The 259944-nt window shown below is 39.3% G+C and overlaps 4 protein-coding genes across 5 annotated transcripts; 3 read left to right on the top strand and 1 right to left on the bottom strand.

The window, feature by feature from the left end:
• Positions 1–117079: 117079 nt before the first annotated feature.
• RANBP3L (RAN binding protein 3 like) lies at positions 117080–152524 on the top strand. Its single transcript, XM_072860435.1, has 15 exons — positions 117080–117639; positions 127346–127404; positions 127680–127716; positions 128324–128401; positions 129487–129561; positions 130713–130787; positions 131443–131567; positions 132025–132128; positions 136610–136694; positions 137768–137867; positions 139005–139129; positions 140074–140194; positions 140795–140937; positions 144245–144437; positions 149943–152524. Exons 1-15 carry the CDS (start codon positions 117384–117386, stop codon positions 149984–149986), a joined length of 1620 nt encoding a protein of 539 aa, XP_072716536.1. The 5' UTR covers positions 117080–117383; the 3' UTR covers positions 149987–152524.
• Positions 152525–157289: 4765 nt separating this feature from the next.
• Positions 157290–192047, top strand: NADK2 (NAD kinase 2, mitochondrial). Its single transcript, XM_072858957.1, is given in 13 exon segments — positions 157290–157341; positions 157344–157804; positions 173643–173731; positions 174092–174180; positions 175709–175790; positions 177139–177222; positions 179739–179875; positions 180929–181007; positions 183358–183501; positions 185676–185731; positions 185815–185868; positions 186336–186459; positions 189217–192047. Coding segments are annotated over 13 exon segments (1590 nt in total). The 3' UTR covers positions 189356–192047.
• A 1683-nt stretch (positions 192048–193730) lies between these two features.
• Positions 193731–205224, bottom strand: SKP2 (S-phase kinase associated protein 2). 2 transcript variants are annotated; one of them, XM_072858959.1, is made up of 10 exons: positions 205099–205224; positions 203892–204191; positions 202177–202288; positions 201775–201918; positions 201062–201196; positions 199606–199704; positions 197919–198046; positions 196226–196277; positions 195415–195522; positions 193731–194231 (listed from the first exon to the last, which is right to left on the bottom strand). In XM_072858959.1, the coding sequence occupies exons 1-10, from the start codon at positions 205124–205126 to the stop codon at positions 194018–194020; spliced, it is 1320 nt and encodes a 439-aa protein (XP_072715060.1). In that variant the 5' UTR covers positions 205127–205224; the 3' UTR covers positions 193731–194017. The 2 variants fall into 2 exon arrangements, with proteins under 2 accessions (XP_072715060.1, XP_072715061.1); XM_072858960.1 differs by having other exon boundaries at positions 203892–204160.
• A 100-nt stretch (positions 205225–205324) lies between these two features.
• On the top strand, positions 205325–234476 carry LMBRD2 (LMBR1 domain containing 2). Its single transcript, XM_072859419.1, is given in 19 exon segments — positions 205325–205541; positions 212666–212895; positions 213338–213417; positions 215298–215393; positions 216160–216327; positions 217099–217309; positions 221639–221713; positions 222061–222174; positions 222769–222952; positions 223822–224003; positions 224794–224837; positions 224839–224922; positions 225137–225242; positions 225987–226078; positions 227836–227945; positions 229142–229188; positions 231007–231109; positions 232347–232476; positions 234380–234476. Coding segments are annotated over 18 exon segments (2061 nt in total). The 5' UTR covers positions 205325–205541; positions 212666–212721; the 3' UTR covers positions 234441–234476.
• The last annotated feature ends 25468 nt before the right edge of the window (positions 234477–259944 follow it).

Below are 259944 nucleotides of genomic sequence, written 5' to 3'. Positions count from 1 at the left end.
GTTGCTAGAGGTATACTAATGTAAAATTAATACAATTTGTAGAAGCGTAAGGTGCTATAATGTTTAAAACTATCTGCCAGGCTTGCTTTTCATCTGTTTAGCAGGCCCATATTACCTGAAAAAAACCTCTAGCTCACCATCACACTAACCATTGGAGAAAAATATTTCGCTTGAACTGATATGTTTAAAATGTTCTGCATTTCAGATGTTTTTAAATGGTTGAATGCATTCACTGAATTCCTCCTTTTCACATGGCAAAATGCAGTGGTAATAGTTTATTTATCCCTGAGCTACTACTTAGAAGATATGCCTTTGACAGTTTTATGTTGATAACATTCATCTTTGAAGTGTATAAACTATTCAGGGCACATCTGTAAAGCATCAGAAGTTATATCCCACTTAGCTTGTTGCTTCAGACTGTAATACAAGTTCACATTGCAAAGTAATGCTTAGCTTGGCCTGAGAGCAATTACGGGGATATAATCTGATTTCAAGAAATCACACACTGAATCAACCTTAAAATGTTTTAATATTTAAAATCCTTCATTATGACATTAATTATCATTTTTAAATGATTTTTTTTGTGGGTGCTTGATATGAATTTATTTGGTAATGGAGCCAGCACAAAAGTATTTTCCAGACCGAGAATCCCATTTTCTGAAGTCCTAGTTAATAGACTGGCATGCTTTTATGAAGAAATTAGAAATTAATAAATGGATAGAGTTAGTTGCTTCCACTGAAATCTCTCTCAATTTATACACAGTCCAAATCTAACATCTTACTTTTAATAAATCTACTTCCTAAATACCTTTTTTTAGGAAGCACTTAGAATATAACTACACAGGGTTTTCAAACACAATGTTTTAAGGAAATACCATGTTGTAACAAATTTATTTTGACGGGATTTGATCGCTGCTTCTACCATATGTTTCAAGATTGGCACTTTAGTGCAATACCCTCTCTGAATTTTAACAGAATGCTACATGCTCTGCTTCTTTAGAGAGTGGAAACATTCTGAGGCTGAGCTAGACGTTTAAATTAGTAAGTATTCTAGCTCGGACACGACTTCTGTGTGCAAGCAGGATTTTTTTCAGAACAATCAATGTTAGTGTTTTGTAAAAAAAAAAGATTCGTTTACAGTGTCTTTTCTTTCCAAGATGATTAATGCAGCTAATCTGCCCTTTATAACTTACATTAAGATCAAGAAACAACATGGGTAGAGCCAAAAGGATCATTACATTAAGTAACATACAAAGGCAGAGAGTGAAAAATTAAGACTTCGTGCTCAAAACCCACCAAATGAAACGATCGGCTCACCTTTTCAGATCTTCAGTACCCTAAGAACACGGTCGTGGTGGCAGATAAGGCAGGAGCTTCCCAGCAAATACAACAGAGCTGCAGGGTTGAGCGAGCGGGAGACAGAAAACTGACAATCTGCATGTGCTCTGGAATACAGCAACTTACTATCACTGTAACTTAAGGAAAGGGGAGGAGACTGTTAGCCCAACTCTGAAAAAAATAAAAACACATCAGAGGAGAGGGGAAAGCTGAGCTTCTGGAATATTGATTAGTCTTGGCACAGTGAAAGCAGGGTCACTTTCTTTGTTTTTTCTTTTAGACCACTTTCACGCTTTGTCAGTTCAGCTTCGTTAGAAATGCAAAATCAGAACCCAGGAAGAACTGAAGGATCACACACACACACACAGAGCAAGGGAGGCTGGAGCGCTTCTTCATTAGATATTCCAGACTGGAAATCTGAAAAGCCTAAACATAATTATATAACACCATTCCTGTGCTGTTTTAAATAAATTGTAAAATGTGTAAGCATGCTATTTTGTTCTAAAAAGAGACATGGTGTGAGGCCATCACGTATTTTCTAATTCTTAAAGAGAGTTATTCATGTTCTACTCTTCCCAGGGTGGGGAACCAGACATATCTTTCAGAAGCAACTGGAGCATTATCCAGAATAGAGAAAAACATAATCAGCTATAATTCTTTGTAAGTTTCTTGTAGATATTCAAAACACATGATGAGACTTGCCTCTTGTTTAGCAATTCAAACTGACTGGTACTAAGCCCCATTCAGCCTGTTTCAATAGCATGGAATGAATGATGAAGGGAAAAGCATAAAACATCCACTTTTGAGAAATAAGTGGCCTTCAGTTTGTTTTAGCATGTAAAAGTTTGTACTATTGAAAAGATACTTGCAGAGAGTCAGGGGAATTCCCAAAGACCTCCTTTCACTTTTTAGAGGAACAATTTCATTTTACATGTTGGTAAAGTCAGTTTAAAATATTCAATAATTACATTTCAGTGCATCTTTCGTAAGATTTTTAAGTGTGTTTTCTTATAAGATGAACAAATACTGTAAATGGAAACATATACAAATGTATGCTACACACATAACTTAAGAAGTTTGTTTACAGATGATGTGGTTTTTAATGTTTTTTTCCTGGAAAGTCATTTTAAGTGAATAGAAATAATCTTATGTACTAGACACACAAAAAATAGTTAGGTACAAAATAAAATTAAGAGCAGTGTTACTTCCCCACAGTCACAGTAATGGTTTTGCTAAAGTGTTTTCTAACTTAAATGTGCTTCAAATAATGATGTATAATGTAGAGAAAAATAATCTTACAGTATAATGCAAACTTGCTCATTATTAATGTAGTTTTGAGATTGAACTGTGTACCATGGAATCTTGATCTTAGGTATCTAACTTAAGAAACAAAGTAAGCATCTAAATTAAGTTATTAATTGACTTTAAAAAGCAAGAAAAAATGTTGACAGCTTGTGTTGCAAAGATAGAAACGCATGCTGTATTTTCTTATATCTGGCAGCTTAAATGTCTATCTCATTCTTATTTTTCGTGGTGCTGTTTTTAAATACTTTCACAATTTTGCCTGGAGATGGGAGCTGACCTCTTAACTGACCTTTGGGCTTTAGTGCTCTTCTTGTTTGATCTTTCTTTTTGGAGTATGGCATGCTTTCTGTGAAACCTCCCAGATAAGGACTTCATTTTGCCCTCTGTTCATATGAATAGTAATGTTCCAGTTGCCTTAATGGGACAGGGGTCAGGCCCCAAATGAGGTGATCCAAAAGTATGTCATCATTTAATGCTTTCATTAATAATGGAGTCTATGAGAAATGAGGATAACCGTGTGAGAGAATTAGCTATTCAGTGAGACAAAATGAAAATGGACAATAAGCAGTCGTACAGCTTAGCTTAACTTCAGGACTGATACTTTTATTAGCTCTCAGTGAGCAACAGACATTATTACACAGTGCTTACAAAAACGGAATATTAAGAGCTTTTTGGCAACATGTTCTTGTTCAAAATTTTCTTTCTGTCTTTTTTCCTCTCTCCATCCTTTCCTGATATTCATTTATTTTATTGATTTTAACTTTGATGGTGAAATAAGGAAACTATACTATACAAAGAGTATTTTCCTTTATATGACAATAAACATGTATTTTAGATATCCCTGGATAGCAATAAATGAGTCACAGTTCATAGTACAGTGTCACCCTGTGATACATGAAATTACAATGGACTGGAATTTCCTTTTACATATACAATAGATTTAACAGATTTAGTATACAGTATTTAATGCTAGGACTAGGACAAATTTAAAATGTTACTGGTTAAGTGCTTCTATCTGTAATTTTCAGTAGTATTATTAGTTTCTAGGAAGAGCAACTTAAAAGTTACTAGAAACATTGTAGACTTCAGAGTGGATCAGCCAACACTAAGAATGTACGAAAGCACTGGTATGTTTTGTAGAGTAACACAGAGCAGCAGTCATTGGTGTTACCACCAATTTTACATTGACAAAATAATTTCTACATGCTTCAGGGCTTTTTTTCATAAAAACCTACAAGGAATGACCTAAAGCCTTGATGAACCTGTCTGTGTTGTCATATTAGCTCAGCACTCTAATTTGTGCTTTGGGTTTCAGTTTCAGCCCTTCTTTGACAATGTACCAGCTGGCTTGCAAAGCAGGGAAGTGCAAGTATAGGGTAAGGACTGGCTTTAACTTGAATCTCGTCCTTCTAGGCAGCGTGGATTCAGCCAGCTGAAATCACGTGTCATGGTAAACTCAAGCCCTGTTTGGTTGTGGCTAACAAAATCAGTCAGTAAATGCACTTTGCATGTCGGCAAAGTATCTGAGTGCCTTTGTAAAATAAGTAAAGGTATTAGAGTGGAAGCTGCTGTTCAAACATAAAGTATTGTTATTTTCAGCTGACTAGAGCTATCAAACAAAAACCCAGGGAACTCAGTTGTAGCAAATGCAAGAAGTGGAAATGAAGCAACAAATTGTACAACCATTTCATTTCCCAGATAGTAATAAATCTAGTATGAGAGTGCATGGATCCCAGCTGAAATGAGCTTTTTAACATTCAAAGTAACCCAGTCTTCACATTAATAAATCAGCAGTCTAAATTAATACTGGCTGAATCTTTCAAGTTTTGGAGTTTTAGGTAGAAGCTCAGTGAAGTATTGTTGAAACCACAATGGCAAAACTGGAAAATAAAATTCTTGTTAAAGAATATGTTTATTCATGGTAAATGGTATGTTGGTATGTCCCCAGTCTTCAATTAAGTTGGACAAAATAAGAGTATATATGACTCCCTTGCAAGTTCCAATCCAGCTTAGAACTGCTAATTACCATTATACCCTGTTGTACCAATGAAAAAACAGAGTCTCTAAAAGGTCAGATATAATCCATACAAATTAACAAATAGTTGGCAGAGCTAACACACAGCCTTAGGCTCCTGAATATTTCCACAGGACCATGGTACGTTTTTTTTCCTGAGATACTTGGTTGGCTCTTGCTTTTTTGAGCATGCAAAAATGAGTATGAGAAATTGAGGTTTGGTGTTTGTTTCTTTTCAAATCTGTTTATCAGAGTGGGATTTGACAAATACCTCAGTTTTGGCCAGCCAAATGTGAAAACATACTTTATTTTTTATTAAGATCTGATGCAATGGAAGTTAATAGATTGCTTTATTGAAGACAGTGGGAAGAAATAGTGTGCTGTAATTTATATACTTGCATGTGCTCTACACACATCAAAAAAGACATAGGCTGTGTTCCGTTAGCAAATAGGAAAAGCTGCAGGAAAAGATCTGTAGATCTGTAGTTGGTATTGAGGACGTGACATTTGCACTGTATGCACTGTGGGAGTATTACTTTGGATTAGTTCTAACCTTGTTTTGTGGCCCAAACACCCATTAGTGCTTGGACTGTATGATCTGCTTTTGTTTGTCCTAAAGGAATCCAGTCCACACCTACTAAGACCACTCCATGATATGAATCAAAGCATGTTGCTGTTGGTCCCTATTAGAAGGAAACTTCCTCTACTGGTTACGCTGAACTTGAATTTATCTTTGATACATTGCAAATCATTGGTCAAGCTCAGTTATCAATAAAAATTATGTTGTAAAATGTTCTGTTGATGGTAAAGATTAAATTATTATTATAAAATGCTATTATTCCATCAAAAGAACATTTCAAAAGTGAAGTGTTTTGCCTGAGATTGGGCAGAATGATTAGTCTAATCAGCAGGACTCAAGATTTTCAGTGAGTGTTTCTACATTTCTATTTAGTGTCCCATTACAGTTTCAACATTGCTCACTCAAACCAGCCAACAAATCCTCTTGGTCATTTTTTTTCCCTACATTTTGGGGTCTTGTGCCATGAGAATAATTGTGATTTTATGCTTTCAAGCTCTGTCAGTTGTCAGTCGGAAGTTGTACAACAAAACCACAGCATTCCTTTTCTGCTCTGTGAAAATTCCCAGCAGAGAAACACAAACCTCTAGTATCTCCATTCAGCATCATGGGCTGTCTGGGCCTTAACACATACTGTATGTCTGACTGCAGCTGAATAGACAACCTTGTTTCCTTTCAACACAGGGAGTCAGATCACCCAGATCACTCTTGGGAGAAGGGGGAAGGGAAATGAAGTTATACCAGCAGAGGATGTGGCTCATGAACTTTTCCCCTGAATGCCTTATCAAGGATGTGAATGTCTGTATGTACAATGGAGCAATTCTCACCAAAGAATAGGCAAGGTTGTCTAGGAAGGATGGAAGACAGGATGGGATTGTGTCATTGTAAGAAATCTAATGGGATCACATCGATAGCTGATAGCGTTTCAGATCCAAACGGCTGTATAGTATGGCTTCACTGGCTTTCCCACAGCTAGTGGCAACCACTTAAATGGGTGCCGAGGGACAGACAGGTTCATTTGAAAAGTTAATACAGCATTGTGGCTAGTCACAAAAGAGCGTCGCGTTGGAGCCAGAAACTTGCTACCCCCTTTCTCTCAGGTCCCTCTCTGTTTCCTCTTCCTGATTTCTTTTTTTTTAAACCTTTTCTCTGATCAGCTGTAAACTTCAGTAGCTTGTGAATCGACTGAGCTACTGAGAGTCCCCTGGGGAAGCTCTGGCTGGAAGTACACACTGTCACGGGCACTCTAAATCGTGACCTCCAATCCCTGTTGGTCATGGTAGCAACAGAGCAATGATCCCACATAGGTCCTATTTTGGGATAATAGCACCGTTGGTGGGTGTCCCACTGGCTGAACTGTTTTCTGTCTTTATTCCCTACCAGACCGGTTGTTGAAGAAGCCCATTTCTTGTGATGCTCTTTATACAGGATATTCTTTACACAGGGTACAGGCATATCACTAGTACATGTGCTAGCCTGTACAACAGACATGGTCTCAGATTCCTTTTTCCTTTTTCATAATTTTATTTTCTTGACATGATGTCCTTAAACAAAGCAAGGGCAGATAGGTGAGAAACAAGACTAAAGAGAAATGCACATTTCTGAATTAGAGTCTGCTATTATCTGCGTGAAACACATTTCATAGAAAACACTGCTTTTCATTTGACATCCTTGTCCATAGTTATTTTTATAATGAAACAATGGTTTATCAGGTGTTTAATACATCTGTGCTGGTTTTTGCTGGGGTAGAGTTAATTTTCTTCACAGTAGCTAGTATGGGGCTAGGTTTTCGATTTGTGCTGGAAACAGTGTTGATAACACAGGGATGTTGTTTCAGTTACTGCTGAGCAGTGCTTACACACAGTCAAGGCCTTTTCTGCTCCTCACCCCACCCCACCAGCGAGCAGGCTGGGGGTACACAAGGAGTTGGGAGGGGGCACAGCTGGGACAGCTGACCCCAACTGACCAAAGGGATATTCCATACCATATGGCGTCATGCTCAGCATAGAAAGCTGGGGCAAGAAGGAAGGGGGGGACATTCGGAGTGATGGCGTTTGTCTTCCCAGGTAACCATTACGTGTGATGGAGCCCTGCTTTCCTGGAGATGGCTGAACACCTGCCTGCCCATGGGAAGGAGCGAATGAATTCCTGGTTTTGCTTTGCTTGCGTGCGTGGCTTTTGCCTTCCCTATTAAACTGTCTTTGTCTCAACCCATGAGTTTTCTCACTTTTACCCTTCTGATTCTCTGCCCCATCCCACCGGGGGGGGAGTGAGCGAGCGGCTGTGTGGGGCTGAGTTGCCAGCTGGGGTTAAACCACGACAACATCCTAGTGTGTTGTTAGCATAGCAAGTAAGATAAATACAAAGAAAACCACTCATTTGAATGAAGTTCATTTAAGGAAACTCATTTATTTGGAGCAGTCAGCTAATGTGACTTTTTAAATACACATTTACTACTATGGAATCATAATTACTGCAATCAAGACACATAAAAAACTTTTGTAAAAATAATTATAATTTAAAAGCACACAGCTCAAAGTTGCTGTTCTAATAATGACTATAATAGCAACTGTTTAGCATTTGGACATTTTTTTGGCAGGAGGGCTTTGTATTGTTTATTGTGAGAAAGAAACAGGCTCTGAGAAAACATGCAAATTTTTAGCAAGGGAAAAAGAAGCATCAGGTTTGGAAAACAGAATGGCAGAAAGTCTTCTTTGCTTCTGTCTTTCCAGTCTACATAGGCTGAGATGATTCAAAGTCATTAGGTTCTTCAGGATGATCTCTGTTTAGTATACCATGGAAGATCTCAAAATATCTCTGTTTCATAGTATCCCTGGCATCCAGACACTCAGGCTGTGTGGTGGTCAGCATTTATTTTCTTGCTGTGTTTTTCATTCTGAAATTCCATTCTCTGTTGGGATCTAGGGCCCACAGAACTCATTGGTAATCTGCAATTTACTTAAAAGAAAATAGGAAGAGTCCTTTAGTATTTATTACTCATTATTCTTCTTGAAATGTGATCAAATGCCTGTCATCAGATCTATAGAAAAATTAAGCGTTAGATAGCAGGGTAAACAAGTATGTTTCAAAGGAAAGATGACGTATCACTGGTGTGATATATTAGCTCAATTTGTTCTGTTCAGAAGGACTAGGTTCTTCACTCAGTTTCTGAGAGGATATGAATATTACTGTGTACAAAAGAAATGAAGAAAATTAAAAATTAAGAAAAATCAAGAAACAAAAATGTGTTGAGTCCATATTTTAAAACTGTCTTTTCTGTAACAATAAAAAGGATTGACACACTGTACATTGTTTTTATTTAGATTTATTTGGTATACAATGAAAGCTCTTCTGACATACATTATAAATGCATCTGTAGAAAGAACACAAACAGTAGTCTTCTCATTCAGAACACAAATTGTTAAAAGAAAGATGTAAATTAAATATTTCAGCCATAGTATAGTAGCCTATCCTTCATTCACAGATTCATTATGTAATACATATCAAGTTTGCTTTTTCATGCAGTCACTTACTCCATCCCTTCTGCTCCCTTCTGAACTTCTACCCCAAGAGAGCGCTACCTCCCCACCTTGTCCTCTTTTCCTTGAGCAACTACTCCCCATGTTTTTGCAGGTTCATTGCTCTCCTTCTCCCTTTACTTCTGATTAAGTCTATCTCCCTTTTTACTCCTTAGCCCACCACTACTTTCCTTTGAGGCAGAGAAAAATTATTAAGGACAGGTATTGTTTTCATTTGAATCAGTGAATCCAAGTTTTGAGGGAAGCTTAGATCTTGGCCCTGTTTGGTTCATAGACACCTATTCCAAACCATCCCTTATTTTATGCTCCTTCTGTGTGTAGTCTGTAATACTCCTTTTCACTTTGTTCTCTCATGTTCTCTTTTCCTTGTAGGCGTTCTTGTCCTGCTACTTTGTTCTTTTTATTTACTTCACTCTCTCTCCTTTTTCACCTTTAGCTTTTCTCTGTGTTCTGCTTTTACCAACTCTCAGCTGGTTTGGGAAATGGGATTGAAGGTCTCAGTCATACCAACATGTTTTTCATGGACAAGTTTGTATCACAAATGTATAGCTGGGAGTGTCTATAGATCAGTGGATATGCACTTACATAGCAGCATGCTGAGAACTCATTAGTCAGAAATCTCTTCCTCCTCCAACTAAACAATGATAGAGGGTATGGACAGTGGAACAGATTTCCATTTTCAGCTGCAAGGATGTCAACTCTTCCCCTCCAAACAGGGATGTCTCTTCTGCCTACAGACTGCATGCAAAAAGGAAATTATTTTAATTAATTTGTTAAATCAAAGGGAATGTCAGAGCGAACAGCCAGATACCTTTCAAAACAAAAACGTTTAGGCCAAAATAGGGGGAAATAAGAGACAATACATTTGAAGTGCTGCTTTATACAAGTCTTTCACATGGCTCCAAAAATGTCTGTATTTCTTCCAGTTATGTCTACCACCTAGTGTTAACTTCAAAATGGTGATATATTGGGTGCTTTACTTAGCTACTCTGTGAATGGCTCCCATTCAGCAGAAGCCCCAGCTCACTCCATATGCAGGCAAAACTCCCAGTGAAGACAATGGGAGTCCAGGTCTCCTGACTCACATTTTGCTCAGGCAAAACCCCCATTGTCCAGTGACTGCTTTGCTCAATGAGCAGCGATTCAGAAGTGCTGAATAGGAACCCAGTCAGCTGTGCTTTGATATTAATTTCCTGATGATTCATTAATTCTGTAAAATCACCATCAAATTCCTTGTAGCGTTAGCCAGGAATTTTGGTTTAGCCTAAACATTAAAAACACATCACCTATGAGAATGTGTCATCTTGGGAAAAGTATCCCTAAAGCAGTATTTTCTCTGAGATCTGGATACTTCTTGAAAAGTATTTGCTATTCTTGACTTCCTCTAAGCCCAGGAATATGATCAGGTTCCTGGTAAGTTATTAAAGAGAGAATTCCAGTGATTCAGTGACTCAAAATAGGAGAATAAAATTAGAGATGAATGAAATGAGACGATCACATTCAGCTGCTTTTGTCATGCTGTATTCAAACAGCATAAAACAAGATATGTGAACTTTGTATAATCACAAGCTATTAAAGTCTACAATGGTTCAGTAACAAATGAAACTCAAAATTCCTGTTTGCACACAAAATGTAGTTAGAACAGTTGAAATCTTGTTTGAACAGTAGGAATAATATTTTACTTTGATGGACCTATGTGAATACCATGAAAATCAAATATACTTTTCCTCAGATTAAATTTTTTTTTTTTGTATTTCCCCCATTTTATTAGTGATGTGTGAACAGCTTCATTCCTTTTTTTCCTCTGATACCTAAAGGTTCTCTAAATGTAGTGTGAAAGAAGTGTAAAATGCTATTAATTTCACTTCCCACTAATTCCACTGATGTCAATGCTACTGTAGCTTGTGTGCATTTAATGTTTATTCTGCAAACATTTTGGTAAGAGGCTGCTTTTTACACATTCGCAATGTACTACAAAATTACACTTTAAAGAGATATGAAGCATAACCCTTAATATATTTCATTTGTGTTACCAGAAACTCCAGGAACCATCTGTAACAATGAGTCCCATCTTCCACAGATAACTCACTGCTCTGTAAGATGTGGGAGCAGTGATCCAGAAAGTGCATCTCTCTGTATACCACAGGACTTCCCTTGGATTACATTAAAAATGTAATTGTTTAGTATAAGCCCCTCAAAGCCTCAAAAATGACAGCATAGTGTAGGAGTCATGAAGCACGTTGTCTATCAGATGAATGTATTAGTGGGGAATTTATTAAATAGTAATCTTTAGATAATCCTGGAAAGGCATTTCACCCAGTATTCTGGAATGGAGATCAGCTAGGTATCAGATTTCCATCACCAATAATCAATCGGGATTTTGCTTTCATTGGGATTCTGATTCTTTCCTTTTCTCCATTAGGCATCCTATCATCCTCTTGTATAAGATAATTTTTAGACATAGCATTCATATAGAATATTCCAACACTTCTCATCCTTCAAGAGAAAGCTCTCTGCTGATGGTTCTTTTCCTTGTAGGGTTTTTACTTACTTTTAATAGCTTTGTGGTGGTTTCTTTTCTACAGAGGTAACATTTTCCTACCAGATTACAATATCGGCTATTGTGGTTGACACAGGATAATCATGGGTCTTCTTCCCATCTCACATATTGGGTTCTTCAAGATTCTTCCAGTAAACATCACAAAGTAATCTCCATAAAACCCCAAATTTCCATACAATCTTGAAAGGTAAATATAAAGTCAATTTTTTTTTTCTTCTCTGTCAGACTGTTTCCTGAACTGTTTTCCTCTGAAATCACATTGGTAAATGTAAAATTACCTACAACATCTCTTTTCATAAGTTATCGATATGTTCTAACCTTTAGAACATACTAGTCTTCTTTTTTCATTGTGATTATGCACATTATAATAAGAAAGCTGTTTGAAGAGGCTTACAAAAGATCTTTAAGCTTCCTCTTCATTTTTTAATTTTTTAAAAATTAATTACTAAACTGCTTTCCAGAGGGAGGTTTCAGCTCTGGACTTTTAAGCACTGTTAGAACAATTCACAGTTCTATTATTTTCTGAGTGCTTTAGGTAAGATCCCTGGAGAAGGGACATATTCAGTTCCCACAGTAGGGCATCAGTACATGATAACAGCCTCTACCAGTCTGAAGATCTCAGAACTATTCTCTTCATTCCAGTACTTTTAATGCAGTACAATATAAGAGGATTTTCAGAGTCCTCATACATCACTTCCAGCTGAGGTCTCAGCACCCAGGATGGATAGCAATCTTCAAGTAGCAAGATAATTTGTATTACAATCCGTCTCTCTCTCTTTTTTTCTTTTTTATCCTTCTTTTTTTTTTTAAATTGCATACTTCAGTTCTTATTCAGCAGAACAGGTCTACAAAGAAAACTGGTTTTAGAGCATGTTGTATTTGTTTGGTTTCCTTGACAAGCTCATGGTCATGAAAATAAACATATACACATATATAAAACTTGTTTGTAAGTAAGATTATGAATGTGTACAGTATATGTGTAAATTAGAACCCCAGCAGTCATTTTGAAAATACTATTTGTAACAGACTATAAATGCTATTGTATATTATGGTACATCAGAGTATGGCAAACGGAACATAAATTTTCAGTTATTTTTTCATTATTTTTTAATTTTTATTTGACACAGACATTATAAGCAATAGTAATAAGATCTTACTAAGTTATTTTTAAATTTAAAAAAATGAAATTGCCGTTTATGGCACTTTGGAATCTTCTACTCTTAGCAAAACAGCATCTACCTTTCACAGCTGTCCATAGTAAAGTTGCCTATAAAACAGTCAGGTCCATTTTGACATAGTAGAGCATTCTTGAAGACAGAGTAACATTCAGTAGGTTTTAGGTCTCATAATATATGTAAGTAAATATTGTTGCCACAAAAGGAGCCCAACATGGGAAAATGGGTTTTGTTTTGGTTGATATTTTGTGAAACAGAACTGTGAAAGTGCTATTAAAATCATAGTGAACTGTGTGTTTATTGGTGTTTTGTTTTTTCCAATTTGAACCTTAAAACGTGTAGCAGGTTGCAGCAGTTTAGGTTTAATAAAATAATGCCTTTTAGAGTAACTACTAAAAAAGAAAACCAGTATAAAATTCCTGCATAAGCTGATTAAAATCAAATAGTAAGATGAAATCTCAATTTATTGCGGAATACTGGCAATGATATTCTATGTATGATGCAACTTTTGTTCTTTACATGGAAAATGTTGTATGAACCAACCACGCAGGTGTAATTCTGTCTGAATAATCACGCTCAGTCTGAAAATTCAAAGTAACTTATCCAGGTATGCCACTATTTTGACAAATTTCTGAAAAAGAAGACACAAGACATATTCAAGCAGGGGGCTAACTATTGAAACTATTTAAACTATTGGAATGTATATTATTCAACCCTTACATGGTATGAACTTTTCCTTTTTAAATGTAAAATGAAAGAAATTATTCTAGTGAATTCCACCAGATGCTAAATTAACTATGACAGATAGAAGGTTTTGAAGTAATTTTTAAGCATCATAAAAAATAGCAGAAACTTTCCATTCTTCCTAGTATAGATGAATCAACATCTTCCTACACTGTAATATTAAGATCCCTTGTAGATAAAGCTTATGATTTTACTTGGCATTAGCGTAAGTCAGTATCTTTGACTGTATTGAAAGCTAGATGTTTTGAAAAGGTGTCACTGTGGAGGATCCTATGAAACTTCTGTTTAGTAGCTGATTTTTATCTTGTTCAGAAGATATTCTTCTATCTGAGATAACATGTTAAGGTATCTACCAATTGCTTTGGATATTTCTTAAGAAAAGATATTCAAAAAAGACCATTAACCTCATGAATATTCTGTAGGTGGCCATTTGACCACATTATTTGCTAGGAACAGTTCACAGAAAAGAAGACTTTTCTGACATCTGTATTTGCCTTTTACGAGCCTGCAAAATTTGCAATTTTGTATTAAAAGCTATTATGTGGCTTTTGAATGAATCCTTGACCAACAAGTGAGATTACTGGAATATAACCTGGGCTACAAAGTCATCTACAAATTATTTAGGAACTTTCCTACTTTACAACTCCTTGTTGCTTTGTAACTTGAACCAAATCACAAAAGGATCCAACAAACATTGGGGCCAGGTAAGAATAAAAGACAGGAGAGTGCAGCTGGGAGTAGAAAGGTGAGCAGAGTTGAGGGAAGATGACCCTTTGGAAGAGCTGTGGTCTTTGATGGTCTCACCCGTCTTATGAAATTAACTGGCATAGGATATGCAAATATTGCCAGGGAAGCAAAGGAGCCTGTTTAAGCATATGTTGTGTTTACTGACACTCACAGCATTGTTTTTCCATTGTTTATTCATTGTTTGTTTGTGTATCAGTACTTGACTACAATACTAAATGCTTTCATGTCAAAGACAATCTTAACAGTTCTCAAACGTCATTCATGTAATTTTTGAAATGCCTTTTGGATGAACGTAATTTCAAAAACAGCTTTGGTGTCGTGCATAAAGCAAATTCAATATATCTTTTAGAAAGCTGTAAAGAGTTGATTATATATATAAGTCTATTCATTCATTATTTAATATCGTGAGCTAGTATAGGTTTTTATCATTTGGGCTGAAACTACCATGTTTGTAAATGCCAAGTACTGATTTTTTTTTGTCATAGACAAGATAATGTCTGCTATGATAATAACAGAAAACTTTAATGTCATAGATTTGGGGTTTAAAAAAGATGCTAAATGAAGGAATAGTCAGGTTCTCCTTCATGAACCAAGAGGAACTGTGGCCCAAAGTGATAGCTGAGGTGGAAGAGCCAATGAGAAGCTATGCCAAACAGGCTGGCACGTTACAAACACGAGGCTGCAGGACTGACAGGCTGTAGTTGTTGATGCATGTGGTTGCCAGAAGCAGGGAGCAAGAGAAAGTACAAAAAGCAGTGGTGAGCACAATCTTACTAGGCAGCTGAGAGCCAGAGCTTCTTTGGAAAATGGTTGTCACTAGAAATGTATACTTTTCTGAACTTGGAAATGACCTATCAGCTCATACACTTAATACTTAGTGAAACAGCATCTTGTGCACGTTTTTGAAAATAAAGAGGTACCTGGCTATCATCTTTCTAGTCAACAATCTGCCTCTGCTCCCGAAACTGGCTAAATGCTGAGGGCTCTACATCTTTACTTGCCCCTCATTACCATTACCAACAGATCAAATGGCTCTTGAGTGACAGAAAATACTCACTGAAATCTGGATGCTGCCATAGAGTGAGTACAAATGTTGTGATTCTAAACCTAGGCTTTAATATTTAAATAAGCTGTATGTGTTAATCTAAAAACTATTCTTCTCACGCTAAGATCTTTGAAGTCTTTCACTCTCTGGACAGGAATGTTAGTTCTACCACAGGGCAGAGAAAGTAGACACAGTTTTACTTGGAATTAATGAGAGCAGCCAGACCTGAGTAGTTTACATCCTGCCTACCTAGCTATACTAATAATATCCTTCTCTTCCTGAATTTGATCACAAACAGCCTAGCCTTTCCTAAACAAACAAGAAAAAAGAGCCTCCCCCTTACCAATAATGCTTTCTCCTTTTCTAACAATATATGCAAGATAATTCCCTGGCTTTTTTTTCTGTACTCGTACAAGTGAAAGTCAGTACATGCACTGACTTTGGAATCACAGGACTTCAGTGCAAACCACACAACTGATCAGTAAATATGCAAATAGAAAAGTTCTGGACTGATAGATTTGGGACAGAAAGGTCTTAAAAGGGATCCTCAAAGAATAAATGTATTAGGACCACCTTTATATACTATTTGTCTGATTTTACTGCCACTATAACTTATTCTGTTAAACTGACTTGATCATGTCATTTGGAAAATGTTTTTTACAGTATTTTGGGGCCATCAGTATAGCATTCTGTAGTACATTTGAACAAGAGTCTTGCAGAAAGGAAAACATTAAATTCTTTCTCCCTGTAGGTACTCCTGCATTTTCTCATTGTAAATTCTACCAAGATTAAAACAAGAATGTTATTTAAGAAGTTTAATACTGCAATATTTTTGCCATAGATACTCTCAGAAAATTTTGGGGGAGACTGTTCCAAATAGATACAGCACTGCTTTTAAACCAGACATTCTTCTGGGTTCATAAAAGCTTCCAAACCTCTCAACTCCAGCATGTTAATGCATCGCTGATTATATTACACACATATGAAACCTGAGGGACAAATCGCTCAGCTACATTTTTGCAACCTCATTAATGTCATTCTGCTTTTGCTCTTTATGCCCGCCTCTCCCTTTTGTTCACAAATGTGGTAATGAGTGAAATCTTCTTGGTATGAATGTACAATGACTTTGTATAGTTATAGTGGTTTTGTTTTCCTATTCTTCATTGTTTTCTTGATAAATCTGCACTTTGATCCTGAAGCTGCCTTACCCCTGGCACAGCTCTTGTTCCGGTGGCGCCTGTGGATTCTTTGTGAATGAAGAGTAAAAGTAGAGTCTCCAAGCACATTAGAATGTGAGAGTTGTGATTCAGATGAAGTATAGAAATTTGCTGGTTTTTTTTCAGAAAAACGTGCAGTCTCTGGGCAAACTCAGAGAAAAAAATTACATTTCACATAGCTTACAGTAAGAGCTATGAATTCCTTCCCAGGGCTACTGTGAAAAAATTTCACATAAAACTTAGATGTAAATTAACTGAAAGAGAGAAACTGGACTGAAACAGTTATCCCATTATTTCCCATCACTATCATATCTTCTATCAAAACTTAAAAATGGAACAATCAAAACAACTTTAGAAAACTATTTCTTTTCTTCAGATCTGTTTCAAATTAAAGTTCTAATTAAATTATAACTGTGAAAAGAGACAATTCAAATTATTAAAATTTCTTTTGTCACAGATGTTTTATGTGAAATTCTATTCCTACAGTATGCACCTTCTCCGTAACTCGCTCAACAGCAGGAAGCTGGTGACTGAAGAGGCTGGGAGAGCCATTGTCCTTAAACACTGCATTGCAAGGGTACCCTTTGGATGCAATTCATTGACTGACGGTGATTTGAGATACACCATAGTGAGAAAATAAAAACTGAAAAGGCTGTAAGAAAAATATAGACATTCTTAAACTAGATTTCTCTGCGTATGATCTTTTTCAATTTGAAAAGTATTCTCATCAGCTGTTGTGCATTTAGAAATGCCTAATTTTGAAAGAGAAAGGCAGTGGAACCCCACAAAGATATTTTTATTCAGAGCATATGCACTAGAATAATAAATACGGCATGTACCGCTGGCATGATATAGTCTTGCCGCTTCTTATTTTTCATTCCATATTTGTGTTTACAAAGGTTGATATGTTGGCACAGTGGGAATCTTATGTTTGCCCTCTAGCCATATACAGTTCTGTGTGATACAGGCAGCCACACTGGGAGCTCCCTGGTACCCTGCCAAAAACCTCAACCCTGCAATCAAAAGCAATATCTTCTTCATGGACAAGAGGTAATTCAGTCTCTGCACTTTTTTGGTTTGGGTCTAGCATGATGAGCAGTTTAGAAAACACCTTTTCTATTTGCATGGTGATTTCATAACTGCATATGGACAGTGGAGTCAAAACACCCGCAGGGATTTGTGTCCCATGTACTTACCACTATGACTATTGTATCTGCAATTTTTGCATGTTCAAAAATCCATATTTGAATGTGTGTATTGGGCGGTTTGGTTTCTGACTATCGGGCCAGCTCATCTTAGGCTGCATACAACGACAGGGTCCCATGTGCGGTAAATTGTGACCACTGATTCAGAGATTGTAGGGGATGGGTTCATTGTGCTTAGGCTGACATACAGGGAGAATAAGGACAAGGAAACTTTTTAAAATAAGAAGAAATTTATGTTCGTTTGTACATGGATTTAATGTCTATGAAAAATGTAGAAGAGCCTCAGCAGTCTGAGCTCGATGTCTTGTAGGGATGGCCTGATAATGGAGGGAGATCAAAGCATCTGTTAGAATCCAGATAGCGTCCATGTTCCCAGGGGTGGGCCTTTTGTGTCCTTTGAGCACGGAAAAGAGACAGACTGTGCCCTGAAGGGCTTTCTGTCTGAAGACACAGAATAAGGGTAGGTTGTACCAAACAAATCAATTTGTTGGGGAATTGGCCCTGCTGTCAGAGTTGTATGGAATGCACTCTGTTTCTTTTGTTTTTCTTCTGAGTCTGGAGATTGGGAAGGAATGAGCATTAAAAGGAATACAGGGATGGGAAAGAGACACAAAATCTTTGCAGCTGGAAATTTGCCAGGATCTTGAGGCCTTATGGAGGGATTTGGTGGAAATAAAGTGATTTCCAATTATTTATTGGAGTTTTAAGAGGAAGGTTTTCCAAAGCACAGTATCATCGTAGAAGGAATTTTAATTGTGCTTAGGATTTTGGTGATGAAAGGGAAAAAGAAGAGAATGTAAGGTTCTTATAACAACATGTAATATTGATGGTGTCATGACTTTGTGTATTTTATTTACTATAAATTAGCCTGGACCCATGCTGCTTTGAACTGTTAGGATTTATTTAAGAACTAGACATAAATGTAAGATTCCCACTGAATCCTGTGAATTTGACTCAGTTTGACTGAAGTGTTTTAGGAGGTGCTTGCAGAGAAGCTCTGCTGGCAGGACAGAAAGCGTGGTAAAAACAGCAAGGGGTGCACCGGTGAGTAGCCAGGGATGAATAGGAGTTGCATCTATTTGAGCTGGCACAGCTGCAGCCAGAAAGGATGCATACCCTATGTGTGCCCTAAAGTACTCATATTCTGCTGCTGTACGAGTAGGTATCTCCAGTGGAACGTGCCAGGTCAGCAGGGAACGTGAGGAAAAAGCAACAGCAGAAGAGCAGAACAGTCTCATCGCCTGCCCAGTGGTTCAAATGACATAATTCAGCTCAGATGTAAACTGATCCTGTCTGTACGTCTTCCAGGCAGGGTTCAACATCTTCATATAGTCATACTGACTAAAAAGCTGGGAGGATCTGGCTGGCGTTTGTACTGTCCGAGAATTTAAGATCATGTGGCTACACTGCTGGCGTTCAAAATTAATCTGTTTTCTGCATTCCACTATGTTAAATAGAATAACGAACACCCTCCCACTGTTTTGTGGAGTGACATATTTCAAAAACAGTTTACTAATGGCTGTATAAGCGACCCCACAGGGTTGGAGATAAATGGAGTGCTAATAATTTTTTTTTAATTCTCCGGAATTTAAATGTCTCTTTTGTGCTATGGAAAAATTACTTTTCTACAGTACTTTGATATTGACTTTTATTTTTAGTAGTACAGAGAATTTAATTTCCTTTTGTTTGGTTCCTGCTATGCAATCACAGTAACTTTTATATCACTGTTTATGGCAGTGACTCTAACAAATGAAGGTGAACCGTCCTCATCTTTGTTAAGCAGTTACAGTTGAGTGTCACGATTCTTTCTTTTTTCACACTGCCATGTCTTTTGAACAGCTACAGAGCATTTTTTGGTTCCATTGACAGGTTTGCACAGCATCTCCACGTGCATTAGTCTCCAAGGCTGACTGTAAAATGCTTATATACGGCAATCAAGCAGAGGGCATGCAAAAGCCTCAATAATAAACTCTGCTGACCTTTCTGGACAGTGCATCTTTGATCATTTTATCTTGATTTTCTCAACAGCTCTTTCTCTCTGAGTTGTTTTTTCTTGGCTCTTCTCTTGGCAGAACAGCTGCTTCTCTCTGGCCACTGGGTATAGCCTTATTTTATTTATTCTTGTCTTTAACTTTTGTAGGTCAGCCAGATACATGGGGATGGGTGTTACATAACAAATACAATAAATAAATAAAGCCCTATTTGCGACGTCCTTGCTGTCCACAGTGAAAGCTGTGGTCATGGAGAAAGGAGTTCATTACATAAAAATGCCCTGTTTGATCCTGTTGGGGCAAATGGCTAGAAAATAGGAGGGGTAGTTTGAACACAAAATTTGAAAGCTGAAAAGTGCAATTAATAGAAAATCAGCTGGTTTAGGGACAATTGCTAGACTTGTTGAGTGTGTTAGTTTAAAAATAAAATCGAAGCATAAAATGTCCCTTTAGGCCAAACAAATCACTGGATTTAGATTTAAATTCTTAATCCTTCCAAATTTAAAATGGTTGAAACTCAGGTTGCTGCTGGCACTGGCCACTGAGAAGCAATGCCAGAGTCTCAGTGTACTGCGGAAATTTGATTATGCAGAGCCAAAAGACTGATCAAGGATTCACGCGCTGCAAGCAGTCACTGAGTTTATTTGAAACACTAGGATAGATTTTATAGCATTTAGAGCTTTAAAAGGGTTTGAAAGAGGAGGTCAGCAGGGTCTGTTTTTGCAGTAGGCTCTAGAGCTTGAGAATAGGCCTTTGCTAGTGTTGCCAGACTTTCCAGATGCTTATAAAGGCTAAAGACTATTTCTTCCCTACCTTTCACTTGTACAATAATTCTCTTGCCCTTTCCTCTACCTTTTCCCATTTTGCCCTTTCATTAGTCCCTCTTCCTTTCTTCCCATGCCATTACTCCTCCTTGCTGCTTCTCATTACATCTCTCCCCTTGAACCATTTCTTCCTATTGCACTCTTTAGTCATTGGGATCAAATACCGCTTGTATTATTTTTCCCTTAGAGGCGAAGGAGTAAGTTGCCATCTTGAATGCAGAATGTCTTCTAAGCTGGACAGTAAAGTATAAGAGGTGCATAATTGTTTTGTCTGAAATTTGAATACGAAAGGCCTGATGATACATTTAAGCATACAATCAAAACAGAACCTTTGTTCTTCCTGGCCTTGTAACTCAGTGTCAGCGCATATGTATCTTCACCCCTGTTGGTAGTAACATATTTTCTCAGCTATGTTAGTGTGCCCTTGCAGAATGCCAACCACATTAAAAAGACGACTTTTAGAGTGTAGCCGGTAGGTCAAGGAAACTTATTTTTCCCCTCTACTTGGCAGTAGCGATATCGCATTCAGACTACTGCATCAAGTCTTGGGCTCGTCAGTACAAGAAAGACATTGACGTGCTGGAGCGAGTCCAGCAGAGAGCTACGAAGCTGGTCACAGGATTGAAGCATGCGACATATGAGGAGAGAACTGGGAGTTCTGCCTTTAAAAGAGAGGACAAAAGGGGGCAGATCTTACTGCTGTCTTCAAATATTTCAAATATGGGAGGGTGTAGAGAAGATGTATGCAGACTCTTCTCAGAGGTGCACAGTGGAAGGACAAGACGGCAATGGACACAAGTTGGAACAAGGGAAATTCTGACTTCATATGAGAATATTTTGTTTTTAACCACAAAGGTAATAGACTTTGGAAGAGGGGACCAGAGAGCTTGTGGACTCTCCACCAGTGGAGATATTCAAAACCCAGCTGGACAAGGCCCTGAGCAGCAAGGCCTTAAATCACACAAATCGGTCATTCTGTTAGCATACTGTTGACCTCGCACATTGTTATTGAGTCTTGAGGGCATTACCCTGAAAGACGTAGTAGGATGTAATTTGGGCAGCAGCATACTACAGATAAAGACTATAAGCCAGCTCAAAAGAGTAACAGGGATCAAAACTGTCTTGAGCTACTGAATTTATTTATATTTTGCAGAAGTGAATATAATGTTATTTAAACTTGGCCTGAGATGTGCATCGCCATAAAACAGACTCAGTCTCCTTCCATTCTCTTGCTCCTGAATTCCAGCAGGGCAGACTGCGTGTAGCCGACAGGGGATGTATTTGTGCTGGAAGAGAATTTCTCACACTGCCGCACAGTCCTTTTGGAAAATGTAAAGAGCGACATACAAGGAATACACAAAGTAAAGCCTTCATTGTTAACACAGGGAGAAAAAATACTCAGATCTTGCAGAGCACTGGTGTTTTGCTTCTCTCATTCCAGATGTTCATTTCTCCATCAATGTAACTGTATCTCATTCACTATAACATTATTCACAGTGCTAGTAAACTTAAACAAATGCAAGTATGTGATGAAGAATAAAAGTGAGTCAGTTTGGTTCTGAAATAACAAAAAAGATTAATAGCAGAGATACAATATATCCAGTGAAATCTGCCTTTAGTGATCATCCCAGTTGCATAGATTTAAATTGACCTGGAAAGGTTTTCTTCAATGAAAGCTTGTACAAAATTGAAATGAAGTACAAGGTAAGAATTGAAGTGGGTAGTTACAGACGTTTCTCTCTATTTACTTGTAGAGAATATTAGGGAAGCATCACATGTGCAAGAAAATTTATCCACTACTGGTCGTGATGCCATCATGAATGACACTGAAATTATTCTATAAATTTCTGTTTTTTTCTCAAAGGAAAAAATTAGTATGCTCTTCTGCATCTTTATGTGTTTATTGTCAGAGTGCAACAGAAGCTGCTTAAATTTGCCTCCATAAATGATGTGGTAACAAGTTTTCATCATTGTTACACTAAGTCAATACAACATGAATACAGTCTTTAAGTGCTAGTAACATCTCCCCCTGATTTGTATTTCCATTATTGCCTAGAACTTAATAATATGAATTACTGCATTGGCATCACAACATCTGTATTGGTAAATGGAGCCTGGCCATGGTATGAGTTGCGGCACTGATCTGTAGCTGTTCATTCTGCTTAACTGAAACACGCTACCTGGTGTTCTTTTGGCTATGGACCAGCTAATGCTTTTCCATATATTGTGGTTGGGCACAGGTCAGGATGCAAAATTTGCCAGGGACTGTCATACTGCCCTGTTTTAGGAGGGATGGACATTTAATCATGTAGATGAGAGTTGTGCTGGGGCAGTATATAGCTTTTATGCCATAGTTTCTCCTTCTTCCACTTCCTCAGGTTTCAGGCAGTCTTATAGAATCATAGAATCATGGAATCATTAAGGTTGGAAAAGACCTCTAAGATCATCTAGTCCAACTGTCAACCCAACACCTCCATGCCTACTAAACCATGTCCCGAAGTGCCACATCTACACATTTTTTTAACTCCTCCAGGGATGGTGACTCCACCACTTCCCTGGGAAGCCTGTTCCAATGCTTGACCACCCTTTCTGACCACCCTTTCAGTAAAGAAATTTTTCCTAATATCCAATCTAAACCTCTTCTGATTCAATTTGATGCCATTTCCTTTTGTCCTATCACTTGTTACTTGGGAGAAGAGACCGACCCCCACCTCTCTACAACCTCCTTTCAGGTAGTTGTAGAGAGCCATAAGGTCTCCCCTCAGCCTCCTTTTCCCCAGGCTAAACAACCCCAGCTCCCTCAGCCGCTCCTCATCAGACTTGTGCTCCAGACCCTTCACCAGCTTCGTTGCCCTTCTCTGGACACGCTCCAGCCCCTCAATGTCTCTCTTGTAGTGAGGGGCCCAAAACTGAACACAGTATTCGAGGTGCGGTCTCACCAGTGCCGAGTACAGGGGCACAATCACTTTGCTAGTCCTGCTGGCCACATTATTCCTGATACAAGCCAGGATGCTCTTGGCTTTCTTGGCCACCTGGGCACACTGCTGGCTCATATTCAGGCAGCTGTCAACCAGCACCTCCAGGTCCTTTTCTGCTGGGCAGCTTTCCAGCCACTCTTCCCCAAGACTGTAGCGTTGCATGAGGTTGTTGTGACCCAAGTGCAGGACCCGGCACTTGGCCTTGTTGAACCTCATACAGTTGGCCTCGGCCCATCGATCCAGCCTGTCCAGGTCCCTCTGCAGAGCCTTCCTACCCTCGAGCAGATCAACACTCCTGCCCGTCTTGGTGTCATCTGCAAACTTACTGACAGCACACTCAATCCCCTCATCCAGATCATTGATAGATATTAAACAAGACTGGACCAAAACTGAGCCCTGGGGAACACCACTTGTGATCGGCCGCTAACTGGATTTAACTCCATTCACCGCCACTCTCTGGGCTCAGCCATCCATCCAGTTTTTTACCCAGTGAAGAGTACACCCGCCTAAGCCATAAGCTGCCAGCTTCTCTAGGAGAATGCTGTGGGAAACCATGTCAAAGGCTTTACTAGAGCCCAGGTAGATAACATCTACAGCCTTTCCCTCATCCACTAGGCGGGTCACCTGGTCATAGAAGGAGATCAGGTTGGTCAAGCAGGACCTGCTTTTCATGAACCCATGCTGGCGGGGCCTGATCCCCTGGTTGGCCTGCACATGCCTGTTGAGGGCACTCAAGATGAACTGCTCCATAATTTTCCCTGGTACTGAGATCAGGCTGACAGGCCTGTAGTTCCCCGGATCCTCCTTCCAGCCCTTCTTGTAGATGGGCGTCAAATTGGCAAGCCTCCAGTCGTCTGGGATCTCCCCAGTTGGCCAGGACTGCTGATAAATGATGGAGGGTGGCTTGGCAAGCTCCTCCGCCAGCTCTGTCAGTACTCCTGGGTGGATCCCATCCGGCCCCATAGACTTGTGAGTGTCCAGGTGGCGTAGCAGGTCACTAACTGCTTCCTCCTCGATTATGAGGGCTTCATTCTGCTCTCCGTCCCTGTCGTCCAGCTCAGGGGGCTGAATACCCTGGGGATAACTGGTCTGACTATTAAAGACTGAGGCAAAGAAGGCATTAAGTACCTCAGCCTTTTCCTCATCCTTGGTGGCAATGTTCCCCCCCACATCCAATAAAGGAGGGAGATTCTCCTTGGCTCTCTTGTTGTTATTGTATTTGTAAAAACATTTTTTATTATCTCTTACAGCAGTGGCCAGACTGAGTTCCAGCTGCGCTTTTGCCTTTCTAATTTTCTCTCTGCATGACTTGACGAGATCCCTGTACTCTTCTGGAAGTGCCTGCCCCTTCTTCCAGAAGTGGTAAACTCTCCTTTTTTCCCTGAGTCCCAGCAAAAGCTCCCTGTTCAGCCAGGCAGGTTGTCCTCCCCACTGGTTCGTCTTTCAGCACATGGGGACAACCTGCTCCTGCGCCTTTAAGATTTCCTTCTTGAAGAATGCCCAGCCTTCCTGGACCCCTTTGCCCTTCAGGACTGCCTCTCTAGGGACTCTCTCAACCAGCGTCCTGAACAGGTCAAAGCCTGCCTTCTGGAAGTCCATGGTAGTGGTTTTGCTCACTCCCCTCCTTACTTTCCGTCGAATCGAGAACTCTGTCATATCATGGTTGCTAAGTCCAAGACGGCCTCCAACCACCACATCTCCCACCAGTCCTTCTCTGTTTGTAAACAGCAGGTCAAGCAAGGCACCTCCTCTGGTAGGCTTACTGACCAGCTGTGTCAGGAAGTTATCTTCCACACATTCCAGGAACCTCCTAGACTGTTTCTTCTCTGCTGTATTTCCAGCAGACATCCGGTAAGTTAAGTCCCCCATGAGAACAAGGGCTAGTGATTGTGAGACTTCTGACAGCTGCTTATAGCATGCTTCATCTGCCTCTTCATCCTGGTTGGGTGGTCTATAACAGACACCCAGCAGGATATCTGTCTTTCAGAGCTTTTTCCATTATCATATGCTCTGGAAAAACAAAACAAAATCAGGGTAGAATTTTAGGATGGTAATGAAAAACTGCACTGGTCAAAGTAATGAGTCAATGGAGACAGCAGTTAGGTAGCATTGGCCTTTACTGGGTCTGCCACTATACAGCAAATTATTTTCTGTCTCTTTATCTCTCTTCCGTTGACAGTTTATGCAAGATTTTTGCAGAGCCTGGAATGAGGTGGTGTGCTGGCTACTTTCCTCCTACAGAATTTGCTATGGACTTCTGCTAGCTGTCTGTACACTAAGAAGTTTTGTACAGGTATAAAATCTATACTCTCCCATCTTTTCATGAATTATATGAAACTGTGCAGCTAGGTGTTGTTTAATAAAATTCATATTCAACAGGTTACCTGTTCAGTTTCAAGCTGTAAATAACAACTTTGGCCAAGCACCTGTGTAAGATTTCCTCCCTCTAAGGTAGGTCTGTGACTAAGCATAGGGCTTGGAAAGCTCAAGGGAAATTACCAGTTTCATCTGGCTCCTACTAGAACAAGATCTGAGTGTTCCTTTTGGGGGCAAATGCACATAATTTCTTGGTCTGAATGACCAAAGGACTGCAAGGACCTTTTTGGTTACTAGTCTCATAATTTAAGCACAGATTCTCTGTATGACACCTCCATGAGAGTCCTACATTTCACTACTGTTATTTGCCTTGTAGGGTTGAACACCCTGAAAATTCTATGGCTTCCTTAAAAAACAAACTCTGCTCATGGTGCTGCCTTAGGGTATTCTGGTTTTAGTATATTCCTCTAAGACATACTTGGAGCAAGTATAAGGTAGTAACACTGGGTGAGTATATGGGGAAGTCACTGTGTGCTTGCTCTGTTCTTTGATGTTTGTTCTGTTCTTATAGTCTTCCCTAAGAATCCTCTTTTTGGCCACTACTGGAAACAAAATATTGCGCTAGAGAGATCTTCAGTCTGACCCAGTACAGCCATTGTTATAGTCTAACAATGAATTAGAATTAGAAATGGGGGTGGGGGCGTGTTCAGCTGTCTTGTGAAAGACAGAGGAAACTGTAATATATGAAATATCTATATACAGTTTTGTGTCTTTGTTTCCTTGCCACTTTGGGGATTTCTGAAAACATCCATTCAGTATTTAATATTCACAAAGACTTCACCCCTTCTTTCAGGCTTCTTCCTTAGGTTATAGTGTTTTCTTTGGTATTTGTGCATATTTCCTTTCACTGTCAACTGGTAAGGCAGTCTAAAAATTTCCTTTTTTTTCAGGTGGCATGTCCCTTTTGTTCTCAAACTCTTAGATCTCAGTTTTTAAAGCTACTATGAACATCTTGATTCTTTGCTCTGTTCTTTTGTGTTAGACACATCTGTCAGATCATACTTATTAAATGCTAACAACTTCCTTGGTTGGTTGGTAACTACTTTCAGCGTGTTAGGTGGCTGGGTCCTTTTCAGCCATTTGTGCATGAAGGTTTGGAGTAGTACATGTAATTCAAATATCAGACTCGGCTTTGCATAATTTATAAAAATCAAAGTTAAAAATTTGTACAGAGAGAGATCTAAATATATAAAAAAATGATGCTCTGAACAAGTCAAGTTTCAAAAGGATTTAATTAGAAAACTTTTGCCATTGCATTTCCTTTAAGGTTCCTGGAGAATATTAGTCTTTAGGAGACAGAATTAGAGAGAGTGTTCTATTCCGTCTTTTTATTTTTGTAAACTTACATTTTATCATGGGACAACTTAGGAAAAGTCTGATCTTGTGAATAAAACAGGCTAGGAAACTAGTCATGCCAGCTACAGGAATAATTTACTGCTAAGATATTCTAATTCAGTAGTCTAGAAGGAATTCAAATTACTGGGAAAACTTCGGAGAAGATAAGAATGAGATAATTTACACCTACTTCTGTGCTGCATAAACCCTCAGGACAAATTCTTTCCTTCACTCAGAATTTCAGTCTCAGGGCAAATATTAGTTTCATTCTCTCTACTGCAGAGCACACTTTTTTTTTTTTCTGAGGGCATAGACACAGGGATGTCTTACTGCGGGTTCCAGGCGGCCCCAGGTGAGAGCTGGATAGCTGACAGTGCATCTGGAATGCAAGTATGTCAAGTTTAGACAGGTAAAAAGTTTTGGCTTAAAACATTTGATACTGCAGATGTTGCTTGTCACAAATATAAGCTTTTAAATTCTGCACAAATTACACTTCGAGTGCCTAAATTCTACTTTTGATTTTGCCAAAGACAGGAACTAAGAAGGGAAGAGGTTTAAGTATGTTCTACTAGCCCTCCCCAAGATTGTTAAGGCTACAATTCTTTTCCTGCAACAACACTTAGAGTCATGAGAGATGCAAAAAAGAAAACTGGACTTATTTGATTAATGTTTGAAATGTATTCCTACTCTGCTTCTTCTTCTGAAGGGGTAAAATGAGAAATCGCAGAAGCTGTGACTTTGGTATCTGCATAACATGAGTAAAGCCGGTAGCTATGGGACAAGGAGTAATGGTTTTAAAATAAAGAGGGTAGATTCAGACTAGATATAAGGAAGAAATTTTTTACCATGAGGGTGGTGAAACACTGAAACAGGTTGCCCAGAGAGGTGGTAGATGCCCCATCCGTGGAAACATTCAAGGTCAGCCTGGACAGGGCTCTGAGCAACCTGATCGAGTTGAAGATGTCCCTGCTCATTGCAGGGGCGTTGGACTAGATGACCTTTAAAGGTCCCTTCCAACCCAAACTATTCTATGATTCTATGATTCCACGAAAGCATTAGTAATGACTATACACTATAATTTTACTTACACATAAATTGTTTCAGTTGAGGGACACGTGAAAATACAGAAAATGCCATTTCTAGAACTCAATTACTAGAACTCACGTCCTCAATGAAGTTTAGAGAATCTTGAACAAATATTTCTTTTCCTGCTTTTCCTTTGGTCTGAAGTTTTCCTCTGGCAACATGAAAAACAGGTTCTTTTATTTTGCATTTGTTAGCACTTGGATGTCTATAAAGACTCCTAACAGTAGGCAATGGGCTGAATGCCTTAAAACCTGGAGAAACGTTTTTAGGTCTAACTAATGTTGCATATTAAGTTGCAAAACTGAGGGAAAGTGAAAAAAGAGATGCTATTTTGTACTCACTATTCAGGGATTTGTGTATCCAAACTAAAGCAAGAGCCCAAAGAATAGGAAGATAAGGTCATGTCTGTACTGCATGGAGTAGACAGAATTTTAAAAAATCTGTTCAAAAGTATTTGCTCTTGTATTGGGACAGACTGTACTTCTAGAGAGAGCAAACATTAAAACATTATAGAAAGCACAATGCAAAGTGAGTTGATTTTATAGAAGGAGTTTTGATCTTTGCAGAATTAACTGCATATACATTTTTAAAATCTCATTTCTGATTCCCATGTGATTCTGTAGTTACCTCATTTACCTTCTGATGAACAGTAGAATGCTTTACTCAGATGTCTTTACTGACTCTACAAAGACCAAAATACTCCAAAATAAACACTTCATGTGCTCTTGTTTCACATTTGTCTTCCATGTGTGATGTAAGACCAAAATAAAAAAACCCTGCAATCACTGAAAATCTCATGGGGGGAGATTGAACACGACCAACATTTTCTAATGACACAGAAAATGCCCAAATCACTAGACTGCCATGCTAAAGGTAAAGCTGCCAGTCCCTACTTACATTCTTTCACATTGCTAGGAGAAAACAATGATCTGTGTGTCAGTACTCAAACGCATGACTTTGATTTTTGCTGTGAACAGCTGAAGTGATCTAACATCTACATCAAACAGTTCTGTCTGCTCTGGCAGTTAGTCCAGGCTGTGCCCGCTTTGTTCCCTGTGTGTCCTGCCCTCACCTCCCTGACGCCCATCGCACTCCTCAGTGTTTTGCACAGTATCTAAGTGGATGCGGAAACAGTGGTGAGATCTCATGGGAATGCATTTTTTTTCCCCCCATAATGTTAGTTTAAGTCAGTTTAGCTTCCTGACCCAGATCACTGAAGTGTCAAAGAAGCACCATTGCTAATGCAAGGGAAGGAGTAGAAACATACCAACAGGGACCAAGGGGAGAGCTGTTCTGCCCGTTAGCAGTATTCAGCTATTAGATGCACTTAAGTGTACCAATATACCATATCCTTAAGCTGCGATTTCTTGATTTCTTAAGCCTTTGCTCAAGCTGCTGCCCAAAGTCTTATTTGCCAGGATGAATTCTAGCCAAGCTAAACAGTTGACCGTTTCTGGGGGCTGATCTGGCTGAGAATTAACTTTATGGCATCAATAACAAAATTGCAAGTTTTCAACTCAATCATCTCCTTGATTTGGAAGTGGCTCCCCAGGCAAATGTGTTAAGTGCCAGCAGTAACACGTGTCCAAGGGCTCTGAGCTCTGAACTGAAGTTTCGCAACTGCAGCTTACAGACAGGAAAGTGACAGCATTCCAGACCACTTTTTTCCTTAGCATTTCCTGCCACCTGGATTAGGTATTGTCTCCTCCTTACACCGGCTGCTGTCTAGATATCTGACTCCCTCCCAGTCACTAGATACAGACTTTATCAGCACCTTGGATTTTAACTTCTAGGCACTGAAGCATTAAGCATGTCAATACCAAACTCATTTTTTGGATCTCACGCAATAAGTGAGATTAGAGGACAGCTCAGGAAAGCTTATAGGAAGTATTCCAAAGCTTTAGTCACTCATTTTATGGGGGGAGGGGAAGTGGAGAAAAGGAATGGAATATTTCTGTGTTATTACTTTTGTCTGTAAAGAAGTTCAGGTACTTTCTATCATGCTCAGACCTGACATCACTTAAAGATGTTTTTCAGAGAATAGTTCTTGAAATAAGCCTATGGTTTGGAACAATGCTAACAATACCAGTATGTGGCATCATCCGATATAATACAGTAACTATATATAATATATAAAAACTATAACATCATCTGATTTTCCTTACTGAATATATTACTTTCTCAACTAGGTTTTGGTTTGTTTGTTTGCTAACAGGATATTGTAAATGTATGTGGAATAAATGGCTTCCCTGAGTCTTATACATAAATCCTGAGTTTAGACTCCTGTTTACAAAGATACTAATGTAAAAATTACTCTCTTGGTCACAATGCTTTGAAAAAAATATTAATTTTACGTAATTAATTAACTTGCACCTGCATTGTACATAAATGAAGCATTCTGAAAACCTGGTATAAAGAGCTGGATTTTCCCTCTCATACCAGTACCCCTTGGAAAGATCTCTTTTTGATGTGAAGATGAAAGATTTGCTACTGTATTTGCCACTGATAGTTATTGATATGAAATGACATAGGCATAACAGCTGTTCAGAGGCAGAAGGTGCAAAGTAACAACTATCTTCTCTGCCTGCCTCTTACACTGTCTTGGAATCAAGTCTGCCACAGGTACTTTCCCAATTTCAGTTACTGTTTTGCCCTCTGATGTGCTGTCTTCCTGGGGTAAATGTCGAGTATTACCTAACAACATGTCTTTTTATTTTATGAGAGCTTCTAAAAGGCAGAAAGTACCTGGCATTATGCTGGAAAGACACAAGCTTTCCTTTGAGAATGTTGGAGTGTGTTTAGCGGTGGTGGTTATCCTACTAATGCAGCTAGGGTACATACAAGCAGTATGTTTTTCTTTAAGAAAGTGATGAACATAAAGCATTTAAAGAATTTGACAGGAGCCAGCTATGAATGAGGCATAATGTGCAAGCTGGGGAGAACTGCTAGAAATAACTAAAAGATGAGATGCAGGAGAGAGACTTTATGCCTAAATGATCCCCTTACAAAAGGCTGCAGAATAGGAGAGTCCGAGCAAGGATGCGCTTAGGTGAACCGTCCTTCTTTTGGGACTGTAAGGGAGGGATGCTCCCTAGTAGAAAAAACTGAGAACAGTGCCTATTCCCCAAACATGGCAGATATCCAAGGACAGACAGCAGAATCAATGGAGACTTCACAACTCTGTGCCCCCCACACCTCCGGTTGAGTTCCAGAGAGCACAACAGGCGCAGGAGTCATTCTGGCTGATAAGTCTGCTCCATAAAGCCCCCCCATTTTTACAGCTTTAGAAATTCTCTACGAGATGGAAAGAGATGATGTGGATTTCACTTATTGCTCTTTCTTTATTCTGCCCTTTTACTGCTTTCTCAAATATACTGAGCAGGCAGAGGGAAGGATCTAGCTCAGTCTCTTACAGTGTATTACTTAGTATTTTGTTTCAGCTACTTTCAAACATTTTCTGCAAGAGACAGTGACCATAGCAAAGTTACTTTCATGAAGCTTTTTCACTATAATGTCCTTCCACAACCATAAAATAATGTCTCTCCTTCATAATTCTGTGCCTTAAATCTCTCCTATATCACCATCCAGCCGTTACTTAGCCATCATACATTAGGCTGTAGATTTCATCCCAGCTCTCACATGAACATCTTTATTCTTCTGTTGGTCTTGTCTAAACTAGATTCCACTATCTTTTAAGCACTGAGTAGGTATTAGTGATAGTAAAATTGTTTCATGTTCATACAGGTTTTAATTTACATGATTTATGTCTAATGACAATCTATACTCAGGGATTTAAAACACTGCAGAAAGAAAGCTTCTCTTTAGACTTCTGTATGGCATCTTATTCTTGCAACATTAGCTCCTCTACATAAAATAAATCATGAGGAAAACATCTGTTTGGGCAATGCGATTTGACGACCTGGAGAAATACTGGGGAACTCAGAGTACTGCATTTGCAAGCAACTCTGTGACTCCTTATATTTCATAATACCATTGCTAACTGTTGTTAATTGTGGCTGTGAGTTGTAAAATTGCATTCTTTCTTTAGTTTATAATTCTTTCCAAGACTGATGACTGAGACCTACTAAATAATACACTAACAAAACAGGTATTCTTAATAGTTGCATATGCTACTTCTAGAAATAGCTTTGCATGATACTCCTGTGCTACTAATTCTGCAAGCCAGATAAAGATTTCTTGGAAATTATTATGAGAAGAAAAAAAGTTGCCATTTCTTGCTTTTCTGTTTAGCAGATTAAAAATCCCACTGTTTCTGTATCCAAGAGAGATGATACATTGCAAACTCTCTAGGAGAGACTTTTGGAATCATAGAATCATAGAATTGTTTAGGTTGGAAAAGACCTTTAAGACCATCGAGTCCAACTGTAAACCTAACACTGCAAAGTCCACCACTAAACCATGTCCCTAAGAACCACATCTACACGTCTTTTAAATACCTCCAGGGATGAGTCACATCAACCAGTTCCCTGGGCAGCCTGTTCCCGTGTTTGACAACCCTTTCAGTGAAGACATTTTTCCTAATATCCAACCTAAACCTCCCCTGGTGCAACTTGAGGCTGTTTCCTCTCGTCCTATTGCTTGTTACATGGGAGAAGAGACCGTTTAGGTACTTTCCCTGCTGTCACACTGATGTCAAAGAACCTCTAGTCTACTCACCTGAAGACCTCCCTTTCACATATTACAGCCTCCAGAGTTGCCCATGCAGGTAGTTGAAGTATCCTGTTACCACTTGGACACCCTTAAGGTTTTCACTGAGATACTAGGTGCTCTCAGAAGGGTCCTGACTTCAGTTTTCAAAGCTCATAAGAATGTGGTGCCCTGTCCTCAAACTGCCTTCTTACTTGGACTTAATCTGCACCCTTCCCTTCTTCAGTTAGCATTTCTGTGAGCATTCCTGTCATAATAAGGATGTTGACCCTTTTGGGGAGGGTTTACCACTTCTACATAATGTATAATAAACCTAGAGACAGCAGGACCTATTTAGGTTGAAAAGTCTTCTATCCAAGCAACAGACACAACCTGGTAAGAACTATCCATTTTTTTAATGTGGAAAATAGTCTTTTCCATCCTGTGAGCTGGAGTTTAATTTGAAACTTAAAGTCTAAATTGAAACTTAGAACTTCTATAAATATGGCCATGCTGGTAACTGTTTATCATAGGAACAAAAATAAAATATGCAGTTTGTTTTAAACCTTCTGAGACTGAACACAGTAGTGATGAAGTATTCCTGTAACAGATTTGGGTTCCATGAATTTTAACTTAGGCTTTAAGATACCATGATGTCTCACATACAGCATTTTTGAACTATAAGGTAATGAATTTAATTCATGTTCGCCATGGCTAGGAGCATGCCTGAAGTGGTATCGTGCCTTTGCTGTTCACTGCAATTCATTACACTGTATGCACTCAGCCAAGTGTCTCATACTTTTTCTTTCTGTATCTCAATCTTCCCTCTGCAAATGCTTGCCCAGCTCACTGAAGTGTTTGCACAGGAGTTCTGTGAAACTAAATACACTGGGAATTGTCTGGTACTTATGAACTTGTATGTTCCATGTAACTTGTAAAAACAGTGATAATGGCTGATTTTAAACTCAGGTCTATTAAAATAAGGTTTTTTTCAGTCACCAGTATAGTGACAGTTGAAAAGAGCTCTGCGGAAGTCGGAAACTTAAGCTTATGGGGTAAATTTGGATAGTCTGATTCTTTCTTCTAGCTTTTTTCTCCATAATCAGTCCTGTGCCTTAACTCACTGAGTGAGAAAGGGGAACGGAATCTGGTCCTGCAGCAAGTGAGCTGAAGATAAAAATGTTTTATCTTCCTGCAGTTTAGTGCAAGATGTGTTTTCTTCGATTTCTTTCCCTTTTCTCTTCTTCTCTTCTCTTCTCTTCTCTTCTCTTCTCTTCTCTTCTCTTCTCTTCTCTTCTCTTCTCTTCTCTTCTGGTAGTTTATGAAGAGTTGCCATAGCAGTCATCGTTGCTATAGTAACTGTAAACAAATTAATTATGTGACCAAAAGTTGGAAGTGGTAGAGCACACAAACAGCAGCCTGTGGGCAGTTCTTGTCACTACTGGAGCATGAAGGAAGCGGTTTTTTAAAAAAATGAGTACTTACTATCCTTAAGTAGCACATAAAAATGAACAGAGGTTCCTTGGGGCATTGTGAGTAACAGGATTCAGTTACAGGTGATGGGTCTCACTTTATTGCAGTATACACAAAATTGCAGTCATTGTACAAAAAAATCACACTTTGTGCTATTGCTTTTTTGGGGAATTACTGTTCAGGCCTGTTTGTTTGGACCAGTGCACAGAGAAAAATAATAGTTATTAGAACTTGCTTCATGATTTTGCTCTTCCTTTCTGCTGTGTGACAGGGTAGCATAGGCCCATATGCTTCCATGAATGATTCTTCCATTTTTCCCTCTTCTTACGGATTCTGAAGTTCACATTCAGAAGCTGCAATTTTTATCAATACAAAAAAACAACTAAAAAGGTCTAGCATTTTCTTGATAATTTAGCTGCATTTCACGCCCAGGGTTTTATTATATCAAAGATGTAATGTGGTATGATAGTGTGGTATGATAGTAATGTGGCCTTCAGTATGCAACAATCATTGTTCAGTTAAACTAAAAAAACAAAAATCAAATACAAGGGTTCACAATGGCACCTGAAAACATTCAGACACAATGCATGCTCCTGCAGCTTCCTCACTTGCTGGGGCTTGAAGCGAGCTCTGTAGCTGCTCAGTTTGGGCAACCTCTGTGGAATGGAAGAGATGTGTGAACCAGGCACCTTAATTCCTCTTTGTGGATTCCTGTGCTCACTTTCCCAGCAAAATGCAGACAAGTATGTCTGCATGGAATTGTATTTGAAAAAGAACAACAAATCATTATAGTGTGCCAGGAACAAGAGCTAGCACTCTCAGAATTAAGCTCCATCAAAAAAATGGAAGCTAACCCTATCTTTTCCACTAATCTGAATATTAATATCCAGTGCTAGTGCTACATTTGGAGATTGGTTCTGTCCCAGTTTTTTTCATGCTGCTGAAATGAAAATCTTACATACTAAATTATTAAAGAAATCAATCATAAGGCTGACATTGCAGGGAAATTTGCAGAATACTGCAATGAAATTACAGTTGAAAAAGTCAGGATGTAAATGGAAGACATGCCCTGACTTGCTAGTACTAATGGTTTTATAAAGAGAAATCTCGAAGATTCAAACACAGGCAAAACTTTCCAGATGTCTTATTCTATCTGAGAGACTTTTGGAACCTTAATGAATTTAATTTTGAAACCAAGATCTCAGAATAAGCTGAGTTTCCCTTAAGAAGGGAAGTTTCCCTTTCTGTTAAAAGAGAAACTGCAAGGGGAAAATAATCAAATTTAATAGGGTGAAACAGATATCGTTCTATAAAAATAATTTCAAAATAAGTAAACACAAATTAACAAAGGATAACACTTGCCTGTTTTTTCCAACTTTATCAGTTGGTCTAATAAAGACCAATTTCCTCTTCCTATATACCTTGCTTGCCCATTTTTGCATCCATTTATATCCATTGTTTCAAGGCCTCCTACAAGAATATAAAATTCTGTAAAACTTTTCCATCAGAGAGGTTCCCAAGACCCACATGTGTGACTTACACTTAATATAATGCATAAAAATGTAATCTCTGACTACTTGGATAACTAATAGGCAGTAGGTGTAAATTATTGATTTTGTATTGCTGGAGGACACAAATTCTGCTAACACTTGTCACTGTTGTTCATTTACTAAAATGTTAGTGCAGCAAAGTTTACTGGAGGACATCCCCACTCTTCTGTTGGTATTTGTTGTACTTCAGAGCACATAAGGAAGTTACATACCTGTCTCATTTTCCTCTTTAATTCTTCCTACTTTTATGGTTTTTCAGTCATGTTTAGAAGCTGCAGGCAACCCAGCTTCATTGGCTGAATTCCTGCAGTAATTTTATATAATATGCACTGGTCTGCCATAGGGGAGCTTCAGACAGAATGTCGCTGTGCTCTGTTTATGTTTCCATCCTTTACTAGCACAGTACACTAGTAAACTAGATGGTAGGGAAGTGCTATGTTTCTATGAAGCTTAGCATGAAGCAAATATCACAAAATATGCAGCAGATAATATATTGAAGGTAGTTTTTGATACCTGTCACGAAGTACTGTTTACTTGGACATGCACATGAAATATATTTTTGTTTTGTTCCTCAGAAAATTTCTGAAAAAAAGACAGTAATGAGAAGATTCATATCGGTTTAACTTTTTCCCAGTATATGTCCCAGAATATTAATGAAGCTTGCTAAAAGCATTTCTGTAGAATAGATATCCATCCAGAAATGATTCAATGTGAGCTTGTGTACCAGACAAAAATAAAAATCGTTCTAGTGAAGAAATATTAGAAGCATGTGGAAAATCAGTCTGAAATCTGTAATTTTATGAATAACCAAGCAGTTAATATCAGAAACAACAAACAAATCTGTTAATATCTTATCATTCACAGATAATTCTTAGCAGGAAGTGTTTGAATTGCATTGTGTTTTTTGCTGTAGGTTCTTCACCTAGCTAGTCAGAAATATTTCCTTCTCAAATGGAAAAAAAATCTTCCTAATCTTCAGAAAGAACAAAGCATGAACTGTTGTATTAATCAAAAGCATTTGATGAAATAAATCTAAATTTATTTGCAATCTGAATCTGCAATTAAATCTCAATCGGAGATGAGGTGTATATTATTTACAGTTCCTTATTTAATTTAGAACAGTTTATATGCATTCAGATAAAAGTATGTTCAGCAAATTTATAGAATGGTACAAAAAATGCTTAAGGCAAGGGTAGAGGTTTTGACATGTTTAAAGAGATGAAATGGAGGAAACCTAGTGATCGAATTACAGTATTTTAATTTATATTTTGGTTTCAGATATGATCCTAAGGCAACATACCTGCACAGTAGCCAAGTACTTGAAACTTGCAACACAGCTGAGTCTTCACAGAATTTATAGCTTCCAGTTCCAGTAAAGGGTATGGATTGGTTTCTGTTTTATTCACTGATTTGATAGGCTACATTTTCATGTACACTCTCTGTGGATTAGTGTCATCCTTGTGTAAAGAATTAGGCAAGAAAAACCACAAATTGCTTCTAGGGAAAGGTAGGTTGGACTAAATAAAGAGTTTTGGTATCTGAACAAAGGAAAAAGACATAAAAAGAGTTTTCCTGGAATGTTCAAAGTACAGTTAAACCCATGTCTACTGGAAGGCAGCATTATCTGTGGAAACCTCAAAACTTTTGTTATGCCTTCATTTTCAATTCTTAAGGCAAAGAGTGATGTCAGGGGACATGTGTACAGTGAAAATGTATATGTGTATTGCATGTATTATCCAGATTATTGTAAACATTTTCCTAAGGTTTCAATTTTTCAGGCATGTCAGGCATGTCAAAGAACGCTGCTGTAACCTCAGTTTGTCAAATACTCACGTACTGTAAAGCTACTTGGACAGGTTATGAAGTGAAAGGAGATAATAAAGTAAATATATCTTTACATTTACCTGCATCTCTGTAGGGTGACTAAATTGGTAAAACTTCTGTGTATAAGCTAGTATCCCAAAACGTAGATTTTACTCAATATTACTAACATTAGTTATAATAAAAAATAATACCTAGTTCTCATGTAGTGCTTCCCATCTGCAGATTTGAAAGTATTTCACAAAGTTACTCCGTATCTTTTACTCATTTTACAGGTGGAGAAACCATAGTGAAGGGACGAGAAAGGACTTGGGGTTGATTATTTCTTAGCATTTCTTTACGTTCTCTAGCATAGGTGGCTTCATTTATTTTATGTCACAAAGACTTTTTTTGATGTGTAAATGGAAGAACAAGTTTCAAGTCAGCGAATAACCTATCACAAATAGTGTTTACACGGAGGGAAGAAGTATGGAAATGAGGCATTCCCCTTTTAAAATTATGACTTCAGTAAACAGAGAGCAACAGGGGGTGTACACTTACAGTGCTGGTAAGGCAAATTCAGTGCTAAACTGAGTAAAAAGTTAGATGTATGGATAGGATAGTGAATGGGCGGGACTGAAATAGAGATCTCTAGAGAGCTTATCTTCCTTCTTGTTTCCTTGTAAACTGTATTTATCTGAGTTACACTACAAACATTTTGGGGATCTCTGGACTGGTAATGAACAGAAGTTAAATCCCATGACAGCAAAGATTTTGAATATGTGGTCTAACTAAAATTAAAAATTTAGATTTTTTGTTAAATAAAGATGGTTTGCTTGAGTTGTAGCCATTTAAAAGAATAATCAAAGAATCCACCCAAATACAGAAGGGACTAGATATCTGTGGCATTTTTAGCACCTACAGCTGTTGTAACCCAGAACTTAATGGACTTTTTTGAATGAATCTTCTTCAGTTGTTCTCCCTGAGTAAAGACACCCCTACGGAATTTCCAAGTTCTACTTCTGAGGTACAGGCTTTTAAATAGGAGAAACTGAGTATTTCACAGCTTTTAAACTGTAATGTTCTTGTATGTCTATAAGCAGCTTAGTTTGTTCTGAAATAGAAGCTAGAGCTCTAAAACAAATAAGTATATAGCTTAGTATCCAACAGGACCCTAATAAACTTAGATTTCCTCTCTGCAGCCTTAATTTTATTTATTTCTCATTTGTTTAGCAATTATATAAAGTTACTCCTCACTCTAGTGTTCTATTTGGATGAACAGTATCTAATATAATTCTTTATACTTACATAGACAGAGACAGATAGAGTCAGTGTTTATGGTTTGGGGCTTTCTTCTCTATTTCTTGGTCTTCCATGTGTGAATGAATGTATGATTCCCAAATCTACCAGTGTTGGTTGGGTAAACTAGAGAGTAAATTTTCCTTTGTAAAATGCTCTTACTCAATGACTATCTCTTTATTTCTTTCAATGAGATATGGACCAACCCCAACCACATAAATCCCTTGGGGCATATTTTGACCTAAGCTACATGCATATGGGTCTCACTAACATAAATAGGAGCCAGATGCTTTCCTGTTAAAGTTATTTCAGTCTACTTTCAAATGTGCTATTAAACTTACTGTATTCATAGACTTGGCTTTATCACTGGGCTTGAAAAAGGAGATGTGAAAGATTATCCTTTAGTAAATGACTGGTAAGAACTAGAACTTCAAAAGTGCATTTATAGATTCAGAAGAACATACTTCCTGTTCTTTTGTTTGACTCCTTAAACTAAACAGCTTTTCATGAAAAGGCCCTTCACTCAATCTGTTCAGCAGTAAAATCCCAAGGTCATAATGGAAAGGAGTGACTCTTTCTGCTAAACAGCTGGGCTGCATATATCAATTGCATCTTACCTCTTGCTGACCACCACAGAGCAAATTTAAAAGCTCTTTGAGAGCACTACACAGGCAGTATAGGAGAATTCTGGGCCTGGAATCATAGTTAGAAGAGCTAGGTTCTGATCCTGAATATTTCACAGAACTCCTGTGTATTTTTTGAGATACCACGTAGCTCAAAATTTTCATTGAGAGAGCTGTGTCTTTGATTTTCAAAAGGACTGGGCGTCTACAGTTACCACTCAAACAAAGCAACAAGATAGAGGCTCAGCATCAGGTTCTCACTATAAATATTTCAAGTGAGTTTTCTGAAAAATGAACCATTCACAGCTATTTGGGAAAGTTTTGAAAATACAGTCTTTCTGTGCCTTATTCTTCAACAAAATAAAAGTGAAAAGTCTTCCTCACTTCAGCTCACAAATCATGGAAACACACTTAGTTCTCCTCCAATGGGAAGTGCCCCATAAATGTGTATTACTCTAGATTATAAAGACAGAAATCTCTTCCACATAACTTAGACACGTGAATTATTAGCAAGAAATCCAAACACTAGCTGAGTTACCTCTAATGTTTTCAGAGTGAAAGTCAGGAACACAGAACAGGAAAAGTGACAACACTGTCAAAATACAAATATGTATATATCTGCCAGAGTGACAATCTAACCTTTTTTCCCAAATCTGTAGAACAGGCTGACAAAGGGTACGATTCTTGACATATGATGTACAGATATGTTATGCGGATATGACCTTTAAAATTAAGTACTCATAAAATAAATGTATCTTTCAATCTTAGCAGGTTGAATCACTGTATCCCTGTTCCAGGCTTTTTTCCTCATTTCTATTTACACACAATACACTATAAACATATGGGAAAGAATCACAGGTTAGTGGTCACAACTTAATTCATCTCTAGATACCAACAACAGAATGACTGTGCACAAAGAGCCCTGGCAAGCCTCTGTCACAAGACATTTGTCTAAAGACAAATAACCAAGAATCTTGAAAACTTAAAGTTCAGTAAAGTTTCAGTACTCTGTTTACATTTGTCAGGGTTTATAAATAATGCTGGTTTAATTCTTCTTGCTTTGAAAGTGGAGTAGCAGCAAGAATGATGAATAACTTTTTTCAAGCGTAACACTCATTTTCCAATACCATGGTTTAAAGTGTCACCTTGCAGCTGCTCAACCCTTTTTCATTGGAGAAAATGCTGTAGGTGTTACATAGACTAACCAAATCCTATGTCAGTCTGTAATCTAAACAGCTCTCAAATTATTCTGATAGGTTCAATAGTTGTACGTCACAGCTTGGAAAAAATGTTGCTACTGTTGCTACCACATTAGCATTTCAGCTCCTAGTAGTTTCTCTGTGCTAGATATGATCTCACATATTGTCTCAGCAATGTTGTAGCACACTAGTATCACTTGAATGAAGCATGAAATCAAGCTCTTGCCCTCATCTGAATAGTGAAAATATTTATTTACAGCACTATTCTTAAAAGCAGGGTTATTACTTTTGTGTCTTTGCCAAGGTTAAAAGGAAAAAAAAAAAGAAAAGAAAATCCAGCCTGGTTACTATCTGTTGAACTAACCCTACAATTTTATCCCACTCTTCCCTGAGTTGGCATGGCATGGCATGAAACAACTACTGCATGCCTCTTCACAGGGCGGGGGGCTGAGGAGGAGGTCTGCATTTCAGCAGTGGGTGCGTTCATTCAAGTAAATTACAGAGATTCCAATGCATTTGGGGAGGATTTCAGTTCTGGGAGTTAAAAGGCAGAGTAAACTTGAGCTTACATATTCCCCAGAGAATTTTAAATCTACTGCTTATCACATATTAAAACACATCAAATCTTTACAGCATTTCAACCCAGGTTTAATGTTTTTAAGGATTTCATTAAAATATCCTTCTAAAGTATTTTGTAATGAACTTATAATTTTACAAGTGGCACTTGCAACCGGGATTTTACTTTTATGATGTGAGTTTGAGATACAATTTGGTTTTAGTATTTTTTTTCTCAGCGTTACATTTTATGTTTATATTTTCATTTTGTTCATTCTTTTATTCCAAGCACTTTAAACAGCTTCCCTGCTGTTAGAAGCATCACAGGCTATTCCGTGGCTGGCAACATGAGGACCATATTTCAGAAGATGGAAACACAACTGTTTGACATTCTGACAGCAGAAGGACTCAAGCTTGCTTGGCAAGGTTAAGTACAGAGCAACCCAAATAACTACTCACACATAAACAAGAGTTGACTATATGGCTGCCATAGTTCTCACTACATTTTTCTGACCTTGCAGTCCCATAACATTAGAAATTATACCTTCATCATGGGCAACCGCACATCTGGTAAACATAGAGAAGTACAAAAACTCCATCAACGCTGCTTGGACAGTATTTTGAAGTGGAAAAATGAAGCTGGGCCCTGGAAGAGTAGGCATGCAGTCTTGCACTCTGTAGAGTGGATCTTGTTTCTGAGTTATGTGCCAACCCCTGCAATTTGTGGAGGTCAAGATGACCCTCAGTTTTTACTGAAAAATTATGGTATTGTTATCAGAGTACAGGATAGGGATGAGAGAGTGAGTGTCTGCCTCCAGCTTTGCAAGGGGTGCTTAGTGTGACCCAAGATACGTTACTTACAATCTTTAAACCTGAGGGTTTTTTCACCTACAAAAATGGGCTACGAAGAGACGTCTCCTTCTACATCTGTAGAATGCTCTGAGCTCCAGGGAGAGAAGCTAGCTATTATTATTTCATGGTGTCTTTCAGGAAGACAGATCCCAAAATATTTGGCCAGCCATGTAGTTTAAATTCACTTTCTCCAAGTGGAAATTACTTCTAAGAAGATATGGACTAGACTGTACCAGAATAACATCCAGATCTGCGGTCAGGCATGGTGGACCCCATGTTCCCTGCCAGCCCTCAGCTCTGCCCCACAGCCACCAGGACAAGATATACTTTCAACTACAAACTGAAGCCATGTGGTGACTTTTGGTAAATAAGACAGATTTTCCAAAATGGAATTTGTCGGAATACTTGGGCCTGTTTTTGCAAGAAGTGTGTCCTGGTTTTGGCTGGGATACAGTTAATTTTCTTTCTAGTAGCTGATATAGTGCTGTATTTTGGATTTTAGTATGAGAATAATGTTGAAGGCACACTGATGTTTTAGTTGTTGCTAAGTAGTGCTTACACTAGTCAAGGACTTCTCAGCTTCCCATGTTCTGCCAGGAGCACAAGAAGCTGGGAGGGGACACAGCCAGGACAGCTGACCCCAACTGGCCAAAGGGCTATTCCACACCACACGTCATGCTCAGTATAGAAACTGGGGGGAGTTGGCCAAGGACTAGCAATTGCTGCTCAGGGACAGGCTGGGCATCAGTCACCAGGTGGTGAGCAGTTGCATCACTTGGTTTTTCTTGGGTTTTGTTCCTCTCTCTCTTGTTGTTTTCATTATAATTTTTATTATTAGTATTTTTATTTTATTTTATTTTATTTTATTTTATTTTATTTTATTTTATTTTATTTCAATTATTAAACTGTTCTTATCTCAACCCATAAGTTTTCTTACTTTTGCTCTTCAGATTCTCTCCCCCATCCCACTGGGGAGGAGTGAGTGGCTGTGTGGTGCTTGGTTGCTGACTGGGGCTAAACCACGACAAGTGCTAAGAGGGGAAATTCTCAAATGCCCGAGGCTTCATTTTGCAATGACACAGATAGACCTGTGATTCAATTATTGCAACTTTTGAAAATGCTTTCGTACACCATCATCCCATTTCTAGTACATATTATACAGTTTTGCTAAGAAAATAATGACAAGCTTAAGCCATTAATATAACTGAAACACCACAAGGTAATTTTCTGTGAGAAAGCCTGAAGGTTCTGAGCATAAGTCCAACATAAACTTAAAATAAACAGTTTTTAAAAATAACCGTACTTCATGGAAGTGCGTGTTTAGAGTCCCAATGGCTGTTTGATTTTGTACTAGCAATTTAAAGTACAATTAGCAGTAAAATAGCCAGTTGTTAAGGCCACCAATAAATTAAAGCCAGAAAACAATGGTGACTTGTGCTTAGTATGCAGATCATATAAACCCCAACTGCAAAGCCGAGCATTAGGATTCTGGACACCTGGTCTGCTCTGGCGGTGAATAAAGGGGAGGGTTGAATGTTGGGCTTCAGTTGTACACTTCTAGTAGTTAATCCTCTTTGTAATGGTCGATTTACATGTTAGAAGATCTAAAAGACAGGAAGTACAGTGTCTGGCTTTGAGTCTTGGTCCGAGAGCTTTCTGTTCACCTTCCTACAGCAGGAAGCGCAATTTATTACCCGTTATTTGTAGCTTGCTTTGAAAGATTTTAATATGTTATACAGTAATACAGAAATTGAAAAGCATGGATACAGTTCAGACTCTGTTTGTATGTTTTATTTTCTACAGCTGAAAATAAGACTGTTCATAATATATATTAAATACTGAATGTTACCTAAAAACTGTAATGGCATTATTGAATATGAAACAAATATGGGAAAAAATGTTCATATGGATGTGTGTTCAGGTGGATCTCAGGCCACCTCATCCATAATATAATGCAAACCTTAATGCAGTTATTCTGCTTTTTAAATTGTGATAAATATTCCTAAACCAGTTATAAACCAGTTTGAAATGTAGCAGTCAGTCACCACGGGTCGACAACAGGCAGTAACTTGCTAAGGTAACCCAAAACCATGAATGTCCCCTCCATGTCACAGAGAGTCCATGCTCCTTAAATGAAGCCTGTGAGCAAAATGGTACAAATCCCGGACTCCCCGCAATCACTCAAATCACCTCTAACCAGTCTGTCCTCAGATGAATCCTTGCCGACATGTGGAGAACCTTCCAGAAGGGCAGCCTGTGAGCATGGCAACTGCCAATCAGCAGGCAACACGGGAATTTGAGCCAATCAGAACCAGGCATTCCCCACCCTGCCTGCAGTTGGTGGGTGGGCTCAGCAGAGACCTCTGAAAGGCTCCCAAAGCACTTGAGGGCTAATGGCAGTGAGGGGACACTGCAGCCCCGTCCCCTTTGTGTGCACTGCCAGCAGGGACCACTGCGCTGGCCTGCCTGGACTTCTCTTATGGATCACACTGTGCCCTGCTGAAGGACAGGGAGAGCATGTGAGAAACCGTTATGCTGACCAGCCCAGCTTCTCCTCCGGGCTGCTCTATGGATGCTGCACAACAGGCCAGTTGTGGCACTTGTTAACATTAGCCAACGTGCTGTGGGTGAATGTGCTGTGGTTTCTGAGCCCATGTCATCTCCATGATGTCAGTTCAGTCTCAAGCGTCAGTTTCGTCTCAGACTTGAACAGATTGGTGCTTCTGTTTCAGTGGTCACTCGTTTTCTCCGCAGGTGTTCTGTGCCCCTCTGTGTCTCCCTGTCTCGCAGCAAGTTCTTTTAGCCAGGCAAGCAATTTAATTACTTAGATCAGTTTGAGTCTGCATTTCTGTCAGGTATTTCCTGTGACTTTTATCTTTTCCAACACAGGCATACATGCAGATGGGATTTTGCTTGTATCTCATTAATGAAAAAATATAATAAGCTAGATGTTGAATGGTTGCTAGTAAATGTATCTTTGATCTAGGGAAGTTTCAGACGTTCCTCAAGCCAATAGGTATGTTGGCTGCCGCCCACTCAGTCAAAATGTGGAAACAAGTACATTTATTGTTCTGTGATTGATGGCTAAAACAGTGAGACATCATCCAAATACAAAACCTGTGGAATGATTTGGATTAATCTGTGAAAAGGCCACTCTGGTTTACCCAATTAGTAAAGAAAAGTTTGCCAGAAATTTTTGAAGCATAAATGCTGCTAACATATGATATGGACTCCAGCTTCCCTTGCTGTTTCTCAGTGATGCTAAGCTTTGCCATGTGAGCTATTTATTGGGCAGGTGAAGGATGATGACTGAATATCTAAAGCCCTTTTAGTATCTAAAGGCTAAGTTGTTTGTAGATCACTATCTGAGACTTTGGGTATGTGCTGTGTCTTGTACAATATCTATGAAAGGGAAGGTGAGGACGAAGGTGTGTGTATGTATTAAAAATACCTAAAGAGCAGAGGGATGTTGAAAACATACGCATACAAGCAAGTAGAGAGCATGAGAGATTTTTTTCTGCATGCTGGCTGGAAAGACAATCTTGGACTTGTGAGCAAGGAATTGCTTCATGTAGTTTGATCTTACCACATTCAACAAAATGAGACTTCTTATAAATTCTGTTTAAAAAAATAAAAAAACCCAGCAACATTAGAAGTGTCTCATTCCATCATGGTTTTTTTTCAATAGGAATTCAAAAGAATCTGGACAGTGTTTATACCATGGGCACAATGGATAATAGTATTTTCTCTGTTAATGGAGTGTAGTGCACATCAATACTTGAGTCACTTTCACAGGAAAAAGATTGGGTTAGCTTAGATCACATTTTATGTTTTGATCAAGTTCATGACCAACAGCATTACAAGCATACAGCTTTTGTTCTTGTCACAAAAAAAATCTAGTTCAGCCATATATTGCTGGCTACTTTTCAGAACCAATGCCTACTGCTATTGATTTTTGTAAGCTTCATTCATTATATATTTCTCTAGAGATACACAGAACCAAGGTAATCAATGTAACAGAAGTTTTAACAGTAATTTGATATATTTGGGGATTTTCTTGTTTTCTTTTGCTGTTTTGGACTGCATCTACTACATTTATCACTGCTTGCAGGTGAACAAAATTCTTAAAGCTGCAAACGAAATTACTGCTTAACATTTTTCCAAGTAGAATTCATTTAAATCTGTAAATTTTCAAATCACAATCAATCGGCTTAACCAAGGCTTAAAAACATAAGTGAGGTTTTTCCCACAGAGGTGGGAAAAATTAGAAAATAAAGTGCCATCTGAAAAAGTAATCTCAGGTGAAACTTATCCAACTCAGCAAGTAATTTCAGCGATTTTGAAAACAAAATACAGATTTTTATAAGTGTATTTTGTATTTTTGTTATTGTTTTGAAATGTCTCACTTTTCTACATTTAATTGAAAAAAGGGAAAACACCTGAAAGTAAGGGGTAGTGTTTTATTTTAGTCAACAAATGATTTTGATCCATCCAAAATGGTCTCTTTTCTGTTTTTCCAGTGAACTGAAGGATCAGTTATTCACTCAGTTCCACAGACTGACTTTATGCCACGCTGGTGTAAAGCTGTGCCAGATTGGTAAAGGAAAAAAAATCCAGGAGTGAAAACAATTTGTCAAAGATTTTCAAAATCACTCAGTATTGGGCTTACCTTACTTTGCTTTCACTCGTGTCATCCAAAGCTTTAGAGATCTGTCAGTGGAATCCTCCCTTCATTTATGCCTATACAAAAGATACTGTCATTGGTGTCTACTTTCCATAAACTTGACCTGTAAGGATGAACAAACTTTATTAGCAACAAGGCCAAAAGAGAGGTAACCTTTCACATAGCTAGGCTGGTTTTCCAGATCATATTGAAGGTCGGCCATTAAAAATTGGAGGAAGAATTGGAAGGTTTTAAGGAGGTCTAAATGTAAAATTCTTGCTCTCTTAGTATGCTATATAAATTACTTTAAGCTAGATCTCTTTAGTAGTAAAACAAGCCTTTTGAGTACATACACTATAACCCTTTAGAGGATTACATTACATTCAAAGTAATTAATGAAATCTTTCTAGTTCACTGTCAGACCGCATTACTTACCTTTTGGAGTAACATCATTAGCTAACTTCTGCCCATCATCCACAGTTCTTGTCCTTGCATTTCAGGCCCTTCATAATTTCATAATTATGAAAACTCCCTGTTTGTCTGCACAGACTTACATCATATTGTCCCATTACAAATGCTGATAATCTTGACTTCTACTGTGAATTTGACTGTTTCTTAAAACAGCATGGTTATTGGTTTTTTTTTTTCCCTTTGTGTGAATGCACTGCCTAAACTAATTCTTGTGGAATTATTTTCTCCTATCAGATAATTTTGCGAGACCCATTTCCTTGAACCTGGAACCCATTTCCATTTCCAAGAAATAGGCTGTAACTTGTATAAACTTGTAGGAAAACACACAACCCTGTAGCTGTAATGTATACAACAATAATTATAGGTAGGGCTGGTAGCACTTGCTTTTATGAAAGCTGACTGACATTTTTCTTAAGAATCTACCTTTGGTTGCTTATAACTTTTTCAAGCTTTTACTCACATTTCAGACTGAATGTCTGTTATAAACTTAATATTTGGAATAATGTTTTTCTATGTAATGCTTCCATTCAGATGGAAGAAACCTTTTCTCTTTCAAACTAAAAAGGTATCTATCAACCTTTTCTTCGAAAATCCCTGCCATCTCTTTACTATGGTATTTTCAGTTTGGCTGAGTGTGCTTATAGCTATTCCCATGGAGCTCCACCCACACATAGCCAAGTTACTCTTTGAATTATCTCACTTGGAACATGCTCCAAGACTTCTTAAGAGTTCAGCACCTTAATGTGAAGATTGATGGAGACAGCCTCTCTCAGTTCTTGATCCTGGCCAGCCTGTACACGTCACTCCGAAAACACAGCTGTGCATGCTGTGTAGTAGCCAAGGCACAAAACCTCTCTCAGCATAGTTACTCCCAGCTGCTGGTGGGCCAGCTCAGTTCCAGGCAAGCAAATACTAGGAGCAGCGGGATGTCTCCTACACTTAGTTGTGCAGACAGTGCAGGGGCAGGAGACACCTGGCTGGAGTGCAGTGGAGACAAGGATTGAATCAGGGGCAGTACAGGGAGCTCAGTGTTGACTTGCAAGGTCCAGATGGGCAACGGGAATGGAGTACTGAATTGGGGGTATGGGACACACATGATACAGCATTATGGGCAGAAAACTGATAAGAAATGAGGATGGAAAATGCTGAGGTAGACAGATACAAACAATACTTAGGCTGCAGTTCCTTACAAGAGTGAGCAAACCAAGACAGAGATCATTTGTGCCACATCCCTTAATCGGCACTCCCTTCCTGCTCCTCCCCTTCCCCTTCTTGCATTTGGTATGTTATCCTATTCCTTGCCTTGACATTGATAATGCTAGTCTTAGCTGCCTTAGTGGACTACATTCAGCAGAAACCTACCCAGCTTTTTCTACTTGGTTTGTCTTAAGCAACATTAGGAGACTAAAGTGACTATTCAAGGGGTCCAACAAGTGCCAGTTCCAACATGGAGTAAGTGGAAGGAGGATGTCACCCATAGCACAGAGGGGAGGAGAATAAAGTGCAGTCATTGAGAAAGTCTCCCTTTTCATGGCAGTTTTTTCAGTGTATTTTGTGGAACTGAGTTCAGAGAGGGAATTGATGGATGTCTAAAAATGGCTGATCAAAGGTACGGGTAATGGTGGGGACATGGGCTGCAGGTCAAGGGAGAGAAATATGACAAGATTTAGTATGGAAGCAAGATGGGTTTGACTGGAACAAAAAGGCAAGTGATAAGGTCTGAAAAGGCAATGGGATTTGACTGATACTTAGGAATTTTGCTGGTAATGGTAAAGTGAATGGTAAATCAAGAGGATGAATTTACTTTTTTGTTTTTATCACTGTATACTTAGGGACTATAAGTCAAAACATGGAGAAAATGAAAAGGGAAGAACAAAAGATAACTCCATTCAATTTGTGGTAGACTGGGTAGGCAAGGGAAATGGGACTGAAATTAAGAAGATACCAGTATATCTTTAGAGCTGTTTCCCTCCAAAGGGTGGATGCAATATAGATTGATTAACAATTTTTGGAAGACCTGTGGGTGTGAATACATGGCACTTTCTTCATAGCATTCAGTTAGCACCGTTTAGCATAATGAAGTATGGAGAGAAGATGTGAAAGAGAGTACATTAAAGAACATTCATGTCCAGGTTTTCTGTGTTTCACTGTTCCTCTCTCAACAAGTATCTATTCATCTGGCCAAGCAGCAGTTTGTCTTGGTACCTCTCAGGGCCTTATTAAGGACAGCAACTGCTAATGATGTGAGCTACTCTTTAGCACAGTTGCTGTGCCATAAGTCTAAAATTCTTGTTCTCTTGGCTTAAAAAAGATAAAAGAATGAACAAGGACAAACTAACAAAAAAAAAGAGGAAAGAAAAAAAAATTAAGGGAAACCCCATGATGAAACTTGGGGGCTTTTTGTTGTTTGTTTGTTGTTTCTCATTTGCTTTCAGGGGAAGCCTAGGAAACAATGCACGCCTCAGAGTAATTGCCTGGAATTAGTAAGTGTCTACTCAACCAGTTTATTGTATCTGTAAAGTGATACATGCCCCGTTCATTTCACATGAGTGTCATAAAACTTAAATTAACAAGAATGAACAACTTAGATATTCTATTAATAAATGACAGAGAAAAACACACAAGGAAAGTAATAATTCTTGTTGTCAGACAGGATTTTAACAGTATGTGCTAAATAATTTCTAGAACTACTACAGTAGCTACTAAGTGAGCAACATTCCCATTATTAATTGAACAAACAGAAAAATATTTGTGATATGTAAACAATGCAAGATAATGCTTATGTGACAAACATTTATTGCAAATAAAATTGTTACCATTGATATCATTAAGAGGTAGAAAAAAATACTAAGTTTGTCGTGTCAGGGATGGTGTTAGGGACTGGTTGGCTTAGCATTATTCCCACCCATAAAGCACTGTTTTGCAGTTTAGGCATTGGCCTGAGACCCTGGTGATCTGGGATCATGTCTTGGCTTAGTTACAGATATGCTGTATGATGCTATAGTTAACTCATATAGCCTCAGTGGCCTTGGTTTTCACCTAGTTTCTCATATAATTTCTTTTCTCTTTCACATAATAATTTCAGACCATAGACTCAAGGCAAGAACCTCTATAATGCCTGTATGTGCTGCCATAAGACTGGGAGGCACCTGAAGTTAATTAAGTTCATACAGAAAGATTTGAATGGCCTTGAGACTGGAGTAATAGAAATGTGACAGTATGCAGTGTAAGGTGATGTATTTCTAGATAATTGGAAACATTTCTAGGAGCTTGACAGTTGGAAAAAGCTGTTTCCAGCAGTTGAAAAGGATTTAATGTGCTACTCTGACAAATGTGGTGAATCCAGTATTACAGGCATGGTTGCAATAGAACTGTACAGAGTGTAGATAGTCCTTTTTTGCTTAATGTCAGCTTTGGGTATAAACACTTCAAAAAGTATTGGGTTTTTAGCCATATCTCTTCGCACATTCATAGCTCATTTCCTATCTGTTATCTGATTCGGCTGTGTTGCCACTTTTTCTCATTCCTGTTTAGGTATATGCTGCATTATACTTTCTGTGTATAGGACTATGTTTACATGTGTTTCTGTGTGTTTGTATAGAAGGTATATAACAATGTATGTGTGTGAGATGCTGAATCACTTCCACAGTGGACTAGCTTTTATTTTCCCCAAATAGATCTTGTTTTGTTATTTTGTGTTTATACTTTGGTTTTGTCAGTGTCCCTGTCCTTTGTTTCCTTTCTGCCTTTGATATTTGGATTTCTTGCAAAATACAGTGTCCCAGTTGGTTCTCTTCCTCGGTAGGTTAGTAACCTTTGGTGAGGGGCACTGTGCTCCCCTCTTTACATGAGATTGGGTGTGGCATTTAAGCTTCAAAATACTAGTTTTATAGTGCAGGGATTGCTTTCTATTGTAGCTTTGGACACAAATAGCCGCATTGCCATTGTTCAGTAAAACCACTAATAAAGCTATGCATTAGAAAGTAATGGAATGAGTATATTGTACAGGAAAATGCAGAAATAATGAGATACTTGTTTTCTGATGTTATTGACACATTTTTAACAAATGTACACATTCAAGTGTGCATTTGTGCAAATAAAGCACAAATCAAATAGACAGAACTTCTATTGTCTATGTGAAGGGGTTATTTTCATTATATTACTTCAGTTTCATGTTAAATAGAAAGAAACTACTGTCCACAGATATATCAGTTACCAAATTAGCTAAAACCCCCTCAGAAATTAACTTAAAATTCTGTTGTTTAGTCTCTGTGTTTTATATCCCTGTTTTTCACTCTGCAGTTTTGTAAAAGACAAGTACTTTCATTACCATAGCAACTACAGAAACCTGATAATGTATGTATGAAACGTCTTTTAAGAAAGTATGCAGCACCATGGGAACTGAGCTGTCAACTCTTGGGGGCAGCAAATGCTTGCAATAAAAGCAATTCAAGTACATCATTCAAACAAATGGTAGAAGTCACACTAGTGATGCAAGACAAAGATGGAGGATCTGTGCTACTGTAGGGCCCTTCAGATATTTCCTCTTACTGCGCGTGGACTGGAAGTTTTAGGCATGCTAGTCAGGAGATGGAACACTATGCTCCTTTTGCACTGGAAAATATTTTCCTAAACTCACCAGTAATCCAGGCATTGTGACTATATTCCTTTCACAATACTTACCTTTCTGAAACTTCCAATAGTCTTCTGTTTCCAATGTTATGCTCTTTAATTTACTTTTATTAAACATCTCTGATTTGAACCGCCTTTAATATGTTATTGCAGATAACTTTGTATGTCTACAGATGCATCTTAACTTTATTCCAGTGGCTTTGTAGATGAATGGAGCAAATACCTCAGAAGTTTCTTTAGAAAAAGGCGGTATGTAAGCCATGTGTTTGGCAACTTTTCAGATCTTTTTACTTAGGATTAGTTTGTAATTCTCCCTTCTTTAATGATAGCTATTTTTCTACCTTATGCTCAGCTGTGCAGCAAAAGTACATTGCTAAAATGACACTGCAAGGAGCAGATACAATAAATCAACACTCCTCTGTGTAGTACAGATGCTTTTACTTCTAAGTTGTGCAGGCAGACATAAACTCATGTTCCTATAGCAAGTTAGGTTTGACACGTGGAATTACAGTAGAAGCAACCACGAGCTGGACTTCTGTTTTTATGATAATGTCATGAATTAATTTAAGCCTCCCAGATAACATAATCTGGATTTTTACAGACCAGGATTTGAGAGTAGTGTAAGTTAACACAGCTAAGGCAACATCAAATGTCTGAGCTGAATCAAAGATTAGCATATTGCAGTGCAGTTTCCATCTGCTAAACTGCACCTAATCACATCAGTCATTCTTTGTTCCTGAACAGGAAGGATCGCCACATCAGAATATGCGAATGGCCATTCTGTGCCACACCAAAAGTGTCCATCAAACTCTTGTCTCCAGCAGTGGTCATAGATGAAAGCCAGGAGGATGGAAAGAGCAGGCAAATGTGCTCTCTACCACCACTCAGTTCTTTTCAGCTCAGAGACTTTCTGTGCATGTTGTGGTGTTATGAGTACAGTTGAAGAGAAATATTAGTATATATGAATTCTATTGATAAAAGTAAGTGTTTCTTTTCCTCAGAAATGTGCTTAGTGGGTAAAGTAAGACTTGTGGTCTAAAGCAATAGTGTGTGTATTCATTCATCAATCAAGAAGGGGAAATTCTAAATAATAGAATATGAACTTCAGTTGTACTTATTCAATTTGTAAATGCACACTAGAGCTACCTGTACAAACAACTGAAGTTACCTTACCAGAGTGAATAGTGGGTCTCACTAAATCAATTGGTTTCGCAGGAACTGTGATTCGACCTCAAAAAACCTATTTCCTTCCTTTTTAGATAAATTACTTAGATTGCCTCCTTTCATTGCCAGCCTTATCATCTGGTGTTTTGTAAGACCTTTTGAACCATGTGGCACAAAAATGTACCACTGCAGCATCCCAGTTACCTGTAAATAAATCTTACATCTATTGTTTAATCCTTCTAGCCTCCTGAAGGTGGATTAGGGAGTGTCCCTCCTCAGGGGACTGCCTGCATTGATGCTGAGACAGGGAGTAGGAGCCCTGCCGGGTCACAGTGAGGACAAGAAACATGACCAGCACACTGGAACTAGTGCTGTTACTGTGATCCTCCTGGCTTAAACTTCAAATGAGCCCTGCAATTCTCTTCAATTACTGTTGACTAGAAATGGCTACACCTTGTTCGCATGTCTGAAGGAGAACAAGATCTTATTCTATCAGGACCTGCTTAGTAGCAGGTATATGTTTTTACCCTTTTCTTAGGCAATCAGTAAGCGTGTCCTTAAAAAAATCAGTTGAGCATACAGCAACTGTCATCACTTTTGCACCAAATGCAAATTAGAGACCCCCAAAACAAGGGAGAGACCGTAGCTTTCAGATTAGTTGCAAGATGTAGTATTGCTAGGGTACTTGCAAGTGATTCACCATGAGAGAGAGAACAGCACTCTGCGAAAGGAAACACATTGAAATGAAGAAGAAAATATAGTACAGTCACTCCCCAAAAAATGTGAACACTGCATTACGCAGACCACTGCCTGATAAAAGTACCACTAATCTAAATTGAAGAAACTGGATTATATCATATCCAATCAGAATTTAAGTGCCACCACAAAAATCAAGTTGCCAGGATGTTACCTACAGAACAAGTTTATGTTAGGGATACTTCATGGATATTTTTTAAATTACAAATTATACCTTTGCCTATTTTAGTAGTATTGTAACTGCCAGAATGCCAAAAAGTTTCTCTGCTACTGCCAATCTGGAAAAGTTGTGTATGATGTCATCTGTGCCTGCAGCTGTGTGTGTGTTACATAATTGTTATTAACAAAGGTACCTCACATATCTGTTAAAATTTTATAAAATCTTCTTTTTCAATGCTCAGAATTTTTCCCAACTTTTAAGTGTATTGGGCTGGTATTTCTTGTAGGAGTGTCAGCTTAGCTGTTCCCAAATTGATGCTAGAAGATGTCTTTTCCTCATATCGTATTACAAAAGCTCAGAAATTTTTGGGGTCAGGAACGTGCCATTTGTTGGAGCAGGATATCTGTGAGGATATTAAGTGTGAAAATACTGTGAACTTGTAAAAGCTAAGGTTGCAGGTGGGATTTCCTAATTCTTCAGTGCTTGATTTTTGCAATGTTAGCCAAGTTTTCATAGCTGTTTCTTAAATATGGAACTACTGCATCTAATCCATTAGCTTGTTGTTTAGGCATTGTCTGTAAGTATTTAAAGCCCCTTGCCCTCAAGAACACAAGAATATGCACTCATGCAATAAACGGGGCTCTGTCGTGCTCTTGCACCTGTATGATTGCACTCATGTACCTGCCCTTATATGTGCTCTTACACTCATATATTTGTGAGAGGCTGAATTTTTACTATCTGCTGGTGACAGTAGAAGAAGTAATAGTTTATATAATATTTTAAATCTCAAATTCTTCTGTAGCACCTGGTTGGATATCTGTTAACTGACCCTTCAAAATGCAGTAGCAGAGGAGAGCTGAGAATCTTGGTTTCTTATCAGGACAATAAATGAGTAAAAATTAAAAAAAAAAAAAAATAAATTCTTCTAAGCAGTTTCCAAATCCATTTCAGATTCTAGGATTGGCTTTTTAAGGAGGAAAGATTTTAGCCTGAGTAGGCAAAACATAGTATGAGTTATTCTGTATTAATTTTCTTGCTGACTTTATGAAATATGAACCATTTCTGACCATAGTATTTTGAAGCAGTAATTAATCTCAGTTTCTTTCCGAGAATTCTTTCTGTGCCTCCACTGTGTGATGTATCGATGACTGCGTCTTTGTCAGCCTACCTGTTTTGGAAACTAAAGTAATTCAGCTCTCATGGTTGCAAGAGTGATGTCTCTCAGATCTGGATTTGTCTCTCATTCCCTCGTGGGAAAAAAAAACCCAACCAGCACTAAGAATTATTCCTAACAAGAGATTCAATGGGATTTGCACACTGAGATGCCCCCTGAAAAGGGGGCTTGGCCTTCAATCTTAAGATGTGTTTTGTTTTGCACAGGTGAGCTACTTGACTAGGTGTTTTGTTGGAGTTGTTTTAATGCCTTGTGAAACAGCTTGAGAAGAACTAAAGAAAAGTATGTTGTAAAAGCAGCTCATCTTGTACTGTGAAGTGCTTTATATTTGCATGAAAACTGAGTATTCAGTGTCTTTAGCCAGTGGATAAAAACTATAAATTGAGATAGCCACAAATTTTCCATTATCACAATCAGTCACATTCCAAGGTGAAATTTAAGCATGAGAATTTTCATAGTTGGTCTGCTGTGAATTTTCCCCATTTTTCAGTTCTGTTTTAGTTGCACAAGCTTAATTGTGAAAGCGGATCTTGCAGACTGATCAGGAAACCAGCACTCTTATTTTTTTCTGAGACGTTTCAAGAGAGCTTTCCAAGTATGTGTAAGAGAGGTTATTACAGGTACCTAGCTGGTATTTTTGGTGGCTACTGTGTGGGGGAGAGGAACATGAAAGGAAGCTAGGAAGAAGAGCATTACTAAGTTTTGGTTGATGTGTTGCCTTAAAAGGAAAGTGAAGAAACATTAAATATATATGAAGAATTTGGGAGCAATATTTGTATATTATAGTATATTACAGTTCGCTTGGGCTGAGGAACATGACAGTCCTGAGTTGGAGCTGAGTATAAAGGTATGAGTGGTATATAGTATGAAATTTTCATTACAGTAATGAAAGCATAAACACAACTTCAATTTGTCTTCTACAACACTTTTTTAATGCCTGATAGGAACTGCAGGAATGTGTCTAAGATTTGGGAATTACAGTGCATAGGTGCATAGAAAAATGGGTCCATCAGCTGATGACAGTTGCATGCACGTATAGAGAAAAACATTCTCTTTCTCTTTACACTAACATTTATATTCTTGACTATTATATATCTTGACTATTCCTCTTCAGTCTTCTTTTGGTTAGGTTTTATTTAGGTTATGTTTTCTAGATGTCTGAAAATCCTGTTGCTCTCTGTTAGAGTCTGCTCAGTGGATCTAAGTCTTTCTTGAAGAGCAGTGCCCCAAACTGGATACTCTGTCCTGCATACCCTGTGGTTTTATCAGTGCTGCTCAGACTAGACAGATTACTTCACTTGTTTTGTGGTCTATATTCTGTTTATATAACCTAGTCTGAGCTTTGCTTCTTCTGTAACAGCAAGCCAATCCTGGGTCATGTTCAGCTTGTGATTTACCTCTAGTTCCTCCTTAGCCAGCTGTTCCATGTACAGTATTTATACAGTTGGTTGACTACTCCTGCTTTCATATACTACTTTTATGTGTGCCTGCTGAGCCTCATTAAAATCATGGCACCACTCAACACTTCCTTCCATTTTGACAGCTAAACATAAGTACACTCTGGGTATGATTTTCCAACAAATTATGCACCCACTCTATGTTAGGAGAGTCAAGAAAAAGCTTCCCTAAGCTGTTCATGAGGATGTCATATGGGACAGTTGTCAAAAGCCTTACTAGTGTCTGGAAACATGGCATTATCTGCTGCATCCTCAGTTGCAAGTCCTATTACTTTATAGTAAAAGACTCGACATGTTTTCATAGAATCATAGAATCACAGAATATCTCGAGTTGGAAGGGACCCATATGGATTATCAAGTCCAACTCCCTGCTCCTCGCAAGACTACCTAAAACATTATTCTTGACGATGTTTGCAAGTTGTTTATTTGTGAGTGGGATTTTTCCAGTAATTGAAAATCTAATTCTTCTTTCCTTTTGCCTCCTCTCCCATTAAAGTTCTGTATTGCATTTTCCCTCTGTAGAGTCTTCTCGTCTCTCAGTTTTCTTTCACAAGTACTCAGAGGACTGCTTATGCCCTGAGGTTATATCAGGCATTTTGCTAAGTAAATTTTGATAGTGGATCAGACTGATATGAAAATTATTTTAAGCTGCTTTCATTTATAACAGTTAAAAATTGCCTAGCTTGCTCTTTCCTTATTTTACACTGAAGTCATATGTTTTATCACTCAATTAAGTGTGAGCGTCCTGCTCAGAAATGATCTCTTTAATGAATTCTGAAGCCCTGTAATTTTTCATCTCTCCTATGGAGCAAAGCTCTATTATCCTTGCTCTTCTTATTGTTACTAATGTAATTATTACTTATATATTTCTTTCTTGTTACTCTTGGTCTTCCTTGCTAATTGCAGCTGTTTGTATCTTTGCCTGAGTTTGTGTCTTCCGAAAAATACTTGTCCCTAGCTGTCTAACCTAATTTCCACTTTCTCTGTGCTCTCTTCCTGTGTTTGGGGCTAATAACAAGCTCATGACTTAGCCAGATTGGTCTCTTTCTACATTTTCCATCCTTCCTCTGCATTGGGCCAGTTTGTACTTGTGCCTCAGTACCATTTCTTTGAGGGATTGCCAGGTCTCTAACTCCTCTTCCCCATGAACTTGCCTGCCATAAATTCTTAACTAACATTTCCCTGAGTTTACTGGAATCTACCTTCCTGAAGTTTATTGTTTTTATTTTGCCTTCCTCTCTTTGGTTTCATTTCTCTTTACTGTTATTCTCATAACAGATTTCTCTGTGGTAAGTAGTTCTGATACTCCAGGGAAGCAGTGGAAGGCTTCTGAATGTTTAGAAGTACACAAAATCACATCCAGTACACAAGATTTGTCAAAGAACACTCCCAGTTCTCTTAGAGCACTGCATGGTCACTTCAGTTTTATTTGCTGAGACTGTGTCATGGGAAAGTATTTAATACATCTTTTTAGTGTCTTTTATTTCTGTTTACAAGGTTACAGCCAGCACCATGTGACAAGCCAGCTCTCTGTGGATGACTGCAAACAATAGTTTGAGAACTACTGATTTAGAGTACAGCAGTTGCTCTATTGGAGCAGGTCCTTGGTCCATTCAAAACAAGGTGGAAAAAAACACTTAATGACTTAGAATGCAATGCATGCCTGTGAAGATTACTCAGGATAAAGTTCAAGAAAGAATTATAGGGAGAGCATAATTGCAGAAAATATTCTAAAGATTGACTCAGTCCTTAAAATTCAAGCACTTCATTTTCCAGTCTGATCCAAATTTTATAACCAAAAGAAAATTAACATTCCCACTGACAGCACTTAACATTATTAGAATAGGCAGGTTTTCTTTTCTCAGCTTTCAAACTTTCCTGAGAATTATCTTTGTTTCATTTCCTCCCCAAGCACGTGACTTCTCTGAAAATCCTTTTCTCCTCAAAGAAGTCTCCCGCATCAAACCTCCTGTTTGTTTTTAAAAGATTAATCCATTTTGTCTGAGCTCAAGGTATAATTTCAGAAAAACTGGTAACTTTGCCTGTCCTGATTAACCAGTCCTTTCTCTCTTTTTAACTCCATGTTCATCTTTGTTACCTCTGAAGAAAATGTCTTATGTATTATGTTAGAGAATGAACCTATTTCTTCAATATGCAGTGCTTTTCAATACTGACGTATTGTGATGTGATCTTACACTTACGACGTGTAAGATGATGCACATACAACAGTGATCTTTTAAAAGAAGTCCTTGAATGTATGTGCGCATATGTCCCCAGTGTTTCATAGGTATTAGGCTTTTTCTTAGAGATTTTTTTTTTTAATTCCTCTAACTCCTTTGCAATGACAACCTTTTCTCAAAAACTCTTTCATTATTTTGTATGCAGTAAGAAAGTCTTATCAAATTTCTTTTCAGTGTATTGTAAATTTCCACTGCTTTCATGCAAAACCTCAAATGTTTCTGCAGTAGAATCAAGTGTTTTACATGCATGTTGGTGAGGTTTGTGCTGATTTCTTCAAGCCATGGAGTTAATGCTGTAGCAGCAACTCTTCAGCTTGATCCTTAACATTTCTAGGGGGAAAAAAATAACAAGAAGTACTGAAGTGATTAATTAAGAGGATTAAGACGATTATGTTAGTTAACGTATGCAGAATGCTTGAAGATGAAAAAGAACCGTAAGAGTACTAGGCAAATGCAGTGTTACTAGAAGTTGAAAGTCAGTCAAAAATATATAAAGCACCATGTAAACATATGAAGTAGGTGTTTGGCAAACTGGGATCCAGAACTGTCTGACACAGGGTAGTCTTGTAACTTCCATGCTGCTGCTGCATGGATGTATAGTGCTAGCAAGCCTTTCGGAACTACTGATGAAAGAATCCTACAACAGATTTACAGTTAAAGAAAGAACAGGATGTGTATTAATGTTTTAATCTAGTTTGTCTACTTGGGACATTTTATTTAAGGGGAAGGTTGTGATTTTGGTATAGTCATCAGTCTGTGTGTACACTTGCAAAAACCAAAATCTGTGCTTCAGATCTTTCCTTAGAAAGGACCCCAGTACGCCTCCACATATGAGGCAGCAAGTCCACAGCTCTGTGTGGGCTGAGTAACTCCACACCCAGTATAGACATGCCTTTGCTCTTGTTACGTTTAACAGTTCTGCAATAACAGTCCCACAGTGCCTTATGCCAGCCTCTTGGCCAGAGGTTTCAGCTCTGCTGGCTGAGGTGTGGCTGAGCACAAGCTCCCCTTAGAAGTCTTGAATAAAAAGTGCATTTCTGTCAGTCCAAGTTTTTAAAGAGGAACAAATGCTACAATCCCATTATGTTGGTAGATCAAGTACCTGTGAGGAAAGGGCAGGCCACACTTCCTGGGAAACTCAGGGAAAGAAATACCTACAGTCTGTTATTGAAGGACTTTCAGGCACCAGGTGGAAGGGTGGGCTGAGAAGCAGTGCCACATCCCTGCCAGAGATACTGGAGTGACTCGGTGGAACAAGAAGTATTTCAGTGAGCGCTGGACCTAGTGAAGCCTGGTTTCCTGGTATACTTTATGAGTAACTGTTTAACTGAATCGTGCTGAGGTTATGCTTTCAGCTCAGCCCTTATCAGACATCAGAAAATAAGAGAAAAATACTAGGAACATCTGTGCTGTGGGAAAAGGTTCAGCTGAAATTTGTGTTGTGTGAGATACAGGAGAGCCTAAACAGAGGAGAATCCTTGGCTCACAAAGACTTGTATAAAGAGAGTGTCATCTCTTGTGGGCCTTGTTTCCTCAAGAATTCAGGCCAAAAATTCTGGAGCAGCTGCTGAGACTGACTCCTTCTGTAGGGAGCCTCGTATCATTCTTTCGAGGGGGGCAAACACTGCACAGTTGCAACTGTGCAAGATACTATGTTTCTGAGCTCCATAGAGAAGAGGTGAAAGAGAAGGAAAAGAACCTCCTAACAAGGAACGGGCAAAGTCTAGGTAAATGTCATTCAGACTTTGTCATTTAAGTTCTACCGAAAGAGGTAGAGTTAGTTCCAGGAAACAAACTAAAGTGAGGACAACTCTGGTAGATCTGATTTTTCTTCCTCATGCAGCATATTCCTTTTGTCCTTTGGCCTTCTACCAAACCAGGTTTGAAAATAACTCCCTTCATTGCTCATGTGTGTACAACAAATAACACAGGGCTGGAAATGTTGTTTATTTTGCAGATACCCACTCCTTTTGCAGCTCAGACTTTTGAGTCCACTGACACATAATGTCCAATTCCTCTCAATGGTATCAATGCCTACTCAGTTGGTAACCAAGCAGTGAGGATAAGAAGGAAAACAGTACTGTCAATCTCTGTAGTTTTCTGCTGCCCTACCACAGACTGAGATAGCACATTTGAGTTGTTTGAGGATATTTTTCTTTTCTTATTTTTTCCTGTAAAGGACCAAATGTGTTCCAGCTGCCAGCACTCTGGGTAAAAGTACTGTATCCACACTCATTGCATGTGCATGTTGAGGCAGGTGAAGGAAATGGAGGTGATGTCCTGCTTTTCCCTGGGCCTAGGGCAGGATTTACTACCTCTGGCTATCAATCACCTTCAGCAGCAAGTCAAAGTAGCTTCTAATGGCAAAACGTTCAGAATAGGCACAGAATGTACTTAAACTGGAGGCAAAATAATTGCAAATGTGAACCTGAGAAGAGGGACAGAGGTTCCTGAACATAAAACTTGCCAGGGTAATGGATTGAGCAGTTTCTAACTGAAGAATTTACCTATTGCTGGTTATCTTCAAGAAAACAGAACCTTGACTCATTTTTCTGTAAATAGGTCTGGAGACTACCTGTCTCAGTTTCCCCATTCCTGATCCTAATGGAAACACCCCATCAGGGTCCTGAATTTTGGCTAACTTTTCAGCCCAGTAGTGTGGCAGTATGTAGTGGTGTGAAGATGATAGGCTCTGTCAAGAAAGCAGGGAGTGTAATGAACATCCAAATTTGAGTACTGAAATTATTCAGCCATACTGGATTGCCTGTTTCCCTTTAGTCGTAATTCTGATTTTTTTTTTTTTTTTAAAGCTTTAGATTAATTCAGGTTCACAGAATAATGGTCATGTCCTGGAGCAAAAGATCCAGACAGACACTACCCTACCAAGACTGGGGAGGTTCTGCCTGATTCATCACAGAGTTACCATCCAATCTATAAACTCAACTAAATGTCCTTACCCAGCAGAGAACCTGAGCAAGACAAAGAGGTCTGCAGTGAAGGTTACACGCTTACGGAGCAAGAACCAGGGCATATAGCCAGGAAAAACTGTGGTGAGCATAGCACTGCTACACATCATGCCATTTTACATACCAGAATAGTTTGGGTATCTCTGGGCTAGCAGTGAATCTGTGGAGGCACAGACATAACAGAAAGAGTGAAACAATCTAAAAATCAGTGAAAGAGACCAGTTGTTTAAGGCAGACTAGGCAAAGTTTCAGACCAAGACAGATAGTTTCAAGAGCTTACAAGCAACTGGTAACAGAAGGAGAGGGTACAATCCTCATCTGCCAAATCAGTTTTTTAAATAGAACTTCTGAAATTCTAAATATTAGATACCAAAGCCTCTAAAATAATTTCTGTGTTCTATGGGATGAAAGATACTGCATAAATGAAAATGTTCTTTAAAAGAAATGAGCTTCTTTATAGATTCTTGTTACACCCAGATACCTCACAGTTTAATTTCAAAGAACCCCTTTTGAGCTAATTTTTTGAGAATATATTTTTATCTTCACTTTTTGGCTATAAAAAACATTTTCTTAATCCAAAATAGTAAATTATCAAAACTGCAGCTTCTCATCAGGTATTTAATAATACAAACTTAAATAATCCATACTTACACCACCTTACATGTTTTCTTCTTGTAAAAAAAATTATAAATTATTTCTCATTGTTTTGTGCATGGACTAATACTTGACAGCACTAAAAATCTATTTCACTATTAGTCTGCATGTGAAATGAGATGAAAGCCCGGTTTAAAAAACTTGGAAAAGTCATCTCCTGTGGAAGAAAGATATTGGTTCCTTTACTTGACAGTTCAGTCAGTCTTTTCAAAACGAAGCATAGAAATCATAAATGATTGTTTTATTTTCCATTCTACTATGTGGGAAGTTGCCTGAAATTGGAGGACTGTATCGTCGTTTTTATTCAGTGGCACATAAGCACCACCTTCTGGCAAAAGCTAGTATTTCTCAGTGATGATAGGGATAGAGGAGATACCATTTGTTTATTACTAAAAGTCCGTATTTTAATTTATTACTCTATGATATTGTCAGGTTTTACACTGTAGCAAGATAAATAGCTTAAAGAAATGTCTTTATATTAATAATAGTTGTGATAACTATTATTACCTAATTACATGATCTCATAGAGTAATAACAGCATTACTTTAATGCCAGTAAGCCTCATTCATGGACCAGTAGTCCGCTGTGTGATTTTTTTTACCAAAAATCTCACAATATAAAACAAGTGACATTAGCTACCATCAGACAAGTACAATGGGACATTGAAATACTGTTGGTCAGTATGATAAGCAAACCACAAACTGAATTATTGTGCTTTTGTAGGCACTCTAGTGAAGACTGTTTTAGAGTGTTGCTTATAAGCATCAGGGATATTTCAGGAGAAGGTAGTTCATGGAATACTGAAGTCAATATCTCAGTAAAAATGGGAAATAGTAGATAGGGCTGTGGGCCCAAAAGAGTCTTAGAGATGGGGAAAGAGGACAATGGCTTGTATTTCCTAGGGAAGAAAAAAAAGTGTGAGTGAAAAACTGCCCAGAAGATTGTATCAGGGCCAAAATAACAAGTTGAAAAAAGTTTTCTTCTTCATACATATGAGCAGGACAACATATCATCTGTCAAAGGCAGAAAAGCCCTAATAAAAATGTGATTATAACACTCGAAGAGTTTTACTATGCAAGTGAATAGGGATCTCTGCTTTTCAGAAGAAAATCAGTGGCAATCAAACATAGCCTCAGTGTAAGACTGTGGAACCTTCTTGAACAAAGTCTGAGTCCAAGGCGATGCCCAGGTTACATAGTAATTCAGGTGTGCTGAGCTTGCCACCAGCCAGGGGCTAGAGAGGGAGGAATGAAAGGGCTTTTCAACCTCTTCTCTTGTTTCATCCCAGGGAAGGGGCAAAACAACTGTTCATTACATTGGTCCAGTCTGTAGCTCAGCATGCAGATGGCAATTGCTTATGGGAGAAGGCTGCACTCGTCCTGAGTTTTCTGGATGTTAAGGGAAGTGATTTCATGAACAGAAGCTGCTGTTTCTATACCACCAAATAACCAAAATGGCAAAAAGGAAACGTGCCATGTTAGGCATGCAGACTGTCAAGGAGATAAATGCAGGCCCATGTTTTTCTGTGATACATTTTCTGAGAAATATCTGGCACACTCAGGGCAAGATAAAATAATAAACAATGATAATTGTTAATGTCATAAAAATGCTGTGCTTTGCATGGCATGTCTTTGAACTGTGAGCAAGGAGAGTAACATTGGCAAGACAAAACAGACTTCAGGAACTTCAGCAAACAGCTGCACAACAGGGGGTAGTTTTAAAAGGCACCGGCCATGAAAGAATTGGGCAACTTGTCAGACTGCTTCAAGATTATACTGATAGACAGCATTTTTATTAGAAAGCTTTCAGTTTGTTTTTTCAGATTTGCTCACAAAACGCAGATGTTTTAAATTATTTGGTGTTTATTCAGTTAATGTTTTGCAGGTGGTAATAATTCTTCAGCCTTTGAAAAAAAGCATATCAGAGAAAGTAGAAGACCTTCCTTTTCCAAGTGTCCCACTAGGGAAACATGACAGAAAGCCTCTAGATCAGTTCAGAGTGTAACTGAATCAGTCATTGGAATTTTCTGTAGATTATCACGTTATGCTTTATTAATATACAAGACACCTGTTTAGAGGAATTTGTGACGTGAATTAAATGATAGAATCATTGAATAGTTGAGGTTGGAAGGGACCTCTAGTGATTGGCTAGTCCAGCCTCCCTGCTCAGAGCAGGGTCAGCTAGGGCAGGCTGCCCAGGACTGGGTCCATTTGGGTTTTGAATATTGCCAAGGATGGAGACTCCACAACCTCCCTGGGCAACCTCTCTTGGTGTTCAATCATCCTTACAGTAAAAAAGTTTTTTCTTCTGTTTAAACAGAATTTCCTGTATTTCAGTTTCTCCCCATTGCCTCTTGTCCTGTCACTGGACACCACTGAGAAGAGTCTGACTCCATCTTCTTTAGTCTGTCATCCCTGCTGTCGTCGTTTAACCCCAGCCAGCAACTAAGCAGCACACAGCCGCTCGCTTACTCCCCCCTGGTGGGATGGGGGAGAGAATTGGAAGGGTAAAAGTGAGAAAACTCGTGAGTTGAGATAAAGACAGTTTAATAGGGAAAGCAAAAGCCATGCACAAGCAAAGCAAGGAATTCATTCACTACTTCCCATGGGCAGGCAGGTGTTCAGCCATCTCCAGGAAAGCAGGGCTCCATCACACGTAACAGTTACTTGGGAAGACAAGCGCCATCACTCTGAACGTCCCCCCCGTCCTTCTTCTTCCCTCAGATTTATATGCTGAGCATGACACCATATGGTATGGAATATCCCTTTGGTCAGTTGGGGTCAGCTGTCCCAGCTGTGTCCCCTCCCAGCTTCTTGTGCACCCCCAGCCTCCTCGCTGGTGTGGTGGGGGGAGGAGCAGAAAAGGCCTTGACTGTGTGTAAGCACTGCTCAGCAGTAACTTACAGAAACTTACAGAAAACATCCCTGTGTTATCAACACTGTTTCCAGCTCAAATCCAAAACCTAGCCCCATACTAGCCACTGTGAAGAAAATTAACTCTACCCCAGCCGAAACTAGCACACCCGCCCCCCTCCCCACCCCCAGGTATTTATACACATTGATAACATCCTCCTGAGCTTTCTCTTTTCCAGGCTGAACAGTCCCAGCTCTCTCAGCCTCTCCTTGCATTCAGATGCTCCAATCCCTTAATTGTGTTAGTGGCCCCTCAGTGGACTCGCTCCAGTATTGGTGCCAGTACTGACCCCTAGGGTCAAGTGACTGGCTGCCAGCTGAATTTGTGCCACATGACATCCGTTTGAGCCTGGCAGTTCAGCCAGTTTTCCGCCCATCTCTCTGTTTACTTATCTAGTCTTCATCAGTTTGTCTATAAGGATGTTTTGGGAGACAGTGTCAAAAGCCTTACTGAAATTGAAATAAACACCACCCACTGCTCTCCCCTCATCCACCAAGCCCTCCAGTTTCATAGTAAACAATAAAGCATGCAAAGTGAGTAATATGTGAGGGATGGTTATAGTCACAGCATGTATTGAATTAACAAAAAGATGATACTATCTGGCTGCCTTTCTTTTCTAGAAAGGGTTAGAACATGTTTGATTTGAAGATGTGTGATCAGATCAGAAATGAAGAATATCGATGCTACTGATACAAACCTTGAACAATCACTACAATGAGGACAGGGTCAGATTCTAAGGTATTTAAGCACCTTTTGTAATTGTCTCAGGTAAATCAGATGGTGGTATCCTTTTAAAACCAGGTGTAATGTTTTAAGGCATTTTTGTAATAATTCATTTTAAGTCTCTAAAATATTAAAAAAATCTAATCCAAAGTAGCCATATTGGTCATCTCCAAGTGTATCTACTGGGTATTACTTTTTCACATTACCACTAGTAGCATAGTGCTTCTAATGTGCTCCAGTTCCAGATATCCTCTCTGCCTCTGGCCTTTTGATAAAAAGGTCAGCATGAACTAGAATCTGTCACTGCATATCTGTTAAGATCTGAACTTTTACAATTAATTTAAAACTTTGTTTCTGAGAGGGACTTTTTTTTTGATTGCTAATTGCATCTTTCCTTAAAAGTATTTGCCATGATCTTAGTTGTATTTATTACAGTAGGAGCTGTTTTTAAAAAATCTTATCAGTTCAGAAGAAGATACTGTAAAGGACTGAAGGCCTCACATTGACATTCAATGCAATAAAGCTTCCAAACACCAGCAACTCATAACAAATTCTTTGTTCTTGTCTCAATTTCCAAAACATTGAAGTGTCAATTTTAGGTGAATGTAACTGATTAGATCAACAATGTTACTTTTCAAAATAATTCCAATCTTTTCTTCTAACATCAGAAATATGATGTGAAATCCAATGTTGTCTTCTGACCTCTGTTTTCAGCAGTTTCGAAAAGTTTTTATGATTTAGTAGTAGCAGTCATCATTAAAACATATTTCTTACTTCTTGCTACATTTCTGCCTTATTTTTCTTGACATAACTGAATTGTAAGTGACCTGAAGAAGGGTTGAAATGTCATTAGTAGAAGTAGAAGGCTTGTTATTTTAGGAAATGTTTACTAAACTCTTGATGAGCCCCAGGTACACAGTTTTCTTAAAAAATCTGATGGTGGCATTGATGTGTCTCAGCAGAAACCTTGCTGTGCCTGGATAGTTCTGTTTGCAAAAGCATGTAGTGTGGCACCATATGATGCAGCACGTCCAAGGGGAAGAACTTGCATGAGCTGTGGAGTACCAGCACTTACAACCTCCCCTTTACCTGCTGCTTTACTTCTTCATTATGGCAATTTATTCCTTACCATGTGGCTAACCAAGTTTACTACCAATTCTGTTAGAGAATGGAAATACACTCCCCTATCTCCTATTAACAGAACTAAAGCCAAGCAGATTTACACCTTTTTCAAGTTAGATAGTTATCTGGCCAATTTCTCTCAACATTTCATTGCAGCAGAAAGCTCACTTAGTCTGTTTATGTCCTGACTGTGTGCCTTGGGTGCGATTGTTGCATAATTTCAATTTCTTCCAGGCCAAATTATAGGCATCCTGTGTCTTACTTTGCTCTTCTTCACATATGGATGTATGCCATCTGGGATGACAAGTCATGTCAGGGACACGTGAGACCACATAAGGAACACCACTCTTTGTGATCATTTTAATTACTGCCCCAGAAGCATGATCTTTTGTTCATTCAGCAATGGCAGCTTCATGATCCCATGTTGTGTTGGGATTTTGTATACTTTTCCTTTTGAACCCTGCTTTGATTATAGTAAGCTTTCTATTTCTTAGCCTTCATTTCAACTGAAAGGTGACAAACCAGATTTCATTAGTGTTGTTCTTGATTTAACAATACTAAGGATGGATAAGGGTCTGACTCTTCATCATTAATGAGTAGTTTATTTACAATTTTAATGTTGTTTTCAGTAGCCATCAGTAGCTTCAATACATGTGCTTAAATGGAACTGAAAGTCATTTGGATTGAAATTAGTACAAGTTGTTTAAATGAATATCCAGGAGCTTTTTGTTAGGTACAGGATATAGGGTACCTAGCAAAAATAGCTGTGCTGTTTTGCTACTGTAATTAGTTCTTCAGAATGTTTGTTTAAAATCTGTGCATGATCCTTTGAAGAGCCTTTAAATCAAGTCTATGCCTGCCCTGCTCCAAGGAGCCAGTTCTTCCTTTAACTAGTCTGGGCATTTGTGCTTTGCTTGGCTTATAATTTTGGGATGTTGATCAAGACTTCATAATTTGTTGCTACTGACACAAAGGTAGTATAAAACATTTCTCACCATTCCATTAGACATTTTAAATCTCAAAATAAATGAGATTTATAGCTCCTTTTAATGTATTAGGCATCTTTATGTAACATAGCCTGTTAATATAATTCCACAGGGGAATGATACCTCCCCCTCAAACACATTGAAAATATCCACTTGATATTACTTCATATTCTATGTTATTGCTTTAGCTATCACAGTCTGTCCTGCTTCTATGACCAAACCGCATTTTTATTAAGAGGATACCGTCTAGCTGTAGACTTTGCTTCTCTACATTTTTGCACAATAATATATTCTCTCTAGTTTTACAACAGTAGTAATGGTTGGGCCTGTGTTCCACACCTCCCTGTAGCCCAGGTGGAAAGATTGTGCTGGAGGATGAAAGCTCTGTGGCAAAGTTTATTTGAAACCTGTGAATCCTGTCTCAAGTCATTATTCTAAGGATACCAGCTGTTGTGAAGCATGATTATAGCTGTAGTTCCCTTTTCCATTAGAAAGGTGTTTGGAAGGTCTGGTATTCTTGGCCTGATTTCTGGCAATTTGCAGAATTAATTTGACAAGTTTGATAGTTTATTTCAGCTGTGTTTAAAGTTACAGGGTGAATTTTGTTTTTGAAAATCTCTGTTCAGAACATTTTTTCCAAATTAACTTTTTTAAAGGTGGATGTAAAAGTAGTTAAAATACATTTGGACCAAATTCAAAATTTCCTGTGAAACAGAGTTTCTGAGCTCTGTGTGGCTTCAGCTAAATGCCCTATATTCTGTATTCTATAAAGATGAAGAGTTCACAAAACAGCAAAACAAATCAAGGTAGGAACTGGCTGAAACAGATAGTAACCAAACCTTACTTTTTCTTTATATCTTCACCTAAAAATACTTGATCATCATAAAAAGCAATGAGTAATTCACACACTGCATAGTAACGTATACAGTAATAACAAGTTCATACCACAGTTCCTTAGAGTTGCAAATTACTGTAAATACTCTCAGTTTCAGAAGAGATGTCCAAACTGAAGCTGTGCATATCAACCACTATTTCTTTTTCTGAAGTATAGCTGTGATAGCTTTGTAAATCAATAATAGAAAATGGACTTACAAATTACAATAGGCAGCAACAGGGATTGCTGATCATTTCTAAGGAAAAATGCAACTCTCTTTGGGACAGATGGTGATTAATTCACAGAAGGCTTACCAGAGAATGCCAGCAAATGCGTCTACGTACCTTCTTTAATTTTAGAATATTTTTTATTAAAAATATATCCCAAGACATGAGAAAACAGAAAAATCATAATTGTCAAGTTGGAGCCACTTGTTATTTATCCTAAGTTATCAAACATGCAAGAACTTCTGACATTGGAGAAGAAATCACAAGGAGATATTGCATGGATTACTGCATTCTGCTTGACTTAGCTCCTTAAAGAAGCAAAAAAAAAAGTTTTCATTGGCACACATTACATCTCACATTTAAAGAATATCAAAAAGCTTCATAAGAAAAAAATCAAACTGTGTTTTTTTATTAAAGCAAGCCATATTGCCTGCTTATATTTTGTAATTTCTTTTGCCTAAAATTATTCAAATGTGTTAATATATATCCAGAGAGTTAATTACAGATGCATGTATGGTTAACTATTTTTGGTTTTCCTGTTTCATCTTGAGAAATGAGCTTACTCATATTGAGTTGATGTTCATTCTGTAAGCTCCATGACCAAATGTTGTATGCAAATCTGAAATAATTATCTTTATATTGTACTAGGTCAGGCCAAAAGTCCATCTAGCCTGGAATACTGTCCTTGCCAATGGCCAAAAGCAGCTCCTTAGGGGAAGAGTTTGCAAGCAAGACAGGAATATAGTGGTGTGTCCTTTGATGTGCCCTTCTCACTTCAGGCATTATGTGACTTGTGAATGGAATTTATAAATGTGTCTTTGTGTTTAGAGGCTTTTACTTGATTTTTTTTCTTCCATTTTTTAGTCTAATTGCTTTTTAAATTCCTTTTATAGTGTTTATGTTCAGAGAATCCTGTGGCAGTCAGTTCCATCATTTAATTATTCACTGTATGGAAAATTTTGTCTGTGTAAATACTCCTGTCTGATACTTTAATTTGATCCCTTGCAATTTTTTTTTGGTAATAGAAAAAATTTTAAGCAGTCATTCCATGTTCACCTTCCACATAGCATTCATAATTTCATAGCCCTTAATCATACCCCTCTTATCTTAGCTGTCACTTTTCCAAGTTTCATCACCTATTTAATCTCTAATTCTGTGGTAGATGTCTCATCATCTGTGTTGAATGTGCCAAAATTGTCTAGTTCTATTATGCTATTTTCAAGGTAGAGGAACAAGAATGTCAATTTGCATAATGATTACCATATTAATAAATTGCACAGTTTTGCTGTACAAGCTGTCCCTTTGCTACTTGGCCATTCAGCCTGGACTCAAAATCAGTATAATAGTGATTTTTTTTTTTTTCTGTAGGTGCAAAAGGTTGGCTTTCAAAGAGCTTTTGAAAGCTTACTAGCAGTAACTAGAAACAATCTACAGCAGTAGTGGAACTGTTGAATTTTAAGCCATGTGCTCTGTCTGTGACCCCACAATCCTGTAGATTGATTTTATTAAAGTCCCTAAAAATTATGTGAAATGAAATATTACAAAGAGACAAAGCAGAACTTAAAAAAATACAAACATATTACATTTAACTTGTATATAGACTGAGCCTAAGTACTTTATCATTTACATGCCTTGATCTGTAATGATACTTTCATTCATGTTTCCTTTCAGAATACACAAAGGTGGTTCTTTATACACTCCTGTAGACCTGGTTAGACATAGAAATCACCAAAGAGATAATTATTAACCATTACTAACCATAAAGTGATACAGACAGCTCAGATGGGAGTTTTAAAATCAGTCACTCAGCATTCATTTAATTGTGCTCTTATTGATACCATTGGTAAAATCCTTTTGTTGCAAGATGAATAGAGCTAGATTAATATTAAGTGTTTTAAAAATCTGTCACCTTTTCCATGTTTTACACTATTGGCATTTCTTTGGGAATTCTCAGTATGTGCCAAATAGAATAGAATATTTCAGTTGGAAGGGACCTACAATGATCATCTAGTCCACCTGCCTGACCACTTCAGGGCTGACCAAAAGTTAAAGCATGTTGTTAAGGGCATTGTCCAAATGCCTCTTAAACACTGACAGGCTTGGGGCATCGACCACCTCTCTAGGAAGCCTGTTCCAGTGTTTGACCACCCTCTCAGTAAAGAAATGCTTCCTAATGCCCAGTCTAAACCTCTGCTGGCGCAGCTTTGAGCCATTCCCACACATCCTACCACTGGATACCAGGGAGAAGAGCTCAGCACCTCCCTCTCCACCCTCCTCAGAAAGCTGTAGAGAGCAATGAGGTTGCCCCGCAGCCTCCTTTTCTCCCAACTAGACAAGCCCAAAGTGCTCAGCCACTCCTCACAGGACATGCCTTCCAGCCCTTTCACCAGCTTTGTTGCCCTCCTCTGGATGCATTCAAGGACCTTCGCATCCTTCTTAAGTTGTGGGGCCCAGAACTGCCCACAGCACTCAAGGTGAGGCCGCACCAACGCTAAGTACAGCGGGATAATCCCCTCTTTTGGCCGGCTGGTTATGCTGTGCTTGAAGCAGCCCAGGATGCGGTTTGCCCTCTTGGCTGCCAGGGCGCACTGCTGGCTCACATTGAGCCTGCTGTTGACCAGCACCCTCAGATCCCTTTCTGCAGGGCTGCTCTCCAGCCACTCCTCTCCCAGTCTATACGTGTGCCCAGCATTACTCCCTCCCAGGTGCAGAATCCAGTGTTTGAACTTGTTAAATTTTGTCCCATTAATTATTGTCTTATGCTTCAACCTATCTAGATCCCTCTGCAAGGCCTCTTATCCCTCAGGAGAGTCAACAGCACCAGATCCAGTTTGGATCATCAGCAGACTTGCTAATGGTGCATTCAACTCCTGCATCCAGATCATCGATAAATATATTGAACAGACCTGGCCCTAGAATTGAGCCCTGAGGAACACCGCTGGTGACTGGTCACCAGCCAGATGTAGACCTATTCACTACAACCCTTTGAGCCCTGCTGTTCGGTCACTTACGTGACAAATGTCTTGATTTCACAGTTTTTAGGTGTTGGTATCAGGTTGTCGTTAAACTTGGTGTTGTATGCCTAGTGTCAGGAACGTTTATTTGTCATGCTAGGACATCCCAAAGATTTGTCTCATCTCAGAGTCTGCCTCCTACAGTGGCTCCACAGCAGCTGCTTGGGGAAGACTCAATGAGAGAAGGCATACCTTCTGCTTGGACAACCTCCATCTAAGTATTTCCTGAGCCAGAAGCTGCAGAGCTTCACCACTGCTCACTGGATTCACTGCATTTTGTCACTTTTCTTTTGAATCCCTTAAAATATCGACTACCACAACACTTTACAGCAAGAAATACCTCAGTGAACTGTGTTATGCTGAAAAAATATTTTCTCTTGATATTATCAAATCTGCTGATGGGTGGTTTCCGTGGTGCCCTCTAGTGTTTAACTTGAGATAAATATTTAATAACTATTTTATTTTTACTTTCACTCAAGTCATGATTTTTCTGTAATCTCTGAGATATTTATTTTTTAACATGAAAAGTCCTGCTCTGCTCAGGCTCTCTTCATGTGGAAACCGTATTTCCCACCATCCTTGTCACTTATTTCTTTATGCCTTTTCTGTTTCCAGCATATTCTCTTTGACAGTGAGAAAAGAACTGTGAGCAGTATTCAGGATTCATTAACCCATAAAATGGATTTATAACAAGGCATAACCACCCATGTTTTCTTTATTCCTTTCCTAATAGTTCAGAGCATTGTGTAACGTTCTGATTCCCACTGAATTAATGATTTCAGAAAACTATCCACATTGACTAAGATTTTATTCCCTGAGTGCCAAAGGCTCAATTAAGCCCATATTTTTACATATACTTAGGAGGGACTTTTTTTTCTGTTAACCCTTTACTATCTTGTGGTTGTCATTACATTACCCAAACGTGCATTTTTGCAGTTCCTTTGCAGCCAGCTTTACTCTTTACTGTGAATGACAATGCAGCCTATTTTGTTGCTTCACTATGCAAGGCCTTTTCCAAATCATTGATAAATAAATTGAATACCTCAGATTCCAGTACTGAGCTTCCTGGGACTTTCTAGGTAACTTCTCTCCAAATATTCCTAACTTTCCTCTTGTATCTGGTAACCAATTACTAGCTTGGAAGCATAGGAACTGCTGTTTTACAGACAGAAGAACAGTTCTTGTCCCCAAAACCTTACAGTTTTTTCCATATCCATAATTAGGTGTTGGCTGTACAGAATTAGAGAAAGGCAAACAGTTACATTCAATAATAAAAAAGGATGACTGACTGAATGGGTGACAAAGACTGAAGAATACTACGCAGAGTAGAGTGTCAGATGAGAAAACAGTAGAGCAGGCTAAAATATGATCCTGCAGTTTGTTCTTAGGCAAATGTCCCAGAAGTTTTAGTGGATCTGTGTGCATTGTGAGCCTAGAAAACTCAGGAAGACCAGAACCAAAAAACTGGTCAGAGTGCTAGAAGGAAAAATAATGTGACACAGCATTCCAATGTGTTTATGAAGAGACCACACACACCCACCCCCCCTTACCATGGGTATGGCTCATTCCTCTGCCAATAAAGCACGCAGTGGAAATTTCCACTGCAAGTTACAGCACATTTCCACCCTTTAACCCTACACATACTGAAGTTTTGCAATTCTTTATGGTAGTTGAAATGTATAACCTTTCCTTTACTAAAGATAACTAATCTGCTTTTTAAAATCTAATCTAATCTTTCTTGTTTAATCCAAAAATTACTTTTTTACAGTTCTAGTGAGAAATATGTAGATATAATAATTTGAATCATGAGCAGCTATCTTACCAAAATCATAAATATTTGTTTTAAATTGAAATAATTTTATTTAGGTCAGCATTTTAATAGATAAAATTGGTAGTTATATGTATGGCAAATACGAGTATTTTTAGTTTTTAATATTTAATAGTTGTTAATATGTAATAAGTTTTTTGTTTTATTCAGAGCAAATAATTTCCATTCTGAGCATGCTGATTAGCAGGACACTTTGTGAACAGAAGCCAACTCCGTTGCTGCATTTGATGGGCAGAGCTTTTTAAGCCTGTGCAGCTCAGTACTGCCACCTAAATGCATGCCCATAAGCCTAAATGTGCATTTGTGAACCACTGAATATGATCATTTTCTTATCTCAAAAGGGTTATTATTTAAAGCAGATAGGATTAAAATAACATAGCAGATAAGCACAGAAGAAGTAAGGAGAAATAATCAGGAAGAGAAAAAAAGCAGAAAGCATTTCTAGGAAAATGTTTTTTAAGGCAAGATTTTGAGAAAGAAGAGAATAGAAGAACTAGAAATGAGAATGGTAAGGAAAACAGGGGTTTCCTGGAGTTGCTAAGAAGGAAGGAAAAGCGATATATGGCTTGGACGTATGAGACGAGAAAAGGAAGGAGGACTTGTTTTTGAGATACAACGGACAGATGATAAAACTTCCCATGATTACTTCACCTTTGTTTGTTTTTTTTCCCACTGTTTTGCTAAGAAAAATCCTAGGCCAGCTAAGCTTACCTCCCACCCCTTTTTGAAAAGCTTTCATGTGGTGGTTTTGACTGTGTCTGCACTGCGACTTCTCTTGCTGCCTTCTTTTACTGTGCTGCATGAACACAAAGCATAGTAAGGGAGACAGGAGAAGGTGGCAAGGCTGATAATGCAAGGCCTTACTATTCCCAGACAAGAGTCTTTTTCCCTGGGAGTCTTTGTTAGCAGGATTAATGTAGTTCAGATCTGAAGTATGAAGGCTTAACAAAGATTTGTAAGCTGCGTGCTCCTCAGACGTAACCAATTTTGTCTTCCTTTTATCTGAACACTAGTGACAGTATTACATCTCTGCCCAGTGTTAGGCATTCAATGCTTAGTATTTGAAAACATCTGCAGTTTTGCTGGAAATATGATCTCAATTTTGATTGACCTTTTTAAGCCTTCTACACTTTAGCTTTTCTATTTCTGTACAAACTGGAGATTTATAGTTCTTCCTTGTCTCACATATTTAAGCCATTCATTGCTGCTTCTACTCCTTTAGCATCTCTTTTTCTTACCATTCTTGGTTGTATATCTTTAGAGCAAGCCTCAGTTACACTGTGCATTACCTACTGCAACATCTTGTTCTTGAGCTGATCCTTTCAAAACACTGTCACTGAAAGCCACGGTCTTGTCCCTGTATTTGACCATGGTCTTTCCATCTTTGCAAACTTCCCATCTGCCATCTATCTCATTAGATTCAAACTTCTTGTCCTTCATAATTTCTTACAATTCATAATTTTTTTCTAGAATGGAGAGATTTCCCTATTTCCCCATGTCAGGAACAACTTTCAGGCACAAGGAGTTGTATGACCCATGTATTTGCATCTCAGATCTTGCAAAGACTCTGAACGTAGGCAGATTGTTCCTGTCCTTTTTGGGGATACTGAGGATAAAGAGTATATCTGTGTATTGTTTTTACTATCAGGTTGCAATAGAGTTGCAAGTCTGTGTTACTATTTGCAGCTTTTTTTATTAGCTGTCAGATGGCATAATACCAAAATTGGAATCCAAGGCTGTGGCTGGAATCTGACGTGTGCTGATCCGCTTTCCCATGCCCAGCAGTTGAAAGGATGATTTTCACTAGATGGTTGAATTTATAGGTTGTAAGATGAGGAAGTGCCCATTGTGGTAATGTAGCTTGATATAGAGCTTCATGACTGTCTGTCTTAAATTGCATACTATCTGAGTATATCCATTTTATTAAGTGACTCCATTCAGTACCAGTGACCCATCTTTATCATTGCTTATCAGTCCTCCAAACTGGGTCATCTACAGGTTTTAGCAATGATAATTTTGCCTTTTCTTCGAGATAACTCATAATAGCAGTAAACAGTCACTAGGGAAAAAAATTATCTTATTCATTTTAAACATCACATTGTTCAAATTAACCAGTTCTTAACTTTTGCAATAGTCCTAGTTTTGTGTTAGCCAAAACGCTGTGCAGTACGGAGTCAGTTGTCATACAGAAGTGTCAGAAAGAGTACTCCAATCTTGGAGTGTTAGCAAAAAAATGGTCAGCTGGGTTGTCAGGCTCTGTTTTCATTATGTTTCTACTGACAGGCCATATTTTTAGTACCTTTTAAAAATTCTATGTTAATTAAGCTGCATCAGTGATTGATTTTGTTAGCATCAATCTCAAGTTGATAAATGTGTAATTATCTGGACTGCTCACCTTTTAAATACATGTTCAACATTAGCTTTGTTTCCAGTTTTCTGGAACTTTTCCAGTGTTCCAACAGTTACTGGAAATCAACAGTTATGATTCAGATAACTCTGAACTCTCTAGCTCTTTAAAATTTTTAAATGCAAATTACATTGACCTGCTGACTTAAAAAATTTTTTTTCCTAGCTTTTGTATGATATCCTTGCTTAGTTTTCACATGGAAATTGTATCATTATCTTCCTGGAATATATAAATCATCTGCTTTTTTCCTCTGCAGATACAGACCAGAAATAATACTGTATGCTGCCTTTTACTAACATTCTACTGTATCTATGTGGCCACGGTCTATATCCAGTATTAGGAGCCTATTCATTGTTCCTAATGTATGGAAAATCTTGTTATTGTCCTTATCCTTATGGACCATAGATTTCTCCTTAGAGCTGTTGATTTCTTTGCCAGTTTTCTAAAGTTTCTAGATTTTAGTTTATTTTTTCTTGCTGACAGTTTCCTGCTTCTTCCGTTTGTGTATATATTTTTGTATATAGATACAGACATACATAGAGATCCTTGCTGCTGTCACATTTATCCAAAAATGTCTTTGTTTTTCAAATTTTTCTTGAAATCCTTAAAATGTTTTCTACTACCGTTCACATTTTTCTCCCAGGCAGCTGATTCACTGATTTTTAGCAATATAAAATGACCCTTTTAAAATGCTGATACATATATAAATGCATGCATGTATATTAGTAGTTTCAGTTTTCTTCTGTTTGCCTATGGAAATCTGCCCAACTTAGAGTTCCTTGCCACGTAACTACTGATACTTTTTCTTTCAATGTCCAGGTCTTCTTTATCTGTGCAGCGTCTTTAGAGTTACAAAATTGTTACTGATAATTATTGTTATTCATAATTATTGTTATCACTGTATCATTAGTGATACTTAGAAATTTAAAAGTTGGAAACATAAACATGGATACATTCTGTTCACACTAGGCGTGGGTATACTCCATTACCTGCATTTAGACTTCATGACATTATTCATATGTTTCTTAGATTGAAGTCACCTGTGATAATACAGCTTTCTAGCCCACACATTACAGACTGCTTCTTACAGTGATGATCGCCATGTTTGCTGGTGTGATAGGTATCAAGCCCCACACAGTGCATTGCTTTGTTTATCCTTTAGGACATTGATTTGTAAGCATTCAAGAACTTTTTTTCTAACTTCTCAGTGACTTGGAAACAAGTAATGCCATTTTTGACATAGACTGAGACTCTCTGTCCATTTTTTGCCCACTCGATTCTTCCTAAATAGTTGAGACTGAGTGTGAAGTGGAAAGTTACAGGTATGCCTGAGAGTAAACCTTCCAAATTACAGGCTGAGGTCAGGCAAACTGTGAGCAGTATCCTAACAGTTCTTTCAAATGAGAGCAAACAAAGCTTCAGACCTTGTAAAATATTTAAAGCTGTGTGAAACTCAGCAGTTTTTGTTGGCAAGAGTTCTGACTTTGTTCTGGCTGCAGTTTGCATAAGGTTTGCATACACTGAGTATTCAAACAAAAATGTAAGAGAAAACTCAGCTAAAAGCATCATGGTTTTGACAGAAATATCAAAGCAAATATTCTTGATGGTTTTCACTAAAAATTCGATTCTGGCATAAAAATTATTCACACCTTGGTCCAGGTTTGTCAGAAAGTTGAGAGTTGTGTTTTCCCTGTCACAGATGTAAGACCAAAGTTCAAGTTGTAAGGAAAACAGATGAATCCTATTGAACTGTATTAATTTAGAAAATGTGACAGCTCTGAAAATATTGTTGCTTTTTCCTTTGAAAACTGGGACTCCCCGATCACCCTCATGGTGCAATTGTGGAGATTCCTCAGTCCCATATCAGCTCTTAGTTTGATCTGTAGGAAACAGAATCATAGTATTAAATTCTTCTAAGATTGAATTCATCTGGCTGTGCAAAGGAATAGAGAAGGGAATACCAACTCAGTGCGGCTACAGAGTAAAGCTCAGTAGAACAGCTTTAAATTGGTGAAGAGGTTAAGTTGAAGTATGTGTCTTTAGATTTCAGTCCAAAGAGTTTTATTTATTACAGTAAATGTGGCGCATATAAGATCACTCAATTCAGCAATCTCTGAGACAGTAGAATCAATCATCTCAAGCTGATCCATGTACAACAGAGGGAATGCAAAGATATAATTTGTAAATGAGGTAAAAAATATAGCAGTATCCAAAGAGAAACAAAATTAATTGAAGCTTTTTGTCAGTTCTTGGAGCCGTATAAGGCTCTTTGTTGTGTGCTTTCTTGCATTCTCAAACACAAATTGACAGCTGCTGGGGATGAAACTGGAAATCTGGAGGCATATATTCCATACAGCTTCTTTCTACATATACTAAAACACGTAATTATGAGTCAGGCTTCTTTGGGTTCAGTAAACCAGAGCCTTAAAAAAGCTATGTGTTTCAGAATGTCAGAATAATCATTATCACCTTCATAATGACAGGTGTAGGAGCAATAGGGAATACCTACCTTGCCTGCTCCAGTTGATGTTGCAGTCAAAATTGCCCCTGACTTCAGTGGGAGCATAATATGTATCTTTAAACTAAAAAATAAGTATATTATTTTGGCACCTTTCAGCACAACTTTCCACTGCTCAGACTTTTTATAACATGTCCCTTTCCATGCAGTTGGAGCAATTAATCATCAGATACAAAATCTACTGCTTACATGTCTGAATGTTCTTTTCTTTCCCTTATACCAGTAGAAGGAAACTTTTTAAAGAATTTAAGTAGCAGTTACAGAGTGGTTGTGATGCCTTTTTTTCAGGTTGGAGGTCTCTGGATGCTGGAGGGGGGAACAGCAATCTCTTTTGGGTTTTGCAATTAAATTATTGTTAAGGCTGATTAGAAAAGGTCCAATGTGGTGATATAGTAGCAAAATGTCCCTTGCAGTATAGCAGATAAATTGTTCCTTATTTAAAAAGTTTTCATGTAAATTAGTAAAATGTCCATAAATCAGAAATTAAAAGTGTTCTGTTTATAAACCACTACATCCTCAACGTCCTGAAAGAAAACTGAATGGGAAAGCTGGGTTGTTTTTCATACAAGAGCATGCTACTTCTTAATGTCAAGTAAAAGATGTATGACACCATGTTTCAGTGAAATCCAAAAATACTTTGTCCTTTTCTGGAAACTGTTAACATTAAAACAAACCAGTTTTTGTCATTCAACAGTTAAAAATCCAGTCTGTTCCCTTCTTCACTCATGATTTTCCTGCCCAGTTTACATTCTCTAACTGATCTGGACTTTGTCTGGAAATTTTAAAAGATATATGTGGAAGTTAGAATAACACCTGATTAAAAGAATACTGTGAAAACTCATCTTTCTGTAAAAAGAGAAGTTTGCAGTTGTCTAGCAGCTTGTTATTTGATTTTTAAAAACATTGTCAGATTTTAAAGAGACAAGATTATGGTCAGATGAACAAGGAAAATCTGATGAAGTAAATTATTATAATTAGAAAGGCTGTTAAGAATCCTGTAATAATTACAAGATAATCTATTTTTTTTTAAGGCTTTAAGTAATTTATAAAGGAAATGTTCTATATATGGTCTCAAACTTTATCATTTTTAAGTATATTTAAAACAAAATTTCTAATTAGGGATGGATGTCTATGTATTTAAATGTATATATTAAAATTGTACATAACTCATTACATCATATTGGTATGTTTATATCAATAGATTTATTCTCTTAGAGAGACAAAAGACTGCAAAAGTGACAGAAGCATAAGAGTAATTTATAAATAGATATTATGATGTTCAATAAATAAAACTTCAATCTTGCAAGGGAATTCTAAAAGGCCCATCTTCTGAACATATCTATTAAAACAAAATACAAGTAGAACTTCTAATTACATGCCATTTTAGAAAGGTAGTGAACCAAAAGCTGTTGAAAAAGTTTTAAGTCATCAGGAAAAAACTTAAAAAACACAAGCATCCTAAAACTCTTGTAATATTTACAGCATTTTCAGATGAAAAGTGTGTAAAACGGCACAATATTCAGTGTCCCAAATTTCAGGAGGTATGGCTTCATCTGGAGGTGCTCAGTTAGGAGGTATGTACTTAAAAACTGTGATTCTGATGCAGAGTTGGCTTCATTCCTTATTCTTGTTGCTTCTTACTTTACATTTATTAGAAATTGTCCTTACAGGTATCAAGTGATGGTTGTTTTGTGAATATTGGCTGTATATTATCTGCTTTTCTCCTTTCTGAGCTCTAAATGACAAAGGCAGTGAAGAAGAAATTTTTACAAAGCCTTGTTGAGATTTCTGTCTCAGTTACTGTAGAAAGGCTCTCCCTTCCCTTCTCCATAAATGTGCAGCTGATTTTCATGGCATTCTTCTTGCTCCTAGCATAATCTCCCAGTTAGATCTGTTGTCCGCTTCAGTTGTGTGCTCAGTTGTACCCTATCACTGTATCTGTCCGTGGTTCAGGAGTTGTTCTAGTAACCACAACTGCATCTTTTGTTTCCCCTATTGTAATTCTCTTGTCTGCTGCTCAGTGACCTTGGACTTCCTGTAGTCAGGGGCTCTGGGTTACACTGCTGTTGTCCTCTCTTTGTTTAATTATCTATGTTGTGATGGCTGCCCACATGCTCTTAACTGTCTGTTCTCCTTCCCACTACTTCGGTCTATCTGAAACCACCCTTTCCTCCATCTAGAGTATGCAAGTCCCTTTTCTTCTTTTCCTGACATCAGTGGATGTCTCATTTTCCATACCACGTTAGCTGATTTAAGCTGTTTTTTAAACTCGAAGTCATCTTTCTGCTCATTTTTGTATGTGGATAAGTACAGGCGGTATCGGTCCAAGCAGTTAAGCTGAGTATTCTTAGTGCAGGGTTGGGAAAGAAGCAGCTGACTTTCATCTAAGCAGAGCTCAAACTGTTCAAATGTTATTTCAGTCTGAGTGGAACTTTTAGTCAAATACTTAAAAACAACTAAATATAGAGCTGTTATTTTAAATTGTGTAGACAAAGAAAATTACTTCACTATTGTTGAAGCCAATAGTGTGTTTTGAAATTTGTGCAAAGGACAAACTGTACAAAATGAAAATGGAACATACTTATTTCTGACAGCTGGCAGGGTTAGTCATAAGCTGAAGTTGAAACTTCTGACATAAGTGTGTTGGAAGGGGAGAAACCTATTTAAGGGTTGAAAGACTGAAGATTATCTGCTTATCTAGATGTCTTTTATGAATATTTTACAAGGAAACAATTCACCAACAATTAAAACCCAGGCAGTTAAGTTTTTTTCATATGTGCTAAAGCTTAATATATAGTAGTATTTTTGATAACTGATTTTCCTTTGTTGTATAACTTGCACCTTTTGACCTTGAAAAATTAGACATAAAATGTACTTCAGAGTCAAGACAACTAAAGCGAATTGTTTAAAATGACCATGAAACACAGCAAAGAGTTAAACTGAATCTCTCAAAACTGTTGTAGACTCTAAAGCTAATATATATGAAGCCCTGTAGAATCATTACACGTATATGGTTACCTACATTATATATAAAGGGAGGCAGGAACCAGGAGCCATATTGTCCCAGAAATATCATCTAGTCTGGAAGAAGGCCCTTATGATGGGAATCCAGTAGGGCCTGACACTCCCAGGCAGGTTTTAACCCATTACTTGTGATTTTAAGAGATGCTACTGCCAAGCTGGTCTGAAACACATCCAGCATGCTCCTCGTGCAAATACTTACTTCAAGAGTGAATACTTCACACTGGCAGTGTGAATATTCATCTGATTTTTTAAAAATTCCATTTAAAATGGATCTAATTGAAGAGTGGACAGGAAGTATCCAAGCTAACAAATACAACTTCACTTTCGAATTTTAAATATCAAATACAACAAGCTGTAGAAGATCAAAATAAACAACTTGACCACATTGTGGCATTAGATGTTTAGCAAGTAAATTTTTGGAAAATATTTTCTTAAATTTTCTATGTGAATGTGATGATGTAAATTTTCCTCTGTTTCGGATTCTTCCCTGTTTAAGGGGATGTAATGGTTCTTGCTTCTTTGTATCCTTTAGTTTCAGATCCCCTCATGAAAGAACTTAAGTGAATTAAAGCAATGGAATAAAAATCCTTTAAAAAGTGTTGAAGTAAAATCACAATCCTGAAAAATCAAAATAGAAAAAATGCACTTAGCAGTTACACATAAAGAAGACATTTAGAAAAATAACTATGTGTGTGTATTATTACCTTTGAACTTTCTACATATGTGAATTTAGCTGGGTATTATAATAAACAAGAAGCTCAGTTTTTAGCTGGATAAATGGATACGACTTCACTAATTTCCAGGGGAATTCTCCTAGCAATATACAGCATATGTGAGGTATGAAAACTTGACAATTTAGCTGGATCCAAAAAACATGTAAACCATTACTGTCTGTCTTGCACATTGTAGCAGAAAATAAGAAGTACTCCAAAGAAACTTTGGTTTAAAAATCTAAATTAATATTGGGGATTTGACAGAAGGAAATTAGATTTCTATCCAGTCACTCAGGATCTCATGGTTTGTCATTTTATGAAGCTTTTTAATCAGTTAGGTATGTTAACTTCTTTTTCCTAATGTTATTATTCTTCATATTGCTGTTAGCAATAAACCCTGTTACAACTTAGTCACAAATGTCAGCAGAAAATTAAAGATTCCCGAGCCACCTTTAAATATTAAATTTGGAAGCTCAAATTGATGAGGAAAGTTGAAGTTATAATGTCAATTACTTTATACCATCCTAGACTTTGGCTTTACAGATCAGCTGTGTTAAGGCTGTAATTCAGCAAAGAACGTAAGCAGATGCTTAGGTCTTATTCAAATAAATGAGATTTTAGCATGAGCTTATGCTCTGTATATAGATACATATGCATTTAAAAGCTTTGTTGCATAGGGACAATTTGTTGAACTAGAACTATATCAGCATTCTTTTCTAATGTTTTCCAAGTTTTCATTTAAATTATATTTTTTCTGACTTACATTTTACAAATTATTTTTAGGATGGTTTAATTTTTCTAGCAGTCTGCTAGCAATAAGAGTTAGAATCTGATGCCTTTATTTGCACTGAATAGTATCTTTCCTGTGTTATTTATTTTACATATTTGAGATGAAAAATAAAAAGTCTGGCTAGGCTAGAGATATTTTTGTATTGTTTAAGACTGCTGTATATTTATCCCAGTGCATTCTATCACTATCTTTCACAAAAACCTTGTACAACTTATGCAAAATGATATGTAATATAAACCTGTTGCACACAGAGTAAGAATTTTTTTTTTTGCTTTATTAGAAAAAAAAGAGAATGCCCATAGGAGCATAAATATTTGGCAACTGAACTGCCGTAATTTAGTAATGTAGACTACTTCCATCTTTCGTTTTTGTGATCTGTGTTCAGAAGGTATTTCATGAGGGCATTGACAAATCTTGTTTAGAGCTATGACTTTTTATAATGTTAATAGATCATGTAAAGTTACAAATTTGAGGGTGAGAGGGGAGTAAGCCTCAAATATTTACTCCTATAAGATGTCCTGTGTTTAGTATTATTTGTGTAAGAAAGGTTTCTGATCCTGTAAACCCTAAACCTGGATTTAAAAAAAAGAATACAGTGCCAGTAAATGAGAAAAATCTTTTCATTCCACAGTGAGATTATTGCTTTAATTAGTAGTGTTAGAATTGACATTTATAACATATCAAACTACATTTTTGCATTAGACTGTAAAAATAAAATATTTTCATCAACTTTACATTTGGCTGCATGGCAGATGTGGTGATTATTCTGCACTTGTCTGGAAAAAAACTTCAGAAAGTTGATATGGAGCCAAAATATGCATAGAGACAGGTAAATTGCCAATTGTAACATTTTTTGCCAGCAGCTTCCTTAGTCAAGCAAATCAAGTACCATTCTATCAGCACTAAAATCAGACAACTTGAGACTCTGCTGCCATTTTAAAACTTTCCCTAAGCAAAGACACTGTAGTGGAAAATCCCCAGCTCAGAGGTGGGGATAGAGAAAAAGTAATCATTTACCTGTCACCATGTGTACCTGTAACCAGCACCAGCTTTCCAGGTACTCCAACCCCCCGTCACAGAATTCAAGTGTGGAAAAGGATCAGAAATACATGAAATAGATTAGAAATGAGACTGTTTTTCATAAAAGCTCATAGCTACAGCACAACTACATGGTAGCCCTCAACAAACAAGGTTTTGCTAATTTTTGTGCAAGGAGAGGAATTATGATGTTATTGTGCGTTCACCTTTCATTCCCCTCTGTGATGTAGTCTTTGGGCTCTCTAAAACAGTTGAGACATAGGGAAAAAACTTTTGGACAAACATCACAGGGTATAGTCAGGACATGGCTGACCTCTGTGGTACATGACTGTGACTATGTAGTCTAAATACAAGACCCATCCTGTTAATGCATTGATTCATTCAGATGAGGGTACATGCTCCTCTCCCTTTCTAAGATCACTTGTTAGGCTCAGGTAGTTGCCTTAATCTGTGATTCATGGGCTCACAGAACCAGAGAGCAGGAAGCATTGCAATGCTACACTGAAGACAAGGAGTGTGCCTGCAAGCAGTGCTCCATTTCACCATCCTACCCCCGTATTACAGTCCCTTCCCTGTTATGTTGCTCCATATGTCATATAGGTACCTGCCCCATGTTCCCAAATGTGTAGTTTCCACCTGGTGAGATACCTCAGGTCTGTTAGTCTCTATGCTCTACTAAAATAAAGATAATATTGAACAAAAGGGGATCCTCAAGGGAAAATTTTTTATATCATCATGGTCTCCATTATTTCCAGAATTAAATGCCAATATGTATTTTCTTGAGTGACATTTTGCCTCACTGGGTTTATCTTCACTGCAGAGTTCATTGGAATCATAATGTGAATGTTGTCCCTGCCTTAAATCCATTCACCCAGAAGTCCTATCTCTTCTTTCAACTCAGATGATTGGCTGTTGACTGTGGGGTGAACTGGCTAAGAGCTCAAACCAGCACAACTCACCAGCAGCTAACACAACCGTTCTGTGGAAGAGTTACTGGCTCATTCCATTTACCGTTGCTAGGCCTTCATCAGTAAGGGCACATGAGACCTTCCACAGATCACTAGGAAGGATTGTGTTGAGTGGCTTGGTTAGCTGTAGTGCTGAGAAGTCAGGGATTTGTTTCCGGAAGGGTAATTTCTGTACAAGGGGAGGTAGTACCAGCACAGACAGAGCAGCTCAAGGCTTCCAACAACAGTCACAGCCAAACTCAGATCTGGCAGCTGAAGTGACTGGAGTTGCCAGTCTTCTGCTCTGCTGGGCCACCAGAAATCACTGTCTCAGTAGCAGGACTGTTGTTTGTTGCTGAACGGAACTGTTTTATTTAGCTGCATCAGTCCATAGGCCACTGTATTAACACAATCACTGACTCAATTTTGCACTAGTACATGAGCTCTAGACTGTGGTTGATATGTTCAAAAACCAATTGGTGGCTTCCTGCACAAGACCTGGGCAGCTAGAAGGGGGTGTTAACCATAGACGGTAAATCACTCTGCAGTTATCTACAGCACATTTAAGGTAAAGCCATAATTGATTCTAGTTTGTTGTAGAGCACTGTAATGAGATTTAAGTCAGCTGTTTTATGAAATAGCTGTTTCATTAACAGTTCAGCCACCGTTGTATCAGGAATGGGCCAAACCGAAGATGGAGGTAACTTTGTCAGCTGTCTTTGTTCATTGACTTGGGCCCCAAGGTAGATGAGTTAACATGAGAAGATAATCTCATTCTTTTAATCACCCTTAATAAGATGGACACAGAGACTGACCTTTTCAAACTATGGCCCCTATTAGCTGCATGAATTTGCAGACTTGATTGCTATCCTGAAGATGTTGTAAGAGCTGCCAGGATTTACACTTGTGGCATTTCAAGTTTTGCATACACATGGGTACAGTTAGGATAAAGCTGTTGGAAAATCAGTCGTTAAGTTGGTACTGAGCAGGTGCTTTCCAGATAAACCTAGCCCATCATAGGTTATGCAGGTGCATTATGGAAAAAAAGGAACTGTCAGTAAGCCTGATTCGTTATCAGAGGTTGCTGTTAGCCATTTGTAAGTGATGTATCATGTGACATTTCCTTCACAGCTTCCCAGCATCTCAGTCAATTTAGCCTTACTGATGGGTATGACTATTTAATCAGTTGAATGGCAGAGTGTAAATAAATGAGCACAAGAGAGGCTTTACACCTTTTGCTTTCTCTTTTTCTAATGTATGTTATGCAGTAGATCCTATAATCGATCAGAGAAGCCAGTTTTTTTGTGGCAAGCAGAAAGTTTCCCAAGTTTCTGAGGCACAACCCACAGAGAGGTCCTATATAAGAAGCCGTGCAGAAGTCATATAGAAAAAGAGAGGCTTTAGAAATGCTCTGTCAGTTTCATAGTACACAAACGAATGGCATACATTTGAATTATCTATGTCTCCTGGAACCCCTAGTGCTTTCTGTATTATACACAAATAATGACTGTGTTGGTATGGGAAACATGTCTAAGGCAGGATGAAGAATAATAGAACCATTGCATATGAGAAGCTTGAATGCATAAATAATAAAATTGTTACAGAATTAATCATAGACTTTTTAAAACTGCTTTTAACTTTTAGTCAGAACTGGGCACATTTCTATTGCTCTTGTATAGTTTAAGCAAAGGTTAAAGCTTTGGTGCAGAAATTAGCAGGTACCATAATAATTTTTATGGCCATTATACAGCATGGCTTGCTATATTATTATAATCATACTGTAAGCATTATGATTCTGTGAAGCTAACAAAGACTTTCCACCCTTTCTTAATATGGCAGCTTGACTATGAAATTATGTAAAGAAGGTACATCAGCAAAGATTGCATTTTAAGCTATATATTGCTATTTTAAATATGTGCGTTGTGAATTATATTGTATCTGCATCATACACATCTTCTCAATTTATTTCTCCTTTGCAGCAACCTCCATGGAAACATTGTTTGTAACTGTAAATAGCATTATAAGACTCTATTTCCACTTAGTCCTGGCTCTTGTTCTTTTAGCTCTGGAGGCAGATGAAGACTTCAGTGAACAGAATGAAGTGCTGAAGCAGATACCATTCTTCTAAAGAAACCAAAAAAAGAAAAAAGTCCTCAAAAAAGAAAAAGTCCTCAAAGATCTTGACATTTAGCAGTTTGCAAGATGCTAAGATTTCACATTGGAGTACCAAACACACACGACCTACCATGATGTCTTCAGCATGTGGCATGCAGGTAACACAATCATAAGCACACTAGAAATGCGCAAAATAGGTCAGGTCAGATAAAACTAGTGTAGTTACTTAAACTTTAATAATTGATTTAGGAATAATATTAAGTAGATCAGATTCCTGATTTGCAACGGTAAATTCCTTAAGTTGAATATTTATTTAGATGCTGTAATAATATGTACTAGCCATTTGATATATATGTTGACTTCACCAATAAGCTTGAATAAGCTAATACATGGCACATTCTGACCTCCATAGTCAGGAAGACAAGCAATCAGCTAATCAATTTAAATTGTATATTGCTCCTTTGATCTGCTTAGGAATTCACAGTCAGGTATTCCTGCACACTTCTAAATATAGACTGATTGTGTTACATAGATAACATAGTCAGAAACAACTGTGTGAACGAAATATAATATTCCTTTTGCTAAACAAAATTATTGGCTTCACATAAATAGTCACATGTTCCATGTTACAGGGTTTTATGCAATTCTGATCACGCTTTAGAGCCTCTGTAAAATGAATTTTAAAAAAAGGAAATATATTTATATAAGATTTCTTCTCTGAAAAACTCTGTATTTCATGTTGCAGAATTCTCTCCGGGATTTGGAGATAGGGATCTTACATTTTGAAGCGTCAGATCCTTCAGCAAAGTGTCATTGCAATGAAATATCATTTTTCCTTTGTATGAGAGCTATCCTTCAAGCTTCCCAGCTTAATATACATTTATCTCGCAGGAAGCAAAATATACTTTCTCATCAGCTTCTGGAAAGCAATGCCTTGCACCATTTTACAACCACTTGATTTAGAAGTGTCAATATGCTCCAAAAGATTTGTAACCTAACTTTTCTGACTGGAAAAAAAAAACCTACCTGTCTTCACAGGTTTGACCACTAAAACAGGTGGGTTAAATGGGGGATGCCTTCAGTTCTATAAAGACAATCCCATGGTCCATTACAAAGCAACATTTGTTCGTGAACTCTTTGTTAACAGATTAGATTTGTGTATGAGTTTGAACAAGAACAACTGTCACAGGACTTTTACTTTGAATGTGTCCACTGCATGTAATTTATGTTGTGCCTTGTTGTTTTTAATCACATGAATCTACATTTTTCAGTATTTGAGGCAGCACAAATAATCCATTGTTCCTAGTAACGTATATTCTGCCACAATATAGCTGTTTCTACAGTTTTGTATTTCTTTGTCCCTGTCTTCCATTTGAGAACACAATTTAGTAAAGGAAAACATGGTGTTATAGATACCTGGGACTCTGGGCAGTGGAAGGCCACAAATCAATACATTAAGCCAGTAGCAGCTAGAACGAGAACTGAGGCTGCAAATTCCCAGTTCTTAGCAATAGGAAAGTAGTAAAAGAATGTTATCAAAAAAGATGCTTGTTGAGTTAAATGTATAGGGAGATCATGTACCCAAAGTTATACAATAATCTTATTGTGAAACAGTGGATCATCCTGAATTCAAGCAAGACTTACAAGAAGCAGAAGGAAGTAAATCTGTCATCAGTTTCTATCTGTCATTCAAGCATCTATATCTGAAAAATGAGCAGTAGCCCAGAAGGAAACAGGAAAACATTGAAGACCTTGCCTTGGCTCTCTTTATGAGTGACATTCCCTGGAATATACAAAGACACTGGAACTACTGATATGATTAAGGAGTAGATATTATTCACATTTATTAAGCACTCCAGAACTGAAATCTGTTTCATCAAAAAAGTGTGAGATATTCTGGATAAATTTATGATTGACAATGAGAATGTAGATTCAGCCTTCTAGTTAAACTTGGGCAATACTCACAGGTAACATTGACTCCCTTCAGAAAGGAAGCGTAAGAGAGAAGGAGAAGTATGTATCTTAAAGTGATTGGGTATGTCTCTGATAGTTGCTACTGAAGAACCTATATGGACAGGTAACATTTAGAAACCAATAAATCTGATTAAATGTATATAACACAGGAATGATTAAATGGATTGGAAAAAATTAGTACAGTAAAGGCACCACAAATGTAAAACTAGTGAAATAGTAATAGTAGGAGAGGTGTACATGAAATCTATTCTCATCTTTCACATTAAAAAATAGTAAAAGGAAAAAATGGAGGGAATTCTTTAATGACTGAGATTTTCTAAACATATGTATAAACCTAAGTTCTAGAGTTTTATCAGAAAGCCTAAACAGTGGTATTTTACAATTAACTGATAAATTGTGGTACCTGTTGATGTCAGAGGGGATTTTTTCATTGACATCAGGGAGAATTGGATTGCTCCCTAACACCTAAAACTGCCAAATAAAATGGATGGTGCATATTAATGAATGGCAGAGCATAAAAGATTGAGTCTGTTAACAATCTTTTTAATGAATGAAACATAGTTTAGCAGTCGTCATAACACATACTTAGAGCAGGTGTTCTATAATAATTTTTTTTCTAATGATTAATGGTTTGATTAATATGAAACTGCTTTACAAGTACTAATTAATTATTCAGGTAGTTGTGGAGACAACTGAACATTCTTTCCATTTTATAGATGAGATACTAAGACGGGAAGCTGATTCACGAGTGAAGGCCGAGAACAAATGTCAGAGACGAGCAGAACATAAAATTGCTTAATTCTGTGCAGATATCTCACTCCATGGGAGTGAGCAAACAAACAAAAACATCCCTCCTGGTCATGGTTTAACCCCAGCCAGCAGCTAAGCACCAGACTCCCCACTCAGCAGGAAGAGGGGAAGAGAATTGAAAGGGTAAAAGTGAGAAAACTTGTGGGTTGAAATAAGAACAGTTTAATAATTGAAAAAAAAAAATTGTAATGAAAAGGACAATAACAAAAAAACAACAAAGAGAGAGAAATAAAACCCAAGAAAGACAAGTGATGCAAATGAAAACAATTGCTCACCACCAACCGACTGATGCCCAGCCAGACTCCAAGCAGCGGCCCCCTGGCCAACCTTCCTCCTAGTTTATTACTGAGCATGACATCGTATGGTATGGAATATCCCTTTGGTCAGTTGGGGTCAGCTGTCCCAGCTGTGTCCCCTCCCAGCTTCTTGTGCACCCCCAGCCTCCTCGCTGGTGGGGTGGGGTGAGGAGCAGAAAAGGCCTTGACTGTGTGTCAGCACTGCTCAGCAGTAATGAAAACATCCCTGTGTTATCAACACTGTTTTCAGCACAAATCCAAAACCTAGCCTCATGCTAGCTACTGTGAAGAAAATTAACTCTAGCCCAGCCAAAACCAGCACACTCCTTTATGCCTCTTCGGTACTCTATCTTTCCTTTCACCTCCATACTCATTTTTCCTATAAGGCCGCTCACCTTGGCACCTTTTACCCAGGAAAAACAACCGTTGGGTTAAATGAGAACACTGGCTACAAAAAAGTTCAGTAAGGACGGGAAGATGTGGCTGTATGCCATACTGCAGCTGCCAAGAAGAGCATACCTCAATTGATGTCCTGCACAAACTGCTTCCATTCAGCTTTATTGCTCATTCTTCAGAAGAAAATTTGAGAAGCAATTTCTACGTTACCCAGGAATGCCCTTTTTCAGTATTGAAAAGCTATGTGAAGAGAAACGTTGCCTAAAACTGCTAGTTTTCTACCATTGTGTAGAAAGATCATTATTTCATTCCTCGTCATTTAAGGCAACAATGCACCATTCTGGGTACATTAGGTTTGAAATAGCACTTGGAAGAGCTGTAAAGGAGCAAAAGAGGTTAACTAACTTCTGGCAAGCAAAATAGTATGAATGACTTAAAGTATGATTCTGCAGTTTCTGATTGTCATTTAAAAGTCAAATACTGGCAAGCAATCAACCCACAATGGTCAAAGCTGTTCTACTCTATTGTAAAATAATGGGGATATCTTTGGCTACATGTAAACTAATGTATTAGATAACTTCCAAAGACTGTCCCAGAGGTTTATGGCTCTTCCAGTTGCCCTAGTCACATCCACACAACACACTGTGCTGAATGCCCTTGGGTGACATATTTCATCCAAAAGCTATTGCATCATCTCAGCAAGGCCCTTAAATACTGATCTTTATCCCACTTCATGTGTACATTTGAAAGGTGATCCACCTTGTCATCATATATAAAGGATGCTACCTCACTCTGTTCATCTACCAGATTGATGTAGCAGAAAGCAGAAGGGCTGGCTCATCTGAGAAATCAGCCTTCTACATTCTGCCCCCATCCCAGTCTTGTCTGTCATGGCAGCCCACATAGGGTTGGACACAACATCAGGAGATAAAACCTCTGTTATCTAAGAACACCCACTTTATTGGTGAGACCCAAAAAGTGTTATTGGTATAAATTACAAAGGATCTTTGTTTTCCTCCATCAGTGGCTACTATGAGAGCAGAACAGACTCCAAAAATATGTAAGACAGGTACCAAAGATGAACATTTCCAATTCTCTCCCTTGAAGCTGGCCTCCAGAGCAAGATAACAGGCTGTCTGAAAGCAGCCCAATTTGGGGAAAACAGTGCAACCAGCCTCTATAAGAAAAATTACAAAGAAAAAAAATGCCTACTAGACCAGGGACTTTCGCTTGGCTTCCTCCCTTACCCAGAACTCATGGTCCATCTCCATAATAGGTCAACAGATTAAAAGACTTTAGAGACTGTCAAATCGGGTCTACAGAGATGTTTTCCATGGTTCATTTCAGTCCCCAAGCCTTCACATTACAACTGACTTTGTTTAGGAGAGGCGCAGCTTCCAGTTCCTCACAGGACCACCAAAATCTCTCAGCATTGTGACATTCTCAATTCTTTTGTGCCATGCTTTGGGAAGATACAGGCTACTGAGGCACAGGCTAGGGTCTCTGCAAGAAGACAGCCTGAGTAATGGAGTCCATGTATGGTGTGAAGGGAAGACTCAGACATGGTCTGGCTGACTGTTTATGAATAAAAGACAATAGGTAGAGAAGGGAGCTTGGGTGTGAGGAGGGGTAGAGGTTTGTTCATCTTACAAGCACCCATGGGGGCATCTGTAACAAATGTAGATCCTGAAACCACTGATAGCAAGGCTGAAGTGATACTTCTGAGACTACCAAAGAGGAGCAGTGACCTGGCATGCAATATAAACAGGAGAATGAAAGGGTATTCACAGAGCATCTTCTGCCCGTTTTTATTATCCCTCCTCTAGCTTCACTGTCATACAGGACGTGGCTGTTTCCAGGGCATCCTGGAAAATGGGATACTTTCACCTAAACATGTTTGAATAAACATGTAAGAGGATTTACACTCCTGCTGACTGTCAGCTTCTCATTACTTCATCCCTTTATTACTTTTATTCCTTTTACATTGTCTTCTTTTATTTATCCTGTTATTTATCTTTTTAGCTGTTTTCCTTATTACTATTCCTTCATTCAATATAACTTTGGTATAAATATTGTTGGTCTGCCAAATACAAATAATTACTATATATTGAGAATTCGTATAATGCATAATTATAAATGGTATGGCTATAGGTACTGCTTTATTATGAGTGTCTATAGCTTTTTATATTTCATATTTCTTTATGTATATAAATAAATATATATTTCTTATTTATTTACTTATTTATTTATATAGATAATGAGAAAAGAATCTGAACAGCTTGTTCAGTTTTTAGAGGATATATAACACATTCAGCTCTGGATCATCTCTGAGATATCTGGATCAGCTCTGAGATATTTTTAAAACTGTATTTCTACATACATAGCCTCTTAGTTGGCTTGTTTGGTTTTTTTAGCTGGGTCTACTAGTCTGTTGTCTGGGTAAACAAATCCTTTGCAAATTTCTGAAGCCTCTGCCCAGTTTTTACTCATCTTTTGTCTTTTCTGAGGTAAACTCCCAGTACAAATCTGTTGGACATTCAGCAGATGTTTCTGTCATTTTATTAGGTAATAGATCTTTATTTAGGACCAAGACTTCAAGAAATGTATTTTTTAGATTTTATTTTATGAAGTTTACATGAAAATGAACAGCTTTGTGTAGAGATTAAGACGTACAAACTATTGATTGCTTTAAAAACTCTAGAGGAAAGATGTCTCATACATGCATATCCTGTACTGGGGTAAGCATAGTCTAATTTCCAATTCCTAAAAGTGAAATACAAGCCAAATATAAACCAAGTTATTGTAAAATCAAATAAGTGTGTCTGAATTCAATACTATGGAACTCCTGAGAAGAATAAAACTCATAAAGCTTACAGTTTTAATTGCCAATAAATATATTTTTGTCTTAGGTCTACCTTAGGCTTTTGTGTATCAGTTCACTGTAAACACCAAGACTGAGTACTAGATATAGTAGTTAATTATTTCTGCAAAGAGCAGTTCTAGTCAGCATTTCAGAATGTAAGGCTAGGATTTCAAAGGAGCCTAAGTGCTTATCACCCAATGGATTTCAAAGTGTCTTAAATCCCTTAAGGATTCATAAAGGGAACATGAGTACATCTTGAAAAGTAGAAACAGTAGGCCTCTTTGTTACAGTAGAAATAAGAAGAGTCTTGTTCCAGGCAGATTTACAAACACAAAATATTTATTGTTCACCAGCAGTAAGTTTCCTGTTAAAACTGCAAGAGTAATTAATCTAATTCTTTTAATATTTTACTGGGGAGCTAGGAAGTTACTTGAAGACAATAAGGAGCTCTCCTGGCTACCCTTAAAAACATCCATGTGAAAACAGTTTGAAATCTTTTAACACAACAAATAAAACAAAATGCACAATGCTACACAAAATTCAAATAAATCTTCCCTGGCCTTTCAGCAACAAGGCCAAAAGAGATTATAAAATAGAGAACAAAACTGAATAAATATTTTTTCCTCTGCTTATCAAATCTCCTTAACTTAAACTAAAATAAATTAACTCAGAAAAGAGCAAAGCCAGACAAAACTTTCAACCAAAGATCCAATAGAGTTTAAACCTTTTGTTTCTTCTGCTGAAGTTCTGCTCCAGCTAGGTTGTACGGCAGACTATCTGGCCTCATGTGAACAGCACTCCACTGTTGTGCTGTGCTGAATATTCTTCTGAAAAGGCTCTATGCACTTCTGAGAGGCTGCAATACACTTCCGTCACACCATAAGTCACGACCACATTTCCAGATTTACTCTTCTCCTTCCCCTTTTGATCTACAGAGGCATGCAAATGTCTTTAAAGCTAAAAACCAAATGTTAAAGAGAAAGGATCCTGAATATACTTTTAAAAATCTCATAATATTTGAAGAGTCACTTTTTTTTAGGCAGTAGGAGCTGGTAATACTAGTTGGACTTCCCTGGCTCACACCAATTGGAAGAAAGATACAGGCTATGCTGGTTCATTGCCTGTCTGGGAAATTGCCAATTCTTTTTGCTTTTTTTTGTGCTCTTGACTGTCCAGGTATTTGTGTTAGGACAAAAACTGTATCATTTGTATTCATAGGCAATTCCTTTTCAATGGAAAGAAGATAGTGGTTGATGAGATTACAGCATGGATGAAGTAGTCAATTTTGAATGAGAATGCATTCGAAAGGAAATGCTTCACTTGCTATGGAAATGTTTTGGATCATTAACATTGATAGGAAAGGAAATAACAGATATAGGTTTTATCTGTATGAACAACCACACTCTAGAGATACCCAAGCAAATTCTAAGCAAGCACATTTGTGTAATAAAAGCAGTTTAGCCATAGCATAGATCTTTGCTGTTGTTGCCATCTCACTGGAATATACTGGCAATACACTGCGACATTCCATGTAGACACTCTCAAAAGAGGCTCACAAAGCCAGTGTTTGGCTATTACCCTTGAGGAAGATGAATCTTGCACTGACTGTCAGAGGGTAATGAAGATTCATAAAGCAGTAACAACAGTTAATTTTTTCTATTTAAGAAATCCTAAACACAATTATGATGTTGAAAAGGTAGTCAGCAGAGAAAAAAAAAAGGAGATTCTTCTATAGCTGTGAAAGCATTCATATAGATGTGGCATGAAAAATAGTACAAAGGATACTTGTACTATTAGTGTTTATAAAGTGTTTAAGTATAAAGTGTTTAACAGCTAACTGGAAAGTGAATATAATTATGGCTTTTAATATCCTAAAGAAGATGGCTTGGATGATTCCATGTCTCTTAAGTATTTTAAGCCATCATATAGCTAGTTCTGCTTCAATACCTGTGACTTTGCTTATGTTACCTTTGGTTAGCATTTCCTTTGACTGCCTTCAGGTGTTTGCCAGATTTTGACTAATACTACGACAGATTGTGAGATACCAAATCCCTGTTTTTCTTATCTTTCATCACACTGCTTACTTTAGTCTTCTGCTGATAAATATTTTCACAGGCTCACCCTTGTACAACTTACTGCTGCATAGCATGTGTGGTATTTGTTCTGTACAGTCTTCCAGACTAACAGTTGTGCCCTTTCCGTAATGTAGTTGTGAACAGACAGCACATATTTATAGCAGGTGCACACTCCTAGATCAAGCTCTTTATTTAATTTGGGTTTGTAATGTTGTGTCCAGAAATGAAATTGATTCGTCAAGCTTACGTCCTTTGAAGACGTAAGCCTTTAAGTTCTGAGTACAGGTCCACTTCTGCCTCAGAGAAGGAGAGGTGAAAAAGGACAGAGAAGGACCCAGGCAAGAACAAGTTCATGTTCTACTCTCAGTGAGGAACCAGAGCTGTAAGCCACAAAAGAGGAGTAGGATGCACACCTAAAGAGACATAGTAAAAGAGTACAATTTATTTGAAGCAGGGAGATGCAGAAAGTACCTGCCTACGTTCTTACTAGGGTTCTGCATGTACTCTTTTCAAAGGGTTATGCCAGACAAATGTTTGGGAATCCTAAAGTCCCATTTACTTCTGTGGAAGTCTTGCCAGTTGATGGAGTACAAATTCAGGGTTTTTACATTATGTGACATTGTTCTCCATTGGATTGGAAGTAGACTGAAGCAGCTGTCCCTGGTAATTGGATTTCCATCCCTGCCCTTGACCTGGCTCCTTTGCTTGTAAACCTCTAGTTTTCATTCATTTCTTGTCTTGAATTGCTTGTCTTTCTTCCTCCAAATATGTCCTTTATTTCAGCACCCTCTTGCTTTTCCCCTGCCCTTATGGGTGAAACCCTTTTGAGGAGGAATGTTTGTGCAGATGGTTTCATCAGTTGTTTTGTCTCCCCCACCTCTTCCCAATTCACCTTGTTATTTTATCTTTTTACCTAATCATTATCAGAATGTGCTCAGGTCTTTAGTAAAAGTCACCTGATAAATGAAGTCAGGACATAAACAGTAACAAAATCATAGTATCAGAAAATCCATGTTTTGTTAGGAAGCAGAAATAGTTTCTTTATGAGGAAAGACACCGTGTGACTAACATGTTCTTAACATCCCATAGGGAAGTTACACAGCTTTCCAAATCAAAAGAAGTCCAGTGTTTCATAAAATGCTTCACACAATGCAGGACTTTAAAGAAACCAGACCCTGTTTTAAGGCTGTTATTTTTAGATACATATGAGAGTAATGGTTTGTTATTCTGTCCATGAAAGTAGCTTGAGTGAACTTCAGAGGAAGGTGCAATCCCATAATACCTCAATGGAGAATTTCTTCCCACCTCTTGTAAATGCATGTGTGGTTTATGCCTTGGGTCATGAGAATTTATCCCTCACTCATTTATCAGTCTATATAATGTGCTATTCCTGTGTACAGTACCTTTTACACTCTTATTACTATATTGCTAAAAATATGTCTTGTGGCAGAGAGTTCTGTTTGTCCATTCTGTAAAGAATGTTTTTTCTCAGTTTTCAGTTTTTCATTGTGCAGTTTCAGGATGAGCAGCTGTTACCTGAGCTGGGCTTGGTGCAGGAACACTCAGCTCTGTATTATACATAGAGGTAGCTATTCTTTTGACTCAGGACATTTTCTCATTTGGTTGAATAGTCAACTGATTGGTTAAACTGCTTTAATGTAGTTGCACAATAGGGCATAACACTGGCCAGTTCTCATTTCTCACTAGTTTTACACAAGTAAATTATCTCCATCATTGTTTTCAGTGAAGTTAAGTCCAGTTACAGGGAAGCAACGGCATGTAATTACTTGTGCTTTGACAGCATGAAAACACTTTCTATTTTAAAGGGAGATGTCTGCCTTTACATTTCCTGGGGAAAAAAACACAATTATATATTTTACAACGCTGTCTTTTTATTTATCCTCAGTAACTGTTTTTTATCATTTCCATTTCTCTGGCAACCTATCTCCAATCATACTGAGGAGCTCTGCGATCACTATTAATTAATTAAACTTTTCTGGACTATAGTGAAATCTGTCATTATCCGCTACTCTTGTTATCATTATCTCCATTTAACCAAGGGGGAAATGGGCAGAGCATCTCTGATGAGGAGAGACAAAACTACTTGGCTTTCCATACTGAACTTGTTCTGCCCAATTTCTTTTCAAAAGAACATAAATGCTTCTCTCATTCTCCCTGATTTTCTTTTCACTTGCTGATCTCTTATACAAAATCCCAAACAATATCTCAATCCCCACATTTGCCATCAGTCCCAGTGACTCACTTCAGGCTTTCAGAATTTGTATTTACGCTAACCTTGAGCAGCAGCTTTTGTTTCCAGCCCTTACTTTGTGTGTTAGCCTGCTTGGCTCTCTGATTTTCCTCAAGTAAAGGATAATAAAAAGCCAGCATTTGTAACTTAGTTCCTGTTTGTGTTTGCCTAATGATGAAAAACTCACCTGATAATAGGTTAATAGTTTCCACTATAGCAATGTTAATTAAAGTAATTTTAATATACTGCATGACAAGCAATCACATAAAAACATATTCATGCAGAGCTACTTCCTTTGGGGTCTTGTTTACTCTAAAGTACTATGAACTGGCAACTGTGAGTAGTTAGCTACTTGGTCAAGTACTGTCAGGTTTGTACTAGTACAAACAAAGGTAAAGTAATATAAAGATGTTGACACTAAAACCAAAACCAAAACAAATTATTCATTGATGGGGAGATTATATCAGCACAGGAGCTTTTGTGGGGCTTGATGAAATTTCTCTGCCCAGTAAAAGTTAGTTTATTAGGAGGAAGTTCAGAGCAGCAAAATGCAGCCTTGCCATGTCTCTGTGTTGGGAAGGTCCATCAGGCACTGTAGGATGTGGGAAGTGACCTTCTTTCTCTCCTTTGTGCTGAACATTAAGAAACCCTTCACAGACAGGCAGAGGAGCTGGGCTTAAAACTTGCCAGTCCTGCGGCACACCTGGCACTTGCATGATGGGGACTGCAAAGAAAGGAAGCCTTCTCATGTTTAGTGCCTGCCAATGTGGTACAGCAGTGACTAAAATTCAGTTTCCTTTTTCTGGGACCTGCCCATTTGTTCACTGTATACATGACCATAGCATACAACACACTCTTGAAAGTACCCCCAAATAGGAAGCAAATGGGGGATATCAGTATTTATCAGAGATGTGTGAAATATGACACTTCCATTCCACAGGGCTTGTTTGGGCTCTTTTTAGAATTTCACTTGATTTAGTCTTAAACAGCCCAAGTTTTACTTTGAGTATCAGCTTCAAATGAACTCCAAAGGGTTCAGACTCCAAAAACATGGAAATATGAATTCCATATAAGGAAACCTAGTCCACAGGATAAGCCTGGAGAATTTAATGCTGCAGGAAGTAATCAAAAAACAGTGTCTGGATTGTGTATATATATATTTTTTAAAGGACTAGGTAATTAAACTCTTTTTAAGCAAGGTAAAAAAAAGATATAAATAAAACCTCATGTTTCACATCACAAAGCATGCTGGTTATCTGCTGCAAGGAAGTAGAGTTTAATAAGTTAAATAGAATTTAATAAGGGTTTGAACTGGCTCTTGTTGAAACCAAAAGTGTTTCCCTGACTTTAATAGAATTTATATGGTTCTGGCTCTTGGGTGCCTCAGGTCCGACTTTAAATTTCTGTGAGCATCAGCCGTTGACTATGGCTGGCTAGGTGATTTCATATACTGTGTTACTGACAGATGATTCTTATGCTTTTAAAAAATAACTAAGGAATCACCTTTGAAGTGGGGAGGTGTTTTGCCAACACCCTTACAGAAATAGTTTCATTTACTTGGCCATTTTGTAGCATTGTAGAATTAAGGCTTTGTTTATACCCAGGTTTTGAAACATAGCATCAGATTTGGTCAAGGACACTATATACTGTTGGTTTGATCATATCCAAGTTTGACTTAATTGCACCAGTAGAAAGGGACCTTATGGCTTATTCCTCTTCCTATACATGAGTAAATGAGAATTGAGTTGAAGAGTACATCTGCCTTCCCACCAGGGGAGCAGTACTACTTTTAGCATATTTGAATAGTTAAAGTAATATGACTTTTGTACTCAGAAAAGGACTATGGAATTTCCTCTGAATGTTTCCAGAAGCAAAAGAAGTGAGAAGGGATTGTTCTGTATGTGCTAAAAAACTAAGGAGTCCTGAGAGCTGGAGCAGCTTTTGCTATTCATTGATTTACAGATTAATAGGTTATATTGCTAAAAGGGATCATTCTGAACATTTCATGACCCCCTGCATAGTGCAGGCAAAGAATTTCAGTTATTCTTGCCCTGTGATCCAGGAAGTCACTTTGTACTTGCAAAGAACCTAAAGAAAGCACATAAAAATGCAGTACTATGGCACCACAGCAATTGAATGATTCTTACAATTCAGTCACTTAATTTGAAATGTTTGAAAGAGAAACCAACTGATAATAAAACCTAGTTTTGCCTGAAGTCTGAATTAATCATCAAAAGTCTCTGTTCTACTACATGATAATCTGCTGACGTCTCTTGGTAGCCAAGTTGCGATATGGAAACCCTTCCAGGACCACAGAGGGCTCTAGCCTTTCTTTTTTTCTGAAAATATGAAAGGTGTAATTCTCTTTCAGTTGATGGGTGGGGTTCTCTTGGGAAATTGCTCCTCTGACATAACAAAATGGTGAAACAGAAAATAATTTGTTCTATCGAATTCATCCATTTGGTCTTGTCCTGACAGATAACTGAGGTAATAGGGCTCCTACTCTGCATATTCTTGTCCTTAAAACATCTTCATTTTCAAGGCATAATTATATTAGTAGCATAACTACATCCATTATTAATCAGCATTATTTTGTTTGAAGCTAAACTAAGTCTTATTGCCCCTTAGCATTTACTCAAATGGGCATGTATAGTTCTAAGACACTCATGGAAGTCAGGCATCCAGCTGCCTTTCACTTTCCTCCTGAATTCTTTCAATCATCAGCTCTGGAAACAATTTTTTTCTAGAGTTAGGATATATAAGTAGCAATACAACCACTCACTGAGCTTTAAGGAAGCATCTCCCAGTTGTGTGAAGTGTACAAAAATACTCAAGGAAGCTTTAACCTGTAGAGGAGGAGAATATATTTGCTTATGCAGAAATATGTATTCCTGGAACTGTAATACTTCCCTAAACCTGAGCTATTAAGAGCTAATTCTGTTGTTTTGCACTATGCTACAGAATACAATGCATGCAATACTCACTGTCAGTATTAAAATCTCAGCAGTACACATGATCTGACTGTGTTCTTCAGATCAGTAAACTTTAGGACAGGCATTGCATTTCATTAAAAAATGAAATAGTACATTTGTAACTGATTTTCAGAAGCAGTAACTGTTAGATATGGATTATCTGTGAAACTTTCCATTTGCAGAGAAATATGTGACTCATACACAACTTACACAATCCCCCACAACATCCCTCTCTCTAAATTTGAGACATATGGATTTGATGGATGGACTATTCAGCTATTCAGTGAATAAAGAATTGGTTGGATGGTCACATCCGGAGAGTAGTGGTCAATGGCTCAATGTCTGGATGGAGACCAGTGACAAGTGGTGTCCCTCAGGGGTCCGTATTGGGACCAGTACTGTTTAATATCTTCATCAATGACATAGACAGTGGGATTGAGTGCTCCCTCAGCAAGTTTGGAGATGACACCAAGCTGAGTGGTGTGGTTGATGCACCTGAGGGACAGGATGCCATCCAGAGGGACCTTGACAGGCTAGAGAAGTGGGCCCGTGTGAACCTCATGAGGTTCAACAAGGCCAAGTGCAAGGTCCTGCACATGGGTCGGGGCAACCCCTGGTATCAATACAGGCTGGGGGATGAAGGGCGTGAAGCCCTGCTGAGAAGGACTTGAGGGTACTGGTGGACAAAAAGCTGGACATGAGCCAGCAATGTGCACTTGCAGCCCAGAAAGCCAATGAGAAGAAGCATGGCCAGCTTCTTCTGCATGAGAAGAAGTGTGGCCAGCAGGTTGAGGGAGGTGATTCTGCCCCTCTACTCCTCCTTGGTAAGACCCCACCTGGAGTACTGCGTCCAGCTGTACGCTGTTGGAGCGGGTCCAGAGGAGGGCCACGAAGATGATAAGAGGGATGGAACACCTCTCCTATGAAGAAAGGCTGAGAGAGTTGGGGTTGTTCAGCCTGGAGAAGAGAAGGCTCCAGGGAGACCTTCTATCAGCCTTCCAGTACTTAAAGGGGGCTTATAAGAAAGATGGGACAGTGTTTTTAGCAGGGCCTGCAGCAATAGGACAAGGGGTAATGGTTTTAAACTGAAAGAGGGTAGATTCAGACTAGATATAAGGAAGAAATTTTTTACAATGAGGGTGGTGAAACACTGGAACAGGTTGCCCAGAGAGGTTGTGGAGGCCCCATCCCTGGAAACATTCAAGGTCAGGTTGGACGGGGCTCTGAGCAACCTGATGTAGTTGAAGATGTCCCAGGGGAGTTGGACTAGGTGACCTTTAAAGTCCCTTCCAACCCAAACTGTTCTATGATTCTATGATTCTATGAAGATGGAAAGTTCCACAGTTAATAAAACTAAAGGTTTGTTTGCTGAGCCTCTCATTTCTCTTTTCCAGGATGCCTAATGAAGGTGGATACCCTGGAGTGAATGCTTTGTTTCAGAACACAGTTTCTTTGGCTGTTTTTGACTTTAAAAGGTAGGTAGCTGAACAAGATAGATATCTGAAAATAGAAGTTGTATAATAACAAAAGACATGCTTTGTTTTGTCTTCTCATTTTCAAAGTATCAATATCTATCACATTTACCACTGTCATCCATCAACTAGTAGGACTGCTATTATATTCACATCAGTCAGCTTTGGAAGTGTCTCTTGATAGGATGTGGGAACTGGGAAGTGGTGATGAATAGCTTAAGTGTTCCAGGGATGTTCTGGGAGACAAACACTTGTAGAGTGGAAGCATTTCTGGAGTTCAGTTGATAAACAGAAAAACCCTACATTCACCCAAGATAAAGGTTGCAGAGTTCAAATCACAAAAGCCAGGAAGTGAAAACATGATGTTTCAAACAACACCACTACTGCAACTGACCTGTACTTTCTGTTCCTGTTTCCCTGGCTAAATACATAGATAACTATCTTGATATGCCTTATTTAATAAATGCCACAAAACACTTAATATAGCTACTTTTACTTACTGATCAAGCATAGATGTTGTTGTTTTTCTAACATAGTCTACAATGTTAAGGCTATGGTAAAATAGCTTCTACATTTAATATCTACACCATTTTGAAAGTAAATGCTGCTTAGATATTGAATGGGATTGAAATTATGTGGTTAATAATCGTTGTATTTAAACAGTTCAAATCAGGTGTGAAAGCACCTGTAGTATACTAAGAACGCTGAGGAAGGAGCTATAGGAATTTCCACTCTGAAGCAGTTTAGATTTTCTGGACTAGAGTAAGGGGACATAAGTGATTTGTTTTTCATTGGGAAAAATTTCTTTTAATTCAAAATAAACAGCATAGCTTGTCCAAAGACTTAAGGGTTTCACCCCTGGTCTTTAGTATTGTTCCATTTGCAAATCACCTGGAAAAGCCTCCAAAATTATTGTCTGGGCAAGAAGAGAAGACACAAAACCTACTGCAAACAGTGTTGTGGTTTGACTTTAAGACACATTCTTCATAATATTCATTATTAAATATAAGTGGCCTGTTAAATTAGTGAAGTTTCTGCTACTCAGATGCAACATTACATAAAATTCAAAACATTACAGAGATCTCAAATATTAAATAAATTACAGCATAAAAGAGAGACTTACATGTGAGTCTTGTAGCTCATTGTGCATCTGTTTTTGATTAGAGGTCTGATGGTAATGACCCCATTTCCTATCCGAGGAGGAAAGAGAGTACAATACAAACAGAGAAGAGGATTAAATTCAATGAGAGAGGGGTGTCTTAAGCAGGCTTAGATACCAACAGAGAACACAGTACTTATCAACAGCAAGGCAAAAAATGGATACTCCTAACTAAAAGCACAGTCTTTTATAATCAGTTTCAAGGACTTAAGCTTCTGTTCACTACTAGACTTATGACATATTCATTTAACTTCTGTTTTAATCAGTTTTCTCTTGGTTTCCTAAATGTTTCTCCTCCATTGCTTTTCATTCTTTTAGTTCCATCTCTGGACTATCTGCTACAGAAATCTTTGAGATGGCTGTTAACATGGCTTGAGGTCCACTGGTAGAGCAGACAGAGGACCTTTTCAAGTCCTTTCCTTCCCTGTAACAGCAAGCAAGAGAGCACATGCTCTGATCCTGTCCCACTGAGCACAGCAGGAGTTTTTTCTCCCATTTCTCCTTCAATTTTCTTTCAATAATTACTGAAGGCAGGTTAATTAAAGCCAAGCCTGTTGTACATAGCATTAAGTAATGTTAACAATGTCTTAGAATATCTATTATGGAAACACTGGAAAGTTGCCAGGGGATTGAATGTAGCTAATTTTGTCATGTGACCTACAGCAGAACATACAGTATTGTAACAGCAACAATGCAGCACAGTATCAGTCAGTCTGATTTTACAATTTGTAATGCCATGATGCTGTTAACATAGTGTAAAATAAATTAGTTGGATGAGGTAGGTAGATGAAGAATAACAAGAAATGAATCTTTATACCTTATCTTTGCACACAAATATATTCCAGTGGTAAATGACTAACAAATAAAATAAAACCCTAAGAAGAAGGCCTGTCTGTTGTAATCTACCTCATTTTATAATAAGAAGTGATGGTAAGCATTTTAATGCATATAAAAAGTAGGTATGATTCCACAAATACTTAAAACTCTTGGCTTTTCATGTATTTATGTGTATGCATAAGCTATAGCAAAATATTCCAGAGACTTCAGAGGGACAGTTCCCTTAGTGTGCACTATTCAAGATTGTAATGATTTTCAGGATTTGCATAGTTTACTAAATACCAGCTGAAGAGGACACAAAGAGGACAATCTTTACAGAGAAAATCACCCGCTAGCTTCAGAATTCTTTTTAAAGAAACCTGATGCACACATTCTCCTTGTACCTTAATTAAAATACTTTTCCAAGTGAGCTAGTTGTTCTTTGTGACATTATAATGAAGCTTTCTAAAGTTCGGAAACAAAAGATGTTGGCCTGATTTTCATTAACAAGCCCTGGTGATATTGCTTGGTAGTCAGTTTCCTAAACTGATTTTGAAATGCGTTCTACGTAGTGAAATTTTCATGTTGAGGATGGGATCCATTCAACCTAACTGCAGTTGGAGAACATCTACATCTGAGGCAATGACCTTTGGTTTCTTTTACAGTCACTGCAGGCAAATTTACATCTCTAGGACATGAATCATCTGACCTTTTTCAAACCTCTCTCTTTAAATGACTATACATACAGTGCCACCTTTCCTTATTTTTGGAGTGAGAGCTACCACAGCGAGGCTTTCGTGAGTCTTTATATTATGGCTTAAGAATGCACTGCTCCAAGTAGGGTTACTAACTCCACAGGTACACTTTTATGTTTTCACTCATTGCAATTCAGAATCTGGCATTAAACTCACTGTCACTGGCCACTTAAACCAACACACACTAGCCTATTGACTTCCATGCAAGTACAAATTTCCTTCTATTGCAGGACAGTAAACTCTGATGGGTGAACAGCTGGGAGATGGTAAAACATGAAATTGCCACACAAACTCATTTCAAAATACGAGAGTCAAAACCCTAGCTAGCAATGCAGTTAGCAGCACAGTAATGTCTGCTCTTAGAAGCAATGGAATTTTCTTTATCTCTGTTATTGTTATGTACAAGAATAAAGCCCCGCACATGCTCTGCTTTCAACACCTAACATTTGGCTCACAGGAGAGGTGTTCACAGGAGAGATTCTCACAGGTGGTTTGCTGGAGAAGAGGAGAGTAAAGAGAGAGAGAGAAAGATAACAAAGCTTCTCTTCCCCAACTTTGCAAGGTGTATCTACCAAATTGCTTTTAACTAAGCTTCATCTATTTCTATCTTTTCCTAGATGTGAATTCATCTATCTCACTTTGGAGGTGTCTGAAGGAAAACCTTGAGATTCTAGGCTCCTTCCGCAGTCAGTGGAGGGAGAGTGTCCATCCAGAGGCAGTTCAAATCACTGCAATAAATCACCCTCTCTGAGGTACAATGTAGAAGTAAAGCAATGAGACACTTAATTTAGATGCCTTACTTAAGTGCCTAAAATTAGATGGGTGTAATTTCAGGCAATAGTGCTTTGGATACACAGAACTGGAATGTGTTTTCCTTGAGTAACTACAAGGCATTAACAGCTCTCACAATATTTGTTAACAATTCTTTTCTTGATTCCTGTTTGAAACCCAGAAATGTCAGAAGTATTTTGCTAGGTTTTCTACTGTACTGAATGCTTTGTTGGATACTTACTCATGATGTACTTTAAAATGCTAGATCAAAGTAAGTATTGTTGTCTTGTAAATTATCATGAGTGATTTAAAATAAAGGTCCAAATATTTAGACTTTAATCATAAAATTAGGCTCTGGAGTAAAATTTGTTTAGTACATCTGTGTTTAGATTAATGATATGGCCCTTATATATTTTGAAATAAAGTTTTGCAAGACTTTTAATTTAGTACTGCATCATGTCCTGATTAAAAAGTTGTACTCCACAATATAAATAGAGCACACGTAGAATGAATTAAAAATTGGCTGGTGTTGCTCAAAAAGTAGCTGTCTTTGGGGAATGACCAGTGAACATGTGTGGGTTTTTCTAGAGATTGGAAGCCCGCAGCTGTTCTACATTTACATCAATGGTGTATGGATGGCATAACAATTTTGGAAGGGGTTGTCTAGATGGCTTTGTAATGGCCTATTTAAAGAAAGAATGCTTTAATATGGCAAAATATAAAGTTAAAGTCTAGCAGTGGGAATGTGTGCATCTGCACAGAGTGGGGAAATGTATCGTGAACAGCCCTAACTCTGGAAGGACTAGAGGTCATCCACGGTGCACTTGTTATGTGGTAATTTAAGCAGTCCTGCTCTCCTGCCCTGTGTGTTCAGAGGATGTGCTGGAGGGAGCTACAGGTCTGTGTCTGCTTAGATTTTCTTGGTATGAAAACAGAGCATATTAGGGATAGAGAGTGGGAAGAAAGGCATTTAAAGAACAATGCAATCATCAGGCACAGTCAACCTGGTCTCACAAAGGGAAAGTCCTGTTCAACTAATTTGATATCCTTCTATGATAAGTTCACCTGTCTAGTGGACAAAGGGAAGGAGGTGGATGTAGTTTTTCTGGATTTTAGTAAGGCTTTTGATACTGTCCCTTACAGCATCCTTCTGGACAAGTTGTCCGGCTGTGGGATGAGCAGGTTCACAGTGCGCTGGGTGAAGAACTGGCTGGACAGCAGGGCTCAAAGGGTTGTAGTGTGAACAGGGCTACATCTGGCTGGTGACCAGTCACCAGCAGTGTTCCTCAGGGCTCAGTTCTAGGGCCAGTTCTGTTCAATATATTTATCGATGATCTGGATGCAGGAGTTGAATGCACCATTAGCAAGTTTGCTGATGATCCAAACTGGATCTGGTGCTGTTGACTCTCCTGTGGGACAAGAGGCCTTGCAGAAGGATCTAGATAGGTTGGAGCATTGGGCAATGATTAATGGGATGAAATTTAACAAGTTCAAATGCTGGATTCTGCACCTGGGAGGGAGTAATGCTGGGCACAAATATAGACTGGGAGAGGAGTGGCTGGAGAGCAGCCCTGCAGAAAGGGATCTGAGGGTGCTGGTCGACAGCAGGCTCAATGTGAGCCAGCAGTGTGCCCTGGCAGCCAAGAGGGCAAACCGCATCCTGGGCTGCTTCAAGCACAGCATAACCAGCCGGCCAAAAGAGGGGATTATCCCGCTGTACTTAGCGTTGGTGCGGCCTCACCTTGAGTGCTGTGGGCAGTTCTGGGCCCCACAACTTAAGAAGGATGCGAAGGTCCTTGAATGCATCCAGAGGAGGGCAACAAAGCTGGTGAAAGGGCTGGAAGGCATGTCCTGTGAGGAGTGGCTGAGCACTTCGGACTTGTCTAGTTGGGAGAAAAGGAGGCTGTGGGGCAACCTCATTGCTCTCTACAGTTTTCTGAGGAGGGTGGAGAGGGAGGTGCTGAGCTCTTCTCCCTGGTATCCAGTGATAGGATGTGTGGGAATGGCTCAAAGCTGCGCCAGCAGAGGTTTAGACTGGGCATTAGGAAGCATTTCTTTACTGAGAGGGTGGTCAAACACTGGAACAGGCTTCCTAGAGAGATGGTCGATGCCCCAAGCCTGTCAGTGTTTAAGAGGCATTTGGACAATGCCCTTAACAACATGCTTTAACTTTTGGTCAGCCCTGAAGTGGTCAGGCAGGTGGACTAGATGATCATTGTAGGTCCCTTCCAATGGAACATATTCTATTATATTATATTCTATTCTAAGAATAAGGGAAAAAAAGTAAGGACAACAGTGATTTTCCAGGTTTTATCAAGACAGGAAGTCAGCATGCAGCTAGAACGCGCACACAGCAACTTAAGAGCTGGGAAATGCTCTTGGTACCACAACATAAATGTAACAGAACTGCTCAGGAAACAGTTTGTAAGCTTGCAGGTTGTTTTACAAGACATTGTAAAACAAGCTAACAGGTGTTGCAGGCTAAAGAGGTAATTTTATTCCTTTACAAAATATGGATGACCAGATACTGTATAGTACATATTATTTCACACTACATTATTTTATATATTCATAGCATATGAAGGAGAAGAAGATGATTGGCATAGGCAATAGAGGTGATTATTCCCCTGTACTCAGCACTTGTTAGACTGCATGTAGAATATTGCATTCAGTTTGGGGCCCCACAGTACAAGAAAGACATTGATAAAGTGGAGCAAGTTCAGCACAGGGCCACGAAGGTAATCAAGGGCCTGGAGCACTTGCCCTGTGATGAGGGGCTGAGGCATCTGGGCTTGCTCAGCCTGGAGAAACAGCTTCAGTTGGATCTTGTAGCAACTTTCCAAAACCTTAGAGGATGGAGCCAGACTCTTTACTGAGGTGTACAGCAACAGAACAAGACAGAGTGGTCATAAATTGAAATGGGGGAGGATCTTACTGAATATAAAGAAAAAAGACCAGGTTGTCCAGAGAAGTTGTGGAATCTCTGTTCACAGAGGTTTTCAAGGCTCAACTGAATAAAGCCCTGAGCAATCTGGTCTGATTTCAGTGTCCACCCTGCTTTGAGCAGGAGGTTGGACTAGATGATTCCATGAGGTCCCTTCTAATCTGAATCATTCTGTTATTCCATGATTTTGATACATAATTTTTGACATGGAAAAACAAAAGAAATTTAAAAATCCAAGCCAATGATTTAAAAACTGAAAAAAATTACTTATATTGACATATAAGTAATATATATTCTTATATATTCAGTATTATATATTCAGTATTATATATTCAGTATAAGTTCCAGTCCTTTAGTGCAAAATATGTACTATAAATAGATTCAGTAGTGCATATATTGCTTTCACAAATAAGTACATGGGAAGCACTGCACATGCACAGTCACACAGACATTCATCTGTGGAAAATGTGCTCTTTTAATAAAGCACATTCCCCCAAATCTTACACAGTACTACGGGTAATAATAGATTTTATTTTTATAATGTCTTTCATTTTTGGACTTCAAAGTACTTGGAGGATGATATAACAAACATAGAATTAATTCTGAATTGGCTGGTGCCTCTTAGTTTTTAATGAGTTTGATTTGGCAGCTCTGGGGAGAAAAAATGAATGCGTATGTCCTGAATGAGCAACATGCCTGGAACTCAGTTCATTTTCCTGAGCTGTTGGTTAGCAGAACACCACATGGCCCCAAACTGTTAAAAATACTGTTGTTTTGCACTGCATGTTTGCTCTGGAATACTATAGTGGAAATTTAAGTAGCAACTTAACTGCCAAACTTATCCCTCTCTAGTTTCAACAGTCTTCACCAAGCTTTGTACCTCTTCCTAATCCCTTGTCAGGCAGCTGTGCTAAGTGACCCAGCAGGGCTCAGAGCCTCTTCCTTTTCCTTCTGTGTGACTCTGCCCAAGTTAGGAGCTAGAGCTCACTTACCAGCACTGAGGCTGCCGTAAACATCCAGTCAGTAGCTCTCCCCATCTGCGTAAGCAGTAACTAGAGCTGGCAGCAACATGCGCTCTCTCACCACCTTCATGCCTCCTTCCCATTCAAAGGCCGAGTGTGTTGCAACCCTAGCTCTAGTTGTCCTTGCCTTTGGGGCAGGTGAAAGGAAATCATGCTGTGAGTACTCACAGTGTAACAGGCACATACATACTCAGTTACCTCACTGAGCTCCCCTCTGTTCAGCTGTTTTACCACGCAGCTGAACAGACAGGCAGGGCAGAAATTCTGGCATACAGACCTCTCTCAAATACAGCATTAGAACTGGTCTGAGAAAAGAAATGTGAGAAGAGGTTAAAAATCAATAAATTGCGCCACTGCACTAGGCCAAACTGAGCAGAATATAACACAACACAGAGTGTAAAGTCTGTGTTATGGGAAATCAGTAAAGCACAATGAGTAAAGTACTAAGACAACTGCTTTTTAAGTATCCATTCCTTGAAACTAGATGTCAGCTGTTATCAAAATCTCATGTCCATTCTTTTGTTGTTTAGATGTGGAGAACAGAAATGTCGCAGCTGCAGGGTGCCATTATAGACTGTATTAGTTCATGAGGGTGGGGAACAAGGTGACAGATACCGTGATATGAATGATATTCCCTCCTAAAATTCTAATAAGTGGAGAGTGCTGAGAGCATGGGATAGGTGCCTTTTGGTTGAGTGATTAATATATCTGAAAATTAAAATGAATGTATTGTGCTTGCTTTATTCATGTTAAATAAGGAATTCTCAGAGGTTATCTTTGGATAAATAGGAGTCATATGAGTGCATCATGCTGACATTCACAAAATCTGTGCTGTCCTTGGAGATTCTGTTTAACGAGGGGAACAGATCTGCAGGGGAGAGTGCCAGCCCTGTCAGTGACAGCAGGACACATGCAGGCATTTCCAGGGCTTTGACTGCACACCAATTGCAAATTCTTGGTTTTGTTTGTTATAATTGAGTGTTCACAAAACTGTTAGACTCATAATTAGATTATAATGTCTTTGGTCTAGAGTTCATAGTTACTTTGCCTATGAAAGAACCTTGCACCATTAGGAGGCTTGAATAAATAAGGGATTTATCTTGTGACCTAGCTAAGACTATAGCACAGCTAACTTCTCTGCTTTTTACTTTTATCTCTCTTAATCCAAAATGAATTTCATCATGATGTGATGATAAACTACTTATGGAGAAGCTAACTGTTGGTTAATTTACATTTTCATAGATGAAATGTCAAAACTACAGGATACGTGTGCTTTATGATTTCCAAACAAATTATTTTGCCTTTTTTTTACTTTTAGTTTACAGTTTCAGATGATGTTCTGCACTCACTTGGCTGTCACAGTGTATTAAAGATTTTATTATTTGAAGGACTTCTGCAAGAAAAATGAGTACGGTATTAACACAAGGATGTGAGAATGGCAATGCTGGGTTGGACCATAGTATCCTGTCTTCAGCAGTGGCCAGCAATGGATGCTGAAGCTGAGAACAGGATGAGCCGATGTGATGCTTCCTCAGAATACTCTCTCCTCTCCAGCAGTTGTAGCTAGGGACATCTAATGATCCCAAAGGATTCTATAAAATCTGTCATAGGGAGTCATAGGGATTAATTTCAAACATCTATATCTGTTGATTGTCAGCCAGTGCAGCTGCTTTCACTGCAGACTTTCTGTTGCTGTCAGGGCTGGTGCTTTCTGCAGGCTGATCTCAGTGTGCTCAACAACCACATGGCTGAAGCAGCCGTTCCTTATGTTTTATTTCAAAGGTGTCCCTAGATAGTAATAATTGCATGCATAAAACAGATTAAGAATCATGTGTTCTTTGTGACCATTCAAACCCACTGATTTTGGAGGGACTCCTGTCACTGACACAAAATAGGCCACAGGTTCCACGTTAGTCCAACAGGCAATTCCAGGGAAGGTGTAGCAGCAACAGCAGTATGCAGAGTGGAACAGCAGCCCAGGTTGTGCGTGCTTTGCTCTGCTTCCTTTCTTTACACCTACTATATCACTTGGCAGGAAGAAGGACTCTGGCCCTTAGCATTTTTTTTCCGAATGTTCAATTTAGCTGACAAAAATAAGACCTCTAGAAATAAAGCATTCTTCTGCTACAGTGGAATGAGATATTCAGAATCAGAGCGTGAAACATGGAGATAGGTAATTGTTGCATTTTCAAATAAAATGTGTTTGAAAGGCATGGCCAAATTGAGCATTAATGAGTAAAAAAGAAAAGGTACAGTGTGAGGAAAAATTAATTATGACTCTTCACATTGTGGAAAGTGTCAAAGCATAATTCACATCAAACCAGTGGAAACATGAAAAACAAATGAAGTGGAAATACTCAGAGCTTGTTTTTGGATGAACTGGAGTATTTCTCATCACATTTGCTCTTATAATTTTATGGTTGCATGTTTTTCGTTTCTGTGATTCTAAGAAAGAAACTTAAACATTAGATTTGTTGGGCTTTTTTTTTTTTACTACAATGTAAGTTGTTTTATTTTACATTTTGAAATATCCTGAGCTTTTTGGGATCACTACCTGGAGATATATAAACCAACATACTGACAATTAAATGTAATACCATGTAAATCTTGCCTCTTCTGCAGTTTTACAACATCTTAAACTCATCTAAGTTCAACTAATGCATTCTAATATTTGTAATTGTTTTGAACAAGTGTGGGACAAAAGTTAAGCTAAGCTAGAGCAACGCATGCATAATTTCTAAATTATGTTGGTAAAATGGAAGTCAGGAAAATGTCTGTAAATTCAGCCATTAAATCATTTAGATTTTTCAGATCTAAATATAAAAATTTAATGTGTTCCAACATAGATTATATATGAAGAAAACATTCTCTCAACTAGGAATGGGCCCCATCTGCAAAGCTGAGACCACGATCTGCCTCTGGGTCCAAGTTTTCCAAATGTTCTGGGGTACTAGGGCTTTAGATTACAAATCAAGCTCATGTTTGATATAAACAATCACATTTAATTTCTTACACCTCTAAATTCAGACTTTCATTTTACTTGACCACACTTGGTGTTTAAAGACACTTATTCACCATATTTTAAATGGGTTTTACAATAAGAAGTTGCTGTGGGGAATGTCCATTACACACTGATCACAACAGAAACCAACACAATGCCCAACAAGAACAGAATGTTCAGAACCATTAGGTCAGTCTCAGTACGTTTTCAGACTCCTAAAAGTTGTTGCTAACCTCTATGACCTTTATGGATTTTTGAACATAAAGAGGTATCAGTCCCCTCATTTTAAGAGTAAAAACAGTTTTTCACACTAGTTTTTAAAAAGACAATAATTTTGATGTCAAATTACAATGTCCTCATTTTCAGATGTACTAAGCAACTGCAACTCAAGCTGAATTCAGAAGAAGCTTGCTCAAAAAGCGCAAGAAAGATGCCCTTAAAATCACTGCACTCAAAATAAATTAGTCTACTGTTGTTTAGAATTGGCCTTCTAAAATTGGCCCATAGGATTAAGATTTTCAACTCAGCCAAGTTAGCAATACAACATATAAAACCTTTTCTTTTTAAGCTACATTAGACACATTGATCAGGAACAGAAAGCGCTCAGCATCTTCCAACATGCAAATGGTCTGTTGATTTATGTCTTTATTCACCATATTATTCAGATTGTTCACCGAAAGCATAAGGGTCTTGATCCTGTAGAAGAGTACACAGTAAGATTATACGGTACTGTATGCATGTATGTAAGCACAATTGAAAACTCTGAGTACTTACAAAATCCGTAGATTACTATGTATGAATACACAGAAGAAAATGTATCACCGAATTATTACTATTAAATTTCTAAGAATTCATTTATTTGGCAGAAATCAATATGTAGTAGATTAAAAAAAGCAGTTATGTCAACTTATTTAGACATTTTTAAGTCTAAAGTTAGCCCACAACTAAATATTCTTGGGATCAGACCAAGTATTAACATGACTCAAAAGCTACCTAAGAGATAGGGAGAGAAAGTAGAAAAAAATTATTCATTTTACTGAGCAGAGATTAAAAACAGATTTCATATTAAGGCCTCTAGTCTAGAGGAATTGGAAAGGGGCCAACAACCCAGCAGCAGCAATTGCAAATGAGTTATTTAAGTCAGTTAAGACGTTGAAGAAGTTGAGAAGTCTTCCACCCTACTAAGTGAATAGTCACTAAAATGGCAAATACTATGACTAATGACATAATACTAATGACAAATTACTGCCTTGAAGAAAAAATCCTTTATAAATACATGTTATGGGATTTTAAATTAACTCTTCGATAATCTCAAAAAATGGAATTGGGCATTACCCCAAACAGTGTGATAACAGCTCTGTTCAGTCTGCAATATGACAGAAAAATGACTGAGATGTTAGGAAACATGTGGAAGAGAATGAAAAATAATTCTGGAGAAATCAAGCATGGCTCTGTGCCATGGGCTTTTGCACAATGTTGACTGTGGGCCACCTCAGTCCAAAGAAGGGTGCTCAGGAATTTGAGGCTCAAGAGCTGCAACGGAAGCAGGAGCAATTCTCAGAGGAATAATGATTGAGAAGTTTTGAACAGTTTATCTCAGGAGATGAATAGAATATGTGATAAAAGTACAAAACAGTGAAACATTGTTCAGAAGCTAGAACAGGACTGTTGCACATACCAGTAACAAGGCAGTATTCAACTTAAACTGGAAGTTTGTAAAATCAAACATGGCAAACAGGTCTCCATGCAGTACAGAGACTGTGGAACTTGCTGACATAAGGCACCCATGAAGTCAAGGGTTTAGTAAGGTTTAGACAAAGGCTGCACATTTAATTGGAGTTCACAAAAATACCTGATACTAACAGTTAAGGCTGAGGGTACTGCACCTTGAATACTGCGTTCCGTTTTGGGCCCCTCACTACAAGAGAGACATTGAGGGGCTGGAGCGTGTCCAGAGAAGGGCAACGAAGCTGGTGAAGGGTCTGGAGCACAAGTCTGATGAGGAGCGGCTGAGGGAGCTGGGGTTGTTTAGCCTGGGGAAAAGGAGGCTGAGGGGAGACCTTATCGCTCTCTACAACGACCTGAAAGGAGGTTGTAGAGAGGTGGGGGTTGGTCTCTTCTCCCAGGTAACAAGTGATAGGACAAGAGGAAATGGCCTCAAGTTGCGCCAGGGGACGTTTAGACTGGATATTAGGAAAAATGTCTTCACAAATGTCAGGAAAGGGTTGTCAAGCACTGGAACAGGCTGCCCAGGGAAGTGGTGGAGTCACCATCCCTGGAGGTATTTAAAAGATGTGTAGATGTGGTGCTTAGGGACATGGTTTAGTGGTGGACCTGGCAGTGCTCGGTTAACGGTTGGACTTGATCTTAAAGGTCTTTTCCAACCTAAACAATTCTATGATTCTACTGCAGCAGGGGTGAAATGGCACACTTCAGGATTTATGCCAACACACCCTGGGGTTGTAATGAGGGAAAATTACTCAACATCTGCCTGCCTTTGGACTTCTTGCATCTATTTCTGTGAAACATCTGATACTGGCTGTGCAGAGAAGCTAGATTAGACTGGGCATATGGTTCTGATGAACTTTTAGCAAATTCCTACCTTTTTGTCTTGAACTATTAGGATTAGAGGCAGTTTAACACCAGACCTGCAATATAATGGCCTGAAATTGCTCCCACTTGAAGAATTTGGGACTGTTACTATTTAAGTGAACAACAGGAGACACAGGCTAGGCTTTATAAACTTGCTGTACAGTGCATCTGGAAGGAGGGGACCGTAACACCTTTTTTTGCTGACACTGCACTTGGTTCATGTCAGCGTGGGAATAATCATAGTGCTTGGCTGCTTTGCTTGATGTTTCATCTTCTTTTTGAAAACAAAAAGCCCAAAAAATCAATACCGAGCGCAGTATCAAAGGAGACAGCTGCTAAGCAAAATCTACAATCTCATTAGCGGGGAAAATACAGGTCCTGCATGATGAAGCCACCAATTAGGGCAGCAGCACCGCTGTTTTTAAGGGGCTCGGCTTTACTAGGTGCATCTTTTGCGACGCGCTGTGTTCCGGCCGGCCGCCCGAAGGCTCCGGTCGCGGCGCCGGGGCAGCGGCGGGCCGAGGCCGGGGACGCGTTCGCGGGCAGCGCGGCGGCCCCTCCCGCCGCCTCCTGCTCCAGCGCCGCCAGGGGGCGCCGGGCGCCGCCGCGCGAAGGTGCCCGCAGGCCGCTGCGCGCGGGCCGGGTCCCCGCCCGCCCGCGGCCGGGCCCGGCTTCCTCGGCCCGCGCCGCGAGCAGCCGCCACAGGCAGCTGCCGGCCTGCCGCCGCCCTTTGCCGGGCTGCAGGCGGCGGCGGACGACAGCGTCCAGCCCTCACAAGCTGGTGAAGGGTCCGTCCCCTCAGAGCCGCGGGGCAACGCCTGCTCGTGATCCCGGCGGCCTGCGGAGCGGCGGGACAGCAGCTGCGGCAGCGCTCGGGGGCTAGTTCGCCGCGACAGGAGCCGAGCCCGCCCCGGCAGCGCTTCCCCTCCCGCCGCCACGGCTGCGCCCGCGGGCAGCCCAGCTCTGCCCGCTGCCCCCGCCGCCAACGGGCACTAACAACCCCACATGCCGCGGCAGCCGCCAGCCCGTCCCCCCGCGGCCCCCGCTCCGCAGAGGGGGTGGCGGGTGGCCCCGGCCCTCCCCACCCGGCACACGCCGCTGCGCCCACCCGTGACTGACCGCCCCCGCCGTCTCTCAGCCGCTGCCGGTAGCCACCACGCACAGCCACTCCGGCCGCTTCCCCGCCCGCCCGCTTATGTTAATCTGCCGGGCTTTACATATCCCCTCCCAACGGCCAGCCCCCGCTAGGAGCTTGCCCCGAGCTGTCACTGTAGCGCCGGCGCGCCCTCACTCCCCCGCGGGCCGCCGCAGCGCTCGCCGCTCGCTCCGTGAAGCGCTGCCCGGCGGGCGGCGTCCCGCGGCGACCCCGGCCGTGGGCGGCGGCGCGGCCGTCACCCTCCGCTGGCGGCTGCCAGGGCTGCTCGTCGCGGGGCCTCGCCGGACTGGTTCTGGGGTGGGGGTGGCCTAGGGAACAGCTAATAAGGCTAAATCCAAAGTTCTAGAGCCAGCTACGGCTTATATGTATGTAATATATACCTATATGATTACATATCCATATATAAAGGTACTTCTGAGGACCTCATAATGAGAAACCAGCCAAGTCCTGCTCGCAAAGGGAATGTTTTATATACAGGTATACAGCACTCCTGTGCAGGCTATGACGTTTCAGTCAGTTCCGGGCACGGTGCGAAGGCTAAGCCTGACCTCCCCAGAAGAAGAGACTGGCCCAGTGACCCCTGGGCTCTGCACCAAGCTGCTCGCCTGCAAGAACAGACCACCCGCAGGCCCTGCCCCGGCTCCTGTAGCGGCAAGTTAAATCCCAAGGAGGAATGCTGTACAGGTAGGTTCTGCTGGCTGATATATTTTGTATGTCTCCTGCGTTCCCCCTGCAAGGAGGTTTCTGGGGAATGGGATAAACACAAAGAATGTGCCCGGCTGGTAACAGTGTTGTGGGTCATGTAAAACAAGAGCTTGGCTGGCTGTAGTTTCTTTATTGCAAATTTTTACTGGTAATCTGTCAGGAATCTCCAATTTGTATTTTAGTTGAAGAAAAGACACTACCAGATACTGTATGTTTGGGGTTTTACTTGTAGAGCACCCCAAAGTGGTCTCTCTGTGTTTTTAAGAGCATTGACTCCCCTGTCATTTGGACTTTCTTCAGCTTTCCAAAATGCTGGGCCTGACAGCGGGTGGGAACAGCGCGCGCTTTCCTGGCCATACCTGGGAACAGCGCTCGTTTTCCTGGCCGTTCCTGCCCTGCCCTGCGCACCTGGGCACTGAGAGCAAAACTGGCCCAGTCTAGCTTCTCAGAGAGACGCCTGACTACAGAGGTGGACAGCAAAATCCTTTATCATCTAGGTAGTCAGGAGGGCCAAGAATTGAGAATGATTTGTATGAAATTGTAATAGTAACATTTTTTTAAGAGGATGCATAAAGGAACAAGTGCTAATATTAAGGACATTTTGTTGATGATGCCACCAACCATTTTTTACCACGCAGGCTGATGAATGAGCTCAAAACAGCAAGAGGAAGCATGCAGTTTCAAGGTCTGAATGTGATGCTCTGACTGATACAGTTCAGAGTGCTTGGGCTAATTTATCGGTTAACCAGCCTTTCAGTTTGTGCCTAGTGTTGAGCACACATAGTCCAATTTACTTCCATGCCTAAAATTTAAGGATATGCGAGTGTTGTTGGATCATGGCCTTATTACCTGTATAGTTCAATTTCTGCACAAAAACCCCAAGTGTTACTTCTATGCTACTTTGTAGGGATTTATGAAATTTAATATTGGTACAGTGCTCTGAAAATGGTAAAGCTTTATATGCCTATGAATTTTATTGGCCTTGCATTTAGTATTTTACAGGGTTTTATGATAGATTAAAAATGCTGAGCAGTGGTATGTTGGAAGTTTCAGTGTTTATAAAACAGTTTTTGGTTACATACTTTGGCACAGCCCCACTGGTCTAGTGACACGGTTACTTCTGGCATTGCATCACTGCTAGAATTACATTGTAGTGATGAGACTCCCAAAAATATTTTCTTCACTCTAATGTTTGAAATAAAGCCAAATGGGTTTCATTTCTCTCAGAAATTATGTTCAAGTATTGCTGGGATAGGGATTTTTTTGTTGTTTTAATGCCTATTTATGACTTGCCCATATAAAGATGAGGACTGTACTCTACAGACATGAATGGGTGTGACACACTGTATTTATAAACACTTGCGGGCTGTCAGCTGAGTTTCCATGGCTGAAGAGAAGTATGTTAATTTTCAAATCCCATATGGCATGCTATAAACCCACAGTGGAAGCTAAGAGTAGTAAATGGAATTGCTTGGGTAAAAGAATCCTTTCCACACTGATCAAGAAAATTGTATTTAGAATCTGTAGCATTGAGAAGAGTGACTGAAGAGAGGGTGAACATGCCTTAAAAAGTTAGGGCCTGATTCTGCACAACTGTGCCTGGATGAAGAATCCTTGCTCTCACTGATGACACTGAAATTATTTCACTGATGACAGTGAAATTATTTATGTGGGTTATTAACTATTTTTACAGCAAAGAATGTGCAAGATTGGAGCCTTAACAGTACAATAAAGCTGTCCTAGGACAAATTCTTCTAGAAGTTTTATTTTGCAATAGTCAGTTGGATGAACTTTTCCTTTCCTTTTCTGAATACGATGAAACGGAAACTCACTTCTTCGATGATGTACTCTCTCTTGATCCAAACAGGGATGTGTGAAGTTATTTATCAGTTCCCCAAACTGTATTTACAGGATGCAATCTGAACCCAAGATAAGCAACATACACTTCGTATTTAATACAGAGTGTTGGAACAGCATGCAGTGCTGTGTTCAGCAATGTCTTCATGGGCCACTGAAGTACAGTCACTTCTGTAGCAAGCACAGCCATGTGGTCAAATGTCTGTTCTGTATGTTTCAGTTCTCTGGAAATAAAATTCTCAACAACATTGTTTTTCAAAAAATTAAAGGCTTTGGCCAAAATTTCATCTCAATATGTTTGAAGTACTTTATTTTAATAATGCTGAAACTATTTATTCTCATAAACCACTTCAGCATGGTTTTGCACCAATTATTTAGAACAATTTCTATTGAACATTTTTGGGAAATCAGGATTTATGAGGACTTGTTGCAAATTTATTGATCACTGACACTCTTCAATAGAAGAGTACTCTAAAAGAAAAAATTCAATTACCTTGCAAGTCTGGAAGTATGACTAAGATACTGACCTTGAAAATTTGTTGCCTGTGTAGCAACATACATCTCTGGTACCTCTGCGTATGGAAAACTCTTCTGATTAGCATTGGAGATTTGGCCAAATTAGAATCTCATTTGATTGATGACCCTGTTTTATTTTCCCATTTTGTTTTTAGTGGTTACTGGTTAAAAAAACCCACCATGTACGTATAATGGATTTAGATGCAAATGAATTAATCAATCTTGTCTCACAATGTCTTAGCAAAAAAAAATAATGTAAATTTGCTTGGAAAATCCTGCCATCTTGGCATTAAAACTCATCTTAATTTTTAAGGGAGTTGTCCTAGAAAGTACTGAATATGCTTCATAAGCAGAAATCAAAAGTGTGAAGGGTAATAAATGAGAACCTGAAAGCAGGTTTCCAGGTCCGTATTTAGCGTCTTAAATAAGTGACCTGGTTTTTCAAAGGTGCTGAGCAGGCAGCCATGCATGTGAATTCCACCGGAGTTCGCAACTGCTCAGCGCTTCCAGAAACAGACCTGTTACTCAGGATCAGCAATGCAAAATTTTTAAAAGCTTTTTCTGTACATCTTAAAGTCGGTCAATTTTATTAAGTTGGATGCCTAAAATACTGTTCTAGGACATCCCCATTTTGCCTTGTGTCACCTTCCTTATTTCAGTTTTGGCAGAGGAAAGCCTGGCTTAGGTAGTGAGGTCACTGAGGGACCTGAGATGTTGGCTGGAAGCCTTGTTGCACTCTCGCTTGGCTGTGAACTGACTCTATTTTATGTTGCAAAGTTCAGTGAGTATTTATAAAACAGAAACCGTGGTTCTACTGCAGGTTTGGCAAATCCTGTTCTTAGCCAGGTTTCTACTATTTTTTCACCTCTTTTTAGATTAAAATGGTCCATCTCTGGAAGTACTGACAGATGTCTTTTTGTATCAAAACCCAGAAACAATATTTAAACATGAGTCCAAGCTTGGATAGCAAAGTATTTCATTAATTTATCCTACTGCATATTTTCACTATATGTCTTTCTCTTCTGCCTGTTATTGCAGTTTTATTATCTGAAGTATAGGTAGTTTTCTGTGGTTTTGCAGCATATTGAACAAAAATTGGTCGCATTAGTACATAGTTTAACTCTGGTGCTCCTTGAGGCAACATGTTACTAGCCAGATAATCAGCTAGCATAGTCAAAATAACTCCTTTTTTTTTAATGGAACTATACTAATTTCTGGATCCATGTCTTCCACTTACATGCTTTCTTTTGCTTTATTTTTTTTTCCTTTTCCATTGTTGCTTTCTTTTTCTTTGTTTATATTGCCACAAAATACCATGCACAATATTTTGTCTTAGTGTTTTTTTCAAGTAGTAGCTGTAAACAGCACATATTCATAAATGGCAGAGGCAAAGCTCTCCCTTGTTTTTTTTTTCTTAGTATTTTAGTAATGTAAAACTACCTCTGGGGATGTCGCAACTAAAGTCACAGTAAATCTACTTTTCTCCTTAACATCTTCCCCAATTTACATGTTCCCATTGAGCTAATTTGTATGTGAAACAAACAAAACGGCGATGTTATGTGCAAGAATTTGTTGTTATTGCTTAACTTTATTTGTTTTGAGTTCTATGGCTTGGGAACCAGCAATCTAAGCTGTAACATCAAAATGCAGAAGTGTTTCTGCTTTTATTTTCGCAAATTATAGCAGTAATATACAAAGCTAGTGAAGTTCATGCTATAGTGTATCAGAGCGCAGAAACTTGCTAATACTATGTCATAGCCTTATCTTTTGATAGGATAAAATTATAATCTGATTATAGATTTTCATGCAGTAGCTTTTGTGTGTTGTGTAACGCTTACTAGGATGTTGCGAGGGAAAGCTGGATGCAGTTAAAGGTTTTGTAAGTCAGTGACATTACTTGGAGATTATACAATTTTCCAGAATCTTATTCTATTTGTGAAAATGATCTTTGATTAAGGAGTTATTTTCTTTTTTTTTTGTGTAAAGTAAAAAGTGTAGTTTCTGTTTCAGAATTAAAAGTTTTCCTATGAGGTGCAAATGGGATTGCTACAAAAACCAAAGAGGTACAAGTTGTTATTTTAGTTTAAGGACTTATGAGAAAAATGCTATTTTTTACAAGTCAGCTTTTGTTATCAGTGTTACAACTTTGTTGGCAGTTATGAACTACTGGGTGGTTTTTTTTCAGGTTTGGTGTGAAGGATTAAGTTTTGTAGCTAAGCCAATGTGAAATATCTGATTTCAGGATTGGTAGTTATTTGTAAAGATCTATATAAATAATACATAAAGTTGTGGGAATAGTAGAAGCTCAGGCAAAATCCAGTGGATTGGCATTAGGCCTTTAAAGAAATTCTCTGTATGAAACTGTTGAAAGAAACAACAGAGACATGAGAATCCTGCCACCTAACTGGTCAATGTCACTCAGTTGACAAATGGAATAAAAAACGCCTATTGCCACCTCTGTGGTGAAATATTTGAAGTACAGTTTTTCATATGGCTTTCAGTCAAGCCTCATTTTAAAATCTAATACAAAGCAGAAAAGCAGAACACCATGTAAAGTGTCTGACCTTACATTTTATAAGGTATTAGGTTAATTTACTGGAAAAGTAGTTACAGCTTTCTTCAACACTGATGGGCTAGTCCCTGAAGAAGGTATTGTCTAGTCACTGAGCAGGAATTAAAAAATCTGGGTGATGTTGCAGATCTCTGACACCACAGAAAGCCCAATTCCTTAAATAGGTACTCAGTTTTGCAATTAGCTAAAGGGGATCACTAACCAATGAAATAGATTTGAACAGAACACAAATTCGACAAATCAATTTCTCTACTTCCTTTCTATAATAGTATACATTGCTAAGACTGGAGGAGAAAAATATGATTCATGTGTAAGAACTGTAGTTGCTGTCAAACTCTGATGCCTGCTTTTTAGCACTTTAATGCATATATAAAATCAGTTTGATTTTTAGATTTGATGGACACTCACAGCTTTCACTGGAGTCAGCCATTCTGAGTGATATAAAACCTTCTCCCGTTATTTTTTATAGATGTAGGTTCTGAACTTTGGATAACAAAATGTGAAAGTATTTGGTATGAATATGAACGAAAATGTTTTCAGACTTCTGACAAGTTTGGTAATGGTGAAGATGCAACAGAATTTATTTTCTTTTGAATCTGAAAATGTAAAAATTAACTGTTTAAAAGTCAGAAGTAAAAAACTTCTATTGAGATCACAAATTCCTATCCTCTTAAAGATCTGAGGGTTTTTTGCTTCGCTTTGGGAGGAAGAGAGCCACAGCACTGTCAGCCACTTTTGACATATGACTTCAGACAAATGACTGCCTGAAAATTGGAAAGAGATTTGGGCTCATATTATCTCCACTGTGTCCTTAGCCCTCAAAGATTAAGGACCATTTATCTGTCCTCGGGCAAAGATGGAGCAACAATAATAACAACTCTAAAATTTTCAAAACCATCAGCGTCCCGCTTATTTTTTAATGTATATATTTTGTGAAGTTTCTACAGCTTTAGGAAAAGCAACAGCAATAAACGTGAAGAGTGGAATGTCACAGCAAAGGCTGAAGGACCCATACACCTCATAGGCAACGCTGGCTTTTGGGATACAAGCAAAGCTGGTGAAAACAGTCTTACATTCTTTCTTGCACGTTGTTCTGACTAGTGCTTCCTAGGCTTAGGCAGCAGCCAGCAATTATTTTTCCCAAAATGCACCTCTGTATTTTCTTTCAAATGGAACTCTATAAATGCTGTCTCCATCCGGGCGTACGCACGACCATCGTTTGCCAATTGCCTGCATGTGCAGTGCTAGGCAGAGCGCTGAGCGGAGGGATGGAGCGGGGATGCCCATGCGGGGTGAGCGGAGCGGAGCGGAGCAGGCACCAGGCCTGCGACCCGGCTGCCTTCCGTGTCGGGGAGCTCAGGTCAGAGCACGTTCGATAGCGCTTCTGCGCAGGACAGGAGGCTGGAGCCAGGAGGCCGTGCCGGTACGATCTCAAACAAGGGAACTGGACATTTCTAATGTGTCTTCCGGGCAAGGGCTTATTTTGAACTCCCAATGCAGCAAACGTTAGGCCAAGACCTTTCTAATTCGGCAGCTTCAGAGGAACTGCAGGGAGGAAAAGGAAGCCCAATCTGTGGTAATTATTCATGGGCAGACAGACAGGTTCCGTGTCTGGACTCTTGGCTGAGGCTGGTGGATTATTCCAGTCCCTGCAGCCAGAGGCAGCCCATTTGGCAGGTTTTTCTGGTAACTTTTCCAACAGCCTCTTTTACCCACAAGTGCCAAGCTGCTGAGGACTGGAGCAGCCCAGTCGTAACCAGGCACTAGCCGGCCTGTGTCTGTCTGCGTCCTGTTGGTGATGAGGACGAGGGCCGGCTCCAGCCCACCCCGTCCGCATCCCTCCCCATCTGCGGGCGCCCGGCCTTGGCTGCCGCTGCCTCTTCCCTGGGACAGCGTCAGGCACTGCCTGGCTGGGTGCCCGCGCCGCTGCCAGGGGAGGAGGGTGCCGAAGGGCCTCTCCTTCTCCCAGCACGCAGCCATCCACCCTGGCAGCGGCAACCTTAGCGCAGAAAATGAAGGAGAGAAATGCAAAGTTGCTCACCAGTGTTAAAATTAGCAGTTGACATGATTGTGGTAACTCCTTGATGGCCATGGGTTACATCTACAAGTAATCCTGCATTTCTGTGGGGATCAGCTGCAGATATTTTGTGCTTGAATATCTGAGAAGTTTAAAATGTAATTGGAAATTGATGCATAGGATACATACATAGTTAACACAAATAGATTTTTAAGACTCTGTTATGAATGGCCTGATTGAGGAGTGAAGATCTTACTGATGAGCTACATGGAATACTTTTCAGGAATTACAAAAAGGTTTTCTTGATTTGGGTAGAAGCAATACAGAACTGTAAAAATGATAAGTACCCATGGGAGCATCAGCAATCTCTGACTAAATCTACTGACAGCAAGAAAGTTTTCCCTTTGGCTCAAAAGCAGTTGATGGGATATGCCTTTTATATTTACTGCAATATGAACATACACATACTTATCTTTAAGAGGTACCATTATACCCTAGCTTCATATGTTTCTGTTGGTAATCAACCAGATACAAATTTTTATTCAGGAACTTCTGGGTTTAAAACTATTACTGGAATTTTGTTGTTTAAATTGTAGTGAACGTTAGGATTGGGATTCGTAGGAATGCTAGGAATTAGGAAGTTCCTTCAAACTTCCTACAGCCTTTTAGCTCCAGCACACGTTAACTCTGTGATAGCAAGTCAGTTCCTTTTTCACAGCAATTCACTCTTTGCTAATTCCATGCTTTGGAGTAGTAAATGTACCTTTAAAAATATTGCTAGCTTCTGAGCTTTGAGAGGTACTGTGGAGAATGTGAAGGTTTCTCTAGTCATGCTTTAATTTTTGTATTTTTCCTTCATTCAATAAGAATACAAGTCCTTTTTTTTTTTTTAAGGAGACAGGAAAAAAGCCTATTATATTGAATAAATCATATCTCAGTGAAATACTATTGTTTATGTCTGCCACTCCCCTCTAGTGAATAGAAGTGGAATTGCTCTGTCTCATGCCATGCCACGGACCCGCAGCTGCAACCGGATTATGGAAATTTTCTTCAACTTTCAGTGACAGAGAATTACGTTTTTTGGAGTTGAACAATGTAAATTTTTTTCTGCTTTTTCTATTAAGGACAAACCAGACCTTCATTGCAAAGCATGCCAAATTTGCTAAATTCAGTCCTTTGCACACAAATAATGTCCAAGTAAATACAAAATTAAGTTCAAGAACAACAGCAAAACTGTGTTAGTTATTACTGCTGTGTCTGTATATTGCTGGATTTGAATAATAGTTTCATGCTTCTTGCCCCAGTTTACATACGCACAGCATTTATTTTAATAATGTTTACTTTTTTCTTGATTGTTGAATACATATTTATTTAGTAATTTTAAAACCTCCATGAGAGGTTGATATTTGCTTTATTAAACCTTTAAGTAATTGATACCAATGCTAGAGTGGTTTGGTCACAGACAGGTGTACAAGCCAAGATAAAAATATCAATCCATATTTTTTCACATGGACATTTTTGTTGAACAGGTAAATATTCTAATATAAAACAGAGGAAGCCAGTGTTATAAAAATGGTGTGTACATGATAAATATTCTGTCAAATGTCAATTAACAAGATATCAAGTGTGACATTTCTCTGGCCAAAGGCCAGTCATATAGCTCAGTAGTCACCCTTGTCTGTCCTTATCACCCATGGAGAGAAATACATGCATTTAGGTCTCCATTCATCTCCTAACGTACACAAATAAAATATGCTCATGCTCAGAAGCTGATTGTTTCTATTAACTGCACGTTACAGACATCTCGGGCTAGTATGAGGTGAATCCTGTATGGGGTGGTCTAAAAAAAATCTGTTTGTGTCTGCTTCTTTGCTCTTTCATTGTGCCATTTATTGGTGTAATAAATGTGTCATTAATTGGAGGTACTGGTGAAAACACTTCTGCTTTCACAATGACAACCAAAGTTAGTCCATTAGAGGTGCACAGGCTGCGAAGGTCTCATTCTTAGCAAAGTAGCCTGAAGGAGTAATGTAAGATGTAGAAGTAGTGAACCCTAAATCAACATAAAATGTGATGTGAGGCAACTGTATGCTGAAATACATTTCATTAAAAAAAAAAACAAAACCAACAGGGATCCAAAGTTGTTCTCAGTCATACCTAAGAAATGCAGAGATATGCCTGACAGTAGAATTTGCTCTATAGAACTTCATAGGTTTATATATAATACTCACACATTAAAGCTGACACTAGGCATTCACTTACCTGAAGCCTAAAGAATCGGGAGTGTGAATGTGGCTGAGAGGCCAAGTGTAACACATTTCCTTGCTTTCCTTTTGGCATCATTTTGCATTTCACATCCTTGCACTTTTCTGAGAACCAAAGCTGCAGTTCACCCTTGTTCTTAAAGGATGGCAGATGTTGTTTGTAAAGGCTAAAAGCACTTTTTTGTTCTTTTGTAACTAAAAGAAGTGTAAAAAAAAATGAGGCCAAATCCTGTGGCATCTAGTTAGGCAAAACTCACACTGGGTTTTGTGGACTCTAGCTTTTTTTTTATTTACGGACTGTGCTGTACATCACTGCAGCTCTATATTCTCTTCCTTTGTAACAAAAAGATAAAGTCCTGTTTGTTATTGCACAGCACTTTGAGAACTGTGGTTGAGAAACTGTGGTTGAGAAGTGCTATTACAGAATTGTTAATAAAAATTATCTCTTCTCTTTTCCAGAGAGATCAGTGCTTGCCCAGCCGACATTTGTTTTTGAAAAGAAGGACCGTCCTCTGAAGGTAAAAAGCTTTTTTTAAGCTTTTTTTTTTTTCATAGTTGATAAAAAATGCTGAGAAATGAGGATTCTATAGACAATGATCCTAGCAGTAATAAAAGATTTTAGCCCAGGTTAAGACTTGTAATAAATGGTCTCAGAATAGAACAAGGAAAAGTAGAAACTAGAAACAAGACTGCTTTTCATGCATATATGCTGGATTGATATACTTTGTGTCCTGGTCTAGAAAATGGCTGTTCTATTCTCCTTGACCTTTCCACACTTATATTTTTTTTCCAGCGGCCTGCAGAAGACCCAGTTTGCAAAGCTGAAAATGGTAATAACCACCTCATTGAAACAGTATAATAATACACTGGGTTATTCATAGGTCTGACTGTTGCCTGTGAAAACAGTGTTTGGACCCTTACTTTGTATGAGCGGGGACAAATCCCTGTTAGTAGACTAAGACTATGTGGGTTGTAGAGCCACCTACTATGTCCTAATATATATGTCCCTGTCTTAAGAATTCTTCCATCTTAACTTCTCATATTTACCAGAAAGCTGAACTCCGGAAGCCCTGAAAAGTGGCCAAGTATATTCATCAGCTCTATGAGCTCCTAGCTGCCCTTTTCTATTTATTTAGGCTACATTATAATGTAACTTCCCATTCTTAATGTCTTCTGAGCCTGTGGGCTCTGAACTGATTCTAAGTGCTTGATCTAGGATCCCTGAATGTAGTAGAAATAAAGAAGACTCCCTAGGTCTTTGTGCCAGGTGTTGACTGAGATTCCAAAGCCCTTGTGCTCTTAGGTACTGCCTTAAAGCTGTTCCTGTAAGTCATTCCTAGAATTGATTGCATTCAGGTTTTAATTCCATATCATGACATTGTGCTGAAATCTCCTGCCAGTCTGTCCCTGCAGAACTTTATATTTACTTTTCTCTAGATTTCATTAGTTGTTCCAGAAAGCGTGCAAGATCATCATCTTTTACTTTCCAGAAGCCTGACTCTCAGTCTAACACAGGTATGATGTTTAGCTCCAGTCATGTTTTAATTACTATAGTTCTATATTCTCAAGTGGTAAAGAAGAGAAGGAATTTTCCTGTCTAAGAAACATTTCTGCACTGTAGAAATGCTGCAAGTCATGAAAACTTAAACAGTGATATAAATTTGCTGGTAATTTCCAATAAATCCCTTTTTAAGTAAAAATATATTAATTTTACATACTTACATAGTATTACATAAAGTACTGAAAAATCTGTATATTTCATATAATTTCCTTGAATTGCTCACACAGTCAAGGGAGGAGGAGGGCTGGAAAGGAATGAGATTCCCTGGTTTGTGGAAGAGATCAGTGTTCCCTGGGCAATCCCTTAAAATTTAAAGCAGTTTCCAGAAGGGCCCCTCCTTCTGTCCCGCCAACAGCTGACCTGGAAGGCCCTTTATGGACTGTGTATTGCTTCCATGGGAAATGCATGCAAGTCACTGAGGCTACTGTGCAGAAGGACTGATCTGTTTTTTTCAGTGTTTATTTAACATACGGACGGGACCAGAAAGTTATTTCTGAATTCAGGCATTAATATGTGTACACTATATTTTGTTTTATTGAGTCCTGTGACACACCTGAATGCGGCTAAGAGGATTTAAGATAAGCTAATTTTGGTTTACTCTGAAAATTATACTGAGATCATACACAGAAAATCACAGATATGGTAGAAATTTTCGGGTATGCATATACTAAAAAATAAAGCAGGATGCAGGAGGAAGCTTGAGTGTTTGACCTCTTGATTGTCCACACTGCTTAACTGATAGCTCACTCCCTGGTTCTGTTTTGAACCTCTCCAACTGGCAGTCTCCAAGACAGAACTGCTACAGAGTGGACTAGCCGTAAGCAGTGTGCCTGAGCCAGGCTGTGCCACTTGGCCTCAGAGACCTCTCTGATTCTGCAGCATAGGCATAACCTAACAGTCTACTTCAGAAAGCTGGTAGTTAGCAGATAATAATTTATTCTACTGCCAATGAAGGCATGACATCAAATTGGCTAACCTTCAAATTAATCTACTTTTTTTTCTCCAAACCAATGATAATTTCAGTCTTTTATCCTTTCAGATACAACTCCCACTCAGAAAAGAGGGAGATCATCTTCCTTTACCATCCTTCCTACCTTCCCTCCCTCCCAGCCAGGTAATTAAAAAAAAAAAAAAGAAAACAACAAACCCAATAAATATTTATGTAGAAAAGCAGGTATTAGCTAAAATAGGGAGGTGTACAGAAATGCTTTTTCTGCAGGACGGAGCTGGAGTGCATTGCACTAGGCTGGTATTTGGACAGGATAGAGGAATGTTTTAGGAGGAGGACTGGCAGATCAATAGAAGAAATGTTTTTTGCATTTGTTGTTAGAGAATCCTGCAGTGCTGGGGAGGAATCTTTGAATAATTTGCAAATAGGCATTTACACAGGGTGGTACAAATTATACTTGAAAAACCAGAATGGAGTTAAAGTAATTACATAAATTAGTTTGCTTGCACTTTTTTGGTGATAGTGCCCCTAGGAATACCGTTTTCTATCCTAGGAGTCTGTCTTCCACCTAATCAGTGACCCTGGGTGCATTCTCCCACTTACCCCTAATGGGAACGATGGAGTGGTCTTAAATCCTAGTCTATGTCTCTTACCAGAGACAGGTCCTCGACAGACCTTGGCATAAAGGATTTCTAAACAATCTTAAGAGGACACAACATTGTTTACCAGCAAACCACACTCTTTCTGCAATGAAAAAGTAGTGATTGTGTGCAGAGTATCAGCTGAGTAATTTTACAGGACGAGGTACATGGTTGCATCACTTTCTGGACAGTTTGGTACCTTTTTTAAAACAGTGGAAGCATCAGTAGTGCACTGCCATCATTACAGTAAGTTATGGAAGCCTTTTTACCAGAACAGGGCAGGGCACATTTATTTATTCCCATGATCTTGGGCCTCATTTACTCATCTTAAAAATGCCTAAGGCTGGACCAGATAGTGTTGCATTTCAATAGCTTTTGCAAACCAGAGCACCCGGTTTTCACAGCTGAAGAAGGATTTTATGAGTTTAAAACATCTGTTAATATCCAAAAGACTTCTGTCTCTGACATAGCCAGCAAACCCATGGTGCTTTGTGTGCCTAAGTCTACCCACCTGTAAAATGGAGACAGTAACAGTTATCTCAGAGATCTTGTTTAGATGGATAGGTTGGAATATTGCTCAGGTACTACCAAAACAGGGAGGGGTTACAGAAACATGAAATAATAATTAAAATTTGTTATTACTCATTATTAAAGTTTAAATTCCTTGTTCTGTAGTAAAGAAGAACAACATATTCATGACCTCAGCTCTTCTTCAAAGAAACCCTGGCTTGATCAAAAGTACAATAGAAGGTAAATGTCATTGCAATATTTGTTCACTGTAGTTGCACAAAGACATTCTTAACAGATACAGGAGACATAAAAATGACAACTCTTCTCTGTGCTGAGTGATAGGCTAAGTATCTTTATGAGGTTCATAAGTTATTTGTTTGACAGTGTAAATATCCTGTGAGCTCTGTTGTGAGCCTCTGCTCTGACTACTTAATTCCTGAGTGGACTGAATATAACCTTGAATAGTGAAATTCCACATTTCTAACTGAATAACTCTGCTGCTGGAGAAGGCAATGAAGAACCCTCTTGGCATCTGCAGGTGCAGGAATAAATTTGAAATACCAGAAGGCAGATCTAACACAAAGCAGTAAATATAAGTATAAATATAAATATATATTTAAATACATAAATACAAATATATTTTATAAATATAAGTAACTATTTTAGTATATAATGCATCACTTTTTATTCAGATAGGATAACAAGGGTTGGTGTCACTGCAGAGTTGTGTATTTTAGAAGGGATTACAATTTTTCAAAATCTGTAGCAAGTAAACAACAATAATGTTATTTAAATATGCTTTGAAGCTTTCAGTTAAAGAGGCAAGACTCATAGGTATGAATTAGATGTGAAGAAAATGTCTCTGTTTAAATATTTTGTCTTTGTATTTTGCAAGGATCCTTGTCACAAACTCAATTGCGGAATGTCATTAGACCTGCCATTTTACAACCCCCACAAGCCCTGGCCAGTCCTGAAAATCCTGTAGTATCTCCAGTAACTAAGAAAGAAGCATGTGTTCAGGTAAAAAGAAAAGTAATTTTACTGGCTAATACATGTTTACAGCTCAAATTAAAAAAAAAACAGTGCTGTTTTGAAGCAGTTAATTATTCCACTGCATGGCTTTTAAGAAAGTTCCCATATCAGTTTCAGTGGAATCGATGGATAACTGACATGGTGTGAACTGTTAAACTCATGCTGACAGTGTTTGAAAAAACATCTTTCCTCTGCAGACTGTCTTAACTTTCACATATCAGGGTGCTGTGGGCAAGTCAGCTTTGGGGGTCTTTTCGATTTTTTTTTAGAAAGTAACATTTTAGCTTTTTGATTAAGGGCATTGTCTTAATACACAGCAGGAGGAAGCTCTGCCAACTACCACATATATATATGTATACCTCAGTGACTCTGGAATTCTAGCAGATCTGTTTATAGCAGAAAATAAGCTTGGTCTAATTAATTAATCTGGTTTTATTATTCCTAGCTATCTGAAGACAGCTCTTATTCCTCAGCTGAGCGTTCAGTAAGTTCCAAAACAGCAGTGAGGTCATCTACTACCATGAATCTTTCTAGCTCTAAAACAACACAGTAAGTCTTTATTTATTATATTTCTACACCATTTTGTCACTTGGCCTATGGCATGCCCTTTTGTCCTACATGTCTAACATGGTACTAAGCCCGTGTTATCTACAGCCACACAGTGCTCACTGGTGTTTGTGTGTGGTGCCAGGATTTGTGGGTACTGAGATGAGCTCCATACACCATAAGAAATGGAATCCTGCCGGGAATTAATCTCTGTGGGACAGTTTGTTTCTCATTAGCAACCCCCAAGCCAGAAACTATTTTGGTTTTCCATCTCATGCAGCTTTGGCAGTTCAAAATATGTCCCAGTTTTGAATGTTTACAGTCATCTTTGTGTCCCTTTGGAGAACTCTCTTCTGATTGTGTAGCTGCTGCATCTCATAAACAGTTGCAGAGAAACTCAGGAATTACCAAAATATACCAGCATATTGGACACAGGAGACGTGAAGAAAACCACACAGGACTGATTTGGAAGACAAGGTGATGCTCTACTTTGTGCACACGCCAGAATTTCTGGCATGAACGATCTGTGACGATAGTGATAGGGTGGCATCTTTGTGCAGACATGGGTTGATCAGCATGGACCTCAGAATTTCTGCATGAGGAAGCTGACTTCCTCGGACTAGGATGTTGCCCCATGCCCTTGCCTCTGTATATGACTGAAAGAGCTCATACTGGTGCGAGAGTGGGCTATTACCTCTCTCTGGAGACTGGCTCATGAGAATGTTAGGTCTGTGGTTAGCCAGCAGGTTATCTTGTGGGTATTAATACGGCTTGCTGATGGTTGATGAGGGTTATTTACCTGGAAGTTGCGAGCATCAGGAATACACCTGAGATCAGTTATGATGAGAGAATGACATTTCAAAACTGCTGGGGCCACAGATACACATTTGTGATGTTGCCTCCTTTCCCCCTCCCACCCAAAGAGGGCAGAGAACATGTTAACTGCAAAGGAGTCTGTTCCAGTCTTATTCAGGGCTGGATGGGCCACCTTTATGGTTCCTGCACACAACATTTGGGATGCACAGTGCCGGGGTTCTGAGGAGATAAGGGATTTTACATGCACAGACAGCTTAGATTCTTAATCCTTATCAACAAGAAGGGCATCATTAGAGGGCAGATGCTCACTCTGATTTTGGAACAGCCAGTCTGTCCTTTTCTATCACAATTAATGCTGTGATGATGCCTTGTGAGGACAACATGGAGCCACACAGCATGCTGGATTTTTAGCAGATTCAGAATGATGGTAATGCACATACTGGAAAAGCTAAAGGGAAGATGGTACTGACTTCAAAATCAGTTGGTATTGATACTCCAAGTCTATTTACCTTCTGTCACCTGCACAGTATCTAGGAAAAGATAGGTGACTGGCTTTCTCTTGTGAAGTAGATGGATAGAGAAATGCAACACAGTGTTTCAGTGCTGACAAGTTACAAGACTTAAAAGTGCTTATGGCATTTCTTTTCCTTTTCTTTTTTAAAAGAGGAATTGCTAATCTGCTTGGAGTATTTGTGCCTCATTAATTCTGTATACCGCAATTGTGGTAAATGTTGGTTTATTTGACAAGTTGAAAACTAATTTAAATACAACTACGTGCTTACTGCTCTTCCGAGATTGCAGGGGAGTGTAAGTGCTATTCTTCTGATCCGTATTAAGTGATTGATGCTTTAAAATACTTCAGTGAAATCTTTTTGGCATAGCTGTTTTCTCATAGATACCTTGACAACAAGTATTCAAACAAATAACTTAAACTCCATATGCATGCTAAACGATAGTGAACATTGCAGCCAGACCTGCTCATTGCTAAGAAAAGATTTTTTTAGATTTGTTTTTAATTATCAATCAAGGTGTAACTATTGACATTTATCTACAAAAAATAAAATGCAGAGAGAGACTCAACATCAGGGATTGCTGCTGCCTGCAAATGTCCCTCTTACTTTCTCTCCTCTTCCACCTCTTCTTCTCTGTGTGATAAGGATCTGTAGAGATGAATGAAGATGGTTTGTTAGCCTGCTGCAGTTGCTGCAGCTGTCCATGTCCCAGGAAACCACCAACAGTTCAATTTCCCGAACTGGCTGTAGTAATGAACTGAAAAGGAGAAATCTGCAGTTTCTTGAGTCTGATTAAAAGCTTGGAAAGGAGATTGTGTCGTAAGTGACAGAAATACAATGCTGGGAAAGCACAGGCTTCTGGTCATGTATGCAGCTTTGCACAAGGATTTGCTTGGAAAACTGCAAGGGTTCAAGGCCAGCACCGGAACTGGCAGCTACTCATACCCTTCTGGACACTCTGAGAAGGACAGTACCTGGATCTACTCCCTTTTCATAGTGTGTTTCTGGTATCTTATCCACATTTCTCCTGCTCCCATTCTTCCTTGTTAGTGGTCATTCCCTGAATTCAGTGCCTCTGTTTTGCATCTCCATGGCAATGTCAACCCTGGCACACTTTGTTCTTGTCCTGCAGCAACATAAGGATATTGAGGTTTTAGTAAGACCTTTAGGCTGGCGCTTCCAGTTAACTGTCTGGAAAAAGAAAGATCCTGCACTGATTACGTTTTCCTTACATTTCTGAAAATAATCAAAATGCATTTCCCACATTATTTATTTGAGACGAGGCTCTAGTTTCTGGTTTCTAGCTCTTTTGGAGTGCCACCCTTACTAAGTTGCTACTGGAGCAGCCTAGAAGTAGCAGATGAAATTTCAGGATGGAAACTGATCACAATTCAGTGAATTTTAGTGGGGAGTTTTCTTAAGGATAAGAAACTCATTAGTTTAAACACACTTCAGATTTCCTGTTCATGGCCCAAAACACGTATGAAAGGCTTTGAGGCTGAAAAGAGACAGATTTTGATTTATCTTTCTTTTTTGTTCTTAGTCTTAGCAACACATCAAGCATGAGAATGTCAAGGGATATATTTTTCCTTAATTGTAAAATGGAGATAGCTTGTACTTGGGAATTCCTTCAGCCTCAGTGAAGAGATTTCAAGCACACTGTAGTTGTGAACACAGAAACTAAGTTTTAGAGGCAATCATCAAAGTTCTGGTGACAAACCCAGCTTATTAACAGGAATGTCCTCTGCATGACGTATGTGCTGTTAAGCCCTCCCAAGGATGATAAATGATCTGAAGAGCAGATAAGTGGTGCTGAAGTATATAGTTTGTGACAGAACATCAGATCCTCTTCCTGCCAAATCGTCCTCCTGGAACAGAAAGAGACAAGAACTTGGATGGTTTTGCTTTTGATAGCAAGAGATGCAGTGATTAAGCTCTACAGAAAGGATGAACAACCTATAAGCCTTTTGTGGGAAACAAACAAACAAACAAAACCAACACAAAAAACCAGCAGCAGGAACAACTTCCACACAAAGAAGTTTACAAGAACTTTCAGTGACTTTTATCAAAAATGGATCCTGCTAATTTAAAGTAGCTATGTAATTAGCAGGTCAAATCACAGCTCTGCTTATATTAGAATATTCTTGAATGTAATCCATAAGTAATATACTTTTTACAAGTTGTGACTATGTCACTATTTAAAAATGCATTCACCTTCTTCTCAAAACCTCCTCAGAGTTAAGAGAATAACTGAGAGTAGTTAAACTCAGGGTGGCAATGCAAAAAAAATTAATGTTTTTTATCCAGAAAACCTGAGACACTAAGAAGGAAAAAGGGACAGAAGAGAAGAAGAACAAGTGTTGTTTTCATGTAGCTTCTGCCAAAACCAGTCACGTTCCAGATCCTAAACGTAAAGTGATTTATCTACTGCATTAAATTTTCTCCCAAATCTGTATCCCCAAACCATAGTTGGCCAGTACCAAAGGATTGCAAATATTTAGTTTTATTCACTTCTCATTTTACGTATACCTATGGAACAGGTCATTGAAAAATGGAAAGAAGATCTTTCTTTCCTGTTTTAGTCATACCTCATCATAAGCCATCTGCTATCAAACCTTTACACTGTTGCAGTATTTATGTGAATTGAAAGTGTGTGCATTAGAATACACTGCCACTCTGCCTTTCCAAGACGTTAGGTGGATGACCAAGGAGTGCCTGTAAGGCATTGGGGAGTACGTTATTCTGAAGGGTACCAGAGCTGCACCAACATGAAGGGATAATTGTTAATTGCTGGTACTCTTTTGGTGGAGCAAAAGGAAACAGGGAAAGAAATGTAACTCATTAAATTTTCTGGAGTAAGACACTTCCCTGAGGAGGAGGAGGAGGCACGTTGTTTTGCTTCTTGTTCTTTGCTTTTAAGAAACATCCTCAATAATCTTCATGAAACACAGTGTGATACTTTCTGTTCCTTTTGTGAAATGTCATGTTGAGAATATTCTCAGATTCTCTTAAAGAATTTGTCTGATTACTTCAGTGGTCATTTTTTGTTTGTCTTTAATGTAAGGTGTGGTAAAGTAAATGCAGGGACTTATTTATATTCTTTACAAAGTTCTAAATAGTTCTAAGGCACATTCTTATGTTATTTTGTTCCCACAGAAGTCAGTTGGTTGAAGACAGAAGTGTACAAAACAGCAGCAATTCTGATTTTGTGTTTGGAGAAAACATGGTTGAGAGAGTTTTGGTAAGATCTGTAAATGCTGGCAGACTTTTTATCAAGGTTAACGTACTTATGAGTATAATTTTTTTCAGCAATTGATTCTTTTAAAGATGTGAGTAAATATGATTCCAATGACTGTTGAGAAAATATCTAAATATTTGCTGTAGGAGGGGTAGGCATCCTTATCTTCCCCATCTTAGATAAGTACTCTAATTACTAACCCATACCAGTAAGCACTTCTCTTTTGCTCATTCTTTGACCTGAAAAAGGGTTTTTTATATATTCCATGTAAAGTGGGACAGCCACAATATGAGATAAAAGAATGTGGTCCCCACCGCTCTAATAGTTTCCATCATAACTGTTAAGAGACAGGCAAAATTAGTATGTGGGGAAAACTGAAGACCCATCCTAGATAGTGTCCGTGTTAAACTATATTGTGCATGCTGTGAGACAGCTTAATGGATCAAGTCCTGAAGGAAACTCAGACAAAAAGGTGGTTCCCAAGCTGAGGACTGCACCATTTAAAATGGAATTGAAATCCAGTTTCTAGTAGAAGTAGAATGAAAACAGTATGCATATCTGCCAGTGAAAAAGCTTGGCCTTGAAAAAGTTATGACTTCTGACCAGGATTTAGTTATAAGGTAGGAGTTGAGCCACCGAGCATTGTCAGGAGCCAGAAGCATTTATTTAGACATGCCTAAGAAACTTTATCTGCAAAAACTGAAGGTCATGGAAATTTTTAATTCCTCTGAGGTTAAGGTTATGCTGTCTGGGAATTTTAAACTATTCTGCTGGGGCTTAAGTGCTTAAGTTGGAAATTAAAAAATCTAAGTCTTTCAGTGGATTTAAATCCTAGTTCAGGATCCATACAAAGAGGCCATTCTTCTTGGTGGAAGAATGATGTACTGATTTTATGATAAGATAATTACTTCCACTAGAGACTGAAATTGTATCGTCTGGGTCAGATTTTGCTCTTAAGATATTACAATTGCTAATCTTCAGCCTAGCATGCATTAAATGATTCAATGTTCTGTTTGATATGAACTAACATAGCCACTCTATTGAAATAGGAATTCTTATTTCCCATTTTTCTGTAGAGTCCTGAAAAGCATCCCAAGCCGTGTAATGAAGCTGATTCAAACAAAGAAGAAATAACACCCATGTACATAGAACCTTTTCATGTCAGTCCACAAACAAGTAAGCACACTCAGCAAACAAGTACAGTTAGCTTTATTATTGTATGTTTTGCTGTATCATAGACAATGTTAGATGAGTGGTGGTCAATAGTTTTCATCTACTCTCAAGTGATCCAGTCACTAGTACACTTGCAGTATGTGCCAAAATCTGTGTTCAGAAAGCAGCTACAGTTTGGTTTATGACATTTGAACTGGACTAACTTCAGAATGAATGATCGAAATTACTCAGGAAAGGATAGAGTTTTACAGATTATTATTAGTATTTATTACAGATTATTATTATTTATTATTTGAAAAAAAAGCACTGACCTTTGTGAATGGCTTTTGGATCACATTTTTTAACTACAATTTTAAGCTGTTGGCTGCTTGTATTTTGTGACTGCTCATATAAATTACTTTGCCATATTTGTATCCTAATTGTAGGACTGAAACTTCTATCCAGACAGATTTCAGGGGTTGTTTCTGACTCTGGTGTGAGCTTTTCTACTAGGCAAGCCACATAAACTTAGGCTGTGAGGAAATCCCAAGTAGGCCCCTATCTTGAGCCCTCTTGCCAAATTTTGCACCCCTCTTTACTATTGGATCCTCTTACTTTGTATGAACATTCTTACAAGTAAAACAAAATAAAATTACAGCCTATGGAAAACCTATATAGATTATGCAAATATACAAAATTTTGTAACAATGTTGTTCCTTTCAAATCTCATCCTTTCGTGTTCCTCTCAAGTATTCATTGTATATGTGTTACTATCCTGACTATTGGGACATGTGTCTTTCATTATTTATTAACCTGCACAGCAATATGACAGACCAGTTTCATTTGGAAAATCAACTTCTAATTATTTAGGGCTTGTTTCTGCAAGTTGTCCCTTGGGGCAAACCTCTGCAACTGCGGAGAGCCCTGTTCAATTCAAAATGAGCCTAAACAGGTGAGACATTTTGCAGTATTCCAGCCTTTTTCTTTCTCTCTTCTATTTACTGCTTTGGCCAAAAATTTATTAATAACACTAAATAATATCAGACACCACAGGGATTACTGAAGTCACAGGCCATCCTATGTGCTAGTTTTGTTGTCCTGAAAATATTCTCTGTACAGAAAGGATTTCCTTTTTTTTGTTTTTTTCCTCTACTGAAACAGCTTTGTTGAGGAATGCAACGCTAATCGAATCAGCAGCTGCTTGTACTTCCAAGCCGGTGGAGAAAATTCTGTTAGATAAAGTTGAAGTTATAACTGGAGAAGAAGCAGAACACAATGTATTACAGGTGTGTATTTCATAAAGCCTTGATGGTGAGCAGTTTTGTTGTTGAAAAAAACATCTAGATCTATTACAGATTGCAGCAATCTGAAAATTACTTCAGTTTATATTTTAAATTTTCACTTTTTTAAGTTATGCCTCTGCTAAGCCATTTTTCTGTAGGCTGTTATTTTCTTTTTCATATTATATTGTTCATTTTATAGTCCCTTTCAGTGACTGCTTCAGAACTTCATTCTACAGTTGTATTTTATAAACATCTACACAGTATACCAGCAATAACTAAAACTTCAAAATTGGAAGTGATTTGAGTAAAGATTTTTTTATGACAAAACTTTTTTGGAAAAAAAGCAATGTGTTGTCTAAGTAATTAGTTTTATAGTTCATCTAAAATATCAATTATCTTTCTGGCCCAGCAGGATGTATCTTGCTATTCTTCATCTTCAAACTGTTATTTTCTCAGAAAATAGCAATGATGTATATGATTTTAAAAATCTTAACATTGAAAGTTACATTGTTTTATCATTGATTAAATCTTCTGACTTGTCAGAACATGGAAGTTTTACTCTCTTTGGAGTAGTAATCTCCTAGTAGTCGTACTGGTATCCTGGGCTGCATAATGTTTCTAATGAGTGAGGGAGTAAGATTGTAGAACGTTTGCAACAAATTCAGCTGTGTTAGTGGATATTACAGGTGAAGAGTTAATGAAGATGAAATAATTGAAAACGTAAACTGGGATTCATGCTGAATATTTTCCATGACTAGCAGAAAGTTTAGCACAGATCCGGGAGCCATTTAATTTTAAGTAATAATGGTGATATATCTATATATCTATCTTTGTATACATAAATAGGGATGTATTAAAAGCCATATCAAAAGGTTTAAAAACATAAAATTTTAGAACCAATAAAATTAACATTGGCTGGCAACTTCCATCATGTATTTCTCTTTCAGATCAACTGCAAGCTCTTTGTATTTAATAAGCTTTCTTTAACCTGGATTGAAAGAGGCAGAGGATCCCTGAGGCTTAATGACACTTCTAGCAATAAAAGTGGAATGCTGCAGTCAAGGCTAAGTAAGAATTAAATAACGAAGTAACACATACACAAAACACTAAATAACTTGTACTATTGCTGGCCAGAATAAGTTTATTTCAGAACATTTAAAACTGAGTAGATAGTTTTATTTAAGTCAAGTTGCTGAGAGTCTTTTTAACATTGCCTGGTAAAGTTAGCTGCATTACGGACTGAGGCACTGGGCATTTTTCACACAGTTTGTACACTGACACTTGCATATGTTGTTAGGTTCTGTGTGTTTGTACTGCAATGTATCTTTAGCTCAGTCACCAGTCTGACAGTTTCCTCTTTGTTGATTCTGCTTTTCCAGGAGCACTTTCAAGTCACTTCTGGAATGTTTTTACTGTGCTGTCATTTTTTGTACTCTATTGCACAGTTTCAGCAGATTATTTGTTTTGTATGCCAGATATATTGAAAGAAACTAATATATTTTGTATTTTAAAAAATAATGTAAATAAAATCTCACCATGTCAGGTTTTAGACCGAATTAAAAAGAGTAATTCATGAAAATATTGGTTGTATACAAGTGGTAGAGAAAACTGCTGCAGTAAAAATGAAGATGGTTCCAATGACTTATCATATAAACCTTCTTATTTTAGTTATGCGAAATCAAGGCAGCTTGAGACTGATTCTCAACACCCGACTCTGGGATCAAATGGTTATAAAAAGAGCAAACAGAAAGAGCCTGTGCTTCACTGCAACAGACCAAGAGGACCACTCTGTTCAAGTATTTCTCATTCAGGTAAGCAAGAGATAAAAACGCCACCCAAATCCCCATTTCATCTAGGATTCTGAAGACTTGCTGAGGCTTTGGTTTCAGCAAATGGCCTTTTATGCTCTGTCAGGCTATGCTTAGCTTAGCTGTTACATGGCTTTTATTATGAAATGCGTTAGAAGTGCTATCCCTTGGTATTTAAAAAAAAAAAGGTGTGAAGATGGGATATGGCCTTAGGACAGATATTTCCAGACTCTGTTTCACATAGCACTCGGAATGGGTATCATTCCAGAGTCATATGCAGCAATTATTCTTTCTTCTGAAAGCAACACTGTAAGAATTTCTACACAGGTAGTTACACATTCATAAGTTACTTTGGTACAAGGCAGCAGGCTTCTGTCATGGTTCTCAACACAGTGCTTGCTATAATCCATCCAGTGTACGACCTCCATTTCTCAGTTGAGGAGAACACAGATTTTGCAATGTCACCTTATGTAAGACAATAGCCTTGGGAATCCTGGTTTTGTCTAGCAAGGCTTGATAAGTTGAGGATGATAAGTTGAGGATAATAAGTTGAGGAAAGGGTTGATAAGTTGATAAGTTGAGGATAAGTTGATGTGGTGGACTTATTTGCAAACAAATAGCACATATGTCCTAGGTTGGGAAGTGAGAGCATCCATGTGAGTTTAAGGATGTCTCCGGTTTCACCAGTAGACCTTTCTGGGAAGGGTTCAGCCTCCTGGGCAATAAAAATAAATCACCACTTCCAGAAGTGTCACATGTCATACACAAGCAAAGCACAATGCACTGTATATGCAAGCACTGTAAGTCTATCACTTCCAAGCAGTGATTGACTTAACTATGGCTGTGCTGCACAGCTGGTCTGCATGTGAGAATTAGAAATGTCCTAGATTTCCAGATGTGCAGCAGTTTTTCTAGCATATATAGATGTAAACATTCCTTAAATTCTGTCCTGGCACTTCTGGATAGTAAAAAAAGACATGTATTAGGAAACTAAGATACATGACAGCTGTATGCGTGTGGCAAGGGTTGCAGGAATCTGCTTCTACAGTCATCACGGAAGAGGCTGGTATCCATCCCTATAGCTGGTATCCAGCCAAACTAATACTGAGACTCTTGAGTGTGGAAGGCAAATTTGTCAATGCGTGATACACCCAGCAGGCACCACCAAAGCCTTGGCATGTAAATCAGGCTGGTCTAGTAGCCAGTGGAGCCCACTCTGCCAAGGCATCAGCAGATACTTTTAACTGCCATTTAAATTTGGTTTTCCCATGTCACAGGAATGATTGATACATTTGGTTCAGGGATGTTATCCAAAGGGTTTCTCATGTGTGAGGGAGAAGAGTCATATGATGCTGACTACAAAGGAGGCAGTCCACAAGACTCCATTAGGTTGGTCCTGTACTACTCACCCAGGTTTACGCAGAGGGCTGATCGTGCCCCCTCCCCTCATGCTTGTTTCTCCCTCCTCACTTTTGGTGGCATTGGAATTTGTACAATGGTGAGTGAGGCACATTAGAGAACTGATCTGGGTGGTTTTGTTCAGTTTTGCGAAGTTAGTTTTTTAGCTTGATTTTATTCACTGCGGTCGCCCTAATGGTGGTACTGGCACAATGGAGAGGGCAGAGGATGTATGGAGGTGAGTCCACCCCTCTTGGCAGAAGCTGGAGTTCATATTAGATTAAAGTGACAGAGGTACTCTGGCTTTTGAATAAGCAGAAAGCTACAAATAGAAATGATCAGACTGAATAGCTGCCTTTTTCATATTTATGACCCTATGTTTCCTGAAAAGCCGTGTTATCTTGAGAGCTCGGATTTTTCCACTGAGAATTGCATTTGTAGTTGAGACACCTGGGTAACTGTGAATTGCTTGCTTCTTTGCCTGGTTGTAGGGAGAGAATTGTTTGCTGCTGCAAGTCTGGGTAGCACAGAAGGCAACCCTGATCTGCTGCTGCTTCCCAATTTGCATAGCTTTTCCACCTGTACACACTGAAATGTGTCATTCTAATCCAAGCAAGACATATTTCTTCCTATTGCCAAGTGATATAGATAGAAATTACTCCACATGATGCACAGAAGTGGAGAATTGGGCTACAGAAGACCATACGCATTCAGTTACCCTTTGGTAGATGATTTGCTTCATAAGAGCGTATGAAGTACCCTACTGGCACTTCTGACAGTGCCCAAATGCGGTGCTGTTAGGAAGCACAAGCCCACTTCGTATGGTGTGTTCACCTCATTGACCCCCAGCGTCCACATATTGTATTAGGCATGTGAGAGCATGCACCCCTACTTGTTTGCTTTGCTATTTTATGATATGATTGTCCCTGAATATTTCTAAATCCTTTTTTTTAAACTTTTATTACTGTATTTTTGGCCTGTTGTTTTTAGTTTATGCTGTCTGTCCCCACTCTCTCCTCAGGCAGCAAATTCTAGAAGCTCTTACTCACTCTGTGAAGAAGCACTTTCTTTTACACTGATCCTCTGCTGCTTTCATTAAGTGTACCCTAGTGCATTTATTATGTGGTCTGATGAACAGCCGTACCATATTCAGTTTATCCACCACTTTTATAATTTTGAAAACCTTAGTTATACCCCCTTCTCCTCCTCCTCTTCAGACTGAAGAGTCTCAACTCTTCATAAGGAGTTGCACCACACCCTTGATCATTTTTGGTGCCCTTCTCTTTACCTTCTTTAATTCTGCTATATCCTTGAGACGTGATGACCAGAACAGAACACAGTACTCAGGACATGGCTACTCAAAGGTTTTATGTACTGGCAAAATCCTGCCTTGTCTAGTTCTCAATACCCTTCTTGATGATGCTCATCTTCTGTTCAACAATAGCAGCAGAATTCATGGTATCTTTAAATTTTATAATCACAAATAGTTTTTTGTAGTTAGGGTTTAATATTCTGTAAATCAAAATGCAGTACATATATTAACATTTCAGTGCTTTATTACTTCTAGAATCGTATTCAGGAATTCTCTGGAATATCAATTACTCAGTACAAACTGAGCCATTCTTCAGGGGAAATAATTATTTTTAAGCTTATGTTTCTTGTAACTATAGGGAAAATAATCAACAGCTACATATTATAAAACTCAGACCACTTAAAGAAACTTGATATTATTTGTATTTAAATTTATTTTCTGAACTGAATTATTAAGTGTGAATCTTAAATGGATTGTTTTGATTAAAAGGGACAAAATACAGCTTTTTCATGACTTTTGAAAATTTCTCAGTCAGCTTCTCTGTGAAAACTAGAGATTTTTCTCGGTTAGTTTGGACTGTATGCATTTTATGTTCTGCAGGCAAGCTCAAAAGACACCGGATACCTGTATGCAGCAATACATCACCGCCTTGTGGCATTGCGAAGCTTTGCTGAGCAAGAGCCAGATGCTAATCAAGTAGACACAGAGTCAGAAATAGCTTTTCAGCCATTCACCTGTGATAGCGATGATGAAGATGATGGAAAAATAACTCAAGTGAGCAGCAGTGGACCTGGTAAGCAGAATTTTTCGTGGGAATGCTGTAATCCTTTCAGGGTATTTTCTTGTAAGCAACGAATATTGTACCTTTTTTTTTTTTTTCCATGCTGACTATAACTTTCATCTGTTACAGATATGCCTTTTCAGGTAGAAGAGGGTAGTTCCTTTTAGTATTTTGACTTACTACTGTTAAAATGCAAGGTTTTGCCAGCTGAAGTATCTACACATCTTTACAACAGTGGAATACTCTTTTGACAAATGGCTGAGGGCTAAGAAATTTTAATATTGTCAAGCTTTACCTAAAGGTTTCTTCAGTATATTTAAGTAGAAATGACTAGGGGTATTGAGATGCTTGTTGTTACTTGAGTAAGTGAAAGTTGAGTCCATTCACATGAGCGCTTACATAGTTACTAATGGCTTCAAGCATAACGTGTTTACTAAGATATTTACTACACAGTGGTTAACTTCATTTAAAACACTGATTCTTGATCAGCTGTAACAAATACCTCACTAGGAAATTTGCAGGTCAAGATTTACACACCAGTTTTGCCAGCTTTCTTTAACATAACAAAAATGTAGGCTCCTCAAAGTGAAGCATGCAACTAAAACAAGATAAAAGGGGCAAGCTGCTGACTTAATCCTATTCTTGAAGCTGATAATACAGCTCACAACAGGGCTGGGGTCACATTTGCAGAAAGCAAGGCAGAAACAGCAGTCTGACTTAAGAGCTCTTCTATCTTAGCAAAAGACAAGTCACATTTCTGGGGCAAATTCACTTGTTTGTGCCAACCTGCTACACTGGATACAGGAGCTGCCAATTACATTCGATTCTCTGATAGAAGGACTACAGCAGGCATGTCTCAGTTGTTGCTCATAGCATTAGTTTCCCTATTCAACTGGGTAACATACTGTCCTTACATTAGAAACTCTTCCTTTTAACAGCTATTCAGCAAGAATCAAGTCATGTACGAGTAACAGCTGTGAGTGACTGCTTAACGCAACAAGTCTTTTTTCCCCTTTAGGCAAATAGATTGCAGTTTGCAGTGCTTGTTCCCATTATTAATTGCTGTTTAACTACATTTCAGTAGCATTCAGTGCTCTAAACAAAGCATGATGCTCTTATACAACATTTTCTCACAAATACCTTTTTTCTGTTTAGGAAATGGGAAAATTGTTAGCTCTGAGAACTTCCTGGATTGCTCCCAGATAATAAAACATTCCCTCTGTAATTCCTAAATAGTGTCTATTGACTTTACAAAGAGTTTCTGGTAACTTGAAAACTCTGGATGGAGCTTGATTCCTTTCCAGAATTATTGATGAGAAGAACTCTTTGTTCTTTGGGGGGGGGGAGGGGGAGAGGGGAGAGGGGAAAGGGAATGTCAAAGCAGTGTAGGAGCACAGATTTACAAGTTAAATATTTATTTTGAGTTGCAGAGGCTTCTGATACAAATATTCAGATAGCAGCCAGCAAACAGATTCTAAGATAGAAGTGTCAGGTGCTGTTTTTTCTTGGCCTTTTAGTTTAAGCTTCTGTCTTTCATTTATGTCCATTTCATTTATGTCCAGTTACTGACAGCAGTTCTAACAATCCCTTTCAAGTGCTTTTTCGATGGCTTCTAGCATTTCCTGCTTATCTTAATCTCTTCTATTATTCTCAGAGCCACGAAGTTTTAATTTTGCATACATTTCAGTTGCTGGTATCCAAGTCCCACTTTATATGCAGACATTCACATCTTACACATGCCTGTCCCTGGAACTCCCATTTCCAAAGGAAGAACAATATACCTCATGGGTTTTGAACAGGGTGAGGTCAGTTTTAAATATCAGCATAGAGATGTCCATTTGGATGTAAGAAATCAGATCCTGCATATTTAAGAGCATTTGTATAAAGCTTTCATTTTCATGCTTTCATTTTCATTGAAGGATGTGCGTAAGTCATCTTATTTTTATTGATGTAATTCAGTTTCAGAGATTACCTCTCCTTAAAACTACTACAAATGTTAAGAAGTGTAATTTCTCAGTGACTGTTTCATTACAAAAAATACAATTAGAAAATATGCCTGCGTGTTATTTCATTCCATTCTACCTGTTTTGTCTCAAAAAACCCAACAGTTCATTCTTTTCTTAATACAGGCAATTTCCTTCTTGTTAAACTGAACTAACAGAGTATATAGATTATGCTATATATTTCGTGACACTGCAGAAGATGTGAAAAAATAGATTAAAATTGTCTTTAGTTCTAGAGACTGAAGAAGAAAGCAAATACGATATACGTAATAAGTGTTATGAACGTTAAAGTGATTCTATATGTTTGCAAGACATTTTTGTAAGAGTTTTTTACACCAAATTCTTCACTATAACATCTGCAGCATGTTAATGCTGTATACGGACAATAGTAGTATAAGGACAGGTAGTAGAAATATTTCTCCCATTTTACAAATTCAGTATAGACATTTATTCCAATATTTTTAAAATTTTTAATTGAATTGCTTTACTTTCAAGTATAGATATTAATTTCATAAAGTCCATAAAGAATAAGTTGCTGTACTTGATATTTTTATGAGACCACATTTCGCGAGTTATAGCTTGGATATTTTTACCAACAAATTGCTCTGTAAATCTAAGTGGAGAGAAACAGAACAATTGATCTTTAAACAGATTTTGAGAGTGGATGCAATCAATAACTCTCTGGGAAGTATTTATCTTTTCCCACTGACTATAAAGTGAACCAAGGAGATGAATTTAGACTAGACAGCAAACTTCTGGGCTGACCAAAGTCAAGCAAATCTCTTCTTCCATTTCTTTCATTACTAATTCATTTCTCTGCTAAGTATTGTTAACTATGTTTGCTTCCAGTTGTCTTTGTAATATCTAGCTGAGGAAAGATCAGCAGAATTTTTTATTATGCATATGAAAAATTCTCTCACTAAATAATTTAACAAGTAAAACAATGAAAAATGCTGATATGGCAGTGTGTGAATGATTGGACCAAGAGTGCTCCCTTCTGAGGGAAATGCCACTGCCCTCAGACAGCTGCATGACTCTCCCCTTCCTTTTTCCTCTCCTCAGACTTGTAAACCTTACATTCTTTGCTGTGTGGTAGATTTGCTTCAACAAACAGAACAGAGAATTCCCCTTAGCCAGGCATATAGAATAGCCTAGTAAGGGAGGATGGTCTCCTGGTAGGCAAAGAGTTGTACCTGATCCCTGTAGATAAAGAGGACCTAGTACCCTATAGGTCTGGGTCTGGGGTGTGTTCTGCAACAAGTGACATAATGTCAAACTGTTGCCACTACCTCCTCCTGCTTTGCTGATAGATCTCAGCTATCCATTTGGGGCTTTCCTGTGTGTTGACAGACCAGTATGAGGTATCTGTGCAGACAAACTCTTCTGACTCCTGGTTTTTAAGCACCTTGACTACAGTTACAAATTCAGCATATGGGAGTACTGACTTGCACTGCTAGTCATAATTTCCATAAATTCCATATATAGTTATTGGATAGACAGTTCTCTAACGTAGACACTGTGCAACTCTTGCAGGGTGCCCTTCTCTTTCCACTGGCGGCACAAACAAGGTACCTATATCAGGCTCAAAAAATCATCCTGCCAGAGCATGGATCTGTTAGAGCCCCAACACCTAAGCTTGCCATTGGTAGCAGGTGATCTGAAGTCAGCACTTAGACCCATAAGTGACTAAGATGTCTCCAAAAATTTTACTCCTTGCTTCTGACACTTCTAAGAGATTTTTCCATGTTTTCTTCGTAGCGATAAGGAGATTCTGTCCTTGCTCCAAAAGAATGCATTTTGTTTACATTTAGAAATGGGTGCTGTTTCCATCATGGTCATCAGAAATAGCGGAAGGTCCTTAAAGTGTTGTAACCCCGTTGTTAGTATTTACAAAGTACTCTTACTCCTTAGAAGACATAAGGCATTTCTTTCATAGGGGAGTATGAAATGTCAGTCATAGTAGTAGAATAGCATGGGGCTATGGGTAGGATGGTTCCTATGATTTCCATCCTTTTCCCTGTTCTGATTTTGCAGGAATTTGTTTATTTTTACCCCTGAGGGGGAACAGAGAAGCTGGAAAAGTATATGTGAGGGACAAGGATGACAGTGTCACTAGGCAAAGAAATGTTCTATGCATTATTTCTTATACTGCACCTCACCAGTAACTCTCTTAAATCTTCTCCTAACTTCATCATGATTGAGGGATCCTCTCTTTTGATTGAGGTGTCCTCTCTTTCCTGGCATGGATTTTTATTTTAGAAGCTATTAGGGTGAATTCAAAGATGCTGGAGTCTAGGGCTAGGTAAATCCCAAGAAGTGTCTCCATGCATAGCCATAGACCTTAAGAGAAAATCATAGTGTATGAAGACATAGTGTGTCCCATATGGGTCCACCAAGAATTGCATGGATTTTGGAGACTACTGGTGTTGAGAGCCAGAGAGTGTCATATCACAGAAGTGCAACCTTTGTTTTATTTTAGAGTCATTTTCTATTCTGCTACACACGTACCTCCCATGTTGGCCTCATTAGGACTCTGTCATCTGCTGGTGCTTATCAAGAATTAAAATGTTACAAGAGCTTTTTTTTTTAAGTAAAATACTTTTAAAGTTGTTAAAGGAACTACTGTTCAGCAACAGCATAGGAACTCCTGAAAAACTGCTATCTTTGTTTGACATTTCTTGTCAATTTAATTTAAATTCTTACCAATTGTTATGGATTCCAAATCATAAATCTAACACACATACGCACGTACCTGATCATGATTAAAACTGAGGAAAAGCTAAGAATTAACTTCTTTGTTGGAGTCCAAGTTTCTGTATTCTTTCCAGCAGGTATCAGTAACATCTAAAGCAGAGAAGACAACTCTCTGATTGGCTTTAAATGGTGACATATCAGGAAAGGGAGGGGGGCAAATCAGATCTAATATTCTGACAAACGCGAGGCCTTTCATTTTACCTGTAAGAGGTTTAAAACTTTTAGTAAGTATTTAGTGGTGGCCAGATGGTAGCAGCAGTTTTTAAGCAGATACTGAGATAGTGATATTAATGTGTCTGGCATTAGTCAGCTATATCTACTTTCTGCAGATGAGTCAAAGTCATAGAGATTACGCACCAAAAACACCCCTGGGTACTTTATAATGACCAGTGAGTTATTTGAAGATACGTTGGATTTCTCACAGTTTACCGAGCATCTGTTATGAAATGTTAAGACGTGTTGAAGTGTTCCCCATATAGAGCGAGATGATTTGCATCCCAGACACATTGTCCTATCTAGACATCTGAATCCTAGTGCTTATGTGCTTGTCTTTATTGACATGGGGGGTCACAGGCTTCATTCACTATTCACATGCTCAAATATTTGTGAATAATCCTGTGTTATCTAGTTAGATATTTACCTAAACCAGGAACTGATCATATCCAAACTTTAACCTACTGCTTTGGTATTATGAAATGCTGGGTTGTTTCAAAACATGAATACACTCAAATAAGCAAGATCTTTTAAAATTCTTTTTCAGATCATTCTAGATGGAACCGCAGGCAGTCTGTAGTCTGCTCATGACACCTACCAGAGGTTACAACAGCACAGCTGGGAACTCATCTTCCCAAAATGTCTAAGCTGACTCATCAGTCCCTGGAGGGAGGAAATCAGATGCATTTTGCTTTAAGACTTTTAAGCAAAGATTAATTTTAGGGACAGCTTAAGTTTAATACATTCAGAAAGAACTTAAGATGCACTTCTGAGGATTCCAGTTGGCCTGCTTTGCACTGAGATGGGAATGACACAATGGCTTCCAATATTCAAGAAGTGTTACAAAGGCTTCAGATTTTAGAATTAAATATATTTAGATGCATGATTAAAGTAAGGAATTTTATAGGGAATAAATGTTTCTTCATCATGTTGATGGATATAACCATGAACTAAGAATATATGTGAAGAGATATTTGTTACTTTTCATCGGTTATTTAAAAGATACATTTGGAAAGATTTAAATCGGGCTTCACTGAAAACATTTATTTAAAATTGTGTGATAACATTCAGCATCCTGTTTATAAGTACATACAAGCAGAATTGGGAGTGGCAGTTTAGCATGACCAAGGCCTATAGAAACCAGCCTTCATAACATGATGGGGTTTTTGTTTGTTTTTAAAATATCTGGAGTTGTATACTGGTTGTAAAATTTAACAAAATTGTACAAAATTTAACAAAAAGGGCAAGGAACCACGATCTGCCTTTACAGCCATAAGCACCAGAAGAATTCACCATGAAGAACTGCAAGCTAGTTCTCAGGGACACATCAGCTTTAAGATCTAAAAGTGTATCTGCTGAACACCTTTTCAGTTGCACAAAACAAGCACTTGCACTCTTGTCCATTTGATATACACAAATAAATGCATGCACAGTATAACTGGATATCTGCATAAAAATTTATCTTAAATGTGTGAGATTATCTGAGATTACTTCTGCCTTAGCTGTAGCTATCCCTGAACATCATCATTCCTTGAAATAGATGGATGTTACACATCCTAATGTGTGCAGTAATCCCAACAGTGCCAAAGACCCAGTCAGTCTGTAAAAGTGATGCCACAAACTACTGCCTTCTACCTAACCATTCTCATGAGGAATTAAGAGAAATCAATTCTCTCTAATGCCACCTATGAATTAAGATTTACCAGATCATTCATAAGCCCGTGCACAGTACATACACCATTTATGCTCTGTGTTTTCTATTCATTCGTTCAAAAGCTAAAGAAAATATGTCTGTAATCATTCTGCTGCAACTCTCTGATGCCTTGTATATTGTTGGTTACCAAATATTTCTTTGTCATCCTCAGAGCTGAAACAATGTTCTGAAATACCTGAAGTCCTTTTAATTATGGTAATTGTAACAATTTCTCAGTCTTAAAAGCTGCATCACACCTGAAGGATCAAATTACAATTTAGTTTTCCCATCTGACATATGTATGAAGTTGGAAGAATCGCAGCTTCTTCCTGAATTCTCAGTGCCCTGTCAAGATTAGCGTTGAGATGAAGCTGAACTAGCATCTGGATTATGCTGAGTCCTAAATAGCCTGCCAAAATTAGCACTTGCCTGACACTGATTTAGCATCTGGATGACAGTAAGCTTAAGCGGGACTGGATTTTTGCCTTCAGGGAAAGGGGAGTGCTTCACAATAGCGCACCTGTGTCAAATAGTGAAGCACTGGGATTCTCTTTGACTCTTCAGTCTGCTGATAACAAAAATGTTCTTTCCACAACTAGCTGTACACTGTGTCCTTTTCTGTCAGCCTCACTCCTGACTGCAACAATATTTGCATCACTGACCTTCATATTTCATTGCTGCAACTCATACTCAGGAACAAAGCTCCATGTTATAAAAACTTCAGCAGTTGTAAAACACAGCAGCCCTATGTATTTAGCAACAGGTCATGGTGATAACTTTGCCCTGGAGTTCAGCTGGTTATGCACTGAATGCAGAGTTTGATTTCAAAGTCTGTCCTGATAATCAAAGCCTTCCGTGAAATAGGATTTAAGCACCCGAGTGTCATGATATCCCTCTAAATTCTAGTAGAGCTGTAAAATCCTTGGCAGATGAAGGAGCACTCCAGAGCAGGCACAACAGAACTTTTGCAGACACAGGACTGCAACTTTGTCATATGCTCCCCCAGCATGAGGAACAAGGCTTATGATCAGTCACAAATAAACTCTCTTTTGATCTGCCTCTTCCCAAGATCGTTACATATATACATGAGGATACACACAAACACACACCCTGAGGTGCAGACACTCTTAAACATGAAGCAATGTCTCCTAAAAGCTGAGGAGGAAAAGACATGTTTAACTATTTTGAAGAGTTTGGATATTGTAGTAATAGAGAAAATATAAATACATGTATGTGCAAACATATTTATGGTGTGAATTCTTGCTCTTGAGATCATAATACTTTATTTATTCTATTTAGTCTCATTGCACTAAAATTCATTGATTCTCAAGACTGAAGGTATGCTAATATGTAATATATTAACTTGGTTTTAAAAATGTAAAGTTTGTCATTTTATGACAACCGGAGCAACAATTTCTATGCCTGAACAATAAACAATTTCCTTACAGCTTTAATTTCTGTCTAACTAGTTGTCTTATTTTGTGTCCCAGTTAGAGCTTCCTACAGACAGTGTCTTCTGTGCTGCAGAATTTCAAGCCTGATTTCCTAAGGAAACAAGATTTAAACAGTTATGTACTCTGTCCATCTATCTGTCAGACCCACTTCGAGCCCACTGTTCAGTTTCAGAAAAATTGGATGGAAGGTAGAAAGCTCAAAGACAATTTAAGTTCTTCATGAAAATTGGCAGTTGTTGAGTGACAGAACTCAGAGGAAGGTACCCTTTGAGGAAAAAGTTTTGGGGTAAGCTTGGTATTTTCTGTGAGGCTTGTGGGGTTGAGTGGTGCATTCTAAGCTGCAGCATGTGCTGGGTGGGAGGAGAAAGGAAAACTATGGAAGGATGGATACCCCAGATTACTGTGGCCAGAAGAGGGGTGTAGGGACATGACCCAAACCCATATGAAACTAGACATCACTAATTTTGCTGTTTGTGGAGCAACCTGTTCGTCTATGTTTTTTTCAGATGAATGTTATTTATTGATTGATTTATTTATTTCTAACAAATCCCAATGATTAATCTATATACATAAGGGATGCAGAGCTGGAAGCTCTTCTGTATTAGTGCAGTAATAATTTTCAAAAGGAGGGAAAACTAACAATTCCTAATATAAGGATACATATGCAGATATCTGCTGCTAAGATTATGAGCTTCCGGCAGAATCTACTTGGATGGGATAGCCTAAATGGCCTATTTTATGTTCTGGTGGTGTCTGTATCTCTTCCTAAATCTTGTTACTCAGGTTTTTATGTCATGATCTTTAGTGACCTCTGAATTAGTTCTGGCAAACTGTATGAAGGTAAGAGTTTGGTAATGTCTCTATTGAATGAATGAATACAGGGAAAAACCTTTAGCACATTTGATACTGCTTCCAGTGCTGCTGACAGCCTGCACAACATGGACAGGGCAACCTCTTTTCCCTAGCTGGAAAAGAGCAACCTCTTTTCCCTAGCTGGGTTTTAGAGGACCTACCACTAGGGCATGCTGGCAGGAAGATCTAGAAGAAGCATACATTGCCTGTTCTACAGCAGTCATCTCCCTAAGAAGTTCAGATTCCTGAGTCACCTTTCACAAACACTGAACTTATTCTTACAAAACAATGTGTCTGCAGCTGTTTGAGCATATTCAATTTGCTTCTGAAATGCTGAAGTCAGTTGTGTTAGTCCACTTCAGGGATGATGTAGTTTGCATAAACAAAGACTGGGAAGAAAAGTAGAAAAGTAAATTTCTGTTAATTAAAACATATTCTAATGAAAGTGTGGATAAGAAAGCTTGCCCCTTCTCATTAGTTTTGTTTCAATAATTTGCATTCATAAGAATAACTGCATTTATTTTGCTTTTTTTGAAGCATCCTCCTCTGTTTTGGAATTTATGAAGCAAATTATATGACCCAACTATGTTCATCATTGATGAGGGTACATACGTTGCAATCAAAACACAAGCACACATGGATAAGAATATGGGACCAGAAATTCAATCAGACTACACCTGATAATGTGTTCATCTGCCTGCCTTGTAAGATTCTGACGTGTCACATGTGTGACGTTCTCTAAGCATTAGTCAGGAGTTTTCCTCTGAATAATCAGAATTAGCAGCTGTGGTGAGCTGGGCTCAAAATCTGAGGACTCAAGTCTTGTGAAACGTTACTATGATGGTCTGTTTACCTCCTCCTCTGTGAATGCAACTAACAGTGATAGCGTTACTATTTTCAACACAAAGATAGCACTATCATTTTCAGGTATCAGTAGTACTTAGGGGCATATAAAGTCTAGAGAAACTAATCCAATCTAAATGATTGGATTAGTTAATTATATAGCTGGTTATTAATTAAAAGATCACAAGAAGGCATTACTCACAGACGGAGTAGAAATTAATGGAATAGAAATACGGAGTAGAAATGAACAGTTGTCCTACATTGTAACTGTACTAGAAGCAATATGTAAATTCTTTTGGATGAAAAAAGGCTACACTTGGAGACCTTCTTATGTAAAACTGCTGGTACAATTGTGCATTGCCAGTTTTGCAGCTAGTGTAACGACTTAGGAATAATTTAGTGTTTACATAGAAATTTTCCAGTTACATTGGTTTGTAACACAGAATAGATTATTTTATTACATAGGGGGTTTTTAAAGTCCACTATATAACTTGAAGAATGTAGAGCTAAGGATGCCTGCTTTTCTATGGATTTGTCTTGAAATTTACCTCATAACTCCTTGGTGTCTAAAATGGGCATTACTCTTAAGCATTTTCCTTACTGCAGGCAGTATTGAGGTGTCCATTTCCATAAGGAATGTTTACGTACTCTGTGCCCAAAACAAAGTTGCTTGTGGTCAGCCAAGGGTTTAAAAAGTTATTACACTGCGAATTCACCCCTGCTCCATACTTGTATCCTACAAGAATACAAGGCTAAAATGCTTATTAATTTAATGCCATATGAATGAATTCATCTCCTAATGCACTGGGTATGTTGCTCTGAAGTCACTGAAGATTGGGCATGAAGACATGTCATATGTCCCAAACTGTGAATATATTTCAAAATAAATAAAGTGTCATTTGACAGACACTTGTGTCTTGTTCCTGTGTACTAGGTGTATGTTCAAATGAAAAGGTGTAGTAAGGGAGAGGTTAAGAACTGTCTGTTGACCACTTTGTAAGTAGGTCCATTTACAAAGTAAGATGCAAACTGTAAGTAACATTCCACAAACTCTATTTTATGTATTATGGAAAGTTTAAACCTTTTTCCACATAGACGGTCATGTGTCAGGTGATCTGTGTACCCTTCAGCTAGTCTGTCAGAGACTTCCTTCTGGGAACCCTGGACGAATCACTTCACACTCCATGCCTCAGCTCTGCTTCCAGAACATTAAGATATCATCTACTGTTTTGAATTTACATTTTGAAATATATTTTTCATATTTTGTGCTTATAATGCTTGCTGTGGGCATTAATTCAAAAGACCATAACATGATCATTGCATGGCCTCAGTAAAATACTGTTCCATATTCAAGCTTGCCTTAGTGGTTGAAGCTGATTTGTTTTTCAAACAAAGATCAAAACAGTTCAATGTAAATAAGTAATGTGTGAAGCACAGGATTCCAGAGGCGCAGCTCAGTGGTCAGGTTATACAAGAGATACCATTCAGAGCAGAGCTGTAAATTTTCAAAACCTCTTATATCTTTTTGGTCTCCAGGATCGCCTATTATCTACTGCTTTGTACAATCCAAAAGTTAATGGTTACACAGAATGAGGCATTTTCTGGTTAGCAAGGGAATTAGTTATGTTTAATTACTCTCCTGATAATCCGGTTTGTGGTAGTTTCCTTCAAGGCTAAGCTATCAGTAGCTAGAAAATCCTCCTACCCATCAGTAAAGACTGGATGGAGCTTTTGTGTTGTTATACAAGAGCAGGGAAGGGCTGGATGGCTTTAGCTACTCTCGTTTGCTAAGACTCTCTTAGCAAAGCACTGTAAAACGGTGCTGCACTGACAGGTAAAAGCTGCTGCTTCAATCTCTCCCCACAGCAAGAGGCCGTGACTTCCCCCTGGGAAAGAACATGCACAAGGCGAGTAATGAGAAAAAAGTGCGTAAATGAGGCTTTCAGTCCACAAGTACTGTCTGTGAAAGTCAATACCTGAAAAGGCAGTTATTAATAATGATGTAAAAGCCCCACAGTATTTCTAGGTAGCTTGCTTACAATGTTAAAAAGTACCTCAGCATCGATTATTTCATTTTTTTTACCTGGACTTGCAAAATGCAGACTCACATGCATTCAGTGCTGCTGTACAGGTCTTTTCCCAAGCCTGCTTTCACCACGTTGCCTTTCTCTGTGCTTCCTCAGACATCGAGATAAATGTAATAGAGACATGAAAAGCCATAAGAGATGGACTTCTGAAACTACGCTTCTCATCAGCTGCTCACAACATGCAGTATTTAGTCCTTTTAAAACAAAGAACCTGTTGTGTTTTTCTAGAAGTCCCTTTCCTCAGGCAAGTTTAACAAGGAAGCAAGCCAGCTTCCCAGCGAGGCACCTCCCCGAGGTCCACCTCAGGATTTCCAGTCTGCTTAGCACCAACTCTGGCCTCCATCAGCTAACACAGAAGACGCAACTGGCTTTATTTTACAAGCTGTCAGCGCAGAATGAGGCTAAGCGCAAGGCCACGAGGGGACACAGGCGGTGAGGCCGCGAGGGGAGGCCGCAGCAGCCTGGCTGAGGGGACCCAGCCCCTCACAACGGCCCCTCACAACGGCCCCTCACAACGGCCCCTCACAACGGCCCCTCACAACGGCCCCTCACAACGGCCCCTCACAACGGCCCCTCACAACGGCCGCCGGCCCCAGGTGCGCGCGGCCCTCGCACCCGCCTACGTGCCTCGAGCCCCGTCCCGCCCGCCGCGGCGGCAGAAAGGTGGCGGGGGGAGGACGGGACGGGGAGAAGATGCTGTGCACCATGCGCATGCGCTACTCGTGCTCCCAAGGCGCGGGAGAGCGAGCGCTCGCACGCGCTGTCCCCGCCTTCTCTCCCTCGGGCCGGCGCGGTTGGTCGAGAAGGGCGCATGCGCACGCGTCGCCGGGCCCCGCCTGGGGAGCGCCCCCCTCCCCCCTCCTGCCCCTCCCCCGCGAAGGGTGGGTGTCTAGGGGCGCGCGTCCCTATTGGTGGAGGCGGCGCCTGCGCGCGGGGAGGGCGGGGCGCGGCGGGGCGGCCGTGCCATGTGTGCCGAGCGCTGCCCGGGCGCGGAGGCCGCCTCAGAGCGGGGCAGCCGCCGCCGGGCAGCGCTGCGCCCTCCCTCCCTCCCGTCCGCTGCCCGCAGGCTCCCGCCCCGGGCGGGGAGCGAGCCCGGGCGATGTCCTCCGCGCGGGACTTCCTCTACGGCTACTTCTGCCTCGCCGGCCGGGCGGCCGCCCGCCGTTCCCTGCCGCTCTGCCAGCGGGCGGCGGGGGCTTCCTCCGCCCTGCCGGGGCTGCCGCTGCTCGGCGGCGCCCGCCGGCGCCTCCTCGCCCTCCGCGGGCTGAGCCCCGCCGCCCGCTGCGCCGCGGCAGGGCGGGGGGCGGCGGCGGGGGCCGGGCCGTGCGCGCCGCGGCGGCGGGGCTGCGGCGGGCTGGGGGCGGCGGGCGGCGGGTTCCGGCCGTCGCGGGTGGCAGTGGTGGTGAAGACGACCCGGTACGAGTTCGAGCAGCAGCGGTACCGCTACGCCGGGCTCTCCGAGGAGGACCTCAAGCAGCTGGTGAGCGGCGGGAGGGTCGCCGGTCCCGGCCTCCCCGGGCGCTGCCGCCGGCGTCGCGGCGGGGCCCGGCGCGGGGAGGCTTGAGGAGTTACCAAGGCGATGCCCGGGCTCCGGAGGGTCCCGCCGGGCCGGGGTGTCCGGAGTGGGCCTGGGGCTTCTCCTTGTGCGCGGGGCGGCGACGTGGGCCGGTGCCAGCGGCCGGGGCGGGTGAGCCGGGGCGCGGCCGCTCTCCCCGCGCCCGGCCGCTGCCGCGCGGCTGTGCCCGTCCCGCCGCCTCCCCGGGCCCGTCAGCCCGGCTCTGGGAGGCGGTAGCCTGGGAGAGGGGGTACGAGCAGCGCCGCTTAACTGCCCTTCATTCATCTGTTGCAAATGACCGAGGGATTTGTGTAGTAAGCGCGTTCGGGTTTTATCCTCGGAGTGATTGCAGCGGCCTGCAGCAAGCGGCACGTTTTTTCTTGCAGTGTGCAATATAAAGACCGTATTTAGAGAAGTGCATGCTGAGGAAAGCACCATGTTGTGAAAATCCCCTCTGAGACTTAGAGAGGACTCGTTCTCGTTTCCTCCTGCTCCTTTGCTCTGTATCCTTGCCTTGCTTCCTCACTTCATCCTGCAGGTATTTTTCTAACAACTCCTCCGGCTAAACAGCCAGATCTCTCATTCACATTCACCTCTCTTGCTGCAGTTTTTAGAATAGCCTTTTTATTTGGTCTTTAAGAAACATTCAGTACAAAACCAGCTGCCTATTCCATTAATGAAGGTATACTAAGGAAAGCAGGTATCTGTAAGAGTTGATACGTGCACCCAGTGTCTTGTGTCTTTATCTCCACCAAGCTCAGTGACCCCATCCTGTCCTCCATATAGCCTTTGACTGTCTCATTCCAGTGCTTATCTGCCACTGGTGGGGTAAAGGATGGTACCTGCTGGAGTTACTTTTGTTGCCAGCAGTCTGTGCAGACCAGATAATGAGCTTATATTATTGTCTTTATTCTGAATAAGACATTTGGGTCTGTCTAGTCCTTAGTCTCTTCCAACTGGAAATATTTTAGACCTCTGCTTGTTCACAATGTTTGGATTAAACTTGCAAATGTGCTTAACTTACGTAGCAGGGACAAATGCTATGGGTGCCTAGCCTTGCTTTGTAAAGCACTGGGATAAGAAGTGCAGTATCCAAAGCAAGATAGTTCTTACATTTTTCTGCATACTTCACTTGGTCGTCCACCTCCTGTGGAATTCCTGTCCAAGTAATTTTTTTTCTGACTAGAGCTTTACATGTCTTGTAAAGCTCTAGTCAGATTTCATATGGCACCAAGTTTAATGTGGAAAGATCAGCCTGCATTCTTATTCTCACCTAGGTGTAAGTTCCTGTTGCTGAGATGTCCCCGTACTTCCTTTTATATGGTGGCTATGGCAAAGCAATATCTCACAGCTCATCTGTAAGACTGCCTTTCAGTCTTCGTTTAAGGTTCTCTTGAGGAAGCATTTCTTGCTGTTAAGTGTAGAGAATCATGTTGTACTCAGTGCACAGCTAAAACCAAGAAAAGCAGCATGGTGTGTTTGGTCACCTTTCCCTAACCGCTTGTGTACAGGCAGGACTGGGACAGTGAATTAGTGCGTGGTGTCGTCAGTGTTGCACATCCCTAAAGGTGCTCTCAACTGAATGTAGCGGTAGCTGCAGTTTCTCTTCTGACAAGAACGCATGTTTTGTGTAATCGGTAACCTGTATCAGTCTGAAGATGCATTTTTAAAAAAGTAACTGTGAATGCACAGTGTCTTCTGATTGTAGTAGTTGCAGAAACACCTTTGTCCTTTTGGAGAAAGGAGTTTGTCCTTTTGGAGAAACTTACAGGTACAAGGTAATTCTCCATATTTGGGAGAATTCTAGAATTTTTATTCTAGGACTGGTGCTTTTTTTAATCTAGCTTTCCCCTGAAAATACCTCCATCTGAGGAACTGCAGCAGTAAAACTCATAGTGTTGCTGGGTAGACAAAGCCTAACTTGCCTAACTATATGTGTAGCAGTACTAAGTTAGGCTCTTGCTGCATGGGTGGGAATACAAAGATTTGTGCAAGAACACACTGAAAAGCTCTTCCAGAATTATATTTTTGAAACAGGAAATGAGTGAAGGAATTCTCCTTACTGTGCCTGTTTCTCAAATTTTTTAGCTGATCTGTAAAAATTTCTGTATTTGTTGCTGTGACTCTGGTCTCAGATTTTTTTCTTAAACTTTCTGAGCTAGTGGCAGCCTCAGTAAATATGTTAGGTGAAGGTTCAGGAGACTCTTACCCTCTCTGTTGTGAACAGAGATCACTTCTTAGCAGAGTGATTGCTGCAAGGTGTCCTACCCCCTCTGTGCTATATCCTTTGTGGGCAGCTTGGGAACATGATGCGTTTTGCTTCCTGAGGTTAGTGGCACTCTGCTCCCTGCGTCCCTGCTCCTGGGGAGACTTGAGAAGCTGGTCCCAAGACCGCTGGCCTCTGAGAAAGAGGCCAGACGCTGCATTTAGACGTGCAGCGAGTCCCTACTGCTGCCACCCAGGGTGACGCTCAGTTTATCCTGAAGGTTGTGAATTGAAGTAGTCATGAATCTGGCGTGGGGGCTCTGTCACGCCCAACAGCCACCCAGAAGGCAGGGTGGGAGTCGAGGCCTGCATGAAAGCCTGCTGTTGGGGCAGCGGCAAAGAGTGAAAGCAAAAGCCCGTAGGAGAGGTTTGGCTCACCTGATGCTGTAAGCTGTTAGCTGACCCAGGTGGGGGCTGGTGGTGGTGGGGAACGTGTTACGTTGCAGGGGCTCAAGCCCAGGTGACCCTGGAGCTGGCTTGTGGCGTGGCAGTGTGGCGGCGTAAGGGAGCCCATACCAGCAGAGGAGCGTGGTGCTGTTGCCGTCTGTCACAGCTCTTCAGATACCCAGAAGCTGGTTATCTGAAATACGGAAATTTGATTTCAAGGCAATGTTGGAGGCTTATATTTGAGAAGCCGTACCTGGGCTTGTCTGCCTACTGGTTGTGGGCAGAAGAGATGTTTGCAAGTTCCTAGAAGATAACTGACGTCTCTGCTTGGAAGCTTCAGACTTTAGTATAGCACAAATAATGATCATTGTGGGCTTAAGCAGTTGTGCCTGATCACCAAGACAGGAGAGCAGACCTGAACTTAGCTGCTGCAATCAGTGTGTTTATGTATTAAGACAGAAAATGCAGTAAGTCACTTAATGCAGAAGTGACACTGCATGTGTGCCTTTGGGCACACATCCTAATTAGATGGGATTTGCTCCATATTTAAGGAGGCTGAAGATGAATCATTGGCATACACCAATAGATACTAAAACATGATACAGATCATAGCATGTATCATATATATAATATACTATATAAATCACAGTATACTCCAAGCAGCAGAATATCTCAGTATCGAAGCTGGCTGGGTGACACTTCTAATAGGCAATAGAAGCCCTGAGCAGCTGTGGCCCAGATACTGCTGTGGCCTTTCTTTTGGACACACCAAGTGAGTTGTACTATACAAATGCTATTAAACGTTGCAGAGTCAAAGCTGCAAGGTCACGATTCCCGAATTCTTTCTCTGTGCAAACAGAGATGGGAGAGGTGAAGAAGCAGGCCAGACAGCAGAAGAGCAGAACAGATGGGGGAGAGTTGGAGAGCAAGGGCAAACACTTGAAAGAGTGTTTAGTAGATCTGTGAAAGATTAAATCTTTCATTGTGTCTCTACATACATGTTATGTATGCTTGCTCCAGGTGGTTGTTTTTACGTATCTTGTGGAAGATACTCGTACACACTTACAAATGAGTCTTTTAAATTTGTTTATAACTGTACCTAAATGCATCTGACTGTCATAATTAGTATTCTAATTCTGAACTATTCTTAAAAGCGTAATTAAGCGTTCTGAATGCTGTTATACAGGGGAGGTTTTCAGAGTCTTTAGTTCAGAAGGAAGATTAAAGACCTATAAAAATGAGAGATTTCTCTTCTCATACCAGAGGAAAGTAAAATGCCCCAAAATGACCCAGCACTTTTTTAAAGTGTTGCATCAGTAAATTCTGTGCATCAAATCACACAAGGAATAATTTTGTTTGCCTTCATGAGATTTAAAGATACTGTTGGATGTCTAACACTTGCAGTTATCAACTTTAAGTTAAATAAAAGTACTAGTCATTTTCCTAAGTCCCTACAAACAGTTTGCTTACCCGAAATGACAGCAATTTGAATTTCCTCTGACCTGGTTATTTGGATTGGCATCTAAATATGGCTGGTTACAAAAATGAATGATGCAGTCAGCTAATACTGAAGGCTACTGTATGTCCTGACTGTTTATTTCACTCTCAGCAAACCCATGCAGAGCAAGCATTGCTGTTGTCCTTACGTAAACTAAGAGAACTTAATATCCCAGTAGTAGATAAAGCTAACTTCCTGAGTGCTGTTTTTTTGTTTCGTAGCACAGTTGAGATGCAGCTGCTGACTTCTCACTGCTGGAAGGTATTTAAGGAAGATAAACAATTTAGCTGCCCAAACACACTTCATATGCAATTTTAATTACCTTTGAAAATGTCTTCTCAGATGAAAAGTTATGTTTGTTTTGGTCTTAATTGGAGGAAAACAATTCAGCATGGACCACAGTTGATACTCTGTTGTGGCTGGTTTACCTGTCTGTCTTTGGAGCAGGGAAGGAGAGCAAGGAGTTGGAGATTTGGAACAAGTTTTGGCTCTTTTGGACCACTGCAATAAATTGACAGGGGTGGTCATCACAGAAATGTGAAGTTCATATAGGTTTCTTGAAAACTGGTACCTGGATAGAGAAAAGGTAACCTGTTAGCAGGATATTGCCTCCCCTGAAAGAGGCACAGTGTGAACTCGTCTTCAGCATAGGGCACCAACAACATACTGAGCAGGGCTGGTCAGGAAGGAAGGAGTGTCTCCCAGCAGGTAGGAGAGCTTCAGGTGGAGCTCATATGTCCTTGTACACCAAAACAAACCCCACAGAACTGTGGAGGGTGGTGGGGTGTGTGTGTGTAGAAGAACACTGCCCCCCATCCCCCCAATTCCTGATTTAGATGCTTACAGCACCAACTGTTATTAATCTACACATTAAAGTTTTCATGTTTCTTGGAAAATTCTCTCTTGGGGGAAATGTACTATTTTACCTGTAACTTGATAGGTGGTTGATTTTTTTTTAATTACGGAAAAAATTTCTTTACCTTCTTTTACATTAAATGGTGAAAGATACATTTTTAGTATCACTTTCAAATTACCTTTCCTAAGTAAAGGTAATTACTGGTGTTTCAGGTTTGTGAATGTCACACCACCACCCCAAGGTAGGCATTTGGAAACTAGCCAGGTGTTTCATTCTTAGATTTCTGTGTTAGAGAACGGCACTTCAATCCAGATACCTGTGATCCACTAGAACTCTATTGAGAAAATGTTGCTCAAATATTTTCAAAACACTAGGATTTTTACAGATGCAAGAAAGAAGTAATATGCAAACTTGAAAGTTCAACTGAATTCTAATTTTAAAATGAAATCAGATAATTCACCAGAGTCTTTTTTTCTTCAAAAATCATGTTTTAAGTTTTTTCTTGGAGGGAAAAAAAAGTTGAGCTATTCTAAAAAGCAGTAAATATTAGGGTATTTACCCTTGTGTTCTCTTGTGGATCCAAAGATACAGTGGTACGTTTGAAGGTAGTGTCTTTAAATAGAAACTTATTTAATGAATGTAGTGGTCCTGTGAAGCTTTTCATTGTTCTGTTGAATTCAGACTACCCATCTTTGCTTATTTTGTAATGTGAATTATTTCAGTAGATGTTCTTCTAGGGAGCACATAAAGTGTTTAAAAACTGGTGGGACTGTACTTGGCTCTACCTCACCTTGAAAAGACGTGGGGGGGAAATAATCATCTTGATCTACTGAATTTGAAGCATACAGAGTTCAAGACACAGGTTATAGTACACCAAGATTATATAAAGCTAAAGACACTTTTTTCAGAAATAAAATTTCCAAGCTAGTCCACTGGAAACTGAGATAGGTGTACACATTTTTCAAGTCACACAATCCCAGTGTGCATTTGTTTGACTTTACCTTTGAAATTTGATATATTTGCATCATTGTTAAGTAACTTCAGTTGCATCTGCTTTATTAAAAAGTTCCTTCTAGGTTGTCATTCTGTCGTAAGAGGAGTCTGGAAAATGATGGAAACAAATAAATGGGATGTAGTAATTCCTTTTTCCATAGCATTTGTTTTTTCCAGCACACCATTCAAGTATATACAGTCATATATAGCAAATAGATGCAAAAGTAGGGCATTTCAGTGTACTTAAATTAAACTTCATGGACTACCTCACCGAGCATCTGATACTTCATACAGCTGAAAAAGGCTGCTTTTTGGAAGTGACTTTAATATTGTTTCTAAGTACTTAGCTAGTTGTGATTTATGACATTATATTGGTGTCCTGCTGAATTAATGAGAACTGAATGATTGAATTGCCTGGATTGCACTGGGTTTCTAGAAACCTGTTAGTGCAGAAAGTAGTTACTGTTCTGTTTATAGTTAACACAACAATTTGCTCTGCATTAGCCTTTGAATTACAAACCACTATGTGTATTCTTCAGTTGTGGTTAAAATTACAATAATACTTTAATGTGGTAGATGAAGAATTAGCAAACACTTTATGGCATTTTTACTTCTGTTCATGTATAGATCAAACTCTTGCCCCAAAGCAGCATTTCTGTAAAGCTTCAGGAACATAATGTTGCCAGTTTTACTTATCAAGGGAAGAAATTATTGAAGTCAGCTCCTACAGAAGTAGTGGCATACAAAATGCTACAATATGCAAACCACTTCATAATCATTACTCTATAGCAGATATAAAGGCAGCATGAGTGACTATGTAATGGAAGTGAGGGGTCTAAGTTGGTGAAGACAACAGTGAGGAAAGTATAAGGGGAAAAAAAAACTCATAGCTAAAGCGGCCCACTGGGCTTCTACAGCATAAGGGGTGACATAGCAAACTGGTAGAAACCTAGCAAATGGCCAGGAACAATTCTAAGCAATTGACACCTGGTTAGTACATCAGTCAACAGTAGACAGGCAAGAGTGCTGGTGAGGTAGGACTAGCCTACTAACTTTCTTTTATGGTAGGTGCTGACCTACTGTGTCACTTAACCTACCACATTTTTTTATAAGCAAGCACTTAATGGCCTGTATAATATATAATTACCCAGACTGGGAAGGGAGGAGGAACTGGCTTAATGCCTGTGGCTTGCACCTCAGCAGTAGTTTGTAATTGAAAACTTGATTCATGTTTAAAGCTTTATGGAGAGCTTAAACCTGAGCCTATGTAATGCTGATTTTCAGTAGGTCTTTGTTTTGAGAATCTGCGTGGTTTCTCTGCTACTTTAGCCTAGGGCAAATGCTCATTATTAAAGCCATACTGTAAACAATTCATTGAGTTTATGGATTTTATTTTTTAACTATTAATTTAATGTGAAACCAATGCGTTTTAAATTCACCCAGGACCTGCAGCTGCTCAGTGAAACTGGTTCTCAGGCTCACTTCAAGGAGGGCTTCAGAGTACTCCTGCTAGTCTGAATGAGCTGGACTGCAGGTCCCTGAAAGAGCTGGGTGTCCCAAAATGGGTTAATCCACTAGTACCACAAGCATGATTCTGCTGAAACCTGCTGTGATGTTAGCAAAGGGTTGAGCCAGAGACTAACCAAACAAAGTATCAATTCAATGAGCCTGGAATTTTTCAACAGAGACTTAAATTTGACTCTTTTTTCCAAATGTGGTGACCCTACTGTCTCATTTTTTTTCTCTAGCAAAACCATGTAAGATCAGACTTGATGCATTTAGTGTTTCTAGTGTAAAGGCAAGTAAGAGAACACACTTCCTCTTTTAAGGAGTTTGAGAAGTTTTAAGTCAAGCAACTTCCATGAAAGCAGAGTCACAGAATCATAGAATGGTTTGGATTGGAAGGGGCCTTAAAGATCACGTGGTTCCAACCCCCTGCTGTGGGCAGGGAAACCTTCCGCTAGACCAGGTTGCTCAAAGCCCCATCCAACCTGGCCTTGAACACTTCCAGGGAGGGGGCGTCCAGCTTTGCTGGGTAACCTGTTCCTGTGTCTCACCACCCTCACAGTAAAGAATTTCTTCTTAATGTCTAATCTAAATCTACCGTCTTTCAGTTTAAAACCATTACCCCTTGTCCTGTCACTACACTCCCTGGTGGAGTCCCTCCCCATCTTTCCTGTAGGTCCTTTTTAAGTACTCGAAGGCTGCTATAAGGTCTTTCTGGAGTCTCCTCCAGGCTGAACAACCCCAACTCTCACAGCGTTTCCTCATAGGAGAGGTGCTCCAGCCCTCGGATCATTTTCATGGCCCTCCTCTGGACCCACTCCAACATCTCCATGTCTTTCCTGTGCTGAGGACTCCAGAGCTGGACGCAGTACTCCAGGTGGGATCTCACCAGAGCAGAGTAGAGGTGCAGAATCACCTCCCTCGACCTGCTGGCCACGCTGCTTTTGATGCAGCCCAGGATACGGTTGGCTTTCTGGGCTGCGAGTGCACATTGCTGGCTCACGTCCAGCTTTTCATCCACCAGTACTGCCAAGTCCTTCTTGGCAGGGCTGCTCTCAAACCCTTCATCCCCCAGCCTGTACTGATACCAGGGGTTGTCTTGATCCAGGTGCAGGACTTTGCACTTGGCCTTGTTGAACCTCATGAGGTTCTCACGGGCCCACCTCTCAAGCCTGTCGAGGTCCCTCTGGATGGCATCTCTTCCCTCTAGAGTATCAACCGCACCACTCAGCTTGGTATCGTCCTCAAACTTGCTGTCATTAGTATAAATACAGCAATTATAGCTTATAAATGATACTTGTCTTGATAATTCTTCTCTAGTTAGAAGAAATTGAGGGTGGGCGTGCTGTCGTATACTTACTGTGAAAGGTGTTGCCATATCCAAACCTGGACATTTGTGGTATAAAACCACCAAATTCAACTCCCCCATTGGTTCCAGCTGATGCTGGAAAACCCACTGAAGGTTCAAGTTTGTGGCTCAAGGTTGCTGTGGCTGTCCTTCTAGCAGACCTTTTCTGTGGAGCACTTGAAATGTGTCTCCAAGGTGCAGATTTCTACGGGGCAAGTTTTCACCATGGCTAACCGCTCAGTTCATTTTTGTCTGTTTTGTCTTTTGCACTTTATTATGTAAGATTCGGAAGCTGAATCGTGCTTAATCCCACTTATTTCTATGCGGATTATTTTTACATTACAAAATAGGAAAGCTTAATATGTGATTGGAGCTCTTAAGAAATCAGAAAGTTCAGTGTCTGCCTGACCTGTGAGAAAAACTGGGTTTGTTTTTAGCATGACAGGTGAAGATTTAACTTAACTAGTAGTTAACACTAGAACATAGGAAAATTATTTGCACGCAACTATAGCCTGCCAGTCTTTGACTTCGGTACTTCAGCAAATTTCGAGTCAGTGTTCCTTATTTGTCAGAGAAGCTGAGAGGAGTGTATTATTTGAAGCACGTGCTATATTCAAAGCTAGTTCTAGTTCAAAACTTAACACTTTTGGAAAATTTTTTTTTTCCATATTCCTGTCAAAATAAATGCATGTTTCTTTTAAAACCAAGAACACTAACTTTGTCTATACTTGGGAGATGTGGTAAATCTACAGAGGCAGTTTCTGAAAATACAGGACTTTTAACAGTGCTCTACTCTGCTTAGAAATGGTTAGATGATTATACCTATAGTGGTCATAGTATTTTCCTCTACAGGTTAAAATTCAAACTTCTGTGTTTAGCTGTTGCTCTCTAAATTAATTTGTTTGGTGGTTCTTTCTGTAGAAATGAGGTAGATTGGAAAGCAGTGATCTGTTCTTGTTTTCCTGCTTGGGTGCATGTGTGGGCAAGTTCACTGTGGAAATTTGAGAGAGTAATCGTTTCTAGGTCTGTGCCTTTTTTTTTTTTTTTTTCTTCTAGTCAGACATTTAGTTTAACTCCTCAATGAGCAACAGTTGTAAAACAACTGATTGGTACACCGAGGCATTAACTCCACCCTGGTGCAGTGGCAGTTTAAGGCAACACAAAGGCTAATGTTGTAAATTCAGGACAAGCCTAGTAATAAGAATATGAATATATATATTGTGTGTATATATATTCATATATAGCCAAAATGCATCTGAAAGGTTCCTGTTAATCTTTGTGTACAAGGATGAGATGTAGAAGGTGCTCGATTCACAATTTCACTCTGGACAACATTCATGTTACTGTTTTGAGAGAGCGTACTATTTTATCCTAATGCTTAGGTTAGCAATGTCAGTAAGACTTGGCTCTGCCTTTTCTTTTCCCCATTCTCTAAATCAAGGATCATAATCCATAAATGTAGACAACAGTGGGTATTTGGATGCTGCTTGGCTTCGTGTTGCTTCTGTATTTGCAGCTACAAGCCACGTCCTCATTGCACAGTGTTGTTCCTGGAGGGCCAGCGTTACTCAAGGACAGCAGACCCCCACAATTCAAACCGAGTGGGGTGAGACTTCCTGGAGGTGAGAGCTAAGACTCCAGAAGGAAGGCAGTCAAGCAAATGTCTCTTGCCTAAATGACTGTTAAAGGAGCTCTGTGAAAAATTATCCTTTAATTAAGAAAGGATCAGGCCAGAAGATACGAGAAGGGGTTTTTTTAGGCATTCGGGCTTCTAAGGAAAAATAACTCCATTGTAGAACGTGTTTTGCTCACCTGAGTGTGTTTTCCAGTGCAAGCTCTTCTGGAAGCCTGCTTTACGTTGCATCTCTGCTGTGAAGTTTAGGAACACTACTGAAGCTATGCCTGAATGTATTTTTGGCCAGTTTGTCCCTGTTTTCATATGCTAATACACTTTTAGCTAGAATAGCTCTCATGTATATATTCATGCATTTTATTTTACAATCTTGCGTGCTATTGAGGTCAGATTAATAGCCCTACAGTTGTACTTGTTTCTTCCCACTCTCCATGAATACTTCTGCTTTTGGGTACTTCTGCTAATGCCACTCCTAGCTGACTACCCTTGTGCTCTGATGTGACATTTCCTGTATGTTTTACCCTTATTTTTTCCTGTTCAGGAGCCTCAGCAATTGGGACTCGGCAAATACCGTCTTTCCTGTGTGTTATAGATCCATAGCCAATAACTTCTATTCATCAGTACTTTTCAGTTTCCTTTGCTCTTATTGATCTTTCCAGCTAACTGCTGGAAGAAATTACTTAACCTGCAGTGCAGGGCTCCAGACCTGTGTGTGACCCCTCACATAGGCTTTTACAACTTCAACACCAAGAAATGCCAAGTGTATTCCAGCTTGAAGATCCTGAGCTCTGTAGGAATAGCATTTTTATTTTCTAGACCATGTCTAGAAAGTCAGTCTGCAGTCTGGCAATTTCTGGAAGAATATTGCTGAGTTTAAATGTTTTGTGTTTTGCAGTATACTCCTTGTACTGTACTGGCAGTTCTACTGAACTAACGTTCTTTGTAATTTTTTAGTTTTTCTGAGTTAGTATGGGTAAGTTTTGCAGGGATATATACTATTACCCCATGACACTTAGTTTAGGATTTTTCAATTTTATGAGGTTTTCTTCAGTTTCATGGGCCAAACATAGCCACTTATTCCATGGAAGGAAGTGACTTTTCATAAAAAGGTTAGTGGTAAAATGAAGTAAAAGGATTACTTTGGATGAGAACTTTTTCCTGTAAACATCAGAGCTCTGTTCTTTTACTTCATTTAAGTTTTAGTGAGGATTTTAAAAAAGAAAACCTGAAGAAACTACCTTATACAAAGTTACTTACATAAGTGTTACTGGGTGTTTGATGTAACTCCATTTTTCTTCAGGTAGACTTGATACTTGGATCAAACTGCTACTCTGTACAGCTTGAAATACCAAATAACCTCAACATGGGTCTGTCATAACAGTCATTTTTTCACATTTTAGGCAAGAATGTCAATATTGGTATAAAGATACCTGCTCTGTAAGAGTGTCAGACATGCTCTTGGATGTTGAAAGTGGAGAGTGGCCTGTCAAACCCTTTCCTTTTGGAAGGATGACTGCGACAATTGTAAATCAGATCTTCCTCCAAAGGAAGAAGAATTTGCAAGTTGTCTTCACGCAGAAGCTTAAACCTGCAGGCCTTTTTGAGAGCTGGGTTGGTAAGACCCAAGCCTGGCATGGATTCGTGGGCCTGTTGGATCAGTGGGCTCGGGAGCCAGGCTTTCTGGCAGTCTGGGGTTTTCTGTATGTCACAAGTTCCTCCCAGGCTCTCTGGGGAGGTGATCATGCACACAGCAACTGGACTGTCTCATCTTTGCCTTCAGCTCTTTTGAAGTAAAAAGGAGGTGGTTGTCTCAGTTTTTCTTATTCTTTATCCTCAGTGCAGAGCTCTTTAGGAAGCGGCATTTGTGATAGTTGTGGTATGACATTCAGGTCCTGGATATGAGGCAGGACCAGAGGCAGTGGGCACAAACTGAAACACAGGAAGGTCTGTCTGAACGTTGGAGACACTTTTTTGCTGTGAGGCTGGCTGAGCACAGGGAGAGGTTGCCCAGAGAGGTGGTAGAGGCTCCATCTATGAAGATCTGCTAAAGCCCTCTGGACGTGGTCCTGGGCAGGCGGCTCCAGGTGGCCTTGCTTGAGCAGGGGGGTTGGACCAGATGACCTGCAGAGGTCCCTTTCCACCTCAACCGCTCTGTGATTCTGTGGCCTCTGACCAGAAGGGCTGTAGGCACTTCTCTGGTTCTTTGGAGTAGTTACATGAAAAGCAGCTGATGATTAGCATTCCTGTTTGATATACTTGACTGTGGTTAGGCTAAGGCAGGCTGTCCCTTTGTGAGTTCTTAGATGAATGAACTTGTGAGTTATTTATCTCTGAGCTAGAGGGATGAGGCTAGAGATGAGCAGACTGTTTTAATCTCTGGAGCCTTTTGCAAATTAGGACGACTCATTAACTCCATAGATGTAGCTTTAAGCTCAAGGCCCTAACTTTTCATTTATCTTGTTGCTTAGTGATACCTGCTTACTTGTTCTAGAGCTAAGTTCAAAGCGGAGACCTCTACGCATTGGATACGTGTTCTGCAGTGCTGCTCTTAGCAAGAGTAGAAGTATCCACAGAAAGTGTTCACCCAGTTGTCAGGATACTGGCAGCTTGTTTGCTGAGCATCCTCTTCTGCTTTCTGAAGCTGTTGATGAAATAATTTAAGACACCTAAGGCAAATGTAAGTTACAGAACAGACTCTGTTCCACAGCAATACAACCCGTGCCTCTCCTTGCTCGTCATGCCAATTAAATGTTAGCTGTAGTCTCACCACTGATGTTGGTGGCTCAAAAGCCTGCAAATGATCATACAGAGATTCATTACATTGTCATTGTTCTGAGATAAAAGCTCTCTTTGACCAAGTCGAAAGGTAGCACGCTGACAAATTGGCCAAATAAATGAGGTACACAAAATCGCAAGATGGAGTTGGCCATTTCTGTTGTGTGTGGAAGTAATAGCCTGTGGAAATAGCAGCATGAAAAACGTATGCCGCAGCAGCAGTCTGCTTGTCAGGTGCTCGTGTTTCGTTCACAGCAGATATTTCTAGAGGAAGCATGAATGTGAACGCTGATTTTAGTTACACAGTTGATTTTTTTGAGGTTATTTGTTGTGGATTTCTTGTTCTTTCTGGTGGTAAAGCAAGGTCGATTTGTGCTTCAAACGTGCAATTGAAAATCCCTCTTTTAGCAAATTAGACCTGTGATGCTCAGCGTCAGATGGGAGGAAAATGTCTGTGGGAGGCAAATACCTTCTTCTCTTCTTCTTTCCACTTTCTCCTTTCTGCTCCAAGTGGATCATGAGAGGGTGACAGCAGACCCAGCAATGGGCAGTGCTGTAACCGGCCGTAGGCTTGTGTACTCTTTCCCTCCCCACAGCAGCACTGTTCAAGTTCCCAGCGCAACACCACGGGCTCTGGAGCAGCAAGAGGTGTACAGGAGTGTGCAAGCATTGTATCTGGGGAGTAGAAACAAAGGGTTTAAGTGTGTGAGGCAATTAATGGGACATAACATCCCATACCCCAGTAAACCTTTGTAAAGATGCCCTAAAAGCTTTGTCTGGATGTTTTCTGATCACCCACATGCTTGTCGCTCTGTGTGACCAAGCCCAGCTGGCAGCTACTCCCACGGTCTGCCTGTGGTGCTGTTGGTGCCATTCAGACAAAATCTAGGAGCCCCTCTGTTGGAGGTGGTTTCCTGATCCCAGCCGTAAGACCACCTGTCGATTTCGTTCCTGCAAGTTAATCGCTGATTGTAAACACACTGAGCAGGGCAGCCATGCAGTTCCAGAGTGGCCAATTCCATTCTTTTCTGTAATTTCTTCAGCGCTGAGTCTGTCTTTGTGCTTAGCTCATGGTTGGATTTCTTGGCATCAGTGGGTGTCAGATGAAGAAAGATTGCATTTGTTGGGTATTGGATTGCAGTTAACCGTAATTGTCATATCCTGCCAGTCCCCTTCCCTTTGCTGCGGAGTTCTACGGTGCACGAGTCTGTATGGAAATGGGATTAGATGTGGCTGTCTGGCACCACTTTCTCTTAGAAGGGTGTGCAACTTTGAGAAAAGTCACTTGAATAAATTGCTGGAAGCACCTGTTCAAAGCTTCTGGCACAGATGAATTTCTCTACACAAACTCTAGGAGAGGTTCTTTTTCTGTGCTGGTAAATTGGTTTTAACTGATTGGGGAAAAGGAAGCAATGACAGTATAATTGTAGAATAATTCAGGCTAGAAGGAGCCTCAGGAGGTCATCTAGTCTAGCCTGCTGCTCAAAGCAGGGTCACTTTCATTACGAATGTATTTATAAACTCCTTTCTGTTAACATCCTTTTCACCCTCTTTGTTCTACTTGCTCAGTCTCCATGCAAACATGTACTTGGCAGTACCAGCCCCACATGAGCACACTGAGTGAGGTGAAGAATGAGTGCATACAGATAGTGACTGAATTACTCACACAGAAACCTGTTGCAAAAAAATCAGCCAGCAGTTTCACCTGCCTGCTCACAAGAGCCTGTCTGTATGAACTCCAAAATGTTTCCATGGTCTAAAGAGTGTGTCAAGATAAAGTGCTTAAATTCTCTGGCTTCCAAGAAGAATAATGCTAGAATGCAACTGCTAAATACTGTTTGTCTTGTTATTGATGTGAATTTGTTTGAAAAATCTGGTCTATAATCCAGGGGACAATATCAAAGGTAGTAGGTAGGTTGTCATTAAGCTTTTTTGATGCAGGGGAAATGTCACCTTTGTCAGCACTTGGCAGTCTTCCATTTTAGCTCAAATACAATTTGAAAGTTAATGCTTGAGCTGTTTCAAAGATACCTGTTTTCTTAATTATCATTCCTGTTGCTTTTTCTGTTGTCCTCCTTGTCTATAGCACAGTGTTTATAACTCTTCAGGTAATTAGCTGATTGTTTGTCTGGGTCCTTTTAGCACATGACAGGAGTATAGTTAGTATAACTATTTTACATAGATTTACCTAGAGTTTAAATTAGCGGGGAGAGCAAAGTCTCTGAAGTGGCACAGAAGTCAGTGTAGCACATTTGTTTGCATATTTGTGTAGAGCCCTTAAAAAGTCTGTGATTCTTGGCTGCTGTGGCAATGTAACTCATTTAATGAACTAGTCAGTGTAAGCTGACTGGTATGTATATAGAGATGTAATTAATGGAATGCTTATAAAAGCACGTGTCTCTACTGAGATAAAATACATGCCTTTTTATAGCTTCTATTTGTATTATTCAAGAGCACTTACCGTAGCGATTAACTTCTACAAAATCAATTTATGTCTTACAGCTTGCCTTGAAGGGATCTAACTATGCTGGTCTGCTGGAGCGGCATCGCATTCATACAAAAAACGTGGAGCATGTTGTAGACAGTTTACGGTAAGAATGCATGGATGTTGAGAATTTCAGACACAGTGCAAATATCCATGGATTGTGTAAAACAACGAAAGGCAGCTTTGTGCTACAAGCTGTAATAAAATAGGAATACTGAAGACAGGATGATGCAGATGAACAGTCATTCCTGAAACAATCGTAATGTGAACTAGCTCAGTTCAGTTAACTAACACACTGTGTTATTATCTTGAAAACAAATGAAAAAGATGTAAAGGATTTGTGTGAGTGTCAAATGTTTATAAGCCAAATACCACTGTAATTAGTCCTTAATTACATGTCAGTTTTTCAGAAGGATGTGACAAGGAACAATATAGGACACATTCAGGCTTTTTCTGCACTTTATAGGAACGAGAGGATAGAAGTTCGTCTTGTTAAACGTCGAGAATATAATGAAGAGACAGTTCGGTGGGCAGATGCTGTTATATCAGCAGGAGGTACGACTTTATGGAAGGGAAGTATTTGTTTCAGTATGTTTTCATAGATACATTTTTCAAAAATATTTTGCAGTGTGTAAAGCATCTGGAGGTGTGCACATTTTGAAAATAAATTGCTTATCTAATTGTCAGAAAATGTAACAAAATGCAATGGTTATGACCATCCTCTCTACCTCTAGTATCTCAAATTGTAGCACTAGGAAGTGAATCCAAGTGCACAGCCACTTCGGAAATGTTTAATTGTCTCATATAAAACAGTATAAACTGTGGAATTTACTATAGTTTTCAACTAAAGAGGATAAAATGCTTGCTGTCATGTGATTATACATAGCCCTAAACCCTACTCTTTCGTTTTTGGGATGTGAGGTGGAGACTAACATACTACCTTTTCCTCCCCTTGCTCAAACTGTCTTTCTTGCTTTCACACTTGATTCCAGTGACGGGAGTGTCTAGTTGGATGGTACCAGTGAAAGTATGCAGCTTCTGAGCAGCCTGTGCCACTGATCAGAGCTTTTTAAATGAACTAACAGAGCAACTAACCTGATTGTTTCTTTTTAACATTGGATTGCAGCAGTTCATTCAGTGTTATTTTTGTGATTTGCTGCAAATACCGCAGTGTGTTGCTGGGCTCTGACATAATGTTCAGTTATCTGTGGCAGTTAGACTTGACCACTGCTCTGCCTTTCTCTCCTCCCCACTGGTCCAGGTTGCCCTTAGCTGCTGGTTACCACTCAGAATGGGTAGAAAGGGATATGTGTACATTCCTGAAGCATCCGAGTACCCTCTTGTAGATTTCAAATAACTCCTCTAAGCTGGAGATTAAAGGGCCAGTTTGGCTGTGGCAACATTAGTCATGGTTACGAGGCAAGCAGCTGGGAAGTGATATATCATCCGAGGTTTTCAGAGCTTGTATCTTGGTGCAAAGACTGATTCAGTTTGTAGCTGTCCTTCCGTTTAACAGACTGGAAAGAATATCAGTATCTGAAGAAGCCAGTGACACTTAAAGATTTCTACTTCAACAGTTTTATCTAAGGCTTCTTTTCCAAGTGTGCCTATTTGGGGCCAAATAAGAGCTTTAAATTGTGCCTTCTAGGAGGACAGCTGAGATGGAACTAAAGTCATTGTTTTCCTGTGATTCACAGCAAAGTTTCGTATTGTTTCCTGTCTCCTGAGGCTTTGATTAACGATACTGTCTAAATCTATTTTCTTAAAGAATTTCTCTTACCAGCTGATAAACAAACAGACATTCCCATAAATCTCTTCAAATTTGCTTCTGCCAAATTCAGTTGGCTGGGCACGTATAGCTGTCAGATAAGTCGTACTTTTTCAAATCACATTTGCCATCTTGAATTCAGTTGTCACTACTCTGCTTTGAAAGTTGTCAGTAGTTTTGTGGTCTCATTTTATTTACCTGATCAGTTATTGATATAAAAGCACATAGCAGTAATGCTGCAGTACATGTGAGACTATTTTGTTTGTGATACTAGAATGTGAAGTGAAACTAACTTTTGTTTTGCTTTTTCCATAGGTGATGGTACAATGTTGTTGGCAGCCAGTAAGGTCTTTGATAAGTTTAAACCAGTTATTGGAGTAAATACTGATCCTGAAAGGTAAAAACATATTTGGGAAAGCAATACTTTATTTAATATCAGGCACAATGTGCATCTGTTTTCAGGATGCATGAGGCATGCCTGTAGCATTTGGCAGCGTAAATGTCTGTTTTAGTGGATTGTAGATACACGTGAACTTGTTTTATTGTAAGAGTTTCCACAATGAGTTATCCTGTCTCATCCGAGAGGACATTAAGTAGTATTGGATAAGCATGACTGTGTTCAACTGCCACAGCTGTTTTCACACACCAGTGTAACAACACTTGTAGCTAGTTAATTTGTATTACTAACCAGAAGTTTGAGGCTAGACATGGCAGTGTAGAACAGAAACAGGAAAAGGGACTAAAGAAAAGCAACTAAGTGTGGTGCCTGAACACACAGAAACTTGGTTTCTTTATGAGGAAGGCGAATCCTATTGGAAATCTGATAGAGCCTCAGATAAAGAAGTTTGTTCTGGTTTCTTCATGTAAACCATGTTATATCTCAGAGGATGCAGTCTCCTCAGCCAATTAATGGCATTTAGTTGTCCTATTATAAACTCCACACAGTTGCATCCACCTAGCCATAAGATTGATTTGGGCAGGTGGATGCAGTGTATTAGTACTGCCTGGTTGGTATAACCTTCAAATGGATGGCAAGTGAAACTCAGAATTCACCAGGGCTCTGTCTGCTGAGATTTCCAGATTTAGGTTTCAGCTTTTGATATTACCAGTTAATTTAATCTTAGTAGGTAAGAAAGTGGTGGCCAAAAGTTGCGATTCCTTCCATACCTTACTCCTCTCCCAAAACTTTTCAAATGCTGTGAATAGATATTCTGCACTGTCAAGCCTGAATAACAGGGTTCAAATAACAAGTGCCTTCAAGTTATCAGATATCACTCATGAAAGGGGAGCAGTGTTTAGTCTTCTGGCTTTGACATGAGAGTCTTTTGATCTTAGGCACGTTGCTTACCTGTCTCGTATCACTAAATTGTGTGTAAATGGAGGAAATTTTCTTTCTAACTTGCAAGGTTTATTAAGCTTGAATTCCTTGCCTAGAGCTATAGTGACAGGAACTATATGAGTACCTACACATTCCTGCAGGATTACTAGCTGAACAGCCGATTTTTAGGGGAAATGTGGGAGAAATATCTTACATCTTACCTTACCTTATCCTGCGTATGCCACAGGAACTGAAAGAGGTATATGGTTGCTGATGTGCGATTATGTAAGAACAGTATAGGTTCATAAAGGTCAAAGTGTAGCTTTGCATTATGTAACAGAAAGAGATGTTTATTTTGTTTTGTTTTTTAAAGGTACCAAATCTTAACAATTATATTGTCATTTTCATTGTTCTTTTTCGCTACCAGATCAGAGGGTCACTTATGCTTGCCTGTAAGATACACACACGCATTTCCTGAAGCACTACAGAAGCTTTATCGTGGTGAGTTCAGGTAGGATTCACTGATGTTTGGTTTTCCAAAACATACTGTGATTGGAAAATACTTAATGATGTGCAATTCCTAAGGAGCAGACGATGCTTAGTAAAATCTTCATGCCTCAAATGTAGATGTGTAGTAAAATCTTAATGCCTCAAATGTGTAGATGTTTACCGTGTTGAAAAATGGATTTGTGGTCAAGAGTGAGACTGGAATACAAAGGATAAAATTGACTGCCAATTCCAGCAAAAACACTTTTGTTCTGACCTTCAGGAAGTGATTTTCTTTTCTGACTTAGCAAATTCATAAATGAGGAACTGCATTCTTGTAAAGGATGTATTGGTTTACATATTTTAACACTCAAAAGCATATGTAGTACAGTGATGGGCCACACTAATAGAAGATAATGAAGCCTATACAGTTAGGAAATAGTCAGTGTCTTGCGTCTCGGCTTTTGGTGATTAAGGTAGAGTGGCTTAAATTTTGTTAACAGATTAGTGTAAGGCAAAGCTTTTCTTTATGGTGAAGGTGGCTTGATGTTTTCAATACTAGATATTCTGAAAATAGAAGAATCTCACTTGGATTAAGAAGGAAGCAAGCTGAATTTTAAAGGACAGACTAGGGAAGAGTTTTTTAATAACTATTTAAAAAGAGACATTGTTCTGTGGTGTATTAATATTCCAGAATACGTTTATGATGGCAAACCATCAAACAGAAATCAGTCATTCACATGAAAATATATTGCAATTGGGTTTTGTTTATACTTCTAGCATATTTAATTTGTAGCTTGAAGTGTAACACTATTTGTGCCATAGAAAAGTTCTTAAATGAGGTGAATACAGTCATCAGGATTGATTATAAATAACAAGGGGTTTCAATAAGTATTGCTAAATGAAAAGGTACTTTCAACTCACATATTCTGAGACTTAGAGAACAGAAGGTTTTAACTCTCCATCATGCTAAGTTGCTTAGGTAAAGCTGGTAGTGCTAATGCAGGTAGCTTCTCTTGATAATCTAGGCACTTCTAATGTTTTGTTGGATGCCATGTTATATTTTTGTTGTTGACACTCCTGTTGTTGCTCATTGTGGAGCTGAAGCCTCACCAGAGTGAAACAGAAAGGATCTCCCTGGTTATTTTTCCAGAATAATAGGAACTGATATTCCTAAGCAAGGACCTGAGCGGGTGTTTCACTTGGCAGTTCTCAGATTTATTTGTCCCTAAGGAAACTTTAAAATAGGTGGGTAACTGGATCAGCCCATCTGGAAGAGTTTCTGGTGACTCAGAGTTGCATAAGGATGGTGAGGTGCCAGAGACTGGAAAAGAGGGATTGTCTTTTCTCCTTATCCTTGAAGTGTCAGCCACTTTAGTGCAACAATCTGCGTAAGCACTTACCTTGTAGTCCCATGAAACAACCAACATTATTGCTTTATAAAGGACAAACTATGTCAGACTACCCATGTTTCTTTTTTGATGGTCAGTGGTGTAACAGGATCTCAGAATAGGGGTGTAATAGGGGTACAGTCCCATTTTCTAATTTTTGTAGGGGTTTTGACATGTTCTAGCATGAGTATTGTAAGGAGGACAGCATAATGACACTCATTGCATGCTGTCTGCCTGACTACCTAAAACTATATTTGGAATTTAAGGGCAGATAGGTAATTATATTAAGGATTGTTGAATGAGGCTCTACAAGGATGACAACGAGGAAAAACTAGTAATGTAGTCATATAAAGCGTAAGTCTTCCTTGCTGTAATTTCAGGAAACATGTAAGCTGGTTACTGTCACCTGGATTTCAACAGTATAAAGTGGGAAAAGCTGTGCTTATAACACTCCCTTGCGATTTGCTTTCTTAATCAAAACTACTATTACTATGTTGTTTTATATAATCTCTAAATTGTAAGAGGAAAAAGGAATTGATACCTCTTCTAGGAAAAAGTAAAAAATCTGAATGTTGGAACAGCTTAAGGAAGAATGCCTCTTATATTCTTCTCTTACTTCATTTGAATTCCTCTTAAGCATCCTAAAGTTCCTAGGCTAGGAGAGATTCTTAAAATGTAAGGATACTTGTGGCCCTTATGTATAAATGGGTGGATAGACCTGCTTTTCTGGACATCTACAAATACAAACAAAAGATGGTAAAAATACAGTATGTATTGCTGTATAAATTCCTGTGAGCTTGTTATTCTCAAAATCATTACATCAGTCATGAATTCATCAGTTAGGATCACATGCCTAAAAAGAGGAGTTATCTATAATGTTTGTAGACTACTTTTGGCCAGTGTCCTCTTACTTTACACATACAAAAAACATTAGGTAGCAAATTGGTAAGTATAAAGTATTTACATTTTAGTATGATTAACTTTCTAAATTTAGAAATGATAGTGGAGGCTATAAAACTTGAAATGTGACTTTGAATATATTTAACTTTTAATCTTAAGATGCTCTGCTTTGAGAGTGAAGACTCTGATCCTATCTAATTCTGTAATGAATATTTCAGCTACTGATACCAACTTCTTTCTCCTCTCTAAGGTGGCAGTGGCGGCAAAGAATCCGACTGTATCTTGAAGGAACTGGTATTAACCCAACCCCTGTAGATTTACATGAACAGCAGCTAAGCCAAGAGCAACACAGCAGGGCTCACATAAATGAAAGATTCCAGGATCAAAGTAGGTTAAAATCTGACAAGAATATAACAACTCTGCTATGATAACTTGGAATAAGAGATAAAGATTTGTAAGAGTTCAAGTATTTGAAGTCTGGTTGCTGTATTTGAGAGGCAGGCAGAGACAGCTCTCATTAGCTGAAGGTGCAGATTAAGGTTTTTTAGAAGGGAGTATTTTTTGTTTCTATATGTTTATCCTGGACTGTACACTTGGAACCAGTTTTCAGTATTAATAGTTAATTTAGAGATGTTTTAAAATAGTATTATCTGCTGGCAAATACCTCAGCTTTTTTAAAATGCTGTCTCTTAGGGTTACTATGGACAGTTGGGGTTACCACATGAACATTTTACCATGCGTTTAGCTGCTCCACACTAAAAGCGTGTGTGTGTGTGTGCATGCACACACGCACGCGTGCTCTTAACTTGTGCTAAATTTGAGGTAGGTTACTTCATAATTGAAAAAGCTGGTCACAGACTGCCAGCAAGCAGATGAGAAATCAGAAGTGAGGATCTCTCCCTGGGAAATTCTTCGGTCATCAGACACCTTCGGCTGTTTTTTTTATGATGGATTGAAGATGCATGATTCTATCCTTAACCTGTGTCTAGCACTGCATTTCCTCACTGAGCAGTCCTTAGTCAACATGAACAATGTGTTAATCCCTCTTAATTACCCTGTGGCGTAAAGTCTAATTCTTTGAACTTTATCAGCAATGTCTGTTAAGTCACTGTCAGTGAATTTAACTAGGCTGGAAGAGTGACTGACAGAAGAGAAGACTTCAGTCTGTCTAGTTGCCCCTGAGTTTTCAGGGAAAGCAATGCCTCAACATAAGTGTCATTGCCTTATTGACCTTGGCCTAAATATTTGTAGTCTCCAGTAAAGGACAGTGACTGGCTACAGACTAAATCAGTGACAAATTGAGTCCTTGAAGAAAATGGAGCACTAGGTCTAGAATACAAACCCAGGCAGCAGAGTGTGTCCTCCAATGAGTTGTGAATTGTTTTTGAAAATTTGGGTTTTAGAGCCATGATTCAAAACTGTTATATTCAATATCTGCAGGATCTGACATTTCTGGTCCACATCTTTTACCAGTGAGAGCACTCAATGAAGTCTTCATTGGGGAATCTCTTTCATCCAGGTATGTTTAATTGTTTGTTGTTGCAGCAAGGCACAATTGACTTAATTTCTTTTTATGACATTGCAATGGACAATCAGTGATGGGATGTCTTTGCTGTCAAATTTCAGTTCTAGTCCATGAATATATAACACTAATTGCATTGTTGCTGATTACAAAGTGTATTTTCAGAGATATAAGTGCAGTGATGTTAATTTCTGGTTTTCCACCTTCCTGTCTGGCCATTCTTTCATCTTTCATTATTCCTGGCTGTTTTCTTTCCTCTTTTTTACTCCTTTCCTGGTTAGTTCTTATGTAACTAAATGCCTTCAGTTACTATCTTTACAGTGGATTGAAGATTTAAGTATCTGTCCTTAAACTGCCTCCTCTTCTGCATCTCTTCTTAAATATTTTTTCATAATCTTTTAGCATGACCAAGCGGAAATAGCTTTTAGCATGACCAACTACTCATTTCCCTGCCTCTCTGTCATTAGAGGCAAAGGTATCAGCCTGCCTTTGGTAGAAGCTTTGTTGTTGTGGGAAAACACTTACTTGTTTGTTTTAAGGAAGGAGTTTGTATCAAATCCTGGTACTGCATTATCCAGGATACCTTTGACTGTCCTTTCTGTCCTGAAGATCAATGCATTTCTGCCAGCCAAACGATAACCAGGATGTCGGGAACGTGATTGGGGCTGCGGGAAAGGAGTTAAAACATGATCCTTGGTCAGGATTTGGCTAAACTTTTACCTGTATTTTATATCCCTTTTCCCTTTATTCTGTATTTTTTTTTTAAACTTTAGAGTGTAACATCTTCTTGTGTTTGTACAGTGCCTGGGACACTGTGATTGCTGCTGGAAACAGTATAAATGTTCCATGAGTGCTTTATCTTCCATCTGGACTGCAGCCTCAGACTGGCAGAAGGAATTAGTCTCAAAGAGATACAAATGTTGCTCTCTACTAAATCAAACCTAATTTTATCAAGATTCTAAAAAGTTTCTTTAACGTACAGTGATAGAGGAACACAAAGCTGCTTTCCAACACTTTATAACAGCCCTCTCCTTCTGAGTGTCACAAATACATTGTGCTCTTTGGTTCCAGTATATTTGAGAAGCATTGAGGAACACAATGCCTGTAGGAACAAATCTCTAGTAATAAATAGTGTGTTAACAGGACCTTACACTTGAAGACTTAAATAGTGATGTCACACAGATTAATCTTCTGTAATGTTCAAATACACGAGTTTGCTATATATTAAGACAAAATGACTCTAGGTGCTTCTTCCAAGGTCTTATTCTGCATGTCAGTTAAGAAAACAAAAGAAATTGAAGGAAAAAAAAAAAACCTTTCATACCCAGCTTGCAAAAAACATCTTAAACTGAATCAAGCTGTGCACCTGTGTTCTTAATTTGTTTCCAGTTCTTTCATCTTCCCATCTTCTCAAGAGTGAGTACACAAAAAGCCCTTAGTTACTAAGAATCTAAACTGTTTGACACCAAATACTCAAGAGGTATATTCCTAATCGATCCAGACTGAAACATTCATCACCTAAAACAGCTCAATAAGCTCCTTTTACTAAGAAAGGTGAAACTCAGTCATGATGAACACAGTGAATGTGGTGTTTTTGTAAGAGGGTAGCTATTAATCTCAAGACTATATCATACTGTTTGAATTGGGCACCACGAACATCAACAACTTTAGTTCATAAATGTACGCCTGGATGTTCTGAAGCTTGTCTGGTCTCTCTAGGCCTAACATTAGGAATCCCCTGATATATGAATAATACCATGCAGAATGATGATTGTACCCCAAGACTTACTACATTTGAGTTTTAGGAAGAATTTGCCCTGGAGAGAAACGTAAGCCTGCTGACTGTTGTAAAACTAAAGCTGTTCGTGAAGAATCACAGTGGATTTTTAATTACTGAAGTAATCAAGAATTCAGCTTGAAGCCATGCTATTACTTACTGACGTTGGAGTGCCTTACCTTTTAGTGTTCCCTGGTGTAATTTTATGAGACCCAATCACAGCATAAACACAGTTTTTTGGTATTTCAGCAATTATGCAAGGAAGGTAATGTATTTGTAGTTTCATTCGTAAGTCCAGCAAACCCTGCTTGTATACGAAGGTATTTCCAGATGAACCACAGAGTTCTTTGTGCATAATTTAATAGGAAAAGTGGCTGCAGAGAAACGGCCTAAAAGTTCATGCTGCAAATCACTTTTGTCCATTACAAAAACTGCTATAAAACAGTGAATTAAAAGTGACTGCCAAATCGGAAACACTGTGCAAAGCCTGAGAAATTGTCATCCAGATTTGAAACTAGCCCCTCTAAATTTTTATGTGCCTGATAAGGCTGTGTGTTCTGTCTTATTCAGGGAGAACTTTAAGTCCTGCAAACCCAGTTTTAAATTCTCGCTTCATAGGGCCTCCTATTATGAGATATCAGTTGATGATGGTCCTTGGGAAAAACAGAAGAGTTCAGGGCTTAATGTGTGTACTGGAACAGGATCAAAAGCATGGTAAGTACATGTTGCTGCTTTGATATAAAATATCATTTCAGATAAGCTAGATGGACCTATTTTGCTTAAGCATTTTATCCGTACTGAGACTCTCTTGGGCTATGGGTAAGTCAGTGCATGTCAGTTATGTCCAAATATTCTCACTGTTGGTATGGTTCAGAGCTGTCTCAGGTGTATGAGAAGAGCAGAGCACCCCTCACTTGTAGGTATGGAGGGAAGAGTTGAAAGGGTGAGAAGCTGAGGCATTGAGACAGAAGTTTACCTTAGGTGTAATTGTGGTGAAAGAGCTGTGTGTGGAGAGGAATGGTTGGGGGTGGTAAGGGAAAGAGATTCTGGTCAGACTTGCAGAGCATATTGGGGAGATCTCTGAACTACTGTTGTTGGCTAAAATTAAAATGCTTAGATGAAGTAGCTCAGAAAACTTATATGCGAATGGGAAAACATGTACTTGGAAATAGTGTTAAGTGTTCTCTGGCACATCTACTGACCATTCTCCTTCCAGGCCTCTTGCCTCTTTCAAACTTAATTGAAAGGGCGCAGTCTCTTTGCTGAAATATTCCCCTTAAACAAAGACAAGCATATCTAAGCGGAGCTGTGCTAGCTTAATCAAAGGGGTAAAGTATCTTAACTTCAGTTTAAACAAGCTGCAGTACTGCATGTAAGTCTAATCAATTTAGTTTTGAGATGTGAGATGTGTACAGTGAGAGCCTCTTTCATTTGGAAATCTGGCTGTGCTTACAGTTTAAAGTTGTACAACAGACCCTGGATTTATGTTGCAGGCTAAGATGAACTAAAACTGAGGCTTTTAATTAAATTCAAAAATGAATATTCATGTTGTAACCATGGTTACTGGGTTTTACTCTTCATTGTAATTCAGAATTTTGTATTCAGTCAGCACAACTTAGTCCTGGAGGCTGCCAAGGATGAAGTTGGCAGTCTGCTAGGGGAACTTCCCTGATGTTCAGTACCTTGGGAATGTACAGTCTTAGTTTAAAGCTGTTCTTTTTGCATTTCATTTGCTTATACACTCTGTACTGAGCAATCTCAGAGCCAGGGACCAAACTCCAGGATTGCCCATCTCCATTGCTGTAATCAGTGTGTACTGCTGGACTTCTCTAAACTGAGGCCAAGCCTCAGTGGACTGATCTTCCTTAGCCTGTGGTTTAGGGGCTCCCCTGGGATTTCAGTCTTCCTTGGACTGAGAGGCATTTAAATGTCCAAGTGCTTCCTTCAGCTGCCAAAACTTGCATAAAAGGATATCTAGTTGAGAGAGAGAACAATTTGAAACTGTGCATCCCAGTTTCTTGCTAGCATCTGCTCAGGCTTGCAGGTAGGCAGTAAGAGTCTTGGAGAGAGAAAGAGCCTTGGACAACCACCCTCAGCAGCTCTGTAGTCTGTTAGTTGTATAGTGGATGTCTGTTGCAGTCTGAGGTGTTTCACTGCTATGACAGAAGTGCTGGACTGAGGATTTTAAGCTATATTGAATAGACCTAGGCAACTGAGATGTTCACAGTACTGCTGCAGAGAGGCTGTGATTAGTACCTAATCCCTTCTGAGCCTGGGCACAGGAGGGAGACTTTTATTGGAGTTTAGACTTGGTTCAGACTGAGGCTTTATGCTGACTTGTTGTGCATCCAAATGTGGCAAATGCAAAAGTGTCTGATCTGACTGTTCCTTTTCTGTATACACTAATTCTTCTGAGATTCAAGCCCACACCTTAGGGTATGGACAAAGAGGCATAATATTTGTAAAGAGGTGTTGGGTCCCATAAATGAGAACTAACAGAAGGAATTAATTAGCAAGAGGTGGATAGAAGGGATAAGAACACACACAATCTGTAGAACTGTCATGCTTCAGGTTTTTTAATGCAGACTTAAATCACCAATTATTGGGATTTTAAGGCAGGAGGATTATTGATAAGGAGACTACGTCCTATGTGTCATGCTCTTCTTCCCTGAAGACTTCACTTAATGTATTATTAAGGTTTACAAAGCCACAGGTAGATGTCAAACCAAGAGTTAATTTAAGGCATTTTTTTTGAAGAAACTGATGTCAGCTCCCACTTAATAGCATCATAGTTCTTCATCTGTATGCAAGATTTTTTGTTTTGTTTTTGTTTTGTCTTTTCCCAAGTTGTATTGCTTAGCAAACAAGACTTCTGCTTCTCTGTCTAGGTCCTATAATATTAACAAGGTAGCACATCAAGCTGTTGAAGAGATCCTTAAGATCGGTGAGTGAACGGTGTGGCATTACTGGCCAAGTTTATATAAAGATACACGTATCTAATTGGGGCTCTTTCTCTTGGCTCAACAGCTAAAAAGCATGGAAGTTTGAATATGCCACTGAACACAGAACTAGTACAAAAAGGTTAGTGAAAAAGGCAAGATTTCTTTAAGGTATCTTAACTTTGATCAGTTCATTTTGTTCATACTCTTAATACTCAGCACTGCTTTCAGCATTTTAGCACTCTTGCAATATTAGTCTTTCTTACAAACGTTGTTTAGGCACATTTGGTGAAAAATGTCTGATGTGATATGACAGCACTTATTTAGACTTTCGTATGTATAGATCTTCAGGAGAATTTCAGTTCTCCTAACATTTGAGACACTTAATATTTAAGCACCTGAAGAAAGCTGTTGAGTGTTCATCATGCAATAGAACTGAAAGGAATCTTCTGCAAAATTAATTTTTTTTGCAGGTGAAGGCTATTAAACATCTGGCAAGACTCAATATTCCCTCTTGGTAGGGAAGCTGCTCTTTCCTGGAGGAATGTGTGTTTCTGAGAATAACTAATTTTCTCTGGAAAAACTAATGGCTGATTTCTCTATTTACAGTTACAAATGATTACAATGAGTCCCTGCTCTACAGTCCAGAAGAACCAAAGATGTTTTTCAGTATTCGAGAACCTATTGTAAACAGAGTTTTCTCAAGTAGCCGGCAGCGTGGCTTCTCTTCAAAGTAAGTGTTGGCCATAGCAGTCACTGAAGCATTATTTAATTCTGTGTATTTGTCAAAATATGAGTAATCCAGGAGTTTCCCTTGAAGTGTTTCAGCATCCAGTTTGTGTTTTGAGGGGCATGAGTATTCTTCTCATTAGAACAGGAAGAAAATGTTTCCAAGTTGTGTTATGCCTTTTTAATGTTTGATCCATGCATAATCTGACAGAATAAAAGAAAGTCACCGTGCCCAGTTTTGGGTGTGTGCCGTTTCCCCAAGTATAAGACACAGGCATTGACAAACTGGAGTGAATTCAGGAAAGGGCCACTGAGATGATTAGGGGGCCAAAACACATGGTGTATAAAGGAGAGACTCAAACAGTGCTTTTGTTTAGCCTGGAAGAGACAAGACTAAGCAGGGTGGATCCAGTTGCTGTCTTCAGCTACCAATGGATGGTTATAGAGGAGACTTGAGTTAAACTCTTTTCAGAGCAGAATATGAGGCAACAGCCATGATTTTACAGGATGGAAGATTCTGATAAAAAAAGGAAAAATTTTTCACAGTGAGAATGGTCAGGCAGTAGAACAGGTTGTCCAGAGATTGTCCTATCACTGTCCTTGGAGATACTCAAAACTTGACTGGGCAAGGCCTTAAGCAATCTAATCTACCTTTGAAGTAAAGCCTGCTTTGAGTGGAAGGTTGGACTAGATGCCCTTCCAAACTAAATTTTTTGGTAATTCAGTCATTTTAACTTAGGGCACTTGGCGCCAGGGGAGGTTTAGATTAGGTACTAGGAGAAATTTCTTCACCGAAAGGATTATCAAGCACTGGAATGGGTTGCCCGGGGAAGTGGTTGAGTCACCATCCCTGGAGGTATTTAAAAGATGTATAGATGTGGTGCTTAGGGACATGGTTTAGTGGTGGAGTTGGTAGTGTTAGATTAACAGTTGGACTCGATGATCTTAAAGGTCTTTTCCAACCTAAATGATTCTATGATTCTGTGATTTTTCTGGAGCTTGCCACAATTAAATATAAACACATGCAACTGTTAGTTATCTGTTCAGAACAACTATGTTGAGAACAATACAATATCTGAGTTATTAATTAAATGTTAATTCAACCTTTTATATCAAAATAAATGTCTAAAGGAGCTCTGACTTGAAGGAGACCCAAATTCTGCTCCTTTTGAGCCACATCAGTGTTACAACAACATTTTATGACCTGGTAATAAAGGACATCTCTGGCTGCTGGGACTAGATATTACGATATTAGATGCCCACTGTGTATGTGTCATGTCTTTAAATGTTTACTGCTTTTTAGTCATTTGGATCTGGGAGTTCTCAAGGGTGAATAAATCTTAAGAGATGGTAAGAGGAGAGGTTAAAATAGGAGCAAATAACTAATCATCCATGGGTTCTACAGGACTAAGTCTTGTCTTATTTGGAGTCCTCAGCATGGGATATACTATAAAAACTATACTGGAGCTACAAATGTCTGCATACCTATGAGGGATATCTGCCCATTTTTCCGATTTTAAGTAGAATTCGCTGTCTGTCACAGTTGATTTTTTAGCTCTTGATACTAGACATCTCCCCATTGCTGTTTTTTATCTTTTTTGACACAGTAGCTGCCCCCAGTGAAATGGAGGAGTGGAACATGCCTCCACGTTCTTCTGCAGTGTCCAGACTTGGCTGTGCTTTAGTGATACACAGGCTAAGTAAGCTTTGACACTGTGGTTGTGCTTCCAAGCTTTTCATATTTGTGAAGGATGAATCTTCCTGAAAATTTAAGTCATTGGATAATCATTCATTAAATTTTGGAGATCAGAACACTGTCTAGACCAAGGCCTAAGTCAGAAACACAAGCACATCCATGTGAGACTGCAGTCTTGCAGCTGCTCTGGCATAACTATTGGTTCCCATTTAGCAATATGAAAAAAGTTTGGAGAGTATTTAAATAATATTTATTTAATAGTGTTCTTGCTTTCTACGGGTGTGAAAGGATAAATTCCAATGGTTGAGTTAATTTTCCTTTTATAGGTTAAGTGAAGAGAAAGATGGTTAGTAGCTTTATTCTGTCTTGTCCAGCTCTAAAAGAGCTGCCTTAAATTTTATAAGCTTAAATTTAAATTTATTAGCTTAAAGATATAGTAGTCAAGCTCTAATATTGACAGTAATATGCTGCGATACCTATTTATGATGTTGCCTGGCAAGCATTCTGACCTTCAACTTTGTGTTTGAAATTACTTTCCCTTCCCTCTGTGAATGATTCATGTAACAAAATAACTATATTAATATCCAAATTATTTGAATCTCAAACATTGCTAGTTGAAACTGCATGTTCCACTTAACATGAAGACCATACATTAGAATCATAAATTAATTGAAAACTTTTCTGTGAAAGATTAAGCAAATCACTATTAAATGGGATCATCAGTAGCTAGCCTTAAAAAATACACCTGAACTGCAGCTTTCAATATCAAGTGTTATGTTATAGGCTGTTCTCAGACTCTTGGAGCAACAGTCTCCATTTGAACAAGTCTTTCAGTCCTCTCTGGACTCTTTGCTGTGTCTATACAAAGTACTGATAGGTTGGGGGATTCTAGTGCTTAGTACCATGCTAAATTCTTCTCAAAGCATGCTCCCAGGTAATTAAGCATTTACTGATCCACGCAAAGGAACGTCCAAGAACCAGTCTTATTGTTCAGATAAGTGCTTGTGTGAAATACTTAATTTTTTAAAGCTATTTTGCGAAAACTTATTTTTTGGGTTTTTGCAGGGTCTGTGTCCGTTCCCGTTGTTGGGATGCATGTATGGTTGTAGATGGAGGAACATCTTTTGAGTTCAATGACGGGGCGATAGCTTCAATAATGATTGATACAGAGGATGCACTGTGCACTGTTCTGCTGGAAGAATGAAGGACCCTAGTGTCTTCTGCTGAAACAATTCTGGATCCAGAGAGGGAAATCCTGGAGATAGACAGCGCATCACAATGTTGCATTAAGTTGGAAGTTGGCCTTTTTGGATGCAAGAGCGTTTGGAGGAAGCTTGAGATGCTTTTCACTCCTTTGGGTTGGCGAAATCTTAGCCTGATATTTAAGCTATTTTTGCATCTGGTGTAAAAGAAATATATCTGAAGCCTTACCTCTAACTTCAGTGAAAATTGACATTTTAATCTGTAAGGCAAACATGAAAGAACATCTTTTTAAACACAGGTAGATGGGTTCAAGTATTAAGTCAGTAGCATTAAATATTCAGATGTACAGTTTTGTAGTAACGGTCTGGGACTGATGAAACTAAACACCTTCATACATATACTTTTGTAGAAAAGTTGACTGTCAATCTAATGATTTGATGCAAGGATATATAGATTTTGGTAAATCCTGATGTTGACGTAATAGAAATGGAAATACAAACCTTTTGTATGCTTTTCAAAAATTTTACAACTTTGTAGTTTCATACAACTTGTGACAATTTTTTTTTTTTCTCTTCCAATATTTTTTCTACTTTGTAGATTTACATCAAAAGTGAAAGTCTAGTTTAATCACATCTTGAATGAGGTAGCTCTTACCTTTTCTCTTTGGCTAGAGAGGGACATGAAACCCAAAGGTTTCCTTGAGCCTTTTAATAGGAACATACAAACTACAGGAAACATGTTGAAGTAAGATATACTCCTTCACTGAATGGATTAGCTGGCTAGTAGGTGTTTGGTCACAGTAGTGTATGTAGGTGGCTGTCACTAAGAAAGATATTTGGCATTATTAAGTTGAATGGTTTGGAATTTTAGGTTCCAAGTTTCTTTATAATTGAAGAAGAATGAGATGTGCTGGGTGCTAGTAGTTGGAGCACAAGTTAATACCTATGTGTCTCCCAGTTTTCCAAGTATGTGTTTTTAACTTCCCCAGAAAGTTTAAATTTCCAATCCTGTGCTGAATTCTACTGATACTTAATTGGCAACAAATTAATTTTACTTTTACATGCTTCTGATCATGTGTTAGGTAAGCAAGTTGATAATAGGAAAAAACCTCCAATGATTGAAGAAGTGACTTTTTAGATAACGTTTTAGAGAAACTGTGAACTATGACTGCCTTTGAAAGCCTGTGCTGATAATTGCATAGATGAGAGGGCAGAATTTGACAAAATGAAGATTCCTACAGCAGGAACTCTTCTGCTACATGACTTGAAACAAATGTGTTTTGTCCTGCCTACTAGAGATCTACTTCCAAAAGTGAGTTTTCTTCAAACTACATTTTGAGTAAAGAGACTTCTGTAACAGATGTTCTCAGGTCTAATGGAAATGTTCTCCAGTATGGCCAATCAATGTATTTATTGCCAATCACAAAATGTAAACTGGTCTTTATAGGTGGAGGAAGTGAATAAATGATTTTTTCCTTATACTACTTAAGTGTTTGTGTTCACTGTAAACCAGAATTTAGAGGAAACTGATTTGACAAGACCATTCAATTCTAGGAAAATGTGAGAACTGATGGAGCTTTTGCATAAGCTATCACTGTTTGTGTACATTTCACCTCTTAACATGGGCTGCAGATTGAGTTATTTACACTATCTGCTCAAGTTATCAGGATTGCAGACCAGAAGAGGAAATCAAAGTAGCCAAATACTCTTTCAAAACTTGGTTAAGTTCAGGAACTACCAGAATAAAGCTCTTAATGTCTAAAATAATCTGCAAAAGTGGTCTAAAGGTAAAGATGCAAAAGACTAATCTTTCTTTAGAAAGTTGGCTGCACAGAGACTAGAGTTTTAGTTATTCCTAAACCATCCTTAACTGGTTACAGATGGATTATGTGCCTTCTGTCTAGTATACCAGTCAATATGCTGTTAAGATTAAAAAAACCTCAACCCTACCAATGCCATTAATTTATGACTTCCTGGGACTTTACCACTGTGTTAGATCAGAGGTTTACGTATTGAAAATGTCCTTGAATACCACATAGACAAATGTATGGCAGAAACCCTGTCCCCTACTTATTTGGAGATAGTTGTGTGCTGTAATCTTTTAAAGGAGACTGATTAGTCTGATCAGGGTGCATACCTCTTAAAGATGCCTGTCATTCCTAATTATGAATGCTGAGACTAAAAGGCAACATTTTCAGGCTCTACAGACCCAAAGTATGATCTGGTTTAGGGCTTGGTAAGAGATTTCACAGTCAAGTTCCTAATTTACTTAGCAAAATGGAAACCTGACCTACTCGTGAGTGGCCTCTACTGGTTTTGTCTATATTTAATTGCACTTCTGTTGAAGCATTTACTGGTGAATGCTTGATTTAAAAAAATGCAGAATCCTGTTTAAGGATCCTTTATTACAAAGGATTGCAGTACAGACAACTTACCTGGTAGACAGTATCCCGTGACAGGACTGAGTATTGGTTTAACACTGATTTAGTGTGCCTGGACTGGCAGTGAACTCTGCACCTCTTCTACCTGCTGAATCAAATCCATGGTCTTTTCATTCAGTGCCAGTCCACACTGTGTTCTGCTAAACTAGACCTGTCATTCTTTGTTGTTTTTTTAAAAAGTGGTGTTTATACATTATGTAATAAAAATTAAAAACTTAATAGATAAATGAAGCTGTCCTATGCCTTACTTCAACTTTCAAAAGTGTTTCACATGCTCAGCTGTTGTCCCATCCATCAGTCATTTTGTACAATATAGCAATTCCTTAGTTCATTATTAAATGCAAGAGAAGTTGTATGGGTTTACATTGTGCACAGAGAGAAGAATTTACAATAGTGCTGTGTTGCAAAGATTTACTTTTTTTCTTGAAGTAAAATTCAGGGCATAAACCTAAGGCTGCAAACTGAAACAGTAGAATATCCAGTATCCTCCAACCTCCCATCACTTCTCCACTCCAGCTTTCACAAGGTATGTGCCCATTAACTCCTTTGTAAGGGGCACAAGCCCATTAGTGACTAAAGTGTTACTTACACACTGTTAAATAAAAAACAAAACAACTTACAACAGATTAACAAGATAATGCTATATTTGCCATATTACAGAAAGTCAAGTTAAATACCAGATTCTGATACTATCTTTCCAGAGTAATTAATCTGTTCTGTACTATCAGGTATTCCTGAACTCTTTTCTTCAGATTGAGATGGGAAACACTATACCTATGCAACATCCCTACAGTAATGCTGTAGGATAACAAACATCCATGAATAAATTCACCACCTGCTTGCTTACTGCATTCATGGGAACACCACCAGCATATTTGTGCCCTACACAGAGTGCAAGTTTTGCTCTAGGACTTCTCAACTAACACACCTGCTGGACCATTCCAGGCTTATGCACAAGAACCCTGATAACAGACTCAGATCAAAGTTTTATTTAAAGTCATTACCTGTCCCTATCCTTAGTTTGGTTTTGGTTTTTTTGTTTGGGTTTTTTGGGGGTTGGGTTTTTTTTTGGACAGTTACTCAGCTTTTCATATGACTTTAAAAAACCAAACACTAGACAGTAGTGATTAGTGTTACAGATACAAGAAGTGAAATGATACTACAAACATAGCTACTATAAAAGACAAATTAATGTCTCTTAGTAGCACCAAAGCATCTCATCCTTTTAGCACTCATGCTGCAGTCCCAAGTTTTGGTTTTGGTCTTAGATCTAGAACAATTTGAGCGCTCCTGCAAGATTTCTGCCAATTTATCAGTTGCAGTTGAAAGATCTTATTCTTTAAAGGAAGTCAGAGAACATTTTTAAGTTTTATCCGAGATCAAGCTCACAGAAGCTCCATTCTGTAATATTTAATCAGAAAATCTAGCACCACAACATGAAACAATTGATAACCAGCATCTACTTTTACAGATGCTTATTCTGAATGGGCTTTTCAGACTATATTTAGCTAACAATGAAGAATACTAAAAACAGATATTACCTTTTTGGACTAAAGAAAAACTTCACTGTAGCTCCTTTATATTGCTTCTTGTACAATATTGAGCTGTCTCTTAGCTGCTTTTGTGTAGATATCCCTTCACTTGTTTACTGTTTTCAGGTTTGGTGAATTCAGAGTCAATCCTCTGTCCCTCTCACAATGGGTAGCTTCTCATCTTACTGTACCTCTTGTTCAAATAAGGATGTGAATAAGTTTAATACCATTATTCATTTTGAGCTCTGCAAACTCAGAAAAAGACAATTCCTTAATAAGCCTTATTAAGATATCTAGCACCTTTACAAGCCGTTTCAGGAGTTGTAGAGCTGGAAGAGTTAGGCAAAAGCACCTTTAGAACACCCTAGAACAACAAAAGCTGCATCAGAACCTGCAACAGTTGCTAGAGGCTGACATTGTTTAATTGCAATGATTGTTTCACAATATTTAAAAAAACACCTGTAAAAAAAAGAAAAATTCTACAGTCGCTTACAGATCATCAGCTTTCTAAAGGCTTTAAGTAAAAAAACCACAACTGTAAAAATAGTTATGAAACTACATTAAGGTGTAAGACCAAGTTAGAATGCTTTTTACAATAACAGTACTATCATTAAAGGCGCTCCAGCACTCTGCTTCTTAAGGAGCTTCACTACACACAGCGTGTCCATCATATCCAGTGCATTGTACATGATCATAAGCCACTAGGATTTCTCAGCGTCAATCTGCATTTAATGCCCCAAATCTCATGGTTCTTTTTACTGCCAACAGTTGGCCTTGCGATACTTGTAAAGTGTGAACAATTGATCTTCATGTCAGGAAGCGTTTCCTTGAGGAGCTGTAGGGAGCTATCAGTCACTATTCCAAATACCTGAAGAGTCTTTAATGTTGGAATTTCACCAAGTTCTCTAGAAAGAGAAAAATACAAAATTAACCATGAACCTGGAAACTTTTTTTTTGCAGTCTGTACCCAGACTAGGTAACTGCATTTCTACTAATTTTTTTAGAAGTAAGGTAACTAGTTAAGCTAAATTGCCCTTCCTACTTTTTAAAAGCACATATTTAAAACTAGTTCTCTGTACTGGTAATTCACAAAACCAGCTGAATAAATTGCTTCTTGCTGTTCTTTCTCTCACACAGAGTGCAAACAAACTGGTTCCCCCCCTTTCATTTCCCTGGACTTAAATATTTAGAACAAGTGGAAGGAATTGCCCCAGATGAAGTTTCAGGACGTGGCTCAGAGGACAGAAGCCCATAGGTACTATTGGTCTCTAATTTGTTATGACATTTTGGTGAGTAGGCAGCCCTGGCTTCTTGATTGCTTCACGTTTGCCCAGTCATGTGAACTGTATATCTATGAGCAAGTATTGGACAAAATCAAAAGGCAGAGACATGCAAGCTGTCATTGTGACAGCACACACTGCTACAGAAAAAGTTCTTCAGATTCCCATTTTGATAGTTCTGTTCCTCTCACCACCTTCTTCTTGTTGTTGATCATTTCCTTAGGATTGACATCCTTCCTGAGAGGATTAAGATGGATAGCTGCCATACTAATAAAAGGCAGAAGAAACCCACAAGCAACTCTAAGCTGTGTTTCAGTGGCAACCAATAACTGATAGAGGTGCACACAAAAGCAAAGGAATATAAACAGATTAGCTAGTCAGCAAGTACTGTAAACTGTTAACTTTTCCAAAGGACTATACCTTCCTTGCTGCATAATTGAAAGCCTAATATTGACACCCATACTGGTCACTGGCAGGACTGGAACCTCCAGCTGTACCTCACAGTAATGATTACCAGTAGTATAACACCATTATAGGAAGACAGGATGCACACACTGAGCAGCAAGCTCCATGAGTACAGACTGACATCACAGAAATATTATCTCAGATACCTTTGGTTCCAGTCTGGATTCTCAAAGGTACATGCTCTAGCAGTCAGGTTATTTTATCTCAGTTCCTTATTCCCAATTCCTCATACCAGTAAGTTTTTCAAAACAGTATATGCAATTCTAAACCTAAAATAAAGCAAGTTTAAATTAACTTATCCTCTGCATGAATAGCAAACCAAAGCAATTTAGAGATTACTTACACTAAGGCAGCAGGTGGTATCTGATAACATCGGCTAAGACACAGATGTTGTAGAAAGATGAGCTGATGAAAATACTGGAAGCACTCAGGCTTCAACATCACGCTGTCACTGTACATAAGACCACATGAAATAGAAGTTTAAGTATAAAGCAGCAGTAAATTTTGTATTTCCAAAATTCAGGCTGAGAAATTTAATGAATATCAACTTCTTTTTCTACCACTGAAGTCTTTTTTTGCTCAATATGGAAGTAACCCATTTCTAGTGTGGGTGTGTTGTGGGGGAGGGATTTTGATTTTCACTGAAGGGCAAGTGAAGCAGAAGCTTCTCTGCAGCCAGATATTCTGCAGCAGAACTCATACCATGAAAAGGCAATTACTTTACACATCGAGATTTCAAAATATTTTAATCGGCTAGGTCAAAACCAAAATACACTTTTTTTTTTGTACAGGCCAAGTAACAAATTTGTATCAGAGCTGAACTAAACCCTCTCTAGGATGCTTGGCTCAAACTGTATGCATCTAAATGCTTCTTTCCACTCCACCTATTGACTACAATCACTTGTTAATTAACAAATCCTGTATGTATGTAACATTTATGCTGAGGTAACAAAGAAATCTTCAAGTTAGTTACCTGCTCCAGATTAGGTCATGCCAGATAGGAAATCTTTTGTAGGTTTAGCATAGAAAGTATTTTCTGGTTGTGCTATTCTACAAAGTCATGCATTATTGCTATATAATTACTACACCGCCAATACAATTGGCAATCCCCTGAACCATAAGGATTTAAGGACTAGCTGCCCAGGTCTTCTTACCTTAGATCTAAATGGACAAGATAAGGACATCTTTCCACCAGTGTTTTAACATCTGAAAAGAGGTCACACAGAGTCAGTCCATCTTTCAGTAAGACGACAAATGTGCTTTATACTGCCTACTTGCTTCCATATATGTTCATTTGTATCTTCTCTACTGGAACCCCACAATTGAAACACAACTTTTTGTTAAAAAGATACACACTTAAGACTTACAGCATATAGTCTGCCTATCAAGATACCTTACAGAGACTTTTTTAATCCCCAGCAAAACAGATCCATTTAGTCCAAAGAAGTGTCCCTAAAAGTCAATTGCACTAGCAACTTAGCAAGCAAATCATTCCAATGATATTGCTGTAGAAATCTACTGAGACACAATAATGGTGAGATGCCTGAAATTCTTACATGTAGTGAAAAAAATACCAAAAGTTTTCCACACATCAAATACCCTTTCAGAGTATCAAGTTCTTTAGGCATCTCCATTTTTACCCACAGAAAGTTCTTTCCTCATGACAGAAAGTTACGTTTTTTCCTGATTTAAACTCGAGACCATCTTTTCATTGTCTGCAAATAGCATAGAATCACCCGTGGCTCAGATATCATCTAAAAGGCCACTATTATTAGGTGCTAATAAACATGCAAGAGAATTTTGGTATTTCAGAATTCACGTGCAAAAACTAAAGAAAACAATACCTAAATTATGATGATTAGCCAATTATTCAAATCTTATGCCTTATAAATTGCACTGAAACGGAGTAAAATTACTCCTAGAAAGTGCTTTGCAAACAGAAGAGCTCTGCACATTGTCTCTAATGCTCAGGTCAATGGAAGGTTCAAATTCCTGATTTGGAGGAGATTACGTAGCATGTTTGTTTATGGGTTTTGGGCTGAGATAAAAAGAAGACTGGTATATTTCCCCACAAGGGAATGCATGCCGAAGTCTGTGTGACAGTTAAACAGAAAAAAAAGAGAGGTCACAGCCTGTGTGTCACCTACGTGCTTGTCAGTCAATGCCCTATCACCACATTTGCTCATTGAGAAAATTAATTTCTCTGTACCACCAAAGCCATTTCACCTTTTATCTATGCTCTTGTCCATTTTGTTGTGCCCTCTCCCCAAATCTAGATTTCTCCGCATTTTCTATTACCCTGCAAGTTTACCCAACTTTCCTCCTAGAACTATTAGCAAGTAAATAGTTAATGTTGATTACTGAGATTATTTGCCTTCCAAATTGACTGGAATCTGTAGGACATCATGTCAGGCTGAGACTCAAGTAGTTACTATGACTGTTCTCTTTTGGAAGGTGCCTCCAGCAGCCACGACAGCAGAGCCTTTCAGAAGGCTCCAAGAACAGTATCTGGAAGGCTAATTCACAGCTCACAGCGAAATATGGGATCCAGCGTATCCTGCTTCCAGGACTTGCTTCAGAAGTAAGGGCTATACCTTTCAACTGAAGACGAAATAAGCTTTCACCTGACTAATTTCAAATTCAGAAGACAAATCATCTCACCCCTCATGGCTGAGCTAGAGACATGAATAAGATTCTCTGGCAGCAAGAACATCAAGCTACACAGAGCACAAAGTCAGTGTTAGTGCATGATTTTTCTATACACACAGCAGATGCCAACAAAAAGAAAATATAAAGCCTGCTGCTTTATCCCATAGTGGGATAAAGGTTTGCCATGCTGCTCTTTACCTGGTATTTGCAGATTCTGTCTGTATCCACTTAAATTTAATTGGGTTACTTTTGAAGTGACATGATTGACTGCTGCTTTGACATGGGTGGCTGTGAAGTCACACCAGGACAAGTTCAGCTCCTCCAACCTACACACAAATGAACACAGAGTTGTTTGGAAGAATGACTGAAATACAGTTTGAGTTCTGATATTATCTATTACAGTTGATACTTTTATGGCAAAAATTTGTAACACACCTGCTACCAACTTCCTGTATTCATGACTACAAATTTTGCTACAACAGTAATTAAGTACTGGAGCAGGTTACCCAGCGAGGCTGTGGCATCTGTCTTTGGAGGTTTTCAAGATCCAACCAGAGAAAGTCCTCATCAACCTGGCCAGCGCTGAATTTAGACCCTGCTCTGGGCAAGGGGTTAAAGTGACTTCCCAAGGCCACTTCCAACTGAAATGATTCAATAGTATCTTGGGAAGTGAAATGGTTCTCTCCAAGGACTGCCATGGGGAGACGCTGTCTTTTCATCTTGCTTCTGGGTGTGTGACCTGAATCTGTTACTACTGAACAGATGTTCACATTGAGAGGAAAAAAGGCTATCCATTATTAGCATTGGTCAAATGACCAATTAATCCTAATTAGCATAAAATACTTCATAGTTTTATATAAGCATTGGCCACGCTGTGACCTTAACTCTCTTTACATGCTTGATTACCTAAGGCCTATCACCATTTGCAGCTGGGACAAAGTACTTTTCTGTGCAGGTGTTGTAGATGTAACAAGAGGACAAAGACACAGTGAACAGCACAACTACAGCATTTAGCTGGCAATCTCTATGTAAATGAAAAAAACAGTTAAATTGCCACTAGCAATTCCTAGGATCAGGTTTGCCATCTGCTATTCACTGTGCACTGCACAGATTGCCATTCTCTAAAGAGCTCACGATCCAAGTAATCAGAACAAGCAATAGAAAGCATTATCTACCCATGAGAGGCAGAGAAAGATTACGGCTTTGCCTGTCCACTAACCTGCAGTTCGATTAAAAACATACTTTTGCAGAAGCAAAGATTAAGTAGATCATCCAGCATCTCACAGGAAGTCAGCAGAAAGATCAGGATATAATCCCAAACTGACTGGGGCTCAGTTCAGTGACTTCCTGCCAGCAGACGGTTTAATCACTGGAGCTGCCAATCTGAACACAGTGCTTCATAAAGTAGAAGGTTACTAAAGGATTATTCTATCATGGATGGAAAGGCACAATGTTTTCTGCCATTCGTGCTGTACTCTGATTGCAAAGGGAGCTCTGGGACTCCACTTTTCAGTTTCAAAACACGTACTTCCACTTTGTGAGGATCATATACTGCTTTCATTAAGAAAGTCAAATTTACATGATAATCAAAGGAACATAAACAAGATTTACCCACCAACAAGACTTCCTTTAAGGATGATTAAGGAAACTCATGAAAAACTACTGAAGTACATCTTCACTATTAAAGAAGAAAATAGCTTGATGGAAAGAAACTATCTGACTATTCAGCTAATAATCAACTGTTAGGCATTTAGGAACAGAAACAGGCTCATAAAAAAAGATATTAGAAACAAGTACAATTGGGATGCCTGTGGAAAAAAATAAAAGGATCCTTTTTCTCAGGAACAGCAGTAAGCAGGAATTGCAAAAACTACTTTTGTCTTACATAGAACAGCTGCTCAACATCAGCTCCAAGGCTTCTGCAGAAAACCCTGAGCACCCACAGAGATTTAGTCGCATCAAACTGGGATTCTTAGCAATGCTCCTGTAGAGACGAAAAAAGAAAAGTCTGATAAAATGTAAATGTTGGAACATTGCTTGCATTGCTAGGATGTGTGATTATTTTTAAGAGCTAAGATCCTGGGCACAGAATTATTCGTTAAACATGCAGCACTGCATCTTTAGTAAACTGACCAACCCAAGACTCACTATGGATCCCAGCTCCATACTTGCTGCATCATGGCACAACTTCAAAAGGGATACTTGCCTATTTACCTGACATTCCTGACAAGTCTACATATTTATAAACTGCTAAGTTTAAAAGGAAACCACTTCTTTTCACCTTCTCCTGTTGTCTGCCATTAAACACACACCATGGCTTATTAGAGATTACTAAACCTCTACAAAAGACAAATCAATCATCCCATTTCTGAAGTCATCCCTCTGCAAGATGGAGGTTATTCCAGAAAAAAACACATGTCCAAATAGCATCCCCGAATTCATTTGTTTGCAAGACTAGAGCAGATATGCAGTTGGCAAAACCTGGAAAAACCCTTACACCCAGTATCTACATTTGTACATAAGGCAACAAAATTCCATCACTGGTACCTAATTAGTAGCCAGTTTTCAGATACTTTTTATCTGGTATCAAAAGCCAAACTGTATTGGTTTATTTGTGCTCTGGTTTTGGTCCCCCCCCCTCCCCGCCCCCCGGATCCCCCAGTGTGAAGAAGGCATCAGAAAGCTCAAAAGTAGAAAGCAGGACACCCAGAGTCTCTGCCATCTGACCTATGGTCCCTGGCACCTCCACAATCACCTGATGTGATTGAACAGGAAGTTGATTGCACACCCATTAGTGTCTTTCCAGTTTAACCAAAAAACAGTTCATCTGTTTGACAGAATCTGTCATTTTCCAGACACTCAGAAGTGAAGCTCAACAAAGAAGTGAGAACTAGTGCAGAAGCACAACGAGGATCTGGTGGGAGAGCTGCTGAGACCCCTTAAAATAGAAAAGAACCTGCATGCCAAAGACAAAGTTCTCTTGGGAGCACAGAAATGGGAAAATAAAAGTAGCTTTGCTGTACAGCTTGGCTGTAGGAACAGCCAATGGACACATAAACCCTAGAGAGATGAATGGTTTCTCCAGGTTCCCCCTACTCTGGGGAATAAAAAAAGCCACCAAAACACACTATTGCAGAGGGGTGTTTCCTCTTCACCTCATCTCCGGGAGGATAGAGGCAGTTAATCTAGCCTGCCAGCTAGCTCTGTTAGGTGCCTAAAACTGGCCGTTTCAAAAGACTCCCACAATGAACAACTCCCAACTGCATTCTTTTGCTAGCCTGCACAAAATGATAGCATCAAACAGAAGGTATTTACTGAATATTCCCAAACATGTCACTCACTTAATGATGTCGTCAGAAAGCACTAGTCCTTCCAAGCTAAGGTTCTGCAGCCTTTCACACAGACAAAGAATACTCTGGAGGTCTGCAACAGACACTGTGCAGTTCGACAAATCCATATGTTGAACTCTGAGAGGTCTAAAAAAGGAGAAAGACAGGTTACTAATACTGCATTAACACCTGCTCCACAAATTCCCCACACCATAAATATACCACATACACTAAAACCATGCAAAGCTTGCAGAAAATATTATACTGTTGTATTCAGCTGCACACTGGACACTGCACACTACTAAGCTCACTGGGCCTACTGCTAAGCTACCAGCCAAAACTGCACAACTCTTATCTTCAAGGCATTTACAGGATTTGCCGTAACACCTGAAAGTCTACCCTGCTGGAGTTAAATAATTTTGTTGAGCTTCCCATACAAAAATGCTGGAGATGCTGACAGTTCTTGGTTCTACAAGATACAAACTTCAAGTGGACGATGGTGCTTGATACTTTCATAAATCACATTAACTTGATTCTAAGTAACTGGCAGGTGAATCCAGATCCTCTTATTTCAACACATTCCTAACCACTGATCAGCTCTTCCACACTCCAGAGACAGCACAAATGCTACTACTGGTGGAGACCTTAAAACCAAAAACACAGAGAGAAACTGTGAATATTTGAGATGTGGTTTCAGGATCCAGAACATGCAGACAAAGCCTTACTTGCTTGTTTTAAACAACGGACTCCCAATACAAGATCTTGGGCAGCGGAATACAGTAACACCTGCAGGCAGCAACTGTCCAATCACTCCTGGCAGCAGATTTCTACCAGTCAGATCGAGAGTCTGCCAGAGAGATTCATCAAACCTAAGGCACAGAATTTTACTTGTTAGTGAGTTAGAAAGGGTCAGAACTATGAGTTTTCAGTGTCACAAAAGACTGAGAGGAGTCTTAATAGAATTTACTAATGTTAAAATGTGAGCCACCTTTTGATTATACATATGTATAACCCACATACAGCATAAATTGAGTTATACATGAATACACAAGATGAAAACCAGATCATTTAACAGTCTGTGGAAGCAAAGGTTTTCTTAGTACTAAATGACAAGAGGTAACACTTACGAAAGACGATGCCATCTCTTGCAAATCAGGGAAACTTTTAGCAAGTCATTTAGGGGCAAATATGAAAAGATTGCCAAAAGCAATTCATCTGGAAGTGCATCCCAAGAAACACCTTTAGGGAAAGAGCAAACGTGTTCTAGTTAAAGCTGGTTCATTTTTGCCCGCTGATCAAATACCTTGTTTGGCTTGATTGTTAAAAGCACCTCAACAGTCTCTCTCTAGGCTATACAGACATCAGCCTACTACTCATGCCCCCCTTCAGCTCTCCCTTGTAGGAAGGTATTATTACCATCTTTGCCCAAGTATGACTGGCAAATGCAAAGCTTTCCATAGCATCAACTTAGTATACATACTAAAGCTACGGAAAAACAGTTTCCCTGAAAAAATGACAATAATCTTTATTCACATACTCATTTTGGAAACAAGACTATCTCAGTTACTTCCTTTGTATTCTAAGGCTTCTATAGTCCTTTTTTTTCTTTTTCCCCTGCTGAAATGCCCATCCTTCCTATGCATGTCAGGCTCCCAGAAGGGAGCCCAAGGTGAGCCATGCTTTTTACATGGAGAAGCGTAGGCACTGCAAACTGCTCCTGAAAACACACACGCTAACTACGACCCCTCCAAGAATTATCTGTAAGGATGTGGTGCGATCTCCACTTCTCACGAGTAGATACAGGGCTCCAGAATGTGTTACCATTCATATGGGAGATTTCTAGTTGGTGGAGCTCAAGAACAGCTGCCTATGACCCAGCACTGCGTCTTATTTAAAAGCAGGGTTGACCGAGGGCATTCCCACCTTTCATAGGACAGCCTAGTGTCTGGAGAGAGCTGTTTCTTTATTTTGCATTCCATAGTCACTGCAGACTGAAAACACATTTTGATACCAGGGAAAGGAACCCAGCATCCTGTAACCCCTTCTTCAAGTGCCCCACGTCTTCAGGTAACAGCGCTGCTCTTTCCCTGCCAATCCCTTTCCAGCCCAGGAGCCCCACGCCCTTTGCTGCGCCTTCTCCGTAGCTCTCTGGCAGGGTCCCTTGCATTGCTCACAGCTCAGCTCCCAACAGGAGCAGGGATGCTGCCCCTCTGGCATACCTCAGCCTGCACTGTGAGAGATTTGGATCTGGATCCCTTTGGTCTCAAGGACCAAGTATTTTACTTCTCAGATGCTTAAGTAAAACAAACAAACAAAAAACCCCCTGCCAAACAAAAAACAAGCCCCCCCCAGATTTCAAAATTATATTGGGGACAGCAGCGCCAATAGCCCATACTCATATGGCAGCCACAGCTGTATTTTGTGACTGGCTGTGCTTGGTATCTGGTGAAACATCTCCTGGGACGGGTCCCTTGGGCAGAGCAACAGATGCAGCTCAGGGCCCTGCTGGGGCAAGGTGCCACCCAAGTCCCAAGCAGCAACAGCGGACAGACACCAGGACACGCAGCAGAAACCCCTGGCATGCAGACAGGGGCTGGAGGGGCTAGGCAGGAGCCAACTATGGCTTACGTGGGCCACAGTTCTGGAGCCAGGCACACCACCTCTGCTTAAAGGCTTACGTAAAACAGCGCTTAGCTGCCCAAGCCTGAAAGCCACTAGATCTAGAAGTGATACTCTGCTGGGAAAGAGCAAAAAAAGCAAAGAATAAAGTACTAATGACTTGCGATGCCCACTCTCCATCTTTACTGATGGGTGAATGAAACCTGGACTGGGGTGACAGTACCTGACTCTGCCTCTCGGAGCAGCCGAGGCCGGCGCACAATTACAAAGTCCTTTTCCTTCTCCTTCACCTTCTGCCGTTTCTGGGGAGGGCAGGGCGACGACACCAGCAGGTCCTGCGGCGTGTTTTCATTGCCCAGCTTGTCCTTCTTAAGGACAGACACTCCCATGCCCGAGAGAAACTCCGAGGTCTTGCTGGAGTCCCAGTCCCAGTCCCAGGTGAAGCTGGTGGAAACATTGCTGCTGGAGGATGGGATCTCCTGGAGGTGTTTTCTGCAGACACAGCAAAACCCACAGGCAGGTACTGCCAGACGGACACCAAACACAAGATGGGGCTCCTCGTACAGAAGCACTTCACAGTCACACGTAATCCACATCCCCACGCAGGGGAGTAGCTTGAATTAAAACTGTGGGCGCTGGAAGCACAAGCGGCGGCCACAGCGGAGGCACGTGCTCTGTCAGGCGGATTCACACTCACAACCCTGCGGGGACTGAGTGCATCCCGCTCCCGGAGGGAGTGACGGGGCGAGCAGGGGGACTGGCGACAGAATCCGACGAGGAGGCGTGCTACGGCACAGCCTCCGCCGCGCCAGGGCTCCGAGCGCGGCCGAGGAAGGCCGGCGGCCGGCACCCGCGGCTGGCAGGGACCGGCCGGGACGGCGGGAACGCCCGGGGGAGGCGCGGCGGGAGCCCCTCGCACGGCAGGGGCGCGTGGCGGCCGTTGGGCGCCAGCAGCGCACCTCGGCGCGTGGGACCGCCCCGCCCGTCCCGCGCGGGATGCACGGAGGCGGGGGCGGGTTTCCACCTCCGGCTGCCGCCCGCCGCGGGGCGGGAGGGAAGCAGTCCGGGGACCCCGGGCACCCATGCACGCTGCACCCCCCCACGGCCTTAAGCACGCACGCCAGGGACCCACGCACGCCTCACATCCAGGCACCTCGGGGCTCCACGCACCTCCCCCCCCTCCCCCGAACACCCGGGGAATCTCGAGAACCCATGCGCGCTCCCGACTCCCAGTGTTCCCACGCACCCTCCTCCATCCCCGGGCAGAAGGGGGAAGCTGTGCACGCCCCTCCGAGGGCTCACGCACAGCCCCAGCACCACGCGGCTCTCTCCCACCCCACCAGCGAGGACGTTTTGGGCGGCAAGTGCTCTGCCCGGGGCGGCGGGCGCGCCCGCCCTCATGCCCTCACTCCCTTGCCCGCCCCCAGTACCTGTGCATGGCGGCAGGGGTGGATGCATCGGCGGGAGCTCCGCACACCGACAGGCAGCCGCGCGCGCCGCGCCTTTCAGCGCGCGGGGCTCCCCGAGCCGGCCGGAAGCCGGTCGGCGCCCGCTGCAAAGCCTGTCGGGAGTTGTAGTTCGCCGCCCGCACACCTTCCCCCGCCCACCCACCGCCTCAGCGCGGAGGGGCCGTACCCACAGTACCTTGCGCCCGCCTCCGGGGCGGGGGCGATGACGACGTCAGCGCCGCTGGGGGCGGCGGGCGAGGGGCGAATGTCGGCGGCCCCGCTCGCCCTGACGCGGAAGGAGCCGGGCGCGGCCGCCGCTCTCTGCGTGGCGATCTGAGCCCTTGCGTGGAGGCTGGCGGCAGCCAGGATGGAGGGCGGCGGTGCCCCGCGGGGGACTGGCTGCTGAGCAGGGGGCTCTGCCTGCGGTGAGGGAGCGGCGCGGCCCGGGGCAGCGGCAGGTGGGGGCGCGGGCCCCGGGGCGGGCGAGAGGGGAGGGGCGGCTCGGGGCGGCGCGGGGGTGCCGCAGCGCCGAGTCACGGCGGGGCGGGGGCCTGCGCGGGCCGGGCCGGGACCGGGCCGGGCGCGGCGCCGTCGGGAGGGGGGGGGGCGGCCGTGTCCCGCTCCCCCCCCAGGGCGCTCCGAACGGGGTGCGTGGCCCGGGTCGGAAGCGGGGAGAGCCTGGGCACGTCCCGGGCTCCCGTTGACTGGGAGGTGGAGAGGAGGGGTGGGCGCGGGGCGGTGTCTGGAGGGTGGCTGGCAGGGGCGAGGGGGACCGAAGGAGTCGGCGTCTTCTTTTTTTTGCTCTTGGCCCCTAATTTTTTCCTTCCTTGGGGGACCGCAAGCACATACGTTTAAGGCATGCATGTTGATGTTTGTTGAGTGCCTGTAGACTTTGATTCTGTGCGCCTTGCAGGCCAGTGGATATACAGTCGTCAGCTTTAACGGCTTTAATGTGCCGTGGCAGTATCTGGTTTGGAAGACCAGAATCGCGCTGACAGTGACATTTTACCGTGAACGGTTTTCCTGCGTTTTGGAAACGCCTTCACTGTGAAGGCCTGAAATTGAGGCACTGCCAGTGTATTCTGGTCTTGTCCCTAACCACGCTAGTTTAGACTCCACAATCTTTTCACACCATGTTTCAGATTTATGCCAGGCTTTCTTTCAGTAATGCAGCTTTTCATGCCTTTTCTCCAAACTACTTGTTTTGAAATTGGTGGGGATGGAAAACTAATTCTGAACACACCTACAAGTCCGCTCTTACTCAGCCACTTGCTTGTAAATGCTGTCCTTTGTTCACTGCGTAACGATGGAGAGACGTGCCTATAAAATTGAAGATGGTAATGGAACGCGTAGCAAATCGTACACAACTATTAAGTCAGATATAGACAATGGTATGACTCAAATTGGCATTCATATAATCTTAAAAAAGAATTTATGTTAACCATTTCCAGTTTTAACTAAAGTAATGGAACAGTTGTTTAAAGGTTAAGTGGATAATCAAATGAAAGAGAGGTGATTTTTTAGTTTAAAAAAAATAAGCTGATTATATTTAACCTGTTCAGCAGCCCCCCTTTTTTTTTTCCCCCAGTCTTTTAACTTTTCTCTTATTAATGTGTGGGAAACTGAAAGAAGAATTTGCTGAAAGGGGTAAAATCAAATTATTTTTTAAAAAGCACTGAATTACCAAATAGTCTAAGTTTGTCTTAATGCAATGCTAGGGCTGTAATCGTGATTGACTGCCTTACTGACACCTGTTTTGTGTGAGTGCATTAGTCTGGCAGCCCAGGTAGCAATTTCTGTTCTTTTTTTAGATTCTTATTGCAACTGTAGAGCTTTTGTATCTGATTCTATTTTAGTTCCTCCAAGCAAGTTGATTTCTTCAATGAGTTATTTCCAGAGTATTCCCCTAAACCATATGAAAGCATCAGCCTCTGTGGTACTTAATATCCTTTATTAGAGGACAAGACAGCGCCATGTAAAGCAAATAAACTTCCTGTGGTTTTGTACTGATGGTCCCTGCTTGCTTTTGAACATAAAAATCTCTGTGTTCCTTGGTAAATCATTTGTCTTTTATTTAGTGCTTCTGTGGAGAACCTAGTCTCCCACCAAATTGGAGAATACTGCTATGCTGAATGGAGTCTGTGCAGCATTTTATTATTTTTTTCTTGTCATTAGCAGATACAAAACTGGTTTCCCTAAATATTGATATATAAATGTTTAATCAATTTAAAATCTTTTCTTCATTGCAAGATAGTTGAAATTACAGGTACTAATAAAATATCAATCAGTATATAGACTGAGTAGTGTTTCTTAGAAAAATAGCGATGCAAATTATGTTTTCTTGATTCATCTCAGAGGTTATTTCTCCCAAATAGTGCAATCGGATAACTTCTCTGGTCAGTTTTCTTGGGCAGTTCATGGCTATTTTCTTTCTTTAGATAGTTTTCTCACTGTGCTGAGATTAAGAAGCTTTTTGTCTGTCTATTACCTACTTATAAATACTTACTGTTTCCCCAAGCCGCAAGGGCGAATGTGTAATAAGGAAGTAAAAAAGAAAACAAACCCACCCAAACAAAAAAAAACCCAACCCAAAACCAAACAAAAAAAGAAACCCCAACAACACACTAAGCAGACTTGGATATGAAAATGGCTGAAGGGATTATTTTTATTGTTGCTTCACCTCTTGTTCTCTTTTTAAGATTTCTAAAATGTGAAGTTAGCCCATTTTGTTGTTTAAAGATGAAGTGACCAGGGCTCTTAGTGTGCGTTGGTTCTATCAGTCCAAAAGGTTTAATCATATCTATAAAGTGAAGTCTTGCTTCAGGATTCTTAACAGCATAGTTTTGCAGAGTAGGGCAGGCTTCAGAAGCCTATCACAGGTGTTGTGGCATACTGTTTTTCTTTTGCCAAGTGAAATATGCTGGAAGAAACTCAATAGGAACTAGCAGATTATTCCTTGACAGAAAGGCAGAAGGGCATAATTGAACTGGCCATTGATACTTTGCTGGAGATGGCAGCTTTCAGTTCATACTGGCCCCTGAGTTGTGAATTCAGCTTAAGGTGGGAGATGCTGTTGCACAGATGTTTCTTTCGGTATGCTGTGGCTCGTACTCTGTTTTGTCCATTACTGTCTTTGATATCTCTTTCATAGTTTGGTAACTTTCTTGGTGACGTTTTTTATTTTCAGATGTAATAATGGTGTTTAAAATACAGAGTAAGGCGGGGAAATCTCTAGCTACTTGGTTCTTCAAGTATTTTAACTGAAATATCCAAGATTTCTAGAAACGTAACTTTCCCAATCTGTTTGATGATCTTTACCCGAGAACACTTCAAGAACAACAACAAAAAAAGGATGTAGTATTCTAAAAATGACTGAGGTACCAAAGATATGAAACCCATAAGCATGGTGACTGTCTTTATTACTAATTTTTGAAGGACAGGGAGAACTACAGATTGGCAGACTGGTCTGCTTCCTTTTGAATTCCTGAAAAAAAATCTGGAACAAAAGCTATTTGTAAGCATCTAGAATATAATAGCTGAGTAAAAGACAGCATCAGTTTGTCAAGGACTAATTGTTGAAGTAATCTAACTTACTTCACTGATGGGCCTACTGTATACGAGAGGATCAGTTGATGTCTTATATTTGGTCTTTATAGGACTTTCAATTCTGTTTCTCAGGATGTTTTTGCTGGGGAAGAACAGTTGGGAATAGCTACTGTTGTGATTAAGGAGACCAGTCCCTTGTCAACTACTCTTCAGTATTTTCACAAACAGTTTCCGTAATGAAATAATGTGATTATTAAAACTTAAGAAGGCACAAAGCTAGGAGGGATTGCAGACCGTTTTGAGTGAGGAAATAAAAATGCCTTGAAGATTCAGAAGCCTGTGGAAGGGGAAGGGGTACAAATGAGTATTGTGCCTGCGCTTAAGCAGGAGCAATCAACTTCACAAATACAGGATAGAGAACAGTGTTGGATTTCTTAGAGGGAAAGAATTTGGAGGGCATAGTAAGCTGAATATGCGAAGGGAACTTCATGCAGGTTATACTTTTATGTATACATTTCAGTAAGTCATGTGAAGCAATGTTTACCCTCAGTTGAGGCCTCCTCAGGCATTAGCTGGGATACTGCCTGGGTTCCAGCTCAGTGTAGAAGGAAGTGGGTAAGCTGGGGAGAGCGTCAAGGGCAGCAATGAGAAGTCTACAGAAAGCGTGATATTAGACTGACTGTGAAGGGCTGAAGCACCAATTACATTAGTCTGCAAAATGAACAATCTGCTGATAAAACGCTTTCCTGCAAAGTTTGAAAAGAGTAAAACTGTGGTACAGTCTGATCTCGGATTTCTGATTAAAGGCGCATTGGAGTCCACTTTAGTGAGACCAAGGTACTTTCTTCACATATAGAAGTGTGGATTTTTTCATTCTCTGCTGTTTCATTTAGTAATTTGAGTATTTCTGTACCAGGCAGAGTAGTTAGTTCATTTGTAATGTAGATGATCATGAGAGTGGTTAGTCTTGAGGTTGGCAGGGTAATTTAATGCTGTTGATGGTAGGGAGTCTCAAAGGGAATTAAGTGTGAACTGAGCCCTTTATGGTGCTGGCAAAGAGTTATTAGCTGGGTTTGGACTCTAGAGGATTTCATGTCAGAATTTTGAAATGTATGTCCTGTATGGGGGTAACCAAACTTCCATTCACAAAATTAAAAACTTACTGATTTTGTCTATGTCTGAAACAAAGCAAGAAAATCCTAAGCTTACACAAGAGCATGTCCTTGTCTTTCATTAAGTTGCTCTTCCAGTGCCAGTGTTTCAGCTTTTGATCTTATTTCTAGTAATCCGTAGCTGCCTTACTCTCCAGAAACAGAGTATGCCAATAGATACTCTTCCCTTCAGAGTGAGAAATTTTGTTGCTTTTTGTCGTTGCTTAATAGGAGCATCTTCTAAGCAGTTGAAAGTTGTGCAGTACAAGAGGACTCTTCTGAAGTAGTTCATTGATCTCAGGAGAACATTATTTAGGGGTTCAGGAATTTCAGACAGTTGATATTAGAGAGCCATGTGCTAATAGTGTGAAGCCTGTCTAAATAAAATGAAGAAACAGAATTATGGATAAGGAACGTTCTTTGAGCTAACAACCAGGTTCAGAGGCAAATACTGCTTGCTACAGGAAGGCATGGGTTTATAGCCTCCATTAATATATTTTAAAGGTCTGATACAAATAATTCTAGTAGCGTGGGTCCCAAATACAACTCTCCTGTTAGGCAGGATTTAGTTCACAGTAAGAGCTCCTCTCACGCATTGCATTTCTCACCTTGTGGATTTTTTCCATTTAAGCTGTTCGTGCTGAGAACTAGTTTTAAGTGGTTTCTGTCTAAAAATTTTTAAATTTAATTTCAAAATCTGTATACATTATTTCAAAACAACTCTATTTGTCATGAGTTGCAGTCTTGTAAGAATTAGGCCTTTCATTTTGTATTTTGAGATTTAAATAGGAACCAGGTTAAGAACAGAAAAATGTAGTTTACTTTGATAACTGCGAAGTTGCTTTGGCTTTGAAAGTGAGTTAAGTTATGGTAGGATTCAATTCCCTCTCTATTTTAGCATACTAAGTACATGTTTATAATCTCTTTGGAAGTTCCCTCATGGTAGTAACTGGGTGCAGAATCTTGCGCAAAAATTTTTCACCTTCTGTTTTGCTAGCAGCTTTTTAGGTGTGACTGTAGTAAAAAATTGTATAGATATGACTAATGGAAGGTATGCTGTATAATTTTTTTTGTTTACACAGCATAAGGTGTGGCTATAATGGACACCCAAAGCTACATATGTCAGATAGTACTGCCTTAATAAAGTCAATATATAGTATTTCTTTTCCATTCTTTTTTTTGGTGGAATTTGCTACTATACTATCAATGCAAAAGTCTGTTTTCTGAGGAAACAAGAATGGTACAATAGACTAGACAAATACTTGCTTAGAATAAGTGATTGAGAAATAGGTTAGATATCCTGCTTTCATGACTTACAAATGATCTAGCCAAAATGTAGTACAGGCAGATAGTAAGGGGATGCTTTGACCTAACAATAATGCTAATAATTTGAGAAACACATTAGATGAAAGGCAGAAGATAAAAAGTAAGTGTGTGCATCTTTGATAAGAAACAACAAGGTAACTCAAGCTATTTTCAGAGTATAGGATGCTCTGTGTATAACAGCTGACGTGGAGTAAACAGACTGCTCTCACTATTTGGAAATTAAATATGAAAGTAGCAAAATGAGGGGAAACAAATCTGCGGGGAAAAAAATCACAGGGTAATTGTCCTGCATGTCCTCAAGGAAGACCTGGCATCACGAACTTGGGAATTTTTTAGTGGAAATAAGATAATTTTCACTGTTTGTGCCCTCATGCATAACATCTGCTTAAGCAGTGTACTGAGATTAGTAAAGGAAATGGTTCACTTTAACAAATTATGACGGGATTTAAAATTGATGGAAATTTTAGTAGTAGCATTTCTTCTAAATCTCTAAATTTCCAGTGAAAAGTGAAGACACTGAAAATACAACAGTGGGGAAGCCATAGCAAAAACTATTTCAGTTAAATCAAGCCAGCTAAAATGGTAATCTTGATGGAGAAGCAAGTCAACCTGAGCAGGTTGACTGCTTTAATAACTTTTTTTTTTTAATGTGTGAAGCGCCCGTGGTAAAATGGTGCTTATTGAAAAGGTCAGAAGCAGTTTAACTAATGATGTAACAAGTCAGTGAAATTTTCTGTAATAGATATGTGCAGCTTGCTGGCCCTTTGCATAATAACATGCCTGTATAAAGATGTGTGGACTTCCTAGGCATTTCTAGCAGTCCTGACTCTAACACAGAGTAACTAAACCCAGAAGGATGAGCAAAGCAAAAATATATCATGGCAAGAGTAATAATGAATGAATGGAGACCTTTGTTTCTCTGAAGAACAGAAGAGGGGTAGGAAGGTGAATTAGCTAGTATGTTGCCTCTTATTACATGAAATTTCAACCCTAAAAGAGGTACATACCAAGTAGACTAACATATACTTTGCTCTATTTTTTATGCTCTGTTAACTCTGAGTACAGAATTTAAATGCATAGTTGAGGAACGGTCCGTTAACAAAGCTTTCCAGAAACACTTAATTCAAACATTTAACCCTTTGTCCAAATTAGTTGATTTCTTCTAGAAGAAAAAAAAGAGCAGAATAGATTTTCTTTTGAAATTTATACTGGACTTAAAAGGTAGGCTTATAGTCTTACTCAAGGACAGAGATTTGACTTTTGGATCTATTGTATATCAAGAAGGTAAAGAGGAGTTGTCCTAATATGTTCCCAGAAATGACAAAATTGGAATGACATGATATTTTGATTTCTGCAGAGGACTTTAAAGCACCTTGCTGAAAATCCTGTTCTTCATCTGATCAGAGTTCTTGTCATGAAATAAGAAAAGTTTATTAATATGTTTAAAAATGTCTGTTAAACAACTCTTTTCTGCATAAATATCTTTCAGATATTTTAATGTAATTAAATGTCTTTTTGTCTTACAGTTCTGATCTGCTTTCTTAAGTGAGCTGCGCTGTGTGGCTGGGGTGAACTTTCAATAATGAGTGGTGCAGCGTTGGGCCTTGAGATAGTATTTGTGTTTTTTCTGGCCTTGTTCCTACTTCATCGGTATGGAGACTTCAAGAAACAGCATAGGCTGGTGATCATAGCAACATTATTGGCTTGGTATCTTTGCTTTCTTATTGTATTTATACTGCCTCTGGATGTCAGCACGGTAAGAAACTTGTGAGATTTTCTGCTTAGTTGCGTGAAATGTGTATGGGTTTTTTTAATCATAATTTCAGAAGACAATATCTTAAGCAACAAATAAATTTTCCAAATAGTTATCTTATTAAACTAAACACTTGTTAACTTTTTGCATGACACTGTCTGTTTATAATTAATTTTATTTTTTGTTGATCTCATCAGATAACAAATCAAATGTTTCAAAATTTCATTATTTGTTTATAGCAATTTTTTTATGTTTAGGCGACATAAAAACACTTCCAGTTTTTTACCTACTTATCCTGCAGATGGCATGTTGTTTTGAGGGTTTAGTAGTATAATTACTCCCAAATGTAAACCTGGAGGAAATGTCTTTAAAAATAGGACTTAGTATTTTTAAATAAATGTTGTACCTTTTTCTGGTCACTGATGTAAAATTAATTGTCTTTCAGACTATTTATAATCGGTGCAAACTTGCTGTTAACTCCAGCCCTGCAGAAAGTAATGGCTCTTACGTTACTCTTGCTCCAAGGTATCAGCTATATGTTTTCTTCATTAGACTATTTTTAAAGTATTTTATGATTTTCTTTTTTTAAATGATAGGAGCGTACTGTGTTTTTAAGACTAATAAACAAGTGTTATCTTTGTGATATGACATTTGAAGATTGTAAGCATACAGGAGGGTGACGGAAGACGTGAAGAAGAGTGCATCTGCATCTATTGGTAGTAATTTATACAGTAGTTCTAACTAATTACCTAAATATTCCTCTTTTGGTTTTTTAATTTCATGCTAGATTTCTTCTATTTTGTTGTTAAAGCAACAGAACTAAGCTTTTCAAGCAACCTTGGTTATCTATGAGGAGAGGCCTTGGTGAATGCTTACCTTTTCTTCACAATCTTAAAGACTTTAGATCTGAAAATCTGATTTTATACTTTAGGAATGAAATTAGGAGGCTTGTCTTATATGTAAGCAGCATATCTAATTGCTTATTATAATTGCATATATAGAGTAATTGGAGTTATCTGAAATGTGCTATATTCTACCAAAGTAACAATAGCCTCCTCACTGTCTTCTGGCAGAAAAGAAGTAATCCCTAAAACATGGGAAATGTAGGCGAATGTGGGCTCTTTCCATGGCTGCTTGTTCTTTAGCCTCCAGTGGCTATTTCCACATCTTGTTGATGTGTGCAGTGTAGTTATCTAAGACGATTAGTGCATTTAAGATGTCAGTTAATATGTCCATGCAATGTATTGCCAGTTTTATTGCCCCAAAGCAGAGGCTATCTGGATGTTGTATATCCGTGGAAGAACAGTAACATGCCGTTCTTAGTGGCACAACATTTTACCCTTTATTTAAGACCACTCAGTGTACGTTAATTAAACATAGTTAGGTAAACACACAATTTGAAAACTGTTCAATAGCCTTTCAATTTACCTGTAGTTTCAGAACATGCTGATAGATGTTATACTGTAGTATATGACTTGAGTATATCAAATAGAAATATCAACTTTAGTAACTGAGCAGATACTGTGTTGGTGCAGCTCAGATCTTAAAACTTGGAAACCTTTAGTCACACTACCTATCATTCTATAGTAATTTCATAGTTTTGAAAATATTTAGGTTGTGTACATAAAAACTCACAACTCAGGCTTAACTAGTTTGACCCTGGAAAACACCAATTATTTCTCAATAGATACTCCTATTAAATTGTCTGTATTGCCCCTTGACTCACCATTGCTTCATTACCCAGACAGGTGTGGGGAAAAAAAACCCAAAGTGTCTTAGTGTGGATGGGCACTTCACCTTTTCCTCTTCTTTTACTAAAAGGCTCTGATGGCTTGTCTGGTCTTCTGACGCAAACACTACCTGTCAGAAAAGTATTGGCTCAACAAGTCAAAGTTTATATAAGCCTCACTAAATCCAGCTGGGTGACAGAAGAAACAACTAACACACTTTTTTTAGCACTCAATGCTCTAGGTAGTAGAGCTAGGTGATGGGGTCCCTAGATATTTTTTAAAAACCTGCTGCACTAACTAAAGTTGGATGGTCTTCTGTCTACAGAAATGTTTTTTTCTTTGCATGAAGAAAGTACTTCCTGCCCAAAAAGAAAAATTGTAACTTTAAATTGCTTAATTGCTTATTTCTCTTTAGTCTCTAAGCTACTGTTTTTTTCTCTAAGAAAGCTGTCTTGTCCAGGTATGTTATTTGTGGTGAGGAGAATGATAAATATTTTTAAGTAGTGATTCAGTTTAATTTCTTCTGAGATGGTTGATGGTTGACTACTTACTCAAATAGTAGTATATTACTTCTATGTTATTTTCAAAGACCTGACTAGATAGGGAAATCTATAGAAAATGTTTTTTATACTCTTGGTCCTACAACTGAAAATAAGCTTCTTTACATTGTTACAGCAAGCAAAAATGTTTCAAACCATGGAGTTATATTCCAAATGGAATTATGCCAATTTTCTGGCGTGTTGTATATTGGACGTCGCAGTTTTTAACATGGTAAGTAAGGCAAAAGAATATGGTAAAGACTATGATATAGGTATAATTTCGAAGTGCAACATCTTAAGTCATAGCATACTCTTTAATAATATGTATCAGTATTCCACAGAGCTGTCTAATCATGTATTATTTGCTAGCAGTGAAATTTCTCTAATAATTACTGTACTAAATTGAGCATACATTTTTTTTTCTCCTTTTCAGGTGGCAGCTGTTTACTTTTGGTTCACTTTTATATTGAAACTGAGCAATTTACACATAGAGGTGTTTATGGATAGATTGTCTAAAAAAAAAAAATTAGTTTTAGGGAACAGGACACCAAAATAAATCCATGAATAAATAGAGTAATTTTTGACTAATATTGTAAATTGTTTGGTTTTATTGGATATACTTTATAAAGCTATGCATATAGCTACAGCAAACAGATTGTCTGTGCTTTTGGCTTAGATTGATGTGTGATTTCTGACCAACCTATCATCAAATAATTATTTTTGCAGCTCAGTCAAGAACATCAGGGTTGGTAGTGTGTTCTAGATTAACACAGATTTTTCATAGTAAAGCTAACTGTATTGTTTTTATCTGCAGCTTGTTTAAGGTTTGCCCTCAGACCAGTACATCTACAACAAAAACATAACTAGCTAATTTTGTTAGAAGCTTGGCTTGGGAGTCTTTAGCTTAAAGACCCCTGTCTCAGTATCCTGCCACTGCTAAACTTTTTTTTTTTTTTTGGTTGGCTGATGTGGTTTGGTTTTGTTTGCTTTCCTTCTAGGATTCTGCTACCTTTCATGCAGTCATATGCTAGATCAGGAGGGTTCTCCATTACTGGAAAGATTAAAACTGCATTGATTGAGAATGCAATCTATTATGGCACTTACTTGCTGATTTTTGGAGCATTTTTAATATATGTGGCTGTAAACCCAAACTTCAATTTACAATGGTAAGGATGATGTTGTAAGCACTTGCATGAGTTCTTACGAAATTGTCACGGGTAATCTCTTCTGTAGATGAAATAGGTCTTTTTTAAAAAACAATTTTAGTTGGTGTGATTTTTGCTAGGCAGTTGGAAAGTTTTGTTAACTTCGTTATAAAAAGGAATTTTTTGACTATTTATAGAAATTTGACTTTTGATTTTTCTGATTTTGATATGTACAGCAGAGGAATCCTCTTATATTTGTAATGGCATTTTTTTCTCCCTACAAATGCATTTGCAATGTTAGTGCAGAAACTTTCTCAGTGTTTTCAGAATAACATCTTTCAAAAAGTCTGTGTCAGTATTTCCTGTGTAGCACTTCTGTCTATTGTAGATTCTTCTTAAAGGCCATAAGGTAAGTTAAAATACTTGGTATTTATAACATTGCTAATGGTCTTCCATACTAGATACAGTAGTAAACACTGTCATGTGCCTAATTTTCAATAGGTTTGCTAAGTTCAGGTTGTTTCCAAAAGGAGTATACTCCTTTGAGGACAAACATTTTTGTCTTCACTCCAGAGAGGGAAGAAACACGGGGAGATACAGAAAAATCGGGGCAGCTTTGAATATGGCCAAGTAGCAGACTGGCCCTAGGCAAGAGTTACAGATGATGCCAAGTCTGTTCCTGTAAACTTGAAAGCCATATTGGTGCATAGATACTTCAGGGTTGCTTTCTTGCGGGTAGGGTAGGAGGATGTTGTTTTTCTTTTTTGTTTTTGCTATTGGTTTTTTCCTTAGGAACCAACTTCAGACTATTGGGATAGCCGCTGCAAACACCTGGGGTCTCTTTCTTCTTGTGTTGCTTTTGGGTTATGGTTTGGTGGAAATTCCCCGTTCTCACTGGAATGGGGCCAAGAGGGGTTATCTACTCATGAAGACCTATTTCAAAGCTGCCAAACTGATGACTGAAAAAGCAGATGCAGAGGAGAATTTAGAGGATATTATGGAGGTAAGTAACTAGTTTTCGCTATGAAATAAGTGAAGGTTGCTGTTAATCATCTCTGAATTTCCTAGTGTTGGGCACTTGTGGCAAGAAAATGTAAGTAGCAGGGACTTACTATGAAATATCAGTGAATTAAGAAAATCATCATAGTGTGCCACTTGATGACACTCGACCCTGTGTAAAAATCAAAAGAGAAATAGTCCCTGATGTGAAGAACTTGGCAGCTTGATAGCCATTTTTCTTGTCCCACTTGGTGGGTTGTGAGATGGGTGAATCTTTTTGATTCTCCGAGGGTTTGTGTACCGACAAAGGCCGATCTCCGCTCGGCAGAGCCACTTGGTCAGTAGAGTCACAACAATGACTCAGAGGAACAGTCTGACCAGCAACTTTATTAACTGGCGAATTCAACAAACGGACAAACTTAACGAACTGGCAAGCTCAACAAGCGAACAGAGGCAATTTGTCAATGGAGCTATTTTCTGGGCAGCCTGTCACAATTTATCCCAAACTTGCATATATTGGAAGAGTAGAGGAAGAGAGAAGCGAGAAAAGGAAAGGAGAAGAGAGGAGGAAAGAGAAAAAGTATCACCACCCTTCGATCCCGCAATGACGATGACAGACGTGGCAATCCTCCAGTGGTGGGCACGCGCGTGGTTCCCTGGAGGGCATCTTTTATATGCTAATATCCGCCTCCAGGTACTCCCCTTCAGAACTTACATGGTTCTTGCTCTAGAAAGTTCTCAGTCATCTGCGCAGGCACTGGGGGAGGGTGGTGGTCGCAAGCCCCTTCCTCAGATCAACTCTGTGTGACTTCTGGCCATATGTGGTGAGGTCTGTCGGAACCCGGAACCACGCATCCTCTGACGCGCTCTCCACATCCCACTCCCGCTCTCCCCCACCCTGTGCGTCGCCATGCAAATAGTGCCTTGCCTTGTCACAATGTTTGAGACATTAACTCTTTCAGTCTCTCACACCATTATTTGTTGGTTTTATTCTTTTATTGACCGTTCTCGATTGATATTGGTCACTAATGAATAATATTCCAGAGTGAACTTGAAAATATAGTGTACAATTTCACTAGTGTTCATGCAAATTGTGTATGTCTGCTTTTATGCTCTGCTCTCAGTTTATTTCTGGAATCTTGAGAAGAGTTTCCAAGTTGGATTTGCAGGACTGTGCTATGTGCCTTTTGAGAAGAGAATATATACATCATTGTTTTTTTCAGAGAGGTTTTCTTGAGACCATATTGTTATTTGTGAGTGAGCAATAGGCTCTAATGTAGTTCAAGAATGGAATGGAAATACAACCCATTAAATAGCTGTTCTCTGTTCTGCTGCTCCGATACTATGGCTTGGAAATAATACTTCTCAAGAGTTGTAAGGGAGGGTGGTAACTTCTTCTGTGATACGTCAACAGATTATATAAAATAATAGTAGAATCCTCATTCTTCAGTAATAGCATTTTGAAGAAATTGCTAAAAACATCTGAGTGGGACGTAACTACAAAACTTACTAGAAAATGACCAACAAAAACTTCGTTTACCAGGCTAGTACTTCGAGTAGAACAGAACAGACTAGACTATTTCAGTTGGAAGGGACCTACAATGATCATCTAGTCCAACTGCCTGACTGCTTCAGGGCTGACCAAAAGTTAAAGCAAATTATTAAGAGCCTGGAGAGGGAGGTGCTGATCTCTTCTCCCTGGTCTCCAGTGGTAGGATGTGTGGGATTGGTTCAGAGCTGCGCCAGGAGAGGTTTCAACTGGACATTAGGAAGCATTTCTTTACTGAGAGGGTGGTCAAACACTGGAATGGGCTTCCTAGAGAGGTGGTCGATGCTCCAAGCCTGTCAGTGTTTAAGAGGCATTTGGACAATGCCCTTAACAGCATGCTTTGACTTTTGGTCAGCCCTGAAGTGGTCAGGCAGTTGGACTAGATGATTGTTGTAGATCCCTTCCAACAGAAAATAATCTGTTCTGTTCTATTCTGTCCCCTTAAACGCAGCATACCTTGTGCCTCGGAGGCTCTTCCATGGCTCTTCCTCAAAATTTTGGCAGAGGCACCACTTCTGGAGCCAGATATTGATATCCTGGGCTTGCCTGTTTCTTCCAAAGTCTCCCCCCGTTAGTGGGAGGATTGAGGAAAACACTGCCTGTGCTCCTGAATTTTTTAGCATGCTTCCCAGGGCGCTGAAATCTCTTTTAATTGACCTCAGACTTTTTGTTGTGACATCATTAGTACCCACATGACAGAGCAGGAATGGGTGGTAGTCTGAAGGTTGTACTAAGCTCTTCAGTCTTGGGATGATTGGGATGTCTCTAATTCAAGCCCCAGGGAGGCAGCAAACTTCCCTGAAAAGAGGTCTTGTACTACATTATCCTTTAAGTCAGGTGGGGTGACTGACAGATTCTGAGGTTATGTCATACACAACTGTTGTGGTTTAAACCCAGTGAGCAACTAAGCACCACACAGCTGCTCGTTTACCCTTCCCCCCCCCCGTGGGATGGGGGCAAGAATCTGGGAAAAAAAAGTAAAACCCATGGGCTGACATAAAGCAAGTTTAATAGGACAGCAGAGGAAGAGAAAATAATAATAATGATAAAAATGTACAAAACAAGTGCTGCACAATGCAGTTGCTCACCACCCACTGACTCAGCCCATCCCCACTGCCCCCTGGCCAAGTCCCCCCAGTTTCTATACTGAGCATGACGTTGTGTGGTGTGGAATAGCCTTTTGGCCAGTTGGGGTCAGCTGTCCTGGCTGTGCCCCCTCCCAGCTTCTTGTGCACCTGGCAGAGCATGGGAAGCTGAGAAGTCCTTGACTAGTGTAAGCACTGCTTAGCAACAACTAAAATATCAGTGTGTTATTGACATTGTTCTCATCCTAAATCCAAAACACAGCACTATACCAGCTACTAGGAAGAAAATTAACTCTATCCCAGACAAAACCACAACAACAACATAAAATATACTATATTGTTAATGCATGATAAAACCTTGTTTCAAGGTTTGGCACTTCACTCCCCCCCACCCCCACCCCCCACTCCCTTTTTTTCCTTTCAGTCTAGAAACAGTTGCACTGTGCCTTAGAAATCGTGGCCAATATTTTATTTTCAAACTAGGTAGGAACACTGAAGTGTGTGAAAAATATTTACAAATTCTTAAGAATACCAGTGCTGACTCTGAGAACTTGATTGTAAATATTGCAAATTCCTGCTGTGTCGTGTCACAGAATTTTAGCTCTCACCTACTTTTGTTTAGGCTTTCATTTTCTTCTTTTATCAGAGATTCTGAAAACACAAGTAGTACTGGAGGATACTTCCCAATTTTTTATTTTTAATTTTTTTCCAGTCCAGTGCTCTACTTGACAGGGCTGAACATGTTAGGATTGACCCTTACAGACATTCTTGTGGGATTTTGTTTGTTTGTTTGTTTTTCATAATCCCACTACAAAATGAAAAATTCTTTGCACAGACTAGTGAGATCTCTTGTGATCATTCCGTCACGAGATTCAGCAGGAATCCAGAATTGCTGCTAGTCATCTGTTAGAACAACCTTTTATATGTTGAAGGACTGTCTATATCCATTTAGCCTCCCTTGTCATACTAAACAAATACAATTCTTCTGTCTGCTAATCATCCTATTTGACAAGATTTCTAAGCCTTTACAATTATTTCTGTCCTCCAGACTCTAGAACTTACATCTTTTTTTTAAAGTGCTGTTTGTAACAACAACAAAAAAGCATCAAAAGGTTATCTATGGATTGCCAGTAGGATGAAGAATAAAATCTAGTTCTCACTAAGCCTGATAAGCTGCTAGAGCCAGTTGTGACACAACTTAGCTAGCTGTTAGGTAGCATCTTTTTATTACTGATAAATGACAGATGGTCTCAGAAGTGAGCTATGTGGAGATAAATGTGAGGGCGATATAAAATGAAGTAGTGTAAAATGGTATTCATCAAGCTGCTTAAAGTAATAAAAGTGAAACTAAACCAGGTAAGATAGAAACGCCTCCTCTTTACCTACAACTAAAACAAGAAAGTATTTTCCATTTCAACATTCATGCTTAGAAACCAATCCTCCACATGTTCACAGAGTAATGTTTGCACACTGACATTATGAGGTTTTTAAAAAAATACATATATGTTATTTATAAATACTCCTTCAATTAACTTTTATTAGATGTCTAGTAAAGCTGTGGCTTTTAGGGGGTTCTGTTGTTTTTAAGCTCTGATGATTATCATTTCCACTGGGAGGGCTGGGACTCTTATCGGACCCTGTAAAATTTTTTAATCTATTTAACGTAATGGAACAACTCTTTATTTTTTTTCCTCAACAGGAAGTCCGTAAAGTAAGTGAGAGTATCAAGTATAACCACCCTTTGAGAAAATGTGTTGATACAATACTGAAAAAGGTAACAAATTGCTCATCTTCAGCCATGATTGTTCAATGGGGAGGGGGTCCTTCCTGCACCTACTGAATAGTTGTACGTTATTTTCTTTTCCCCTTAACATAAAACCTCTAATTGGCATCTTGTGAGTTTCTGACCAGACTTTGAGTTGAAATTCTTTGTGGAATGCTTTCTTATGATGTATGTAATCATCTGCTGTATTTTGACATACGTAGTATTTTAGAAAAAGAAAAATCTATGCTTAGAGTGAGCTTTTCAGTTGCATAGAATGCCCCAAACATTTACAAATAATTGACAAAGAGCAATTGCTACTCCTTCATCTATCAGTTAAGTTTCTCTTTTCTTTCCAGTGTCCTACTGAGTACCAGGAAAGAATGGGTAGGAACATGGACGATTATGAAGATTTTGATGAAAGACAGAACAGTTACCCAAGTGAAAAAAGTTTGGTCAAACTTCACAAGCAGGTATATTAATAAATGAGAGAATGCCTCACTTATGCTAATGTAATAAGAGTAAATGCTAGGCAAACAAAGATTTTCAATGCACTTTACCTGAATTGCTGAGTATAGTGGGTTTTGGATTGCTGCTTAACAGAAATGTTTATCAGTGAAAGAAAACATAAAGTTTAATATCCCAAGTTATGTCCACATCAAATTTCTGGATGTATAAAAAGTGTTCTTTTTGCATTATATCTTGACAGTGCTTTTAATTGTCTGTGTGTAAGCCTTGTAATGGCTGATCGACAGGGCATTCTAAAAAAGAAATTGTAGTAAAAGCTTGGTATTCACTAAGATGCAAAAATAAAGTGGTATGCTAGAAAAAGTAGGCTGTTATTGCTACAGATATATTGTGATGAAAGAATGGCAAAACTCAGGAATCATGTATGTAGCCCTCTTATGATTTATATATTTAGAGAATTAACTGCCTGCTTTTGTGAGTATACAGAATTAGTCTTCGCAATTCTGTAATGTAGACGTTTTTAAGGGTTTTTGCAAAGCTTTTCTCTCGTTTCTTGAAACAAATATGTTGTAACCATAATTTTTTGGAATTTATTACAGGTAATCTATTCGGTACAGAGACATCGTCGTACACAGGTCCAGTGGCAAATTCTTCTAGAACAAGCGTTTTACCTAGAAGATGTGGCAAAAAATGAAACCAGTGCAACTCGACAGTTTGTTCATACGTTTCATTCCCAGGAACCAGAGAATAAAATTATTCAGTATTTCTACACACCAACTGTTGGTAAGTTCTGTCATGCAGATTTTGGATATGTAAAGGAGTAACTGGTACCGTTTTGTAAAAAGAACCGATTGTTTTATGTAAAAAGTTCAGTTACAGTAGAGGGAAGTGAATGTGCATCTTAATGCATTTATGTAATGGAGTAGCCACCAGGTATTGATTTATGCTCTTGACCATAAGCTTAAATATTTTTACAAATTTAATAGCAGTTACATGTAGTATTGTAGTAGCAATAACAAACTTGGAAGCCTTAGAAGAAGAAAGAAAAATAGCAGCTTTACATTATTGGGTCATGGCTACCTTCTACATTTGTGGGATATTATTGAGGTGGCACCGCTCTTCCAATAAAGCAAAGAGGAAAGGACTCTTCCTCTGCACTGTACCAAACATTAGGACACGCGGCTGCTTGTGCATCTTTTTAGAAAGTGTCTTCTCCTAATCATGTTTTAACTTCTAATTTGTTGTGCACTAGCAATGAGTTATTTCCAGGGTAGGACAACATGATTTTATAGCCTAAGCTTTGTTTCTGAGAGAGTAACAGATGAACAAACAAAAAGTGGATCACCCGTAGTATCTGGGCCAAAAGTGAGGAGTTCTGTTCTACATCCCCCACCCCCCCAATCCATTTGCAAAATTTGCCTCTCAAATCCCACCCTGTTTTCCCCAGTTGTGCATATGATTCCTTAGGGCTGAGCCAGATCTCTAGGCATTGGAAAAGCTCTGAAATTAAGTGTGTGACCCCACAGATTCCAGCCTTGATTTTAAGGGTATGTGTGCAAGCAGTTCATAATGGTTTTTGTGAGGGAGTTCCATTTCTTGTTGTGTAATTTTCATTAACCCGTTCTGGATGTGCGTGTGTTTGTTTTTTCCAGAGTGGTACTGGGAATGTCTTCTACGACCATGGTTTTACAGGGTGCTTGCAGTTGTTCTGGCCACATTCTCTGTAATTGTTGTGTGGTCAGAGTGCACATTTTTCAGCACAAAACCAGTTTTATCATTATTTGCAGTTTTCATACAGCTGGCAGAAAAGACATATAATTATATATACATAGAGGTAAGTTTGAGATAATCACTTAAAAATCTTTTTAGATAAAATGTTATTACAATAATCTGCAGATTGATTTAAAAATAAGTCTCTAAATAATCTGTTAACTTTCAGAAGGTCTCTAAAATACATAATACCAAACTTTGTTTCTGTGGAGGGAGTCTGCCTTTTGCCACTTCTTACACCTCTCCATTACAGCGTGAAGGTGTGATCCAGTTGAGCTGAATATCATGTGTAGAGTAATTTGTGAAACATTAGCTTGGAGCTTAGGTGTTTAGACTTTGTGTCTAATCAGCCATATGTGTGACCTCTCTTTCCTAAATAGGAATTTGCTGCTGACCAGAAATCCAGTCCCAGGAGGTGTGGCTAGTATACGAGTGCACAAATTTATCAGTAAAGGAGCTGAGCTGAAAAATTCCAGTATACTAACAAAATAGGTTGAATTGAAAACACTTGTTTTGATCACTTTTTGTGGGAAGAAAATGTCAAGTCAGTCATAGTAATTATTGAGGCAATTCTACTAATTTCACTTACATAAGAAAAACAAGTAGAATAAATGTTTCTAGGGTCAGTTATGTTAGCTTATATGAAGTACAGAATGTTACAAGTATTGTTCTCAATTTAAACTAGTCAAAAAAACCCCTCCTGAAATTCTTCTCAGAGCTAGTGTTATTGTCCCATCTCAAAATAAAGAATTAAACTGCAGTCAACCTGTTGCATGAACAGACTATGTGCTGAATGCATTAAAACCTTTAGTAGAGTTCTGCGTTCAAACAACTTTTTTTTTCCCCCCCCTCAGATGGCCTGTTTTCTTACCATCTTTTTCCTAAGTATCTGTGTTTACTGTCTTCAGGATCCGTGTATTTAACTATTATTACTTAGCTTCACATCATCAGACAAATGAGTACAGTCTCCTTTTCAGTGGCATGTGAGTATGTGGCATATATTTTGCAGATTTTCTGTCAAGTAGTCAATTGAAAATGTCCATGAAACTTCCATTTATATTCTTTCATTTATAATCATATGGATATAAATCCTAATGATCTGTACATCATTATTCTGTGATATATCCAGTTATGATTTCTTAATATTTTTAGTGCAAGAAATTGTTTTAAATGCTGTTGCCTCTTGCATTTGTGCAGGTTATTTTGCCGTCTTACTCCACCATTATGCCTGGACTTTTTGGGCCTGACCCATATGGATGCAACAATGTCTCACAAAAACACTCAGCCAACTGCTTATACATCTGTAAGTACAGAAAATGTAGTTTTGAGGCTTCTGTATAGTTTGGAGAATAGGAAAAATATTTTTATCTACTTCTTATAGTAAGATTCAGATATTCAAATCTTTTCACTAGTATTAAACAGGGTAGAAATACTTACTTATAGTCCAGGAGTTTGGTAATCATTGCTAGCTACACAGCAGTCATCAATAGCTCAATTTTTCTGTTTTGGTCTCTTTATCCTAAGAAAGTAAATTATTATGCTGAAGAGTTCAGACTGTTCTTCACTTTGTAATAGCTTTAGCTGCCACTGGCTTTAGCGTATGGGGCATCTTTATGGATCGGGAGCAAACCTAACTTGCCACTGAAAACCAGTGAGTTTGGTTTTACTGAACAACTAATTTCTGTAGGACAGCAAGTCACATCTCCCTTTGTTGTTAGCAAGTAGATTCTTAGTGTTGTCCAGATTCCTTTCACAGCAGATGAAAAGATCCACCAGATTTGAACTGATTCTAGATCTGGTGAGACAACAAGATCTAGCATCTTAGACACCTCAAAGTGAATACACTGTTAGAGGTGGCCTTTATATCTGGGCATTCTGGGTCAACTGTCTGAATCAGATCTGTGATGATAATACTTACCTATGCTTCAGTAACTGTAAAGGATTGTGTTTGTGTGTTGTGGACTGAAAACAGTGAGATGGCACAATCTTTCCGGGTATATGTAGAATATATCTGATCAGAGCTTGTTCTTGTGGATTTTTTTTCCAGATAATGGGATCCATGAGAGTTCTGTCCTTCATTGCAGATGGATTCTATATATATTACCCAATGCTTGTTGTAATTCTCTGTATTGCCACATAAGTAATTTGCAAGACTGATCCTCCACGTTTCTTTACATTAATAATATTAGTTTCAGCAATCAGGAAGAGATTCACTTCTCTTCCAGCAGTTGAGTTGTGACATATTAATAAAAATGCTAAAACTAAAACAATAGATGGCTATTTATATATGTGAAATGTGTACATTTTAAGAATATCAATTGTATTAACTCATAACTGAGTTGTGAGTTGTTTTTCCCTATTAAACTTCATTCCTAGATTTTGGAGTCTGTTCTGTTCAAACTTTGGAGCCCACAAACATTTAGATTCTGCTATTTGAGATTAAAATTACCATGAGGAAGCTATGTTTTCAGCAAGGTTTTCTAATAAACTAAGAAGCATTAGCAGAAGCTTTAGGTAATGAACTAACAGACTCATAACAAATTTCTGATCAGTTGCCAGACTTCAGTTTGAAAGCATAGTGGTTTAAATCATTTGATCTTGTTTCCCTAAGGCACAATTTGTTGGAGGCTGGAACGGTAATTGCAGAAAATACTGTTACATGCTTGCTGTATCTTTACATTTCAAATGACCACTGTAAGGGATGGGATGCTTTTGATCTGACATTGCTCGGCTACATTTATGTTCGCTTCTTCAATTTTACATTACCATTCAGTCAGAAGCAACATATAGGTTTTGAGTCATGTAGAATGTAGTTAAATGCCTTGAATGTCCATTAATATCCTATGCACATCCACAGGTAGTAAGACAACAAGGATCCAGTCCTAGCTTTTTCCTGCTTACCTTTAGGCTAGGTGACAAGAGTGGTGGTGGGGGCAAAAAACCCCACAAAAAGCAAACAGGAAAGCTAATGACAAGAAAACGCTTTGCGCGACTTCTTGTCTGTGATGATCCTGGGTCTTGAATGCCATGGTGAAAAGGAAGAAAAGAAACTAAAGGAGAGGAAGCTGCTTTGCATGAACTTTAATGCCCTCTCAAAATTCAGATACATGTGAAACTGAATGTTTAATTAAAATCTATCAAGGAAATCTGTCTCCCTTGTTTAATCCAGCAGTCTTAAAGTTCAGATAGTATAGGAAAAAACTTTTCAGCATAAATATACGATGAAGCCAACTTTGAACACGATATTGATGTTCCAATTTGGAGAGAGGAAAACAATAACAAAACCAGCAGTTGTATTCTCTGGTGGGATGTTGAAAAGGTGAAAGTGGTTTCATGCTATCCAGTTCCAGGACTAGCTCAATCCTGGGCAAAAGATGGAGCTTATCTGACTGCTGTCTAATGGGTATCCAAAATGGCAGCCAGCATCCCTACAACTTAAGAGTATGCCACACATTTCTCCTGAGTAAAACCTGAGATGAAGGTGGTTTTCCTATGTTATTACTGTTTCAAAAACACAGAAAACATAATAGGCAGAATCTTTATAGTCATTTTTTCTGGCAAAGAAGAGTCAATGAGATATAGATATAAATTCTGTTATATCTGAGAACATTTCAAGCAATTGTCTTAAATCATTTGCACTACTCTCAGACTATAAACACTTTTATCTCACTACTTGAATAAGATTATTCCATCACTTTCAATTGGATTTAGGAACGTGTCACTGTTCTCAATTTTATGATTTCTCAGCTAGTATAATAATCTGTCTTTTCTTCTATGTTGCTTTTTTCTTTGAATTGTCCATAAATTTCTGAATAATTTGTTTTACATTTTGCAATGTAATATATCTAAACTATTCATTGTATATTGACAAAGGAAATTGCTTATCCTTCTGCTTTTACCAGTTTAGGAACTACTTGTTTGAATCTTTTGGGATTCCAGCAGTTCATGGGGGACAGTGAAATGACCTCCGATTTGACTGATGAAGGAAAAGAGCTAATCAGAAGAGGTAAGTTAGATCCTCTATCCTATTCTTCCCACAAAATATAATATACTGTTGCATTAAACTTGTCTGAAATGTTACACAAAAAAAAAGCATATAGCTTGTCAATATTTTGAAAATGGTACTGAGGCAGTCTACTGCACAAAATTCAATAGGCTTACAGCACTGTGGTTGCTATATAAACAGTGCTGGACTTCATTGACTTCCGAAGTATCAGCTTTACTCATCCAGTATCTGAAATTGAGATATTTCTAAATATTTTACAATTCAGTTAAGTGATGTTCCTCTGAAGTTATTACTGATCTAATAATACCTGAGCAGATGCTGAGACCTTGTGTAATCTGTCATAAAGGATAGTTAGCACTTAAATTGCCTTTATCATCAACAACCTCATTCTAATCTTTCTTTGTGTAAGTATGTTCATTGAGCTGTCCAAATTCTGTCATTTCCTTTAGGATTTTTTGCTGTTTCAACTAACTACTGTGCTTTATCACACAAAGCATGTTGTTCTGTAGAGCTGTAATTATCTGCTGTTTTGGAGAGCTTTTTAATTTTTTAAATGTTTTTATTGAAAGTGTTCCTTGAAAGTTGTTAAAAGCTGTTGTGGTTCTTGAGTGAAGGTTTAGAAATTAAAATCTCTGGATACAATGTTATATTATGCAATACTTTTATTCTCCTTTCATAGTTTATGAAAAACAAAACCAGCTAGATTTACTTATAGTAGTATATCTTTTTTGGAGAAGGGGGAGTGTCTCATTCCCTTAAACAAGAGGTTACTATTTCTTTGATACTGTGATGTTACACTTCCAGCTTAATAGCAGATACTGACACAAACTATTTGGGTCATACTTTGGGCCTCCTAGAACTTCAGCAAGATTTTGATTCAATAATGCTCAAGTTTTTTCTTAACATTATACTTTTCCCAACTATTTCTAAGAGTTTCTTTTTGCTTTGCCAACTGGTATCCAAATGTTATGCCTTGACCCAAGATATCATCATGATGAACTGATTTTAATGGGAAACTCCATAATGATAGGCAAGTAGCTTTGTCTTCTGTTTTTATTTAATTGTATGAGACATCTATTTCAATAAGAATCTTTGCTAGTTAACTTGGGAATTTAATTATGTTTGTTTAAAAAAAAAGTTGGCAATTATTTTTCTTGTATGTAGCTCAGACAATTTTTTTTAATTTTTATTTATAGAGAAAAGAAAACGACAAAGGCAGGAAGAAGGTGAAAACAGAAGAAGGGTATGAGATTGTTTTAGCTAATTATAATATTAAGATACTACAATATCTGGTAGGCTTTGCCATTGCTGTTTAATTCAGCATGGTCTGTTGCACAAGAAAATGAGTCTCCAATAATTGATGGAATCAGTTTAATCTTGCAGAATAGTCTTGGCTGGGGGGGAGGAATAATTTACATTTTAATTTTAAAGGATAATAGGGTGATTGTGGTCACACTACTTGGAAATTTTTGTTACTCAGTGTGCTGTGAGAAGGGTATATGCCAATAGTTGTAACAAGCATTAAAAAGGGTCCTGATTTCTAGGATGCAGAATAATCTGAAATGGCTCTTTGATCTGAAATCAATCTCTAATGTTGATACTGCTCTGCTTGAAATAACTGCAGTTGCAGTGTCATATTCACTGAAATGGGGACTGTATGCTCCTCCCAAACTTACCCATTGCTTTGTGTTCTCATTGGAAAATAATTGCACAGATTTTTTTTTTTTCCCAGAGCATGGAATTACATTTAAGATAGAATTAATACTGTTACCACTGAGTAACTGTGTGTTTGATTCAAATCCTACTTAAGTGCATACTGAATTGAAAGATTTGTGAAGGCCGTCAATCTGAATTAAAAAATAATTCAGGCAGCTTCATTTTAAGGAGCTTCAGTTAACTATAGCTTTAGTTTTTCATTAATTTATAACATTTGGAATTTAGTACAGGAAGTCACAATCAAAGAGATAAATCGAAAGGATGCATGCAAAAAATAAACTGACTAAGGGAAGGGAAAAATATTTTCTGCAGAAAGGCAAGATGATACTGGGACTAAAACCTCTTGGCTTTTCAAGCTCGTGGCTACTTCAGTTCTGGATGATAGTCAATACTGCATAGACCTTCTGATAGTCTCGCCCCCATCTCATAATTTTAGAATTTGAACTTGCTGTGAAACCAAATAATAGCAAATGCATGATGCATTTAGTATACACTGAAATGATCTGACACTAAGCAATAATTTTAGTTCAACAGCAAACTCCATTTCAGATGTTAGCTGTTTTTTGAGTTTGCGTTATATACTGTAGCACATTCATTCTTGAAACTTTTGGGGCTTTTGGGGCTTTACTGGATCATGATTACATGCTTGATCCTTCTGCAGCTCAGAACTGTAACATATGGCATAAATTAGCACAGTAACTTTGAATATACCAGTTCCTACCAGTCGATAATCTGGGAGCTAGATATGAAGCTGAAATATATTGAAGTTATTGGAGCAATTGGAAAAGTTTCTTCTGAGACATGAAGTTGTCTCCTAATAAAAGCATGAGACATTTTCTTCTTTAATATTTCATTATACTTCATACTAAAATGTTTACATACTAAAACTTGATGGAATGGAAACACAACAGAACAACAAGCTTAGTAAACCTGGTCTGTCCGAATGGGTTTTTTTGTGCTATCTGCATCTGGTTATTTTACCATTCTACCACTAGATGGAAGTAGAAATCAAAAAAAGCAACGCTCCCACCGTAACTTAGAGCAGTTGAGTGAACTTTGAGTGCAGATTTAATATGTAGTTTGTTTTCTGCAAGTCTTTTTTCTAAAGAACAGTTATGGTAATCGGTTTAGTGAAGGGACATATCTTGAGTTTAAAACAAAACAAAAATTCTTCCTACATCAAGATACGGAACAGGAACATTTTCAAAGTATTACTTCCATAGTCTGATGTGATTGGCCAATTAGCTCTAAATTGTGGGTCTGGAATATTTCTTCATGCTATGTATGCTTTTGTTGTGTTACTTTTTCCTCACTGCTTGTGTTTTCTTTTTTCTCTTTTTGCCAGGAATGGAAGGAGCGGTATGGAAATAGAGACGATTCCACTAGAAACAGAGTTGTCCACACAGACCAAAAAGAATCCAGCTTCTCAGAGACCAGTACCAATAGATGTGAGCTTTGTGGGTTTTGGAGGGAGTTTGGTTTGTTTTATTTTGTTTTAGTATCTTGTATGCACAACACTGGCTGTGTGAATAGCTTCAAATAGGTCCATTTTTGTCTTAGATGATATATTCCCTTCTGTGGCACAGTGCCATCTTGCCCATTAAAGACACCTGAAAAGAGTGCTGTATTTCTTCCCATCTTCAACACTTCAGCTAGTTGAGGTTGGAGATTCTGGCTAGTCTCAATTACTTGGTCTTCTTACGGGACATATAATGATTGCAATTAGAGTAGCAGTTGTCAACAAGGAGATTTTATTTAGCATTTGTCTTGAAGTTGGGAGTGTTAAATCTTAAAATTTACCTCTTCTAGTTGCAAATCAGCTCTCTCAGACTGCAATAATGGAATAGTCAAATAAATGACCAACAAATGTAAAGCCGATAACATATCATGGGAGCGTATACATGTTCATTTAGTAATGCCTGTTAGCAAAAAACCTTTTTGTGGATGCACTAAACTTCCAAAAAGTTTATTTGTCACAGTGTTAATGGTTTTTATGTATTTTATGCGCTGTTGTAAGCAACAACAAGTGAGAAATGAAACTGAAAAAAGAAGGAAAAAGGGGGAGGAGAAGGGAAGCTTTGAACATGCTTTTGAGACAACTCTGGTAGATTTCCCCCTCCTCCTTACAAAGTTGGAAACCCAGATTTTCAGTGGTAGACTAACTGAAACTATATGAAATTATATTTTAATGTTAACCATAAAAATATGTAGCATTCCAACACTAAAATTAGTCATAGGTGGCAGAGTCAACTGCAAAACGACTATATTTCATTAATTCATGAGAAGGCCTCTTTAAAAACAAACAAAACCAAACCAAAAAAACCTCCAGCTAGCTTAGTTAAAGTGGGAAGTTGGGAAGATGAACGGATGATTGATTGATTTAAAAGTAAAGTTTGCATATAACTTCCCATTTTCTTTGATTCTTTGCAAAGTAGATCTCATCCTACTTGAAGGGCAAAAGAAAAGTTGTAGTTACGTTGCTATGGAGACACAAAACCAAAATACTACAAAGTTGAGCATGTAGCCAGATTTGGCTTAATATTGAATCTGCTCTAAATAATCACATTTACACTTTGGATGAGATACTAGCAAATTATTATTCTGTTCTTTTAATTTTGATGTCTCCACAAACTCCAAGATATTCATAGAGCAAATGAGTGTCTTTCCTTCCTTTTATCTATTCAGCACTGTCAAAGTATACCCGATCAAATGGTAGGACTGAAAGAGACAGAATAGAACTCCTCCAAGATGCAGAACCTTTGGATTTTAATGCAGATTCAGTTAATGATGACCCTCTTGAATCAGACTCGGGAAGGTGAGGAATCTTCTGTGTTATTTACAATTAAAAGATACTAATGTCTTCTGACCTATGACAGCTGTATCAGATGGTTTCATAATAATAGTTTTGTAAACAAAATTTATCATCTCACCTAGCTCTTTTCCTTTCTTCCTTCTCCCCCATGATATGTCAATTGTTCTAAAACCAATTGAAACCTGAAGGTTTTTCAGTTTTTTAGAAATGTCTGAGTAAGGTTTGAGTTGAATATAATTTTGTATATTAGCATAATCTGAAAAATACTGCATATAAAAACAGAAAACTGGAGATTGACCTGCATGTGTACAATATAAGGTTTTCTCTAATTTCCTACAAGACTTTAGAAAGCTCACTTGATTTCCCTGTATAAAAACCATCATAAAGGACTGCAAGAAAGAAAACTGAGTATTACAGGACCAATAGTTGCAGGAATACCCCTGAGGATCAGATCTTGGAAATACTGGAGTAAATTAAAATCTGAATTTACTGAACAAAAAGTCCCAGACTGCACAGTGTAGCTCTGTCTATAATAGAGAATTCTGTGATTCTGTGGGTGTGACTGCAACACCAAATTTCCTTAGTTGTGAAACAGAGTATCTTATATAACAACTAAGCTCTGTTCGTATTTAAGAAACAAGTAATACATTTTATGGGTGCTTTTTTAATCTAGCTAGTTATGATGTAGAACCATTTAATGATAAATAATTTTAAATTCCCTTATATAAAGTTTACATTTTTTTTGGCTAAAACTAGCATACCCAATCCAATAAAAAATCATAAATGGTTTCAGTTGACTTATATCTATAATGTCAACAGATAAATGCCAGTTCAAAAACATGCAAAGAATGCTGTTAAATGACGCTGCCAGGTTTTACGGCTTGATTTAGCAATGTTAGTTTGTATCAACAACTAACTTGTCTGGTCTAATTGTCACCACATTTCAAAAGTTGGTTCTTTTTAAGCACAAGAGTTTAAAGAGGAACTAGCCTAGCAGTTCTGTCAGCTGTTGACTTCTGTACAGTGTGAAAGGGGTAATAGTCTACAAAAATAGGAATGTGCATATATAATTCTTTTGGAGGAAATACTTTTCAAGTACAGTATCTGAAGTCTTCTGGCACCTATACAAACTTTGCAGGGTGGAACATTCTGAACTTTTTCTTTAAAAAGAAGATCTGGAGCCACAGAGCGTAGTTGAGCTTTCCTCTAACCTGCATTTTATTTCATAGAGGTAGTAAATCAAGAATACTTGCATATGAAATTTCAATTCACTTAAAAATAGCTTATGTAACATTGATGTTTAAAACTATAGCTCCTGCAATAGTTACAAGCATTCTAGGACAGTAAGAGTGCTGGGGACACTAGGTTCTGGCTTTGTGTCTGTCCAGGTTTTGGTAAGTACTGCAGAATAGTAGTACATTGTGCTTGCATTGGAACTTATTTGTGCTTTTAAAATGCTTTTAAAATATATTTTACCAACAATTTTTGAAGCTTCTTTTTTCCCCACTAAGTATGCAGCCATTTGTTTTCATTATCTTTGATACTGTATTTCTCCTAGGAATACCCAATGAGATGTTCTGTTAACCATGCTGTTGTTTTGTTTTGTTTGTTCTTTTTAAAAAAAAAAGTTCTGTTCAGCAAAAACATTCAACTTCTTTCCTTCATATCAGGAAACAAAGTTATTTAAGACTCCCAGTATTCATATCACTGTTTTTCTTGGTCATATGAGATTTAATTTAATGACTGCCTATCAAATTCTTACGGGAACAGTAATTCGGAAGAACTTCAGATCTTATAATTCATTGAGAGTTAAGGAGTAAGAGTGCAGTGAGAGTTACATGATTTCATGGGTCTTTATTTTTCTGTTTCCTGTGATACTTTTTCATGTTTAAAATTGATTCTGCAGGTACCAGCCTGGTGGAAGATACCTGTCAATGTCTCGAAGCAAAATATTTGATGATGTCTAAACTCCTCAAAGCTAAATAAAATTCAGTGGAAATCTATTTCCTACTCATTGCTTGGAAAATACTGTATTTATGATATATCACTGAACCAGAAAAGACCATTTTTGTTTAAAAAAAGAATATGAAGGAACAACTATTTTGGAAATGCACCTGTATGATAACTTCACTACTTATGACAAGAATATGCTTCTTCTGTTGTAGATATTGTTGTGCATCAGTTGTGGGCTTTTGTGTCATGACCAAAAGGACAAAACTATTGATTAAGTTAATAGAGGGTAAACTTCATAAATATACCTAGGGCTCAACTTGAACTGCAACATTGTAAGTTTTAGGAAGAGGTTTTTTTGGAAGGAATCTTTTTGTATTTTAACAGATGCTGTGAGAGCATCCTAATGCATCCAAAGTGCAGTTATATCAATTACTATAGGAAACACTTTCTATAACGTTTCTATGTGAACTTTATGCCTAGTCCAAAATCTACGGAATTAAATTAAGGCTTCTTTTGGCTTCAGTGGTCTTTGAATCAGACCCTGTATAAGCAGAAAGATTGAATGGCAGGCTGTTCTTCATAAAATCATAAAATACATGTTCCAGTATTTAAAGGGTGGCTACAAAGAAGATGGAGACTCCCTTTTTACAAGGAGTCACATGGGAAAGATGAGGGGTAATGGGTGCAGGTTACTCCTGGGGAGATTTCGGTTGGACACAAGGAAAATTTTTCACAATGAGAACAATCAGCCATTGGAATAATCTCCTCAGGGAAGTGGTGGATTCCCCAACATTGGACACTTCTAAGATTCAGCTGGCCAGGGTGCTGGGCCATCTTGTCTAGCAAGATGCTTTTGCTAAGAAAGGTTGGACCATCTGATCCTTGAGGTCCTTTCCAACCTGGTATTCTATGATTCTATGAAATTTGGTGGCTTAAATTTTGGAGCAAGGTATATCAGTCAAGAAGGCTGTATTTTTTCTTTTCCAACATTGTATACAGATAAATGATTTTAGCATGTGTAAATAGTGGAATATGGACCAGAGTTTCACTGTCATATGAGCATATGTGCAATAGCAAGAATCCATTATCGAAGACACGATGTCTGCTTAAGATTTTTACAGTTGTAACAGTTGAAAATCTTGGCACACTAATGTTTCTGTAACTGTAAAAGAAATATAATGTGAAAATTGAGTTAAATGCTGAAACATTATAATTTGCACACACCTCAGGCACGGCTTCAAATTGTAGAGTATTTCTTTAAGAGAAGGGAAATACATAGCATGACTAGATAATGGTAAACACTTAATGTCCCAAATGCCCTGGTTGCATTATGTATCTGTTTTTAAGGTGCCTGTATTTTGCAGTAAGTTGTTGCAAAAAGAATAATGCTTATTCATTTGAATGCCATTCAAAAACGCCAATTAACAGTGTAAAAAAGCTTCACATTAATTTCATTGGTGTAGAAATATTTTTAAACCATAGTTAGTTGAATGAATTTTCAAATGTAATCATAAGGTAAAAGATGTGGTCAAATTCATGATGTCTTTGGAAATTTGATTAATTTAAGATGTTGCTTTATTGCAGTTTGTCTTAAGTCTTTACCACTTGGGAGTTTTCTTATGTGCTTATTGCAAAATTATGTTGAAAACTGAAAGAGAACTTGTTTCTATCATAAATTCTTTATCATGCTTAAAAACCAGACATCCCTTAAAGCAGCTAGGAATTAGTTACTCTGAAAAGTAAGTTTTCATGAATGAGATGTTCTACTAATTTTTAAAAATAGTCTTTGTTTTCTGAAGTAATTGTTAATGGGAATCTAACTACCTCCTGTGATTTAGTACATCATGTGTTCTAACAGTAGTGGTATTTGTAATATATTGATCTGCCTGTTTTAAAACACTGAATTGTTACTATGAAGGAGAAAAAAATACTCTATTTGTATAGAAATAACTGTATTAATAAATTGGCAGACATAAAATAATTGTCAGTTCTGTTCTTAGGTGAATACACTGAACAACAGTCATGCCCACATGTATTCAAGCTCATGCAATTTCCAGATTACCTGTAAGAGGGCACTTTTTTAGTTTGGGTATTTTGTGTATTGTAAAAGCTTGATCAAAATCTTATGGCTGTATCAGGGACTGGAAGTTGAGAAAATTACACTCTTTTTATTCAGATTGTTCTTTAGCAACTTTATGTTAGCACCTATTTAATTTATTTTAGATCTGCTTAGAAATGCTATCCTGAATTCAGCCTTATATGAGGGGGTTTGTATATGTTCTTGGACATCCATCCACATGAATGTTCTTAGACTTGATATTTCTATTTTTAAAATCTGTATCTCATTTAATTGCCCAAAAGTTTATTTGTAAAAATCTTTGGATGAAATAAGGTTCAAATTCTTTGTTTAAGTCTTGAAATGTTACTGCAAAGGGATCTAATTCAGTGCTAACAAGAAAATTATAGAAGGAACGTTTGTTTTTATGAATGCTTGTGAAGTATCCTTACCTAGCCCCTGCTGACTTCAGAGACTTGGATCAAGCTTTCTTGGGGCCTGTTTTTTCCCCTCTCAGAAATCAGTGGAATGGCTGCATACAGAATTTTCAGTGGAAACTTGGTCAGGATTTTATATACAAAAGGTAATTCATCCCTGGTGTAAGCCCTCTGTGCAGTTTTTGTTGGGATACAATAATTTGAGGAGTTGACTGTGTAAATTAATGGCAGTGGGATTTCAGTTGCTAACATAGAAATTCTGAGCTCATTGAGGTGGGAATCCACTGACCTTTTTCTGGTGTTGCAGTGGAGTAATGGAGTAACCAGTGGCTGCTTTTTGAAAGCATGGGAATTAGAGCTCTGAAAATATCTTGAGAGTTCTCCTCTGGATTGCACTTGGAGATTCCTGGTGTCACATGCTCCCTGGATGCTGGGTGTTTAAGTCAGGAGTTGACAAGTGAAGTCAGGTTTCGTCCATAGTGTTCATTGTTGACCAACAGTTACTCTTGCTTTAATTATGTGCAATTTGTAGGCCAATTACTCTAAAGTATGTTTTGAAAAGTAATTATGAGTTCATATGACTAAATCCAGAAGACTTTCAACAAAGAAATATAGAGTACAACTATAAAAGAACATTGTAGAAATAAGGGATATGCCTGCACAGTATTTGCTGTGTAGTTTGAGCTAGTTTTAAACTAGTTTGGTTACTGCTAGTACAAGTAATGCAGATCATGCTTGGGGGGTACGTGCCTAAGGATTTACCCCACTCCAGAGAGGTGGCAGATGCCCCATCCCTGGAAACATTCCAGGTCAGGCTGAACGGGGATCTGAGCAACCTGATCTAGTTGAAGATGTCCCTGCTCATTGCAGGGGACTTGGTCTAGATGATCTTTGATCCCAACCCAAACCATTCTATGATTGTGTGATGATTCCCAGCCAGATTGCGGCAACTCATGATGAGTTCATTGCTACTATAGCTCTAGACCTAACAGTACCACAGCTAAAAAAAGTTAAAACTAGCTTTGATATGTTTAAGCAGTGGCTTTACTGTAGGCTAATGCTGTTCTTGCATCACATTTGATGCTCCAGATGAGGTGATTTAAAATATAATTGCCTTGCAAACTGTGCTTTTGGAAACTGAATGTTGGCGTATTTGTTCTGTCAGTATATAGTAGTATTTATTTGCAGCTAAAGAAAGTCAATTATGTATTTCTTTATTATTTCACTTTCTGAATTACTGAGCAGTTAGGGTATACTTCCATCTCATCATCATTTCTGCAGTTTCATCTTAATCTGTGAACACCAAAAATAACCCAAAACACCAAAAAACCCACCCAAGTTAAGTACAAATGTTTGAATATCTTCATGTCAAAGATTTAAACCAGTGAAAAGAATCCATGCAAGTTGTAATGACCTCTGAAAAGCAGGAGTGAAAACAGTAGCTACTTTAATACTGTTTCAGTGTTGGATTTCTTTAAAAGTATGGACAGCAAAAAGCTCTAGTCAAACTTACTAGTCCTACGAGATTTGTAGTTCTGGTTTTTAGGCATTTAAAAATACACATATTCTGATATCTGTATTGAGAAATGAGTCCTCTGCACTCCGCTTAAGAAAGGTGCATCTCTTAGCAGTGAAGTGAGGGAGTCTTTTTATGAGGGGAAGGTAAAGGATACGCAACTTCTAGTCTGTGCTAATAGTAACACTTAGAGCGAACTATGATGTATTTTCTTATTTAGGTACGATCACATGTTAAGAAACAACAAACTTTATGCTACTGTAACTTACACTACTGGAAAAATCATGGTATATAATCTGCCTTTATTTTGCAATCAAGCACTTGTAAAATAGTCATTAACAGTATTAATGGGAATGGAGGAAAGCTGCTATCTTTTCAGTATTTGTTGCTATTTTAAAACATAACCATGACAATGATTTTTACGTATGAAGTATTAAAAAAATGATTACTCTGATTTTCTGTAATTATGATAATTTGTATTTTATTAAATTTATCTTGGAATACTGTAAATGTTAGGTGAAAAATTTAGTATTTTGTTCCAGTTTTCATTATTGCTGTAATTACTTGCAATCTGAGGGCATTTACAATACCAAATAGAGATCACTTTATGAAGGAAAACTTTTTATGAGGCTTCTTAAAGGAATCTGACCTATTCATTACAGACAAATACGTGTGTCTTAATTATTAACAAAAAAGCTACTTAGAGTATATATTGTCTCTGAGCTTTTAATTTTTCTTTAAAATTCAAAAAATGGTTAATTTTTTCAGAGCAACTTATTTGTTAATCTTGTTAGCTTCCTGAAACTTTTACATTCCTTTTCCCTAATGGGCTCTGCAGGAACATGTACTGCTTCATGGCAGTTCTCTAATACTAGCTGTGCCTCTAATTAAGTAGTCTAGTCTGAAGCTGAGACACTCCTACACCATTTGATTATGTTAACAGAAACTCAGCGTTCCTAGCAAAAAAGCACCTTGAAATAGATCCCTTTCTAATACATTAATTGCTGTCATTGATTATGTTGCATTATATTTGGTATCTTCTGTTTCAGTCATATGGTAAGCCCAATGAGCTTTATTCTTTGTTTCTATTAAAATGCACTGGAATGTATTACTCAGCATGCTTTTGTGTGCGTGTGTGTGTTTTAGTTGTAATTGGCAGGCAGTAATAATACACAACTTCAGTTATTTCTTCAGGATAATGTTGTTATATTTGACATATTCCTGTGAATTATAACAGTTTCGGAGTGATAGCTTAGCTATCACTATAGAAATTAATTATTTTTTATTGAAATACCTTATATTTCTATAGAGGTACTGGAAGATAAGGGAATTTATTTGTAAGTATAGGTTTAGTAATAGAAGGATCTTCATTCTCCAGTGTATATCAAGGTAGGCTGTAGGAGTGCTGCTTATGGATAGACTATCGTCTTTTGCCTTATGATACAAGTATGTGTGCATAATACCTTGTTTTGAAATTCACTGAGTTATAAATCTTTCTCTGTAGTGTTCTAAATTATTCTTGTACTGGATATATTTTTGAAATGTGTGTTAAAATATCTAGTCAAAGAGTTAAGCTGGCATGAAATAAATAATTTCTGCAATACGTTTTCCCTGGTGTATTTTAGATATTCATACTTCTCTGAAGTGTTTTTGATAGTTATCTTTTAGAGAAATTTGACCTATTTCTTTTTTCCAGGTAGAAATTAAGTTTACTTTAGAAGACAATCCAACCTTGGTTTGGTCACCTTTTTGCATTTTCTTTAAAGCAGATTAAAAAGGGAAATTGAGAAGAAGCTTGCATACCTGGGCGTGGTGTTGTCAGAGTCTGGGGATGAGACTTGGACCCACACTTTGGGCTGGTACCTTTACTGACAGCTCACCCCAACTGCAGCAAGCACCCCAAGTGCAAGCAGCTTCTGCCAATGCAGGGAGACAGAGAAGTGCAGCCAGGCTAGCTGAAGATGTAAGCTTCCAGCAGCACCTGGGGGAAGCCTGTGAGGAGCCTGCATGCTTGTGGGGCTGACTGGGCACTGGGTATTTTTATGGGACATAAGGTGGGATGGAAGGTGGGGCTCCTACACCTCTCCCTCCTTTCCATAAGCAGTCAAACTAGGACGTAATTCCTTCTAGATGTCCCCGGCCATTTGTGAAAATAGAGGCAAGAGACTGTTTCCACTACAGCTGTGAGGAGACAGGCAAAGTGAAGGAGTTAACTCTCTTTCTTCTTTCACTGCTTGCATATTTATCACTTTTGTCTTCCCTACCTAAAAAAAAAAAAAGGAAGGAAGAAGAGAGATTTTTTTTTTTTTTTTTTTAATTTAAATACTATATTGTCTCTGTACAGCTACAGTGGCAGGTTATGTTTTTAGGTTTCTTTTTTCATTCTGATCAAGTGGTATTTTTCTTGAGAGGTACAGAATTACCTTCTGGATGTTGTAAATCAAAAAGCCATACCTTGGAGCAAGTAATAATTCATCTTTTTAGCACATCAGAATATTTATAACAACTAAGACTGGTTGATTCCTGTATTTGATTATTTTTTGTCTCCTATACTTAATCTGCAATGGCTGTTTTAAGTGAGTTGCAGGAAACATTTTGCACACTTAAGAGCAGTCGGTACCATCACTGCAGTAGGAATGTCTTGGCACTGTTAGTAAAGACTTCTGTCACACCCCTTCTGGGGCTGTCAGCCCTCCCTGTTCTGCTGCACTAGCAAGTGTCTTTTCTGGATCTTTTTGTTAGGCATTTTTAATATACATGGATCCAGAATAATGTAGTAAATGAATGATGTATGCAGATGTTAAGAAAGATTAGTAACAGAAAGTTCAGTGGGCCAAACTGAGCCATCTGTCATAATCCAATGGATGTCATTTTCTCTATTCATGGGAGAAAAGGTAGGAGTAGCAGGATGATCTTCTGTGTATGTTTTTAATTTTTTTCCAGAGGCAATTTGGATGTGGAAGTGAATCACTCTCAGCATAGTTAACCAGCCACACTCTTCCTCCAGACTTACTGTGATAAGTAGCTACTGTAAGCCTAACAGTATATAGTTCAGATGATGGGAGTTGTCCTGTATTAAATACTAACTTTCCATTATTCATTGTCAGATTTTTATTTGCTTAGAGAGCAACATAAATTCTGTTGTTTAATTGTCAGCAGTTGCTAATGAAACTACCTTGCTTGCTCAGTGAATTTTAAGTCTTCTGAAATAGCATTTGACTGACTGTGACTTGTCAGGGTTGTGAATTAACCTTGCTCTGCCCTTCTCACTTCACCTCTGCCTGCACAGTGCCATGGTGTGCCTGACACAGCACGTTGCTTGTTCGTCCTAGTCTCTGCTGTGCATACTGTGATAAAGATCTTAACCCTTTCTCTTCATAAACGTCTTATCTTTTGCATCATCTTGTTATGCATTGACTCATTACACACCATTGCCTTCAGCATTTTTTGAGAGCTTTATCAAGAAGCCAAAGTTGGTCAGTGCCCGACTTGGACAGAAGACACACTTTTTCTTCCCTTCTCCGGGAACGTGACCTAAGCTGCGAGGAAAGATTCAGCTCATAAACAGAGGTCAGGTATTGGAGTGGTTTATGAATGTGGCTTATGCACAAACACAAGAAAAGCTTTCAGGCTCCTTCCACAGAAACAGCTTATCTAGTTTAAAGGTGTGTGTTTTGAGTTGCTCAGTCAACATCAAAGCAAAGGTGTGACTGAGGCAGTGCCTAGACATGCTGTGTGGACGCCTGCTAAGCCTTTGAAATCCAAGTGAACACTTAATAGTTAAACAATTTACTGTCAAATGAAATTGTTTCCAAAGCTTAGGAAAAGTCATCTATTCTGAGTAAACTTTACGAAGGCCGGATGCTGGTGGGAATTTTTCTAGTGTGTTCTTTGTTCCTCTTGTCCCCCAGAGGCTGGCTCCTTCCATAAGCACTAGTACTCCTGTAAAAACATCATGCTTTTTATTTTGGAAGATTTTGCTGGTTTTAACTCTATGGGAATCAAGAAGAAGATGCAAAAGCAGTGTATACTACAACATGTTTCAGTGAGCAAGCAAGAGCTTTCAAGTCCAGGTTTCACAAATAACTAGCAAGTCTATTGCAAGAGGCTAGCACTCATGGCAGCCAGTGTGATACAGCATCACCCCCTTCAGAGTGTGCCTGGGTGGCTTGTGTGTGGAAAGGAATGAGGCAAAGTGAACCCAGGGCAGAGAGAGACAGGACGAAGGAAGTGGGTTGAGAGGCAAAGCAAAGCGTGGGAGAGTATTTGAGTGGTGGTGACAAGGAAGGTGTGAGCTCTGCCTGCTCCTGGGGTAAGTTTACACCTTTTGCTGCTCACAGCCCCACCTCAAATTTTCTGTAGGAAATCTGATAGCAATGTGCTGATAGCTGGCCCTTGAGGTCTAAGAATATGTAGCTTTGACTGCAGAGCAGCAATAAAAACCTATGTTGGGCTCAGTACTGTGCAAACACCCTGTAGCTTTTGCCTCTCTTATTTCAGGTATCTAACCTGAGCATAGCTCATGGCTTGAAGTTAAGAGTACCCTGACAGAGGGAAAAGGAAGGAGTGAGCTGGGGGAGAGATTGAGAGCGTGAGCAAGCATGGTGCAATTCAGAGCACCAAAATAAAATAAAGACTTGTCTTCTGTTACTGCCTCTCAGAGACAGTTCAGTGGTGGGTTGGGAAGACATAGACAGTTGGAGTCAGGCTTTCTGGACTAATGCTTAAAATGTCTTTACAAATCACCAGAAACTTGTCAGCTCTGAGTGATAAACATTGCAGAGACTGTGGCTGCAGGCTTGAATGCTGATGTGTTGTAAAGTGGTAGCCAAGACGGTGCAGAACAACAGGACTGGGATCTGTAGGCTCAGGGGAGCAGGTGAGTAGGCAGGGTCTGCCCCAGGTACCCACAGAGGTGGGAGTCCCCTGCTAAAGGGGGCAACAGCATGAACTTTGGTGAGTGTCCCCCTCTTGTTGGTTCTGTGTGATTTGGAACAAATTTAGAGCTAGAAATAAATAAAACCTTAAAAACACTTCCAGAAAATGGGATGGACTTGCTTCCTGTTTAAGCAGACATCTGTTGAAATGCTGCAGCAATATAATCAGATGTTCAGTCACCATTTACCAGGAACAATAATTACTGTTGAGCCTTAGGACTTAGGAGCTTGATTCTACTCTTGTTGAAATTAAGAAGACCTTTGTCACTAGCAGTACCAGACCATGTCTTATATAGCTATTTCACTGGGAACTGTTGCAGAGATTGTCTGAATGCACTAGTGTATTTGAATAAAGAACGAATATGAAACCAGTCTTTAGATTAGCTATATATTCTAGCTATTGGAGTCCATAGCTAGTCAATCCTCCTGAGGGATCCAAGCTGTAAAGTTCACAGTGTGGCAATTTGAGCTCATCAACCACAGGGCAAGGTGACACTTGCATTTACTTTGGGGTAGATAGGCCAAACCAGTATTCCTCCACAAGAGCACGTTCAGCAACAAGGCTGAGAGTAGCTGGCCCAATATCACAATGAAAAAAATTGAGCTTTTGATTTTTTGCTATGAAGTCTTCTGGCACTTTCACAGACTGTCGTGTTTTATTGGTCTCTGTAATGATTCTTTGGTTCTAACAGTACCAATGTTGGATTCAAGCAGTTATTTCCTTGGATGCTTACACTGTTGAGATATTTTTTCATATCTCTGTTACTTTACAATCAAGAACTCAACAGTCTCTGCTATCTGCCACGCAATCAGGAAGGATAGGGTAGCAACTGTTATCCTGTGTAGATTGAGAGAATTGTTATTGTCTTTTTAAAAAAACCAAAACATTCTACATAGTCAGATTTGTGTTGGATTTGATTTTTCCTTCTCTGCTGATATTTTCAAATTTGGTCTGTTCCTCACTTTCTGCTATTAGTGATCAGAGAGGCACAGAACTCGCCTTCATGTGGCTGCAGAAGTCCATGGCTAAGTGGGGATAAAATACCGAGACACAAGGCATAGGACTGTCTGCCCCAGTTTAGAGGCTGCTAGCAGTAGGGAACTCTGCTACAGAGCACAGGCTTAATTTTTCTAAAGCAGAGCAGGAAGGATTAAAAGCATGAACCATGTTATGCCAAACTTCTCCTTCAAGGAATTGAGGTCTTTCAGTATAATATTGGTATGCCAGTTGATTCACAAAACTCACGTAAAGGTTGAACATCTATTTGGATGGGAGGAAAAGCAAGATTTTTTAACTGGGTGCTATTGTTTTTGAGCATTTTAGTTGCTACTTCCTTGTCAAATCTACAAATTGTGAATTCTCTAAATTTTAATGGTTTAGAAATTGACAAATTTGCTTAACTTTTCAATTAATCCTGTTGAAAAGAATAACAGAGTATTAAAAAAACCCATGCACTAATACCTCTGGATTAAAAAAATATCCTTGATGCTTGTTACCACTGAAATCCATACTTGTAAGATTGACTTACTCTCAGAGCATCCTTAAATAGAAGGAGCATGTACCTTGTTTCAGCAGCCTCCTTGTCAGCTATATATTTGACTGGCCAACTCAAAAGCTGTCGCTTCCTATCCCACACCACAGCACGCTCTTCTGGACTACTTGCCGCTTTGTTCGTGACAACAGGAAATCATGGGTTGCTTTTCAAGAGACCAGAGTTAAGATAAGCATCGCAGCGCCTGAAAGCCTCAGCATTCAAGGCAAAGTCCTGCCTCCCAGGAAATCATGGGCAGTCTTGAAAAATTCTGGACAACAGATTATGCTGGTAGGCAAAATCTTTTTAAGTATCTATGTATATCGCTAGCTAGGTGTCCACACCAGCCACTTAATGAGAAGCTTGTTCTTCATCATAGCTCCAAACTCATCAAATCCCTGACCTCAGTGTAACAATCCTTTCATTTTCCTCAGCAATTGAAGAGCCTGTCCCCAGAGTAGTCTCCCAGGTTTTACGCTGACTCTGGAACAAGGTTTGGGTAAGACTAGAGCAGAATTCATGAAGAGAATCCCCTCACCCCACCCCTGCCCCTTACCTTGGACTGGACTGAATTCTTAGGACGGGCAGAGTGAGTTCAGTGTTTGTTCTGGTTTGGATCCAAGTTGTGACAGTTCAGAACAGCCAGATGTCAGGAACCCCTAACTCAGCACATCGTCTCTTTCCAGGAAACTTCTGTACTGGGAAAGTCCCTGGGGAAGGGCTAGAAGAGTCAATGAATTTAAGTGCTTTGTAAACTTTGCAAAGGAAACCTCATACCACCTAAGAGCTCCTCCAGTGCACGCTCTGACTTCCAAGTTGAACATTAAGGTAGGGGACTGATGCCTTACTCACACCACCCACAGAAGATTTCTGACACTGATGACCAGGGATGTTCCAACCAAAAATCCAAAACCTCGAGAGAAAATGTCACACCATCTAAATAAGAAAGAGATGCATTGTATTTTGTGCTTCCTTTTGTTTCCACATGGCTCAGTTTGGGTAACAGCCCTACATTGCAGTGTTGGTGATAAACAGAGAACTACACTGACCTGAATTTAATGCCTAGAAATGTTTTGTATTTTATTCAAAGAACAAGATCTACCAGGGAAATCCATGGACTTGAAACTGCAGGACTTAAATCTATGAATCTGTTTATCTAGAGACTGTTTTATCTTGCAGCATTAGCTTTGCCTAGGAATAATGTGATAAAGAACTGTACGTGCATGGGGAAGGGAGAGAGAACTTCCACTGAATTACTTTTGCAGCCTTACTTCATTATTTAAAGCCTAGTATTTAAGAAGACACTATCTGGGACCATGAGAGGGATGCTGATGGGCTTTGCAGATAATCCTAGCTGCTTAACGAACTGTACATAGAAATCACCAAGACTCTGTACCTGCCCTCCACAAACTTGTCAGTGTAGCTGGCAAATCCTTTTTTATATTAATCAGTGCAGTCCTGGCCACCAGAGTACTTGGTACCTTGGTAGGGATTGGACTACTCCTACTTTAACCCACATGATATTTCCAATATTTTCAAAGGGAAGACCATTTTAACATACCGCCTTTATCTCAGCCTCCGTTTCTTTTTCCTTTGGACTCTTTGGAGGCTAAAATTAGCCTTTTCTTCAAACATGAGGAATGAGTAACACCTGCTTTTTCACAGCTCTGGGGCAAAAGGAGGCAAAGAGTTCACAGTTTGTTCTGATTTGGATCCCAGCTGTGACAATGACAGTTAGAAAACAGCTAGATTTAAGGCACCAAACCTCTTGGAAAGATCCACTGACTGGGTGGGCTTAAGTCTCTGTATCCTCATCCTCCCAATTTACCCACTTTGTCCCTAACTAAGAAACAGGCACTGATATATGCCATGTAATGACAAATCCTCCAAGATAAGCTTGGAGCCTCAAATTTTCCAAAGGTCCAGGGCACTCTGTTTTTCTTTTGGCTGGAGGTCTGGTTCCTTATAGGCAACGAGGCACTGGGATGATAGTGCAGTTAGGAGTGTTTACTTGACATTTGTGTCAAAACATTGCTGAAAGCAGCTGAAGCAGTCTCGGGACTCTGCTCCCACCTTCTTTCTTGATGCTACCTGTCATGTTGGTGATGGCTGGACAGGGCTGTGCCAAGTCAGGCAATGCAGGCAGGGAGCAACACCAGGCGACGTCAGATGAAGAGCTGGACTTGCACGCTGAAGGTGCTGCTCAGCAGAGCCTCTTACGGTCAAGGAAGCTGCAGTGAGTAACACGCTGTGGACTGCAGCATAGCACTGCAGCCTCTGTCCTTGGCAGGGGCAACAGATGGTGGACTAAATGCACTGTTATTAGAGCTTACATAATATTTACAGCAGTAGTATAATTAGGATTCACATTATGCTTGTAATATTCTCTTTTGAGAAATGTTTTGTTAGTTTTTGTTGTTACTATGTGAGCTTTTTTTTTTTGCTTGGCATCATCAATACAGCCATCTGGGTTGTATGAGTGTTTGTACAAATTGTGAGGTTTCATCCATCAGAAGATAGTCACTTCCTCCTGCAGATAACAAACATGCCAGATTATGCAATTTCTGGTAGATAATGTTAACAAATTCTTGTTAGCATTATCTGGCCTCAAATGCAGGAATGGTGTATCAGAAACACAGCAGTATTTGTAGTCTGGTTGCTTGTTTATATGGCTGAGCTACATTTTTCACTAGCATAAATCCATTTGAGACACTTTGGCCAACTTGGTTTTAAAAAGGACAAGTCTTCAGGCAGGAAAACTAGTTTACAAACATTTAAATGCTGACTCATGCCAGTATCCTAGCCTTGATGCTGTGTAAATGACTGCCTCCTGGTTCCTGCTACTGGTTTGTACTGTGGCAGGGTCCCCATCAACATCACTGTCCGTAGTGGAGCTACACAGTGAGACACAGAGTAAGAACATTAGCTAGTGTAAATGGCCATGGCCCAGGTGACTAAATTCAGGGACAAGTAAGGATACTGGATGCTTCATCTCTATTGCATCAGGTGTGACTGCAGGTGTTAGATGCCACGCTTCTACAATCAGCAGGAACTTTGCTAGGGAGTGAAATTATGACTTGACTAGTGGAGAAGGTCTCGAAGCAAAGGAGGGTCTGTAACATGTTGTTACTTGGCCTGTGGAGCTAGGAGAGTTTTGGGAATCCTGCTGCCATTTCTGCAGCATTGTGTTGGCCTACTTCTCTGCATTTCCCTGTTGGATGTCCTCTCCAGTGTGTGCCCGCAGAACTGTGCCACCATGAAATGCTCCTCGGTCCCTTCCTACACAAGCCACATAGATCTCTACTGCACTGTGCAAGGTGGGCTCATGATTGATTGCCTGGGAGCTGTGGTCTCCTACTCCTGTTGGCACTCCCACCTAACCTGCAGCTGGACAAGAGCACCTGGGTTATGGAAGAAAAGCTTGTGTGTGTTTTGGGGGAGGTTAACACAGATTTTTTTTTATTATTTTTTTTTTCTCTTTTCCCCTCCCCAGCAGTTGTTAAACTAGAGGGCAGACAGAAGGAGAGCAAAGTTTGCTGGTGTGAAGGAAAGAGCATGTCACAGCTGGGGCATATTTCCTCACAAGCTGGACAGGAGGATCTTTGCTGGAAGATCTGAATAACTGATGCCAAGTTTGCTGGGCATAACCAACACATGCTTTCACCTCTATTTCAAATCATTCTTGATTATATGCTAAACCGGGATCAAGGGTCAAGTAAGTGGCATACACAAAGACAACACTACCCCGCAGCCAGTATGGAGAGAGACATCACCTACCTAACTTCCCAGCTAAGAAAAAACCCACAATCCCATTCCAAGGGAGATACTCAGAAAGGGGCAAAGCAATCTCACTGCTGAGACAGACCTCAACTCTGTGGATATGAAAATAACCACACAGAACATAACAGTAAAACTTCCTGTTAATGCAGTTCGCAGCTGGCAACATGCATAACATACCTGGGAAAGAGCAGGAGTGATCCCTTGCTAGGAGATGAATTTGAAGAAGCTGCCATGCTCATCTTTCCTCCCTTCTGTTATGGTCCAGAAAGGTCCAGAAGTCCAGGTAGATGTCATCAGTTGCTCTTCCCTTATCCACCAACACTGTAACCCTGTTGTAGAAGGCCACCAAATTTGTCAGGCATGATTTGCCCTTAGTGAAGCCATGTTGGCTGTCACCAATCACCTCCTTATTTTCCATGTGCCTTAACATAGTTTCCAGGAGGGTCTGCTCCATGATCTTCCTGGGCACAGATAAACGAGACAAACAAAGTTAAAACAAATTACTATAGGCAGCTGGTCAGTTAGAGAAATTGCTGTCACAGGAAGAAATAAAAGAAAGCTACAGACAGATCAAGAAAAGTTCAGACAAAGCAAGACTGGCAGGCCCTCATCCTGAAGCTCTACAAACTCACTACAAAGCTGGTGGCCTGTTGGTAGCAATGGCAATGCCAGGTTATAGGGCTACACTGCTGCACTTCCCAGCATTTCTTGCCTGCCTTTCAGGGAATAAGGCATGCTATTGTGCTGAGTCCTTCTTTAAATTTTTATGTTGCAGTGCATCTTCCGCAAGTCCATACCTTTCTAGTTGAGCGTTCACTGATTATGCAGATTTTGGAAGTTTTAGAGATCAGGAACATCTCTTGTTTTTTTTAACCTCCCATATCGTCCTGCACCAAATTAAGCTTTCAGTGCACAAACATGTATTTCAGGACCTTTCCTACCACTAGTACTATGCTGCCAGACTGAATCGTTTGTGTCAAAGGGAGGATAAAATCTTGCTTGTAAGATAATCCTCTCGGCACTATGATTTTTTCATTTCAGTGGTTTCTAATATACAGGAGGTAGTAAGCAGATGGAACTTGTTTTACATAACACTCCTTCATATGAATTCTTTTAAAAAAAGGACTTCTAAAAGTAAGATCTGTTTGGCTGAAGCCTTTAATACTATAGTAACAGAAAGAGACAGAACAGCATAGAAAGACAACTCTAATTTCCTTTCCGAAACTGCTGTGTGGGAGAAAGGAGCCTGTAGGATTGAGATCGTGTGCAGCTACTGAAAGGAATTCTCTGTATTTCATTCCATGTTAACAAGCATGAAAAAAACCCAGAATTTTGAAACTAGGGTAGATGTTTTGTTTTGGTTTTAATTTTGCATATCAAAAGCTAGAAGGGGAAGAGGAGCATCTTTGTGTTTAATCATTTCAACGATGGCTGGCTGGCAATGTGCAGTAAGATCTATGCCAGAGCCAAAGCACTTTGGGTTTATCAGAAATGAATATTATGATTTACCTGAAACTGTGTTGCAGAAAGCTTTTTCACCAGAAATTTCAAATCTGTTTTTGCCTTAATTTACAGTGAAAAGCAAACACAGAATTGCCTTTGAAAGGGAAAGTCCATTATATGCTCCTCCTTCTCACCTGCCAGCAGACTTGTCCTCCCCATCGCCTCAAAGTGAAGGAGTCATAAGGATGTGATTTTTGCTAAACTGGCAATGAGCTTCGAGTTACAAGGGCTGCAGCATCTGAGCGTGTTATTTAGGTCTCACTGATATCTGAAAAGCACTAGTTTTGCTGCCAAACCCCAGAGGAAGTTGGATCTGGCAGTTTCTCATAGTCATCATTTACAAAACCGCAGAAGTTCACAAGCTGTGGCTGGAGTCTCCTGTCTCAGTGGTCTGCTTCCTCCTCCAATAATGAAGAGCGTGCCCAGACTGGATGTGGGAGGATGATACTGGACAAAACAATTCAAAAGCCAATATGGGGAGCCAGGAGATAGTGGAGAAGGAATCTGTCTTCATCTGTAGCCCATATACATGCCCTGTGAGAGCTGTGGGCTCAGATCAGGACTCCAGACGGTGATGGCAGATCCCCTACCTCTCTGCTGAGTGTTATGAATGTCTGAGAGCGCCTCACTCTCTTGGGAGCTTTGGGGGAAGCAGGCACCAAACTCCCTTGGGCTTGCCTGGGGAGTGTCAAAGGCATCTACGCATATCCACTGTTTAGGTAGGGAATGCATGTACTTATGGTAAGAGAGACACTTTCCCGAGGACTTAAAATTTAGAAACTTATCAAGGTGCACCATGTGCTAAGCAGGTTTAATTCCACCAAAGCTAAAAAGTAGCATCCTCTGAAAGCCATGCCTGATGATCTAGCCTGGAATTACAGACCTGTAAGTTTGACTTCTACACCAAGCAAACAGGAAGAAACTAGTAAAGGAGAAGTGTGCTTAGACTTTTAATTCCTTCTGTTCTTCTTGTCCATGTGCATCTGTGCTATGCGGGCACTTGAGTTGGTTGCCAGCAGTGCTGCTTTCACCTGGAAAGTGTTGGGGCCACCCCATGCCTGTCCTTCTCCACAGGCTTTGGTCACAAGTCCCAGCAAACCTGGGTTAAAGCCCTTGTCACAAGGCTGGCAAGCCTCTCGGCAGAGACACTCTTGCTGGACTTTACCAACCACATCACCTCTTGCCTTCCAGTCCTGATTCACCAGTGAGGATGCCCCAAAATCTGAATGGCTGTTTGCAACACCAGATGTGACCTACAGGATATGACAATTCAGCGCTTGTGGTATTTGTTACTGTGAGGTTTTCACAAGGGACAAATGTGTTATTGGGTTCAAAGAGGGGCTAGACAAACTCATGGAGAATAGCTCTGTAGGTGCAACTTCCAGCTCAGGAAGCTGGGAAATGGCTGGTTGCTGGAGGGGAGATGGGGAAGGAGAACTCTACAGGCATGACCAGTGCTTGTACCCCAACAGTGGCTGCTGGCCACTGTGGGGATTAAGAGATTGGGCCACCAGACCTTTGGGCTGACCCAAACAAACTGTTTTTTAACTTCAAATGATCTTACGATGCTGTAATTCTATAGCAGGGTCAGCTAGAGGATGATCCAGTTGCCTAAATGCAGCATCTGATACCATTCAGTGTTCTGCCATCCCTTCAGCTCCTGTCCCAGGAGAGTTCAGGTAAGTCCTGGGTAGCTCTATGCAGATACCTGGGGTTTCCTTGGAGGCTAAAATGGCCCTAAGTACATATGGTTGGGCTCTCACTGTTCCTGGGACCAGGTCAGAGCTGGGGGTGGGGGGGAGGGAGGGGGCTCTTTGAGCAGTGGTACTTTAGGAGTTGAATGTTCAGGTTCTAGTTGTCACAAGACACAAGGTTTTGGGCACTGCAGCATTAGGAGAGGGTAAATACCAGTACTTGTCCTTGATCTGTTTTGAGATCTGGCCTGGGTCTTTAGTCTGCTGACTCATCCGTGTATGAGTCTGCTCTTCAGAGCCAGAGAAAAGATCTTTGCTGAGGCAACAGCAGCTGATACACCAAGGTGGCCACACCTCAGGGCTCAACACGTGTGGAGGAGCCTGCCAATAGCTAATCCTTCTGGGTGACAAAAGTAACTTCTGAAGTGAGCAGGCCATGGAGAGGCGGGAATGTGGGACATCACTAAGCTCTCTAGACTGACGGTTTCTCACCAGTGTGTTGATGAGGAGAGCGAATGAGAAGGTAGCTGTTGGGGTGGGCAGGCCTGTGCTGAATTGTGCTGCCATGTCAAGCGTGCCCTGGTAGGGAAAAGCGCCTGACTCCCATGCCACCAGCAAGCTTCTGGAGACAGTAACCAGAACAGTCCCTGGTAATTTGGAGAGGAAGCTCCAGAGAACAACAAGAAAAACTACATCCTATTTGTGGTTATTTCAGAAATGGTGCCACGCAGACCGAAGTAGCAGCTGCCGTCAGACAGGCCCCACGGGCTGACACGCGAAATGTTCCCCTCGCTGGCAGCTAAGGCAGCTTCTCCTCCCCGCAGCTCCAGCTACTGCTGCAGCCGATGCTTTGCCCATGTCCTAGCAGAAGGCCTCTGCCCTCTCCTGTACAACTACCGACATTGCTTCCTGAGCACCTTTTTCCCTTCTGTCAAATTGTGCCTGCATGATCCCATTTACCTGTAAAAATCCACATTTCAGAGGACTGGGACGTCAAAGACGATCAAGACTTCCCCTCTTGGCATGTGCCTGTGCCAAGAGCAGAGACTTCACGACCACTCTTCTTTCCCCAGCCTGTTCCACTGCTTTGTTACGATCATCTTTAGGGAGGCCTCTTTGAGGAGCAGCTAACCAAAATTTTCTCCTCTCTGGTTTTGGCTCCCTTCTCTTTGCCCTCTTCACTGAGGACAGATTGTTCTGGTTTCCATTGCAGCAAGCTGCAGACTGCTTTCGTGTTCTTCCTCACCTCCTGCTCCCTGCAGTGATCCAGCACAGCTTTTCAGCATCAAAACGTATTTGCATCCACTACTAAATGTTCTGTCCACTTAACTCTTTTCTTCTCTGGAGGAAACAGAGAGAGGGGGGTGAGCACAGGAGTTTCTCATGCATGTCAGACCTCCATTGCATTGTTTGTGGTTGACAGAAGCCCATCAATATTTTTGAAAAATGTGAGAGAATCAAAATTTTTTTAAAACCTACATTTTTTCCACTTTGCATAAAATTTTTTAAACTAGAAGTTTTATTATTTCAAGGTGCCGGATAAAAATAATTGATTCTTGATAAGCGTTTGTTGCTGAACTTCTTAAAAAGCTGAAGTACCTAGTGTTTTCATTTTTCATTCTCCAACTGAAAACAGCTTTGTGGTAGATTTGCAGGAAAAAATATTTCAAAATAACTATACCCTTTTCTGGAGTGCTCCTGATCTCAAATCACCTTAAAAAACTTGTCAAGCGACACATGACTTTAACAGCAGACATAGTGTTGAAAAGAATAGATCCATTTGTGCTTCTGCAGAGTGAGGGGAAGAGGTAAGGTAAGACAAGGTAAAGGTAAGAAACGCCAAAGATGTGTAGACGGGCAGAGTGATCCATCGGGCAGGCGCTGCCAGCACCGTGCGCTTACCGGGCTGGGAAGGCTCCTTGGCCCGGAGGGAAGAGCTGAGGGCCACTGCTGTGGGGTCAGGCCCCCGTGGAGAGACTGGGCTGCATCTCTGTTACGAGCAGGGCAGGGGACCGTCCCCAGCAGGCAGGTTGGATGTGACCACCCTCTTTGGAAGGAGTTCAGCAGCATGGGCATGGTTTGCCCTACGCTAGCTGGTCTCCACGCCAGAGAACAATCATGAACACAATTGATTTCAGCTGGATAACTACAAACCACACAGGGAGACAGCATTTTTGGATGTAAAAGCATTTTATTAGGATTGGGAGTTCAATTTAATTGGATTATAGCTTGGTTTAAAATGGCAATACTTTTCCCTTGACAATATTACTTACTGTGGGGGTTTCTTTTTTGGTGTATGTGAAACTTTCTCAATTTTAATGGCAGGAAAAACCCCAAAGGCTTATCCTGTAAAATTAGTCTTCTTTGGTGTATAGTGTTCCGATACTTTATGCTTTTTTTTTTTTTTTTTTAACCCTGCTAATTTAATTGTATTGACAATTAAACACCATGCTGATTTTCCTTCCAGGTGTGAGCAGACATGTTAATACCTGCACTTCTCACTGCTGGAGAACTTCTCAACTGTGATGGTCACAGGTATCACATTAAGAAACAGTGCTAGTGCATGTAAAGGATGGCAAAATATCCAGTGTCTTCTCTCTTTTCTTTGAAGCACTGTGCATTTCTTGTACCTTCCCTCCTGCCTAAATTCAACAAGAAATCTGAATTTTTTGAAATTGAAATTGACAAGATCTCAGTCTCTGTTATGAGTGTATGGATCATGTTAGATCTCACAGATTTTTTTTCTTAGTAGATTCAGTCCAGTGCTGAACCACAAACTGAACAGACAGTTCAGGCTGTTCAGACTGAACAAAACCAAAAATCAAACAGGTATGTATTCAGAGCTAGTTAGAAAACATGGAGGAAAAATTTCAGAGTTCTGATAAAATCTCTGTCTCCTTTCTGATAACTTCTGAATTCACTGAGCTCTGCTTACAGCTTTGTGCACAGTAACAGAGCAGGTACAATCAAATAAACTTAATCACAGCCTGATGCAATCTGAGACACCTGAAAGGACATTAATAGCTGTTCAGATTAATAACTCATTAACCAGCTCAGATATGGCACAGTCCATTTTTCAGAGGAGGCTGCTAAAGGTGGACTGAAGATCCGCATGTGTAGGTGTATGCCAGGGCTCACTGGCAGAGGGCAGGAAAGGCAGCAGAAGGTAGCCGAGTATCTAGATGTTAAATTAACTTATTCTTTTGCCTTCAAGAGCCTGGCCTTGCTGTTCTGATCTACATGCACCCCTCTGAAAGTCAATGCAAATTCTGCATCTGAAGAATTGCTTTACTCAGGTGGGATGCTGAATTTCAAGGACCAAGTTGTTGTTCAGTGAAAATTATTTCTCCAGTCTCAGTGTCTCCGCTTTGCCTTTGCAGGGTGTGCTGGCAGGCGGCAGGGGCTGCTCCTCCTGCGCCGGCAGCCCAGGTCATATTCGGAGCCCCTTATCTCTTCTGTATTCCCAGGAGGCCTCTGGAGATCAATTCACAAAGATAGCAGGCGGGGGGATGTTACATTTTCACAAAGTCAATATTTTTGAATCACTGAATGATTAAATAAGCATTGTTTCCTGCTTGTGCATTAATGTACAATCAGTTGCCAGATGGGAGATATCAAGCATACACGAAGTCTTGCACCAGCTATGGTTTAGTACCAGGAAGTACCTGTCGATGAAACGTAGGCAGCCTGCCAGGATGCAAATATTATTACTCTAGTAATTGCCTAAAATAATTTTCTGCTCTTGTCTGGAAACAATGCACTTATTCTTGCTCGGTGTTTTATCCATGTGCGGAACCAGGCTCTCTCTCCATTTCCCATGCACTCTTGCACTGACTTGTGCAGGCTGCTGTTGCCATCAGCCCTGATCTTGTGTGTTCGGCTTCCTGCTGCTGGAGAGGGCCAGGGAGCATAACAAAGGCTATTTTTTACCCCTCAAGAGTCTATCAATACACTGATTACTTCTCCAAGTGTTACACTATGTCACTGATAATGTTTGTGACCTTCTGCAGGCAGAGTTGTTAATAGCTGTGTCTAGACACAGAGCAATTTTTCCTCATCATATGGGTGTTTAACCTTTTCAGTTTCTTCTTGCTGCAAATGAACACAATCTCGGCGTCTTCCCAGAGGTTCTCACCACCAGTGGGTCTTCAAAATGGCAATTAATCAGCAGGAAAAAAAACATGCCGGCAACTTGTTTTTTGTGAAACACAGTTGATGGGCTTTTACTTATTTTCTCCTATTGTGTTTTGAGTAAAGGATTGAACCAGCAAGTTTCTTCAACCCTATCAACTACGGATCAGAGGAACGTGTTATCAAAACATAGCCACGTCCACTGCTGGCACAGCGATGCTGCACCCTCCCGTAGGCACCCCCGGCATCTCGGTGAGGGGCAGCACGAGGTGTCGCCCACTCTCCCCCCTAGCCCGTGTGGGCAGAGAGGAGAACGCAGGCATTGATTTAAAAAGAGGTTAAATAAAAGGACTCTTGCAAGCCAGCGGGAATCGCCCAGGGAAGCAGGGTAATTGCAGGTTGGGCCAGCCGCAGCCACCAGTTGTCACCTTGGAGACCGGCTGGTAAACTCTAGGCCTCCCAAAAAAGGGGGGGGCCAAGGCAGCCGAGTGTGTAAACAAGTAAAACGAGACGGACGAGGAAGCTCTGCAGTGAGCCCGCGGCCCTGCATCCCTCCACTTGCCGCCTGAGCCCTGCGAGAGCCTGGGAGCGGGGAGGCAGGTGGGGCACGACGCCGTCCCAGCCCCCCCAACACCTCCCAAGCCCAGGATAGAGTTGCAGGTAAAGGATTTTCTGTCTTGTTTGCTAGCTCGCAGTGAGCTTCTCCCACCAGTTGAGCTTGCGGTTCAGCCAAGAGTAGGGTTTTTTTAATGTACCTATATCATTATATATATATATTTTGCAAAAAACCAAAATAGATATATAGTAAATAGCAAGAGCAGTAATGCCCCACCTGCCAGAAGATGGGAGCCGGATGGTGCTGGGAATGTTGGAGAGGCAGAGGGAAGGCTGCTACAGAGGGGTCAGTGGGGCTGGGAAGCCAGATTTTTAAGGAGGTGTTTAAATGGTTGCCAAATACTCATAGAGTTTTCATGCTCTTAATAATTTAATGACATTATTGGGAATAAACCAAATGCGTGCAATTGGTTTACGCCACTTAATCTGTTCCCAGACTCTGAGATCTTCTGCTCAGGGGTAGTGTGGGACTCATGCGTTTGGCCAGGACAGGGGCTTTCAGGAGCCTACGATAATCCGGAGGCTAGTATGGGTTTCTGCCTGCTACGCTGGGATGTTTTTCAGAATTTTCACAGGAGGCTTCTGGGCTTGGCTGAAGGGTAATGTATAAATGAATGGTGCTGAGCTTAGATTAAATCTGACTTTTTCCAGGTTTAAGCCTCAGGCTTAAAGGGATGTAAAGGGATCTGGTTGCTGAACAGCCTAAGGTTCTTCCGGAAAAACCCAACCCAAAATTTCAGTTTTTGTATTTGTTAAAAAGAAATGCAATAATTTCTGGTCAGCCTGCACAACACAACATTGCCCATAGAAACAAACAGTGCTGAGAACGTGCAATGTTGTAATTGCTCATAGCCCAGGCTGTTATGCAAAACAAAACTCTCTAGCGTTCAGAACTGAATTAACCAGCCCCTTTTTCATTTTGCCGTGGGAGACATCTGATGATCTTGGAAGAGATATAAGAATTAAAAATATGCAAAATTATGGTTATCACCTTTTCTTGTTTTATTAATGGTTATTAATACATAACACATTTGTAAGGTATACAGAGATCTGTTATATTCAACATAGCCTGACTGTATCTTTAATTACTTCACATTATCCAAAAAGGGGCAAAAGCAAAATGAAAGGAGAGGAGAGAGCATGTGAATCACTGTGATTCCTCCATCCTTGCTCTGATTCAGAATCTGTTTTCTTACAATGCAGTATAGCCTTTTAACAGCGTAGGAAAGGTTTGTCTCTAGCTTAAACCAGCAGCCAACAGAAACAGGGAAGCGGTAGGTGTGTTACTATGGACCAGGCTTGCATGTACTAGGGTTTATATTTAATTGGTTTTCTGTATTTATTGAATGTATAGAAAGGATTCTCAAATGCATACTGCTGTGTGACACAGGAAGCCAGGTCATGTTTAAGAGGCTTTAGTGTAATGTGTAAGTGCAATCACTTTACAAACAGACTTTAATTGTTGAGTTTTATATAGCAACATGGTGTTGGTGTTTTTGTTACTGAACAGTACAGAGAATGGAGATTTGCAAAGAGCAGCAGCAATATTTGCTGTTAGTATTTTTAACCATGATACATGGGGAAAAAAATGAGAATAGCTGTGCCTATGGCATTAGTGAGATCATTAGAGTGCTCTGTCCCACTTCAGCAGGAACACTGGAAAAAACTGGAAAAGTTCAGGAACAACAGCAGAATTGTCTGACATCTGGAAACTCATTTTGTAGCAAGAGTCCTAAGCTCTGTCTAATTACTTAGCCAAAGAGGGTTTAAAAGGGACTGTCAAGTGTTTGCATCTGGACAAATTTTTAATAAATAGCTCTTTAATCTAGTAAAAGAAAGTAAAACAGCATCTAGTGATGGGGGAAATTCAGACTAGAAACAAAGAATATATTTTAAAAAGAAAATTATTCAATACTGGAACAACTTAGCCTAGAGATGGTGCGTTCTCAGCTAAAAATGCTTCTAGGTGTAGAAGCAAACTTTGTACTTACTGCAGGGATAGCTGAGGATTGGCCAGTTTCAGTGGCTTTTATTGAGGTCCAGGAGATCATAATACATATCATATCGGATGATCCTTCCCTAGCCTCAGTTCATGAATCTCGCTGCAATGATTATTTGATGCACATTGCAATATACTGGAAATGCCTCCACTGAACCCGAGGCAAAGAGCTACTACACTCTTTGCATGGGGTGTGTTTGTGTAGATTTTTGCAGCGTGCAGTGGAGACACATTATGTCGTCGTTGGTCTCAGTATTTATGGATCTATATAAATACATAACATAGTATAGAGGCATCCTGCACAGTGCTATGCATGCATTATGTACTCTGTATATAGATGCATAGGCATTATATATATATAAGCTATAGTACATACTTATATAATGTAAATATAGTTTGCACTTTGCTTATGTAATGTCCCTGTATTTTATATTCTTGCCAGCTAAACATCTCCCCTTAAGGACAGGTCATTGTTTGCAGAAAACTTTTCTGACTGCTGATCTCACATAGCTGCAGGGTTTTTCTGGTCACTTGTTAATGAGTTCCCAGAAGAACTTTGTTCATCCTGGCTGAAGCAAAAGCTGAAATGGTCTCTTTTCTACCACGCTAGACTTCTACAATAAGCTATTACTGAAACCATTTGGGGGGAACAAAAACATTTTATTTTTCTGTTTTTCCAAGCCCAGCTGGTGTCGACTGAAGGAGTTGCAGAAGTCAGCACATGTGACATTACCAGCTGCCGTAGCCAATGCTCTGTAGACAAGAGCGGATTAGTTAAGGTGAAACAGTTTAATTCTATGTTTCTCAGAAGTTTTCTCTGACTGTTTCAATTCACACTTCTGCATGTGCAATGACAACAAGATTGGAACTGCAACATGCACTGACGGTGCCTCACAGGGCTGCCCATCTTCATCTCCCCATCCCAGAGCACCCTCAGCAGAGCACCAAGTGCCCTCCGAGTCAAGAGCTCTGCTGTAACTCAGCCCAGCCCTTCTGTGACTCTTTTGTGCCCTGGTCCTGTGATGCTTTAAAGGCTGGAAAATATTTTGGGGGCCTTCATGATCTGCAGACCCGGCAGCCAGGCTAGGGAGCAGCAGTCCTGGCCCTGAGTGTGTGCCCAGGGGCAAGGATTCAGCGTGCCCCTAAAGTGTCAGTATGGGCATGGGCAGCCCTGGTGTTCTTAGCACTAGGCACAAATAATCCCTGTGTGAGGAGTACCCTCTGCCAGCTCAGGCATGCTGCTCTTGCTGGTGCTGTTGCAGTGCTGCAAGTCCACGGGCTGGTTTTCCCACTTTTTATTCCACTGTTTTCCTCTGAG

The sequence above is a fragment of the Ciconia boyciana genome, chromosome 4 (genome assembly GCF_034638445.1).
Source record: "Ciconia boyciana chromosome 4, ASM3463844v1, whole genome shotgun sequence".
NCBI classification, from domain to species: Eukaryota; Metazoa; Chordata; class Aves; order Ciconiiformes; family Ciconiidae; genus Ciconia; species Ciconia boyciana.
The sequence above is the reverse complement of the archived record's forward strand: the minus strand, read 5'-3'. Positions and strand labels throughout refer to the sequence as shown.

What these genes read in the sequence shown, in the direction of transcription:
- RANBP3L (XM_072860435.1), top strand. Translation starts at nt 117,384, where the DNA reads ATGAGAAACCAGCCAAGTCCTGCTCGCAAAGGGAATGTTTTATATACA. An exon ending in CAAGGAGGAATGCTGTACAG is followed by an intron (nt 117,640 to 127,345) that starts GTAGGTTCTGCT and finishes TCTCTTTTCCAG; the next exon opens with AGAGATCAGTGCTTGCCCAG. An exon ending in AGTGAGCAGCAGTGGACCTG is followed by an intron (nt 144,438 to 149,942) that starts GTAAGCAGAATT and finishes ATTCTTTTTCAG; the next exon opens with ATCATTCTAGATGGAACCGC.
- SKP2 (XM_072858959.1), bottom strand. Translation starts at nt 205,126, where the DNA reads ATGCATCCACCCCTGCCGCCATGCACAG. An exon ending in CCGTTGTTTAAAACAAGCAA is followed by an intron (nt 201,197 to 201,774) that starts GTAAGGCTTTGT and finishes CTCCTTTTTTAG; the next exon opens with ACCTCTCAGAGTTCAACATA. An exon ending in ATACCACCTGCTGCCTTAGT is followed by an intron (nt 194,232 to 195,414) that starts GTAAGTAATCTC and finishes TTCTCTTTCTAG; the next exon opens with AGAACTTGGTGAAATTCCAA.